This window comes from Pseudophryne corroboree, chromosome 12, assembly GCF_028390025.1.
Source record: "Pseudophryne corroboree isolate aPseCor3 chromosome 12, aPseCor3.hap2, whole genome shotgun sequence".
NCBI lineage: Eukaryota > Metazoa > Chordata > Amphibia > Anura > Myobatrachidae > Pseudophryne > Pseudophryne corroboree.
In genome coordinates, this window is record NC_086455.1 from 16,944,276 (window position 1) to 17,188,068 (window position 243,793).

Below are 243,793 nucleotides of genomic sequence, written 5' to 3' on the forward strand. Positions count from 1 at the left end.
GCACAATCATTGGTACCAGACACAAAACGGGCACCTCCACTGGGTGCGATATTCATTCTCACTAACATTGGTACCACCCACAAAATGGCTACCTCCACTGACAGCAGGCCTGCATTCTCACGAACATTGGTACCGCCCATAAAATAGTCACCTACACTGGGCGAAGGTTTGCATTCTCACTAACATTGGTACCACCCACAAAATGGCCGCCTCCACTTGGCGCAGGCTTGCAGTCTCACGAACACTGGTACCACCCATAAAACGTCCGCCTCCACTCGTTGCTGGCAACCGATACACTTTAAAGCAATGCCATTACCTTTACTCCCATTTCCACTCATTATGCCATAACTGGAGATTCATTTTACATTAAAAATAAATAGAACAGTGGGAGATGAAATGAGCCAAATAAAATGGTCTTGTGGTTTTCTATTTTTCTGTCCCTTGCGGATATGGGCGGCTGCCAATGTACTCAGAATCCCAGAATCCCTTGTGGGGGAGGGATTTAGCCATGCTATAGAGCAGATTCCTGGCCGAAGGGGGTTAATTCCACTCTGCGTGCTTAATATAAGCAGAAAAACTGACCGGCAGGGAGAAAACAAGACAGCCTCACATCCGCTGCACACAACGCATTACTTCATTAGCAGCTACTGTACTGTTTTCCAACTATCTCTAACTTCCTGCGGTTAAACCAGTGTCTGCTGTATTCACCGCCACCAGGAAAAATCATGTGCGCAGTAAGGAGGGGCTTCACGTCGGCTTAATAGAAAACATTTAATATATGACTGGCCTGCCATAGGGCATTTCTCTTTGTCCTCATCGCAACAGACAAAAGACAAACTTGGACCGCCATACATACCACTGTGGTTACCGTGCAGCCTGCCAGTGTGCCTTGCATTTCATTTCTGTGTATCCCTATGGCATAAGCGTTTAAATGTTTACCCTGCTTTAACCCCGTCAGGACCAGAGGAGTTCTATACCACAGGAACTATTTTCATATTATCTCCATACTGTACTGTTACTGTATGGTGCTTTCACCTTCGAAGGATGTGTGTGCCCCCACAAAAGGGGGTACGGGCTTGTGGGAAATGCCGTAGATGCCCCCCTTCTATTTTCATCAGCTCTCTGGTAGCTGCTGGGCACGCCACCAGTCCTTCACGCCAGTGAATAGACGCCACGCACACGTGTAGTCTATTCACAGTGTCTATTCGCCACTTGCTCTGCTTCGTGCTTGCCTTCTCTCCATGAAGTTGCGGGAGACCCCCTGAATTTGCGGGCAGTCCCCCACACCCCTGGAAGAGTAGGATGTCCTCCCGCATCCTGACCACTTACCAAGGAAGTGGCCTACTGGCATACAGGGGAAATTCCCAGTGGGTCCCACCTTTTTCTCTAGGGGTCAGATTCCAAACCGTGCGCTCAAATTATACACGGTTACTCAACAAGCGGATCAGTAGCTTGGTGGAGCAGGACCATGGATGAACTTGGGTGCTTGGTTCGTTTCTATGGAAACCGTCGACATCAGTGCTCCTGCCAAGTGGGCGGACCTGACACACTCCTTCCCCCTTCTTTATAAAGGGGTCCTGTTGGTTGAAGGCTGACTATGTCTTCTCTAATGGTTGGCCTAGTCCCCTGTGGTGGTTGACAACACCCCTTAAGCTTTGGACCCTACTACTACACTCCCTAGGGGCCCTTCAATATCCCAGTATGACACTGTCTATATTAGATATTGTCAAACCCTGGATAGCGAGAAAAAAGTACCAACCAATCTGCTCCTAGCTGTCATTTTACTGGCTGTGTTTAAAAAAAAAATGAGAGATACTGATTGGTTGGTACTTTGTCTCTCTCTACCTTATCTCTCTCTCCAAACTTTTATAAATCTCACCCAGTGTTTTCTAATACAGTTCCTGACGGGATCAGTATAAAATCCCGGTGCACGGGATCCCGCTGGTGAAAAAGCCAAGAGGGGTGAGTAAGGGGTGCTATCCCCTCTCCTCACCCGCTAACCCTAACTCTCCCTACCCGCAGCCTAACCCTAACTTCCCCTCTTGGTACTTAACCCTAAACACCCCCCTGAGGTGCCTAAACCTAACCCTCTGTCTCCGCTGCCTAAACCTAACCCTCACCCCCTGCAGCCTAACTCTCCGAGAGGGGCTGCCTAACCCAAACCCTAACCTCCCTCCTCGCAGCCTAACCCTAACCCTCTGGGACGCAGCCTAACCCTAACGCCCCGAAGTGTAACCTAAACCTAAACTCCCCCCCCCCCCCCCCCCATCCCCACGGTTTACCTCTCTAGCGCCGCTGTGTGTCTTCGTTCCGCATCCCAGCTGTTGGGATTCCGGCAGCTGGATTGTACACCCATTCTGGATGCCGACATTCCAAAGTCGGTATTCTGACTGCTGGGTTCCCAACAGTTGGGATCTTGACCGCTTCCCGTCCTGGGGGTAAATTTACTAAGGTGGGAGATTTTTAGAACTGGTGATGTTGCCCATGGCAACCAATCAGATTATATCTATTATCTGCTAGAAGCAGCTAGAGAAATGGTAAGTAGAATCTGATTGGTTGCCATGGGCAACATCACCAGTTCTAAAAATCTCCCACCTTAGTAAATTTACCCCCTGATGTGTGTATTCCTCCACTTTTCATACATTTTTGTTTCTTTTTTGTCAACCTCCTAAGGGCAGACATTTAATTTGTACTTGTAATAGAAACAGCGTGTGTTTAATCTTCGTCTTCCAGTAAGGCAGGGCACAGCGCGTGGCATGCATGGTGCTGTCTATCACAGTAGCTGTAGGCAATGCTGCTATAATGCAACTAAGCTGTGATCTGGGCGCAGCTGCTACTTACTGGGCATAATATGTGCCCTGACAATGTAACGTGGACCCTGCTGGTATATACTTCAGTAGGCACAACTGCCATTGTTGGCATAATGAGGGCAATGTTGGTATAATCTCGGTATTATAAGCATTAACATTAACATTTGTTTATATAGCGCCGGCTTATTTAATTGCACTTTACAATTGTGAAAACAGTACCAAAAAGAGACTGGGTAATAACAGGCAGATATACAGGTAAGAGGGCCCTGCTCGCCAGCTCACACTCTATAGGGAGAAGGGTACTGGAGAACGGGGGTCATTCTGACCCGTTCGCTCGCTGCGTTTTAACGCAGCAGAGCGAACGGGTCCCTGCTGCGCATGCGCTGGCGCCGTAGCAGGGATGCGATCGCCTCTGCCTGATTGACAGGCAGAGGCGATCGCTGGGCGGGAGGGGGCAGAACGGCGGCATTTGGCCGCCGTTTCGTGGGTTTGGTCCGGCCAACGCAGGTGTGGCCGGACCGAACGGGGGGGGGGGGGGGCCCGCAGCGGGGGCCCACACGCAGCTGCTGCAGGCCGGGGAGCGATGAGTAGCTCCCGGCCAGCACGCTAAAGCTGCGCTGGCTGGCAGCTACTCTTGAAGTGCAATGGCATCGCCGCTGTGCGATGCCTTTGCACTTTTGCGAGGGGGGCCGGACTGACATGCGGGGCGGGCTAGCCCTGTGCTGGGCATCCCCCCGCATGTCAGTGTGAATGATCGTAGCTGTGCTAAATTTAGCACAGCTACGATCAACTCGGAATGACCCCCAATATACACAAGGATAAGTGTTACGTATTGTATATTGGTCCAGCCAGATTGCAGAACTTTTTGGTATGAGCCAGTCACTTGGAAGTGGTGGCCTGGGGTCAGCAGGTTGTGTGCTTTTAGAAAGAGAACACATGTAAGTTTTGTGTGAACTGTGTTAGGGGGTAGAATTGTTAATTGACAGAAACATTTGCAATGCAGACCAACACATAAGAAGACACTCCCACACGACCTATAAGCTCCGTACACCTATATCATCGCTGACCAGTGACACAAGTGAGTGACAGGCAGGGACCGTTTGTGGGAGGTAACGGGGAGTGTCGACTCAAACGCAGGCATGTCGGGGCCTTGTAGCTGCGATCCTGTACCCAGTAACCATGCCTCCGGCATCTTACTTCTGACGGCCATGCCGGGTGATCCTAGTGTTAGATAGGCGGTCGATGATCTGCCGATGTGTGCCCTATGGTTGCGTACTCTTGCACAGGCGTCGGACTTGAGGTCCCTCCAGTGGGTGTCTCAATACAAATCCCATCAGCTGCTGCATTTGTATAATTTTGCGCATTCTCTGCATGTGCGTTCGCAGCCGTGACGGCATTTGCTCCATCTCCAAATCAATCAGGCCTACAGTCTAGTGCCCATCAGAGTTCTAATGCCTGTCACAGAGTCCCAGTGCTCTGCATATACAGTTCCATAGCTAACATGAGAATCTGGAGCCAGCGGAGGAAGGAAAGGAGCCTGGAGGTGAGAAAGACTGCAGCACTCTGTTTCACTGCTCAGTGAGGCTGCCCACCAGTGGGACAGTAGGTGCCGGGATCGGGAGGTGGGATAGGAGGTGCCGGGAACTGGAAGGAGGCCGCTGGGGAAACTGACATTGTGTTCAAATTTCAAATAAACTACAGCTCCCGACAGCTCTTGCTGCTGGGAGCTCGCGGAAGCAAGGGCTGCTGGGAACTATAGTTTATTTTGAGTTTGAACAGTGTAGTGCGGTGTCGGACACCAGTGCCAGTAACCGTGTCTCCTTCACAGACTTAGCCCTGTTGGCGGGCCCCTGGGACCCGCCGGGCCCTATGCGACCACTTTGGTTACATAGTGGTAAATTAGCTACTGCTTAATACTTATAGCCACTGTGATATCATAGTAATCTCTTGATGTCCACATATACTGTAAGGCCAAGGTGTTTAGTGGCTGAGGCCAGTGCTATAACCTACCGGCCTATTTATCACAGGCAGAATCACATTTCTCTCTATTTACTAAGCTCCTCCGGCCGGTGCTTGCTATTGCTGATAATGGCTTCCCCATGCAAAGCCAGCTGTCCTCATATTGCTGTCGCTGTCAATTGCAGAGCGTCAGGGCAGGACAATAATACTTTATTAATACATAGAAAAATAATAAAAGTTTCTTATTTACTATTTTTATTATTATATTTTTTTTTATTGAAAGTGGTACAGGAGGCGCAAGTACAGAATTACAGTCGTGCGAACCAACTTCTAGGCTTTATATCAGATGAGAGTGACAACCCTGGGTTCACTGTGAGAGGGTCACCTCTGCACGTGCATATCTCTGAGAAAATTGCACCACTGTGCGTGCGCATATCTCTGAGAAAACAGGCGTGCGCATATCTCTGAGGAAAAGGCGCAACTGTGCGTATGCATATCTCAGACAATGCACCACTGTGCACTCGCATACCTAAGAAAATGGCACCACTGTGTGTGCATATATCTCTGAGAAAATGGCACCACTGCATGTGCATATGTCTCTGAGAAAATGGCACCACTGCATGTGCATATGTCTCTGAGAAAATGGCACCACTGCATGTGCATATGTCTCTGAGAAAATGGCACCACTGCATGTGCATATGTCTCTGAGAAAATGGCACCACTGCATGTGCATATGTCTCTGAGAAAATGGCACCACTGCATGTGCATATGCCTGTGAGAAAATGGCACCACTGCATGTGCATATGTCTCTGAGAAAATGGCACCACTGCATGTGCATATGTCTCTGAGAAAATGGCACCACTGCATGTGCATATGTCTCTGAGAAAATGGCACCACTGCATGTGCATATGCCTGTGAGAAAATGGCACCACTGCATGTGCATATGTCTCTGAGAAAATGGCACCACTGCATGTGCATATGCCTCTGAGAAAATGGAACCACTGCATGTGCATGTCTCTGAGAAAATGGCACCACTGCATGTGCATAAGTCTCTGAGAAAATGGCACCACTGCATGTGCATATGTCTCTGAGAAAATTAAAACCACTGCGTGTGCATATGTCTCCTAGAAAATGGCACCACTGTGTGTGCGTATATGTCTCTGAGAAAATGGCACCACTGCGCGTGCACATATCTCTGAAAAAAGGCACCACTTTGTGCACTCACATCTCTGACAAAATGGCGCCACTGTGCGTGCACATATCTCTAAGAAAATGGCGTCACTGTGCATGCGCATATCTCTCAAAGACCAGAGTCCTATTGGAGAAAGAGCGCTATATAAATAAAATTATTATATCTCATATTTTTTCTGGTGTTTTTTTCAGCGGCAGCCACAAGGTGTATACAGTATATTCAATGGGTACAAGGGCTCGTGTGCACCACACTGCGCCCTATTATAGATTTGGCAGTGGCGCAAAAGCTTCCTGTGGCGCTCTAGTATTGAGTTGCTGTATAGGGCAGATATAGATTAGATATTGCTGCTATAAGCTCAGTCTTAGTTAATAGGCTCCTAAGTATTAACAAAATAATGAGCAGGATAATTAATATTTTTCCATATCTACTTTATTTTTATTATTTTTTTAACCCATCATTGTACTAACTGGCAGTTGTTATTTACTTAAGGTTACCACATTAGCGAAGTACATAATGATTACCATTTATATATCATCATACTAGGTATCACTGTATACTCACGGGATGTGTAAAGGATAAAATGCGAGCATCGGCAAACAGACGGCAGCGTCCATGCCAGCTTGTAATCTGTATGGGCACATATAAAATAACACCCGCAGTACAATTAGCCGTAGATTTGGACTGATGCAGAGATGTGCATATATCACACAGCCGCTAAGTCTTTGTTGGCAGAGGCTGTGCGATAATATACTATTGCCGCAGGTGATGTCTTATGTAAATAGACGCCCCCTGCCGGCTTCTCTGACCCGCTGCTGCCTCAGAAGACGCAGCATCGTATCATCTGCGTGAACATCGCTCATCTCAGTAAAGCTGAGTAGACATCAGACGATATATCGTCCAATATATCGTTCCGTCTTCAATTGGAACGATATATCGCCCACATCGTCTAATGGGCCTAATTCAGACCTGATCGCTCGCTAGGGTTTTTTGCACTGCTGCGAGCAGATAGTCGCCGCCCACAGGGGGAGTGTATTTTTGCTTTGCAAGTGTGCTAACGCATGTGCAGCCGAGCGGTACAAAAAAATATTTGTGCAGTTTCTGAGTAGCTCACAAATTACTCAGCCCTTGCGATCACTTCAGCCTGTCTGGTCCCGGAATTGACGTCAGACACCCGCCCTGCTAACGCTTGGCCACGCCTGCGTTTTTTCCAAACACTCCCAGAAAACGGTCAGTTGCCACCCACAAACGCCTTCTTCCTGTCAATCTCCTTGCGATCGGCTGTGCGAATGGATTCTTCGTAAAACCCATCGCACAGCAACGATCTTCTTTGTACCCGTGCAACGCGCCTGCGCATTGCGGTGCATACTCATGCGCAGTTCAGGCCTGATCGCTGCGCAGTGGAAAAAAAATAGCGTGCAATCAGGTCTGATTGACCCCCAATGTGTACCCCCAATTACGCAGGATGCAGCTGAATGCGACCATGAACGATATATTGCGTGATTGTGCAATATATCGTTCAGTGTCTACGGGATGGCCAGTGTATCGTAACATCAGTCGTCCCATTGGCCGGGAACCACGTGTGTACCCAGCTTCAAGTTATTCTGGATGGCCGAGACATTCACGCCCCTGCTTTTTGTACCGCTGCCTGTCGCCACACTTAAACACCAGCAGTGTGCCATGCTGCAGCGTTTGGGGTACTCTGAGTAACATGGCAGCCCCGCATCCGCACATATAAGTCCGATCTGCATTGAAACATGCACATGTGATCTCACTGCAGTACACGTGACGTCATATACTGTTATATGTACCCCTGTATGTTTAGGCAGCATGGTGCAGACCTGCTAAATGAGAAGGTGGATATTAATACATTGGCTCAGTGCATTACACCTGTGTGTGGTGTATATACATACATGCATGCATATATTATGTGTACAATATGTCCTGTGTGTTCCCAGTCACTGTGAGAGCAGCATGGGGAGGAAGGGAGTGAGAGAGGAGGGGAGGGAGTACACTAGCAGCCCTTGCCCAGCCCAGCCTCCAGCAGTCAGGGGGGAGGGGAACTCCACTGCCTGGTCTCTGTGACTGTGTTTATTGCAGCAGCTTCTGCCTGTATTTATGCAGAAGGGGGGAGGGCAGTGAAAGAAAGAAGAGGAGAGAGAAAAAAAAAGCAAAAAGGAAAAGAAAGGAAGGAGGGAGGAGACAGAAAATAACTGATCTCTCCTACCTCTCCCTATCACTGCTGCACTGGGGGATTTAATCTGTGCCTTGGATTTTTTTTTTTTTTTTTGCAATATCATTACATACAGATATTTTCGCATGTCCCTTCCTGCTGGATGTGGAGCCGGAGAGAGGGCTGCAGTGGAGGGGGGGAAGAGGATGCAGCATGCTGGGCATGGGGCTTCAGGAAAGCCTGGTGATCTAACAGGCCTCTTGGATTTGCCAACAGAGCTGGATCTGCTGTAAGGAAGAAACAGTGGAGGAGAAGAAGAAGAAAGAACCAGAATGGAAGGATCTCATTGAAAATATCTGCTTCATAGGCTTCCTGGCTGCACAAAACTCAATTGGTGCACAGCAAAGAAAAAAAAAATCAGATCCCAAACCACTGCTTATTTGTCGTGCTGTGGATACCTAGAGAAATTGTGAAAATTCTTTAGTTTTTGATTGTTTGTTTGTTTTTTTTTTTGTTTTTTTTATTTGCCATCAATTATTTTTTTTGTAGTCATTTTAAAGTTATTTTCCTGAATGCAAAAACAAGCTTTTAGGAATTTTTTTTTTTTTTTAAACAGTCAAAAAAACCGAATATGATAATTTATTTTGGACAATCCGCACAGAGGACTATAATATTTTATTTATAAAAATGCTGCAGGTTATTGTTGTGGACGCTTAGGGTTAGAACTTTGCCTTGTCAACGGAACAACAGCTGTTAAAACAAAATCTTGATGGATTTTTTTTATTTTGTGTTTTGCAACTCTGCCGTCATGTTTAGGCAAAGACGTGGGACTGTAAACTTGAAGTTTAAATTGAATTTTTAGATATTTTTTTTCCTCTTTATTTGCACGCTAGGACGAAAGAGCCAGTATTTGTTTGGGTTGGAGCAGGAAGGAGGGCCAATGCAAGATGACTTTGCCTGCTCCTTTAAGAATTCATTGTTGCATTTGTCTGCAGTGATAAACCCTATACATTTAATTTTCAATTTTCCTGCATTTTCTTCCAATTTGGTGTCGAAACGCTGGATTTTGGGATATCCTTTGCAAAAATGAGCATCAGTTCACCTCCGACAGCTATTGACAGGTATAAAATTATCCGTGTGCTGTAATTATGTTAAATATTTAATGGTTGGATGACAGCTTCTGTATAAGGGCTGTCAATTGTTTTGCTTATTATAACAAAATTCTCATGGTTTATCTGTATTTTATTGAACAACTTTTCATTGCATGCAAAAACCGGTTTGTGGGCTATAATTGGCATTTTGTTTTTAAAAGCTTATTATATATTTTACGTATATTTATGTACGTTTGTGCCAGTCAAATTGGGGGAAACGCTATTGAATTGCAGATGTGAATACTTTCAATTTGGTTCAAGAAACAATATATATGTTATTCTTAAAATTGTATATATTGGTTTATTATAGGTGACAGGTTAATCCCCTCCCTCAGCCTTCCTCTCTTTCTTGTCCTTCAACAATACCCTATTCTTGTCTCCCCCTCCTTTACCATTGAGAAGGACCGTTGGAGAACCATTAAAGCAATATAATCTACATAATAATTTGCACCGAGAATAAATCTAATTGTTAACGAGTGGTTCCATTTTGTGGAATGATAAATCTTATATATACTTTATGTTCTGTTTTTGTGTTGACTGGTGAAAGTGGCCGATGTTGAAGTTCTGGATGTAGAGGTGACTTTATCTTTTGTGTAATTATAATATTATTGGCTTTTTTGCTGCATAGAAGAGAATGGCTGAGATTTTTGCTTTGTGTGGTTTTGTAGGTGACAGATTAGCAATATTTAAATTTTGTTCTCTGCCTGAGCTAACCTTGCAGTTCATACAGACCATTTCCATGGGTGTTCTGAGATCATGGTTTAAATATGCAAGAAAAGTTTCGCTGGATGCTAGGATAGGTGAATTAATGGCCATTATTATTATTTGTATTCCAATTTTATTAGCTTTCCTCTTCTCTTTTTTTTTTTTAATCTGCTGAAAGTATCCGGGCCTATTTTTTTTTTTTTTTTCAATTGTTGTTATTTCTATTGTAAAAGACGTCCTAGGCCTTGAACAGACATGGCGCCTTACCAGCTGAAATTGGTACAGACCTACTTGGCAAATTCCCCCTGCAGCACAGAATTAGGTTCTGCAGGCACTCAGAATCCCTTTGAACCAAGCGAATGAAGGTGAATGGATGGGTGGTGAAGTCTGTGCACCACTGCGGAAAAGTCAAACATGGCAGGTCCATCACATTTTCTGTGTGCATATTATGCTAATGGAAGGGACACTGAAAGCAATAGCTTCTGCTATTGAGGTGGCTGATGCACTTCAAGACCACAGCCTGCTTTAATCTTGTATGTGAGGACCGTATGCATTAGTGGAAAGAATTGGGTCCTGGCTCGTTTTAAACGGAGTCTGACCTCTCCTTATTTCACATTTGCAATATCTGTCCAGTTGCTGAAGAGGGTTGAGGCCTACCTGAGGGTTGTTTGGTGTACATCCCGCACGGTAAAGCCTGCTGAGACACGTCCACCTGCACAAAACACCGGCCTAGACTCTGTAGTTGTCATTTTCTTTTTAGCAGACTAGGGGGTAGATTTACTAAAACTTATAAAAAGGAAAAGGGGAGCTGTTGACCATAGCAACCAATGAAATTCTAGCTTTCATTTTCCAGGTTGTATTAGATAAATGAAAGCTAGAATCGCATTGGATGCGACGAGCAACACCTTCAATCTTGGTTCTTCTCTTCCTGATGTTTTGGTGGCCGTGTTTCAGGGATGGACATCAGAAATCCGCCATGGAATGATGGCTGGGCTTCCACCATCAAAACATTTGATGCAGTGGTAAATAAGTTTGCCTTGGTTCCCGCATAAGCAAAAAAAACATAACAAGTATGTGCAATAGCAACCCGTGGCCGTTCTTTAAGTTGAACAACTGTATTCCGCTGTGTTTTAACTTTGTATAGCCATCGCTTCCACATAATTCGTCTGCGGCTTGCATCAGAAAGCCACCATCTATTGATGAAACCACTACCAAAGCAAGATAAAAATTTATGGTGATAAAAACATCGGCCATCGATGTCAAACCCGGTTTCTAGGTTTCTGTCGGCACAGTAGCAGTATTCTCATGCCCTCCCTTGGGGGGAATAGTGCTGCTGTTTGCTTTGAGAATGATTTGCTTCAATGCTCTCAACTAAACCCAAGTTGTTTGTATTTCACCTTCGGATATAGAACTTCAAGTAAAGAGAGCGCTATTGCTTTTAATGTGTGTTTCGATGTATCAAGCCATCTGAAGAGTGTGGAAGTTGCCCATAGCAACCATTTGTCTTCCAGCCAGCGTTTATGAAGCACATTCTGGAAAATGATAGGTAGAAGAAACATACAACAGCATGCACAGTTCCATGGGATTATATGTGCCGGGTTCACTACGGCTGGCCGGCGGTCGGGCTCCCGGCGACCAGCATACCGGCGCCGGGAGCCCGACCGCCGGCTTACCGACAGTGTGGCGAGCGCAAATGAGCCCCTTGCGGGCTCGCTGCGCTCGCCACGCTACGGGCACGGTGGCGCGCTACGCGCGCCACACTATTTTATTCTCCCTCTATGGGGGTCGTGGACCCCCACGAGGGAAAATAAGTGTCGGTATGCCGGCGGTCGGGCTCCCGGCGCCGGTATACTGAGCGCCGGGAGCCCGACCGCCGGCATACAGAAGACCACCCTATGTGCCGGTATACTGCTGCTGAAGACAGCACTCGTTCCCACAAGTCGGTCTTGGAAGACGCTCAGTTTTTCGGAGCTTGATACATAAGACATGCTGCTATGCGGCTATGGCATGACATTGCGCCACGAGGCTGACATTAGCGCAGGAGATATTGGGGCAGATGTATTAAGCCTGGAGAAGTGATAAAGCAGTGATAAGTGCAAGGTGATAACGTACCAGCCAATCAGCTCCTAACTGTCAATTTACACATTTGAGCTGATTGGCTGGTGCGCTATCACCTTACACTTATCACTGCTTTATCACTTCTCCAGGCTTAATACATCTGCTCCACAGTTTAAGTTTAGCAAGCTTGGGGTACTTCATACACACAGTGGGGGAGATGTATCAAACCTTGGAGAGAGGTAAGGTGCAGAGAGATAAAGTATCAATCAGCTCCTAACTGCCGTTTTACAGTCTGTGTTTGAAAAAGGACAGCTTGGAGTTGATTGGTTGGTACTTTATCTCTCCATTTTTTTATAAATCTCCCCCACTGGAGTATGTCTCTATCAGTAAAGTGCCTACCAGTGGTTGAACTCCAGGTTTGTTCAATCTGCTGAGGGAAAGTTAATAAATGGATTTTTGGCCAGAACATTATTCGGGAAAATCAGTCCCCCCCCCCCCTCCCCCCTTCCGGTCTCTAGGTCGACCACTATTGGTTGACAGTAATTAAGTAGACCCGGTTTCTAGGTCGACATGTTCTAGATCGACAGGTCAAAAAGTCGACATGAGTTTTTCACGATTTTTTTTCTTTTTGTGAACCTTTTCATACTTAACGTTCCACGTGGACTACGATTGGAACGGTAATCTGTGCCGGGCGAAGCGGTAGCGGAGCGAGGCACCTTGCCCAAGCATGGCGAGCGGACACGGTGCACTAATTGGGGTTCCCGGTCACTCTGCGAAGAGAACAACACCAAAAAAACATGAAAAAATCATGTCGACCTTTTGACCTGTCGACCTAGACCCTATCGACCTAAAGACCCTGTTGACTTAGAGACCCTGTCGACCTAGTTACTGACGAACAATAGTGGTCGACCTAGACACTGTCGACTTAGTTACTATCTACCTTCCATACCACACCCCTCAGGCCTAGGCAGGTGGATCACTCACTACTATTATGGCTTCTGCGTTGGAGACTATGGCCCAGATTTATCAAGCCTTGGAGAGTGATTAATTGCATGGTGATAGTCCCAGACAATCGGCTTCTAACTGTCATTTTGCAAACACAGCCTGTGACATGACAGTTAGGAGCTGATTGGCTGGTACAATTCTGTCGGGACCTCGCAGGATATCTGGGCATGGAAATCTCGCTCGTTCTTGCTTGCAGCCTACTGAGGTGTGAGCAAAAAATGAGCAAAATTTTCATACCATAATGACTGGAATTCTCCACAGCTAGTGGCGGCGCGCGGTTCCAAATTGAATTGACTCCTATGTGTTCAAAGACCTACAACCTGCATCTTTCTGAATGTTAATGATCTCTATTTTGTACATATCCTTCTAAGGAATTGTTTGGCGCGACGGTCTGATCGGAAACTGTATTCCGACTAGGTGCTGTATGGTTGTTGATAAACATTTTGAAGAATGTGTCCTTACACCTGACCTGCGTCTAGTATTTGCATTTCCTTATCAAACGGAGCTCTTGTACTTTGCACTTGACTTAAGATAATTGTTCACTGTTTGTTCATATTACCCATCAAGGAAGTCATTTTAAGGGACATTTATGAAAACTGGTCTGTGGATTTTTCAGTGGTGATAGGGGTCGGTATGTACTAAACGAAAAATGTGGTAAAAACTAATGTTTTTTTTTTTTTTTACAGCAGTGTCTAATGTACTAACCCCCAGTCGCCTGCTTAACAGTGCAGAGGGTAACGCCGTCTTTTTATTGCCTCCGCTCAGCACCGCTCACTTTGGCCCCCCTTAGCTGTTTGCTGCCAGCATCCCAGCGCGCTCCCGGCTGGTGCGTTTTACGTTCCTGCAGACCCCCGGCCGTATAAAAATTAAAAATTATGGTATGTTTGGGGTTATGTTTTATCCGGCTTCCCCTCCCCCTGCTTATTTTGGTTTGCTCTGCAGTTCCACGGTAGCAACCGCCACTGGGGTCATCCATGCTGGCTGTGGCACTGATTGGCCCATATACAGTACCCGCGGGTTGGGTATGTGTGACCGCCGGTCACAATACAGGCGGCGGGATGCCGGCAATTAGATGCCCGGAGGGGAGGGGGTCGAGCGCAACAAAGCCCCTTGCAGGCTTGCTGCGCCTGCCACATGTTCTATTTCCACTCTATGGGTGTCGTGGATACCCACGAGTGGGAATAGTCCCTGTTGGTCGGCATGCCATCCGTTGGGATAGTGAGGGGCCGGGATGTAAGTTCCGGTATTGTGACTGGCAGTCTCCTGACCGCCGGCCACGTAACTACATCCCATACCCGCTGCATCTGTGTGCAGCAATATAATGCAGTAACAGGGCAGCGAGTGCTGATGCCAGGTGTTGGTGCCAGAGCTGACTCCTGGGTGTGTGACTCACGTTGTGGCTACACCCCCTGGTTTTCTGTGAAGGGGTTCTCCCTAGTCCGCCCGTATTGCAGTTCTATGTGCAGTTAGTGCCTTTGTTTTGCTCGGTAGCAGATTGCAGACGGCTTCAGGTCATTGCTGTGCAGAAGCAGCCGTGGAACGGGTGGTGAGATCCATCCTCCTGGAACAATAACATTATCTTTAGGAAATAGACGTGTGGGAATAGGTGCCAACTCCAGCGATACGTGGCCTCGGGCTGAAGAGTTCCACCTTGTCTCGTGTCTCGTTTTATAGAGCTATGAAATCTTTATTAGGGAAAAATAATAGGAGAATGTGGTGCGGCTGTGGGAGCGAAACGATATGTATTGGGATTGGCTGCAGGGTACCAATATACAGTATTGCCCGCTCATACGGCAGATCCAAAAAGTGGAAGGGTTGCCTTTTATCAATCGTAAAAATATAGACTCCTTTTTTGTACCCTTAGATGGCATTGTATGACAGTAATGTAAATGGTGTCCTCCTCTGTCATCTTTTTGTAGAGCGTTTTGATCTGAAGTCGCATTTTGAATGCGATACATCCCGCCAGTTATCGTGCGAATAGCAGTTTTAATAATACACGTGCAATTGCAATTAACATCGCAAAGAGACGCTTTTCTGAACAGAGCTGTCCTTTGCGATGAGAGGACTTCCGGGTTTATGACCAGAGAGTCCCCCTTCTGCGCATGTGCTGACACCGCGGAGGTACACTGGGAGGGATGCGTAAAGAAGTCCATAGGCTTCTACTGAGCAACGCCATCTAAGGATGGTGCTGCCTACCGGGTACAAGCTCTGGAGAGTTTTGCTTTCTGCAGCTTTGTACATCTGGGGAATGTGGTCAAAACCTTTTACCTCATTTTAGCCTCGGTGCACCCTGCATGTGTTACTTGTGGGGGCATCTTCTTGTCAAGGTACTGGACACTTAAAAGCGCTCTGCCCTCAACCTACTGCGTAGTATAGGAAATGGACATCCCGTTCTTCTGGTCATATGCAAACTGAAAACATGTTGTCCCACAGTGCATTTGATTATGTACCTATGCATCGGTCCTTTGCTTACAGCTTACGTAGTTGCACGCCCATTTCCTGGTTGGGGGATTGTCCAGGTGCAAGGAGTTGAGTGACCATTTTGCAGGTTTGTGGACACACGTGGAAGTGTGCTGGGTTGACAAAATTCCACAAACGTTTACCTGTCTCGCATTCATCGGAGAACCCCGCGAACCACCATTTCTCAGCCTGACTGTTCCATCCGATTATGCCAACTCCCATCCGATCATGCCAAGATGGCGGCAGATGGCGCCATCTTGAGATGTTAACCCATGCACTTCCTGTACAAACTGGACCACATTTTTTTTTTTTTACCGCTTATTATATAGCCTTTAACCTCCAACTTTTGAACAAATGGTCTCTCAGATGGCAGATGAATGTACCCTTGTTTTATTCAGTGAGAAGAACTTCTGCTTGCGGTCTTAAGCCTAGCTTATTAGGATCATTGCAAAAATGAGATTTTATCTGTGTCCAGACAACGGGTCCAATTTCTCTGAGACAGAGTGCAAAAACATCATTTACTTTTTTTATTTTGCTTTTGTTATTCTCCTGTGTTCAGCAGATGCCTTTTTGATAAAGTTATTCATATCCCCTTGAATTATATTATCACTACTAGTAAAGTGACCTGGGTCTCCTCAGTCTGCCACCGTCAATGACCCACCTTTGCGCTGTCTGGCCATGCCCCTTTATCTGCTGCTCCGCCCCCTCTATGCTGCGCTCTCTTGAATGAACTCTGTGGCTTGAGTCGCCTTACTTGTTGACGCAAAGGTCCCATAAGCTTGCTTCTGTATAGCTGAAGGCCTGTTAACATTAGAGTACCTAAAAACAGAACAGGAACCCACTCCCTGCGTCCTTACTGTAGTCGGAAGCGGTCATCCTCCATTTTAACATCCCGGAATGCGCGGTGTTCAGAAAAATGAAGCCATTCGGAAGCACTTGCAGGAAAAAGTCGTTGTAGGAAGCGGTAATTAAGAAAAGAAGAGTGATTGTTGAAGGGACTTGTAACACTGAGAAGGTGGATAATTAGGCTTGGAGCTTACAGCTTCTCCACAAGTTCCATTAAAGATGTTTCCATATTGCGTCTCTCTCTTCCTGTTTATTCCGGTGCTTCCTGAGAAACTAGAAAACAGGGGGTGCCTTAAAAATAGCTCCCAGTGGGTAATCTCCTTTACATGTTTCCATTCTTCCTCTTCACATTGGCCCGGAAAATGTATACTTCTACATTACAGAGCTGCAATATATAATAGCCGTCTCTTATCTACACAAGCATCAGAAATGAGCCCCAAGACCACTGCATTTTGTGCTGCCGGACTTACTAAGGTCCAGATTTATCAAGCCTTGGAGAGTGATAAAGTACACAGTGATAAAGTGCCAACCAATCAGCTCCTAACGGCTATGTTACAGGCTGTGTTTGAAAAATGACAGTAAGGAGCTGATTGGTCGGTACTTTATCACCATACAGTTTATCACTCTCCAATGTTTGATAAATCTGGGCCTTAGGGGGACATTTACTAAGCAGTGAAAAGAGCGGAGAAGTGAGCCAGTGAAGAAGTAGGCCATGGCAACCAATGAGCACTGAAGTAACATCTATAATTTGCATACTATAAAATGATACAGAGCTGCTGATTGGTTGATGAGGCAACTTCTCCACTGGCTCACTTCTCCACTCTTATCACTGCTTAGTAAATGTCCCCCAAAATCAGATATACCCATATCCTACGCTGTTATCTGGCTTAATCTAATGGCACAGGCAATGAATTTAAGAGAAGAACCTATAGGAGAATTCTGTCACTTTGATAGGATTAAGTGGCCTCAATTGGGGCACCATGGGGAAGTATCTTCCGGGTTAATTGATCGGAGCTGTTCAATTAACGGCATCGCGCCTGGCACTTGACACGGGAGGTACACCATACATGCTTACACCCTAAAGATGGAGCGAGCAGAAATACACGTGAAGGGCTAGTTACGGGATTGCCGTGGGATTAATTGAATAGCTCCAGGCACTTAACCCGGGAACTACATCCCTGCGGTGCTAATTGAATCGCCCCAATGAGAGCGCATATGATTAGTGATAATTTTCTAAGGGAAATATTTGAAGTTGTGTTTTGTATTTAAACCTATTAAAAAACGGAGATACGTTTCTGTTATTTGGAGGAAGATATTTTTGTATGCACAGCAGGTTTCCTGTAGAGTGAAGGACATTAATGAGTTGTGGAAACTTCCAAGACACCATAGTTTGCATGGTTTTATATGTATTTTAAACATCAGGGTTAAGCAGGTTCTGTCTATTGTGAAACTACAAGTCCCAGCATAACTGTCAGGGCAGCAACTGGAGAGCTACAGGCAGTCAACCTCTACCATTCAGAAACCGTTAAATAGGCCGAGGTTCCAATGCGCACAAGAAGCTGTAACTGCGCAACTCATGCCACAATGTCTGAATATCTTTACACATGGGAAAGTTGCACAGCTTGTACTGCCATATCTAGGTGAAAGTTCATCCCACATCCCAAGTCAGTGATTCCACACATGGGGCGGGATGTACTAAGCGGAAAATGCGGTAAACTCCCTGTTTACCGCATTTTCCTGATGTACTAACCCCCGGCCGGCAGGACAGCGCCACGGCGGGGTACGCCAGCTTTAGCTGGCGATAGTCCATAGAAGCCTATGGGCTTCTCTCCGCGGCGCTGTGTGAGGGATCCGATCGGATCCCTCCCAGCATGCCCTGCGGCCACCCTTATCACCCCGCGCATGCGCAGACTGACTCCTGGGGCCGAATCCCGGAAGTCAGGCTGCCGCTGCGCATCGCGGAGGACAGCTCTTATCGGAAGAGCTGTCCTCCGCAATGCTGATCGCATATGTTAGTACATATGCGATCAGCATCGTGGCGCAGGGCGGCGATGTACATTAGTACATCACGCCCATGAAAAGAGAGATCTGTTGGCATTAGAGTACTGTATGTGGTACACTTTATCTGATTGCATACCGTACAGAAAAAAAAAGGAGATTCATCCAGTACAGGCCAATGTCTTGGTTTACTGGCTCTTCAAACTATGGGAGAGATTTACTAAGCCTTGTTGAGTGATAAAGTACTAGCCAATCAGCTCATAACTGCCATTTTTCAAACACCGCCTGTAACATGGCAGCTATGAGCTGATTGGTTGCTACTTTATCCCTCTCAACCTTATCTCTCGCCACGGCTAAATTCATCTGCCCCTATCTTTACAGCCGCTTCCAATCCCACTAGTGCAAAACTGGTTTAATTCATTATAAACCATCACATATATTAATAGGTGTGTTATTAGTTTTGTTTTTGTTTTTTTAAACCAAGATTTCATATTAGTAGATTTACTTTATTCTGTCAGTATGGCAGTCTCCTCCTAGCTGGGGTACGCTAATATGTAATTACAGCGGATCAGCGTTTTTTCTCTCTCTCGGCAGATGGAAAATCGTCTGACTTCTAACCCACTCGGGGAAAATGAACTGTAATCTTGAGTTATAATTTTCCTTTTACTTGTCAGTGCTGCAGTATTCTGAGGACACTGGGCCTCAATCTCATAATCCCTGCTCCCATTTTAGCATTGTGTGGCCTGTCCTGAGAGGGGATCTGATTTCAGACTATAGGCTCTCCCGATATACCTGATCAGGTAATTACTCTGGAGTATAGGTTTCCCTTCAAGTCTGTGTGCCCGTATACGCTGCTTTCTACAATTGAGACTTGAATAAGCATTTGAACGAATATAATGTTTTGTGCTGAATTGCGAAGGTATATTGGGGGTCATTCCGAGTTGATCGCACGCTGACGATTTTCGCAGCGCAGCGATCAGGTGAAAAAATGGCATTTCTGCGCATGCGTATGCCCCACAATGCGCACGCGCGACGTACGGGTACAAAGCTCTTTGTGGTTGTGCTCAGGTTTTAGCGAAGTTTTCCTACATGCTGGCGGCCGCAAGAAGATTGACAGGAAGGGGGCGTTACTGGGTGTCAACTGACCGTTTTCAGGGAGTGTTTGCAAAAACGCAGGCGTGTCTGAAAAAACGCAGGCGTGGCTGGGCGTTCGCTGGGCAGGTGTATGACGTCAAATCCGGACACGAATAGGCTGAAGTGATCGCAAGCGCTGAGTAGGTTCAGAGCTACTCTGAAATTACACAAACTATTTTTGTAGAGCTCGGCTGCACAAGCGTTCGCACTTCTGCTAAGATAAAATACACTCCCCAGTGGGCGGCGGCATAGCGTTTGCACGGCTGCTAAAACCAGCTAGCGAGCGATCAACTCGGCATGACCCCCATAGCGTAGTCTTCTTTGCGTTTGCTAGCTCATGCTTGCAGAACCAAGTGATAGAGGAAGCTTAGTGGTTAATTGCTCGGACGGAATATCATTTGGCACTAATGGATTCACAGGAAATCCTAATTTGGTTCCCAGTGTCAGAATTAGATTTTAAATTGGATTGAACAGCGTCTGGAGAAAAATGATGCACACAATAAAAATCCGCCACTGTACATTCTAACAATATTAGGAATTGTAGAGTAGTTTCTAGAACATATAATGGCATAAACATGTAAAAGTAAGTAGCTTCTGTTTTCTGCAGTAGCAATAATACAGTATTCCTTTATAATAATTCCTAAAGAGCGCAAAGTTATTCACCATTTATATTGATAGTATATACTTTTAATTTATACGTCATAGCCGGTTTATTATGATAAAACAATACAATACATTGTCTAGGTATCTACAGAGAACATCACTTTCCTTTTTTATGTTATGCTCAAAGGGGCTGATTTAGTGGATACTAATTACACTGCAGCTGAGAATTTGTAGGCCGCGGCGATGTGACAAGACGCCCGTTAAGAGCTTCTGTGATCCAATGATGTACCGGAAGTTGCAGTATCTGATCAACTACGGGCATCTGAATTGTGGTGTTCTAGCACCCTGCACCTGTCGCAACCCGTGCAGTTCCTCTTTCCTGCCTGGGTTGTCGCACTCTGCTCTGGTGCTTCTAGCACACTCTGAGATACAGACCAGAGTGTGCTAGAAGCACCAGAGCAAAGAGAAACACCCCAGGTATGAAAGCGGAACTGCACGGGTTGCGATAGGTGCAGGGTGCTTGAATGAACGCTTGAGTTACTCAGGGTGCTCGGTGAAATCGCCTGCTGGAGACTCAGCATCTGTGGACGCAGCCACTAGTTCAGCATGCCCAAAAATTGGGCTAATGCCACTTGCTGTGGCCCACAAACACCTGCAGCATATCAGTCATTCTGCAGTGTTTGTGGCACTTCGAACGATATATGCAAAGATCTCTAAAGGTCGGAGATGTGCGTAAACATCGGGTTTATGTACATCTAGGAAATGGGTCCAAAGACCGTTGTGGTGAGTACAGTAGGCCGGATACAGGCTATTTGACTGGGTGATTGGACATGGATTTCTGAATGACTGAGAGAGGGTATAATTGTAGTCTAATACTGCCAGGCTGGAGTTTGCTGAAATTGTGCCCGTTTCATGGAATAACATGCGTGTAGAAGTGGCATGGTACAGCGCTGGCAGCCATTGTGCTCTAATACCTCATGAGCATTCAGCGAGTCGCTGAGCCAGACTGCAGCCATTTTTATTTCACACTAATGTTCATGCAGTGGAGGTTTTGCATGTTTTATTGTTAGAGTGTTACACCTCTGATGCTCGCGGTGTGACAATATGGATGCCACCTGTAAATGTGGTGTTATTGGCATTTTTTTTTACCTGGGATTTTTAAATGAAAAGTGACTACTTTTAAAGAAAAAGAAGCATTCAGCCGTGATACATTACAGCAGTGTCTGCTGTCTGACTGGGCCAAGGAAGGCTGCAGACCGGGGAATGTAATCTGGTTTTTATAGGTCCGGTGAGTCAGAGGTCTCATTTACACTATTTATCTGGTGCTTGTGGGAATGACCACACATACTTTCGTAGGAATGTGTACATGTGCCAAAGGAGCTTACAATCTTAGTAGGTAAATGTGAATTCAAGCAGAGGGTAAATGAGCATGTTGTGTATAGACCAGGCCTGGCCAACCTGTGTTGTGAAACTACAAGTCCCAGCATACGTTCCCACAGATCAGCTGGTAAAGCATGCTAGGACAGCTAGATAACCACAGGTTGGCCAGGCCTGCTGTAGACCTTCCACACACAAGCTGTGTCACCCTAATGTGCAGTTGAGATCTCCTTTTAAAATGGGGGTAAAGGTCTGTGCACTAGTGTATAGTGAACGTTCTGTTGTGCGAGAACACAGTACAGTCTTCTACGTCTGGGATCACCCTCTTTTAACCATATCGCCTGCCACTTCCTGTCCGTGTCACAGATGCCTTCCCATCTATGGATCCTGTCATGGTCCCAGTACATGACCAACATGGCGGCTCATGGCGAGGCACAAATTGCGCGTGCGTATGCACCGCAATGCGCAGGCACGTCACACGGGTACAAAGCGGATCGCTGCTCAGCGATGGGTTTGTGCGACGGATCCGTTCGCACGGGCAGTCGCAAGGAGATTGACAGGAAGAGGGCGTTTCTGGGTGTCAACTGCCCGTTTTCTGGGGGTGTCTGGAAAAACGCAGGCGTGTCCAAGCGTTTGCAGGGAGGGTTCCTGACATCAATTCCGGTCCTGGACAGGCTGATGTGATCGCAGCGGCTGAGTAAGTTCTGGGCTGCGCAGAGACTGCACAAAATCAGTTTGTGCGGCTCTGCTACACATGCGATCGCACACTTACACAGCTAAAATACACTCCTCTATGGGCGGCAACTATCTGATCGCAGCAGTGCAAAAATCGCCTGCTAGCGATCAGGTCTGAATTAGGCCCTCGGTTGGACACGGGAAAGACCCATGTGATGGGGCAGTATAAACTGGTCCCGTTAAAACATAGGGAGAACTGGCTCTTTTTTTTTTTTTTGCATGAACATTTTTCAGTTTTTGCATAAAAATAGCGATGCATCTCGCCCTCTTTTACATTTATACCGGCATCTGTGATTGCCGGTATGCAGGTACATGTGCCTGCAGGGACAGTTCTCTTATCGGGGCGGGTTATACTAAAAGGAAAAAATGTGGCTAAAAGTCCAAAAACGGGAGTTTTCTGAGTTTTGGCGGCATTGATAAATCATCTGTTCGTAAATCCCTACGTCGGTGTCAGCAGATTATGTCCCCCACACCCGTTTCCCTTGTTGTGCCATCTCTTCATCTGACCAAATCTGTCACCAGACAGGCCTGTGATGTCAAGGACCTCCTACTTTTATCAGTCCCCACCCTGCGGTTCACTCTTGCTCTGACGCCATGTCTGTAGGCCTCTTGATGCTTTCTGATCCTAAAAATCTCTCTGCTCTTAGGGGTGATTCAGACCTGATCGTAGCCGTGCTAAATTTAGCACATCTACAATCAGTTACTCAGACATGCGGGGGGACGCCCAGCACAGGGCTAGTCCGCCCCGCTTATCAGGCCCGGCCCCACCGCACAAGTACAGTGGCGATGATTTTGTACTTACATAGTTACATAGTTAGTGAGGTTGAAAAGAGGCAAAATGTACATCGGGTTCAACCTGTATCCGTATTAAGCAGTGCGCAATTATAATGCACCAGCCAAAATAATGGTTTCATACCTATTGACAACTATATTTCGTATCGCTCCTATATACATAATGTCAATATATTAAATGCTATAGCCTTGGATGCCTTTTTCAGCTAGAAAACTGTCCAATCCGTATTTAAATGCATTTACAGAGTCCGCCATTATTATCTTCTCCGGCAGGGAGTTCCAAATCCTTATTGCCTTTACCGTGAAGAACCCTTTCCTATGTTGTGTACGGAATTTCCTTTCCTCTAGCCTCAGTGAGTGCCCACGTGTACTATACATTGTTTTATTAATAAACAAATCCCCTGCTAACTCTTTGTATTGACCCTTTACATATTTGAAGATATTAATAATGTCTCCTCATAGTCTCCTCTTTTCTAGTGTATACATATTTAACCTAGTAAGCCTTTCCTCATACTCCAGTGTCTCTAACCCTTTATTCAGTTTAGTAGCTCGCCTTTGAACTCTTTCGAGCTCCCCAATATCTTTTTTATAATATGGTGCCCAAAATTGAACACACTATTCCAGATGCGAACGTACCAATGATTTATACAGAGGCAGGATTACATCCTCGTCCTTGACTCTACCCCGTTTTATGCACGCAAGGACTTTACTTGCCTTCTTTGCTGCATTTTGACATTGTGTAATGTTATTAAGCCTATTATCTATGAGCACACCCAAATCTTTTCCCACTACTGCTACCCGTATATTTTCCCCATTAAAAGTATAGGATGCAAGTTTGTTTCTAATCCGAAAGTGCATAAATTTGAATTTTTCAATATTGATTCTCATTCTCCATTTAGACGCCCAAGTTTCAAGTTTAAATAAGTCATTGTGTAGAGACTCCACATCGATTTCTGAATTAATTACCTTACACAGTTTCTATCAAATGCAAAAATTGACACTGTGCTTCCCAGGCCCATTCCTAGATCATTAATAAATATATTGAAAAGTAGCGGGCCAAGTACGGACCCTTGTGGTATTCCGCTGACTACTGGTGCCCAGCTGGAGAACATCCCATTAACCACTACTCGTTGTACCCTGTTATCCAGGCAATTTCTTCTCCATGTACAAATAGTATTTCCTAGTCCAAGTTCCCTTAATTTGATGATCAGCCTCCTATGAGGCACTGTATCGAAGGCTTTTGCAAAATCTAAAAAGACCACATCCACTGCTTCACCCTGGTCGAGATTATCGCTCACTTCCTCGTAGAAGCTAATTAAGTTAGTTTGTCATGATCAGTCCCTCACAAACCCATGCTGACTATTGCTAATAAACTTAGAATTCTACAGATAATCCTCTATGCTATCCCTCAAAATTCCTTCCAATATTTTACCTACTATAGAGGTTATACTAACTGGTCTATAGTTCCCAGGATGATTTTTAGATCCCTTTTTAAATAATGGCACTACCTCAGCTATATGCCAATCCCTCGGTACCATACCTGATCAAATTGAACTATAGAAAATCAAGTATAAAGGTTTTGCTAGCTGAGCCCTAAGCTCCATAATAACCCTCGGGTGAAAGCTATCTGGGCCCGGTGATTTATTAATCTTTATGTTGCTTAGTCTCTCCAGGACTAATTCCTCACTAAAACAAGTATCTAGCCACAAATCATTATCGTCACTGTCGTTATGCACTACTGTCACCGTCTGATCCTCCCTAGTAAATACTGATGAAAAAAAATTGGTCAGTAGTATACCTGCTTTTATTTTGTCATCGTTTATCAAGGCTCCCAGTTCATCTTTTAATGGACCTACATTCTCCTTTTTTACCCTTTTTACTGTTTATGTATTTATACTTGAGTAACTCCCAGCCAGCGCAGCTCCTGCGTGCTGGCCGGGAGTTACTCGTAGTTGTGATGGTCGCAGCGGCTGTGTGTGACTTCATGCAGCCGCTGCGGCCTGCCCGCCGCACAGTCCGGCCACGCCTGCATTTGCCGGACTGTGCCCACAAAACGGCGGCCAAACGCCGCCATGCCGCCCCGTCCCGACCAGCGACCGCCTCTGCCTGTCAATAAGGCAGAGACTATCGCTGGGCTATGACAGCCGTCGGCTGTCTGGCATGCGTCGGCGCATGCACACTTCTCACCTGATCGCTGCGCAGCGATGAAAGCAGCGTGCGATCAGGTCAGAATGACCCCCTTAGTCCTGGCTTGTTGGGGTCAGCTATTAAACCACAAATATGTGCTTGCCAACGACTCAAGGCATGGACCCATCTACCGTCATGATACAAAGCCCATTATTAGCCCTGGTTTTGAAGACCTCCATGAATACTTCATTTTAGCAGTTTATTTCTGCAAGTAATCTTGTGTAAGGATTATATTTTATGTAATAAATGTAATATGGAGGATTACTTTCCGCCGCCTGTTATGAGGCAAACAAAATGGAAGCTTTTCCTGTTTTTTTTTTTTTTTTAAAGATTTATCAATGTACATATATCGAAGGCCTGTAAAATGTAGTAAAAATTTTTTCATCATAATCTTTACTATCTTTGACAAAAAAAGGGCCATTACAGATGTGTCCACACTGACCTATATTCTACCGCACCAAATAGTCCCGTTTGGCGCATTGCAGATTACGTGACTAAGCTGCGCCATGCATCCTGACACATTGTTTTGTACTGATTATACGAGTTATTAATATTGCTAATGCAACAAAAGTGCAGGAGATTGGTGCGATGTCGGCTCCTGTTTATCAGTAAAATATATATTGTGTACTGGAGTATTGTCACCTCAGGTTAGTCCACTCGTTGTTTAGTGTCACCGAGCCTGAGAAACGAGCGGGAAATAAAAGCGTTCTTTACCCGATGGCCTTTATTTAAAGAGACAGTTTGATGTACTGGACCATGTTTATCTGGGCTAAGCTTGGTCTCCAGGCAAATGGTTGCTATTCTCCAGTACGCAATAGATACTTGCTGGCGGTTGTGATTACTTTACATCTCCGTACAGATGCGTGCACAGAAAGCCATGTTTATTCTATAGATTTGTGTGGTAATGAGCATGGTGCGGAACTATCCACAGCCGGCGGTTGACTAGTATTCCCGTGTTTATGTGTAAATGCATATATACAAGTCACTTCTAGCAAACATTACAAGCCCCTGACACGATTATATCATGCTTATAAATGACACACGGCCACTATAAATCTGAATTTCTACATTATACATGAAAACTACATGCAGAATACAGGGCGGGATGTACTAAGAGCCATCGCCGCCGATTGTCACGATGCTAATCGCATATGTTCTTACATCTATCATCTTTAGACCATGCTAACTCGCAGCCAGTATTTATCATGCACGGAAACAATATAACCCACCCAAATCTAACTCTCTCTGCACATGTTACATCTGCCCCACCTACAGCGCAACATGGTTTTGACCAATTGCTAGTTTCTTTTGGTTTGCGAACAACTCTGAATAACCCCCTATAGCCAGAAGTAAGGTTATGGGCCCCATACACTAGAACAATAATGCCCGATTTAATCTAATTTCGGGCATTCGGGACGATATATCGGGTGAAATCGGGCATTTTGGAGGTGTTTCCGATCCGATCCAATGCGCGTTCCCGTGAGGGTCGGATCGGCTCCCCTAGATTGTTAGTGCTGCGCTTGTGATATGTCGGTTCCCGCAGGCATGACTGGGATCGCATACGATATATCGCATGCAAAATGTACCAAATCGTATGGAACCACTCCCGAGAGAGTTTGAGGGAAATCGCCTCCGACTTCAGCCTCAGACATATCGTTGCAGTGTATGGGGCCCTTTAAAAAGAGATAACGAGAAGCATACTGAACTGGAAGTAGAAATGTGCAAGCTCGGATTTACTCGGTTCTTAACTCCAAATTATTGCAAGTTTGGATTTATCCGGATTTTTCTAATTGGCTATCCAAAACACGTGACAGCCGGATAGCCAATAAGATTCCGTTTTGAGATCCGAGTAAATTCAAACCTGAACTCTTAACTGGAAGTGGTACTGTGCGTTTGTGTTACACAATACAGACACCAGGACCGCCGTATAATTGAGGTTAAAATGCAAAAACACTGTGCTCATTTAATTGGATAAGACTTTTTGTGTCCCAGCCGTCAAATACGGAATCAGCGTCGGAAAAATACAGTCTACAGCCCTGTTTGAAAATAAATTGAAATGAAAATGAATAAAAACAATTATTTATTTTTTTCTCAGAAAGACTTATTAATTGCATTACACAGAATGAGCGTGTTTCTTCATGTTAGTGATAGATCATTTGTTACGGTGCGTGCAAATCGTGTTGCTTGCACATGGCGAATGGTGCATTTAGCAATAAGGTGTGGAGAAATTAGCACATGCTCTGCGTTTTGGGGGTTGTACGTCACGCCCTGTATCCCACAGTGTGGTCCATCTGTATACTAGACTACAAAAAAAAAAAAGTCTTTTATGGGTCACTTTAGTCATGATTTTGCAGAATAATCAACGAGGAGACCCTACTTTTGGAGTCGTTAAATCCCCCCCCATCTCTTCCTACACCCTGACACGTAGGGGCAGGCTGGGTTAAGCTGTGGTCAGTGCAAGCCAGGCTTTATTCGCACTTCTCTGTAGATCTGCCTCCCTGTGTACAATGCTGGCTATTCTAGTGGTGGAGAGACTCGGAGTTGGTGCATTAAGTCACTGCAGTCATCGCATTGAGAGCCTCAATGGTTTTCTTGTATGAGCTGGGAACATGGACTGTCTGATAGAACGAGAAGATTATGGGAAACGTTTGGGTGGCGATATTGAATTCAAAGCACATTCTTACTTGGTATCCTGTGTTTTGAAGTTTTTACTGCCTGAGGGGGCTATAACCAGCGTGCCAGCCCCCCAGTGAACAGTCAGTGGGTAGCTTAAAGGAGGTTACTGTACAATGTTGTATGTTTTTTTTATTTCCCTTCTGCTTTATCCCTCCCTCATTATAAAACAAATAAACTCCCTCTGGTGCCTGATTTACTTCAATTTCAGGGGACTCTGGGTGCCATTTTGTTTTTGTACCAGTCTACGTAAGAGTTCATTCTTTCAGAATCTTTTTCTTTCCATTAATAAAATATAAATTTTTAAGAAGGGATTTTATATTTTAGTTCGGTGCCTCTCTGAGAAGGCATATTGGGAAACGCAGGTTCCTGGTACAAAGCGTGTTCTTGCCACCGGTGCCAGTGTGCTGAGGGTGCCCAAACGCAGCATGCCCAGTATAGCGCAGCATATTCCATTGCGCTTTACAATTGGAACAACAGTAATAGAACAAAACTGGGTAATAACAGACAGACACAGAGGTAGGAAGGCCCTGCTCGCAAGTTGACAATCTATAGGGAAATAGGCATTGATACACAAGGATAGGTGCTACCTATTGCGTAATGGTCCTGCCGGATTAAAAAGGTTCTTAATTAGTGTTCATGCTAGGCTGTTTTAGCAGGGCGCCGCTACCTGCCCGATTTTTAGAGGGCAAAATGCGCCCTGCTAAAACATCCTGCCCGGTGCTGCCATGTGAATAGCTGCCAGACGCACGGCATTTATTTACATTCAAGGGAGAGTTTTGAGGCCTGCTCCCATGAGTGACGCGACTGGCTGGGCACGCCCCCACTAATGATATCGAGGGTGGCAGCCCGGCCCCAATAGTGACTCCAGCAGGGCTGCGCCACGCCCCCTTTACGAAGTGACCCCGCAGCACCGGCACCCTGCCCTCAAAAAAAATCCTGGGGGACGACGACACTATTAATGGTAACCCTGGCCGGGGGTCAGGAGAATGTGAAAGTGAAGAAAGACAAAATAGGTGAGGTTATATGTAGATTGTACAGATCTGTCTTTCAACAGCTAGACGACTGGTGACCCTAAAGGTGCATACACACTAGGCGATTTTCAAAGTAGCTAATTTTTTTAGCTCAAAATTGTCTAGTATGTATGACCGGGCGATGAGCGCTAATGCGCGCTCCCGCATCATTGCTGGCCACCGCTGTCCGTCAGTCTGTTTTACCGGCCGAGTGAACCACTTTCCACAGTCTCCTACTGTGGAAAGTGGTTCACCCCCCGTGAAAATCGGTGGCACAGGGAAAATAACTCAGTGCGTATGCACTGTGCGATTTTCCGGCCAGCGATTTTCACATCGTCGCTCTGCATACACGCCCAGTGTGTATCCACCTTTAGGCTGGTTAGCCACTGGCATAATAAAAAAGGCCTTGAAACCACATGTCACTTGCTCAAACAGTGCATTTTGACAGAGTGAGCTAATGGCATGTTTTGGCTTTTTTTTTTTTTTTTTAAGATAACACTATACTTTTATATAAATATCGAAACATTTGTTTATTTGTATTCCTTTTGGAATTATATTAACCAAAAAAATTAAGGTCTCACTAAAATAGTATTTCATGTGTTTTTTTGTTGTTGTTTGAAGGGGGCAGGGCCATGCTACCGGATTTGGCCACTCCCCCTCAGTACCTTGTGGTGCCCCACTCATGCCCCTACAGTCCAGTCAGGGAGAGTGGGGTGAGATGATCCAGTTTTACTTATGTTCTCCCCTAGGCAAGCCAAAAGGAGACAGAAGTAAATAAAGTTTATCATTCACCAATTAAACCATTACCATACATCATCTGTTCAGCATTTCAACGACTATTCCGCATTCCATCCCTCCTTGCTGTTCTTGCAGCCTTTTGAGGTTGAGGCACCTTCTTCACCAAATCACTTTTGGGGGGAGATAAATAAAAATTTGGAGAGAGATAAAGTGGAGAACGAGAGAAAGTTCCAGCCAATCAGCTCCTAGCTGTCATGTTACAGGCTGTGTTTGAAAAATGTCACTTAGGTGCAGATCGGTTGGTAATTTATCTCTCTCCAAGCTTTGATACATCTCCCCCTTTGTGGAAAAAATGGCACATAATTTTCCTTGTATGCAATAGTGCTTCCCCGGATTCTTCTGAGAAATCTTGCACTCCGTCGCCCTCAATTTCAAAAACTGACGCAGTTTACCTCACAACAACCATTTTCCGTTTACCAGACGCTTCTCTCCGTCTCAGCCTTGTAGAAATGACGGGTGCATCTTAAATTTATGGTCACATGACAACAACAGTGTACAGTAGCGTGATAATACAGGGTTCCGGTATGAATGGTCGACCATGTTATGGTCGACAGTCATTAGGTCGACCGCTATTGGTCGACATTGACATGGTCGACATGGACACATGGTCGACACATGAAAATGGTCGACACATGAAAAGGTCGACGTGAGTTTTTTTTACTTTTTTTGGTGTCGTTTTTTGCGTAAAGTGACTGGGAACCCCAATTAGTGCACCGCGTCCCCTCGCATGGTGCCTTCGCTCCGCTACCGATTTGCTCGGCACAGATTACCGTTCCAATCGTAGTCCACGTGGATCGTAAAGTATGGAAAAGTTCCCCAAAAGAAAAAAAAAAGTTAAAAAACTCATGTCGACCTTTTCATGTGTCGACCTTTCATGTGTCGACCATGTGTCCATGTCGACCATGTCAATGTCAACCTAATGACTGTCGACCATAACATGGTCGACCATCTGAACGGATATAATACAGTGGGTGGGTCAACTTACACCCACTGGCTCATCTTACCCCACTCTCCCCTATACATAGGTGTGACTGAAAAAAATAAAATAAAAACTGTATTTTAAATTCAGCATGAAATCGAATTCCTTCTTGAATGTAGAATATTACCCTGAGAGCCATTTAGTCATCGTTAGGCCTTCCTGCTGGCTTCCTGTGTGTCCTACACGTAATGTGGTTACCGTCGGGCTGATAGGTTCATTCATAAGCCAGGTAGATGTATAATTGTACATAATTTAGGCAGTGTGGTCTCCTCGGAGTCTGTGGCCTCTAAACGACCTGCTTTTTTGTCTGGGTTAAGGGGTCCTTATGTTCTAGAATTTCCATCATAGTCCCAGCAATCTTATCAGCTGTCATTATAACTGCAAATGATCAGAGGTTTTCTAGCAGGAGGTAAAAAAAAACACTGGCTAGCCTACAGTACTTAATGCTTTTAATTTTTGATTGTGTGTGTGTATAACATTATCTATCTATCTATCTATCTATCTATCTATCTATCTATCTATCTATCTATCTATCTATCTATCTATCTATCTATCTATCTATCTATCTATCTATCTAATAGCCCAGATCTGTGACTTTGTGCTTCATTTGCTAACGCTGGGCGGAGTCACAACACTGGGCGGAGTTAGTCAAATGAGTCACAGATCTGGGCAAATCTACAGGAGACTTGGAGCAGGCGCAGCTGGTATGGGCATGGCACAGGCAGGGGTGCATACCTCCCAGCTTTCTTCAGGCAGGAGGGACACACGCACAGCAAAAAGGGGGCATGTCCAATGGGAAAGGGGGCGTGGCTTCGTGGGTGGACCCGCGATCGCGAGCCACGCCAATGTTTTCGTCAGTGAGGGGGCATGCCCAGCGCTCTGAGCTGCTGGCATGCCCCCAGCGGCGGATTATGAGTCCGGGGGGCCCAGGGCACTTGAGACAGGAACCCTATCTCATTGCTGTGCCTGCTGTGGGTTTGAGGGCGTGACCTAATTGTGGGCCTTGTGGCCACGCCCCATTATGCAAATTCCGGGATTTTTTGTTTTTTTACGGGATTTTGGCCCCTCAGCTAGGGGTAAATCCAGAGGGGGTGGTTGCTCCCCCCTACACACCCGCACAGGCAGAAGACAGCAGGGAGGCTGCTGCCTCCCTGCAACACCACAGACCTGCCAACACGCAGCAGCGTATGCTGACTGTAGCACAATGCTGCTGCTGTTGCTGGCAGGACGGGGGAGCTTCAGAGCTGGGGCAGAGCTACTCCAGCCGTGGGGCCCCCTAAAACTGTGAGGCCCGGGGTACGTACCCCCTGGGCCCACCCTTAATCCGTACCCCCTGATGCCCCCTCTCCCTCTGTCTCCACTAAATAGACGCTGTGTGCATGCTAAGCAGAACAGTGAGTACAGGAGCTTCCCAACTGCCCCCCCCTTCCCCACCGCAGGACACTGCGGCCCGCGGGTGGGACAGTGGGACAGACCCCAAAAAATGGGACTGTCCCGCGAAAATCGGGACAGTTGGGAGGTATGGCGGTGTGTGAGGGGGTATGCCATACAGACAGATGGGCACCGGCTCACTGTGTACTTGACCCCCCACATCAGCATACTCAGCAGGGTCTCTCTGACGCGGAGGAGCGTCACTTTCTGGCACACTCCACGCTTCTTAGCTGCAGTTTTGTGGGGCACCTGCGGCTGTGCAGGTTCCGTACTGCCTCTGTTATCTCCAGCCCCGGCAACCCCACCGCTAGCTGCAGCGCTGCCGCCCGCAGTGAGGTGCGCCCAGCTCCTTCACACACTTTAGCCGTCGGCAGCGCTGCAGAAGTCCGCGCTGCTTGCAGGCTCCGACCCCCTCCTCCCTCCAGCTGCAGCGTCTCCTTGGGGCTAACCAGTCACTCCCAGTCTCCCCTTACCACAGTGTCCGGCAGCCGCGCGAGGTCCGCGGTGTGTGACTGAGGAGGGGGAGGGGGGGGGGGGGGGGATGCGGACGGGCAGAGGAAGCAGGACTCCAGCCTGAGTCAACCATGCCAAGTCTCCACCAGCAGCAGATCCAAACAGGTTGGAGTGGAACAGCAGCAGCCAGCAGCAGTGACTCCGGTAAGACACATCTGTCTGTCACCACTGTTTTGTCCCTAATACCAATCTCTCCCGTGCCCTGTGTTCTGTCATGTCCCTGTCACCCCTATCCTGGCCCTGTCAACCAAATCCTGGTCCTGCCGCCCCTATCCTGGCCCCGTCGCCCCTGTCCTGGCCCCGTCGCCCCTGTCCTGGCCCCGTCGCCCCTGTCCTGGCCCCGTCACCCCTGTCCTGGCCCCGTCACCCCTATCCTGGCCCTGTTACTGCATACTCTCCAACTACCTTATTGGCAGGTACAGTACCCGCAGCGCCTCCAGACCCTTCCCCAATGCACCACACCTCCGTACCTTCCCCTCCACCACATGCGACACTCCACCCCTCCCCCACACGCTGTGCCTCCAGACCCCCTGCACCACCAGCGGCTCCCACTCCCCCACCACCCACAGCACCTCCAGACCCCCTCCACCATCTATGTCTTCCCCCACACCTGTCCCCCTCCACCCACAACATCTGCAGACACCCTCCTCCATTCGCGGTCCCCCCCTCACCCACCCACGGCACCTCCGCACCTGCCCCTCCACCATCTGCAGCGCCTCCGGACCCCCTTCCCCGTCCGCCGCACCTGCCTCTCCCCCACCGCGGTGCCTCCGGACCCCCTACCCCACCCCCGGCACCCCCACCCCTTCCCATCCCACAGCACCTCCGGAACCCTTCACCCATCCGCAACATCCCTGCACCTGCCCCTCCCCCGTGGCACCCCTGCCCCTCCCCTACCTGCAGTGCCTCCGGACCCCTCCCTCATCTACAGCCCCCACTCTTCTGTCTCTCCCCCACCCGCAGCACGTCCCAACCCTTCCCCATCTGCCCCACCTCCACCTGCAGCATCTACAGACACCCTCCCCCATCCGCAGTCCCCGCCGCACCCACTCATTCTGTACATCGTGCCCTGCAGGTGCTGTTCACGCCGTCGCAAGGGGCTGCGCCTCCTTCACCATCGCACACCCTTTCATTGTGCAATATTTAACCACTAACAAAGGAATGCAGGTAATACTCCATATAATACAAATATTGAACCCCATATAGGCATGCAAGGGTTAAAGGGGCGTAGCCCCTTTGCGACGGTGTGAAGAGCGCCCGCAGGGCGCGATGAAGCACCTAGTGTATGTATATGTGTGTGTAACAAAGAATATCCTTCTACTTTGCTACGGCTTGGCGTGAACAAAATAATATATGCTGTATCAGAGTTGAATTATTAATGTGCTTGTTTATCTTGCACATTGTAACCGTTGCAGTGCACCCAAGATGGCTGCCTCACCAGTGGCGTCTTAAGCGAGCAGGGGGCCCGTGTGCAGACTCCGGATAGGCCCCCTCCTCACCATGGCGCTGTAGGCTCAGACACTGCGCCGGAGCCTACTGCGCATGCGCAGGTCTCTGGAAACATGGCGCCCGCCATATTCCGGAGACAAAATGTAAAGTGCGCATGCGCGGCGGCCATTTTTGAGTGGATTTTGTGCTCGACGGAGGCGGCTGAGGCGTCCGACGCTGGACTCTGAAGAGATGAGTACTAAAATATGGGTGCAATGTGTGCGGTGTGGGGCACCCACTAAACCCAGGGGCTCGTGTGCACCGCATACATTGCAGCCATTACAGAAATGCCAATGTGTCTCACCCGGTATAGCTGTGGGGTAGAAGAGAAATACTTGGAACTGATTGTTATGTCAGGACTCTGGTTTTAGCTTTACTACACTGCAACTTTCCCATTTTCCGTAATCTCTTTAAGGTGTTGCTTATTCCACCCAGGGAAACCTATGCAGCGCGCCTAAAATGGCTGCCTCGTCTGGTTCCTTTTCATGGGTGGGTTATGTAACTGGTGGATTTTATGACACAAAATGGCTGCACCAACCCTGCATTAAGGTCATTGTGCCCATTATGTGCATCACAGGTTTTCCGTTTCACATTACAGCGAGAAGAAAACAAACCTCTGTGCTATGTTTTTTTGATGATTGTAAAGCGCCTTTGAGTCCTGCTGGAGAAAAGCACTATATAAATAAAATGATTATTATTACACACACGTTAAACGCATTTACCTTGTATTTTGCCACCACTTCCCATTTCCTTTCCCAAAATGGCCGCTTTCTGTCAGTTACTAGCGAATAACTCCTCACTTCGAGTGTAATCGCAAATAAAACGCTGCGCATTGCAGCATTCTTTTAAGAAGACCTGCGCTCTGTGAATGTAATCTTATTTGTGCATGCATACCGGTGTTATTAACACCGCTATGCATGTGATAATTGGCGAGATGTATTGTATCCAAAATGTGATGTTTGATACATCCCACCTGTTGTCAGATAGGCATGTACATGTAATTTTCATGTACGACTGCCTGATCATTGCTGACCGGTCTCGACCATACACTATGCAGTTATTGGCCCGCTCCGCTGATAAATTGCGTAATGTATGCCTGGCTTATTACATAGGGCAGGATGTGCATTGCATGCGGTACATCCCGCCACTTATTGCATGCATAACTGTTCATTAGTGCAATATTTATGAATAAATGCGAATATAAATGCAAAGGACTGCTCTTCCGATAAGAGCAGTCCGTTACCGTTGGGAAGACTTGTGTCTATGACCCGGGAGTCCTGCTGCGCTTATGGCGACTGCCCAATGCCAACGCATTTTGTGCACAGTATTTTAGCGTATCCAGCCAGATACCCTCCATCTCATATCCTCCTATTGGTCCCGCTTGCTGAGAGGCCCCGTGATCTTCTCTAGTCTCTCCGGGAGTTTGGTAACGGAACTCTGCTTGAAAGCCTGTGTAAATTTGACATCTCGGATTTCAGACAAATGCGGTAATTAAAAGGAATTTCATCTTCAGTGTCCAAGACTATAATGAAATCTGAAAACCGCAGACAATACAAACAGAAAAAAAAAAGAAGCATTGACTGAGGAACAGAAAATTGCCTTTGTTCCGTGGAATGCGTGGCTGCAGTCGTTCGAACTCCCAAGAGGCTCTGACAGGTGAATGGGCCAAAAATTACCCTATCCTGAGTCAACCTCAATGTCAGCTTTTCTGATACCCTTCTCGTCTAGAGGGATAGTTTCAATATTGTAAATATGATGGGGGCTTTTTGACCATTGTTTGTTAAATAGGATGATAAAAAAAAAATGGTTAAGCAACCTATGTCGCTTTGGTTGCTGTGGAACTAAAAGTCCCAGCATAAGTCCACCAGCTCCCCCCCCCCCATATATATAAAAAATAAATAAATACATTCTCATTGTATTATTTTTAAGGGGGCTTCCAAAGTGAATTCAACCAAAACAATGACTGACTATATCCAATAGGGCCGAGATTTTGGCGGGATAGCAGTCCAATTGAAAGCGCCAACGTTTAGTGAGGTAAAACCTTGCTAATACCCCTTTTACACCACCTGAAATATCCCGGGATTTTGTACAGGAGTGCGCAAAATCCCGGGACTGCAGGCAGTGTTAAAGGGTCCTTCTCCTAAACCCCGGGTTCACTTTCCCGGGAATCCAACCCGTCTTGTACACAGGGTTGGACACAGGTAAGACCCGGGTAGGAGGCGGTGTAAATGGGTAAGCCGGGTATGCCGACCCGGCACCCATTTATAGCATGGCAAACCTCCCGTACCGCTGTGTCCGGCGGGCTGTCGGTAGGTTTGGGGTCACGGAGCATGCTGTCTATGCAGACAGCGGCTCCGCGCTGGTTGCCATGCTGCGTCTGGGGACATGGCACATGCTGTCTATGCAGACAGCAGTGACATGTCTGGTGCCTGGAAGCGCTGGAGGCTGGGGGCAGCACAGCAGCTTCCAGATTGCTAGGCTTGCCTCCGGCGAGACGCTCCGGAGCACCATTCTGCAGTGTTTCCCGGCGCTTGGAGATGACATCATCTGTAAGCGCCGGCGCACAAGACACTGCACCCTGGTGCACTGTAAACGGTGCCGAACCGGGAATATCCCGGATTGGCACTGTGGTATAAATGGGGGGAGTCCCGGGTCTGACCCGGCTTGGAACAGTGTTCCAAATCCTGGGTCAGACACAGGACTTTGGTGTAAAAGTGGTATAAGGGATCTATTAATGAATCCGTGAAAACAGTGGAGAAACAGACCAGTGATGAAGTTGCCCATAGCAACCAATCAGCTTTGAAGGAAGCCTTTATCAAATACATTCTGTAAAATGTAAGGGAGATGCTCATTGGTTGCCATGGCCACCTTCTCCACTGGTCTGTTTCTCCACTTTTCACAGGTGTGGTTCATAGGGTTGACCACTATTGGTCGACAGTAACTAAGTTGACACCCAAAATAGGTTGACACATGCATTAGGTCAACATGAACAAGGTTGACATGACAAAAGGTCGACATGAGGGTTTAAAAAAAAAAAAAAATTAGTGTCGTTTTCATCATAAAGTACCGGGAACCCCAATTAGTGCTTCGGGCAAGGTGCCTCGCTCCGCTACTGCTGCGCTCTTCACAGGTTACCGTTCCTAATTGTAGTCCACATGGATCGTGAAGTATGAAAAAGTTAAAAAAAATTGTGAAAAACTCATGTCGACCTAGTGACCATGTCGACATATAAACCCTGTCTACCTAATGCGTGTCGACCAATAGTGGTCGACCTAGAGACTGGATACCGTTTTCACTGCTTCATGAATGGATCCCAAATCCTGCGCGCTATTACGTTTGGTCCATAGACTGGGGGTAGGAAAAGTCGTGCAGCAGAAGTTTTATTGTACATCAATCTCTTAATAATCCTATTAGTAAAATAGTGAATACGAATGACTTATGCATATCTTCTGATATAGGGATTCCTTCTGCTCCGGCTGATATGTGGCCGCTGCTTGATATAGCTCGAGGTGGGGAGGTCCTTTTTCACTGGGAGAAGACGTGGCGAGATTGTGCACTTCATAGAACACCTGGAACGTTGGGGGAATTCCACAAACATTACTGCATAGTTTACACAGACTGTAGGTCAGATATTGCTGAAGATAGTCTGTTTGGTGGTTTCAGGGCTCAATACATGCGCAAGCTGATTGATAATTGTCTTTTCTTACATATTTTACTTCGCAGCATTCCTATGAAAACGCCGGTCGGAACAGATCATGCGATAAAGGCGTGTTCCGATGAGGAGAAAACGGAACTGCTGTGACTTTTTGCGCAGAGAAGGCAGAAAGAGAAATGTCTCTTCCCTGTTATTCTCCAGTGACGACTAATATGCCGTTATGTTTCAGAGAGCAGCATCACCCAGCTATATAAATTGCGCCTGTGCGCAGCCCCCTTTGAAACCTATGGCGGCTGCACAAGCAAATAAGCGATTTCTCCACACCTTTCTTTACTAAAAATTATATTTCTCTATTCAGATAAAATGCTGGAGAAAAGCCTCTCTTTTTAAAGCTGGGTACACACTTCAGGGATGTTGGGCTGATTTGCCGTTTCGTAGGAACAAATCGTCTACATCGCTCAGTGCGTACGGGTGATTGCGCGCTCCCGAGGTCACTATTGACGGACGCTAGGTTTGATGTGCTGCATATTTGTGCTAATGGAGGACGGAACATGATCGTTCCTTCATTAAAGTCATCCTAGTGTGTTCTCTGAATTTGGACTCAATGGCATTAATTCTGGTGGTGGAACGAATGCCCGTCGATCCACTGTGTACCTGTACTAAATAGACCCCTTAGAGATTATCAGATGTCATGTGATCTAGTAAGATTCACCTCGTTTGTGCCTCCAAATTAATGACACAGCTTAAAAAAGACAAAAAAAAGACAAAGTTGTGTGAAAAATCTAGAGGCCTATAGGCCTAATTCAGGCCTGATCGCAGTAGCAAAATTTGTTCTCTAATGGGCAAAACCATGTGGACTGCATGGGGGGGGGGGGGGGGGGGGGGCAGATATAACATGTGCAGAGAGAGTTAGATTTGGGTAGGTTAAATTGTTTCCGTGCAGGGTACATACTGGCTGCTTTATTTTTACACTGCAATTTAGATTTCGGTTTGATCTCTCTCCAAGGCAAAAGCTGGATGCATGATCCATTGGATGTTTTGAGCCGAATTGGGACAACAAATCGTCTATATATCATCCAGTTTGTACGCACTATTGGCCATTTGAAGTATTGCACAGTGTTTAGTGTTCAGTATGAATTACCGGCGGTCAGGATGCCGTTTGGTTTTGTGTGCCCAAGCTGCTGTTTGGTCGTGATAACTGTCTAAACCCGGTATTTTTGAGCGCGACAAGCATGAAAAAACCCCAGTTGAATATCCGGGGATAAGGCACGCAGAATCAGTTGAATCGTCCTCTTTGTGAGCAAATTATTATATTAGGTTTATCGGATGGTCTGTCTTCCTGGTATGCTGACTGAAAGCTAGTAGCTGATTGGATAAGTACCATGACCCACGTGCCCGCTATCACTTAAGTGTGTGCTAGCAACATATAATAGAGGCACAGCGTTAAGGGGGAAAAAAGTACTAAATATATGTTGTTTGTCTAATCGTATCCAATGACAACCGAAATAATAATTAAAAATAATCCTTTTGCATTGACTACATAAAGGCATTGTTGGAAGTTGTTGTATGACATAAAGGCGTTGTTGGATGATATAAAGGCATTGTTGAAAGTTGGTGGAAGGTAGACAACACCCTTTTTTGCATGTGCAATTTTGCACTATGCTATTACAACAGTGTTTATGCTGTTGTGATGATAATAAATGTAACAAGCTACATTTTATCTGTTCAGTTGAGGAGGGGGTATCGGTTGGGAGCCGTGGTGAACTACATGTGTAAACATTCATATTACCCCTTTTACACCTACGAGCACGGGTCGCAGCCGGGAGCCTGACACGGGAGCTGCCCCCTGCTGCGACCCGTGCTCGGTCCCTTTCCCATTAGCAGTCACAACCCGGCATATGCCGGGTTGGTGACGCTTCTAGCTACACGGCAGGGGCGGCGCAGGGAGATCACATGATCTCCCAGCGCCGCCCATCCATACAGTGTAAACGGGAGCCGTGTCGCATCGACACGGCTCCCGTTTACACTACACCCTACCCGGATCATTCCCGTGTCCTACCCAGGTAAATAGCCGGGTAGGATTCACGGGTCACTTGATCCGGGTTTACCCTTTTCCACTTGCCAAAAACACGGGTAAATGCGCGCCCCCGTGCATTTACCCGTGTTTTTTGAGCTAGTGGAAAAGGGGTAATACAGAATGAGGAAGAATGTTATCGCAGCTTCTGCAAGTCTAACGTGCCAAATTGGACACATTAATTAGTCAACATGGTTGACTAAAAATATCTATATGATGACTGCGCTATATGTATTGCTTGTGGAAAAAAAAAAAAAAAAAAAGATTCATGAAGCAGTGAAAAGTGTGGAGAAGCGAGCCTATGGAGAAGTTGCCCATGTCAACCAATCAGCTACTACGTATAATTTTATAGAGTGCACTTTATAAATGTTACATCAACACTGATTGGTTGCTATTAGCAACTTCTCCACTGGCTCACTTCACACTTTTTTTCACTGCTTCATGAATAGACCCCATAGCCTTTAGTACTTTTTTTTTATATTTTGAAGAGACCAATCAGGTTTTATGTGGGGGCGACACCTACTGTATATTAACATACAGATAAGTTTAATTGGCAATCACTATTTATTTCCTCATACATTATAAATAAGGATTGCATTGTACAATAGTTCCTCACAAAATTTTTTAGGGCACTGACTACATCTTGTTTTTATGTTTACTGCTGTATCCTGTACTTGAGTTTACATGTCCATGTACCCTACAAACAGTGGGGGCAGCCATATTGAATATTTATAAGCATTTAGCCAATCAACTTGGCCAGCATCACCTCATGAATTTAAGTAGTCAGCTCCCATCAATCTTGATGAGGTAGTGTGTCCGTGATGTCACTAGCCCCCAGCAAATTGGATAACTTCAGTGTGTGGCAGGGAACGTATACATTTTGGTTTACATTTGTGTTATCTTTGGTATCCGGACTCCAGCTCGACAGCACAAAGGTCGACACACTTTAGGTCGACGCCAATTGGTCGACATGGGCAAAATGTCGACATGGACAAAAGGTCGACAGGAACAAGGTCGACATGGAAAAAGGTCGACATGAGTTTTTCACAATTTTTTTCTATTTTTTTTTACCTTTTCATACTTAACGATCCACGTGGACTACGATTGGAACGGTAAAGTGTGACGAGCGAAGCGGTAGCGGAGCGAAGGCACCATGCGAGGGGACGCGGTGCACTAATTGGGGTTCCCGGTCACTCTACGAAGAAAACGTCACAAAAAAAACATAAACGCATGTCGACCTTTTGTCCATGTCGACCTTGTTCCTGTCGACCTTTTGTCCATGTCGACCCTTTGTCCATGTCGACCTAAGGTGTGTCGACCAATTGGCGTCGACCTAAAGTGTGTCGACCTTTGTGCTGTCGACCCTCAGTCCCAGACCCGTTATCTTTGTCTTCCTGAAGAAAATCTCTGCTTTTGTGGACACCTAAAAGGCGGATCAATTGTTTTTTTTCACCTGCACTCGCGACTGATCTCCCGTCACTTTTTTAGCTGGTGGGTGCGAGTACTGAGCGCCCATTACTCTTTGCCCATGTCGCACCCAAATGGACCGTTTTCTAGAGGCAAAAAGTGGCTAAACCTGTCTAAACAATAGTACCTGCTTATACAGTGGTGAGGCGGCCATTTTGTGGTCAGTCAGCTTAATAAGGCCTACTTCCTTTCCCGGTAACCCTGGAACTCCTCTAAATTTCAAGCTGCAAGTTGGGTAAAACAGAAATGCGTTCGGGACTCTGCGCCATTTTCTGTAGCGACACATACGATGCATCACAGTTACAGTTCCCTTTGTAGCCTAGTATTAAATCGGGAAGTAGGTTTAAATGTTTGCTAGCGTCTATTAATGCCTTTTGCTGCTTAATGGTCTGTATTATGTGCCATGATCCGTTAACTTCTATCTGTGGCTAACTAACTCTGCCACAAATTGATATTGACGTCTCTCTCCACAGCGGAGTGTGTAATCATTTCCCATAATGTGTTTCATTTCCAACAGTGTATTGGAACTCTCCACCAATAGAGCTTACAATCTATATTCCCTACTACATGCGCGCACACACTCACTCAATATGGTTGATTTAGTTTTGTCCAGAACCAAATAACCTGCAGTATGTTTTTGGCTCGTGGTAAGACCCACGCAGACATGAGGGAAACATATAAACTCCACACATATGAGGACTTGGTGGAAATTGAACCCAAGACCCCAGTGCTGTGAGGTGGTAATGCTTACCACTATGCATATTGTGTTGCCCATATGTTTAATTATATGTAACATTATGGTCATCATTACTTCAAAGCCATGTTACAGGCTGTGTTAGGAAAATTACAGGAGCTGATAAGTTGTTAGTTTATCTCTCTCCACTTCCTCTCTAATGCTTGCCATAGGTTAGTACGACCAGCATAAGATCTGATTCCACAGCTGATTTCCCTTCAATTCCCCTGGGAGCCCCTGTCACATGGTTTGGTTTTTATTTTACATCACACTTACCTACTTTGCTGCCCCCTCCTCCGGGAGGAGGCAGCGTTGTAGGTGCATGTTGGGCGTGGCCAGCAGCAGGATGGGCGGTCCGGGGGCGTGACCGACAAGGAAGTGGCCCGTCTGGGGGCGTGGCATCAAGATCGCGTCATCGTGGCCCCACCCCCCGCTATGCAGTGCTGAGAAAATAGTCGATGTATAGCGGCGGGCGGAGCTACGATGACTTGATTCAGCGCGAATCGCGTCATTGGACCCCCTCTGACACCCACTTGTTCTCTGCTGCGGGCGGCCGAGGTGGGTCGTGGAGGGGCTACAGGGAAAGCGGGAAGCTTGGCCACCTTTCCGGGGGGGGGGGCGGGAAGGCCACACGATTTTTGGGAGCCTCCCGGCCATTCCGGGAGGGTAGGCAAGTATGTTTTACATACAATGAGGCATACGATCTATTGTACGATCGTATGCCTCACCTTAGCACTACAAAAAAAGTACAAAAAGTAATTTAAAAGGACGCCGATCGTATGCACCATCGTACAATGCATTATATGTGCCCTACAATTACGACGGATAATATGGCATGCACATATGATCTGAGGATGCGACATTCAACCCACGGGGCCGCGCATCGTAATCGTATGCAGAAACAGGAACCCCTGCAAGATGTATTCAGGGCATTTCAAGGGGATTTCACCTCTGCGTCCGCCGTTAAATCTCCCGAGTCTGATAATTCAGTCCAATTATTGGCCTTAAATTTAAAATTAAAAGCAATTGATTTGTGTGCGTTTGTGTTAAAATTGTATTTTGCTGTAATTGCACAGAAACTAGATTCTTCTTTACTAAATGGATGTGAAACATGACCATTATATATACATTCATGTGACCCCTGAATCAACGTCAGGTGCATTGCTGCTCAGGATCTAATTAGTTGGCTGCGACTGCAGCTCAGTTGCTTGTTATTGTCCTATGTAAAGACTCTCATCTTTGGATATATAAAAACGATTGCATTAAAGCCTAGGATTACATGATGAGCTGGGTATGACATATTTTGTTGGCATGTAGAATGCCAACATACGCATTCTGTACATGCAACGTGCAATAGCTAAAATCCATGTTACATGTCAGTAAGCCAATTGCAATGAAGCCTTGCTGCATATATGTGTCGGAAGTCACATGTCCGGCCTAGTGTCTCGGCGTATACCAGCTGTTGAGATTTGCTGTCCCGCTCTGCACTGTTGGCGTGCGTGCACAGAACCAGCGTGATGCTTTTACATTGTACGTACTACTTCGCGACATCTGGCTCTCGTTTCTCTCTACAATGAGGCCTATTTTTAGTCTGCCATCCTTAACATCTGGTGCAAAAATCAGCATAGTTTTATGATGTCACTGAAACACATGACTGCGACGGAAGGCGCTGACCTGACCCGATTCGACCTTCCTTTCTTACCTACTCCCTAACGTTGCTTAACCTTCGACCTTTTGCATGTTCTCGTGTAAGCCTGAAAACAAGAGTTGTGCTACAGCTTTGTGTGCGGACAAATTACACCGAAAACTGGGAAGGCTTCCGTGGATTCAGTGGATAGTCCGGATATCCTTGGAGATGTTGTTCTGTAATACTTATTAATAGAAGGATGCTTTTCCCCATGTGATCATATTAGGATTATCTGCTGAATTGATTCTTGGCTACCTGATTCGGTGCTGTGTACGGTGCGGTGAGGGAGGCTGTTACAAAGCAAATGTTTGCCAGATGTCCCTATTTTACGATTACAGTACTGCGATTATAACTAATATTGCTGTTTATTTAGACTGCACAGTGCCGGCTTCTGTGATCTGCAGCACCGGTTCATCTGCGCGACCGTCTGAGTAACCCTTACGCTTCTCAGGATTGCCGGCGGTTTTAAACAGCTGTGGCCAGTGAGGTTGCATTCAAGGATGCGGTCACTGCCCATGGCACGCCCAGAAAACAGTGCACACATGCCGCTGTTTCTGGAACTTCAGCAAACCCCGCGGCACAGGGTTCTTCACGTAACCGCAGGGTTTTGCTATTCACTTAGAGGACTGAAAATGAGACACAGTCATTTCAAAATCGTTAATTTTTGGAAAAATTAGGATTTGCTCAGGGTCTCCCGGCAGCACTCCCGCCCCCTTGCCCTCGGGAACTAATTAAACAATTGGAAGTTTCCAATTAGCTTAATTGGTCTGTAATTACTCTCCTTCCGAATCGGTGTCTTCTCCTCCAGAAGCGGTGAGTATAATAGTGTGACCCCCCACCCCCCTTAATATACTGTCAGCCCCCACCCAGAGGCAGTAGCTTGCAGAACTACATCTCCCAGCAATCCCCAAGCCCCCCAGCAGCCCCCTCACCAGTGGGAAGATGGAGGGGAGACCACTAGAGAGTTATCCATGGTTTCAGCTATATTTATGAGATGAGGCAACGGGCCCTATAAATGGAGTCCTCCTATGGATGGAGCAGAGAGATGCACCAAATCTGCACCGTAGCCCAAATAAACAAAGGGGGACATTTACTAAGCAGTGATAAGAGCGGAGAAGTGAACCAGTGGAGAAGTTGCCCATGGCGACCAATCAGCATTTTAGTAATATCTATAATTTGCATACTATAAAATTATACAGAGCTGCTGATTGGTTGATGGCTCACTTCTCAGCTCTTATCACTGCTTAGTAAATGTCCCCCTAAATTACTACAACTTTCATGAATATTAACAAGCCTCCATGTAAACTGGGTTCTGTGAGGTGTTCTGTCCCTACTTTATTATGATTTTTTGCTTCTGGTGAGATGTATGAGTTCATCTCTCAGACTTTCATCATTAGATTTGTACGGTTACTGATATCCTGGCCGGGGTTGCCATGGTAATTTGTGTGTCCGATGGGCTATGTGTCAGTTTACTTGGAAACATTAAGTAATATTTCACTACTAGAACAAGGAGTCAAACTTGATTGGTTGTTATAGTTACAAACCCTGTTTCCTGTGCATCAGTTTTCCTGAATGTCACCCATTGGGGGAATTCATTTGTTTAATGCGCTGCACTAAGTAATGGGCGCCCAACGGTTCAATTAAATTGTAGCTCACATCAGGCGCACGCGTTTCTGCTTGCAGCCTCTTGAGGTGGCGAGCAGAAACGTGTGAAACGGGTGCCCTGATTGCTGTTTGGCCTTGCTAATTGGAGCTTAAGACGAGTTTAGCTGCTTTATAAAGATAAACCTGGTCTATTTAGGCACGATAAGAGGGATTTTAATTAATGGGTGACCAAAACAATTGAATTGCTCCATAAGTTGCCTATTAATAAAACAATTGAACCCCCCACACCACCACTGAGTATTAGGTGAAACGAGCCTATTGACGCACATGATGGTAGCCAGTGTCTGTTTTCCGCCTAGCAATTTCTCAAACAATATAATAATAATAATAATAATAATAATATAACAATATAAGAACAATGTAAAATGAATATAACAATATAAGAACAATGTAATAATAATAATTATAATAATAATGTAACAATATAAGAAGAATGTAGTAATAATAATCATAAATTAACAATATAAGATTGATAATGTAATAATAATAACCTAACAATATAAGAACAATAATGTAATAATACAATAATTATTTTGACCTCCCCTCATGTTGTAGCATCAGAATACACTCCGGCTGTTGCACGGCTTTCTAGTCCTGCAGTGTCCCACGTCTGTACTTGTCCACATTATAATTCCGCAGGTGCAATAAATTCCTGTCTGGGATAACATTATTGTCTGATTTATACATGCGGGGAAAATGACTTGCCTGGGGAGAAGGAATATTGTACTGTGTGCTGCACTCGCCCACTTCAAAGGCCGACCAAGTCAGCAAAAACATCTCTGTTTTTCTAGGTCTCCGGGTTGTGGTTCATGAAGTCTGCTCCCTGTACGCAGGTTAGCAGTTATCTGTCGGCTGTTCCTTGTGTTCTGTGTCTAGTTACTATTTATGGGGTGTAGAACTTGCACAGCCCATCTGCAGTCTCCCATTTGCACATATTTCCATGGATAACACAGACTGAGTGCTTCTCACCTTTCACATGGTTACAGGGAATGAGAGAACGTGATTCTACAAAGGTTTACAGAAGGTCCAAGCTTTCAGATGCAGTGCAGTTCCGGCGGTCTCTGCTGCAGGTGCGATTCTGACTTGGGAGCAAAGCGAAACAGAGCAAGTAACTGTGCACCTTGGTAACACCATGCTGCACTGTAGGTGGGGCAGTTGTAACATGTGCAGAGAGAGTTAGATGTCAGAGGGGCGTGTCCTAGCTCAGAGTGAGTAACTGTGCACCTTGGTAACACTATGCTGCACTGTAGGTGGGGCAGATGGGGCGTTTCCTAGCTTAACTGACATACCCCTTTTCCACTAGCTTTTAAAACGCGGGTAAATGCGCGGGGCGCGCATTTACCCGTGTTTTCCCCTAGTGGAAAAGGGTTCCCCTGCAAATTCCCGGATCAAGTGGTCCGGGAATCCTACCCGGGTAGCTTGCTGGGTTGAACACATGTTCAACCCGGTAAGCTGTGTAGTGTGAATGGGAGCCGTGTCGATGCGACATGGCTCCCGTTCACAGTGTATGGGGAGGGCGGCGCTGGGAGATCATGTGATCTCCCAGCGCCGCTCCTGAAGCATCACTAGCAGTGTCACCAACCCGGCAAAATGCCGGGTTGGTGAGCGCTGTGGGAAAGGGGGCTGTAGCACGGGTCGCAGCCGTGTCAGGCGACGCGGCTGCGACCCGTGCTACAGTGGAAACGGGGTATAAATTGCAGTGTAAAAGTAAATCCATGATTTGTGAGATACTTGCAGCAACAGCCCTGCATGCAAAAATAGTAAATGCATTTGCACCCCTTGTATTGCAGCATGGTCTGTCTAGGTGCACAGTTATTATCATTTTTTATTTTCTCTCTCCCACTTCGGAATCAGGTTCTCGAAGCGACTATAATTTAAAAGTCCAAAACATCATCACGCATTACTACCCAATAACGCTACAGTACATTCACTGACTCTTTCATTTTATCTATCTATCTATCTATCTATCTATCTATCTATCTATCTATCTATCTATCTATCTATCTATCTATCTATCTATCTATCTATATTTCAAAATCACACATTTTTGGTTTCCCTACTGAGATGATGACACATATGGGCGGGATGTACTAAGCGGAAAATGCGGTAAACTCCCTGTTTACCGCATTTTCCGAATGTACTAACCCTCGGCCGGCAGGACAGCGCCGCGGCGGGGTAGCCTATGGGCTTCTCTCCGCGGCGCTGTGTGAGGGATCCGATCGGATCCCTCCCAGCATGCCCTGCGGCCGCCCCCGTCACCCCGCGCATGCGCAGACTGACTCCTGGGGCCGAATCCCGGAAGTCAGGCTGCCGCTGCGCATCGCGGAGGACAGCTCTTATCGGAAGAACTGTCCTCCGCAATGCTGATCGCATATGTTAGTACATATGCGATCAGCATCGTGGCGCAGGGCGGCGATGTACATTAGTACATCCCGCCCATATATGTGTATATTCTATCCTATGTCTATGTAACATATATATGTCATTATCTCCGTAGGGGACCCAAAAATGTGGGATTCTGGATAAGGGATACTCCACCTGTATATATAATATTTTTAGATATCACTTTGAATTCAATTCACATATTCTATTTTAGATTAACGTGCACAAGTAAGGGGACATCAGGTCTTTAGCAACCCTATATCACCACCATAACATTGAACAAATGCTCCCTGTGCTGGCCTGCCCCACCTGAGCATCCGACGTCATGATGTCATGCTATGACATCATTACATTGCGCAGAGGAGGTGTAGTCGGCAGTACAGGTAAGTATAGCACAGGTCAGTGTGTTCCAAAGGACGAAGGTGTCGCACAACAAAATAATTATTATAAGTCAGTAAAATGCTAAAGGGGGGAAAGAAAAGACACTTTGCACAGAAGTACCATCTCTTCTTGAAGATAAGGGGAGCTGGATTGGTCCTGTAGCTACGGCACACAGGAAGTGGCACCAGGATCGGAGGCCCCGCTCTGGCCTGTTGCTTAGCTGGCTGCAGCCTAGCAGCGGGATAAGCCTTCACAATGCTGAGTACACGGAACACAAGCCTGCCTCCCTTTCCCCTCTGTAATTATGGTCTGTGCAGGGCTTACAGCGATGCGGTTGTGGAAACTACGACACAGTATTTTTATTGGGTTTTCTCTGAGTTTAGGTATTGTGCAAATCATCACAAATGGCTGGAGAATATTAAAGCAATAGCCGTACTCCTCCTCCCCCATCATGCAACCATTACTAAAAGTATCTTTATAGGGTAACCACTGAATTAACACCTGGACTTCCAGTAGGTTGTGATCTGATCTGGTGTCACGTGTCCAAACTAACCGTGATCTACCACACCTTCCCACCACCATTCATAGGTAGAGATGTATCAAACCTTGGAGAGAAAGAAAGATTCCGTGTACAGATTCCGGGTGGGCCCACTCCTCTCCACAGAGCAGTGGCCTCCAGTATTGTGCCGGAGTCTACTGTGCATGTCTCTGGAAAACATGGCGCCTGCCATGTTCCGGAGACCAATTTCACTACTGCACATGCGCTGCGGCCATTTTGGCTTCAGCGTCCGACACGGGACTCCGGAAAGGTAAGTGTAACATGGGTGTGGAGTGGGCCCGCCTTTGACCCAGCGGCCCATGTGCACCACACACATTGCACCCATGACAGAAACACCAATGACTTCGCTCCTGCAAGCCACAGAGCCCCCTATCATACCCTCTTAATATGCCAGCCTTGTAGTCCCCCCACCCTGTGATATGCCAGTCACAGAGCCCACCTCAAGTCTTACTTACCTTCTCAAGTCTTACTTACCTTCTCCAATTGCCAGCAGGCACTGTCCCCACTCTCGCACTCTGGTCACTTTTCATACCGGTAGCCAGAAGGAAGCTGCCTCCGGTGGGCTTGAGCAGGGGAGAGCCTAGTCACAGTGCCAGTGACATTAATGCCAGTGTGTGACCGGTGCTGTGGTCCACCTTGCTGTGCTATTCCCGAACACCACCCATACAGGATTAGGCATCCTCCAGACTTGTCCGGAGGAATCCCGGAAGGGGGTGATCTACAGCCAAGCGTTCTGCAATCAACCAGTCGATTGCGATTGATGCATTGTACTTACCTGGTTTATGATGAACTTTACCTTAAGCAGATTTTTCTCAGTAATGACCGTCACGGATATTTTACAGAAACCCCCTCCTCTGCATATTTAGGATTGTTCGCACACTATCTTGCTTTTCCTGTCATATCAGAACCCAGCAGTTGCTTAGTGCATGCTGCCATTTCTCTGTGCAAGTCTGCCACACGGTAATGAGCTGACTTGGATTTAATTAGGGGCTATGTGCTACACCAGGCTTGTCTTATACCCTGTGTGTCTAGTGGGGGTCATTCCGACCCGTTCGCACGCATCGGTTCTTCGCTGCGGTGCGAACGGGTCGGAACTGCGCATGCGTGCCGGGTGCAATGTACACGCGCTTCGTTGTCGTCACTGGGCAGCGGCTAGAACAAAGAAGAAAGTGATCGCTAGCGCGATCGCAAGAAGATTGACAGCGAGGAGGTGTTCCGGGGGCGTCTACTCACCGTTTTCTGGGCGTGGAAATCCGAACGCAGGCGTGTCCAGGCGTTTGGAGTGCAGATGTCTGACGTCAATCCCAGGACCTTCGTCGCTGGATCCGTCGCACAGGGCAAGTAGATCAGACCCTGGTTTGGTTTTGCAGGAAACTTTTTTAGCATAGGAGGGCTGCACAAGCGATCGTAGTCCTGCTATGCTAAAATACACTCCCCCATAGGCGGCGTCTAGTTGATCGCACGAGCAGCAAAAAGTTGCTACGTGCGATCAACTCGGAATGACCACCAATGCTGGAAGGAGGAGTTGAGAATCCAAACCTCATTCCTGTACAGGACAGAGTGATGGGTGTTAGCCGGTTACCTAGGTATCGCCGCTGACAGGAGGGTCTCGCTTTGTGACATTGTCCTGTGAGACCCTGCTTAGCATGCCTGTGTGTTGGGCAAACATACATTTTTAACCCCTGCCTTGTCTGCACAACTTTATTGACACAGCTGGGCTTGTGTGCAGTTCCACCGAGTCTTTCATTCTTCTATCAGGAATGGATTCTTTCTGGAGTCATTGACTTTACTGTCACAACCTTTGGAAAACAAAACTGCATTAAGTCAAACGTCCCAAAGTCGTTTCCATTAGTTTCAGTGCTAACTGTAGGTGGCACCGCCAGTCTTTCCCATGTGCACAGTCCTATCTGAGGCTTCATTAATGCCCAATTTGACAAAGCTGAGGCATGAGGCACTGAGAGGTAGGTATAAGTCTAACTCAAAGGTATCGAGTCGGTTGCGGGTGATACCCATGATCAGGGCTGCCGTCAGGGGGTTGCTGAGGGTACCACAGTCCCGGGCCCAGCCTCTCTGACAGAGAAGGGAGGGTCCAGGCTGCTAATGCCGCCATCCGCCCGCCGCGGCTGTCCTGTCCGTACGCCTGATACAGCGCTGTATTGAAAATGTCTCTTCCAAAATGGCCGCCGCCTCACAGGAGACAGTTATAATTACTGTGTGGGGCATAATATGATGACAAGGGCATTAATGTGGGGGCATAATATGGTGTCAGAGGCATTACTGTGTGTGGCATAATATGGTGTCAGGGCATAACTGTGGGGGCATAATATGGTGTCAGGGGTATTACTGTGTGGGGCATAATATGGTGACAGGGGCATAACTGTGGGGGCATAAAATGGTGTCAGGGGTATTACTGTGGAGGCTTATTATGGTGCATGGGGTCCAGTATGGTGGCGCTTCATATGTGTTTAGGATTTTAACAGAGAAAATCTCCTATATATTTGACGAGGCTGAAGTTAGCTTCTTATTCGGCCAGCTTCTTATTCACTTCTTATTCAAGCTCCAGCTTCTTATTCACTTCTTATTCGAACTCCAGCTTCTTATTCAGATCATTCAGTTTCGCAAGGGTTAATAAGTCTTCTGTCACAAATTTGACACCTGAAATCAACAGAGTAGGGTCCCTTGCATGTGACCCACTTGTATTTTGCCTGGCCCAACACTGTTTTGGGCATGAAATACACTGGCAAAGTGGGCACACACACCATATTTTGCCATTTTGAATAAGTAGCTGTAGTTTTGCAAGGGTTAACTAGTCTTGGGCCACAAATTTGACACCTGAAATCAACAGAGAGTGGTCACTTGCATGTGACCCACTTGTATTTTGCCTGGCCCAACGCTGTTTTGGGCATGAAATACACTGGCAAAGTGGGCACACACACCATATTTTACCATTTTGAATAAGTAGCTGTAGTTTTGCAAGGGTTAACCAGTCTTGGGCCACAAATCTGACAGCTGAAATCAACAGAGGGTGGTCACTTACATGTGACGCAGTTGTATTTTGCTTGGCCCAACGCTGTTTTGGGCATGAAATACTCTGGCAAAGTGGGCACACACACCATATTTTGCCATTTTGAATAAGTAGCTGTAGTTTAGCAAGGGTTAACTAGTCTTGGGCCACAAATTTGACCCCCATAAACAACAGAGGGTGGTCACTTACATATGACGCAGTTGTATTTTGCCTGGCCCAACGCTGTTTTGAGCATGAAATATACTGGCAAAGTGGGCACACACCATATTTTACCATTTTGAATAAGTAGCTGTAGTTTTGCAAGGGTTAACCAGTCTTGGGCCACAAATTTGACACCTGAAATCAACAGAGGGTGGTCAGTTACATATGACCCACTTGTATTTTGCTTGGCCCAATGCGGTTTTGGGCATGAAATACACTGGCAAAGTGGGCACATACACCATTTTATAAATTGCCATTTTGAATAAGTAGCTGTAGTTTTGCAAGGGTTAATTAGTCTTGGGCCACAAATTTGACACCTGAAATCAACAAAGCGTAGTCACTTACATATGACCCACTTGTATTTTGCTTGGCCCAACGCTGTTTTGGGCATGAAATACACTGGCATAGTGGGCACACACACCATATTTTCCATTTTGAATAAGTAGCTGTAGTTTTGCAAGGGTTAACCAGTCTTGGGCCACAAATTTGACACCTGAAATCAACAGAGGGTGGTCAGTTACATATGACCCACTTGTATTTTGTTTGGCCCAACACTGTTTTGGGCATGAAATACACTGGCAAAGCGGGCACACACACCATATTTTCCATTTTGAATAAGTAGCTGTAGTTTTGCAAGGGTTAACCAGTCTTGGGCCACAAATTTGACACCTGAAATCAACAAAGGGTGGTCAGTTACATATGACCCACTTGTATTTTGCTTGGCCCAACGCTGTTTTGGGCATGAAATACACTGGCAAAGTGGGCACACACACCATATTTTGCCATTTTCAATAAGTAGCTGTAGTTTTGCAAGGGTTAACTAGTCTTGGGCCACAAATTTGACACCTGAAATCAACAAAGGGTGGTCAGTTACATATGACCCACTTGTATTTTGCTTGGCCCAACGCTGTTTTGGGCATGAAATACACTGGCAAAGTGGGCACACACACCATGATTTGCTATTTTGAATAAGTAGCTGTAGTTTTGCAAGGGTTAACCAGTCTTGGGCCACAAATTTGACACCTGAAATCAACAGAGGGTGGTCACTTACATATGACCCACTTGTATTTTGCTTGGCCCAACACTGTTTTTGGCATGAAATACACTGGCAAAGTGGGCACAGACACCATTTTATAAATTGCCATTTTGAATAAGTAGCTGTAGTTTTGCAAGGGTTAACTAGTCTTGGGCCACAAATTTGACCCCTGAAATCAACAGAGGGTGGTCACTTACATATGACCCACTTGTATTTTGCTTGGCCCAACGCTGTTTTTGGCATGAAATACACTGGCAAAGTGGGCACAAACACCATTTTATAAATTGCCATTTTGAATAAGTAGCTGTAGTTTTGCAAGGGTTAACTAGTCTTGGGCCACAAATTTGACCCCTGAAATCAACAGAGAGTGGTCACTTGCATGTGACCCACTTGTATTTTGCCTGGCCCAATGCTGTTTTGGGCATGAAATACACTGGCAAAGTGGGCACACACACCATGTTTTGCTATTTTGAATAAGTAGCTGTAGTTTTGCAAGGGTTAACTAATCTTGGGCCACAAATTTGACCCCTGAAATCAACAGAGAGTGGTCACTTGCATGTGACCCACTTGTATTTTGCCTGGCCCAACGCTGTTTTGGGCATGAAATACACTGGCAAAGTGGGCACACACACCATATTTTCCATTTTGAATAAGTAGCTGTAGTTTTGCAAGGGTTAACCAGTCTTGGGCCACAAATTTGACACCTGAAATCAACAGAGGGTGGTCAGTTACATATGACCCACTTGTATTTTGTTTGGCCCAACACTGTTTTGGGCATGAAATACACTGGCAAAGTGGGCACAAACACCATTTTATAAATTGCCATTTTGAATAAGTAGCTGTAGTTTTGCAAGGGTTAATTAGTCTTGGGCCACAAATTTGACCCCTGAAATCAACAGAGAGTGGTCACTTGCATGTGACCCACTTGTATTTTGCCTGGCCCAACGCTGTTTTGGGCATGAAATACACTGGCATAGTGGGCACACACACCATATTTTCCATTTTGAATAAGTAGCTGTAGTTTTGCAAGGGTTAATCAGTCTTGGGCCACAAATTTGACACCTGAAATCAACAGAGGGTGGTCAGTTACATATGACCCACTTGTATTTTGCTTGGCCCAATGCGGTTTTGGGCATGAAATACACTGGCAAAGTGGGCACAAACACCATTTTATAAATTGCCATTTTGAATAAGTAGCTGTAGTTTTGCAAGGGTTAATTAGTCTTGGGCCACAAATTTGACCCCTGAAATCAACAGAGAGTGGTCACTTGCATGTGACCCACTTGTATTTTGCCTGGCCCAACGCTGTTTTGGGCATGAAATACACTGGCATAGTGGGCACACACACCATATTTTCCATTTTGAATAAGTAGCTGTAGTTTTGCAAGGGTTAACCAGTCTTGGGCCACAAATTTGACACCTGAAATCAACAGAGGGTGGTCAGTTACATATGACCCACTTGTATTTTGTTTGGCCCAACACTGTTTTGGGCATGAAATACACTGGCAAAGCGGGCACACACACCCTATTTTCCATTTTGAATAAGTAGCTGTAGTTTTGCAAGGGTTAACCAGTCTTGGGCCACAAATTTGACCCCTGAAATCAACAGAGAGTGGTCACTTGCATGTGACCCACTTGTATTTTGCCTGGCCCAACGCTGTTTTGGGCATGAAATACACTGGCATAGTGGGCACACACACCATATTTTCCATTTTGAATAAGTAGCTGTAGTTTTGCAAGGGTTAACCAGTCTTGGGCCACAAATTTGACACCTGAAATCAACAGAGGGTGGTCAGTTACATATGACCCACTTGTATTTTGCTTGGCCCAATGCGGTTTTGGGCATGAAATACACTGGCAAAGTGGGCACAAACACCATTTTATAAATTGCCATTTTGAATAAGTAGCTGTAGTTTTGCAAGGGTTAATTAGTCTTGGGCCACAAATTTGACCCCTGAAATCAACAGAGAGTGGTCACTTGCATGTGACCCACTTGTATTTTGCCTGGCCCAACGCTGTTTTGGGCATGAAATACACTGGCATAGTGGGCACACACACCATATTTTCCATTTTGAATAAGTAGCTGTAGTTTTGCAAGGGTTAACCAGTCTTGGGCCACAAATTTGACACCTGAAATCAACAGAGGGTGGTCACTTACATATGACCCACTTGTATTTTGCTTGGCCCAATGCGGTTTTGGGCATGAAATACACTGGCAAAGTGGGCACAAACACCATTTTATAAATTGCCATTTTGAATAAGTAGCTGTAGTTTTGCAAGGGTTAATTAGTCTTGGGCCACAAATTTGACCCCTGAAATCAACAGAGAGTGGTCACTTGCATGTGACCCACTTGTATTTTGCCTGGCCCAACGCTGTTTTGGGCATGAAATACACTGGCATAGTGGGCACACACACCATATTTTCCATTTTGAATAAGTAGCTGTAGTTTTGCAAGGGTTAACCAGTCTTGGGCCACAAATTTGACACCTGAAATCAACAGAGGGTGGTCAGTTACATATGACCCACTTGTATTTTGTTTGGCCCAACACTGTTTTGGGCATGAAATACACTGGCAAAGCGGGCACACACACCCTATTTTCCATTTTGAATAAGTAGCTGTAGTTTTGCAAGGGTTAACCAGTCTTGGGCCACAAATTTGACCCCTGAAATCAACAGAGAGTGGTCACTTGCATGTGACCCACTTGTATTTTGCCTGGCCCAACGCTGTTTTGGGCATGAAATACACTGGCATAGTGGGCACACACACCATATTTTCCATTTTGAATAAGTAGCTGTAGTTTTGCAAGGGTTAACCAGTCTTGGGCCACAAATTTGACACCTGAAATCAACAGAGGGTGGTCAGTTACATATGACCCACTTGTATTTTGCTTGGCCCAATGCGGTTTTGGGCATGAAATACACTGGCAAAGTGGGCACAAACACCATTTTATAAATTGCCATTTTGAATAAGTAGCTGTAGTTTTGCAAGGGTTAATTAGTCTTGGGCCACAAATTTGACCCCTGAAATCAACAGAGAGTGGTCACTTGCATGTGACCCACTTGTATTTTGCCTGGCCCAACGCTGTTTTGGGCATGAAATACACTGGCATAGTGGGCACACACACCATATTTTCCATTTTGAATAAGTAGCTGTAGTTTTGCAAGGGTTAACCAGTCTTGGGCCACAAATTTGACACCTGAAATCAACAGAGGGTGGTCAGTTACATATGACCCACTTGTATTTTGCTTGGCCCAATGCGGTTTTGGGCATGAAGTACACTGGCAAAGTGGGCACAAACACCATTTTATAAATTGCCATTTTGAATAAGTAGCTGTAGTTTTGCAAGGGTTAATTAGTCTTGGGCCACAAATTTGACACCTGAAATCAACAAAGCGTAGTCACTTACATATGACCCACTTGTATTTTGCTTGGCCCAACGCTGTTTTGGGCATGAAATACACTGGCAAAGTGTGCCCACACACCATATTTTACCATTTTGAATAAGTAGCTATAGTTTTGCAAGAGTTAACTAGTCTTGGGACACAATTGTGAGACCTGCAATCAACAGAATGTGGTCACTTACATATCACCCACTTGTATTCTGCTTGGCCCAACATTGATTTGTGAATGAATTACGCTGGGAAAGTAGGCACAACCACCATATTATGATTTACCATTTTGAATATGTAGCTGTAGTTTTGCAAGGGTTAACTAGTCTTGGGCGACATATTTGATACCAGAAATCAAGGGTTAGATTAGCTCCTTATCGCACAGGGGAGTCATAGAGAGTCTATGTTGCGTTAAAGTTGTCTGAAGTCAGCTCTTATCCTTGCTTGAAGGAAGCTATACTCAGCAGGATTGGGGTGACGGGTCCCAGCAAAGCCCAAGAATATTATGAGTTGCAGCTGAACCCATCTGAGCCTCCAGTGGTCAAACTGGCATAATTGGCCAAACTGAGTAAAACCTGGTTACAGATAAAAACTCTTCTCAGTGGGTAGTGGAAGTGATGGCTCTAGACCAGGCTATACGGGTATCAGACCGTGGTGTAAAACACTGGGCCTTTGCAGGCTGACCCCAGACAATTGAGGAGCTAGCAGTGGTGATTGAGAGGTACCTGACCCTGGGAAATTTTAATAAAGCCAAGCAAGGGTTACAGCCAGTACATAAGCCCAATACCCAGATCCCCATTGTTAAACCAAACAGCCCGTCTCCAGTCATATGTTTTGAGTGCAGAGAGCCCAGTCATGCACAGCGGTACTTCCTAAAGCAGGGTGAGCTAGTGGATTGCAGCTCAGGGAAAACAGTACAACCTGTATTCAGTATGGCGCCTGGAATTATTTCCCCAGCTGAAACTACCATTTCATCTGATGGTACAGATTGAAGGCTGGGATATCTGGGCCTTGGTTGATACTGGCAATGAATTATCTATCATCTCTGCTAACCTGGTTCTTCCCGGGTCTGGCCAGGTTGTGCTTCTGGTAAAGATGCTATGTATACTTGGTGACATAGAAGAATGCCCATGAGTGCACCTGCCGGTGGTGATTAAAGTAAGACCAGTAAAAATGGTAGTCACAGTAGCTTCCAAACCTCTTTATCCACTAATCCTGGGCCAGGACTTCCCACTGTTGCAGGAGTTTGTTACCTGGCATGACATTGGCAGACAGACAAAGGTTAAGCTGTCGCAGGGGCCAAGATCTACTGGAAGCCAAGGTTGTATGACTGTAAACCCCTCTCTTGCCAGTGAGATTGAGACACATTAGTCCCCCATTTGCGAAAGAGTGTCTTTGCAGGACTTTAGGCGAGATCAACATAACGATGGCAACTTGTCTAATACTTTTTAAAATGTGGTAGTGGTAAATGGTAAGGTAAACTCTGCTTTACCACCTGAAGGTGTACCTTACTTTATGTGAAAAACATTTTTTTTTTACCTTGTAACTTATTTGCAAGGTAAAAGGGTAGACCAGTTGCTGATTCCCCGAAAACACGAGCAGCTGGTACTGAGGGCGGCTCACATGCATTTATGGGGTGGCCATTTAGGGGAGAGGAAAACTCTCCAGCTATGTTTCTCCTGGCCAGGCATTCATGCTGCAGTAAAAGAATATTGTCAGGAATGCCCAGTGTACTAAAAGAATGCACCCCAGACAGAATTTAGGGCGACCTTGGTTTTCCTGACTATAATTTCCATGCCTATTCAGCCAATTTTTATAGATCTGATAGGGCCAGTAGAAAAATCGGATCATGGGCATCAGTATATATTGGTGACGGTGGACTACTCCACCGGGTACCCGGAGGCCATACCACTATGTAACATGAAATCTAGCACTATTGTCCTGGAGTTCTTGATGCTGTATACCCGTCTAGGAATACCAATAGAGGTCCTGACCGACTAAGGTACCCCTTTTGTGTCTAAATTAATGAAATACCTGTGTCGCCTGTTAAAGGTGGATAGAATTACCATTTCGGTTTACCACCCGCAGACAGACGGCTTGGTTGAATGCTTTAACAGAACCCTTATGCAGATGATGAAAAGGGCAGTGTCACAGGAGAAGCGAGATTAGGACCTACTCTTACCTTAGCTAATGTTGGCAGTTTGAGAGGTACCCCAAGCCTCTTTTTTTATTATTATTATTATTATTATTATTATCCTTTATTTATATAGAGACTTTATATAGAGACTGTATGGGGTTTAGACCCTTCAAACTCCTCTATGGTAGACAACGCAGAGGGATACTAGATCTATTAAAAGATGGGTGGGAGCAGCAATTGTCCCAAGGGGATGCGGTTAAGATCCCGCCGGACGGAATCCCGGCGGTTGAAATACTGACGCCGGAACCCCGACCGGCACAATCCCCGACATATTCTGCCTCCGTGGGTGTCCACGACACCCATAGAGGGAGAATATAAAAGTGTGCTGAGCATAGCAAAGCACCGTGCCTGCAGCGTGGCGAGCAAAGCGAGCCCACAATGGGCTGCGTTCTGCTCGCCACCCCTGTCGGGATTGTGTGGTCGAAATTCCGGCGTCAGTATTTCGACCGCCGGGATCCCATCCTGCGGGATTTAGTACTGATCCCGTCCCAAGAGCCTAACATCGTTCAGTTTGTGTCCCAATTATATGGCTGTCTAAGGCAAATTGCGCCACTTCTGACCAAGCATATGGCAAGAGCTCAACAGGATCAAAAACGCAGTCATGGCGTTACTGCTGTCAACCGGACTCTCAATAGGGGCAACAAGGTACTGATACTTGTGTCTAGGTACGGCAGGAAGGTAGAAGGAAAGAGGTAAAAGTCTACCATGTGAATTTGTTGAAGCCTTGGAAAGTGCCAGTCATCCCTCTTTAGTGGCCATGAAAACCCCAGAATGTCAGGTGCCTACTGAAGTAACTGAGTCCTAGCCAGAAACAAGAAGTGGTAAACTTAGTAGCACAGTACCAGGTTGTGTTCTCTGCCCTCCTGGGGAAAACTCAAATCATACAGCATGACAATGTTACTCCACCCAGGGGGGTGATAAAACAAAGGCAATATTGTATATCTGAGGCCCAACAGGCAGCAGTAAAACGGGAACTGGAAGTGATGCGGCGCTTGGGGGTCACAGAGTAGTCAAACAGTGAATGGAATAATCCCATTTTTTTTTAGAGCCCAAGCTTTTTGGAGCTTTGAGATTCTGTAATGACTTCAGAAAGTTAAATAAAGTTCCTCGGTTTGATTCCTATCCTATGCCCCGGGTTTATGAACTTAGCAATAAGCCTGTATCTAACTACGCTAGATCTACTGAAGGGGTACTGGCAAATTCCTCTGATGGAAGCTGCCAAAGCAACAACAGCCTTCTCTACCACAGTGGGTTTGTTCCAGTCGCACCTTCCAAAGTTGGATGCAGTGTTACAGTCTCTACAGGCACAAGGGTTCACAGCTAACCTGGAGAAGTGTGCCATCATATCTGTGGAGGCAAAGTATCTGGGGTATATTGTATGCCAAGGGTAAGTTAAACCTCAACCTGGCAAGGTGGAAGCAGTCTTCACATGGCCTAAGCTAAAATGTATGTCGCAACTCAGGATATTCTTTGGTCTGGTGGGCTATTATCGTAGGTTCAGGGGTGGAACTTGCAGCGGTGCAACCGGCAGGGCCCCTCCACGATGAAGGGGCCCACAGCCGGAGGCACTACAATGAGTGAGACTGACTCATTACATGCCACCTGCCGGCGCGCTGCAAGCCGCCGCTTCCCCTTAACAGAATGAGGCTGAGCTGCAGTCTGGCCAGAGGGGGAGGAGGATGCAGTGGAGGAGTCTGGAGAAGGAGAAGGGGCCATCTTCCCCTCTCATTCACGGGCAGCCCAGCTGTTTCTTTTTGCTACCGGAGCCGGAGCATCACGTGACCATGCGGCTAAACTGTAGAGTTAGTGCAGCAGCATTCCTTGTAAAGGCGGTAAGGCAGCTGTGTGTTTATTTATTTTTATTTTATTATACATTTTTCTAATTGTACATTTCATCCTGCAAACTCAGAATCGCGGACCTCGAAGAGGCGGAGCCTACATTGAGGGGGCGGAGATTGGGAGGTGGTGGTCTCTCTGCAAATAGTAATGGTGACTGTGCAGTGACATATAACATACAGCACAGCATAGAGTGACCCCACTAAGGCAGCCAGGCACAGGGTCATGTGTTGTCACCCAGGGTGCATGTGCTGCTGCTGGCTGCATGATGCATAGTGTGGACATCTGTCTCCATGGGCCTTGTGTATCCTTGTACAAAGGAATTGACCCATTTTTATACAGTGAGAAGTCTTCTGAGTTTTTGTGGGAGTTGGATACAATTGGCCGACAGTTATCATATTGATATTCATTATGTCGACATAAAGAACTGTCAACAAACAGTCCCTTGTGATATAGCAGTTTCGTACTTTATACCGGTGACAGCAGTGCCTTTTTCTGGATCACATTGCATTGGCGATGTCTCAGCAGTGTTCTGGTGAGTATTTTCCCCATTATCCCTAATCCCTAAACCTTTCCCTAGTAGCTAACCTTAACCTTTACCCCTCCCCACAGCCTAACCCTAGCCACCACCCCAGTGCCTCACCCCTCCCCCCCCAGCAGCCTAACCCTAAAACTTTACCGTAGTGCCTACTATATTGGCGTTATGTGTAAAAGAAGCTCTACTGTGTGGCGTAATGTGTATAAGGAGCTCTACTGTGTGGCTTAACCTGTATAAGGGGTATTACTGTGTGGTGTAACGTCTATAAGAAGCACCACTGTGTGGCGTAACGTGTATAAGGAGCACTATTGTGTGGCGTAAAGTGTATAAGGACCATTACAGTGTGTTGTAACGTGTATAAGGAGCTCTACTGTGTTGCGTAACATGTATAAGGAACAGTACTGGGTGGAGTAACGTGTATCAGGAGCACTACTGTGTGGTATAACGTATATTAAGATACTACTGTGTGGTATAACGTATATTAAGATACTACTGTGTGGCGTAACATGTATAAGAGGCACTACTGTGTGTTGTAATGTGTATAAGAACTACTGTGTGGCGTAACGTGTAGAAGGAGCTCTACTATGTGGCGTAATGCGTATAAGAAGCAGTACTGTGTGGCATAACGTGTTTCAGGAGCACTACTGTGTGGCGTAACGTGTAGAAGGAGCTCTACTATGTGGCGTAATGCGTATAAGAAGCAGTACTGTGTGGCATAACGTGTTTCAGGAGCACTACTGTGTGGCGTAACGTGTAGAAGGAGCTCTACTATGTGGCGTAATGCGTATAAGAAGCAATACTGTGTGGCATAACGTGTTTCAGGAGCAGTACTGTGTAGCGTAATGTATATAAGGAGTACTACTGTTCAGTGTAATGTAATGTAAATCAGTGTAATGTAATGAGGTTGCACTACTGTGTGGCATAATTTGAATTGGTGGTACTATTGTGTGCCCACACCCCTTTTCAATGAGACCATGCCCTATTTTTTGACACACGTTTTGGATCTTGGGTGGGCTGGGGCAACGCATTTTGTTGCACCTCGGCCCACCATGGTCTTGTTCCGCCACTGCGTAGGTGCATGCGCGAATTTGCCACAGGGCAGCATCATTCACTGAATGTCTGAGGAAACAGTCCCCAGACAAGATCTAATCACAGATGTGCTAAATGTAGCACATCTACAATCATGTACTCTGACATGCGGGTGGATGCCCAGCACAGGGCTGGTCCGCCCTGCATGACTGGCCCTAGCCCCCCCCATCCCCCTCGCACAGGTACAAAACCATTGCACGGTGTCGATGATTTTGTACCTGATGAGTAACTCCCTGCAAACGAAGCTCCTGCACGCTGGCAGTCCGCTACTCGCCACATCCCGGCTCGCAGAGTCTGTGTGTAACACCACGCAGCTGCCTCGGGCCACCCCCCAACGGTCCAGACAGGCCTCCGTTGTCCGGACCGTGGTTCTAAAGCCGGTGGCATGCCCCTTCCCACCACATGACCGCCTCTGCCTGTCAATCAGGCAGAGGCGATCGAAGCCCTGAGATGCTGATAGAATCTCACTGGGCTCCCGGATTGCGCACTCCACAAAGTAATTCAGACTGCGATCGCTGCTGCTGCAATGATGCAGTCTGAATTACCCCCTAGGCCCGCAGAGACTACATTGCAGAATTTAAGAAAAGCTTTATACGCAGAGACTGTATTGATAGGCTCCTGATTCCAGGTGTCAAATTTGTGGCCCAAGACTAGTTAACCCTTGCAAAACCACAGCTACTTATTCAAAATAGCAATTTATAAAATGGTGTTTATGCCCACTTTGCCAGTGTATTTCATGCCCAAAACCGCATTGGGCCAAGCAAAATACAAGTGGGTGATATGTAAGTGACCACCCTCTGCTGATTTCAGGGGTCAAATTTGTGGCCCAAGACTAATTAACCCTTGCAAAACTACAGCTACTTATTCAAAATGGCAAAATATGCTGTGTGTGCCCACTTTGCCAGTGTATTTCATGCCCAAAACAGCGTTGGGCCAGGCAAAATACAAGTGGGTCACATGCAAGTGACCACCCTCTGTTGATTTCAGGTGTCAAATTTGTGGCCCAAGACTAGTTAACCCTTGCAAAACTACAGCTACTTATTCAAAATAGCAATTTATAAAATGGTGTTTATGCCCACTTTGCCAGTGTATTTCATGCCCAAAACCGCATTGGGCCAAGCAAAATACAAGTGGGTGATATGTAAGTGACCACCCTCTGTTGATTTCAGGGGTAAAATTTGTGGCCCAAGACTAGTTAACCCTTGCAAAACTACAGCTACTTATTCAAAATGGTAAAATATGCTGTGTGTGCCCATTTTGCCAGTGTATTTCATGCCCAAAACAGCGTTGGGCCAAACAAAATACAAGTGGGTGATATGTAAGTGACCACCCTCTGCTGATTTCAGGGGTCAAATTTGTGGCCCAAGACTAGTTAACCCTTGCAAAACTACAGCTACTTATTCAAAATGGTAAAATATGGTGTGTGTGCCCACTTTGCCAGTGTATTTCATGCCCAAAACAGCGTTGGGCCAAACAAAATACAAGTGGGTGATATGTAAGTGACCACCCTCTGCTGATTTCAGGGGTCAAATTTGTGGCCCAAGACTAGTTAACCCTTGCAAAACTACAGCTACTTATTCAAAATGGCAAAATATGGTGTGTGTGCCCACTTTGCCAGTGTATTTCATGCCCAAAACAGCATTGGGCCAGGCAAAATACAAGTGGGTCACATGCAAGTGACCACTCTCTGTTGATTTCAGGGGTAAAATTTGTGGCCCAAGACTAGTTAACCCTTGCAAAACTACAGCTACTTATTCAAAATAGCAATTTATAAAATGGTGTTTATGCCCACTTTGCCAGTGTATTTCATGCCCAAAACAGCATTGGGCCAAGCAAAATACAAGTGGGTGATATGTAAGTGACCACCCTCTGTTGATTTCAGGGGTAAAATTTGTGGCCCAAGACTAGTTAACCCTTGCAAAACTACAGCTACTTATTCAAAATGGCAAAATATGGTGTGTGTGCCCATTTTGCCAGTGTATTTCATGCCCAAAACAGCGTTGGGCCAAACAAAATACAAGTGGGTGATATGTAAGTGACCACCCTCTGCTGATTTCAGGGGTCAAATTTGTGGCCCAAGACTAGTTAACCCTTGCAAAACTACAGCTACTTATTCAAAATGGCAAAATATGCTGTGTGTGCCCACTTTGCCAGTGTATTTCATGCCCAAAACAGCGTTGGGCCAAACAAAATACAAGTGGGTGATATGTAAGTGACCACCCTCTGCTGATTTCATGTGTCAAATTTGTGGCCCAAGACTAGTTAACCCTTGCAAAACCACAGCTACTTATTTAAAATAGCAATTTATAAAATGGTGTTTATGCCCACTTTGCCAGTGTATTTCATGCCCAAAACAGCATTGGGCCAAACAAAATACAAGTGGGTGATATGTAAGTGACCACCCTCTGCTGATTTCAGGGGTCAAATTTGTGGCCCAAGACTAGTTAACCCTTGCAAAACTACAGCTACTTATTCAAAATGGCAAAATATGGTGTGTGTGCCCATTTTGCCAGTGTATTTCATGCCCAAAACAGCGTTGGGCCAAACAAAATACAAGTGGGTGATATGTAAGTGACCACCCTCTGCTGATTTCAGGGGTCAAATTTGTGGCCCAAGACTAGTTAACCCTTGCAAAACTACAGCTACTTATTCAAAATGGCAAAATATGCTGTGTGTGCCCACTTTGCCAGTGTATTTCATGCCCAAAACAGCGTTGGGCCAAACAAAATACAAGTGGGTGATATGTAAGTGACCACCCTCTGCTGATTTCATGTGTCAAATTTGTGGCCCAAGACTAGTTAACCCTTGCAAAACCACAGCTACTTATTCAAAATAGCAATTTATAAAATGGTGTTTATGCCCACTTTGCCAGTGTATTTCATGCCCAAAACAGCATTGGGTCAAGCAAAATACAAGTGGGTGATATGTAAGTGACCACCCTCTGTTGATTTCAGGGGTAAAATTTGTGGCCCAAAACTATTTAACCCTTGCAAAACTACAGCTACTTATTCAAAATAGCAAAATATGGTGTGTGCCCACTTTGCCAGTGTATTTCATGCCCAAAACAGCGTTGGGCCAAACAAAATACAAATGAGTGATATGTAAGTGACCACCCTCTATTGATTTCAGGTGTCAAATTTGTGGCCCAAGACTAGTTAACCCTTGCAAAACTACAGCTACTTATTCAAAATGGCAAAATATGGTGTGTGTGCCCACTTTGCCAGTGTATTTCATGCCCAAAACAGCGTTGGGCCAAACAAAATACAAGTGGGTGATATGTAAGTGACCACCCTCTGCTGATTTCAGGGGTCAAATTTGTGGCCCAAGACTAGTTAACCCTTGCAAAACTACAGCTACTTATTCAAAATGGCAAAATATGGTGTGTGTGCCCACTTTGCCAGTGTATTTCATGCCCAAAACAGCATTGGGCCAGGCAAAATACAAGTGGGTCACATGCAAGTGACCACTCTCTGTTGATTTCAGGGGTAAAATTTGTGGCCCAAGACTAGTTAACCCTTGCAAAACTACAGCTACTTATTCAAAATGGCAAAATATGGTGTGTGTGCCCACTTTGCCAGTGTATTGTATGCCCAAAACAGCGTTGGGCCAAGCAAAATACAAGTGGGTCATATGTAAGTGACCACCCTCTGTTGATTTCAGGGGTAAAATTTGTGGCCCAAGACTAGTTAACCCTTGCAAAACTACAGCTACTTATTCAAAATGGCAATTTATAAAATGGTGTCTGTGCCCACTTTGCCAGTGTATTTCATGCCCAAAACAGCGTTGGGCCAAGCAAAATACAAGTGGGTCATATGTAAGTGACCACCCTCTGTTGATTTCAGTTGTCAAATTTGTGGCCCAAGACTGGTTAACCCTTGCAAAACTACAGCTACTTATTCAAAATAGCAAATCATGGTGTGTGTGCCCACTTTGCCAGTGTATTTCATGCCCAAAACAGCGTTGAGCCAGGAAAAATACAAGTGGATCACATGCAAGTGACCACCCTCTGTTGTTTTTGCGGGGCAAATGTGTGGCCCAAGACTGGTTAACCCTTGCAAAACTACAGCTACTTATTCAAAATGGTAAAATATGGTGTGTGTGCCCACTTTGCCAGTGTACTGTATTTCATGCCCAAAACAGCGTTGGGCCAAGCAAAATACAACTGCGTCATATGTAAGTGACCACCCTCTGTTGATTTCAGGTGTCAGATTTGTGGCCCAAGACTGGTTAACCCTTGCAAAACTACAGCTACTTATTCAAAATGGTAAAATATGGTGTGTGTGCCCACTTTGCCAGTGTATTTCATGCCCAAAACAGCGTTGGGCCAGGCAAAATACAACTGCGTCATATGTAAGTGACCACCCTCTGTTGTTTTTGGGGGTCAAATTTGTGGCCCAAGACTAGTTAACCCTTGCTAAACTACAGCTACTTATTCAAAATGGCAAAATATGGTGTGTGTGCCCACTTTGCCAGTGTATTTCATGCCCAAAACAGCGTTGGGCCAAGCAAAATACAACTGCGTCATATGTAAGTGACCACCCTCTGTTGATTTCAGGTGTCAGATTTGTGGCCCAAGACTGGTTAACCCTTGAAAAACTACAGCTACTTATTCAAAATGGTAAAATATGGTGTGTGTGCCCACTTTGCCAGTGTATTTCATGCCCAAAACAGCGTTGGGCCAAGCAAAATACAACTGCGTCATATGTAAGTGACCACCCTCTGTTGTTTTTGGGGGTCAAATTTGTGGCCCAAGACTAGTTAACCCTTGCTAAACTACAGCTACTTATTCAAAATGGCAAAATATGGTGTGTGCCCACTTTGCCAGTATATTTCATGCTCAAAACAGCGTTGGGCCAGGCAAAATACAACTGCGTCATATATAAGTGACCACCCTCTGTTGTTTTTGGGGGTCAAATTTGTGGCCCAAGACTAGTTAACCCTTGCTAAACTACAGCTACTTATTCAAAATGGCAAAATATGGTGTGTGTGCCCACTTTGCCAGTATATTTCATGCCCAAAACAGCGTTGGGCCAAGCAAAATACAACTGCGTCACATGTAAGTGACCACCCTCTGTTGATTTCAGGTGTCAGATTTGTGGCCCAAGACTGGTTAATCCTTGCAAAACTACAGCTACTTATTCAAAATGGTAAAATATGGTGTGTGTGCCCACTTTGCCAGTGTATTTCATGCCCAAAACAGCGTTGGGCCAAGCAAAATACAAGTGGGTCATATGTAAGTGACCACCCTCTGTTGATTTCAGGTGTCAAATTTGTGGCCCAAGACTGGTTAACCCTTGCAAAACTACAGCTACTTATTCAAAATGGTAAAATATGGTGTGTGTGCCCACTTTGCCAGTGTATTTCGTGGCCAAAACAGCGTTGGGCCAGGCAAAATACAACTGCGTCATATGTAAGTGACCACCCTCTGTTGTTTTTGGGGGTCAAATTTGTGGCCCAAGACTAGTTAACCCTTGCTAAACTACAGCTACTTATTCAAAATGGCAAAATATGGTGTGTGTGCCCGCTTTGCCAGTGTATTTCATGCCCAAAACAGCGTTGGGCCAAGCAAAATACAACTGCGTCATATGTAAGTGACCACCCTCTGTTGTTTTTGGGGGTCAAATTTGTGGCCCAAGACTAGTTAACCCTTGCTAAACTACAGCTACTTATTCAAAATGGCAAAATATGGTGTGTGTGCCCACTTTGCCAGTGTATTTCATGCCCAAAACAGCGTTGGGCCAAGCAAAATACAAGTGGGTCATATGTAACTGATCACCCTTTGTTGATTTCAGGTGTCAAATTTGTGGCCCAAGACTAGTTAACCCTTGCAAAACTACAGCTACTTATTGAAAATGGCAAAATATGGTGTGTGTGCCCACTTTGCCAGTGTATTTCATGCCCAAAACAGCGTTGGGCCAAGCAAAATACAACTGCGTCATATGTAAGTGACCACCCTCTGTTGTTTTTGGGGGTCAAATTTGTGGCCCAAGACTAGTTAACCCTTGCTAAACTACAGCTACTTATTCAAAATGGCAAAATATGGTGTGTGCCCACTTTGCCAGTATATTTCATGCTCAAAACAGCGTTGGGCCAGGCAAAATACAACTGCGTCATATATAAGTGACCACCCTCTGTTGTTTTTGGGGGTCAAATTTGTGGCCCAAGACTAGTTAACCCTTGCTAAACTACAGCTACTTATTCAAAATGGCAAAATATGGTGTGTGTGCCCACTTTGCCAGTATATTTCATGCCCAAAAGAGCGTTGGGCCAAGCAAAATACAACTGCGACACATGTAAGTGACCACCCTCTGTTGATTTCAGGTGTCAGATTTGTGGCCCAAGACTGGTTAACCCTTGCAAAACTACAGCTACTTATTCAAAATGGTAAAATATGGTGTGTGTGCCCACTTTGCCAGTGTATTTCATGCCCGAAACAGCGTTGGGCCAAACAAAATACAAGTGGGTGATATGTAAGTGACCACCCTCTGCTGATTTCAGGGGTCAAATTTGTGGCCCAAGACTAGTTAACCCTTGCAAAACTACAGCTGCTTATTCAAAATGGCAAAATATGGTGTGTGTGCCCACTTTGCCAGTGTATTGTATGCCCAAAACAGCGTTGGGCCAAGCAAAATACAAGTGGGTCATATGTAAGTGACCACCCTCTGTTGATTTCAGGGGTCAAATTTGTGGCCCAAGACTAGTTAACCCTTGCAAAACTACAGCTACTTATTCAAAATGGCAATTTATAAAATGGTGTCTGTGCCCACTTTGCCAGTGTATTTCATGCCCAAAACAGCGTTGGGCCAAGCAAAATACAAGTGGGTCATATGTAAGTGACCACCCTCTGTTGATTTCAGTTGTCAAATTTGTGGCCCAAGACTGGTTAACCCTTGCAAAACTACAGCTACTTATTCAAAATAGCAAATCATGGTGTGTGTGCCCACTTTGCCAGTGTATTTCATGCCCAAAACAGCGTTGAGCCAGGAAAAATACAAGTGGGTCACATGCAAGTGACCACCCTCTATTGTTTTTGCGGGTCAAATGTGTGGCCCAAGACTGGTTAACCCTTGCAAAACTACAGCTACTTATTCAAAATGGTAAGATATGGTGTGTGTGCCCACTTTGCCAGTGTACTGTATTTCATGCCCAAAACAGCGTTGGGCCAAGCAAAATACAACTGCGTCATATGTAAGTGACCACCCTCTGTTGATTTCAGGTGTCAGATTTGTGGCCCAAGACTGGTTAACCCTTGCAAAACTACAGCTACTTATTCAAAATGGTAAAATATGGTGTGTGTGCCCACTTTGCCAGTGTATTTCATGCCCAAAACAGCGTTGGGCCAGGCAAAATACAACTGCGTCATATGTAAGTGACCACCCTCTGTTGTTTTTGGGGGTCAAATTTGTGGCCCAAGACCTGTTAACCCTTGCAAAACTACAGCTACTTATTCAAAATGGTAAAATATGGTGTGTGTGCCCACTTTGCCAGTGTACTGTATTTCATGCCCAAAACAGCGTTGGGCCAAGCAAAATACAACTGCGTCATATGTAAGTGACCACCCTCTGTTGATTTCAGGTGTCAGATTTGTGGCCCAAGACTGGTTAACCTTTGCAAAACTACAGCTACTTATTCAAAATGGTAAAATATGGTGTGTGTGCCCACTTTGCCAGTGTATTTCATGCCCAAAACAGCGTTGGGCCAGGCAAAATACAACTGCGTCATATGTAAGTGACCACTATCTGTTGTTTTTGGGGGTCAAATTTGTGGCCCAAGACTAGTTAACCCTTGCTAAACTACAGCTACTTATTCAAAATGGCAAAATATGGTGTGTGTGCCCACTTTGCCAGTGTATTTCATGCCCAAAACAGCGTTGGGCCAAGCAAAATACAACTGCGTCATATGTAAGTGACCACCCTCTGTTGATTTCAGGTGTCAGATTTGTGGCCCAAGACTGGTTAACCCTTGAAAAACTACAGCTACTTATTCAAAATGGTAAAATATGGTGTGTGTGCCCACTTTGCCAGTGTATTTCATGCCCAAAACAGCGTTGGGCCAAGCAAAATACAACTGCGTCATATGTAAGTGACCACCCTCTGTTGTTTTTGGGGGTCAAATTTGTGGCCCAAGACTAGTTAACCCTTGCTAAACTACAGCTACTTATTCAAAATGGCAAAATATGGTGTGTGCCCACTTTGCCAGTATATTTCATGCTCAAAACAGCGTTGGGCCAGGCAAAATACAACTGCGTCATATATAAGTGACCACCCTCTGTTGTTTTTGGGGGTCAAATTTGTGGCCCAAGACTAGTTAACCCTTGCTAAACTACAGCTACTTATTCAAAATGGCAAAATATGGTGTGTGTGCCCACTTTGCCAGTATATTTCATGCCCAAAACAGCGTTGGGCCAAGCAAAATACAACTGCGTCACATGTAAGTGACCACCCTCTGTTGATTTCAGGTGTCAGATTTGTGGCCCAAGACTGGTTAATCCTTGCAAAACTACAGCTACTTATTCAAAATGGTAAAATATGGTGTGTGTGCCCACTTTGCCAGTGTATTTCATGCCCAAAACAGCGTTGGGCCAAACAAAATACAAGTGGGTGATATGTAAGTGACCACCTTCTGCTGATTTCAGGGGTCAAATTTGTGGCCCAAGACTAGTTAACCCTTGCAAAACTACAGCTACTTATTCAAAATGGCAAAATATGGTGTGTGTGCCCACTTTGCCAGTGTATTTCATGCCCAAAACAGCATTGGGCCAGGCAAAATACAAGTGGGTCACATGCAAGTGACCACTCTCTGTTGATTTCAGGTGTCAAATTTGTGTCCCAAGACTAGTTAACCCTTGCAAAACTACAGCTACTTATTCAAAATAGCAATTTATAAAATGGTGTTTATGCCCACTTTGCCAGTGTATTTCATGCCCAAAACAGCATTGGGCCAAGCAAAATACAAGTGGGTGATATGTAAGTGACCACCCTCTGTTGATTTCAGGGGTAAAATTTGTGGCCCAAGACTAGTTAACCCTTGCAAAACTACAGCTACTTATTCAAAATGGCAAAATATGGTGTGTGTGCCCATTTTGCCAGTGTATTTCATGCCCAAAACAGCGTTGGGCCAAACAAAATACAAGTGGGTGATATGTAAGTGACCACCCTCTGCTGATTTCAGGGGTCAAATTTGTGGCCCAAGACTAGTTAACCCTTGCAAAACTACAGCTACTTATTCAAAATGGCAAAATATGCTGTGTGTGCCCACTTTGCCAGTGTATTTCATGCCCAAAACAGCGTTGGGCCAAACAAAATACAAGTGGGTGATATGTAAGTGACCACCCTCTGCTGATTTCATGTGTCAAATTTGTGGCCCAAGACTAGTTAACCCTTGCAAAACCACAGCTACTTATTCAAAATAGCAATTTATAAAATGGTGTTTATGCCCACTTTGCCAGTGTATTTCATGCCCAAAACAGCATTGGGCCAAACAAAATACAAGTGGGTGATATGTAAGTGACCACCCTCTGCTGATTTCAGGGGTCAAATTTGTGGCCCAAGACTAGTTAACCCTTGCAAAACTACAGCTACTTATTCAAAATGGCAAAATATGGTGTGTGTGCCCATTTTGCCAGTGTATTTCATGCCCAAAACAGCGTTGGGCCAAACAAAATACAAGTGGGTGATATGTAAGTGACCACCCTCTGCTGATTTCAGGGGTCAAATTTGTGGCCCAAGACTAGTTAACCCTTGCAAAACTACAGCTACTTATTCAAAATGGCAAAATATGCTGTGTGTGCCCACTTTGCCAGTGTATTTCATGCCCAAAACAGCGTTGGGCCAAACAAAATACAAGTGGGTGATATGTAAGTGACCACCCTCTGCTGATTTCATGTGTCAAATTTGTGGCCCAAGACTAGTTAACCCTTGCAAAACCACAGCTACTTATTCAAAATAGCAATTTATAAAATGGTGTTTATGCCCACTTTGCCAGTGTATTTCATGCCCAAAACAGCATTGGGTCAAGCAAAATACAAGTGGGTGATATGTAAGTGACCACCCTCTGTTGATTTCAGGGGTAAAATTTGTGGCCCAAAACTATTTAACCCTTGCAAAACTACAGCTACTTATTCAAAATAGCAAAATATGGTGTGTGCCCACTTTGCCAGTGTATTTCATGCCCAAAACAGCGTTGGGCCAAACAAAATACAAATGAGTGATATGTAAGTGACCACCCTCTATTGATTTCAGGTGTCAAATTTGTGGCCCAAGACTAGTTAACCCTTGCAAAACTACAGCTACTTATTCAAAATGGCAAAATATGGTGTGTGTGCCCACTTTGCCAGTGTATTTCATGCCCAAAACAGCGTTGGGCCAAACAAAATACAAGTGGGTGATATGTAAGTGACCACCCTCTGCTGATTTCAGGGGTCAAATTTGTGGCCCAAGACTAGTTAACCCTTGCAAAACTACAGCTACTTATTCAAAATGGCAAAATATGGTGTGTGTGCCCACTTTGCCAGTGTATTTCATGCCCAAAACAGCATTGGGCCAGGCAAAATACAAGTGGGTCACATGCAAGTGACCACTCTCTGTTGATTTCAGGGGTAAAATTTGTGGCCCAAGACTAGTTAACCCTTGCAAAACTACAGCTACTTATTCAAAATGGCAAAATATGGTGTGTGTGCCCACTTTGCCAGTGTATTGTATGCCCAAAACAGCGTTGGGCCAAGCAAAATACAAGTGGGTCATATGTAAGTGACCACCCTCTGTTGATTTCAGGGGTCAAATTTGTGGCCCAAGACTAGTTAACCCTTGCAAAACTACAGCTACTTATTCAAAATGGCAATTTATAAAATGGTGTCTGTGCCCACTTTGCCAGTGTATTTCATGCCCAAAACAGCGTTGGGCCAAGCAAAATACAAGTGGGTCATATGTAAGTGACCACCCTCTGTTGATTTCAGTTGTCAAATTTGTGGCCCAAGACTGGTTAACCCTTGCAAAACTACAGCTACTTATTCAAAATAGCAAATCATGGTGTGTGTGCCCACTTTGCCAGTGTATTTCATGCCCAAAACAGCGTTGAGCCAGGAAAAATACAAGTGGATCACATGCAAGTGACCACCCTCTGTTGTTTTTGCGGGGCAAATGTGTGGCCCAAGACTGGTTAACCCTTGCAAAACTACAGCTACTTATTCAAAATGGTAAAATATGGTGTGTGTGCCCACTTTGCCAGTGTACTGTATTTCATGCCCAAAACAGCGTTGGGCCAAGCAAAATACAACTGCGTCATATGTAAGTGACCACCCTCTGTTGATTTCAGGTGTCAGATTTGTGGCCCAAGACTGGTTAACCCTTGCAAAACTACAGCTACTTATTCAAAATGGTAAAATATGGTGTGTGTGCCCACTTTGCCAGTGTATTTCATGCCCAAAACAGCGTTGGGCCAGGCAAAATACAACTGCGTCATATGTAAGTGACCACCCTCTGTTGTTTTTGGGGGTCAAATTTGTGGCCCAAGACTAGTTAACCCTTGCTAAACTACAGCTACTTATTCAAAATGGCAAAATATGGTGTGTGTGCCCACTTTGCCAGTGTATTTCATGCCCAAAACAGCGTTGGGCCAAGCAAAATACAACTGCGTCATATGTAAGTGACCACCCTCTGTTGATTTCAGGTGTCAGATTTGTGGCCCAAGACTGGTTAACCCTTGAAAAACTACAGCTACTTATTCAAAATGGTAAAATATGGTGTGTGTGCCCACTTTGCCAGTGTATTTCATGCCCAAAACAGCGTTGGGCCAAGCAAAATACAACTGCGTCATATGTAAGTGACCACCCTCTGTTGTTTTTGGGGGTCAAATTTGTGGCCCAAGACTAGTTAACCCTTGCTAAACTACAGCTACTTATTCAAAATGGCAAAATATGGTGTGTGCCCACTTTGCCAGTATATTTCATGCTCAAAACAGCGTTGGGCCAGGCAAAATACAACTGCGTCATATATAAGTGACCACCCTCTGTTGTTTTTGGGGGTCAAATTTGTGGCCCAAGACTAGTTAACCCTTGCTAAACTACAGCTACTTATTCAAAATGGCAAAATATGGTGTGTGTGCCCACTTTGCCAGTATATTTCATGCCCAAAACAGCGTTGGGCCAAGCAAAATACAACTGCGTCACATGTAAGTGACCACCCTCTGTTGATTTCAGGTGTCAGATTTGTGGCCCAAGACTGGTTAATCCTTGCAAAACTACAGCTACTTATTCAAAATGGTAAAATATGGTGTGTGTGCCCACTTTGCCAGTGTATTTCATGCCCAAAACAGCGTTGGGCCAAACAAAATACAAGTGGGTGATATGTAAGTGACCACCTTCTGCTGATTTCAGGGGTCAAATTTGTGGCCCAAGACTAGTTAACCCTTGCAAAACTACAGCTACTTATTCAAAATGGCAAAATATGCTGTGTGTGCCCACTTTGCCAGTGTATTTCATGCCCAAAACAGCGTTGGGCCAAACAAAATACAAGTGGGTGATATGTAAGTGACCACCCTCTGCTGATTTCATGTGTCAAATTTGTGGCCCAAGACTAGTTAACCCTTGCAAAACCACAGCTACTTATTCAAAATAGCAATTTATAAAATGGTGTTTATGCCCACTTTGCCAGTGTATTTCATGCCCAAAACAGCGTTGGGCCAAACAAAATACAAGTGGGTGATATGTAAGTGACCACCCTCTGCTGATTTCAGGGGTCAAATTTGTGGCCCAAGACTAGTTAACCCTTGCAAAACTACAGCTACTTATTCAAAATGGCAAAATATGGTGTGTGTGCCCACTTTGCCAGTGTATTTCATGCCCAAAACAGCATTGGGCCAGGCAAAATACAAGTGGGTCACATGCAAGTGACCACTCTCTGTTGATTTCAGGTGTCAAATTTGTGTCCCAAGACTAGTTAACCCTTGCAAAACTACAGCTACTTATTCAAAATAGCAATTTATAAAATGGTGTTTATGCCCACTTTGCCAGTGTATTTCATGCCCAAAACAGCATTGGGCCAAGCAAAATACAAGTGGGTGATATGTAAGTGACCACCCTCTGTTGATTTCAGGGGTAAAATTTGTGGCCCAAGACTAGTTAACCCTTGCAAAACTACAGCTACTTATTCAAAATGGCAAAATATGGTGTGTGTGCCCATTTTGCCAGTGTATTTCATGCCCAAAACAGCGTTGGGCCAAACAAAATACAAGTGGGTGATATGTAAGTGACCACCCTCTGCTGATTTCAGGGGTCAAATTTGTGGCCCAAGACTAGTTAACCCTTGCAAAACTACAGCTACTTATTCAAAATGGCAAAATATGCTGTGTGTGCCCACTTTGCCAGTGTATTTCATGCCCAAAACAGCGTTGGGCCAAACAAAATACAAGTGGGTGATATGTAAGTGACCACCCTCTGCTGATTTCATGTGTCAAATTTGTGGCCCAAGACTAGTTAACCCTTGCAAAACCACAGCTACTTATTCAAAATAGCAATTTATAAAATGGTGTTTATGCCCACTTTGCCAGTGTATTTCATGCCCAAAACAGCATTGGGCCAAACAAAATACAAGTGGGTGATATGTAAGTGACCACCCTCTGCTGATTTCAGGGGTCAAATTTGTGGCCCAAGACTAGTTAACCCTTGCAAAACTACAGCTACTTATTCAAAATGGCAAAATATGGTGTGTGTGCCCATTTTGCCAGTGTATTTCATGCCCAAAACAGCGTTGGGCCAAACAAAATACAAGTGGGTGATATGTAAGTGACCACCCTCTGCTGATTTCAGGGGTCAAATTTGTGGCCCAAGACTAGTTAACCCTTGCAAAACTACAGCTACTTATTCAAAATGGCAAAATATGCTGTGTGTGCCCACTTTGCCAGTGTATTTCATGCCCAAAACAGCGTTGGGCCAAACAAAATACAAGTGGGTGATATGTAAGTGACCACCCTCTGCTGATTTCATGTGTCAAATTTGTGGCCCAAGACTAGTTAACCCTTGCAAAACCACAGCTACTTATTCAAAATAGCAATTTATAAAATGGTGTTTATGCCCACTTTGCCAGTGTATTTCATGCCCAAAACAGCATTGGGTCAAGCAAAATACAAGTGGGTGATATGTAAGTGACCACCCTCTGTTGATTTCAGGGGTAAAATTTGTGGCCCAAAACTATTTAACCCTTGCAAAACTACAGCTACTTATTCAAAATAGCAAAATATGGTGTGTGCCCACTTTGCCAGTGTATTTCATGCCCAAAACAGCGTTGGGCCAAACAAAATACAAATGAGTGATATGTAAGTGACCACCCTCTATTGATTTCAGGTGTCAAATTTGTGGCCCAAGACTAGTTAACCCTTGCAAAACTACAGCTACTTATTCAAAATGGCAAAATATGGTGTGTGTGCCCACTTTGCCAGTGTATTTCATGCCCAAAACAGCGTTGGGCCAAACAAAATACAAGTGGGTGATATGTAAGTGACCACCCTCTGCTGATTTCAGGGGTCAAATTTGTGGCCCAAGACTAGTTAACCCTTGCAAAACTACAGCTACTTATTCAAAATGGCAAAATATGGTGTGTGTGCCCACTTTGCCAGTGTATTTCATGCCCAAAACAGCATTGGGCCAGGCAAAATACAAGTGGGTCACATGCAAGTGACCACTCTCTGTTGATTTCAGGGGTAAAATTTGTGGCCCAAGACTAGTTAACCCTTGCAAAACTACAGCTACTTATTCAAAATGGCAAAATATGGTGTGTGTGCCCACTTTGCCAGTGTATTGTATGCCCAAAACAGCGTTGGGCCAAGCAAAATACAAGTGGGTCATATGTAAGTGACCACCCTCTGTTGATTTCAGGGGTAAAATTTGTGGCCCAAGACTAGTTAACCCTTGCAAAACTACAGCTACTTATTCAAAATGGCAATTTATAAAATGGTGTCTGTGCCCACTTTGCCAGTGTATTTCATGCCCAAAACAGCGTTGGGCCAAGCAAAATACAAGTGGGTCATATGTAAGTGACCACCCTCTGTTGATTTCAGTTGTCAAATTTGTGGCCCAAGACTGGTTAACCCTTGCAAAACTACAGCTACTTATTCAAAATAGCAAATCATGGTGTGTGTGCCCACTTTGCCAGTGTATTTCATGCCCAAAACAGCGTTGAGCAAGGAAAAATACAAGTGGATCACATGCAAGTGACCACCCTCTGTTGTTTTTGCGGGGCAAATGTGTGGCCCAAGACTGGTTAACCCTTGCAAAACTACAGCTACTTATTCAAAATGGTAAAATATGGTGTGTGTGCCCACTTTGCCAGTGTACTGTATTTCATGCCCAAAACAGCGTTGGGCCAAGCAAAATACAACTGCGTCATATGTAAGTGACCACCCTCTGTTGATTTCAGGTGTCAGATTTGTGGCCCAAGACTGGTTAACCCTTGCAAAACTACAGCTACTTATTCAAAATGGTAAAATATGGTGTGTGTGCCCACTTTGCCAGTGTATTTCATGCCCAAAACAGCGTTGGGCCAGGCAAAATACAACTGCGTCATATGTAAGTGACCACCCTCTGTTGTTTTTGGGGGTCAAATTTGTGGCCCAAGACTAGTTAACCCTTGCTAAACTACAGCTACTTATTCAAAATGGCAAAATATGGTGTGTGTGCCCACTTTGCCAGTGTATTTCATGCCCAAAACAGCGTTGGGCCAAGCAAAATACAACTGCGTCATATGTAAGTGACCACCCTCTGTTGATTTCAGGTGTCAGATTTGTGGCCCAAGACTGGTTAACCCTTGAAAAACTACAGCTACTTATTCAAAATGGTAAAATATGGTGTGTGTGCCCACTTTGCCAGTGTATTTCATGCCCAAAACAGCGTTGGGCCAAGCAAAATACAACTGCGTCATATGTAAGTGACCACCCTCTGTTGTTTTTGGGGGTCAAATTTGTGGCCCAAGACTAGTTAACCCTTGCTAAACTACAGCTACTTATTCAAAATGGCAAAATATGGTGTGTGCCCACTTTGCCAGTATATTTCATGCTCAAAACAGCGTTGGGCCAGGCAAAATACAACTGCGTCATATATAAGTGACCACCCTCTGTTGTTTTTGGGGGTCAAATTTGTGGCCCAAGACTAGTTAACCCTTGCTAAACTACAGCTACTTATTCAAAATGGCAAAATATGGTGTGTGTGCCCACTTTGCCAGTATATTTCATGCCCAAAACAGCGTTGGGCCAAGCAAAATACAACTGCGTCACATGTAAGTGACCACCCTCTGTTGATTTCAGGTGTCAGATTTGTGGCCCAAGACTGGTTAATCCTTGCAAAACTACAGCTACTTATTCAAAATGGTAAAATATGGTGTGTGTGCCCACTTTGCCAGTGTAATTCATGCCCAAAACAGCGTTGGGCCAAGCAAAATACAAGTGGGTCATATGTAAGTGACCACCCTCTGTTGATTTCAGGTGTCAAATTTGTGGCCCAAGACTGGTTAACCCTTGCAAAACTACAGCTACTTATTCAAAATGGTAAAATATGGTGTGTGTGCCCACTTTGCCAGTGTATTTCGTGGCCAAAACAGCGTTGGGCCAGGCAAAATACAACTGCGTCATATGTAAGTGACCACCCTCTGTTGTTTTTGGGGGTCAAATTTGTGGCCCAAGACTAGTTAACCCTTGCTAAACTACAGCTACTTATTCAAAATGGCAAAATATGGTGTGTGTGCCCGCTTTGCCAGTGTATTTCATGCCCAAAACAGCGTTGGGCCAAGCAAAATACAACTGCGTCATATGTAAGTGACCACCCTCTGTTGTTTTTGGGGGTCAAATTTGTGGCCCAAGACTAGTTAACCCTTGCTAAACTACAGCTACTTATTCAAAATGGCAAAATATGGTGTGTGTGCCCACTTTGCCAGTGTATTTCATGCCCAAAACAGCGTTGGGCCAAGCAAAATACAACTGCGTCATATGTAAGTGACCACCCTCTGTTGTTTTTGGGGGTCAAATTTGTGGCCCAAGACTAGTTAACCCTTGCTAAACTACAGCTACTTATTCAAAATGGCAAAATATGGTGTGTGCCCACTTTGCCAGTATATTTCATGCTCAAAACAGCGTTGGGCCAGGCAAAATACAACTGCGTCATATATAAGTGACCACCCTCTGTTGTTTTTGGGGGTCAAATTTGTGGCCCAAGACTAGTTAACCCTTGCTAAACTACAGCTACTTATTCAAAATGGCAAAATATGGTGTGTGTGCCCACTTTGCCAGTATATTTCATGCCCAAAAGAGCGTTGGGCCAAGCAAAATACAACTGCGACACATGTAAGTGACCACCCTCTGTTGATTTCAGGTGTCAGATTTGTGGCCCAAGACTGGTTAACCCTTGCAAAACTACAGCTACTTATTCAAAATGGTAAAATATGGTGTGTGTGCCCACTTTGCCAGTGTATTTCATGCCCGAAACAGCGTTGGGCCAAACAAAATACAAGTGGGTGATATGTAAGTGACCACCCTCTGCTGATTTCAGGGGTCAAATTTGTGGCCCAAGACTAGTTAACCCTTGCAAAACTACAGCTGCTTATTCAAAATGGCAAAATATGGTGTGTGTGCCCACTTTGCCAGTGTATTGTATGCCCAAAACAGCGTTGGGCCAAGCAAAATACAAGTGGGTCATATGTAAGTGACCACCCTCTGTTGATTTCAGGGGTCAAATTTGTGGCCCAAGACTAGTTAACCCTTGCAAAACTACAGCTACTTATTCAAAATGGCAATTTATAAAATGGTGTCTGTGCCCACTTTGCCAGTGTATTTCATGCCCAAAACAGCGTTGGGCCAAGCAAAATACAAGTGGGTCATATGTAAGTGACCACCCTCTGTTGATTTCAGTTGTCAAATTTGTGGCCCAAGACTGGTTAACCCTTGCAAAACTACAGCTACTTATTCAAAATAGCAAATCATGGTGTGTGTGCCCACTTTGCCAGTGTATTTCATGCCCAAAACAGCGTTGAGCCAGGAAAAATACAAGTGGGTCACATGCAAGTGACCACCCTCTGTTGTTTTTGCGGGTCAAATGTGTGGCCCAAGACTGGTTAACCCTTGCAAAACTACAGCTACTTATTCAAAATGGTAAGATATGGTGTGTGTGCCCACTTTGCCAGTGTACTGTATTTCATGCCCAAAACAGCGTTGGGCCAAGCAAAATACAACTGCGTCATATGTAAGTGACCACCCTCTGTTGATTTCAGGTGTCAGATTTGTGGCCCAAGACTGGTTAACCCTTGCAAAACTACAGCTACTTATTCAAAATGGTAAAATATGGTGTGTGTGCCCACTTTGCCAGTGTATTTCATGCCCAAAACAGCGTTGGGCCAGGCAAAATACAACTGCGTCATATGTAAGTGACCACCCTCTGTTGTTTTTGGGGGTCAAATTTGTGGCCCAAGACTAGTTAACCCTTGCTAAACTACAGCTACTTATTCAAAATGGCAAAATATGGTGTGTGTGGCCATTTTGCCAGTGTATTTCATGCCCAAAACAGCGTTGGGCCAAGCAAAATACAACTGCGTCATATGTAAGTGACCACCCTCTGTTGATTTCAGGTGTCAGATTTGTGGCCCAAGACTGGTTAACCCTTGAAAAACTACAGCTACTTATTCAAAATGGTAAAATATGGTGTGTGTGCCCACTTTGCCAGTGTATTTCATGCCCAAAACAGCGTTGGGCCAAGCAAAATACAACTGCGTCATATGTAAGTGACCACCCTCTGTTGTTTTTGGGGGTCAAATTTGTGGCCCAAGACTAGTTAACCCTTGCTAAACTACAGCTACTTATTCAAAATGGCAAAATATGGTGTGTGCCCACTTTGCCAGTATATTTCATGCTCAAAACAGCGTTGGGCCAGGCAAATTACAACTGCGTCATATATAAGTGACCACCCTCTGTTGTTTTTGGGGGTCAAATTTGTGGCCCAAGACTAGTTAACCCTTGCTAAACTACAGCTACTTATTCAAAATGGCAAAATATGGTGTGTGTGCCCACTTTGCCAGTATATTTCATGCCCAAAACAGCATTGGGCCAAGCAAAATACAACTGCGTCACATGTAAGTGACCACCCTCTGTTGATTTCAGGTGTCAGATTTGTGGCCCAAGACTGGTTAACCCTTGCAAAACTACAGCTACTTATTCAAAATGGTAAAATATGGTGTGTGTGCCCACTTTGCCAGTGTATTTCATGCCCAAAACAGCGTTGGGCCAGGCAAAATACAAGTGGGTCACATGCAAGTGACCACTCTCTGTTGATTTCAGGTGTCAAATTTGTGGCCCAAGACTAGTTAACCCTTGCAAAACTACAGCTACTTATTCAAAATGGCAAAATATGGTGTGTGTGCCCACTTTGCCAGTGTATTTCATGCCCAAAACAGTGTTGGGCCAGGCAAAATACAAGTGGGTCACATGCAAGGGACCCTACTCTGTTGATTTCAGGTGTCAAATTTGTGACAGAAGACTCATTAACCCTTGCGAAACTGAATGATCTGAATAAGAAGCTGGAGTTCGAATAAGAAGTGAATAAGAAGCTGGAGCTTGAATAAGAAGTGAATAAGAAGCTGGCCGAATAAGAAGCTAACTTCAGCCTCGTATATATTTGCCTTAATCTGTGACTCTGTGCTCGTAACGCTGGGCGGAGTCACAGAGCTGGGCGGAGTCAACTGCATCTGCTGCAGGGAGCTACCCCATACCCAGCGCCAGCAGCAGTCGGTGCAAGACCCTACCTTACAGTATAGGAGGTGAGGATGGCCACTAGCTGCCGGCTGCTGTGCCTGTCCTCCCCCCCATCAATCACCTGTGACAGCGGCCTGTGTGCTGTGCGGGTCTCGAAAAGGGGGCGGAGCTACGGCGGCACGAGGGGGCGGAGCTACACGGAATAGAGGGGCGGAGCTACACGGAACCACACAGCTGAACAGTGGTGGAATCAGCATTGCAGTGACGGCCAGCCAGACTTGGTAAGTGTAGGGTGAGAGAGAAATGTGTGTGTGTGTGTGTGTGTGTGTGTGCATAAGTGGTACGGTAGCTTGATATATGGTGGGGTGTGTGTGTTTGTATATATGTGTGAATTGTGTGTGTGTGAGGTATGTCTGTGTGTGCGCACTTTATGGACGCCACTGCTGGGGGGGCCATTACATGCAAGGATGCTACTAATATAGGGGGGGCATTACGTATAAGGACGCTACTACTATAGGAGGGGCATTACGTATAATGACGCTACTACTATAGGAGGGGCATTACGTATAAGGACGCTACTACTATAGGGGGGGCATTACGTATAAGGACGCTACTACTATAGGGGGGGCATTACGTATAAGGACGCTACTACTATAGGGGGACATTACGTATAAGGAGGCTACTAATACTGGGGGGCATTACATATAAGGACGCTACTACTGGGGGGGGGCATTATGTATAAGGACTCTATTACTTCTGGGGGGCATTATGTATAAGGACGGTGCTACTACTACTGGGAGGGCATTACATGTAAGCAGGGCCATTTCTAGACAATTTGGCTCCCAGTGCGAGATTTAAAAATGCGCCCCCCCCCATTGCTATAAAAAAAATTGCGTCCCCCCCCATATAGCTATAAAAAGAAAAAGTATGCGCGCGCCTGAAGTGCGCGCGCTCCCGACAAGGCGTGGCCTCATCTGATATCACGCCCACCACAGGGGGGAAAAAATAAAAAAAAGTCCCCATTTTACACATTACAGCAGCCAAGTGTCCCCATTTTACACAGTGCGGCAGGCAGGTGTCCCCATTTTACAGAGCGCAGCAGGCAGATATCCCCATTTTACACAGTACGCAGGCAGGTATCCCCATTTTACACAGTGCGGCAGGCAGATATCCCCATTTTACACAGTGCGGCAGGCAGGTATCCCCATTTTACAAAGTGTGGCAGGCAGGTGTCCCCATTTTACACAGTGCGGCAGGCAGGTGTCCCCATTTTACACAGTGCGGCAGGCAGGTGTCCCCATTTTACACAGTGAGGCAGGTGTCCCCATTTTACACAGTGAGGCAGGTGTCCCCATTTTACACAGTGCGGCAGGCAGGCGCCCATTTTACACAGTGCGGCAGGCAGGTGTCCCCATTTTACACAGTGCGGCAGGCAGGTGTCCCCATTTTACACAGTGCGGCAGACAGGTGCCCCCATTTTACACAGTGCGGCAGGCAGGTGCCCCCATTTTACACAGTGCGGCAGGCAGGTGTCCCCATTTTACACAGTGAGGCAGGTGTCCCCATTTTACACAGTGAGGCAGGTGTCCCCATTTTACACAGTGAGGCAGGTGTCCCCATTTTACACAGCGTGGCAGGCAGGCCCCCATTTTACACAGCGTGGCAGGCAGGCCCCCATTTTACACAGCGTGGCAGGCAGGCCCCCATTTTACACAGCGTGGCAGGCAGGTGCCCCCATTTTGCACAGCGCGGCAGGCAGGTGTCCCCATTTTACACAGCGAGGCAGGCAGGCCCCCATTTTATACAGCGTGGCAGGCAGGCCCCCATTTTACACAGCGTGGCAGGCAGGCCCCCATTTTACACAGCGTGGCAGGCAGGTGTCCCCATTTTACACAGTGCAGCAGGCAGGTATCCCCGGTGTGGCAGGCAGGTATCCCCAGTGTGGCAGGCAGGTGTCAAGTGGTGGGGGGGAAGGAAGGGGGAGAGAGAGAGATATACTTACATGTTCCGCTCTTCGGATCCCGCCGCCGGACGTCCCTCGCGCCGGCCGCCGCCGCCTCCTTCCAGGCTTCTCTCCTCCCTCTCCCCGAGCGCTCCTGCTCGGGGGGCGGGGCTTCGTGGAATGACGCGTTTGCGTCATGACGTCACGACGCAAACGCGTCATTTCGCGAAACTCCGCCCCCTCGAGCAGGAGCGCTCGGGGAGAGGGAGGAGAGGGGAAATAACACTTAAAGTGCCGCGGCGGGCGCCCCGTGCGGTTGCACGGCTCGCCCGCCGCTAGAAACGGCACTGCATGTAACGATGCTACTATTACTGGGGGGGCATTATGTATAAGGACGGTACTACTACTGGGGGCACATTATGTATAAGGATGCTACTACTACAGGGGTGGCATTACGTATAAGGACGCTACTATTACTGTTGGGGGGCATTACATATAACCGCTACTACTACTGGGGGGCATTACGTATAAGGACGCTACTACTACGGGTGGGGCATTACGTATAAGGATGCTACTATTACTGGGGGGGCATTATGTATAAGGATGTTACTACTACTGGGGGGGCATTATGTATAAGGATGCTACTACTACTGGGGGGGCATTATGTATAAGGACGCTACTATTACTGTTGGGGAGCATTACATATAACTGCTACTACTACTGGGGGGGCATTATGGATAAGGACACTACTACTATTGGGGGGGCATTACGTATATGGACGCTACTACTACGGGTGGGGCATTACGTATAAGGACGCTACTACTACGGGTGGGGCATTACGTATAAGATGAATAAGATTGTGCTACATTGTGGCGTAATTTTAAATGGGGGTACTATTGTGTGGCCATGCCCCTTAGTTGTGAGACCACACCACTTTTCCCGATGCACAACAAAGGAATATGGGAGGGCGCAAAATTCATAGTTTGCAGGGGGGCGCCGAACACCCTAGCACCGGCCCTGGCCACCAGTAGCAAAAGTACACCACGGCCACTGACACTATCTGCAGGGAGGGGAACAGCGCTGATATGGAGGGTACTTGCAGGCAGCGAGTCGCCGCCCGCAGCTCCTCTCCCACCTACACACCATACCTGCCGCCTGACACCCACACCCCAGGGAGAGGGCGCTAGCTCAGGCACCGCTAGATCAGCATCTGCAGCATATAGACAAGGGCTGCCATGCTCAGCGGCAAGCGATGCGGAGCATGTGCAGCGGGACAGCGCCAGGACGGGACACGCACTAATCAACATTGCTGGGGCCGGAGCTCCCTCCGTCTGCAGCCTAAGGACGCGCGCCGCACCTCTCCAGGGAAACACCATGCCTGCCCGCCCACAGGGCTCCGGACGCTTACCTATGCTCCGCGATCACAGCAGCTGACGCTGCCAGGCAGGATGGAGGAATGACGCCCGTCAGACGGGGCGGACAGTGTGCGGCGGAACGGGGCCAGGAAGGAATGCTGACCACGACCCATTGCTGCTGGGTCTGAGCTCCCTCCCTCTGCAGTCACCATCTCACAGCAGCAGCCTGGAGGTTAGTGGCCACCACGACCCGCACATCCTTACCTCACACATACCTCACACATACCTCACATATACCTCACATATACCTCACACATGAGAGCAAAGGTACACACACTGTGACATCACACCTGTAGCCCACCCCTATATCTGCTAAGTACTCCCTATGCCCTGTCACCCTCATCCTGCTCTCTAACTGCCTGTCTGTGTACTGGCCTTCACCCCTCTTACACCATCACCAACCCTCACTAACTACCACAGAGACTATGTGCACTGATATCTGCCCCTCCACCACCTACAGCGCCCCTGGACCCCTCCCCATCCCCCGCAAAGCCCCGCACCTGCCCCTCCACCACCCGTGGCACCCCCACCCACTGCGCCTTCGGACCCCCTACCCCACCCGCAGTGTCTTCCAAACCCCTCCCCCATCTGCAGCAGCCCCTCCCCCATCCGCCACACCCCGCATCTGGCTCTCCCCCGCCCGCTGCACCTTTGGATCCCCTACCCCACCCACCCAGCAGGCCCTTCCCAATCCGCATCGCCTACACCATTCGCAACAGCACCGCACCCGCCACTCCCCCACCCACAATACCCCCGCATCCACCCCTCCCCCACCCACCGCGCCCCCTGGACACCTCCCCCATCCACTGCACACCCGCACCCACCCCTTCCCCATCTGCAGTGCCTTCGGAACCCCTCCTCCATCCGCAACAGCCCTGCAGCTGCCATCCCCCACCTGCGACACCCCTGCTCCTACCCCACCCACAGCGCCTTCATACCCCCTCCCCCATCCGCGGTCCCCACTCCCCAAACCCCTTCCTGTTGCAAGGGACTACGCCCCCTTCACCATCGGACGCCCTATCATTGTGCAATATTCAAACACTAACAAAACTAGGAATGCAGGTAATACTCCATATATTGAACCCCAGAAAGGCGTGCAGGGGTTAAGGGGGCGTAGCCCCTTCCGACGGTGTGAAGAGCGCCCGTAGGGCGCGATGAAGCACCTAGTTATATAATATTTATATATTTAATTTTTCTTTATGGGGGGGGACCTGTAATTTCTGATGGCAGCTCTGCCTATGATGTGTTATTGATTCGACAACTAAGCCCCTTACGGTTTACTCAGATTTTGCCCCTAAATGGTGTATAGTAAGTTCGGCTTGTGCCTACACTGCTGGGATGTGTAGTTCCACTGCAGCTGGAGGACTGAACGTTGACTACCCCTGCTGTACTAATTAATCGTGACCACACCCACTGCGATATCAGACTTGATATTAGGCGATCGGCCCGATAATTGCAACGTGTGTGGCTTCATGCCAGGTCGGATCGTTAATCAGTATAGGCTGGAGCTTCTAGCGGGAGATTTCCTGTGTTACACTGGCCAACTTCAGGTTGGAATTAAGGTTGAAGTAATTGGCAGCAATTTTATGTGGGGCAGCTACCAAATAATTCCGTACAGTCTCTGCACTGTAACTACCTGCCAGTGGTTCCCTGTTGGGCGTTCCCCCTTACCATTATTAGGCACAATGCACCTGTGGCCATACTGGATCCTGTCCCTCTGCGCTTGTGCCACGTTATCCGTCCATGTGTGGCAGGCTTAGTGACCAACAAAATTAAGAGCGTCTTATGTCCAAATTGATCAGATTGGCCAGATCTGGATTGAGACGCAGTCACTATTGACTGATGTTTTCGGGACTGTGCATCCGGTTGCAGTGCCTTGTTCGCTGCAGTCTGATTGGCAGGCTGCAAGCATTTGGGGTCAGCAACCGGGAGCGTTGCTGAAAATGGTGGTGCGTCACCCCTTTTTTTTGCCCGATGTCCGATGCTGCGGCCAGTGGTTGTGATGTTGATCTGATATACTGGGTCTTCGGGCGCATACAGCACGTTGAGAAGCCATCACTGGGTGTCCTTTTACACATGACACCTTCTGCGGAATTTGCACAGTTTTGCACAGCATCCAACTCTGAATCGGGGCCTCATTGACCATTACCTATTAGACTCGACCCGTGACATCAGCCGGTGGCAAGACAACCTTCCGGGTGGAGGGGATAACTGGCTGCATTAACCAATAGTTCACTTCCGCTTATTGCTGGAGCAAATGACTGCTCCTTTAGTCCTTGACCTTTGCACCCATGCATGTAAGCGGCCTATCTTGCTGGGCTGCAAAGTGTTAATAGCGTGCCCAGCGAGTGCAGTCTCATGCCTTCCTCTCTCTGTAACTGGGTGTTTGTGTGAGAGAGTGTTGTGCCCCCACTCTGTGCATATGCTGTGCCTTGCAGAAATCCAGCCTGAACTAATGACTTCAATAGAGCCTGCAGGGGGGAGGCACCACGGGCAGCTGCATCACAATTACTAGTCTCCATCGGAAAATACTAGTCTGGATTATTAGAAAATTCCCTCCGTCCAGCTGCTGCCGTCGCCCTGTCCTTGGGGTGTGAGTGCAGGTTTCTCTATCGGGCTCCGAACACCCCTTACACTGACCCTAGCGGTTTACTGTTCCGTGTTCCCCTATGTAACCGTGCGTCTTCTGAGACTTCCATAGTGACATCACTGAGGGAGTAAGCAGATGGATGAAACCCTCACGTGTTCTATGAGTAAGAACGTCCGACTTTGTATTCTGGTATCCCTGCTGTGCATTATATGGATATTACAAGTCCGAAGCCAAGTGCTTTCATACAGGTCATAGGAAGCCAGGGTGACTTTTAATATCCATATAGTTTATCGTAGAATGTGTGTTACTCCTGATAATACACAGGTTCTCCTAATGACAGCTGAAGCAATGACATTGGAACACTATATTATTTATACAGAGATTATTTAATGGAGATTACACGTATATTTCTCTGACGTCCTAGTGGATGCTGGGAACTCCGTAAGGACCATGGGGAACAGCGGCTCCGCAGGAGACTGGGCACAAAAAGTAAAAGCTTTAGACTAGCTGGTGTGCACTGGCTCCTCCCCCTATGACCCTCCTCCAAGCCTCAGTTAGATTTTTGTGCCCGAACGAGAAGGGTGCAAGCTAGGTGGCTCTCCTGAGCTGCTTAGAAGTAAAAGTTTAAATAGGTTTTTTATTTTCAGTGAGTCCTGCTGGCAACAGGCTCACTGCATCGTGGGACTAAGGGGAGAAGAAGCGAACTCACCTGACTGCAGAGTGGATTGGGCTTCTTGGCTACTGGACATTAGCTCCAGAGGGACGATCACAGGTTCAGCCTGGATGGGTCCCGGAGCCGCGCCGCCGGCCCCCTTACAGAGCCAGAAGAGCGAAGAGGTCCGGAGAAAGCGGCGGCAGAAGACGTTCCTGTCTTCAAATAAGGTAGCGCACAGCACTGCAGCTGTGCGCCATTGCTCTCAGCACACTTCACACTCCGGTCACTGAGGGTGCAGGGCGCTGGGGGGGAGCGCCCTGAGACGCAATAAAAACGATATAAAAACCTTATATGGCTAAAAAAAATGCATCACATATAGCTCCTGGGCTATATGGATGCATTTATCCCCTGCCAGTTTCCTGAAAAAGCGGGAGAAAAGGCCGCCGTGAAGGGGGCGGAGCCTTTCTCCTCAGCACACAAGCGCCATTTTCTTTCACAGCTCCACTGGAAGGACGGCTCCCTGACTCTCCCCTGCAGTCCTGCACTACAGAAACAGGGTAAAACAGAGAGGGGGGCACTATTGGCAGCTAATATATAAATACAGCAGCTATAACAGGGAGTAACACTTATATAAGGTTATCCCTGTATATATATAGCGCTCTGGTGTGTGCTGGCAAACTCTCCCTCTGTCTCCCCAAAGGGCTAGTGGGGTCCTGTCCTCTATCAGAGCATTCCCTGTGTGTGTGCTGGGTGTCGGTACGATTGTGTCGACATGTATGAGGAGGAAAATGATGTGGAAGCAGAGCAATTGCCTGTGTTAGTGATGTCACCCCCTAGGGAGTCGACACCTGACTGGATGGTAGTAATTAAAGAATTACGTGACAATGTCAGCACTTTGCAAAAAACTGTTGACGACATGAGACAGCCGACAAATCAATTAGTGCCTGTTCAGGCGTCTCAGACACCGTCAGGGGCGCTAAAACGCCCGTTACCTCAGATGGTCGACACAGACCCTGACACAGATACTGAATCCAGTGTCGACGGTGACGAGACAAACGTAATGTCCAGTAGGGCCACACGTTACATGATCACGGCAATGAAGGAGGCATTGAACATTTCTGACACTACAAGTACCACAAAAAAGGGTATTATGTGGGGTGTGAAAAAACTACCAGTGGTTTTTCCTGAGTCAGATGAATTAAATGGGTTTCCCCCGATAAAAAACTGCTGATTTCTAATAAATTATTGGCACTATACCCTTTCCCGCCAGAGGTTAGGGCACGTTGGGAAACACCCCCTAGGGTAGATAAGGCGCTCACACGCTTATCAAAACAAGTGGCGTTACCGTCTCCTGATACGGCCGCTCTCAAGGAACCAGCTGATAGAAGGCTGGAAAATATCTTAAAAGGTATATACACACATACCGGTGTTATACTGCGACCAGCGATCGCCTCAGCCTGGATGTGCAGCGCTGGAGTGGCTTGGTCGGATTCCCTGACTGAAAATATTGATACCCTGGATAGGGACAGTATATTATTAACTATAGAGCATTTGAAGGATGCATTACTATATATGCGAGATGCACAGAGGGATATTTGCACCCTGGCATCTAGAGTAAGTGCGATGTCCATTTCTGCCAGAAGAACGTTATGGACGCGACAGTGGTCAGGTGATGCGGATTCCAAACGACATATGGAAGTATTGCCGTATAAAGGGGAGGAGTTATTTGGGGTCGGTCTATCGGACCTGGTGGCCACAGCAACGGCTGGAAAATCCACCTTTTTACCCCAGGTCACCTCTCAGCAGAAAAAGACACCGTCTTTTCAAACCCAGTCCTTTCGTCCCTATAAGGGCAAGAGGGAAAAAGGCCGCTCGTTCCTGCCCCGGGGCAGAGGAAGGGGAAAAAGACTGCACCATGCAGCCTCTTCCCAGGAGCAGAAGCCCTCCCCCGCTTCTGCCAAGTCCTCAGCATGACGCTGGGGCTCTGCAAGCAGACTCGGGCACGGTGGGGGGCCGTCTCAAGAATTTCAGCGCGCAGTGGGCTCACTCACAAGTGGACCCCTGGATCCTGCAGGTAGTATCACAGGGGTACAAATTGGAATTCGAGACGTCTCCCCCTCGCCGGTTCCTGAAGTCTGCTCTACCAACGTCTCCCTCCGACAGGGAGGCAGTATTGGAAGCTATTCACAAGCTGTATTCCCAGCAGGTGAATATCAAGGTACCCCTCCTACAACAGGGAAAGGGGTATTATTCCACGCTGTTTGTGGTACCGAAGCCGGACGGCTCGGTGAGACCAATTTTAAATCTAAAATCTTTGAACACTTACATAAAAAGGTTCAAATTCAAGATGGAGTCACTCAGAGCAGTGATAGCGAACCTGGAAGAAGGGGACTATATGGTATCTCTAGACATCAAGGATGCTTATCTCCATGTCCCAATCTACCCTTCTCACCAAGGGTACCTCAGGTTTGTGATACAAAACTGTCATTATCAGTTTCAGACGCTGCCGTTTGGATTGTCCACGGCACCACGGGTCTTTACCAAGGTAATGGCCGAAATGATGATTCTTCTTCGAAGAAAAGGCGTATTAATTATCTCTTACTTGGACGATCTCCTGATAAGGGCAAGGTCCAGGGAACAGTTAGAGGTCGGAGTAGCACTATCTCAGGTAGTGCTACGTCAGCACGGGTGGATTCTAAATATCCCAAAATCACAGCTGATTCCAACAACACGTCTGCTGTTCCTAGGGATGATTCTGGACACAGTCCAGAAAAAGGTGTTTCTCCCGGAGGAGAAGGCCAGGGAGTTATCCGAGCTAGTCAGGAACCTCCTAAAACCAGGACAAGTGTCAGTGCATCAGTGCACGAGAGTCCTGGGAAAAATGGTGGCTTCTTACGAAGCGATTCCATTCGGAAGATTCCATGCAAGAACTTTTCAGTGGGATCTGCTGGACAAATGGTCCGGATCGCATCTTCAGATGCATCAGCGGATAACCCTATCTCCAAGGACAAGGGTATCTCTCCTGTGGTGGTTACAGAAGGCTCATCTTCTAGAGGGCCGCAGATTCGGCATTCAGGATTGGATGCTGGTAACCACGGATGCCAGCCTGAGAGGCTGGGGAGCACCTCTGCTTCAGGGTCAACCGGTATTGATCCAGTCGGACAACATCACGGCTGTCGCCCACGTAAACAGACAGGGCGGCACAAGAAGCAGGAGGGCAATGGCAGAAGCTGCAAAGATTCTCCGCTGGGCGGAAAATCATGTGATAGCACTGTCCGCAGTGTTCATTCCGGGAGTGGACAACTGGGAAGCAGACTTCCTCAGCAGACACGACCTCCACCCGGGGGAGTGGGGACTTCATCCAGAAGTCTTCCAAGTGATTGTAAACCGTTGGGAAAAACCAAAGGTGGACATGATGGCGTCCCGTCTCAACAAGAAACTGGACAGATATTGCGCCAGGTCAAGGGACCCTCAGGCAATAGCGGTGGACGCTCTGGTAACTCCGTGGGTGTTCCAGTCGGTATATGTGTTCCCTCCTCTTCCTCTCATACCAAAAGTACTGAGAATCATAAGAAGGAGAGGAGTAAGAACGATACTCGTGGCTCCGGATTGGCCAAGAAGAACTTGGTACCTGGAGCTGCAAGAGATGCTCACGGAGGACCCGTGGCCTCTACCACTAAGGAAGGACCTGCTCCAGCAGGGACCTTGTCTGTTCCAAGACTTACCGCGGCTGCGTTTGACGGCATGGCGGTTGAACGCCGGATCCTGAAGGAAAAAGGCATTCCAGATGAAGTCATCCCTACCCTGATCAAGGCCAGGAAGGATGTAACTGCAAAACATTATCATCGCATTTGGCGAAAATATGTTGCGTGGTGTGAGGCCAAGAAGGCCCCTACGGAGGAATTTCAACTGGGTCGTTTCCTACATTTCCTGCAAGCAGGATTGTCTATGGGCCTAAAATTAGGATCCATTAAGGTTCAAATTTCGGCCCTGTCGATCTTCTTCCAGAAAGAACTGGCTTCAGTGCCTGAAGTTCAGACGTTTGTCAAAGGGGTACTGCATATACAGCCTCCTTTTGTGCCTCCAGTGGCACCTTGGGATCTCAATGTAGTTTTAGGGTTCCTAAAATCACATTGGTTTGAACCACTTGCCACAGTGGATTTGAAATATCTCACATGGAAAGTGGTAATGCTGTTGGCCCTGGCTTCAGCCAGGCGCGTATCAGAATTGGCGGCTTTATCCTATAAAAGCCCTTACCTGATATTTCATTCGGATAGGGCGGAATTGAGGACTCGTCCTCAATTTCTCCCTAAGGTGGTTTCAGCGTTTCACATAAATCAACCTATTGTGGTACCTGTGGCTACTAGGGACTTGGAGGACTCCAAGTTGCTGGACGTAGTCAGGGCCCTGAAAATATATGTTTCCAGGACGGCTGGAGTCAGAAAATCTGACTCGCTGTTTATACTGTATGCACCCAACAAGCTGGGTGCTCCTGCTTCTAAGCAGACGATTGCTCGTTGGATTTGTAGTACAATTCAACTTGCACATTCTGTGGCAGGCCTGCCACAGCCAAAATCTGTAAAAGCCCATTCCACAAGGAAGGTGGGCTCATCTTGGGCGGCTGCCCGAGGGGTCTCGGCTTTACAACTTTGCCGAGCAGCTACTTGGTCAGGGGCAAACACGTTTGCTAAATTCTACAAATTTGATACCCTGGCTGAGGAGGACCTGGAGTTCTCTCATTCGGTGCTGCAGAGTCATCCGCACTCTCCCGCCCGTTTGGGAGCTTTGGTATAATCCCCATGGTCCTTACGGAGTTCCCAGCATCCACTAGGACGTCAGAGAAAATAAGAATTTACTTACCGATAATTCTATTTCTCATAGTCCGTAGTGGATGCTGGGCGCCCATCCCAAGTGCGGATTGTCTGCAATACTTGTACATAGTTATTGTTACAAACAAATCGGGTTGTTTATTGTTGGAAGCCATCTTTTCAGAGGCTCCTACGGTTATCATACTGTTAACTGGGTTCAGATCACAGGTTGTACGGTGTGATTGGTGTGGCTGGTATGAGTCTTACCCGGGATTCAAGATCCTTCCTTATTATGTACGCTCGTCCGGGCACAGTATCTTAACTGAGGCTTGGAGGAGGGTCATAGGGGGAGGAGCCAGTGCACACCAGCTAGTCTAAAGCTTTTACTTTTTGTGCCCAGTCTCCTGCGGAGCCGCTGTTCCCCATGGTCCTTACGGAGTTCCCAGCATCCACTACGGACTATGAGAAATAGAATTATCGGTAAGTAAATTCTTATTTAAAGTCACCTTGTGTATTATAATGAGCGCTGGTTCAGGGGTGGGCGCAGAACACGCAGCTGCCGCTTCTTTGTACCCAGTCGCTGTGCTAAAATATTCTAAAGCCATAGGAGGCGTCTTCTGTAAATAGACCCTGTTGCCGGTTTCTGTGATCCGCTACGGCAGGCCTGGCCAACCTGTGGCTCTCCAGATGTTGTGAAACTACACATCCCAGCATGCCTTGCCACAGTTTTAGCATTCCCTAATAGCAAAACTGTGGGAAAGCATGATGGGACTTGTAGTTTTACAACAGCTGGAGAGCCACAGGTTGGCCAGGCCTGCGCTACGGCATTGGACCATTACACTGGATAGGCCACTGTTTTCACACAGCTGGAGCCAGTGAAGCTGCATCGCATTGTCCGTTGCCGGCCCTTCCCCACCCTACATGTTTGAATTGGGCTTATTGAATGCACCTATCGGGCATTTGCCTCCGCATTGCTGTGCATGTGGCCCAAAACCTTACTCGGTATTGACATACTGTTCTTAGTAAATCCTGTTGGAAGATGGGTACTCTTTCCCTGTGCGCCAGTCGTCTTCTGGCCACGCTAATGAGCCCCACGGACTCTGACTGTGAGCTGACAGCCTAAGGACCAGAACTTGTCTCACTTGGCCATCTGCGTGTGAGAGGTGAGGCATCAGTGTGTGGGCCTGATTTGAGACTCGGGCAGGTCCAGATGGACGGTGAACAGAATGACAATGTGACTATACGTATTACGTAACGTGGACGCACCGCACAGCTCTTCATCCAAAGTGGCTAGTAGGTGCTCCTCTGTGGGTTTCTTTCACAGCCCGTATTAAGGACCCCATACACTAACGCGGCATGTCCGACCGTCATGTCGCAGGCGGTCACCCCGGCAGCCTCCCAGGCGGCTGGATTGTCCAAGATGCATCATATGCTGTCCTTTTGCAGACGATGTATCTTGGGTGATCCCAGCCATGCCTGCGGGGTCGGACTTGATGGTTAGTGCAGCATGGTCAATCTGGATGATCCGATCCGCTGCTCACGGGAACGCGGATCGGATCGGAAGCACCTCCAAAATGCCCAATTTCATCCGATATATCGGGCCGAATGCCCGAAATCGGGCATTATCGTTGTAGTGTATGGGGCCCATTAGTCTGGGAGATCACAAGAGCAGCCCGAGGAAACGGCTCGTAAGATAGCTCGCTGGGCTGCAATGGATGCCAAGGACCCAGCTCCGCAAGACTGCAGTGAACCTCTCCTGTCTAATGCCGCACCTCTGGTGGGTAGCTCTTGGGGTCCTTCTACCTGGTGAAAATAAGGAATTTAGGGGGACATGTACTAAGCAGTGATAAAAGCGGAGAAGTGAGCCAGTGGAGAAGTTGCCCATGGCAACCAATCAGCATTGACGTAACATTTATAATTTGCATACTAGAAAAGTATACAGAGCAGCTGATTGGTTGCCATGGGCAACTTCTCCACTGGCTCACTTCTCCACTTTTATCACTGCTTAGTACATATCCCCCTTAGCCTAAGGATGTACACGTACAGTACATCTGTGTAGCCACATGTGAAAGGCAGAGCATTACCAGTAGGAGCTCTGCTTAATGTGCAGAACAGTTCTCCTCAGCACAGAGATCTGAACTCCCCTCACAGTAGCAATATGAGCTCTTGGTTCTTATTTTGATGAAAACATTTAGTGGTCTATTTACTAAGCCGTGGGTGGAGATAAAGTCGCTGGAGATAAAGTACCAGCCAATCGGCTCCTAGCGGTCATTTTTCAAACACAGCCTGTGACATGGCAGCTAGGAGCCGATTTGCTGGTACTTTATCTCCAGCCCGGGCTTAGTAAATAGACCCCTTAAAGTTGCAACTCAGTCCAGGTTCTTCATTTTGCATGAGCATGAATACACTAGGGGGGTCATTCCGAGTTGTTCGCTCGTTGTTATTTTTTTTCCGCAACGGAGCGATTAGTCGCTAATGCGCATGCGCAATGTCCGCAGTGCGACTGCGCCAAGTAAATTTGCTATGCAGTTAGGTATTTTACTCACGGCATTACGAGGTTTTTTCTTCGTTCTGGTGATCGTAATGTGATTGACAGGAAGTGGGTGTTTCTGGGCGGAAACTGGCCGTTTTATGGGAGTGTGTGAAAAAACGCTGCCGTTTCTGGGAAAAACGCGGGAGTGGCTGAAGAAACGGGGGAGTGTCTGGGCGAACGCTGGGTGTGTTTGTGCCGAGTAAGTCTGGAGCTACTCAGAAACTGCTAAGAAGTGTCTATTCGCAATTCTGCTAATCTTTCGTTCGCAATTTTGATAAGCTAAGATTCACTCCCAGTAGGCGGCAGCTAAGCGTGTGCAAAGCTGCTAAAAGCAGCTTGCGAGCGAACAACTCGGAATGAGGGCCCAGGTTCCCTCTTGACATTATACAACAAGTAAAGGCAATGTAAAGATGCCTTGACAGAAGAGCTTACAATCTAATATTTTCATTTGAGGCGTATGAAAATGATAGTAGAAGGATAGGCTGCTGGTAGGGAGGGTTATGATTAGGAGGCCATTGGGGGGGAGATAAGTATACTTACCTTCCTCTGTCGGGATTCTGAACATCGGGGTGCTGTGGTTGGTATTCTGACTGCCGGCAATTCAATTCCAACCCATCCTAATCTACCTATTGACTTCTCTATTTATGTTGTGTGTACTGTAAAAGTACTGTAGGTCAGAAGCTGAACGCTCCTCTTAGGGCACAAGATGCCAATTTTCCCGGGGGACAGTCGTCGCTTGTCCGTGGGTTAATTATCCGGCCTGAATTTGCTCTGCTCCTGATATACTGGGAAGGTTCCCGGTGAGAGTTTCCGCTGCCTGCCCGGTATGGTAGAGAGACCATATCTGCGTTCTCGTGTTATTGGCAGGGCCAGAGCTGACCTGCAGTCCATGTACTCAGTGTCCTGACTTGCAGCAGAGCTTTAAGACTTGTAAAAGATTAAAAGGGCACCACGGTTGGAGGATAATAGGTTTCCAAACACAGCTGCGTATATGCCCCCTCCCGCTCATTCACATCAATGTAAACAGACTTTATTAGCCGACTGTAATCTACTAGGTTATCTGCCGTTGTAGGATCCAATTTGCTTTATATCTCGATCTCCTGTAGATACGTTTTCAGGCAAAAAGTGAGAGCGTTATTATAATTAGTTTTATTTATTTGAAACTTTACCATAGTAGCAAGCCTTGCCTATACTGGCTTAGCATCAGTCACCCATACACCCACATTCTATTCCCGATATCTTGTCCCAGCCACATCGTACTTTCAACGTCGGCACTATTGCAATTGGTCGATATGTGTGCAGCCAGGCATTGCGTCAGCGTCTGGCGACACACCAAAATGAATTCTCCCCTGTGTGTCTCCATCCAGGGTGTGGGACTCCACTAAGCCACTTAATGAGTGTAAGTGCGGGGGGTAGACGGGAGTGATTATTAAATGTAATTTAGGATATTGTAGTGGAGGTGCTCCAAATTAGGAAACAAACCTACTCCCCTCAGACATTCGGTCTCCCACGGGGGTGCTGAATCCAGAACGCTGTCACTGACTTTTGCTTCTACTTGGAGATTGAAATAAGAAATATTGCTGTAACGCTGGTGCTTATTTTAGGTAAAACAATGTTTTGGACCATGGAAGTCGCCTTATCCAAACAAGCCGGCCTTGAGAAAAACATTCCAGCCATCCTGAAACATTAAGATCTCCCTGAGAAAGGGTAACTCTGTGACCCAGAAACGCTGAAGACAAAGATCAAAAACTTTAATGTTCCTTTGTGTACTGACGTACACGGCCACAGATACATGTGAGGGGCTGATTTACTAACACAGCGCACACGTGCACACAGACGCTAGTATGACGGTAGCCTTTATTGCTTGACACTAGGGGGGAAATGTAAAAGGGTCTGGGTTGCCGAAGGTCTGGAGTTTCGTCTGAGATTGGCGGTAGTTTTAAAGCGCCAATCATTTACAAGGCTTATTATTGGAAGCATAGAAGCCAACATTTAAAATGGTTGGAGTGCTTATATACCCCCTTCCTACCCCCCCCCCCCCCCCCCCTTCCCCCACATATAACTAAAAAATATCATCTGTAGAGAGGGATTGTAAGATTCGGGACACCCATAGCACCCAAAGACCTTCCCAGTGACCGCACACATTGAGAGCAAAAACTCTGGAGAGTGTTTGCTCTTTAGTGCACCAAATATCACTGGGAAGATGGCGTCAGCTGAGGAGGGGAGACCCGCTTCCTGGAGCAAGCAAGATAGGAAGTGGTTGCCTCCCCCTGCATCCCCCCCCACCCTGCACCCCTGGATTTGACTGACTCCCCCTGTGGAGCGCATGGGCCTGCAATAAATATGTTCTTTAATATAGTTTAGTTTTAGGACGTGTGGACACGCGCCTTTTAGGCCACGCCCCATGCCAGTACCAAGGCCCTTTGTGGCTCTCTACGGCCCTGGGGACAGCTTGGGGGTCTGCCTACCCTGTGGTGCATTTCCCCTTGAATCCTATAAACCACTGTTGCTAAAATGCCTGCAGTTTGGAGATTGTTTAAATAATTTGTAATAAAAAAAAAAGATCTAGGGGGGAATTCAATTGTTTTTGAGCGCTCGTAAGTAATGGGTGCCCGATGGGAGCAATCCAATGGATTTGCAGCTGGGCTTAAGTGTGTCTGGTGCCAATTATTTCTGCTTGCTTCCTCTGAGGTGGCGAGCAGAAATCCGCCCAAAGTCTGGTGGTCATTCCGAGTTGTTCGCTCGTTATTTTTTTCTCGCAATGGAGCGATTAGTCGCTAATGCGCATGCGCAATGTACGCAGTGCGACTGCGCCAAGTAAATTTGCTATGCAGTTATGAATTGTACTCACGGCATTACGAGGTTTTTTCTTCGTTCTGGTGTTCGTAATGTGATTGACAGGAAGTGGGTGTTTCTGGGCGGAAACAGGCCGTTTTATGGGTGTGTGTGAAAAAACGCTGCCGTTTCTGGGAAAAACGCGGGAGTGTCTGAAGAAACGGGGGAGTGTCTGGCCGAACGCTGGGTGTGTTTGTGACGTCAAACCAGGAACGAAACTGACTGAACTGATCGCAGTTGCCGAGTAAGTCTGGAGCTACTCAGAAACTGCTAAGAAGTGTCTATTCGCAATTTTGAGAATCTTTTGTTCGCAATTTTACTATGCTAAGATTCACTCCCAGTAGGCGGCGGCTTAGCGTGTGCAAAGCTGCTAAAAGCAGCTTGCGAGCGAACAACTCTGAATGAGGGCCTGTCTTTTAGGTGCCCAAATTGCTGTTTCAGCTGCACGCTATTAATACTTTGTCCAATGCATTTAGGTGTGACATGTGCGATAAGTAGTGGGCACTCGTGGCACTTGCACCCGTTGGCAAAACAATTAAATTTCGCCTGTTGGGCGCCCAAAATCTATTTCCCCCCTATAGAATGTCCGGTAACTTTTATAACAATTTGTTTTCCTCAAAACATCTTTTCATGGAGATTTGTATATGAAATTTGGAGGGCTGGAAAAAGGGTTTATAATTAAGGACAGGACGCTGCACGGTACTTCACAGACCGTGGGGGATATGTACTAAGCCTTGGAGAGGGGTAAAGTGGATGCTACAGGATGTGTTTGAAATATGACAGTATACAGGGACAATAAAAATAAACAAATACACATTCATTTGTGCCTGATGATAGAACTACATGGCTAACAAGCACAGATAGGATCTGTTCTATAAAAAAAAATTAAGCCAAATTAAAATATGGTGTTTCCCAGAGCAACTTATCAGCTTTTGGATATGCTATATTTTCTAATCTGCTATAGGGAAATGATTGAGTCTGGTTGCTGTGGGCGTGTCTAGTTGCTGTGGGCGGGCCTTACCAGTTTTTGAAATTTTTTTCATTGCGTTTAGTAAAAGTTGCCAAAGCCCAGACACGGATGTGTCCTCATACACCCTGCCCCAGTACGCCATCAGTCCGTGAGACTGTGTAGTATCTTGTTTGCCCCAATGTGAGTCTTAAACACATTGGGCGGGATGTACTAAGCGGAAAATGCTGTAAAGCCCCTGTTTACCGCATTTTCCTGATGTACTAACCCACGTCCGGCAGGTCAGCGCCGCGGCGGGGTTCGCTAGCTTTAGCTGGCGATAGTCCATAGAAGCCTATGGGCTTCTCTCCGCGGCGCTGTGTGAGGGATCCGATCGGATCCCTCCCAGCATGCCCTGCGGCCGCCCCCGTCACCCCGCACATGCGCAGATTGACTCCTGGGGCCGAATCCCGGAAGTCAAGCTGCCGCTGTGCATCGCGGAGGACAGCTCTTATCGGAAGAGCTGTCCTTCGCAATGCTGATCGCATATGTTAGTACATATGCGATCAGCATCGTGGCGCAGAGCGGCGATGGGCGACGATGTACATTAGTACATCACGCCCATTGTGATGAGACTGCACTGATTCATTTGATATGTGACACTTGTATATCTGTGTGCGACTGAGTATGAAACTGTATACGAAGCACAACAGAATATGGCGTGAAAAACCCTAATACTAAGATCAAAAGTATAAATACTTGTAGTACAATTCCCTGTATCTCCAATTTTATGTCTCTCTCCGGGCAGATTGTAATGGCATAGGACGGGGTGTGGGATGCTGGACGATCTCGAAAGATTTTTTTAAAGAGGCAACCACTTACAAGGCATGATTGCCCCTTTAAAAAAATAAGTCCCAGATTGGCTGGCATCCCGCACCTCCGGTGATCTCGGACGCCATTACGTCCCGCCGTTAATCTCGGATTCAGTGAAGCATTTAAGGCAGGCATGTCCAAACTGCGGCCCTCCAGCTGTTGAGAAACTACCAATCCCAGCATGCCCTGACACAGCTTTAGCATTCTCTGACAGCAAAACTGTGTCAGGGCATGCTGGGATATGTAGTTTCACAACAACTGGAGGGCCGCAGTTTGGACATGTCTGATTTAAGGACCCGTCCTAACCATGGCTGCACAATCGAAAATAAATGATGGAGCAGAACATTGGTCGGCACGGCCTACTCCCTGTGGTTACTCCCATCAGCATAAGGCAGTGAATGCGGCTGCCACTTTGCGTGAGATTCAGAATCCCGCCCGTTGTCTTTAACTCACAATGGTGGTCGTACCACAGTTTCAGTTCCTAATGAACCGAAAGTCAGTCACAGTACGATTTGGAACAAGCCTAGAGCAGTCTGAACCAAACCTACTATACCTACTCTCCCATATCCCGAAAATTGGTTGGTACTCCCGGCCACCCAGAAAAGAAGGCAAGCCTCCCGGAGCTAGTCAGCCGCCTGCACCCCAGTCCAGTCTGCAAATATGGTTTTACCTTATTTGGGACTTAAATGGAATATTGGTCTTGATTTAGCGGTGGATGTAGTGCTGACATGGGGGTCATTCCGAGTTAATCTCTAGCTGCATTTGTTCGCAGCGCAGCAATCAGGCTAAAAAACAGCAGTTCTGCACATGCGTTTGCGACGCAATGCGCACGTGCGACGTACAGGCACAACGAATGATGTAGTTTTGCACAGGGTCTAGCGATGCATTTCAGTCGCACTGGTTGCCGCAGTGATTGACATGAAGTGGGCGTTTCTGGGTGGCAACTGACTGTTTTGAGGGAGTGTTTGGGAAAACGCAGGCGTGCCAGAAAAAATGCAGGCGTGGCTGGGCGAATGCTGGGGGGGTGTGGAACGTCAAATCCGGAACTGAATAGTCTGAAGTGATCGCTGAGTAGGTTTTGAGCTACTCTGAAACTACGCAAAAAGTTTTTTCATGCGCCTTGCGATACATTCGTTCGCACTTCTGCTAAGCTAAAATACACTCCCAGTAATCGGCAGCATATCGTTTGCACGGCTGCTAAAAACTGCTAGCGAGCGATCATCTTGGAATGACCCCCATAGTGAGGATTTATTCACACAGTGAGTGACAGGTAGTGAGCGCCTGGGATTATAGGATCCCTATTCTCCCCTGACTGACAGCTGTAATGCTGGGCTGCAGTAGGTGTTAGTGCCGTGCTGCAGTGGGTGTTAGTGTCGGGCTGCAGTGTGTGTGTGTTAGTGCCGGGCTGCAGTGGGTGTTAGTGCCGAGCTGCAGTGGGTGTTAGTGCCGAGCTGCAGTGGGTGTTAGTGCCGAGCTGCAGTGGGTGTTAGTGCCGGGCTGCAGTGGTTGTTAGTGCCGTGCTGCAGTGGGTGTTAGTGCCGTGCTGCAGTGGGTGTTAGTGCCGTGCTGCAGTGGGTGTTAGTGCCGTGCTACAGTGGGTGTTAGTGCTGGGCTGCAGTAGTGGGTGTTAGTGCTGGGCTGCAGTAGATGTTCGTGCCGTGCTACAGTGGGTGTTAGTGCCGGGCTGCAGTGGGTGTGTTAGTGCTGGGCTGCAGTGGGTGTGTTAGTGCTGGGCTGCAGTGGGTGTTAGTGTCGGGCTGCCGTGGGTGTTAGTGCCGAGCTGCAGTGCGTGTTAGTGCCGAGCTGCAGTGGGTGTTAGTGTCGAGCTGCAGTGGGTGTTAGTGTCGGGCTGCATTGGGTGTTAGTGTCGGGCTGTAGTGTGTGTGTTAGTGCCGGGCTGCAGTGGATCTTAGTGCCGTGCTACAGTGGTTGTTAGTGCCGGGCTGCAGTGGGTGTGTTCGTGCCGGGCTGCAGTGGGTGTGTTAGTGCCGGGCTGCAGTGGGTGTGTTAGTGCTGGGCTGCAGTGGGTGTTAGTGTCGGGCTGCCGTGGGTGTTAGTGCCGAGCTGCAGTGGGTGTTGGTGCCGAGCTGCAGTGGGTGTTCGTGTCGGGCTGCAGTGTGTGTGTTAGTGCCGGGCTGCAGTGGATCTTAGTGCCAAGCTACAGTCTGTGTTGGTGCCGGCCTGCAGTGGTTGTTAGTGCCGGCCTGCAGTGGTTGTTAGTGTTGGGCTGCAGTGGGTGTTAGTGCCGGGCTGCAGTGGGTCTTAGTGCCAAGCTACAGTCGGTGTTAGTGTCGGGCTGCAGTGGGTGTTAGTGCCGGGCTGCAGTGTGCGTGTTAGTGCCGGGCTGCAGTGGGTCTTAGTGCCAAGGTGCAGTGAGTGTTAGTGCCAAGCTGCAGTGGGTGTTAGTGCCGAGCTGCAGTGGATCTTAATGCCAAGCTACAGTCTGTGTTAGTGCCAAGCTGCAGTGGGTGTTAGTGCCGGCCTGCAGTGTGTGTGTGTTAGTGCCGGGCTGCAGTGGATCTTAGTGCCAAGCTACAGTCTGTGTTAGTGCCGAGCTGCAGTGGGTGTTAGTGCCGGCCTGCAGTGGTTGTTAGTGTTGGGCTGCAGTGGGTCTTAGTGCCAAGCTACAGTCGGTGTTAGTGTCGGGCTGCAGTGGGTGTTAGTGCCGAGCTGCAGTGGGGTTAGTGCCGGGCTGCAGTGTGCGTGTTAGTGCCGGGCTGCAGTGGGTCTTAGTGCCAAGGTGCAGTGAGTGTTAGTGCCGGGCTGCAGTGGTTGTTAGTGCTGGGATGCAGTGGGTGTTAGTGCTAGGCTGCAGTGGGTGTTAGTGCTGGGCTGCAGTGGTTGTTAGTGCTGGGCTGCAGTGGTTGTTAGTGCCGGGCTGCAGTGGTTGTTAGTGCCGGGCTGCAGTGGTTGTTAGTGCCGGGCTGCAGTGGTTGTTAGTGCCGGGCTGCAGTGGTTGTTAGTGCTAGGCTGCAGTGTCTGTTGCTGTATATCCTGACAGGAAAGAAAGCTCCTACCATAGTGGAAATACTTTTCTCTGATTTCTGTGATGTGTAGAGGAGTAACTGATGTAAATGTGGAATCTGCTACTGCATACATTGCTGATATAATACAGCATCTTACTATCCCGTGTGACAACAGATGAGTCATGGACGATCACAGAAATATGTCCGCACTCAGCAGCTTGCAGGGAGCAACTTTCAATTAATTTCCGGAGTTTGTGCAAACATTTAAGGAATGGTAAGGTCATGTTTTATTATGAGTACAGGAGTAACGCATGGCTACTGCCAGACAGGAGCTGTTATCCTATAACGCAGCAGCCATAATGGGAGTCTGGACGGTGTCTAATTTCTGTATTGTAGAAGTAGTCGCTCCTCTATGTCTGTTCCTTGGGGCCTGCTATGCATACAGTAATTGCTATACTGTTGGGCTTTTCCTCTCGTTTTCCCTGCACTCTTTATTTCCATTTGCAGTGCAGCCTCCATCTTGTTCCTACTGATGGACAAACCGAGCTCTGCTATGTGCTTTGACCTCTTAAGGCCAGAGTTACTGTGTGGCCTGTGCCAGGGTGTAAAGGTGCTGCGAAAGCCTAGTATAGGTGTAATGCATGAATGCAGCAGGACCTCTCTTGAGAGCCAAACGTAAACCCCATGGGGTAGCATTAAGCCCCTTTCCCTTCTCCTTAAGATGGGTTAGGTAATCAGCGCCCCGCAGTAGAAGTCTGCTTATGTGTCTCTGCCCGTGCTACGCGACATTTGCCTGTTGGGGTAGACAGGCTGACACTGTAGGGATCCCTATGAGAACATTTTCCTCATGTGGCTTATCATCATGAGGCAGGACCGATATGGTGATGGGAATTAGGACCTCCCCCTTTTTTGTGTCTTTTGGGGGAGATGCATCAAACCCTGGAGTGAGATAAAGTACCAACCAATCAGTGCCTGACTGCCATTTTACAAGCTCAGTTTGAAAAAAGACAGAAGCTGATTGGTTGGTACTTTATCTCTCTCTACACTTTCTTTCTCCAAGCTTTGATACATCTCCTGTGTTCATTATGCATTATTATGAGAAAGAGTCTCCTCAGTCAGTAAATGGGTCCTGATTGTAGGCGATATTCAGAAATGAACGCAGATGGCTGCATATGCTGCCATATCGGGGATACGACCGCAATGTGTGTGTTCGCGCAGCCGCTGTGCATGCGCAGTTTGGCGGCTGGGTCTGAAAGACCCTCAGTGTCCGAATCTGTTACCTGACTGTAACCAAAAGCAGTGTTACAAGGGCAGGTTCAAATGGGGAAAAGTGAGTTTTAATATAGTTTCATTAAAATAAATAAATGATACGAATATGTCTTTGTTTTGGTAACGTTTAGGGACAGGTTGGACGTGTACTTGTTGTTGTGGGGGTGCAGGAGATAAGTTAGAAAGCGTGTACCGCTGTGTCCTTTTCAGTTTAAGTGCCTTTTTAACTTGATATTAAAGCGTTGTACTTTTTATGTTTATTGTATTTATATTTTTTTTTTGTGTTTTATATATATATATATATATATATATATATATATATATTTTTTATACATAAACCTAGTTTTTGTGTGTGACTATTTTATGTACATTTCATGACCCACCAGTGGTGGTGTAGGGGCTCATGTTTAAGGGGTGTGGCCAGCCACCAGAGGGGGTGTGGCCAGCGACCGCAAAAGGGACTTGGCCAACCATTAGAGGGGACACTGTCAGCCTGCACAGAACAGGGACACTTTATAAAGGAGGGGAGCGGGGTGTGTCAGGACTGCCATCTTTGATTGTCAGGAGAGCTCATTTTTATGAAGCTTCCATAGAAACAAACAAAGCACCCAAGTTCATCCATGGTCCTCCTCCACCAAGTTACCGACTCTCTAGTAGAGTAACAAAGTATAATTTGTGTGCATGATTTGGAACCTAAAGGTGGGTACACACTGATAGATATATCTGCCGTTCAATTGATCTGCAGATATATCTATGGACGGATCGGGCAGTGTGCTGTGCATACACACTGCCCGATCCGTCGGGGACTGACGTCATGAACTGGGCGGGCGTGTACACACGCCCGCCCAGTTCAGCTGTCAATCATCGTCGGCCGCCGAAGCATGTGTACGGGCGGTCGGCCGACCGCCGTACACACACACAGCGACGCGCCAATATATCGTTAGATATATTGGCCGACGGCTGTGCTGCGGGGCCGACGCGATATGTCTGTGAACGACGGAGTTCACAGACGTATCGGCCGTACACACTGGCCGACGGACCCGCGACATATCGGCCGTTCAAGAGAACGGCCGATATATCGGCCAGTGTGTACGGGCCTTAACCCTTGGAGTAGGGGGGGGGGGGGGTGCTCCTCTGGCAGTCGGGCCCACCAGGGATTTCTCCTGTGTTCCTGTTGGAGCTGTCCTGAGGAAGATTTACTAACGCTTGTGGAGAGAGATAAAGTACAAACCAATCGCCTCCTGACATTTTTTCAAACACAGCCTCTAACATGACAGTTTAAAGCTGATTGGTTTGTACTTTATCTCTTGCTAAGCTGTGATCTGTGTACATGAATACTATGCTGTATATACTGTGCACACACAGGAGAGGGGAGTGCTTCTAGGATGTGCCTTTTAGGCGCGGTACACACTGATGTCTGGCAGATGCGACATCGCAAACGATATATCGTCAGGGCATACGCACTGTACGATGTATCGTCTGTGACCGCATCCACCCACATCCCAGAGCATGCAGGCCTGTTGGCTATCTTCTGTTCTGAAGTGCAGAACAAAAGATATCTGACCTCTGGTACAACCCGCTGGAGCGCTCATCATATACAGTATCTCCCGTACACACTGTCCGATGTGACCGATATATCGTAAGAGCTGACGGCGGGCAGTGTGTACACAGCCTTAGACCTTTCGGGTTCTTTTTCTGTTTGATTAGACTGCAGGTTTTGTGTATAGGAATGGCGCACACGTGTCTGTCTCTCACACTGTCTCTTGTCATGCCTGTCTCTTTCTCTCTCTCTCTCTCTCTCTCTCTCTCTCCGCTATGCTTTCTCGGGATTTGATGTCTGTCTCCATCACCTGTATGCCGTCCTCATTCTGTGTCACAGAGCACCTTCTAAGCGACATTCTCACCTGCCAAGGTATGTAGGAATGTGTCTGTAACCTGTTTGTGTGTTGTTAAGCTGAGGAGCTCCGGCTGCTGTGGAGCTACAGATTCCAGCATGCTCTGTCAGGGTAGGGATGGACATTGGGAGACCGCCATCAAAACTGTCGTTCCGTTGGTAACTAACCGTTGCATCAAAAGCTTTTGATAGAAAATACATTATGGTGGTTTGCGTATTTGCGCATGGTCAATGGTGACCTGTGGCCGTTCTTGGTGCTATACGGCTGAATTCAGGTGTATTTTAGCATCAAACGTCCATCGCTTCCCCACCATTCAGTAGTGGCTACCATCGGAAAGCTGCCATCGAATGGTAAAAACACTACCATCACAACAACGTTGATGGTGTTAAACCATCCAAATTCAGTGTCCACGCCTATGTCAGAGAACTACTATAGCTGGAGAACGACACTTAATCGCTGCTCACTGTATACTATTGGGGAGCCATCGATGGTTTATGTTATGAACATTTGCAATTTGCGCAGCCATCTATATTATACCATCAGTGTCTGGTCATCGATGGTGAACCCAATCACCATTGGCCTCTGAGCATCAATGATGGCTAAATCAGCGATGGTCAAACCTACTGTATACTAAAATCCATAGACACATGGAGGAGTTCCCAAGAGCACCATACAGTGGATCCACATCACGGAATCATTGCAGTGTCCAAATTAGCGATGGCGACCGATGTATATCATTGATTGATAAACTAATCAAAGGAATGCGACTGCGCCTTGCATTCGCAGTACTTACAAGAGATGGGATTTTGCCATCAGAACTTCCTCATCGATGGTAAAATTTATCATCTGGGGAAACCATTGAAGATTACAAACCATAATGGCTGTCTCTGGCCTATGTATAATATGGCAGACACTAGTTATAACATTGTTTTTGCCTGTGCTGAGATGTCTCTGTAACGTACAGTATATGTTCTTGTGTTGTCTGTGTTATGTGCAGCTTCTATATGTACAGCCGCCAAAACGGGGAACAAACTGGCACCTTTCCGGTTATCACGGTAGGAAAACCGATCCTGCTTGCACCGCTTTTGGGCGCAAGCGGTAAAGAGCCATGGGAGGTTTTCCTGCAAGATCCCCGGTAGTATTAGTGCAAAAGGTTCATACGAAACATTTGCTAAATGTGACCACAAGAAATCACTCTCCATGTCTTTATACTTCATGATAATCCATCTGTTGTGTTTGCAAGCTAACGTGTGTGTCTTTCTCTTGTCCATTTCACCGTGCCGCCTCCCTACCAGCCCCATTGCAGCCTGGTAAGATGCCACTGTCTGTGTGTATTGCATGTGACTGTGACCATAATGTGTATTGCTGTATGCCTATGTCTCTGCGTTACACAATCCCGCACTTCAGTTAGCCTCCATCTCACTCGTACACAAACGTGTCTGGTCCAGGAATTAAGCCCAGTACCTGTGCACAAAATGGGCGACCGCTTGTATGCCAGGCCATTGCTTAACAAGAATACATTATGTGGACTGCAGGGTGCATCTAGATTTGACTCTTTACCTGAAATAATATTTCTTAGCTTGTAGCACAGTTTATACATGATCCTACTCTGATTTTATTTTTGGGGTAAATCCACTTTATTTCTCTGTCATAACACATGCATTCATAGACCGCGAGGTCACTGTCAGTACCCTATAATAATAATATAGCAGGTAAGCCGTAATGGCTACTGGACAGAAAATATTGCAGCGGTATTAGGTAATCCTGCTACACATTCAGACCTGCACACCCTAACCCTTTAAAGGGCCACACGTTACCCTAAATCTCAATTTAATACAGTAATCCAAGAAAGACGCCCATCTGTAATGCCATAACATCAGCAGGAAGTAGCTGAGGGCTGCAGGTGATGGCTCAAAATGGCCGCCTGTGGCCCATTACTCTTAGAGCCTCTTGTTTGCTTCAGTCTTTCTGACCGTCTCATTACAGCTCTGTTGGTTGTTTGTTCCTTGTATCTATCAGTAATTATTATTCTCTCTGTTCTGTAAGAAGCGTATGCCCCCAATTATAGGGGTCCCTGACTTGTCACTCACAGACCTGTGAGGCGCAGGAAGTCCCACCGTGGTATTTGGGGATCATCTCATAATGAAACGGTTTGTTGGCCGACTGCCTTCTCTGCATGGTACCTTGGCTCGGAGCAGGCTGCTTGCATGCTTGTCAGCAGTGGTGCTGGTAGGGTTACACAGGACACATTTGCCGTCAAGGTTACAGCACTTTGTCCTGTGTTGTTGCTAAAGTTTTTTTTATTTTAGAATTCCTGCGCTGCTGCCGAGAAACAATGTTAAAGAATTCTGAGAATGCGCCAGGCTCCATAGAGCTGAATTTCCGCTTACCTTTTCCATTCTGTGTTCTTTAACACTTCACTCCTCTTTCTGTCTTTTCTGGACGTGGTTTGTGTTGTACTGTGTTGTGTGCGCTATTGTGGATTTAATAGGCACAACACTGGACAATGGGGGTTATTCCGAGTTGTTCGCTCGTTGCCGATTGTCGCAACGGAGCGATTAAGGCGAAAATGCGCATGGTACACAGTGCGCATGCGCTAAGTAATTTAGCACAAAACTTAGTAGATTTACTCACGTCCGAACTAAGAATTTTCATCGTTGAAGTGATCGGTGAGTGATTGACAGGAAGTGGGTGTTTCTGGGCGGAAACTGACCGTTTTCTGGGAGTGTGCGGAAAAACGCAGGCGTGCCAGGATAAAACGCGGGAGTGTCTGGAGAAACGGGGGAGTGGCTGTCCGAACGCAGGGCGTGTTTGTGACGTCAAACCAGGAACGAAACGGGCTGAGCTGATCGCAGTGTAGGAGTAAGTCTCGAGCTACTCAGAAACTGCTAAGAATTTTCTATTCGCAATTCTGCTAATCTTTCGTTCGCAATTCTGCTAAGCGCATATACACTCCCAGAGGGCGGCGGCCTAGCGTGTGCAATGCTGCTAAAAGCAGCTAGCGAGCGAACAACTCGGAATGAGGGCCAATGTGCAGTATTCTGGTCTGGTTTCTTTGAATTAAATTCTCCTCGATTTGAGAATATTTTGGTAAATGAAAAGTGCCCCGACGACTTGGGAAGAGCCTTCTCCTGAATTATAAGACAAGCTTTGGATCCCGTCTGTGGTTGCTTGATGGGAACCATTATGACATGTACCTTTGACCTTGAACGAGACCGGACGGGGTGAAGGTAGGGGCTATACAGGCAGCAGTCAGATAGGAGGGCAGAGCAGTGGACAGAGGGTGGTGGAGAGGAGATGGGGTCCAATTTAGGTGACCAGGTTCACTGTACTAGTACAAATAAATAACATACAATGACATAAAGTAGCATGAATGGTAATTGTAGCTCCTGGTGGCCAAAGTGTGTGTAACTACACTGGGACATAAACTGGCATCAAGCTTTTATCCCCTGGGGCACAGGTTTGTGTATTGATTTTATCCCCAGGAACAGGCAGTTGTAATGCTTTTATCCCCTGGGGCACAGGCATATGTATTGCTTTTATCCCCTGGGGCACAGGCATATGTATTGCTTTTATCCCCTGGGGCACAGACGTGTGTATTGCTTTTATCCCCTGGTGAACAGGCTGGTATAAGGCTTTTATCCCCTGGGGCACAGGCAGGATAAAGGCTTTTATCCCATTTGAAACAGGCTGGTGTAAGGCTTTTATCCCCAGGGGCACAGGCTGGTGTAAGATTTTTATCCCCTGGTGAACAGGCTGGTGTAAGGCTTTTATCCCCTGGTAAACAGGCTGGTGTAAGGCTTTTATCCCCTGGGGCACAGGCTGATGTAAGGCTTTTATCCCCAGGGGCACAGGCTGGTGTAAGGCTTTTATCCCCTGGTGAACAGGCTGGTGTAAGGCTTTTATCCCCTGGTGAACAGGCTGGTGTAAGGCTTTTATCCCCTGGGGCACAGGCTGGTGTAAGTCTTTTATCCCCTGGTGAACAGGCTGTTATAAGGCTTTTATCCACTGGGACATAAACTGGCATCAAGCTTTTATCCCCTGGGGCACAGGTTTGTGTATTGATTTTATCCCCAGGAACAGGCTGGTGTAAGGCTTTTATCCCCAGGGGCACAGGCTGGTGTAAGATTTTTATCCCCTGGTGAACAGGCTGGTGTAAGGCTTTTATCCCCTGGTAAACAGGCTGGTGTAAGGCTTTTATCCCCTGGGGCACAGGCTGATGTAAGGCTTTTATCCCCAGGGGCACAGGCTGGTGTAAGGCTTTTATCCCCTGGTGAACAGGCTGGTGTAAGGCTTTTATCCCCTGGTGAACAGGCTGGTGTAAGGCTTTTATCCCCTGGGGCACAGGCTGGTGTAAGTCTTTTATCCCCTGGTGAACAGGCTGTTATAAGGCTTTTATCCACTGGGGCACAGGCTGGTGCAAAGCTTTTATCCCCCAGGAACAGGCAGGTATAAGGCTTTTATCCCCTGGGGCAGAGGCTGGTGTAAAGGGCCCCATACACTAATGCGACATGTCCGTCTGACATGTCGGAAGGTGATCACCCGGCAGCTTCCCGGGGGGCAGGATCGCCCAAGATACATCGTATGCTGTCCTTTTGCATACGATGTATCTTGGCCGATCCTGGGCAATCCCAGACATGCCTGCGGGGTCGGACATGATTGAATGTGCAGCACATTCAATCTGGAGGATCCGATGCTCATGGGAACACGCATCGGATCGGAAACACCTCCAAAATGCCCGATTTCATCCGATATATCGGGCCGAAATCGGATGAAATCGGGCATTATCGTCTTAGTGTATGGGGCCCTTAAGGCTTTTATCACCTGTTGAACATGCTGGTGTAAAGCTTTTATCCCCTGGGGCACATGCTGGTGTATTGCTTTTATCCCACTTGGAACATGCTGGTGTAAGGCTTTTATCCTCTGGGGCACAGGTTGGTGTAAGGCTTTTATCCCCTGGGGCACAGGCTGGTGTATTGCTTTTATCCCACTTGGAACAGGCTGGAGCAAAGCTTTTATCCCCTGGGGCACAGGCTGGTGGCATTTATTCCCTAGTGCACAGGCTGGTGTAAGGCTTTTTATTCCATGTGGGCACAAGCTAGTGTAATACTTTTATCTCCTGGGCACAGGCTGGTGTAAATCTTTTATCCCTTGGTGCCCAGGCTGGTGTAAGGCTTTTTATTCTATGTGGGCACAAGCTAGTGTAATACTTTTATCTCCTGGGGCAAAGGCTGATGTAATGCTTTTATTCCCTGTGGAACATGCTGGTGTAATTATTTTATCCCCTGGGGCACAGGATGGTGTAAGGCTTTTATCCCCTGGGGCACAGGTTGGTGTAAGGCTTTTATCCCCTGGGGCACAGGCTGGTGTATTCCTTTTATCCCACTTGGAACAGGCTGGTGTAAAGCTTTTATTCCCTGTGGAACATGCTGGTGTAATTATTTTATCCCCTGGGGCACAGGATGGGGTAAGGCTTTTATCCCCTGGGGCACAGGCTGGTGTAAGGTTTTTATCCCCTGGGGCACAGGATGGTGTAAGGCTTTTATTCCCTGGGGCACAGGCTGGTGTAATGTTTTTATCCCCTGGGGCACAGGCTGGTGTAAGGCTTTTATTCCCTGGGGCACAGGCTGGTGTAATACTTTTATCCCTTAGGGAAACAGGCTGCTTGTAGTGTGGGCTAGTTTGCCTCTGTGGGCACAGGGTGGCATGTAATAATTTTTAGGGGCACAGTGAGATGTGTTGGACATGAGCTGCATATAAGTATTGACAGCGTTTCACTTTTTGCACATTTTGTTATGTTACATCCTTATTCCAAAATGGAATAAATTCATTTATTCCCTCCAAATTCTACACACAACACCCCATAATGAGAGCGTGAAAAAGTTTTTCTTTTTTAGATTTTTGCAAATTTATTAAAAATAAAAAAAACTAAGAAATCCATATGTACATAAGTATTCACAGCCTTTGCCATGAAGCTCAAAATTGAGGTCAGGTGCATCCTGTTTCCACTGATCATCCTTGAGATGTTCCTACGACTTAATAGGAGTCCACCTGTAGTAAATTCAGTTGATTGGACATGATTTGGAAAGACACACATCTGTCTATATAAGGTCCCACACTTGACAGTGCATGTCTGAGCACAAACCAACCATGAAGTCAAAGGAATTGTCTGTAGACCTCCAAGACAGGATTGTCTCGAGGCACAAATCTGGGGAAGGGTACAGAAAAATATCTGCTGCTTTGTAGGTCCCTATGAGCACAGTGGCCTCCATAATCTGTAAATGGAAGAAGTTCAGAACCACCAAGACTCTTCCTAGAGCTGGCCAGTCATCTAAACTGAATGATCAGTGGAGAAGGGCCCTAGTCAGGGAGGTTACCAAGAACCTGATGGTCACTCTGTCAGAGCTACAGCATTCCTCTGTGGAGAGAGGAGAACCTTCCAGAAGGACAACCATCTCTGCAGCAATCCACCAATCAGACCTGTATGGTAGAGTGGCCAGACGGAAGCCACTCCTTAATAAAAAGCACATTTCAGCACGCCTGGAGTTTGCCAAAATACATCTGAAGGACTCTCAGACAATGAGAAACAAAATTCTCTGGTATGATGAGACCAAGGACGATCTCTTTGGCGTGAATGCCAGGCGTCATGTTTGGAGGAAACCAGGCACCGCTCATCACCAGGCCATTACCATCCCTACAGTGAAGCATGGTGGTGGCAGCATCATGCTGTTGGGATGTGTTTCAGCAGCAGGAACTGGGAGACTAGTCAGGATAGAGGGAAAGATGAATGCAGCAATGTACAGAGACATCCTGAATGAAAACCTGCTCCAGAGCGCTCTTGACCTCAGACTGGGGCGACAGTTCATCTTTCAGCAGGACAACGGCCCTAAGCACACAGCCAAGATATCAAATAAGTGGCTTCAGTACAACTCTGTGAATGTCCTTAAATGTCCCAGCCAGAGCCCGGACTTGGGGAGATCTGAAAATGGCTGTGCACCGACGCTTCCCATCCAACCTGATGGAGCTTGAGAGGCGCTGCAAAGAGGAATGGGCGAAACTGCCCAAAGATAGGTGTGCCAAGCTTGTGGCATCATATTCAAAAAGACTTGAGGCTGTAATTGCTGCCAAAGGAGCATCAACACAGTGTTGAGCAAAGGCTGTGAATACTTATGTACATGTGATTTCTTAGTTTTATTTATTTTTAATAAATTTGCAAAAATCTCAACAAAAACTTTTTTCACGTTGTCATTATAGGGTGTTGTGTGTAGAATTTTGAGGGGAAAAATTAATTTATTCCATTTTGGAATAAGGCTGTAACATAACAAAATGTGGAAAAAGTGAAGCGCTGTGAATACTTTCCGGATGCACTGTAATTTTTGGAGGAATAATTTGCTGGTGATTGTAAGGTATGACTTATGACGTTACTTGTCCTAGCCTTATCCTTGTCCGATATCCTTTACCTTTATGTGGGAGATGTAAATTCTCTGTGACTTTACACTTATTCTGGGAGAGATTGCTGCAGCTCTATCTCCCCGTGATTCCAGTCCCACCCGCATGTAGTAACGATGCTGAGCGTTCTATCCATAGCCAAAAAAGGTAATCTGCTGCCTTATACGTATACGGTGCTGGCTGGCTTATCTCCGCAATAAATGTGCATGCAGAACGGAGGAAGGGAATCCACTAGATCGGAACGCACACGCAACTAATGTTTCAATATGACTGATCATCAAACAGAAGCCGTGAAACTGGCTACCCTAGTGTTATGCATTCGGCATGTCGGCATGATCTGAATGTCAACAGTGAAAATGATGGGCGTAATGCTGACAGTACGTGTTAATGTTAGGCTGCAATTAGGGTAGGGGTTTGAGTTAGGGCTCAGATACCCTTAAAATGTTATGTCGACATAAGATCCATGTTGACATTTCGGAACGTTGAAGCAAGGGGCTTCGTTGCGCTCGCCCCACCCCGCCGGCATTCTGCGGCCTGAATCCCTGCTTTGGGGATGCTGACCGCCGGTAAAGCATACCCACCCCCTGTTCCTTTAGCGCAGGGGTGGGGAACCTTTGGCCCTCCAGCTGTTGTTTAACTACACATACCAGCATGCCTTGCTACAGTTTTGCTATTTGGTCATGCTAAAACTGTTGCAGGGCATGCTGGGATGTGTAGTTCAACAACAGCTGGAGGGCCGAAGGTTTCCCATCCCTGCTTTAGCGTGACCCCAGTTGAATAACAGGGGGCGCCTTTCACCGGGCAGCCTACCCGGGTTGGTACTGGGTTCAACCCTGGTCGTGAGCCGAATAGCGGACCCGGGACATACAGCCCGTGTCACAAAGCCAGTGTCAAGCCTTTTACACTGAGAAATGACACGCGTCGCGCCTGCTTGTCCCAGCAATATCCCGGGTTATCCGCTCGGTGTGAAAGAGAAAAGGAGAAGGTGGGCTAAAAATCATTCCTCCATGCGACACGCTTTTGCTGAACTAGTTTCTTATCTCTCATATCTGCTATCCGTATCTTGCCGATCTTTTCAGTTCCCAAGGAGTCACTGGGGCAGTGTCAGCGGTCATTTCAGTTTGGGCATCGCCCAAGTTCCCTCTGGTTTTCCCACAGCCTCCCTCGCCCCCTCAATTCCTCCCTTTGATTTGTGCACTGCACCGTCAGTAAAGCTGCAACTGCTGTAGAGTCCTTGCTGAGCCCAGAAAGTATTAAGCGTCTGGGTTTATCGAGGCGTTGCGCCAGCCCGTCTTCTCACAGCCCACATCCTTTAACTCCTTCTCGGCATCTGCAGCCTTCCTTTATCTGTATTGGGTGGTCTCACTATTGCTGCAGAGGGGTAATGTCTCCCCTGATAGTTGCTGTTTAATGGCTTTTAAATAATGTATAGTTTATCCTGCTCTCTTGTCTTTCAGCGCAAGGTCCTAATGTTATATTTATGAGCAAAACTGTCCGCTGAGGTTATCATTCTGCTTTCACAATTCAGCAGTTACAGGTTTATTAATGTTTTATCCGTTGCGGGAAGTTTAGGAATCTCAATTAAACAAACTTCTTACATGTATCATTTGCCGTCATGGGCTTTTTGTACAGCATTGGGTAGAGTGCAATGCACCAGAGAGTGGGTCACGTTTGTACAGTCGCCGTGCTTTGCAACCATCAGCAGATTGTGCGTTGTTGACAATCAGGATGGGGCTTGGCTGCAGGTGGTGGTCACCTTCGTGGGGCTCGGGGCTCGGTTATGAGCACTGGCCTACAGGACGTGACTTGGCTGTGAGCGGTGGTCCATGGGATAAACTCGGCTGTGAGCGATGGTCCATGGGATAGGCTCGGCTGTGAGCGATGGTCCATGGGATAGGCTCGGCTGTGAGCGATGGTCCATGGGATAGGCTCGGCTGTGAGCGGTGGTCCATGGGATAGGCTCGGCTGTGAGCGGTGGTCCATGGGATAGGCTCGGCTGTGAGCGATGGTCCACGGGCTAGGGCTTGGCTATGAGTGCAGGCCCATGGGACTGGACTCGGCTGTGAATGCAGGTCCACGGGGGTAGGACTCTGCTGTGAATGCAGATCCACGGGACGGGGCTCTGCTGTAAGTGCAGGTCCACGGGACGGGGCTCGGCAGTAAGTGCAAATCCACGCGACTGGGCTCGGCTGTAAGTGCAGATCCACGCGACTGGGCTCGGCTGTAAGTGCAGGTCCACAGGACAGGGCTCGGCTGTAAGTGCAGGTCCACAGGACAGGGCTCGGCTGTGAGTGCAGGGTCGGCTGTGAGTGCTAGCCCCCAGTATGAATCTAGGCTGTGAGTGCGGGCCCCCAGGATGTCTCTAGACTGTGAGTGCGGGCCCCCAGGATGGCTCAAGGCTGTGAGTGCTGGCCCCCAGGATGGCTCAAGGCTGTGAGTGCTGGCACCCAGGATGGCTCTAGACTGTGAGTGCTGGCACCCAGGATGGCTGTAGGCTGTGAGTGCTGGCACCCAGGATGTCTCTAGACTGTGAGTGCGGGCCCCCAGGATGGCTCAAGGCTGTGAGTGCTGGCCCCCAGGATGGCTCAAGGCTGTGAGTGCTGGCCCCCAGGATGGCGCTAGACTGTGAGTGCTGGCACCCAGGATGGCTGTAGGCTGTGAGTGCTGGCACCCAGGATGTCTCTAGACTGTGAGTGCGGGCCCCCAGGATGGCGCTAGACTGTGAGTGCTGGCCCCCAGGATGGCTCTAGGCTGTGAGTGGTGCTGGCCCCCAGGATGGCGCTAGACTGTGAGTGCTGGCCCCCAGGATGGCTGTAGGCTGTGAATGCTGGCCCCCAGGATGAATCTAGGCTGTGAATGCTGGCCCCCAGGATGAATCTAGGCTGTGAATGCTGGCCCCCAGGATGAATCTAGGCTGTAATTGCGGGCCCCCAGGATGAATCTAGACTGTGAGTGCGGGCCCCCAGGATGGCGCTAGACTGTGAGTGCTGGCCCCCAGGATGGCTCTAGGCTGTGAGTGCGGACCCCCAGGATGTCTCTAGACTGTGAGTGCGGGCCCCCGGGATGGCTCTAGACTGTGAGTGTTGGCCCCCAGGATAGCTCTAGACTATGAGTGCTGTCCCCCAGGATGGCTGTAGGCTGTGAGTGCGGTACCCCAGGATGAATCTAGGCTGTGAGTGCGGTCCCCCAGGATGAATCTAGGCTGTGAGTGCTGGCCCCCAGGATGAATCTAGGCTGTAATTGCGGGCCCCCAGGATGAATCTAGACTGTGGGTGCGGGCCCCCAGGATGAATCTAGACTGTGGGTGCGGGCCCCCAGGATGAATCTAGACTGTGAGTGCTGGCCCCCAGGATGGCTCTAGGCTGTGAGTGCTGGCCCCCAGGATGGCTCTAGGCTGTGAGTGCTGGCACCCAGGATGGCTCTAGGCTGTGAGTGCTGGCCCCCAGGATGGCTCTAGGCTGTGAGTGCTGGCCCCCAGGATGGCTCTAGGCTGTGAGTGCAGGCCCCCAGGATGGGGCTATGAGTATATGCAGGCCCCCACAATGGGCATCAGCTGTTCATACTTCCACCATGTTCCTTTTAGGGTTTGTGTACACCTGTAGTTTTGGTCCATGCATATGAATAGCATACGCACATGTGCTTAGAGGAAAAGCATTTTGGTCAGTCTCTGAAGGGCTTTCTTACAGTTAAGCAGAGTAGGAGCTGCTGTGTCACTGGCATTCTCTGAGTCGTTAAAGGTCACATCTGGTGTCATCTCTTGGTCTAATTAGGAGTATGTGTGTTTATTATGAGGAATAATGCATGCCTACTGCAATAATTGCAGATGTCATTATGGCACCTCAGATCTCCCTGATCTTGTATGTGCGTACCTCCTATCTATGGGAGCCTCATTCTATTGCGTTTCAGAACTGATAAGGCAGGGACTCTCTTCTGTTCTACAAGCCAGGATGGTGGCCATTGCACGTTGTAAAGAGGGTGATGAAGTAGTACAATTACCCAAATAAAACAAATAGGTCTCATACACACAGGTGTAACGTAGGAAACACCAATTGCTTTGTCCTTTTATATTTGCACCTGTCTCATATACACAGTGGAAGCGGCCATTTTGTTGATTGTTTATTCATATGTACCATATTTTTAGGGATGGAAGGGAGGGCCAATTGAGAAATGCAGGGGTCCTAGCGACGTGTTTTGCAATGAAATTCAAGAGTTTCACAGACATTGAGAGTCTGCCCATAGGGAACATGTCTTACCTAGTGACATCACAAATGTGCGTCTTGGTGTGGTCACAGTTTCCATCAAATTGTTAGGCTCATACATAAAGGTCTCACATGCAAAATGTCCGTCTTCACTCTATATGGGTGACGACACATGACTTTTTGAGGTGTAAATGCAGTGTAGCTGATAAAGCTTCCGTTTTAAGAGTTTTGGCAGCATTGTGTGTGGTAATGGCGGTACCAGCACACTATAGTAAATGGGTTTTCTACTCTAAGCCTGATGTACCCTCAACCGGTCATTTATTTATGATGTCTTTAATCGTGCGCAGTTAAATTAAACTATATTTTGCGTGGTCATTAATTTTTTTTCATCCGTTTCCCAAAAACTGAAATCCTGAAAATATGACCTGCTGAGAGTACTTGAAGATTGGAGTTGAAGACCCCTGATAGAGGGCAAGCGAACAGTTTTTGCAGTGCAGTGTATCTTGGTTATTTACATGTACAAATATCTGTTGTCAATGAGGAATTGTTGAATGTTGCAGCGGCTAATACAGCACTAGAAAAGCCGATTTCACATTAGTCTATGGCTGCAGGTTTTGCAGCATATAGGCTGTGTGACGGGCAGCTGTATTGCGTTATATCCTGGCATCAGGCACCAGCCTTCTGTTGAAGGGTTTGGCAGTGAGGAGATGTGAAGCGGGAATATTAGGACAGAATGTCAGACAATTCTAGGACCTCCCTTGTTATATTTGCCTTTCATATACTGTACTATGCATGTGGAAACCAGCTAAGCAACTACTGTTTTTTTTCTTAAGTTGGTCAGCTCTATTATGTTCTAATTTCTACTGAGGTACTATTTATACCGCATCCCATTTATACAACCGCTGTCCTTTTTTTTTTTTTTTTTTAAAGTAGATCCGTCACCTCACACCAGTGTCTGTCATCACTTTTAGGAACCAGTAGCATCTCTGAGTCACTTTCTGGCACGTATTGATAGAACACTGGTCCTGAGTGATTTCACAGTCTGCATTGCTTTTTATTTTAGCAAGCTGGGGATCTTTACACAGCGGCTGTTCAACCCTGTTTACATTTTTTTTTATGCTCACATATTTGAATGCATTGCAATTTTTTAAGTGTGGACTTTCACAGTGGGTAAAATGTATTTTCTGCAGACGCTTATCCTTATATCGCCTTGGTTGCAGGTTGAGCAGCCTGTCGTCTGTCGGTGATGGAGCGTCCGAGCGAAGGTCTCCTGGACACCAGCGCCAAACATCTGACTACAACGAGTCTACGGGTAACCTTGTGACCTATTTTCCTTGCTTACTAGTTCAGGCAGGATTTCATAGGAGCGATTTGTTACCAGTTCTGCATGCAGTTGTTATTGGGATTGAATGGGGGGCTGGGAGTATTTGACTAGAGCAGGTCACAACCTATTGTTATCAGTCTTAGGGGGTCTAGTTATAAAGCAGTGATGACACCTTTTAGTTTCTTTTTATGCCGAAAAAATAATTTCTGTGCCCGGAAGCCTTTGCTCCGCCCAGTCCATCACAGGTTTTTGACACTGATAGAATAGAGTGTGGTTACTCGTCCCTGAGTAACCTGACTGGGCTTACTTCACCACTCCTAGGGATTACCTTTTCACTGTCAGTAACCGCCTGTTACTGGCTCCTCCCACAGTATAGTGGGTGGGTACCTCACTACCACCACCAGCACTTGGAACCGCTCATTCTGCACAGGCTCTTACCACCAGCACCTGTAACTCCCTACTTCTGGGGGTGTGTGTGGTCACGCTGCTGCTACAGCCCCTGAGTCATGCTGGCTAATTTCCTCTGGTCCCACACTTATGGGCCAGTCTGCACCGAGTAGCTGGCAGAGAGTTTCAGCTTTGAGCCACTGGGCTCAATCCAGTAGACCTAAAGAAGGGAGTATTGTTTGACGCTAATCTGGTGGTCACAGGATACAGGCAGATTCAGGCATCTTAAGGCAAGATGTTTAGTGCTCAAATGCCTTGAAAAATGGAGTCTTGAACAGAAATCCACAGCAAGTGCCCTTATCGCAGATGCCGCAAAAACGTTAACCCATAGCTCTGGGTTGCGTTAGCACATAACTGTCTCTTTCCTTAACATCAAAAATGTCCACAATACAGGAAAAACCTCTGGAGTGTATTGCATCTAACAAAGGCTTGGCCAGTTAACACTAAACCTTTTGCCGTTGCTGCCATCTTGACCATGTGGGCCGGGTTTTTGGCCACAGCTTCCTCCTATATAACAGGGATACCGCAGAGAAATCAGCAGTCTCTGTGTTTACCATAGCCTACTTTGCTTGAGATGGTGTTGGCTATACCCGGTAATGGGAAACCCCCGAAAAGCTGGAAAGGCTTTGCTGTATCCATTGGGGATCAAATGCCCAAAGTTTGTCCCTGGTAGCGTTAGGCTGCCGGTGAGTGGTATATAAACCACAGCAAAGCGGGGGTTTCTTCCAGGGCTCATGTTAAATTCGGCATCACCGAGGATCTCTCATTTCGGCCTGCTGTGTATAACGGACACACACCCTCTCCCACAGGAATGTCTTCAACCAAAGATGAATCCTATACACATGAAGAGCGAACGAGTTTGGGGCTATTTTGTGTCGCTCCTTTAACTTTCATTGCAAAATGAATGGAATGTCCGTTCTGTCCAACAACCTGCTCAATTATTTTCTTTGCATACTCCGTCCGGCACCTTCTCTTCATTCAGGCCGCATACTGTATCTGTTTTGATTTTCTTCCTACTCTAGTTGACCTTATCCCTCACAACTCACTGGACCTCTGTCTCCTGTGTAGTTGGTCTCTCTGCCCTGGTATCTTCCCACCATTTTTCAAGCGTGTGACGTCTACTCCTGTTCTGGAAGAAGAACTATTGTGACCCTAACATCCCCTTCGTTCACCTCCCTGTCTCTCAATGTCCATGGCCCTCCGAACTTAATGAGAGGCTAGCCTACACTCGCAGCACACACAGTCCCTTTCCACATTCCCTATTGTCCGAGGCCATCTTCTCTCTCTTTAGAGCAGAGGTTCTCAAAGGCGGTCCTCAAGACACCCCAGCGGTCCAGGTTTTAGGTACCTCCATGGCTCAGCACAGATGGTTAAATCAGATTGACTGAGGTGCTAATTAAGTCACCTGTGGACAAGCATGGATAATCTTAAAACCTTGGACTGTTAGGTTGCCTTGAGGACTGCATTTGAGAACATGCAGTCTAGACTAATTTTATGGAAGATAATTAAACATCTTTAGATCAGAGTATCCTCTTTACAATGTTGATAATACCCAGCTTTGGCTATCCTCTCTGGATCCACCACAAATTACTGTGGCAGGCTATACAAAGGTGTCTTATCTTTTTTTTTTCTTGGTGTGCTTCTTCATGCTACTAATAAGGATTTAGAATTCTGCACATCGTTGTGGACTACTATGACAACCACAGTCACATAGCACAAAATTAATGCTCTGAGGGTCTTTGAAGAGCCCCTCCGAGCTATATATGTTTTGTGTACTGTAAAATCTTCCTCCCTCCTTCCTCCTTTCTTCTCTGCCTTCACGTAACATGTTGAGTGTGTGTGGCTAGCAGCCATACTCGGCTCCCCTCCAGAGAGTTTTTGAAAAGGAGATAATAATTTCTTGGAGGACAGCTAAGAAAAATGCTCATTTGATATGGGTAATCAACTTGCTCATTAAAGAAGACCAAAAAAACAAAAAACAAACAAAAAAAAAAAAACCTATATGGGACTGCTGCTTTTACCTCTCAAGACTATTCTACCTGTCAGTCTTGAGTATGTTCCCATTTGTAAAGTTCTGTGGAATAAACTAGAACTATATACATAAACTCTAATAAATACATACATACATTGCCCTATAGTACAATTTATTTGATGATTGTACTCAGACCAAAGCAATCTGGCTGCTGGCTAGTGTTGAAATGCAATCCAGAACTGCCATTAGTCTACAGCACCCCCAGTGGCCAGTATAGGAAGTGTGTGATGTTTTATTTCAGTGGTTGGCTAGTTACTATTATTATTATTATTATTATTATTATTCATTATTTATATGGCGCCACAAGGGATCCCCAGCGCCCGATTACAGAGTACATATAAATGAAAAATCAAAACAGGACAATAGTGACTTACAGTTGAAGACAATATAGAACAAGTACAAGGTAAATAACACTGACATAAGTATCAGGGTGGCAGAAACTATGGGATTAGGTGTCGTCGAGGATGGTTTAAGTAAGAGAAGGATAAGCACGCGAGGGATGAGGGCCCTGCTCATGAGAGCTTACTTTCTTAAGGAATGTACTTATTGTATAATTAATGAATGCACTTATTATTACTATGGCTTGTTGTTGTTGCTATTCCTCTCTGCTTTATCGTTACTGTGTCTTGTTGTAGGCTTGGTTCAGCGCTGTGTGGTTGTACAGAGGGACCAGAATGGATTTGGCTTCACAGTCAGTGGGGACCGGATTGTCCTTGTCCAGTCGGTGCGCCCAGGTGAGTGAACCTTTCATGTTGCTGCATTTTGACTTGTGCAGTTATTGTGTTCTTTGTGGCAGTGCAAGTGTAATATAGATCGTTGTGTCCGTTACAGATGTGTCCTCATACATCATTGGTGCATTCGGCCCAAACAGCCCCTTTGGGGATCTTTTTTGCACAAGATGCATCTAAGTTGCAGTGCGATGCGGCTAGGACGGACCGGGAGACTGGGCTGATTAATTTGATATGCAACACTTTTTTTTTGTGTGTCTGCGACTGAGTCTCTGAGTCTGCACACAAAGTGCTACAATGTAGCAGCCGCAGCTTTTTTCCAATACTATTCCATTGTGCTCCATGTACAGACTCCGTTGTGCGTCCTAGTGGCATTGCGAGTGAGACGCATTTTCGTCAAAAGAAAGACGCCAAGCAATATCGGAGTTGCACGGGACCCGGCGGCTTACTCTATTCGGGCATTTCATGCTGCCTGGCGTATTGAGGGTAAATGTATGAGGACAGATTTGTTTGTGCGTATTCCGGCTTGTATCATTGTTATATGTAGGCAGTTAGGTTATCTTTATATAATGCTTGGACCGGATTAAACAGATTTGATTTTCACGGCTCTGAACTGTATGTTACTAATCCGCTGCGGGTTCAGCTTTGTCACATGACGCTTCATATTAGATTATACCGATTGCGACATTAAACGCACATGGACGTCAATGCAGATGATTACTGGGCATGACCGAACACTCATGTCACCTTCAATACATGTGTGTGTCTGCACTCTGGTTCGTATTATTTTCTGTGTGTGACCTCATTGGCTAACAAGGATGGCTTGCAGGATTTGCCTTTAAAAGTAATCTACTTTAATATAATTGTTTCTGTCCTTTTGTATAATGTAATTATTAAGTAATGGATTTACAGAAAGTTTTTGATATATATCTTCACCAAGTTTTGACCTTGGTGCTTAAGGTTACTGCTTGCAGCGCTCCCCATTCAGTACAGCTTCCATTGTTTGACTTCTATTCCCCATAGTCCCTATGGGGCTTATCTAGAGATGAACGCAAGTCCGAGTGCACTAGCACCAGCCCCAACCTAGTTGCAAAAGATCCTTCCAAAAACTGGCATGCGTATGAGTATGTGCAAATCTGCTTAGCCCACAATTTCCATTTGCCGGCCGTCACCGAACTTTGCCTATGTAAGAAGTGTAAATGCGTTCAGTTTCGTCTTTGAATAACTTTAGTTGCATGCGGTTGGTTTCGGATCATGTGCAGAACAAAAACACACAAGTTACCCTCTGGAAATGAGCCCCTTTATCTCCTATTCCGCTGGGGATGGACATCAGAAGCCAATGGTTAGCCACCATCGATGTTCCTGGATCAACGGAGAATGGCTAATGGCGGTATCACGGCCACTATTCAATGGCCAGGTTATCCATACATCCAACCTCTCCTGCCGGTTTTAATCAGCTGTGTTAATATATGTTGAAGGGCTGTCTTGGTAGCAAGGGGGAATGTGCGAGATAATTGGAAGCGTGGTTATGACATCACTAATGGGCGCTTGGGCCCATAGTGAGAGTCACAGTCCATTTAAACAAATCCAATAACAGAATAAGGTGTATAGAATAAATATGCAATACCACTTAAAAGCAGGCATAACATGTTTACTATGCAAAGTTTATGTTTGAACTGCAATCCATAGCTTACAATATCTTGTTGACATTGATTCAAATGCAAAATGAAACACGAATTAAGCCCGGTGTTGCCATATTTACTGCATTTTGCCCGCAAAACATAAACTTACAGGCTAGCTAAGCAGTAGTATATAGTAATTTACGCATTGCCAAAACACACATTAATTGCATTATAATAAGATTTACTTGTGTACAGTATTATTTTTAAATTGCATCTTTTTTTATTTTTAAATATATTTTATATATTCTTTTTTGTTTTTTTGTTTTTACTTTTTCATTTTATATATTTTTGTTTTTCCTTTCATTTTATATATTCCTTTTTTTCTGCAGCAGGGTACACTGGGATTCCACAGGGAATACATCGGGGGGTGTAGAGTTGGATCTTGATCTGAGTCACCAACAGGCTAAAGCTTTGACTGTTCCCAGGATGCACTGCACTGCCTCCTCTATAACCCCGTCTCCAGGCACTGGGGCTCAGTTTGTAAGTTGGTGCCTGCAGTGCAGGTCACTAACAGGTGGTGCTGCACTAGGCAGCCCTAAAAAGAACTTTTTTAAGAAGACTTCAAGGGCCGCAGCACTGTTTATGTCAGTCTGACGTTCTGTGCTGCGGCTCCATCACCTCCCTCAGCAGCGCTGCCTACTCCGGCGGCCGAGTTCCCGGGTACTTGCAGCGGAGGCGCACCGGTCATCAGGCACACCACTGCTGACGCTCTCCAGGATCGCGTGGCTGCATGACAGGGAGGAGGTAAGAGGGTCCCCCAGGTGGAACCCGCTGGTAAATCGCAGGTCCAGGAGACGAACCACGCCGCTGGCATGGATACTGTACTGCACAGGGACCCCACTATATACACCAGGGCAGGGAGCACAGGTCGGATTTACTAAAATCCGTTTTACATAGGCTCCATAGTACCCAGTGGTGAGGCCCAGCATAGGGGATAAGGCGCTGACCTGTAGCCCCTCCCCCAGCTCCAGGCGCCATCTACTGCTGGTGTTCCCGCCTTGGAGCTGCATTTCTCTCTCCCTCACTCCCTGACAGAGATTTTGGCTCAATTTCATTCCCGCCCTCTGCAGAGGTTAATCCTTTCCAAGTAGGACGACCTGCCTCATCGGATCAGGTCTCAAGTGATCTCCTTTACTCCGTAGGTTCGTCTGTCACTGAGCTGGTGGCTACAGAACCGACAGTTGAGCAGGGGCCGTCCCTTCTGGATCTCCAACTGGGTCTTCCTGACAATGGATGCCAGTCTGTGGGGTGGGGGCGCGGTGTTGGAGCAACACTCTCTCCAGTGTCTGTGGACCAGGGAGGAATCTCTCCTCCTGATAAACATTCTGGAATTGCAGGCAGTGTTCAGTGCGTTGACACTGGCCTTGCCTGTAGTACAGAAACAGGCCTGTTCAAGTACAATCAGACAACGCCACCATGGTGCCGTACATAAATCATCAAAGCGGCACTCGAAACCGCATGTCAATGCTGGAAGTATCAAAAATCCTCCGTTGGGCGGAACGCCATCTGCCAGCCATATCGGCAATGTTCATTCCTGGAGTCCTCAACTGGGAAGCGGATTTCCTCAGTCGTCAAGATGTTCACGCCGGAGAGTGGAGTCTTCATCCAGAAGTCTTTCAACTCCTAGTGGACAAGTAGGGCCTACCAGATGTAGACCTGATGGCGTCTCGACACAATCACAAGTTTCCCGTCTTCGGATCAAGGACAAAGGATCCTCAACCAGCGTTCGTGGACGCACTGACAATTCCATGGAACTTTCGGCTACCATACGTTTTCCCTCCAGTGTCACTCCTGCCCAGGGTACTACGGAAGTTCAAGCAAGAAAGAGGAATACTACTAGTTGCTCCAGCGTGGCCCAGATGGCATTGGTTCTCAGACCAGCAGGGTCCATCGTTAGAGCGTCCTCTTCTACTTCCTCAACGCCAAGACCTCCTCGTTCAGGGCCATTGTGTCTATCCGGACCTGGCCAGACTGACTTTGACAGCGTGGCTCTTGAAGCTTCACTCCTGAGGGACAAGGGATTCTCTGAGGCGGGTTATTCAAACTGTTGAAGGCCCACAAACCGGCTTCTGCACGGATTTATTACAGGGTCTGGAACTCTTACTTCACATGGTGTGCTGCTAAGAATTATGATGCCTATTCGTTCAGAAATTCCAGGCTTTTTAGGCCTTCATATTAGGCCTTCGTCTGGCCTCCCTCATGGTTTATATTTCTGCCTTGTCGTGGTTTCAGAGAAAAATTGCGTCTATTCCTGACATTCATACTTTCACTCAGGGTATTTTACGGATTCAGCCTCCCTATGTCCCTCCTGTGGCTCCGTGGGAGCTGTCTGTTGTCTTAAATGCCCTTCAGAGTCTCCATTTGAACCTCTTGAGTCTGTGGACTTACGCTTAAGGTCTTTTTCTGCTGGCTATTGCCTCTGCTAGGAGGGTGTCGGACTTAGGCGCTTTGTCCTGTCGTCCACCCTTTTTGATTTTTCACCGTGACCGAGCAGTTCTTCGAATTCGCCCCGGTTATCTCCCTAAAGTGGTATCTTCTTTCCATCTTAACCAGGAGATTGTGGTTCCGGCTTTTATCTCTTCTGGTTTGTCTTCCAAAGAACGGTCTTTGGATGTAGTACGGGCTCTCAGTATCTACGTGGAGAGGACTGCCTCTATCGGGAGGTCAGATTCCCTTTTTGTACTTTTTGTTTTTCACAAATGTGGCTGGCCTATGAATAAGCAAACCTTGGCCAGATGGATTAGAATGGTGATTGCACAAGCCTATGCGCAGGCTGGCCTCCCAGCTCCTTCTGCTATCAAAGTCCATTCTACTCAGTCTGTTGGACCTTCTTGGGCGGCCCGCATTGGTGCGTCCGCTGAACAATTGTGGAAGGCGGCTATGTGGTCCTCAGTGAACATGTTCATTAGGTTCTATGCCTTTGATACTTCTGCCGCCCAGGATGCTTCCTTTGGACACCAGGTTCTTGTGCATCCCCTCCCATGAGGAACTGCTTTAGGACATCCCAGATGTCATTCCCTGTGGAATCCCAGTGTAACCCGCTGCAGAAAAGGAGATTTATGGTAGACTTAACATTGTTAAATCTCTTTCTGTGAGGTACACTGGATTCCACAGGGCGCCAACCCTGACGCACTTAGCTACTTTGGGTTTGTATGGCATTAGCCGCTGATCCCTTCTCCTGTCGTGAGAATGTGGTTCTTTGTGACTAACATCTGCTGTCTCTCTTACCTGCTCCTGCATTGGACTGGTAAACCAAACTGAGCTCCAGTGCCAGGAGGCGGGGCTATAGAGGAGGCGGTGCAGTGCATCCTGGGTACAGCCAAAGCTTTAGCCTGTTGGTGCCTCGGATCAAGATCCAACTCTAGACCCCCGATGTATTCCCTGTGGAATCCAGTGTACCTCGCAGAAAGATTTAACCATGGTAAGTCTACCATAAATCTCCTTTTTTTCTTTTCCTTTTTTCATTTTATATATTCCTTTTTTTGTTGTTTTTACTTTTTATATATTCCTTTTTTATTTTCATGTTATATATTCCTTTTCTTGTATTTCCTTTCTTTCATTTTATATACTCCTTTTTTTTTTTTTTTCCTTTTTTCATTTTATACTGTATATTCTTTTTTTTTTCTTTTCATTTTATGTATTCCTTTTTGTTTTTACTTTTTTGTACTTCGTTCTGTCGGCGGCGTGTTGTATGATTTGCTTCTGCAGGGTTTCTACTTTGACAAACGGTTCGCCCTGACTGCGCCCATTGTGTCGCCTCTGTAGTTACCCCTGTGTAACTCATAGTTAATGTGTGTGCTTGCTGTGCTCCCATATAAACCAGTTTGGTGCAGTGCTGGGAGCTATGTAATCCACAGAACAATGAACCTGACTGGCAGGCTGCCCAGTCCTAGTGTTTGCAGCATTGGAAGCCATCAGGGGGTGATGCAACTGGGATTACTTTCCAAAGATAAATTGCTTAAAAAACAAAAATAATACATTTTATGAATGATGTATATTGAAAACCAATACTGATGTCAACTTGTATGTAAGTGAGCCAAAAGGGGCATCCTTTTCTAGAGGCTGATGGTAAATCTATCCTATAGTGCAGGGATGGGGAACCTGTGGCCCTCCAGCTGTTGAACTACACATCCCAGCATGCCTTGCAACAGTTTTAGCATGACCAAATAGCATAACTGTAGCAGGGCATGCTGGTATGTGTAGTTCCCCACCCCTGCTATAGTGGTTATGTGCACTTGCTGTCCTCACCTTCTGCTAGATATATGTAGAAATATCCAGTCTATAACCGTGGCGAGTTTGTCTGGATGGACGCTATCCGGCATTACGTACATGAGATGGATGTAAGCTGTTGGGGGTCTGCTGATATTAACTTTCTTTCCGCGTTACAGGGGGTGCGGCTATGCGTGCAGGCGTACAGGAGGGTGACCGTATTGTGAAGGTGAGTTTTGTAATCCATCATTTGGAGGGCTTTTATTTTATTTTTTTAACTTTTTTCTAATTTTTTTTTGTTTTGTTTTTTTGTTTGTATCCTAGATTGCATGTTCTGCCGATCAGGCATTTCTGTGATTTAATCATTTTCCACGCTCCTTCATCATAGATATTCAGGGGGATAGGTATCAAAACTTGGAAAGAGATAAAGTACCAATCAGTCAGCTTTGTTATATTTCAAATACAGCCTGTAACGTGACAGGAGCGGATTGGTTGGCACTTTGGGGGTATCCAATTATACGCGGTAATTTCCTGCGGATAATGGATTCACCGTCGGCTATCCATTAGCCCAGGGGTTCCCAAACTGTGTGCAGTGGCTCCCTGGGGTGCCTCGGGACACTTTTGGCCTAGGGGTGCCGTGAAAAAAATTCTGATATTCTAGGGCGCCGTGATTCAAAAAAATTTGGATATCACTGCATTAGCGCCTGATGCAGACACTTATCAGGCACGTGAAACATAATCCGAGATTAACACCCATTTTTCCATGATAACACATGGGTCCAGATGCTTATTCTAGATCTCACGTGTTTTCGCCCGAAAATGGGCCATAATTGGATAGTCCGATAGTGCGATGTTTGTCTGATGCTTATTATCATCCTGTTTTTATTGGCGGAATAGCAAAATATACCACTGTCTGCTGTTATCCAGGAACTTGTGGCCAGTTTGCCAAGAAGGGTGTCTGCAGTAATCACTGCACGTGGTGGACCTACATAGTACTGACGCCAGTAACATCTCGATGATCTATTTGCTGTCAGCGGCCAATCACTTTTGTCTACACAGTGTATATTAATAGGCTGTATTATCTTTGATCTATTATGGTGCATTTTAATAATGGTAGCAAATGTCTAAAGTTAGCTGCTAATTTCTGCTTTTGATTATTAAACCTATGTGACCTTTATACTGGGAAGAAGGTCAGAGGTTGAACATACTGCCAGACATTACGAGTTGCTTGTTTTTCTAATGCAGGTAAATGGCACGCTGGTGGCCAACAGCTCTCACATCGAGGTGGTCAAGCTCATCAAGTGTGAGTATGGACTTAAGAGACGTAGAACAAAAGGCTTCTTGGTGTTATGGGCTGTACACAAGTAGTACTTGGTTCATCCTCCACCTTTAGATCATGTGTCCTTCTCATTGTCGAAGTCACATTGACGTATTCCTATCTGTTGTTCTTTAACCAGCTGGAACGTACGTTGCGCTCACTCTGCTGGGCTCTCCTCCGCCTTCCATGGCTATGTCTGGGCTCCATCATGACCTCAGCTCCTCCGCGTCCCCTCGGAACACCTTGTCCTCTCCTGTGCCACCGCCACCTCCGTTGCCACCTCCTCAACGAATCACAGGACCTAAACCACTACAGGTAAGGAGCTGAGGGTACAGGGTAGAGGCGGTCTTCTTCTAATGCAGTTTGCAGTATCACCTTGTTTTTATTTGACTCTTCTAGGACCCCGAGGTCCAGAAGCACGCAACTCAGATCCTGCGCAACATGCTGAAACAAGAGGAGACGGAGCTCCAGGTAGGGCGCACACTATTATATATATCATACATTGTATAGTGTGTACATCCGATTGTATATGCACGGCAGTCGTTCATTGCAACTTTCCATCATATATACTGCACATCGGATGGGACGAGGCATTGAATGATGGTCGGGCACACACATGCTGTAACAACACCTTGCGCCGTTACACACTGATTGCACAGCGCGCATCATGTATCGTTACATTGCATGGTGCCGTCGGCTGCGGGACACAGTGTGCAGTGTGTGTACCCAGCTGTTTTGCAGTCAGCATTTCTGTTGCTCCCGGCGCCCTCTGCTGACTGGCACCAGTTTTATAGTTTGAGGGGTGGCTGTATGAAGCTGTGAAAACAGTGGAGAAGTTGTCCATAGCAACCAATCAATCAGCTTCTACCTTATTTTATAGAATGTATGTATACTGCAAATGCATCCTCAAAGCTACTGGTTGCTATAGGCAATAAATGTGAGTTTTTTTTATCAAAGTTTCTTGAATCAGTGCAGACACGTTACTCTCTTTGTTGCAGACTCTGTGTGAAGTTTATAACCGGACCCCAAATGCCAGCCTTCAGGAGCAGATAGAGGGGGCCAGGCGGAGAGTCTATCAGCTGCAGCTTAAGATTAGACAGGAAACGTCTGGGCCTGGGGTAAGTACAAGCACCTGCCAGATATGGGCCGGACAGGTCTGTCCCCCAGGGCTTATAGTGTAATGACTGGTCATCTCATGGGCAGCCCAATCAAAATGGTTATTGGGTCACTATCCGCTTTCTTTCACAAGTTAGTGCTGTGCATTTAAAACCTAAACCAGAGTAACTTCTGCAGAGTAAGTCTGTGATACTCACCGCTGGGCGTCTTTAGGACTGGTGTCGGTAATGATGGGGGGGGTTGGATAGGAGGGGAGGCTCAAAACCGCTGTTGATGGTGGTGCAGGAGTAATTGGGGTAAATGTAGCATCTAATTGGCCATAACGCAAATGTAGCATCTGATTGGCTGTAACGCAAATGCAGTGTCTGATTTTCCCCTTGGTCCACTAGGGGACACTGGAGGCTTAATTCGTTGGGGTATAGCTGGTGGTAGAGGGCTGCTCCAGAGTTTTTTCCCTTTTTTATTTTTTTTGGGAGTACAATTGGATTTTTTACTTGAGAACAGACAGGCGCAGCATCTGATTGGCTGTAATGTAAATGCAGTAATCTGATTGGCTTTAAATGCACATGCAGTATTATTATTATTTAGCAGCAACAGCTTATAGCATGCTATTGTAGATGATTCGCTTGTAGTGGACCAGTGGTTCTCAATCTGGGGTACAGTTACCGTCAGGGGTACCCACTCAGTGGCAAACGCAGGATTTCTAGAGGGGGATTTCCAAATGCAGTACACTATCTCACACTATGCGGAACGTTGGAGCAATTGTGGGAGTCTGGGGGAGCGGTAGAAGAACCTAGTAAAGACCCTGGACATTAATGTATACTGTATTGAATACAGTATTAATATTTAACACTATAGATGGTCTATAGTATAGGCTGTATCACACATTTAAATAATATAAATGAGTGGCAGGAAAAAGATTAAACATACCATAATAAATAAATACACAAACATAATAGAACCAGTACTGCACTTTTTAAGCACACATTCTCCCACCTCATGGTAAGGCTCCTGTCTCTTCTTCCTGGTAGCTACTCTCTGGTCCAGTGTACTGATTGAGGATTCACACAGCAAACTTGATAGAAGAAGATTCTACCACTGGGCATGTGCAGCAGCTCTGCTCTGTCCCTTACACTGCATTATGTGGTGGTAGCTCTAGTTATCGTATTATATACCATTGCTATTGTTTTCATAATTTGAGTCACTTGCCAAGAGGAGGGGGGTTTCCGGGCAACCGGAACCCCCCCCTGCGTTTGCCTATGCCACTGTAATGTGTAGGGGTGTGAGAATTCTTTTTTCCTGTAATGGCGCAGAGGAGAGGGTGGGGGGATTCATCCAGGTGCCTCCTACATACAGTACAGAGGTTACCTGCATTTACTGAAATCCAGATGACTTGTGACACAGGGCAGGTACTGGCAGAACTTGTGACTGTGACATCATCCTATGATACTGCATGTTAATATATGTATTATCGGGTACAATTTATAATAAAATGAATGAACTTTAAAAAAAATGTATGCATTAAAATGGGGAAAAAAGCCTGTAATAACTTTACGCGTCCAGCGCATGTGCAAAATACCGGACATTGGTCCTCTGTCTGCAGTGTAAGGAGGGGGAGGTGGGGTCTGTCCAGGGAGACTTTTTTCTATCAGGCGGGTGTGTAAGACGCGCTGAGCAAACCATTCTGCTCTGAGAGGACTGCCGCCCTAGTGGTCACTGAATTATTTATTGCTGTTACCACTAAGCTCTGCTTGGAATATATGCCTGAGTGCTGTATATGGCTGGCAGGCGGTTGGGTTGTGGGAATAAAGGAGAGCATTCTATAGGTTAGGTGCAGCATGGGAGAAGTCTTGTAGAGAGGAGTAAAGGGCGGTAATTGGTGGGGGGGGGGGGTGGCTGACCTGAAGCTGGAAGGGAGTGTTTTTTGGCGGTATGTGTGCGTATTTGTATGTATAGCTTCATTACTCTGTACCTCCTCCTGGTGGATTTGACTGAAATGGGGGTAGTCTGTGTCCACTGGTTTATTTGTCAAAATCTGGTTATTCCATGGGTGGCTTCTCCTCCCGAGGGGTCACCCCCACCGATGACACAATGCTTCTGCTCTGTCTTGCAGGATATATTGCGATCTTACAGCGACTGCAGCTCTATAGTCTATAAAGTGGTGGAAGGTAAGTTGTTGTGTAGGAAAGTGGGAACCAGGGACCAGTGAAATAAAACGTTAGCTTGTAGCTTGCGGCACGACGCGCAAGCAGGGAATGTAAGGCTTCTTTGTGAAGAAGAAGAAGTAAAGTGTAATAAACCGTGGAACCCTTCTTGTTTTCTAAGCCAGAACAGGACCGTTTCCCCTAGATATTTAGCAAAGTAATAATCGGAAAAACTATATATTCATGTATTAGTTGCAGTAGAGGAGCCACACTCCATGTTTGTATGGTCTAGTAAGTAAGGTCATGTGAGTCATGTGACCATTTTACGCGTGTCTTTATTGCAAAGGAGGAAAGCCTCCAACATGGTTTCTTTTACATACAGTATCTACCCGCTATTACACTTTACCCCATATAACCATGCACGTTCTGCTCTGTCTAGGCCGGCTGTCTCTGGATTCACAAGATGGCGACAGCGGCTTGGACTCTGGCACGGAAAGGATCCCGTCTCTTAGTGAGGTGAGGAGAACTAGAGAACGGAGTGTTGCCAGTGATATAAAGAGCCTGATTCTGAGTGAGAATGCGCATGTTCCGGAAACCGCAATGCGTCGCACAAAGCATCCGCGGTGGCAAGGAGCCCCGTGGTGGGCCAGATCTCCCGCGGACTAGGCCTCCTGTGAAATGGGTGTTTCTGGGTGGTGACCGCATGCACAAAACAGATGTGTGTTGTCAGAGTGTTGGGGCCGGGGACCTGACTTTTTGAGTCTTGCAGATCTTTTTCTGCAAGCATGGGGTGGGTGCAAGAACCAATACTGTTGGTGATGGCTGTGACCACAGGTGCAAAGCTACAAGGGTGGTTCTAATTTCCTGCCAGGCCAGAGCCGTTAGACCACCGCTTCCCCTCACAGCCGTTAGACTGCGCCTCATATCAGTCACACTGTCCCAACGTCAGGTTTAAGATGGCGGCGCTAGCGGACACATGATCACACATTGAGGTGCATAGTGTGATCCTGTAATGGAAACAGGTTTAGGTTTGGTGCACTGCCTTTAATAAGGACCGACATTCAAGATGATCAGCGATCCGGCTGGCCAAGCACGTCCACCTCAGGCAGTGCACCAACCTTCGCATGACATGACGGTATCACCGAACACCTTGACATGTTGGTGATGAATCTCAGCTGCTGATGAGCCCTTTATACGCAGAAATCTGATCACACTACGCACCTTGGTGTCTGACCATGTGTCCGCCAGCCCCCGCCATCTTACACCTGATGTTGGGTTAGTATGACTGACAGGAGGCGGAGGATAATGGTCATCAGGGAAGCAGCGGTCTACCGTCTCCGGCCTGGCTGGAAATTAGGACGAAATAGAAAACATTACATACGTGAGAGGGCTTGTTACCTTACTTACTGAACCACCCTCGTACACAGCGACTGATGGAAACTCTAAGCGGCATAAGGTGGTAGTTATAGCTGACGTGGGCTGACTCAGAATCCTGTGCGAAATGTCGTTTTAGAATGACGTTCTGCATATGTTGCTCTATTCCTGCCTAAAGGGTAATTTGCGTTTTGTAAATCTGTGATTGTAACCCAGTAGTGAGGAGCAGGCTGTTACATGGCTTAAGTCTCCTACCACCCGGCAGTATGGTGGCGTTCACAGAGAAGGTTATTGGGTGAGTCTTTTGGGAAACTTGGCTGGTTCTGGGCCGTGATTTCTGCCTTCGCAGCAGCAAAATCCAGGTGTAAAGGCGTCAGGAAAATATTGTAAGCCAGCTGCTGTTCTGGTTTGTGTTTCCATTGCTAGTGCGGTATGCAAACGTTCCGTGACACACAGACGCCATTTTTCTTTCGCAGTGTGTAAAATGAAAGCAGACATCTGGTTGGTTGCTGTGGGTTTTATTTGCAGCCAGAACGCACCTAAATGTGATGGCTTCCCATAATTGGAATGTTTCCTCTCTCCCCAGTATTCCATGAACCGGAACTCCGTTCTGTCTGACCTGGGGTTGGATAGCTCTCATACCTCTCCAGTCATCTCTACAAGAATCTTCCAGCACCGGCGGCAGGGCTCAGATACCGCATTAGTTCCAGGAACAGAGCAGGTACAGGCGGTGGGAAATGAGTGGTTTAATGTTATTTGACATTGTATCTGAATTTTAGATTATTTTATATTAAAAAGTATCTTCCTTGTGATCCTACTGATTAAGGAGATCCCCGCTTTTGGATTCAGCCCTCTCTCTTCCCTTTCCTGGGTTCCTTAGCCCAATTCTTCCCTGTTCCCACCGCCGCCCTGGTCAGCTGTTGTACATGAGGTTGACCAATGGCTGCTCCATTCTGCCACCCAATAGGATCATTGGTCATAGATGCGGTTGCATGACAGCGATCCACTCAATAAGATCTGTTTACGACATCACGCTTTTTTTTAATTTCACTGTGTCGTGTATGCCCGCTTGGGTGGGTGTGATGCGTTATATCAGTGGACGGGATGCCGGCTGTCAATATCCTGACACGCTGCATTCCAGCCGCCAGAATGCCGGCAGCGCGGTGAGCGCTAAAAGTCCCCTTGTGGGCTGCCATACTGCACTCGCCACTCTATGGGTGTCGTGGGCACCCACAAGTGGGAATAGCCCTGTTGCGACGGGATTCCGGCTAGCGGCATCGTCGGCTGGCCGGGATTCTGGCGTCTATATCCTGAATCCCGGGATCCTGACAGCTGGCATTTTAACTACATCCCACTGAGGTGCAAATGAATCCCTCTTCACACCCCCGCGATCTCTTTCCACGAGGCAGTGCGAGCTGGCGTCCTCCTGAAGAAGGTGTTAGAGACCAGAGCTGAGATTTGAAAACCCAAAGTTTCCAGGCTTCGTCCTTCCCTTTTCCTGCCTTGGAGGCCTGCAGAATTTAGAGGACAAAAAACAAAATAAACTTTATTAATTGCCTTGTATGAACATAAAGCACACTACTGCCGTTTCATCTGCAGTTCTTGCTCCCAGCAGGCAGGAGAAGACTACAGGGGCGACTGTGATAGAGAAGCCCTCTCCGTTATTGAGCTAGAACCTTGCATTGTGCGCCTGTGCAGCGAAAGCGCATCTTCTATATTACTTGTGTTTATGCAGGATACTGTATGTTATGTATTGCCATCATGATCGGTGAGATGAGGCATTCCTGTCAGGACAATAGGAACTAACAATACTTTGTTTGCCTTTTTAGGTAGACAACTCCAGACCTCCCATCATAGGCCCTGAAGAGGATTATGACCATGGATATGATATAACTGAGGTGATAAGCCTGTTTGTGTTCCACTATATTGTCTATTACACCGGCCGATGGTGCGGAAATTGTGAGGCTTTCCCTTGCATCCATCAATTCTATATTGCATTAATGACACAACTAGACTGCTCTTGTATCATCTAAGTCAGGGGTGGCCAGACTTTTGGAGTCGGTGATTGTGGCCGGAGAGCCCCAGCCACGAGGCAAATGGCCGCCGCAGCACTGAAGGGGTTAATCCCTAGTGCCCGGCGCCATTTGTTAAGGACAAAGGGGCGCTTGGCGCCAAATTTGAATTGTGGTGGGCGCTAGGCGCCGTGTTTATAACAATGTATGAAAATGTATTTTTAAACTGTGCCGTGGTCCCGGACCCCTCCGGAGACCACGGCAGTGAGGACAGCTCCCCGGCGCGCTCAGCAGAGTGTGCGCGCCGGGGGAGAGGAGGCAGCCTCTGACCGCCGGAGTCCGGGAGCTCCGCTCCCGGCAGCGGTCAGTGTAGCCCCGGGCGCCCTGGAGTGTGCGCGCCGGGGAGAAGGGTGAGCGCTGCGGCTGGGAGCTCGGCTCCCGCTGCAGTGCTCTATGTGAGAGCCGCCGCTGGGGGCCGGGAGCTCTGCTCCCAGCGCCTCAGCACAGCACGGGTGGCCAGCCGCAGCAGCCGGGACGGACGTCCCGGGCTGCTAGGCGGCGAGGGGGGTGCGCTGCAGCCCGGCTCCCCGCCGGACGCTGCAGCGAGGCCAACAGACAGGCGCCGCTCATGGAGGACCGGGCTAGCCGGCTCCCTAGCGGCGTGGGCACATTAGGCGGGCCAGCAGGATGGTGAGCGCTGGGGTCCGGGAGCTACGCTCCCGGCGCCTCAGCGCTGAAACAAGCCAGGGTCACGGCGGCCGGGACAAGTGTCCCGGTCCGCCGGGCTTATGGTACAGGGGGGTGCGCCGCTGCGTGCGGCGAGGCCACTGATTAGTGCCACCCTGGGGGGACAGGGAGAGCCAGCTCCCTGGAACCCCAGAGGCAGAAAAGCAGGCTGGAGGATGGGGGAAGCCAGCCCCATACCTCCAGCACACAGAGAGCCCTCGCAGCCAGGCTGCAGGGCTAGGGAAGGCACTGCAGTGCCTGAGTATGTAGAGCCTGTGCAGGGCACAGGCTCAGTGTATATTTAACAAAGGGAAATGTACAGTGTGATTCAAAAATGTAATGTATTTAAAGATAAAATGCACTTACTTGATTGTGTGTCCCAGGAGGGGGGAATCCATAGCTGTGCAGGCTGATGGATTCTCCCAGACCTTTTCCCTAAAAACGGAATGCATTCCCATCCAGCCTCACAGTTCCAATAGGGACAGGGAGAAAGAGAAGCAGCTCAGCTATAGAACAAGCTGAGGGGTTTCTTGGAGCTCCATGGAGATCAGCCGTAGTGAACCAGAGACCTGGACCGGGGAGCCAGGCTGCCCAGCTCTGGAGCCCAAATCCAGGCTGCAGGCAGTGAGAGGGGTCCCGGGCAGGTTTCTGGAAGTCAGTTTAGGAGGGAAAAACTTCCCCCCAGCCAGACTGAACGGCACCGTGGGAGTAGCCTGCTCTCCCAGATGGGAGAGACAAAGGAGACCGGCCACTCCCCACTGTCCATTGGGGACAATGTTAGGTGTGCATGAGTCCAGAGCATGCACAGCTCATGGGTAAACATTGATTGGTTGTACACCACAGGGCGGGCTTACCCCCTGTGGTAGAGGGTCTTGGAGAGGGATAAAAGGAGGGCAGTTGGCCCATAGGATTGTGTATTGTAACATCTTCTTCTGCTGAAACATCTTAATTGTATGCTGTTGCCCCTAGCAATAGGGAGGAGCCTTTTTCAAGGTTTTTGAGCAATAAAACACCTTTGCCTCAAGAAGACTGCTTCATCTTGTGACCAACAGGGTTAGGCCAAACCTAGCCCCGTTCTCCGGCTGTCCAGGGAAGCACCTGACGTCTCCAAGCTCCGCCTTCCGCCAGCTACCGGTAGAGGCCTAGCAAGTGGCTAGTGGGGATTCGTCAGCACCACACAGCTGTGGTAAAGCAGTGCGTCGGCACATACAGAGCAGAACCGTGGTTCCAAACGCCACGGCAGGTTAGGAGTTTGGTGGTGGCAGCAAGAACCCGCCCACAACGCAGTGGGTGGAGTCAGTAACAGGCGGTTACTGACGGTAAGCAGGGAATCCCCTATGTGGTCAGGCCTCGTGCGGCTTGACCTTCCAATCTGTGCGCAGGCAACGGGACGCGGAAGCTGCGAGTGCTTCCGTACGGTATCGTCCTGTCACAGAAATTGGTGGCATAGTGGTGGGATAGTCCCAGGCGGCTTTTCATCACCCAATTGGAGAAGCCGAGTTACTCAGGAGAGGAGTAACTGCAGCGCAGGAGAACGCACAAGATGGCGGAATTCAGCGGAATGTCCAAGGAGGATCTGGAGATCGTATGCCAGGGGAAGGGTGTGGATATCCCTTCCAACGCGTCCAGAAGCGTCATGAAGGCGGCGCTCAGGAGCTGGGAGGAGTCTCATCGGGTAGAGGTGGAAAACACTGATGGCGTCAGCATCGCAGAGGACGACCCAACAGTGGACCTTCGCACAGGACCGGTGAGATCCACAAGCCCCGCCCTCTCTCACAACAGCCATGTTTCCCAGCAATCCCTAGCAGGGCCAGGATCCCAACGTCCCAGGGGGGGCGACCCGGATACCCTAGCAGATCGGCTAGCGGAATTGGGGGAAAGGGCAACGGAGCAAGAACGCATGCTTGTCATTCGGATGTGGCATGCGGAGCGGGCACCACAGGCCGTGGTACCCCGGGAGCCGTTGTCAGCTGTTGTGCACAGATCAGGACGAGTTCAGTTTGCCAAGTTTGCAGACAGTGATGGGGACATTGATGGACATTTGCAAGTTTTTGAAAGGACTTGTAAACTACACGATCTACCCAAGTCAGAGTGGGTGAGACACCTTGTGCCCACTCTGCATGGAGAGGCCTTGGAGGCCTATCGAGGAGTGGCGACGGAGGACTGCGGGAACTACGACGAAGTCGCGAAGGCCCTCCTCCAGCGATTCTTCATCACTCCAGAGTCTTACAGGAAGAAATTCAGAGACTTGCCTAAGAATCCTAGCAGCACCCATGAGCAGTTCGCCACCCAGCTGCGGCAGTACGTGGTGAAGTGGGTGAAGGATTCGGAAGCCACTACATGGGACGCACTGATCGACCTGATCTGCAGGGAGCAGTTCTACCGCAGGTGCGCCCAAGAAGTGAAGGAGTGGGTGCTAGATCGGGAGCCACCCAGCTTAAAAATGGCTGCCCAATTAGCCGACAAATATGTGGCAATTCGGCCACGGGGGCAGAAGCGCCCCGCCAGCAGCCAGCTCCAACAGACTGTACCACCAAGGGGACCCCCCTCTTCAGCTCATCACCCCCAAAGACAAGCATCTTCCAACCCGGGTGCTCTTGGACAGCAACCGCACCGCAGCGTCCCTGCAACTGATCAGAGATCATCGGTGCCACGACTGGAGAAGAAGTGCTACGGCTGTGGGAAAATCGGACATCTGAGGATGAACTGTCCTGCATCCCAAGCACCCCAGACTCGTGCCCCAAATCCGAGTGCTGGAGCCCGGATCGCTTGTTTGACGAGAGGAGATGAGCCTACAGAGACTGTTCCCCCTCCAGTCAGTCCGATGGAGTGTGGCGAGAGACAGGTGCACTCTGCGGAGAGAGTCACCTGCATGGCCAAACAGCCCCTACACAACATGTGGAGGCACCTGCAGCCGGTCCACGTGGGACCCCTGCAGGGGGAAGGCCTAAGAGACTCTGGGGCCTCAATCACTGTGGTGAGCCCCCACCTTATAGATCCTGCTGCAGTATTGCAGGGTCGCACTGCCACGATCACCCTGGCAGAAGGAACAGAAAAAGCGGTTCCCATGGCAAGAGTCTACCTGGACTGGGGAGCTGGACCAGAGTTGCGAGAAGTTGCCGTCATGGATGGTCTCCCAACTGATGTGGTCCTAGGAAATGATCTGGGTGGTGGGATCGTCACTACGTTTGTTGGCGCCATTCCCCGGAGTCAAGTTCCAAAACCACCGTTGACATCAGCTACTCCAGCACAGCCCAGCCCAGAGGAAAAGACTACAGCTGCTAGACAACTGCCAGCACAGCCAACCACAGCATCAACCAGCCCAGAGGAAAAGATTACAGCGGCTAGATCAGCACATCGACCCCGCATGCCTTTTGCCTCTGGTATGCCCACGTCCCCTAGCAACGCAGAGGATGTCGGTTCCAGCTCGTTTGATCCTGTGGGGGTGCCCAATGATGTTCCTGACCCAAGTGGTTTGCCAACTCCGGCGGTGAGTATGAGAAACCACATTGACTTTTCCATGACTGACCCCTACCAGACTGACCCTAGTAGTCCCCACCTAGATCCCCCTGTAGAGTGTCCCAATTTAGGAGAGATTGAGGGCCACAGGCAGGAGTTTAGGGAGGTTCAACTCTCTGACCCATCCCCGAAAGGCATGAGGCGCCACTCTGGCAGCGGCCTTGACAGGGTTGGGGCAGGAAGTTTGACCTGGCGGGAAGGGTTAAGGTACAGGGTAGCCAGGAAAGTGGGAGGGGATAGACCAGATAGGGAATGTGTCCAACTGGTCCCCTCAGGGAACGTTCCTGCGCCACCGGTGTCGGTTGCCAGCGAAACCCCTTTGGACAGCAACCCGGAGACAGACCGTACCCTGAAGTGCCTGACACAGAGCTTACCCTGGTCTGGAATGTCGGATGACGCCCAGACCAACTGTAAGGCTGGTGCCATGCGTTGGCAGCCGGGGCACTCCAGCGGTTGTGTTGTCTTCGGGCCTCTGCCCATAGGAGAACCCTTGCAGCAAGTTGCTGTGGACATAGCAGGTCCCCTGCCTGTGCACAGTAGATTGGGGAAGACATGCAGCCTCCCTGTAGTGGATGCCACACAGGATCCAGAGGCTGGTGGTCTGGCCGCCATCACTGTGGCACAGGTAGCGGACGAGGAGGAAAGAGTAGGCCTAGGTGACAGGGTAGGTTTCCCGAGTCATAGGTCGACAGAAGAGGATTGGAGGGCAGGTCTGACAGTTAGGGCAGACAGTTGCCAGATCGGTATGACGGAGGTGCAGTGCCTGGGGCACCATGTGGGAGGAGACAGGGGTAGGCCCAACCCAGAGGGGGTGGAGGCAACCAGAGGCTGTCCCCGACCCACATCACCCAGACCGGTACTGACCTTAGAACCTGTAAGGCCCTACGGACATGTTGTCATTGACTTTAGTCCTGTAGTGAACCCCTTGACAGAGATGGCTAGGAAGGGCATTCCCAAGTCAGTGGACTTTGCACCCGCTTGCGAGTTGGCATTCCAGTCATTGAAGAAGGCTCGGGTACCCGCTCCAGTGCTGATGGCGCACATTCTTGACCAGGACTGTGTGTTACGAACTATTGCGCCACTGCACGGACTGGGAGCTGTACCGAGCCAGAAAGAGCCATATGGGCAGGAGCACCCTGTGGCCTGTTTGAGCAGAAGACTGCTATTGTGGGAGGTGGGGTATGCCACAGTTGGGACACCGTGGGTGGCACTTGTTTGTAACCGGCCCCCCACCGTGGTGACTTACCACCTACCTGTTAGGTGGCTGCAACCGACCTTGGGGGAATTGGACAGACTTTTGTGGTGGAGCCTTGAACTTGGACTTCAGGTGGACTATTTGAACATTGTGCACCCACGAAGAGAGGCCCACTACACTATGGATGAACTGTCTAGGCCAGAGTCTACAACCCCCAGGTAGCGTCCCCTTCACCCCAACGGACTGCGGGACCAGGACCCAAATCGTTGGGACATGGGTCCCTGGTTGACCCGCTTGAATGGGGGGGGAGGAGTGTGGCCGGAGAGCCCCAGCCACGAGGCAAATGGCCGCCGCAGCACTGAAGGGGTTAATCCCTAGTGCCCGGCGCCATTTGTTAAGGACAAAGGGGCGCTTGGCGCCAAATTTGAATTGTGGTGGGCGCTAGGCGCCGTGTTTATAACAATGTATGAAAATGTATTTTTAAACTGTGCCGTGGTCCCGGACCCCTCCGGAGACCACGGCAGTGAGGACAGCTCCCCGGCGCGCTCAGCAGAGTGTGCGCGCCGGGGGAGAGGAGGCAGCCTCTGACCGCCGGAGTCCGGGAGCTCCGCTCCCGGCAGCGGTCAGTGTAGCCCCGGGCGCCCTGGAGTGTGCGCGCCGGGGAGAAGGGTGAGCGCTGCGGCTGGGAGCTCGGCTCCCGCTGCAGTGCTCTATGTGAGAGCCGCCGCTGGGGGCCGGGAGCTCTGCTCCCAGCGCCTCAGCACAGCACGGGTGGCCAGCCGCAGCAGCCGGGACGGACGTCCCGGGCTGCTAGGCGGCGAGGGGGGTGCGCTGCAGCCCGGCTCCCCGCCGGACGCTGCAGCGAGGCCAACAGACAGGCGCCGCTCATGGGGGACCGGGCTAGCCGGCTCCCTAGCGGCGTGGGCACATTAGGCGGGCCAGCAGGATGGTGAGCGCTGGGGTCCGGGAGCTACGCTCCCGGCGCCTCAGCGCTGAAACAAGCCAGGGTCACGGCGGCCGGGACAAGTGTCCCGGTCCGCCGGGCTTATGGTACAGGGGGGTGCGCCGCTGCGTGCGGCGAGGCCACTGATTAGTGCCACCCTGGGGGGACAGGGAGAGCCAGCTCCCTGGAACCCCAGAGGCAGAAAAGCAGGCTGGAGGATGGGGGAAGCCAGCCCCATACCTCCAGCACACAGAGAGCCCTCGCAGCCAGGCTGCAGGGCTAGGGAAGGCACTGCAGTGCCTGAGTATGTAGAGCCTGTGCAGGGCACAGGCTCAGTGTATATTTAACAAAGGGAAATGTACAGTGTGATTCAAAAATGTAATGTATTTAAAGATAAAATGCACTTACTTGATTGTGTGTCCCAGGAGGGGGGAATCCATAGCTGTGCAGGCTGATGGATTCTCCCAGACCTTTTCCCTAAAAACGGAATGCATTCCCATCCAGCCTCACAGTTCCAATAGGGACAGGGAGAAAGAGAAGCAGCTCAGCTATAGAACAAGCTGAGGGGTTTCTTGGAGCTCCATGGAGATCAGCCGTAGTGAACCAGAGACCTGGACCGGGGAGCCAGGCTGCCCAGCTCTGGAGCCCAAATCCAGGCTGCAGGCAGTGAGAGGGGTCCCGGGCAGGTTTCTGGAAGTCAGTTTAGGAGGGAAAAACTTCCCCCCAGCCAGACTGAACGGCACCGTGGGAGTAGCCTGCTCTCCCAGATGGGAGAGACAAAGGAGACCGGCCACTCCCCACTGTCCATTGGGGACAATGTTAGGTGTGCATGAGTCCAGAGCATGCACAGCTCATGGGTAAACATTGATTGGTTGTACACCACAGGGCGGGCTTACCCCCTGTGGTAGAGGGTCTTGGAGAGGGATAAAAGGAGGGCAGTTGGCCCATAGGATTGTGTATTGTAACATCTTCTTCTGCTGAAACATCTTAATTGTATGCTGTTGCCCCTAGCAATAGGGAGGAGCCTTTTTCAAGGTTTTTGAGCAATAAAACACCTTTGCCTCAAGAAGACTGCTTCATCTTGTGACCAACAGGGTTAGGCCAAACCTAGCCCCGTTCTCCGGCTGTCCAGGGAAGCACCTGACGTCTCCAAGCTCCGCCTTCCGCCAGCTACCGGTAGAGGCCTAGCAAGTGGCTAGTGGGGATTCGTCAGCACCACACAGCTGTGGTAAAGCAGTGCGTCGGCACATACAGAGCAGAACCGTGGTTCCAAACGCCACGGCAGGTTAGGAGTTTGGTGGTGGCAGCAAGAACCCGCCCACAACGCAGTGGGTGGAGTCAGTAACAGGCGGTTACTGACGGTAAGCAGGGAATCCCCTATGTGGTCAGGCCTCGTGCGGCTTGACCTTCCAATCTGTGCGCAGGCAACGGGACGCGGAAGCTGCGAGTGCTTCCGTACGGTATCGTCCTGTCACAGTGATCTACTTTGAAAGCTAAAAAGCTTTTGTGATCTACCTAGGAGGAATAATAGCGCGCCAAAAATAGGGGCGTGGCATAACAAAAAGTGGGCGTGGTATAGCAAAAAGTGGGTGTGGTATAACAAAAAAAGGGACGTAGCCTTGCTGCACAGAGTGTAATGACTGCCTCACACGAAATAACACATTGGCCCCCACAGGTAAAAACCTCAAACACATATGCCCCCACAGTGCCAGATACACATGCCCCCACAGTGCCAGATATACCCCCACAGTGCCATGTGCCCACAGTGCCAGATATGCCCCCACAGTCCCAAATTACAGATATGCCTCCACAGTGCCAGATACACATAGGCCCCCACAGTGCCATGTGCCCACAGTGCCAGATATGCCCCCACAGTGCCAGATACAGATATGCCCCCACAGTGCCATGTGCCCACAGTGCCAGATATGCCCCCACAGTGCCAGATTACAGATATGCCCCCACGGTGCCATGTGCCCCCAGTGCCAGATATGCCCCCACAGTGCCATGTGCCCACAGTGCCAGATATGCCCCCACAGTGCCAGATACAGATATGCCCCCACAGTGCCATGTGCCCACAGTGCCAGATATGCCCCCACAGTGCCAGATTACAGATATGCCCCCACGGTGCCATGTGCCCCCAGTGCCAGATATGCCCCCACAGTGCCATGTGCCCACAGTGCCAGATTACAGATATGCCCCCACAGTGCCAGATTACAGATATGCCCCCACAGTGCCATGTGCCCCCAGTGCCAGATATGCCCCCACAGTGCCAGATACAGATATGCCCCCACAGTGCCATGTGCCCACAGTGCCAGATATGCCCCCACAGTGCCAGATACAGATATGCCCCCACAGTGCCATGTGCCCACAGTGCCAGATATGCCCCCACAGTGCCAGATACAGATATGCCCCCACAGTGCCATGTGCCCACAGTGCCAGATATGCCCCCACAGTGCCAGATTACAGATATGCCCCCACAGTGCCATGTGCCCCCAGTGCTAGATATGCCCCCACAGTGCCAGATTACAGATATGGCCCCCCCAGTGCCATGTGCCCACCGTGCCAGATATGCCCCCACCGTGCCAGATATGACCCCACAGTGCCAGATACAGATATGCCCCCACAGTGCCATGTGCCCACAGTGCCAGATATGCCCCCACAATGCCACATATGACCCCACAGTGCCACATACAGATATGCCCCCACAGTGGCAGATTACAGATATGCCCCCACAGTGCCATGTGCCCACAGTGCCAGATATGCCCCCACAGTGCCAGATATGCCCCCACAGTGCCATGTGCCCGCAGAGCCAGATATGCCCCCACAGTGCCAGATATAGATATGCCCCACATTGCCAGATATGCCCCACAATGCCAGATATGCCCCCATAGTACAGCTCACCGGAGTGGAGTGCGCAGCGCGCGCTTCTCCTGTCTGCCGCCCTGCTTCTCAGTGTGATCTCCGGCGGTGACGGCAGCGTGTATGTCTCAAATCAGGCGCCGGTCCGCGCGCTCTCATTGGCTAACGAACCGGCGCCTGATTTGAGCTATACACTCCGCCGTCACTGCCACAGACCAGACTGAGGAGGCAGGGCGGCAGGCAGGAGAGGCGCGGCTTCGGGTGGCTGGACGGCGGATCGCGATCGACTGGTCGCATGTCCACGATCGACCAGTCGATCGCGATCGACTATTTGGCCACCCCTGATCTAAGTCATAGGATCTCGGTCCTCAGGACCCCAAGTCTCCTCACAGAATCACAAGGGAAATAATGCGTAATGAGTACACCTGTGCACCTGCTGGGTGACCTGGGAAATGTGTCAGTGAGTAATGAGTACACAAGTGCACCTGCTGGGTGACCTGGGAAATGTGTCAGTGAGTAATGAGTACACCTGTGCATCTGCTGGGTTACCTGGGACATGTGTCCGTGAGTAATGAGCACACAAGTGCACCTGCTGGGTGACCTGGGAAATGTGTTAGTGAGTAATGAGTACACCTGTGCACCTGCTGGGCGACCTGTGAAATGTGTCAGTGAGTAATGAGTACACCTGTGCACCTGCTGGGTGACCTGGGAAATGACACATTTCCCAGGTCAGTGAGTAATGAGTACACCTGTGCACCTGCTAGGGGACCTGTGAGTGAGTAATGAGTACACCTGTGCATCTGCTGGGTGACCTGGGAAATGTGTCAGTGAGTAATGAGTACACCTGTGCATCTGCTGGGTGACCTGGGAAATGTGTTAGTGAGTAATCAGTACACCTGTGCTCCGGCTGGGTGACCTGGGAAATGTGTCAGTGAGTAATGAGTACACCTGTGCACCTGCTGGGTGACCTGGGAAATGTGTCAGGGAGGAATGAGTACACCTGTGCACCTGCCGGGTGACCTGGGAAATGTGTCATTGAGGAATGAGTACACCTGTGCACCTGCTGGGTGACCTGGGAAATGTGTCATTGAGGAATGAGTACACCTGTGCACCTGCTGGGTGACCTGGGAAATGTGTCAGTGAGTAATGAGTACACCTGTGCACCTGCTGGGTGACCTGGGAAATGTGTCAGTGAGTAATGAGTACACCTGTGCACCTGCTGGGTGACCTGGGAAATGTGTCAGTGAGTAATGAGTACACCTGTGCCCCTGCTGTGTGACCTGAGAAACGTGTCAGTGAGTAATGAGTACACATGTGCACCTGCTGGGTGACTTGGGAAATATGTCAGTGAGTAATGAGTACACCTGTGCACCTGCTGGGTGACCTGGGAAATATGAGCTGTCCTGAGGACTCTCCCATAGTGCTTTCAAATGAAAAGCTGGCACAGATAAGTCTCTTGTCCTGTGCTGAGGGCTCTGTGGCTGTGGTTTAGTGTTGGGGGGCAGCTTAGGCAAAGTGTAATCTTTCGCACCATACACGGCTCTGCTTACATCAGTGCGTCCGTCTCTTACGCACACAATGTGGCTAACCTAATGACCTTGGACTGAGTACATGGCGGTGACACCGTATACATCAGGCTGCAGCCTATGCGGTTACTGAGCCACTGTGACAGGAATCCGCCCGCACCGTGGCCGCTGTAGCACAGGGTGAACATGAATTAGCTGTTTTTTTATTTTTAATATTTACTTTACTTATTTAATATTTAATGCTGGCTAACCACATGGCGATATCACAGATGGTGTATAGAACTATATGCATCACATCTCCGGAACTCCTGTGATATCTGATAATAATCCTATGTTGGTAAATGCAGTGATTTATCAGCCTATGGGGGAGATGTATCAAGATTTGGAGAGAGATAAAGTGGAAAAGTTGCAGGGATTCTGCTTCTGTCATTTATCTAGCCCAGAGTTCATTGGTTGCTATGGGCAACTTCTCCATTTTATCTTTCAAAGGTTTGATGTTTCTCCCCTATCTGTATAGCCGCACTGACATGCCTCAGTGACATGAATTTCGATGGCCCTTTCAGTCGATTCTCGGACCAGGTATTAAACGTGTGATACATTTAACCAACCAAAGAGAGATTTGATGAGCACAATTTTTGAATCCGGCCCTGTTCACGGAAACATCCCGGCCTTGCACTATAGGATACAGATTATGATGTGTCTGTGCAGATGTGTGTATTACCACTGACTGGGTCCACCGTAATATTTCACAGTCTATTCTTGGTTCCCCCCTCTGCAGTGTGATGGTTTGTTCCAAGACTTGGAGAAACTGAAGGGTCGCCCGGCTCATATGGGGGTTTTCCTGCGATATATATTTTCCCAAGCTGATCCAAATCCACTGGTAAGAGAAGCCTCTTAGCATGAGATTGTGTAGTGATACTTAGCGTTGTAGGCTGTCCAAGCATGCGAGTAATTGGGGGTACACACTATATGATTGTCTTTGCAATCGCGGATTGGACTATATATTGTATATGCTTTTCCATTATCCGATGGGAGCAATAACGAAATACCAAGACTTCAGCCCATTCATACAGAACCAGAGAAGTGGCACTGTGCATTCATCCATGAGAACTGTAAAATACTGAGAATTGCCCCGGCATACTGTGCGGTTGTCTATACGTGTATAGGCCCTCATTCCGAGTTGATCGGTCGCAAGGCGAATTTAGCAGAGTTACACACGCTAAGCCGCCGCCTACTGGGAGTGAATCTTAGCTTCTTAAAATTGCGACCGATGTATTCGCAATATTGCGATTACTAACTACTTAGCAGTTTCAGAGTAGCTCCAGACTTACTCTGCCTGTGCGATCATTTCAGTGCTTGTCGTTCCTGGTTGACGTCACAAACACACCCAGCGTTCGCCCAGGCACTCCCACCGTTTCTCCGGCCACTCCTGCGTTTTTTCCGGAAACGGTAGCGTTTTCTGCCACACGCCCCTGAAACGCAGTGTTTCCGCCCAGTAACACCCATTTCCTGTCAATCACATTACGTTCGCCGGAGCGATGAAAAAGCCGTGAGTAAAAATACTTTCTACATAGCAAAGTTACTTGGCGCAGTCGCAGTGCGAACATTGCGCATGCGTACTAAGCGGATTTTCATTGCGATGCGATGAAAAATACAGAGCGAACAACTCGGAATGAGGGCCATAATACGTTGGTGTACGGAGTATCATATCAGGCATATTAATCAGAAGAAGGGGAAACATGCAGTTTCCACATAGGCAGGATATGGAGAATTACATCCATTATACACTGTAGTAATCTGAAAGCTTTGACGAACAAATTAAATTAACGTAATGGTTTTCTGCAGCTGGAACATGAGGCTTCCTCGAAATGCATAATTAATACCCTATTGTTTTGCGTTTTAATAACTGTTAGTAATTATTAATGGAAGCCTTAAATCAACTGTTTATTCAGTTGTAAGAGCTGCTTTCACCCTGCTCCGAGTGAGTTGTTTAATACCTACTTTGATGCTACAGTATAAACGGGTGGTCTTCAGTATGCCGGCTGTCGGGATCCCGGCGCACAGTATACCGACAGCCGGCATACCGACACTTATTCTCCCTCTGGGGGTCCACGACCCCCCTGGAGGGAGAATAAAATAGCGTAGCGCGCCACCGAGCCCGCAAGGGGCTCATTTGCGCTCGCCACACTGTCGGTATGCCGGCGGTCGGGCTCCCGGCGCCGGTATGCTGGTCGCCGGGAGGCCGACCGCCGGCATACCATACTACACCCGTATAAACACACCGGTAAAAAAGGGCCTAATTTAACATGGATCGCGAAAGCAACATTTTTCTTCAATGGGCAAAGCCATGTGCACTACAGGGGGTACAGATGTAACATGTGCAGAGAGAGTTAGATTTGGGTGGGGTGGGTTCAAACTGAAATCTAAATTGTAGTGTAAAAATAAAGCAGCCAGTATTTACCCTGCACAGAAACATAATAACCCACCCAAATCTAACCCTCTCTGCACATGTTACATCTGCCCCTCCTGCACTGCACATGGTTTTGCCCATTAGAGAAAGATTTTGCTCTTGTGATCCTTGCTGGATTAGGCCCAAAATAATATGGACTGTGGAAAGATGTGGTGTAAATTCAATGATGACACTAAAACTATTGGATGATCTTTGTGAATGTCTGAGGTATTGATACAATGCGAATTTGTTGAGTTATTGTTTCTTTTTCAGGTGGAACCATGGGTCGTACACGTAACGTGACTGAGTGGCAAAAGGGAACCATTGTTTTTGACGTTGAGGATGGCGGTAGTCTGGAGGAGGTGGCAGCGTTTGTTGGTGTACCCTCGTAGACGGTCAGTAGTATCCATCTACAGTGGAAGAAGCATGGACACCATGAATCTCAGTGGCGGAACAGTGGGCAAGAGCCGATGATGGCAAATTGGGACCGCAGACATTTAGGGCGGCTAGCATCCACCAATCGGTTCCAAACGCGTCAGGAACTGCACCAACAGTACAATACCGAACCCAGCCAAACAGACCCAAAGTCCTAGATATAGCGAACTAGAAGTCCACATGAGATGTGGCACGTCGGTCTGGTGCTCTGCAAACCAATCCAAGCCTTTTGGCCACCGTTCCACCGCTGAGATTCCATGTTTTTTTCCACTGTAGATGGATACAACGTCACTGTCTTTGAAGGCACACCAACAAACGCCTCCACCTCATCCAGGCTAGGCTCCCTTTTGCCACTCACTCACGTCATGTGTACGACCCATGGTTCCACCTGAAAAAGTATCAATACCTATAACATTCATAATGATCATCCAATACTTTTAGTGTCACCATCTACACGTCCCGCTCCGTTGAACTTATACCACTTTGTCTTTCCACATTTCATATGACTTTGTCCGGTGTGTTTATGTTTGCAGCATAGCGGTGCTATAAGCGAGATGAAGCAGCGCTACAGCTTTGGGCGGTATCACATGATCTGCTGCTGCGGCTGTTGATGCACTCTTCCTCTATTGCAGCTGTTCTACCTGTGCGCCGAGGTGTGCCAGCAGCTGACTGCCCGAGACTCCTGCACGTTGGGGAAAGAAGTCTGGAGCATCTTCTTGGATAAAACCGCTGTGAGTTATCAGAGGCCTTGTTCTTCCTCAGCCCTTCTCTCTTCTCATAGCGGGTGAATTGCAGACGACTTACGGACAAGTCAAACAAGTGAAAGTCGCAGAGGGAGATTTATCAAAGCTTGGAGTGAGAGAAAGTAGCAGCCAATCAGCTCCTAACGGTCATTTTTCAAAAACAGACTGTAAAATAAAAGTTAGGAGCTGATTGGTTGGTACTTTATTTCCCTCCATTTTATCTCTCCCCAAGTTTTGATACGTCTCCCCCGTAGTGTGAGTTGATGCTTACGCATTCAGATTGACTCTTCCTTAAAACATCTGATTGGGCAGCACGGATGGTGTAATGGTTAGCATTACTGCATCACAGCACTGAGGTCATGGGTTCGATTCCCACCATGGCCCTAACTGTGTGGAGTTTGTATATTCTCCCCGTGCTTGCGTGGGTTTCCTCCGGGTACTCCGGTTTCCTCCCACACTCAATAAAAATTAACCCTATCACAAATACGTGTGTACATGTGGCAGGGAATATAGATTGTAAGCTCCACTGGGGCAGGGACTGATGTGAATGGCCAAATATTCTCTGTAAAGCACTGCGAAATACGTGTGCGCTATATAAATAGCTGGCAATAATAAAAATTATTTTGTTCTGGTCCTTGTCGGACATTGGGGTAGGGGGCAATTGCTGTGATATTGCAGAGTGTGCACCCACTTTCTAAAACTTAAATGTAAAAAAATGCCTGTGAAACTCTTTTCTGTTGTACCTGGACTTGATCCCTAGAACGGTAAAACGCTGCTTTGCTGTAACTCGCACTGATATGGAATGCTGTCTACAGAACAAGTCTGATCTGTCCTGCTCTCTTTTACAGCCTCTGAGAGTCAAAATTCCAGAGAGTTTACTGAGTGAAATAGGTAAGTAATCATGCAGTTTACAGGGATATTCCTACTAGAGTTGCCCATATTGATCTGCAGATTTGTTTTGAAATGTCTTCCATACATTGCTCTAAAACAGTGCCACCCAGAGGCCACTTACATCACTTACAGGGCAGTGCCAAGCAGTAACTTTTTAACCTAGCGCCTAAGGCAGGGGTGGGGAACCTTTTTTCTACCGAGGGCCATTTGGATATTTATAAAATCCTTCGGGGGCCATACAAAAATTTTCAACTTAAAAAATGACCCTGCCCCCCAGTAGGTCTGCCCCTTAGAGTTACTGTGTGTGCGCGCCGGAGGCGCGCACGCGCCAAAAAAATGGGTGTGGCCAGTTAAAATGGGACGTGATACACATATGCCCCCAATAGTGCGGTGCCAGATCCACAATTGCCCCCACAGTGCCAGGTATACAAATGTCCCTCACAGTGCCAGGTATACAGATGCCCCCACAGTGCCAGGTATACAGATGCCCCCACAGTGCCAGGTATACAAATGCCCCTCACAGTGCCAGGTATACAAATGCCCCTCACAGTGCCAGGTATACAAATGCCCCTCACAGTGCCAGGTATACAAATGCCCCTCACAGTGCCAGGTATACAAATGCCCCTCACAGTGCCAGGTATACAAATGCCCCCCACAGTGCCAGGTATACAAATACCCCCCACAGTGCCAGGTATACAGCCCCCACAGTGCCAGGTATACAGATTCCCCCACAGTGCCAGGTATACAAATACCCCCCACAGTGCCAGGTATACAGCCCCCACAGTGCCAGGTATACAGATTCCCCCACAGTGCCAGGTATACAAATGCCCCCCACAGTGCCAGGTATACAAATACCCCCCACAGTGCCAGGTATACAGCCCCCACAGTGCCAGGTATACAAATACCCCCCACAGTGCCAGGTATACAGCCCCCACAGTGCCAGGTATACAAATGCCCTCCCCTCTCCCCTCCGTGCTGCTTACCGTGGACGCGACGGAGGAGAGCGAGGCTGTCGGGTGAAAGCGGCGGCGTGTAGTACTTCAAATCAGCCGCCGGTTCGAGAGCCAATCAGAGCTCGCGGACCGGCAGCCGCGGCTCCTGATTGGCTGCCGGTCCGCGAGCTCTGATTGGCTCACGGACCGGCGGCTGGTTTGAAGTACTACACACCGCTGGTCCCATTCTACAGCCGCGCTCTCCTCCGTCTCCCTGCTCTGACAGCTGAGACACGCTGCCGCCCGACTGAGCGGCAGCGTGTCTCACTGACACAACCTGGTGGGCCGGACCAAACGGCTATACGGCCCGCGGGCCGGAGGTTCCCCACCCCTGGCCTAAGGCCTGATAACATTCTAGTTCTGCTCAGTAGGAATATTCATGGCGAATTTAATGGCATAAGTCTGGTAATAATTTACGAAGCCTTAGCCCCAAACGCTGCGTGTCAGTGATATCGCAGTTTCTAATGAACTGATGAACCTTATTTGTGCATTTGATTCATCCAGTAAAACAGCTGAATTGACTGTGTGCCTCATGCCTCAGTTAGGTCCAGGGCTGCCATCAGAAATTACAGGGCCCTGGACTGACAAAATAGGCAGGCCAACACACACACACACACACACACACACACACACACACACACACACACACACACACACACACACACACACACACACACACACACACTGTGGAGGAGTCGGCTTTAGAATTGCACCAGTTAACGTGTGTGTGTATTCGATACACACACATGCATGCATACATACATGTGGCCCGGGATGCTGATGCTGCTGCCTGCCCGCCTCCATCCCCGCTGTTCTGCTGCTCTCCTTCGTCCTCCTGCAGCTGTATTAAAAACGTCCCTCCCAAAATGGCCGCCACCTCAGAGTAGACAGTTATTCAAGATACTAGAGGGCTTCTCTAGTATCTTGAATAAATGTCTCCTCTGTGGCGGTGGCCATTTTGGGAGGGAAGTTTTCAATACAGAGCTGCTGGAGGGTCGGTGGACAGCGGCAGGACGGCGGCAGGCGGGCAGGTGGCTGCATGAGCATCCCGGGCCCTCCTCTCTCTGTCAGAGAGGCTGGGCCCGGGACAGCTGTACCCCAGCACCCCCCTGATGGCGGCCCTGGTTAGGTCACTGGTACCTAGTGAGTGGATAGTCTTCACTCTCATGGATATTTATTCCATACAAAAAATGGTCACCTACACTTTTTTGTTTTCTTTTACAATCCGTTTCAGTTAAATGGAGGGGGTTTTGTGTGGGAGCGTTAGTGTCAAAGGGCCTTGAAGAGAGCTAAAGTGCCAACCAATCAGCTCCTGTCATTTTTCAAACACTGCTGCTGTTTGTTTCCCACAGAATCTCGCATACGCAGCTCTGAAGATATCCGCAGCGCATTAAGTGAAGCGCAGGAAGCCATGTTGCCTGAGATACAGGAGCAGATACAAGATTACAGGTGATATTACACAGAATACTATCTGTCCAAGCATTTCTTTGCTGCAGAAATTCAGCAAATTGCTGCTTTATTTTCTAAGCAGTGAATACTGTTGTTATTGAGTAGAAGGAATCTGCTGTGTAATTTACAATGGCTTGATATTTTCCATTATAGGAAACTGTATTAAGAAAACCACTTTAAATTAACAGAGTAGTTCAGCGAGTATATAAAACAAAACAAAAAAACACACATAAATCCTGCCACGCATCTCGCAATATTTGCGAGAGCCTTTGATTGCTGTGTCAGACCCAGGCAGCACTGCACTCTCCTCATGAAAGACTCCAAGAAGTTTATTTACAATGCAACGGCTTGTAAAACTCAGCGTTTCTGATTGTGTTTGTGCCCAAAATTTGAAAGGGCAATGATTTTACCAGCCGTGTTTTACTAGTAAAAGCATTGCCCTTTTAAATACTGGGCAAAGAAGCGATAAAAAGCATCTGGTTTTAAAGCACAATGCTTTGTAATACCCCCTTACACACCGCACCCGGGTCAGCGTTCGGTGTGAAGGGGGCATAGCCGAAATCCCGGGTCGCCTGACCCTGCAATTCAACCCGGGAATAAAGCAGTGTTATTCCCGGGCTGAATACCGGGTCAGTGGCAGCGTAAACGGGCTCCCGGGTCGATGCAACCTGGGACCCGTTCACTACAACAGGGAGAGACGGCGCGGAGATGATCTCATCTCCCAGCTCCGCCTCCACCCCCGCTGCCGGCTCCGCCCCCCGCCGCTATGCAACCTGCCCGGCATATTGCTGGGTCAGGGAAGCCAGCGGCAGCGTCCAATGCCGGATTCCACCCGGGAAGGACCCGTTTCTCCAGTTCCCGGGTGGGATCCGGCATTGGCGGTGTGAAAGGCGTATTAATAAACCCCCAACTGAACTTCAAGTTTGCGTGGGTGCAGATATAGCTTTTCTTAAAAGTACTTTTTCTTTTTATTATTTTTTTCACTTGAGTTGCTTAATGGTTTAGAAAAGGATTTCCATTGTCTGCACCGTGCGCTGCGGACATTTATAATGAATTTATTTACAAATTAAAAAATATTGGCTGAATAAATGTGTTGGCCAATTGCCTAATCAAACAGCACATCATGGAAACAGTGGGCAGGCTTCACAGTTTCACTTATTACTGCTGCGTTTTATCTGCCATCTAGCGTAGTAATAGGCAGCCAATTAGGCCGCCTGGGCTACCCTCTGACCTTTATAAGGCTATTACCACCAATCTCAGTAAAAAGGTCAAACAATATTTTTGATCGTAGACCGAAACACCTGTCTATAGTAAGATATGAACAGGCATTTAAAAAAGGGTTGCAACCTAGAACAAAGAAATCGGATCATAAAACAGGTAGGAGTTGGGGGCCACTGGTAGGGTCTTAGAAGACCCCAGTTGCCAATTGCTGTACTAATGTTAGAAAATAAATAAAACCAGCTCAATTAACCGTAAAATACTGAATGCAATGATCCTGGTAGAGATATGCTGCTGTACTGTTTTGCTGGTAAATGCGGATTTACTGTTGTGCTGTAACCTGGTGTTATTCTCTTTTCATCTCTCATAGGACAAAACGGACCATGGGCCTGGGCAGTCTTTATGGAGAGAACGACTTGCTCGATCTTGATATTGACCCCCAGAGAGAGCGTCAGGTTGCTGCTAAACAGATCGCACAGCTGGGGGAGATACTGTGAGTGTATGGGTGCTGTCACCAGTAAATGTGCCTTTCCGTTTCCAAGGGGTATTTGTGTACACAAAAGTGGCTGACGATTTATTTCTTTTTGTTTTACCAGTTCAAAGTATGAAGAAGAGAGAAGGTGAGTGACACATCGGGAAGATGTCTAACCGAAACAGATTGTAAGCCGTGGCTAGATCTGGTTTGCCATTTCTAACCCAATTGACCCGGCTCTCTATTGTATCCAGCGATCTGATCTAGTATGTGTGTGTGATGTCACGGGTTAATCCTGCGGTGTTCTCCAGGGGTGTCCATGGTTCCTTGTGTATCCCATTCTCATGATATTTGTAGAAGACCTTAAATAGCGGGAGCAACAGTTTGCAGATGGCGGATGCACTTTAAATATGGAAACCGGTAGCTATTGTGTGTTGCTCATCCACGAGTTGGCGATGTGCAGTATGCGTGCATTAGTCAATGTTGTGCGTTGCGGCGGAATGCGTAGCTGCCTCTTCTGCTGTGTGCGTAGAAGGTACTGCACTCGAGAGCGAGGAATTCTAGGCCTCACAAATGTTTTCTTTAACCCTTGCTGTGTCGCATCTACACCGGCAGCGGTATATAATGGCGTCCGATTTTACTGGAGGTGTGGGATGCCGTTTTTTTAAAACCATGTCTTGTAAATGACTGCCACTTTAAATAAACGTCAGAGTTCGGCTGGCATCCTGCACCTCCATCAAACTCAGACGCTATTACGTCCCGCCGTGGATACTCGGGTAAGTGCGCAGTTCAATGGCACACACGGGGAGGCCAAATCCCACTGATCAAGTTGTTCCAGCGTTAGGCCGACCAACCAGTAATGAGAAACACGGATGCTTAGGATTTCGGGACAGAACAATGAACCGTCCTTCTACGAGCCGTGCTTGGTTTGATCTGCGACCGGTGGTCTATAATGGCAATTTTGACTCCCACACATTGAGTAATTTTATTTTGAAATGAAATGATTGAACTTGGCCAACCGCGTCACAAAGTCTCCGGCCAGATTTTGTGTGATCAGTTGCATGAGAAGCCCCCACATTCCAAAGCTACAGCCGGAGAATTACCAGCCAACACCCATGGTTGTGTGCCGCCGGCTCTCCTGCACCGGAAGCACCAGCTGTGTCTGCTTACAGCCAGGAGAACGTATGCACCGTAGTGGTTTTCAGGACTTTGCGCAGCACCAAATAACCGCTCAACTGCACCAACATTGGCATTGCGCCTGCCTGTGAATAAGAGCCTTAATGCCCGCTCTCTTCTTCCCGCTCCTTTCCTCCAGCTCCCCCATGGCATTTGCACTAAGTACGTATATGAATCATGCTGGAATTAGCTCCCGGGAGTTCCGTCCCGTCAGCGTCTCGGAGAAGTCTCAGAGCATCCTGGACAAGGAAAAGTGGCTCCCGTTCTTCCCCAAGACTAAAAAAGTGAGAGAACTTGGAAGTTATTAAAGTGACCCACAATATTCATAGGAGCAAACACCAGAATAAATGTCCCGTGTAGGAGATAGCATGTAGAAAAACACACATTTAAAAGGAAATCTACTGATAAATGGGTTTCAGAGAGATTTGTTGGCTGTGAGTGACCTGGATCCACCCTCTTAGGCAGTGGGTAGCAGCAGCACAGGAAAAGGTGTGTGTGGCGGGCACAGGAGAAGGTGTGTGTGGCGGGCACAGGAGAAGGTGTGTGGGTGGGCGCAGGAGTGGGAGGGCACAGGAGAAGGTGTGTGGGCGGGCACAGGAGAAGGTGTGTGGGCGAGCACAGGAGAAGGTGTGTGGGCGGGCACAGGAGAAGGTGTGTGTGCGGGCACAGGAGAAGGTGTGTGGGTGGGCACAGGAGTGGGCAGGCACAGGAGAAAGTGTGGGAGCGGGCACAGGAGGTGTGTGGGCGGGCACAGGAGAAGGTGTGGTGGCGGGCGCAGGAGAAGGCGTGTGGGCGGGCACAGGAGAAGGCGTGTGGGCGGGCACAGGAGAAGGTGTGGGGCGGGCACAGGAGAAGGTGTGTGGGCAGGCACAGGAGAAGGTGTGGGGGCGGGCACAGCAGAAGGTGTGTGGGCGGGCACAGGTGAAGGTGTGGGTGCGGGCACAGGAGAAGGTGTGTGGGCGGGCACAGGAGAAGGTGTGAGGGCGGGCACAGGAGAAGCTGTGGAGACGGGCACAGGAGAAGGTGTGGGGTCGGGCGCAGGAGTGGGCGGGCACAGGAGAAGGTGTGTGGGCGGGCACAGGAGAAGGTGTGTGGGCGGGCACAGGAGAAGGTGTGGGGGCGGGGACAGGAGAAGGTGTGGGGGCGGGCACAGGAGAAGGTGTGGAGACGGGCACAGGAGAAGGTGTGTGGGCGGGAGGTGGTGCTGGACACCAGGGATGGGCTATTTCTGTGGTATATGTTTGACTCCTGGTCTCTCTCTTGCTTCACAGAACAGCAATGCGAAAAAGGACAAGGACCGGGAACAGGCGGAGGACAAGAGACGGAATCCCATTCTCAAATACATTGGCAAACCCAAAAGCTCCTCTCAGAGTAGTGAGTATTAATGCGCGGCTGTCAATGTCATGGTTACCGCCCACATGTTGCCCGCGGGCAGAGGAGGTGGCGCTTTGTAGCCAGTGTTTAGTCTGAACTGTGATTACTACCGCCATCATTATCACCATTACTGCTCACCAGAGGTGTACTTCCGTTTCACAATGGGGATTGTCCGGATAACGGGAAGGTGGGGGTGTAAGTGGCAGTTTTGGTAGCTGGAGAGGAGGCTTCGCACTCCCCTCGGGGGTGTGGCCACACACATTGGGGGCGTGGTTATACCTACCACATGCCGCAGCCACGCCCCTGTGGCACAATTATCACAAGTTTGTAGGGTCAGATGGCTCAGTCTGTAGAAAACACTTCTTATGTAGATTCATGTCTGAGGTTTACCTCACACTTATCTTTTTAATTGTTTGAGTGGTTATTATTATTTTATTTTTTCTATATCCGGTTTATTCAGTCAAATATTTGCTGCAGGCAGGTTGTCCGGTCATCGTTACTCAGCCATACAATAAGTGATATTCAATAATTGAAATTGTTTTGTCGACGTCACCTATTGCAGCAACCGTTCTCGGGGCTCCATTTAACTATACTAAGTGCCGGCGGTATAGTTTAGGGTCACAGTGATTGTAATGAATATACCACTGGCATCTAATGTTACTTGTCCAGAAAGGTCCACTTATGTCCCTCTCCTCTGCTCCATCCTCCGCTGTGCTGACACAGCCTAATGAGCTGATCAGTACTGCGCATATGTGACATCTATCTGTGCACACGCTCTTCACCGCGGTGGGGATTCTGCAAAGCCTGGAGAACTTCCCTGAGGCCAGAAAGGCTTTTCTGGGTCCCATTGCTGGTAATGGGGACCATACGCTAACACCATATATAGATGGTGCAGTCACAAACTATACGGAAGTCAGAGCCCCTTTAGCGAGTTCTGAAAGGAGTTATGGCTGGTGTTTAAATAGATCCGTCGGCGTAATAACAGCTTGCTGACATTGTATCCCCACACGTACGGTGGTGATATTGGCAGTGCCCGCCCTCTACTGGCACTACACCCCAGGAAATTCAGTGTGGACAGTCAGACACATTTCAAGCTTTGAATAACTAGACCCTATAAATGGAGTACCTATCAAGATACTATAGTGTTTAGTCCTCCCTCTCCCGCATCCCCATCCTGGTTAACACTGCGTCTGTCTGTGCCCACACAGGGTAGAGTGCATATCAGTCTGTTGCAGCAGCCTAATGTACATGTGAGAATTGAATTGAGGTTCATGGTGACCCAACCAAAATACCAGAGATCCAGGTTTTGGAGTTATGGAGGTGATAGCTGTTTTTAAAGGCTGATATGTTATTACAGATCAGTGTCTTTCTCACTAATTAAACTTACTGATTTAACGAACTACTGATATTAAAAGTAATAGGCGGCCCATATCGGGGGGGGGGGGGGGGGGGGGGGGCTGTCCATTGCAGCCCCCCAAGGTGTATCAAGTTGCCTATATCTGCCCTAGGTGAACAGATCATTAAAGGATAGATACTGATAATTGTTCTGCTACTGTTGGTATGTAACCGCGCGTATCGTGTTCCTCGCTGGGCGAGGTAGTTTCATGCTGTAATACACAACCTGAGCCCGAGTGACGGACGCAGTATGGTTATTTACTAAGATGGGAGTTCTATTTAAGATGGTATGTTTCCCATAGCAACCAATGAGATTCTACTTCTAGTTTATCTAGCACCTTCTAGAAGATAATACCTGGAATATGATTGGTTGCTATGGGCAACTTCCCATCTAAAACAGAACTCCCATTTTAGTAAATTTACCCCAATGTCTGGAGTAGATGTGAAGGTCGTCAATGGAAATGTCTGTATGCTGCCTTTTTCCGGTTCTCTTTTCTAGGCTCTATTGCTTATGTTATTTGTCATTACTTCGCTGCACTGCCTAATTTAATTTTCATTAATTAAAACTTAATTCCTCAATTTTTTTCCCCATTGTAGCATTTCATATCCCTTTGTCCCCCGGTGAAGGTAAACCTAATCTCTTAATTCCTTGCCTCTAATAGAATCTTCTTTCACTAATCCTTTCCTTTGTCTCCGTATGTGTGTCAACTCCAAATGAAGTCAGCTGCAAACTTTCTAACGCCTCCTATATACCTCAAACTTTTCTTTTAGAATTCTTACTGTTTGGTCGGTGAGGGGCACGTCTCTGAGCTGAAGAGCTTACAATCAAGTTGTGATCACAGTAGACATTTTGTCGAGACTTCTTAGCGACTTTAAAGCGGGGGTGGGCAATAAGAGGTCTTCTAGCTGCTATTGAACTACATATGCCAGCATGCCCTGATAGGAAAACTGTGGCAGGGATTGCTGGGATGTGTGTTAACACAGCAGTTGGAGGGCTGCTTATTACCTAACCCTGCTCTAAAGGCTTATAGATACCCAAATGAATATAAGTGGGTCTGATGTTAGATATTACACCATCAGGTCGGTAGGTGGCCATTCTCTTCTCTGAGAAGATTGGCTCCACTATTGTTGATCCTGGTAGTTGTTCATCTCCACTTTTCAGACCACTGGGAACCCTTTGCATCAGCACCTTAGAGAAGGACGGTTTTTAAACTATGTTCCATGTGTAACGGAATGTGTTCTAGCAACTTGGGAGAGATGTACTAAGCCTTGAAGAGAGAGAGAGTGTGGACGGAGATAAAGTACCAACCAGTCCGTTCCTAACTCATTTTTCAAACCCAGCCTGTAACATGACAGTTGGGAGCTGATTGTCTGCTACTTTATCTCTCTCCACTTTTCTTTCTCCAAGGCTTAGTACATCTCTCTCAAGTTGCTAGAACCCATTCCGTTACACATGGAACATAGTTTAAAAACCGTTCTTCTCTAAGGTGCTGATGCAAAGGGTTGCAGAATGGGCGCAAGTTCCACCCGAAAAAAAGCGCACGCATAAAGACAATTATTTTGCTGATATGCAGAGATCCAGCTGCATTTGGGTTATGTTCCAGATTCAGTCTGTGTCCAATTTAGGGAGGAACACATCTTAGATCCCCTTGCGCAGCACGCACATTTGCTGTTTAGGATAATTTTCACTTCTAAAATCTCACTTAATACAACAGGATAACTCCCTGCTTTGCAAACTCAAAAATAAGTTACATTAAAAGTGCTTTAATATACTCAGAAGCATATTCCCAAGTGAGGACGGGAGCACCAATCCGGTGTCGGCGGGGTATTTGCAAGCAACCAATCACAAGCAGTTTGATAGAACCGCCGATTATCCCCTCCCCACGACAAATGATACGGCTCGTTTATGCATGTTCCCATCTCTTTCCAGATCTGTATGCATTAGCAATTACATGAACGCCCCCTTAAAAATGTAGAAAAGTGAGAAATACATTTGCACACTGTTCTGGTCATTTGCAGAGCGATTACACACAATCTGCGCTCCGACAACTGTCATGGTATACTTCCCCCTGCGTCATCCCCTCAGTTTTCAGTTGAACGAGCCCTAAAATGACAAATCCAGTGAATTTATTACATTTACTTTAGTTCTTTGGTGCCGCTGTTCACCCGATATCTGCCGCATCCTACCCTATGACAGTTTCTTTCTGGATTACATTAGGTTAACGCTCTGCTTGAGTTGGTGTTAGAAGTGGGGTGGCCTTGTACCAAAATGGATGTCCAGTGCTAGTCACTCAGCCATGATGTTTCAATGTGCGTGGTAGTCTATAGGCTTTTGCAGGACACGGCGGATATGAGGGGAACAGCGTCACTAGAGAATTATAGACACTACTAAATAACAAGCATCATTGTAATGTAACCCTGGTACTGTCATTGCTTAGTGTGGCTTTGCAAGACTAAAGTTACATCACCACCTAGAGAAGGCCGCGGTCTTGTGGTTAAAGCACAGAACCCTATTATAATCTTCCTGTGACACACAGTAACTTGGTTATGATCTCTTCAGCTTTGACCTATATAACTAACACAATCTTACTCTGCAGACGCTGTCCTTTTTTTTTTGTATAATCTCCGCTAATCTATTATAATGTGAGTGTTCTCTCTGCGTCGCTCCTGCTCTTCTCCTGTCTCGCAATGTCACTTCCTGTCTCGGTGAATTCGCTGCCTGACAATGGCCGCAGAAGATGTAGCCAGCCGGACATTCTATGAAGGTATGGTCTCTCACATGTGGCGTGTTCATCTCTCCTCAGTAAAACCCGGAAATGTCAGAAACATCATCCAGCACTTTGAAAACAACCAGCAGTATGACTTCCAGGAACTTGGCCTGCAGCGTCTGTCAACAGGAAGCTATCCTGAAGACCTGCTGGACAACGACAGGTACAAATGTGTTGTGCGTTTAGAACCGTAATATTATGAGAGAGAGTGAGAGAGGTCAATTCAATTAGAAGTGATGCAAATTTGCCCGCTCCACAGTGATGTACTGGCGGTGTGACCCGTACACAATTCATGCGTTTTACTGCACAGCCCCATGCAGGGTAAGTACTGGCTGCTTTTGCATGTAGCACACAAATGCTGGATTTACTTTTACAACCTCCCTCCAAGACATTTCTGTCTCTCCCACCAGACCCAAGTCATTTATTTAATGCACCATAGAGGTGACGAGGAAACACATGCATGGGTTATTGTACCATATATTCACTAGGAATACCCTATATCATTTTGGTGACATCTCTGAGGTTGAAGAAAGAGGATTTGATGGTAGTAAATACCTGATGTCTGAGTGATAAATAACAAACTAATGTCCCAATTTCTGTATAATATACAAGGCTGCTTGTTTCTGTGCAATTGGGCTTCGTTTTGTCACAAAACAACAGCTGAGAGGCAGCTGCCTTTCTCTAATTACAAAACACATAATTAAGCTGAAAGATAAATGTGCCAAATGTAGCTGAATAAAGTCTCAATTAAAATACTGACATTTTTAATTTATTACTCAAAAACTATTCATGTATTATAAAGAGTAACAAGCGACGCAGGAATCTCAGTAACTGTGACCCGTACACAGATACAGGAGACGCAGGAATCTCAGTAACTGTGACCCGTACACCGATACAGGAGACGCAGGAATCTCAGTAACTGTGACCCGTACACCGATACAGGAGACGCAGGAATCTCAGTAACTGTGACCCGTACACAGATACAGGAGACGCAGGAATCTCAGTAACTGTGACCCGTACACCGATACAGGAGACGCAGGAATCTCAGTAACTGTGACCCGTACACCGATACAGGAGACGCAGGAATCTCAGTAACTGTGACCCGTACACCGATACAGGAGACGCAGGAATCTCAGTAACTGTGACCCGTACACCGATACAGGAGACGCAGGAATCTCAGTAACTGTGACCCGTACACCGATACAGGAGACGCAGGAATCTCAGTAACTGTGACCCGTACACCGATACAGGAGCCGCAGGAATCTCAGTAACTGTGACCCGTACACCGATACAGGAGACGCAGGAATCTCAGTAACTGTGACCCGTACACCGATACAGGAGACGCAGGAATCTCAGTAACTGTGACCCGTACACCGATACAGGAGACGCAGGAATCTCAGTAACTGTGACCCGTACACCGATACAGGAGACGCAGGAATCTCAGTAACTGTGACCCGTACACCGATACAGGAGACGCAGGAATCTCAGTAACTGTGACCCGTACACCGATACAGGAGACGCAGGAATCTCAGTAACTGTGACCCGTACACCGATACAGGAGACGCAGGAATCTCAGTAACTGTGACCCGTACACAGATACAGGAGACGCAGGAATCTCAGTAACTGTGACCCGTACACCGATACAGGAGACGCAGGAATCTCAGTAACTGTGACCCGTACACCGATACAGGAGACGCAGGAATCTCAGTAACTGTGACCCGTACACCGATACAGGAGACGCAGGAATCTCAGTAACTGTGACCCGTACACCGATACAGGAGACGCAGGAATCTCAGTAACTGTGACCCGTACACCGATACAGGAGACGCAGGAATCTCAGTAACTGTGACCCGTACACCGATACAGGAGACGCAGGGCTCTCAGTAACTGTGACCCGTACACCGATACAGGAGACGCAGGAATCTCAGTGACTGTGACCCGTACACCGATACAGGAGACGCAGGAATCTCAGTAACTGTGACCCGTACACCGATACAGGAGACGCAGGAATCTCAGTAACTGTGACCCGTACACCGATACAGGAGACGCAGGAATCTCAGTAACTGTGACCCGTACACCGATACAGGAGACGCAGGAATCTCAGTAACTGTGACCCGTACACCGATACAGGAGACGCAGGAATCTCAGTAACTGTGACCCGTACACCGATACAGGAGACGCAGGAATCTCAGTAACTGTGACCCGTACACCGATACAGGAGACGCAGGGCTCTCAGTAACTGTGACCCGTACACCGATACAGGAGACGCAGGAATCTCAGTGACTGTGACCCGTACACCGATACAGGAGACGCAGGAATCTCAGTAACTGTGACCCGTACACCGATACAGGAGACGCAGGAATCTCAGTAACTGTGACCTGTACACCGATACAGGAGACGCAGGAATCTCAGTAACTGTGACCCGTACACCGATACAGGAGACGCAGGAATCTCAGTAACTGTGACCCGTACACCGATACAGGAGACGCAGGAATCTCAGTAACTGTGACCCGTACACCGATACAGGAGACGCAGGAATCTCAGTAACTGTGACCCGTACACCGATACAGGAGACGCAGGAATCTCAGTAACTGTGACCCGTACACCGATACAGGAGACGCAGGAATCTCAGTAACTGTGACCCGTACACCGATACAGGAGACGCAGGAATCTCAGTAACTGTGACCCGTACACCGATACAGGAGACGCAGGAATCTCAGTAACTGTGACCCGTACACCGATACAGGAGACGCAGGAATCTCAGTAACTGTGACCCGTACACCGATACAGGAGACGCAGGAATCTCAGTAACTGTGACCCGTACACCGATACAGGAGACGCAGGAATCTCAGTAACTGTGACCCGTACACCGATACTGGAGACGCAGGAATCTCAGTAACTGTGACCCGTACACCGATACAGGAGACGCAGGAATCTCAGTAACTGTGACCCGTACACCGATACAGGAGACGCAGGGCTCTCAGTAACTGTGACCCGTACACCGATACAGGAGACGCAGGAATCTCAGTAACTGTGACCCGTACACCGATACAGGAGACGCAGGAATCTCAGTAACTGTGACCCGTACACCGATACAGGAGACGCAGGAATCTCAGTAACTGTGACCCGTACACCGATACAGGAGACGCAGGGCTCTCAGTAACTGTGACCCGTACACCGATACAGGAGACGCAGGGCTCTCAGTAACTGTGACCCGTACACCGATACAGGAGACGCAGGAATCTCAGTAACTGTGACCCGTACACCGATACAGGAGACGCAGGAATCTCAGTAACTGTGACCCGTACACCGATACAGGAGACGCAGGAATCTCAGTAACTGTGACCCGTACACCGATACAGGAGACGCAGGGCTCTCAGTAACTGTGACCCGTACACCGATACAGGAGACGCAGGAATCTCAGTAACTGTGACCCGTACACCGATACAGGAGACGCAGGAATCTCAGTAACTGTGACCCGTACACCGATACAGGAGACGCAGGAATCTCAGTAACTGTGACCCGTACACCGATACAGGAGACGCAGGGCTCTCAGTAACTGTGACCCGTACACCGATACAGGAGACGCAGGAATCTCAGTAACTGGGTCATACATTCTGGAAAGCGTAGCTCAGTGAGTCTCTTATCTGTACATGAGACAATGGTCTATATTTATAATTCCCAGTGTAGCTATGGCATTGCCCAGCCCTTGTGTAGCCGTATTTAGCTGCCTCAGGCAGCAGTGGGAACATGGAGTCAGGCATGGCAGCGCCACCTCCCTTATTTTTTTCTCTCTTGTCATTGGCATCTATGTGTCAGGACACCCGCTGTGCTAGTGTGACAGGGCGGTCTGCAGCACAGATGCCTGCTCGGTCCTGTGTAGCGCACCATTGATTTTCTTACAGCTCATGTTAGAATAGAAATGAGATCAATACTGTATCTTGCTCAGACGCTGCCACAAAGCACTGGCAGAATGATCAGGCCTGTGTGTTGCCAAGGCCCGGGGAAGAAGGAGCAGGGCTACGCAGGCTGTGTGGGGATGTAGGGAAGGGCAGAGGACAGTCAGGGAGATATAAGAAGATGGAGAGGAAGCTGTGGAAGAGGTAAGGTGAGGCCCGAGTAGAGTAACTGTTTTTGTTCCAGAGTCTCCTGTATTGGTGTACGGCCACCGTCCTGTGTATGTAGGGCCTATGTGACTGTGTGCTGATATGCCGCTCTGCCAGGGATCACTTACAGTTATTAGTACTGAGGGGGGACGTCTGGTAATGTAACACGCTGTACCCTGTGTATGTAGGCCCTATGTTACTGTGTGTGCTGGTATGCCGCTCTGCCAGGGATCACTTACAGCTATTAGTACTGAGGGGGGACGTCTGGTAATGTAACACGCTGTATCCTGTGTATGTAGGCCCTATGTGACTGTGTGCTGATATGCCGCTCTGCCAGGGATCACTTACAGTTATTAGTACTGAGGGGGGACGTCTGGTAATGTAACACGCTGTACCCTGTGTATGTAGGCCCTATGTGACTGTGTGTGCTGGTATGCCGCTCTGCCAGGGATCACTTACAGTTATTGGTACTGAGGGGGGACGTCTGGTAATGTAACACGCTGTATCCTGTGTATGTAGGCCCTATGTGACTGTGTGCTGGTATGCCGCTCTGCCAGGGATCACTTACAGTTATTAGTACTGAGGGGGGACGTCTGGTAATGTAACACGCTGTACCCTGTGTATGTAGGCCCTATGTGACTGTGTGTGCTGGTATGCCGCTCTGCCAGGGATCACTTACAGTTATTGGTACTGAGGGGGGACGTCTGGTAATGTAACACCTCGTACCCTGTGTATGTAGGCCCTATGTGACTGTGTGCTGGTATGCCGCTCTGCCAGGGATCACTTACAGTTATTAGTACTGAGGGGGGACGTCTGGTAATGTAACACGCTGTACCCTGTGTATGTAGGCCCTATGTGACTGTGTGCTGGTATGCCGCTCTGCCAGGGATCACTTACAGTTATTAGTACTGAGGGGGGACGTCTGGTAATGTAACACGCTGTACCCTGTGTATGTAGGCCCTATGTGACTGTGTGCTGGTATGCCGCACTGCCAGGGATCACTTACAGTTATTAGTACTGAGGGGGGACGTCTGGTAATGTAACACGCTGTACCCTGTGTATGTAGGCCCTATGTGACTGTGTGTGCTGGTATGCCGCTCTGCCAGGGATCACTTACAGTTATTAGTACTGAGGGGGGACGTCTGGTAATGTAACACGCTGTACCCTGTGTATGTAGGCCCTATGTGACTGTGTGTGCTGGTATGCCGCTCTGCCAGGGATCACTTACAGTTATTAGAACTGAGGGGGGACGTCTGGTAATGTAACACGCTGTACCCTGTGTATGTAGGCCCTATGTGACTGTGTGTGCTGGTATGCCGCTCTGCCAGGGATCACTTACAGTTATTAGTACTGAGGGGGGACGTCTGGTAATGTAACACGCTGTACCCTGTGTATGTAGGCCCTATGTGACTGTGTGTGCTGGTATGCCGCTCTGCCAGGGATCACTTACAGTTATTAGTGCTGAGGGGGGACGTCTGGTAATGTAACACGCTGTACCCTGTGTATGTAGGCCCTATGTAACTGTATGCTGGTATGCCGCTCTGCCAGGGATCACTTACAGTTATTAGTACTGAGGGGGGACGTCTGGTAATGTAACACGCTGTACCCTGTGTATGTAGGCCCTATGTGACTGTGTGTGCTGGTATGCCGCTCTGCCAGGGATCACTTACAGTTATTAGTACTGAGGGGGGATGTCTGGTAATGTAACACGCTGTACCCTGTGTATGTAGGCCCTATGTGACTGTGTGTGCTGGTATGCCGCTCTGCCAGGGATCACTTACAGTTATTAGTACTGAGGGGGGACGTCTGGTAATGTAACACGCGGTACCCTGTGTATGTAGGCCCTATGTGACTGTGTGCTGGTATGCTGCACTGCCAGGGATCACTTACAGTTATTAGTACTGAGGGGGGACGTCTGGTAATGTAACACGCGGTATCCTGTGTATGTAGGCCCTATGTGACTGTGTGCTGGTATGCTGCACTGCCAGGGATCACTTACAGTTATTAGTACTGAGGGGGGACGTCTGGTAATGTAACACGCTGTATCCTGTGTATGTAGGCCCTATGTTACTGTGTGTGCTGGTATGCCGCTCTGCCAGGGATCACTTACAGCTATTAGTACTGAGGGGGGACGTCTGGTAATGTAACACGCTGTACCCTGTGTATGTAGGCCCTATGTGACTGTGTGTGCTGGTATGCCGCTCTGCCAGGGATCACTTACAGTTATTAGTACTGAGGGGGGACGTCTGGTAATGTAACACTCTGTATCCTGTGTATGTATGCCCTATGTGACTGTGTGCTGGTATGCCGCACTGCCAGGGATCACTTTACAGCTATTAGTACTGAGGGGGGACGTCTGGTAATGTAACACGCTGTACCCTGTGTATGTAGGCCCTATGTGACTTTGTGCTGGTATGCCGCTCTGCCAGGGATCACTTACAGTTATTAGTACTGAGGGGCGACGTCTGGTAATGTAACACGCTGTATCCTGTGTATGTAGGCCCTATGTGACTGTGTGCTGGTATGCTGCACTGCCAGGGATCACTTACAGTTATTAGTACTGAGGGGGGACGTCTGGTAATGTAACACGCTGTACCCTGTGTATGTAGGCCCTATGTGACTGTGTGTGCTGGTATGCCGCTCTGCCAGGGATCACTTATAGTTATTAGTACTGAGGGGGGACGTCTGGTAATGTAACACGCTGTACCCTGTGTATGTAGGCCCTATGTGACTGTGTGCTGGTATGCCGCTCTGCCAGGGATCACTTACAGCTATTGGTACTGAGGGGGGACGTCTGGTAATGTAACACGCTGTACCCTGTGTATGTAGGCCCTATGTGACTGTGTGCTGGTATGCCGCTCTGCCAGGGATCACTTACAGCTATTAGTACTGAGGGGGGACGTCTGGTAATGTAACACGCTGTACCCTGTGTATGTAGGCCCTATGTGACTGTGTGTGCTGGTATGCCGCTCTGCCAGGGATCACTTACAGTTATTAGTACTGAGGGGGGACGTCTGGTAATGTAACACGCCGTACCCTGTGTATGTAGGCCCTATGTGACTGTGTGTGCTGGTATGCTGCACTGCCTGGTATCACTTACAGTTATTAGTACTGAGGGGGGACGTCTGGTAATGTAACACGCTGTACCCTGTGTATGTAGGCCCTATGTGACTGTGTGTGCTGGTATGCCGCTCTGCCAGGGATCACTTACAGTTATTAGTACTGAGCGGGGACGTCTGGTAATGTAACACGCTGTACCCTGTGTATGTAGGCCCTATGTGACTGTGTGTGCTGGTATGCCGCTCTGCCAGGGATCACTTACAGCTATTAGTACTGAGGGGGGATGTCTGGTAATGTAACACGCTGTATCCTGTGTATGTAGGCCCTATGTTACTGTGTGTGCTGGTATGCCGCTCTGCCAGGGATCACTTACAGCTATTAGTACTGAGGGGGGACGTCTGGTAATGTAACACGCTGTACCCTGTGTATGTAGGCCCTATGTGACTGTGTGTGCTGGTATGCCGCTCTGCCAGGGATCACTTACAGCTATTAGTACTGAGGGGGGACGTCTGGTAATGTAACACGCTGTATCCTGTGTATGTAGGCCCTATGTTACTGTGTGTGCTGGTATGCCGCTCTGCCAGGGATCACTTACAGCTATTAGTACTGAGGGGGGACGTCTGGTAATGTAACACGCTGTATCCTGTGTATGTAGGCCCTATGTTACTGTGTGTGCTGGTATGCCGCTCTGCCAGGGATCACTTACAGCTATTAGTACTGAGGGGGGACGTCTGGTAATGTAACACGCTGTATCCTGTGTATGTAGGCCCTATGTGACTGTGTGTGCTGGTATGCCGCTCTGCCAGGGATCACTTACAGCTATTAGTACTGAGGGGGGATGTCTGGTAATGTAACACGCTGTATCCTGTGTATGTAGGCCCTATGTTACTGTGTGTGCTGGTATGCCGCTCTGCCAGGGATCACTTACAGCTATTAGTACTGAGGGGGGACGTCTGGTAATGTAACACGCTGTATCCTGTGTATGTAGGCCCTATGTTACTGTGTGTGCTGGTATGCCGCTCTGCCAGGGATCACTTACAGCTATTAGTACTGAGGGGGGACGTCTGGTAATGTAACACGCTGTATCCTGTGTATGTAGGCCCTATGTGACTGTGTGTGCTGGTATGCCGCTCTGCCAGGGATCACTTACAGTTATTGGTACTGAGGGGGGACGTCTGGTAATGTAACACGCTGTACCCTGTGTATGTAGGCCCTATGTGACTGTGTGTGCTGGTATGCCGCTCTGCCAGGGATCACTTACAGTTATTGGTACTGAGGGGGGACGTCTGGTAATGTAACACGCTGTACCCTGTGTATGTAGGCCCTATGTGACTGTGTGTGCTGGTATGCCGCTCTGCCAGGGATCACTTACAGTTATTGGTACTGAGGGGGGACGTCTGGTAATGTAACACGCCGTACCCTGTGTATGTAGGCCCTATGTGACTGTGCGCTGGTATGCCGCACTGCCAGGGATCACTTACAGTTATTGTTACTTAGGGGGGACGTCTGGTAATGTAACACGCTGTACCCTGTGTATGTAGGCCCTATGTGACTGTGTGTGCTGGTATGCCGCTCTGCCAGGGATCACTTACAGTTATTAGTACTGAGGGGGGATGTGTGGTAATGTAACACGCTGTACCCTGTGTATGTAGGCCCTATGTGACTGTGTGTGCTGGTATGCCGCTCTGCCAGGGATCACTTACAGTTATTAGTACTGAGGGGGGACGTCTGGTAATGTAACACTCTGTATCCTGTGTATGTAGGCCCTATGTGACTGTGTGCTGGTATGCCGCACTGCCAGGGATCACTTACAGTTATTGGTACTGAGGGGGGACGTCTGGTAATGTAACACGCTGTACCCTGTGTATGTAGGCCCTATGTGACTGTGTGTGCTGGTATGCCGCTCTGCCAGGGATCACTTACAGTTATTAGTACTGAGGGGGGACGTCTGGTAATGTAACACTCTGTATCCTGTGTATGTAGGCCCTATGTGACTGTGTGCTGGTATGCCGCACTGCCAGGGATCACTTACAGTTATTGGTACTGAGGGGGGACGTCTGGTAATGTAACACGCTGTACCCTGTGTATGTAGGCCCTATGTGACTGTGTGTGCTGGTATGCCGCTCTGCCAGGGATCACTTACAGTTATTAGTACTGAGGGGGGACGTCTGGTAATGTAACACTCTGTATCCTGTGTATGTAGGCCCTATGTGACTGTGTGCTGGTATGCCGCACTGCCAGGGATCACTTACAGTTATTGGTACTGAGGGGGGACGTCTGGTAATGTAACACGCTGTACCCTGTGTATGTAGGCCCTATGTGACTGTGTGTGCTGGTATGCCGCTCTGCCAGGGATCACTTACAGTTATTAGTACTGAGGGGGGACGTCTGGTAATGTAACACGCTGTACCCTGTGTATGTAGGCCCTATGTGACTGTGTGTGCTGGTATGCCGCACTGCCAGGGATCACTGACAGTTATTAGTACTGAGGGGGACGTCTGGTAATGTAACACGCCGTACCCTGTGTATGTAGGCCCTATGTGACTGTGTGCTGGTATGCCGCTCTGCCAGGGATCACTTACAGTTATTAGTACTGAGGGGGGACGTCTGGTAATGTAACACCTCGTACCCTGTGTATGTAGGCCCTATGTGACTGTGCGCTGGTATGCCGCACTGCAAGGGATCACTTACAGTTATTGGTACTGAGGGGGGACGTCTGGTAATGTAACACGCCGTACCCTGTGTATGTAGGCCCTATGTGACTGTATGCGCTGGTATACCGCACTGCCAGGGATCACTTACAGTTATTAGTACTGAGTGGGGACGTCTCGTAATGTAACACGCTGTAACCTGTGTATGTAGGCTCTATGTGACTGTTTGCTGGTATACCGCACTGCCAGGGATCACTTACAGTTATTAGTACTGAGGGGGGACGTCTGGTAATGTAACACGCTGTAACCTGTGTATGTAGGCCCTATGTGACTGTGTGTGCTGGTATGCTGCACTGCAGATGCTGACTGGACCCGGCAGCGATGACCGCATCGGCAAGTGCATCACATTTGCCGACGCAGGGAGGGACAGCAGGGGCCAAGTTGCAGAGTTTTATTATCCCATGTAATTGAGGTGACCTAGAGTCAGGTGCAGTAAAACAAATCGTCTCGATTGATGGTGGATCATTTCCAGGTTGTTTACCAAGCTTCTATTGAACAATGTTTTCCCCCTTTTGCAGCGCCAGGGCAGAGGTGAAGCTGGGCCGCTCCGAAAGCCTGAAGGGACGGGAGGAGCTAAAGAAATCCCGCAAAGTCGACAATGTACCGCGCTCCCGCAGCGATGTGGACATGGACGCAGCCGCTGAGGCGGCTAGGCTTCATCAGTCGGCATCATCGTCGGCGTCCAGTCTATCCACTAGGTGCGTATTGGCGTGTGTGGGAACAATTGATAGAGATCGTCTTTGCATAATACGTTACATAAACACGAACCAGCGCCAACAGTGGAAAACTGTAACTTGCAAGTTCCAGGGGTAAAAAACACAAACCCATAAATTAAGTAATCCATGTACAGGGATGGGACTCGATGAGAAATGAACTATAAATTGCTGGAGTCCCTGACTGCCAGGTAGGTGGCGTTCCGGTAATGTCCTAAAGTCTTGATGTTTTCATTTAGAACTATTTGAAAATCCTGATGGCAGAATACAACATCAAACATTCCTCTGTGATGGACTTATACATATACTTTCTGATCTGTTAGGGTACAGCAATGTTTATAGAAATGTTTATAGTAGCCCTGTACTAAATGCATTTTATATACCGCCGGACCTGGATAAGTGGGAAACCTCTATTACTGGGTCTAATTGTGAGGTCCCGGTATTTTTGACCCTAAAAAAACATGTTAGCGATACTGTCAAACCTCTTTACCTAAGACTGATTTTCTCGGTTATTAGGAATAATCACCTTTATAACTGACACCATTGCTGTTAGGACCTCATCAAGTAAGATTAGTGAAGTTTATTAACCACTATAAATTAGACGTCCGCCTTTAAAACCTATGTAACTGGGATTAGTACAGGTTGTGACAAGTCTCTATGTCGGGTGGGGAACCTTTTCTTCTACCAACGGGCATTCGGATATTTTAAAAAATCCTTCCGGGGCCATAAAAATTATCAACTTAAGAATTACCCAGTCCCCCAGTAGTTATGTCCCCAGTAGTTATGCCACTTAGAGGTACTGAGTGCGCGTGCCAAAAAATGGGGGTGGCCAGTTAAAATGGGACGTGATACACATATGCCCCCAATAGTGCAGTGCCAGATACACAAATGCCAGTGCAGTGCCAGATACACAAATGCCCTCACAGTGCCAGATATATAAATGCCCCACAGTGCCAGATATACAAATGCCCCACAGTGCCAGATATACAAATGCCCCCACAGTGCCAGATATACAAATGCCCCCACAGTGCCAGATATACAAATGCCCCCACAGTGCCAGATATACAAATGCCCCCACAGTGCCAGATATACAAATGCCCCCACAGTGCCAGATATACAAATGCCCCCACAGTACCAGATATACAAATGCCCCCACAGTGCCAGATAATGCCCCCACAGTGCCAGATTCACAGATGCCCCCACAGTTCCAGATACACAAATGCTCCTACAGTGCCCCCCTTCCACCCCCCCACCCCACTGTGCTGCTCACCACTGCTGCTTCTCCATCCGGCGGCGTGTCTCAGCTTTCGGGTCAGGGCAGGGAGGAGTGCGCGGCTATGTCAGGCTGCGGCGGCGTGTAGGACCTCAAACCAGCTGCCAATTCGTGAGTCAATCAGAGCTCGCGGACCGGCAGCGGTGGCTACTGATTGGCTGCCGGTCCGCGATCTCTGATTGGCTCACGAACCGGTGGCTGGTTTGAGATCCTACCCGCTGCTGCCGGACACAGTAGCTGCGCTCTCCTCCCTGCCCTAACAGCTGAGACACGCCTCCGCCGGACTGAGCGGCGGCGTGTCTCGCTGACAAACAAGCAGGTGGGCCGGAACATACGGCTTTGTGGGCCGGATACGTCCCGCGGGCCGGAGGTTCCCCACCTCTGCTCTACGTGATACCCCACTAAAGTACCCTGTACTGGGGTTTACAGGGGTATCCTATTTGAACCTGCAAACGTGAGAACCTCTATAAGGGAGACAAACACTTCTTGAACCTGGATAAGTGAGAGAAACCGGATAAGTAATACTAAATGTGCTGTTCCTTGAAATCTCACTTAACCAGGTTCAACTGTATTACTTTAGTGGCATATTTCTGTTTATAGTATACAGTACATGTGTGATTTTCTCCCTGGCAAAAATATGCAAATAATTATCTGGAAAAGAATAAGGGTCTCCCGGATACGCGCCAGTTAGCTAGGAACCTTAGAGGCTGGACTACTGAGCGCTAGTATGTAAGTCCCCTAAATGACTACCCAGAATCCCCTGCTTGTGGGTAGGAGTCGAATGTGACATTCTTAGTAGTTTTTACATACTGTATGTTTATGCCACAGGTCACTGGATAATCCGACTCCCCCCTATACACCCAAGCTGTGCCGCAGGTAAGAGATCCACCGGTTGGAGTGGTCTTTGGTAAATTTTCCGCAATGCTATCTAACAGTGTACATTTGTTGTATTTCATGTCCCTGTATAAAATAAATGTATTCAGAGCAGGGAACAAAATATAATCTTGTATCTAATAGTCATATGAAATAGGAGGCCTGGCCCGGTGTGTTTGCCACTCTAGTTTTAGAAGGGTTTTTCAGCAATGCATCTAAGAGGTCTCTCTTATTCTAGGAGCATGGAGTCCCCAAACTTGAGCTTTACCGGTGAGTCCTTGCTTGCCAACCTACAGGAGGATGATCTGGGACATCTGTCCGATCTTGACCCAGAACCGGATGCCCAGAACTGGCAGCACACTGTGGGCAGGGAAGTGGCACAGAATCTTCATGCAAAAGAGAGGGCACGCCAGGAAGTGATACATGGTGAGTTCTTACAGAGCGCTATGGAAATGGATATTTCTCAGGATCTAACTATAATTACATAACTATAATTACAAACTATGTATATTCAGTCTCGTACTGTAGGTTTGGTTTCTCTGGCAGAGGAGTCCCAGGACTGAGCTGTAACCCTTTTCTCCTCCTCAGAGCTGTTTATGACGGAAGCGTCTCATCTTCGCGTCCTCAGAGTTCTCGACCATATCTTCTACCAAAGGATGCGCAAAGAGAACCTGCTGTCGACGGACGAGCTGCTGCTAGTATTCCCCAATCTTCCAGAACTCATTGAGATCCACAGTAAGTCTTCGCTAAACTTTAGGTGCATGCCCATAGCGCATTCAATGTTTTTTTTTATTCCTATGCTGCCTTATGGATAAAATCCATCATGTTTGAATACTGTTTTTACATATCCTGCAAGATAGAACTTGAGCTTTGCAAATTCTCAAAGACAGAAACAAGTTTGTAACTGCACCTCAGTTAGTCACGGGGCAGCCCTCCTCTGCCATAGGGGTCGTTACTAACTGGCAATACATAGCACATACATCCAGGCATCGTTTTGTAGTGCCCTGTTAGGTGTACATCACTTCCACCCATGTAGATGCAGTACGTACACTACCACATATCTGGCTGTCTGCTGTGCTGTATTTTACTGGCATAAAAACACTTTGTTAAATAAATATACATCCTCAACTGAAGTCTAAGGGGGTCATTCCGAGTTGATCACTAGCTGCTTTCGGTCGCTGCGCAGCGATCAGGCAAAAAAACTCCACTTCTGCGCATACGTATGCGGCGCAATGCACACACGCGTCATACTATTACAACGAACTATGTAATTTCACACAAGGTCTAGCGAAGCATTTCAGTCGCACTGCTGGCCGCAGAGTGATTGACAGGAAGAGGACGTTTCTGGGTGTCAACTGACCGTTTTCAGGGAGTGTTCGAAAAAATGCAGGCGTGGCTGGCCGAACGCAGGGCGTGTTCGTGACGTCAAAGTCTGAAGTGATCGCAAGCGCTGAGTAGGTCTGAAACTGCACAAAATTATTTTGTAGCCGCTCTGCGATCCTTTCGTTCGCACTTCTGCTACGCTAAAATACAATCCCAGTGGGCAGCGGCATAGCGTTTGCACGGCTGTTACAAACTGCTAGCGAGCGAACAACTCGGAATGGCCCCCTAAATGCTTTAGATAACTGTTGGGTATTGTTACTTGCTGGATTTTGACCGTAAGGCAGCATAAAAATGATTACTCTGTGATTTTCCACCCATTATAACCTGTATTTCAAGTGAAACAATCACGCTAATCCTCAAGGGTTTTCCTGCATTCTCCTTTCTCTTCCTCCTCCTAGACTCATTGGCAGAACTCATGAAGCGAGTAAGGGAGGAAGGACCAATTGTCAAAGAGATCGGTGACCTCATGTTGTCCCGGGTAAGTCTGGCTGCTAAACGTGGTCACACCGAAGGCTTGTGCTGACCATGAATTTCCACCTGGGCAGAGCCTGTTCTGTCATCGCTAGGCCTCATCACTGCAGGGTCACGTGCTGATAAAGAATCCCTGTCTTGCATTGAGTCATTCTAGCCTGGAGATACGGGCTGCATGGACATATTTTTCTTTCTCAGCTAAAGTCCGTGTTACTGCTGCTATACCAAGAGCATTACCCAGAGGTTTGTTCTCCTGTGTAGGAGCGTTACCCACAGGAACGTTCTCCTGTATGGGAGTGCTAGCCAAAGGTATGTTCTCCTGTGTAGGAGCATTACACAGAGGTACTTTCTGCTGTGTAGGAGTGTTACACAGAGGTACTTTCTCCTCTTGGAGCGTTACCCAGAGGTACATTCTCTTGTATGGGAGTGTCAGCCAAAGGTACGTTCTCCTGTGTAGGAGTGTTACACAGAGGTACTTTCTCCTGTGTAGGAGTGTTAGACAAAGGTACGTTCTCCTGTGTAGGAGTGTTACACAGAGGTACTTTCTCCTGTGTAGGAGTGTTAGACAAAGGTACGTTCTCCTGTGTAGGAGCATTACCCAGAGGTACGTTCTCCTGTATGGGAGCGTCAGCCAAAGGTATGTTCTCCTGTGTAGGAGCGTAACCCAGAGGTACGTTCTCCTGTGTAGGAATGTTAGCCAGAGGTACGTTCTCCTGTGTAGGAGCATTACCCAGAGGTACATTCTCCTGTGTAGGAGCATTACCCAGAGGTACGTTCTCCTGTGTAGGAACATTACCCAGAGGTACGTTCTCCTGTGTAGGAGCGTTACACAGAGGTACTTTCTCCTGTGTAGGAGTGTTACACAGAGGTACGTTCTCCTGTGTAGGCGCGTAACCCAGAGGTACATTCTCCTGTATGGGAGCATCAGCCAAAGGTACGTTCTCCTGTGTAGTAGCGTAACCCAGAGGTACGTTCTACTGTGTAGGAGCGTAACCCAGAGGTATGTTATCCTGTGTAGGGATGTTAGCCAGAGGTACGTTCTCCTGTAGAGGAGCATTAGCCAGAGGTATGTTCTCCTGTGTTGGAGCATTAGCCAGAGGTACATTCCCCTGTGTAGGAGTGTTAGCCTGGGGTACGGTCTCCTGTGTAGGAGCGTTAGCCAGAGGTACATTCTCCTGTATGGTTGCTTTACCCAGGGGTACGTTCCCCTTTGTAGGAGCGTTTGCCTGGGGTACGTTCTCCTGTGTAGGAGCATAACCCAGAGGTACGTTCTCCTGTATGGGAGCGTTAGCCAGGGGTACGTTCTCCTGTGTAGGAGTGTTAGCCAGAGGCACGTTCTCCTGTGTAGGAGCGTTACCCAGAGGTACTTTCTCCTGTAGAGTAGCGTTAGACAGAGGTACATTCTCTTGTATAGGAGTGTTACCCAGTGGTACATTATCATGCAGAGGAGCATTAGCCAGGGGTACGTTCTCCTGTGTAGGAGCGTTAGCCAGGGGTACGTTCTCCTGTGTAGGATTGTTAGCCAGAGGCACGTTCTCCTGTGTAGGAGCGTTACCCAGGGGTACGTTCTCCTGTAGAGTAGCGTTAGACAGGGGTACGTTCTCTTGTATAGGAGTGTTACCCAGTGGTACATTATCATGCAGAGGAGCATTAGCCAGGGGTATGTTCTCCTGTGTAGGAACGTTAGCCAGGGGTACGTTCTCCTGTGTAGGAACGTTAGCCAGGGGTACGTTCTCTTGTATTGAGTGTTAGCCAGGGGTACGTTCTCCTGTATGGGAGTGTTAGCCAGGGGTACGTTCCCCTGTATGGGAGTGTTAGCCAGGGGTACGTTCTCCTGTATGGGAGTGTTAGCCAGGGGTGGCTTTATTGAATGGTATGAAGGCTTACCTCAATAGCATTAAGAAGAAGAAAACAATGGCCCTCATTCCGAGTTGATCGGTCGCAAGGCGAATTTAGCAGAGTTACACACGCTAAGCCTACGCCTACTGGGAGTGTATCTTAGCTTCTTAAAATTGCGACCGATGTATTCGCAATATTGCGATTACAAACTACTTAGCAGTTTCAGAGTAGCTTCAGACTTACTCTGCCTGTGCGATCAGTTCAGTGCTTGTCGTTCCTGGTTTGACGTCACAAACACACCCAGCGTTCGCCCAGACACTCCTCCGTTTCTCCAGCCACTCCTGCGTTTTTTCCGGAAACGGTAGCGTTTTCATCCACACGCCCCTAAAACGCTGTGTTTCCGCCCAGTAACACCCATTTCCTGTCAATCACATTACGATCGCCGGAGCGATGAAAAAGCCGTGAGTAAAAATACTATCTTCATTGTTAAATTACTTGGCGCAGTCGCAGTGCGAATATTGCGCATGCGTACTAAGCGGATTTTCATTGCGATGCGATGAAAAATACCGACCGATCAACTCGGAATGAGGGCCAATGTGTTCTTGGCTATTTATGTCGGACACTTTGGATCAAAACACACCCAGCTTATTTTTTTACTACAATCCTTGTAAATCTGCTTGCAAATGTCACCGTTTAGTACAGACAGGTCGCTTGTCTTCTCTTTCCCAGAATCTCTTCATCTCCTCCCATTTCTCTTGAAATGCTGTACTTACAATGCTTATAGCGTGGAGCCTCGGCCTACTGGCAAGGGTGATATGTGACATCATTGGGGTGGTATATTACATCATTGGTGACATATGACAAAAAATGTACACAAAACGTTGTGAGCCTGGCGACCCCATAATATCATGCGTTCTGTTTTTTTCAGTTCGATGGAACCGCAGGAGAGGAAGTTTGCCAAGAAACAGCCAAGTTTTGCTCTTGCCAGACTATCGCTCTTGACCTTATCAAAATAAAGAAAAGGAAGGAGACCCGGTTTAACCTCTTCATGCAGGTACTCTCCCAATCTACTGCAAATGATACGATATTTATCTGTATTTCACTTTCCTTGGCCGATCAGTCCTCATCTTCTGTTGTGTTATTGTGTTGTCCCCACCGATATGCTCTCATCTCTCTCTCTCTCTCTCTCTCTCTCTCTCTCTCTCTCTCCTACACTACTTCCCATTTCTCCATTCTTACATATGCAGGAGGCAGAGAGCAGTCCGCAGTGCCGGAGGCTTCAACTGAAAGATTTAATTGTATCGGAGATGCAGCGTCTGACCAAATACCCTCTGCTTCTGGAGAACATCATTAAACACACGCATGGTGAGACTAGATAGAAAATGCACTGCATTACCACTAATAGGGAGATACCTTAGGTTTTAGGCTAATACAGCCAAAAATGTGGGATTTTGAATTTTGGATAAGAGATACTCAACCAGTAATGTGATCAATAGGCAACATTTTCTGATTAAGGGGGTCATTCCGAGTTGATCGTAGCTGTGCTAAATTTTAGCACAGCTACGATCATCTTCCCTGACATGCGGGGGGACGCCCAGCACAGGGCTAGTCCGCCCCGCATGTCAGTCCGGCCCCCCCTTCCCCGCAGAAGTGCAAAGGCATCGCACAGCGGCGATGCCTTTGCACTTCAAGAGTAGCTCCCGACCAGCGCAGCTTTAGCGTGCTGGCCGGGAGCTACTCATTGCTCCCCGGGCCACAGCGGCTGCGTGTGACGGCATTGGCCTCATGTTTCTATACAATGACATTGTACCTGGCTGTGTGTCCTTGCAGCTGGCACCGCGGAATACGAGAAGCTCTGCTATTGCCGGGACCGATGTCGGGACATACTGAAATATGTGAATGAGTCGGTGAAGCAGAGAGAGAACGAGTACCGGCTGGCGGAATATCAGAAACGTCTGGACACCACCTCCCTGGAGAGGAGCAACAACCCTCTGGCTGCAGAGTTTAAGGTGGGGGAAAGTGCGAGACCACCGGGACTGATCTACAGGTGTAAGCCTGGGGATCAATTCTGGGTTCTACTTTGCTGATAGTTCTTACGATGATTAGAGTAACATAGTATAGTTATTTGCACCGAGCAACAGTAACCAATCAGCAATTGACATTTGTCTGTCTTGTGCAACCAAGACGATGAAAGCCAGTGTCTCTTTGGTTGCTGCGGCTTAACGTGAGTTTTGCAAATGAATTTTCTGCAGCCGGGTACACTGGTATTCCACAGGGAATAACATTGGGGTGTAGAGTTGGATCTTGTTCTGAGGCACTAACAGGCTAAAGCTTTGACTGTTCCCAGGATGCACTGTACCACCTCCTGTATAGCCCCGCCTCCAGGCACTGGAGCTCAGTTTGTAAGTTGGTTCCTGCAGTGCAGGTCACTAACGGGGGGGCTGCGCTAGGCAGCCCTGAAAATAGCTTTTTAAGAAGACTTCAAGGGCCGCAGCACTTTTTATGTCATTCTGACATGCTGTGCTGCGGCTCCATCACCTCCCTTGGTGGCGCTGCATACTCCCGCGGCCTGGTTCCCGGGTACTTGCAGCGGGGACGCATCGGTTTCTGGGCACACCACCGTTGCTGCTCTCCTGGATCGCGTGGCTGCATGACAGGGAGGAGGTAAGAGGGTCCCTCAGGTAGCACCCGCCGGTAAATCGCGATCCGGTAGCGGTCCCAGGAGACGGACCGCCCCGCTGGTGTGGACACTGTGGCCGTACAGGGACCCCACTATATCCACCAGGGCAGGGAGCACAGGTCGGATTTACTAAAATCCGTTTGTGATAGGCTCCATAGTACCCGGTGGTGAAGTCCAGCAGATAGGATATGGCGCTGACCTGAAGTCCAGCTCTGGGCGCCATCTACTGCTGGTGTTCCCGCCCTGGAGCTGCATTTCTCTTTCCCTCACTCCCTGCTGAGATTTTAGCTCCATCTTCACTACCAGCTGGGCTGATCTCTGGGACTGCTGGGCTCTGTCTCCTCTGTAAAGCCGCCTGCCTCATCAGCGCTGTGTATTTACAGACACTTAAGTATTCTACATGTCATTTTATACAGCGTTCGTTAAGAACAAGTGTACTGCTATGTTAATATTTAGTACAAGTATTCTGTGATATACATCCAGTGTTTACTGTGCATTGTTCTATCTGTATTCATACATATTTATATGTAGTTCTACTAGTCCAGTGCAGTCTTATTGTTTATATGTAATAATTTCTGCATTGTATCTGTGACTGTGTGTGCCTGTAGCTGCTGTGTGGATTCTATTCTGTGTATCACACGTATTGCTATCACTATATTCTGTACCCTGGTGGGCTAAGTGCGTCAGGGTCTCATTTAAAATATAGTGTTCCACAGGATATACTGTTTTGTATGTTTCTCTGTGTATTTCAGTCACTTCACACCGCTTAAATTCTCTGTTTGTGCTCTGCATTTGCTGTCACATAACAGGGGTTTTTTTGCAGGTATTGTGTTTGTCTGGCTATATTGTACTGTTGTGCCCTAAGGCTACATTCCCAATAATGTCTGCTACACAGGGCGGGAAATCCGCAGACGCTCCTGCATCATGCAGTGCTAGCGCCACGGATTTGACTGAGGAAAAGGTTACAGCTGAGGGTTCAGGTACTGGTTGCCCTGCACCTTCCATTCACTCTGCAGCACCTGTGGCAAATCAGGACCCACCTTGGGCTGCATTTTCAAATATGCTGACTACGCTTGTAACACGGCTTACGCCCCCTGTGGGACCTCCTGTGCCATTGCAGCCACGCATTGTCCCTGTAGTTAACCTGCCTTGGGCGGATACTTTGTCTGCCCAGTTGCAACAATTAAATCAGTCTTTGGTTAGACAAAAACCTACCCCTCGCCCTGCTGGGGCCAAGGGGTCATCTGAGCGTGCCATTTCTTCCTCACAATCCACTAATATTTCGGATGATTCTTCCGATGAGGATGGGGATTATACCGATCCGTCAGACACTGATACAGTTGCTTCTGATGAGGAATCTATAACTCAAGTTGATGGTTAATTCGGCCACGGCATGTAAGGGGTTAACCTTTAAAGCGCCCGGCGCCATTTTAAGGACAATAGGCGCTTGGCGCTACTGTTAAATGTACTTACGCCACTAGGCGCGGACTGTTTAAAAATATGTTTAATAATGTGTTTTAACATGTCATATGTAGTGCTCTGTGCACAGTTGTAGGATTGCATGTTTAAATATATTTATATTTAAGATGTGGTCACCTGTATTTTAAAGGGAAAAATGCACTTACTACTGTATATATGTCTGAATAAGCATCCCCTGTCTTCTGGGAATAGGAAATGGCATCTTAATTGCCCTCTGCTAGCAGATGTGGGTAATGACAAAACATTTTGATGTTGGACAGTGCACAGCAGGTAAAGGCTGGGTGTGAGTTCCTTAGAGAAAGATGTTAATCACGGGGAATTTCCTTATCCCATATGTAAATTGGTTTGGATTTGGAAACCTGTATTTATTTATATAGCTGGTTTAATTGATATACGAATCCTGAGTGGTATATGCATGAAGGATAAGAAACATTTGTATTTTGAAGCTATGTGTTAAATGTCTCAAAGTGGAAGTGTAAACTACCAGGTGGTAAGGAATGGAGTTTAACTGACACCAAACTTTGTGTGTGACAGGAAGGAGGAAATTGCTTCATGCACTCATATCCTTTTAAAATGTAATTTATTTATATTTTGTAAGTTATCCTGATTGGATGGAAAGGACTCAGGGGGAAACTACCCACTGAGATGCATTGTGGTGTAACTGTATAAAAAGAGGAGGCCTGTGAGCTTCAGAGTGTATTATACCATTTTCATTCTGCTGTAAACATCTACTGTATTCCTGAGTTCTTTTCAGAACTATTTGGACAAATAAACATCATCTGCCTCAAGACGACTGCTTAATCTTGTGACCTGCAGGGCTAGGCGAAACCTAGCTCCATTTTCCTGCTGTTCGGGGAGCAACCATCGTCTAAAAGCTCCGCCTTCCGCCAGCTACCGGCAGAGGCCTAGTCTAGCGACTAGTGGGGATTCCTCAACACCACACAGGTGTGGTAAGTCGGTGTGTCGACGCATACAGAGCAGAACCGTGGTTCCAGACGCCACGGCAGGTTAGGAGTTTGGTGGTGGCAGCGTAAACCCGCCCACTACACAGTGGGTGGAGTCAGTAACAGGCGGTTACTGATAGTAAGCGGGAATCCCCTATGAAGCCAGGTCCCGTGTGACCTGAAACTCCATTCTGTGACTGGGGACGGGACGCGAAAGCGGTGAGGGCTGTCGTACGGGACCGTCCGGTCACATTTCTGACCTAGTAGAGGCTATCAAACTGATTCTCCAGATTGATGATGAGATTGATTCTCCTGTTATGTCTAAGAAACCTGATGAGTTCAAACGTCAGGAGGTTGCTAAAATAGTTTTACCACATTCTGACCTTTTTAATTGACATACGTCAGGAATCCTGGTCGTCTCCAGGAAATAAATTTTCCATGTCCAAAAAGATGCTAGCTCGTTACCCTATCCCTGCAGAATTGAGTAACAAGTGAGAAACTCCACCACCGGTGGACTCTCATGTCGCCCGTCTAGTGGTATCTTCTACTCTGCCTGTCACCACTGTCACCTCACTGAAGGAACCGACGGATAAGCGTGTGGAGGGATGCCTAAAGTCTATTTACACTCTTACCGGGGCTGTGCATAGGACCACAATGGCAGCTTATTGAAGCCTGGGTTCAGGCAATTGAAGATGAGCTACCTCTAAATTTTTCTGACACTGCCAGACAATATCTGTCATATATTACCACAGCCTCTCACTATATTCAGGAGGCTGCCTCTGATGAAGATGTAATGGCGGCCAAGGCGTCTACTACGTCTGTCCTGGCTCGCTGAATTCTGTGGTTGAGGTCCTGGAAGGTGGACCTGGACTCCAAAAAGACCTTGGAGGTGCTCCCTTTTAAAGGAGACATCCTATTTGCAGAGATTCTGAACAAGATTGTGACTGACTTGGCGACGGCCAAGACTGCATTTCTTCCAAGTACTAAGAGAGTGTTGCTCCAACACCGTGTCCCAACCCCGCAAACTGGCGTCCGTTGTCAGGAGGACCCAGTTGGAGATCCAGAAGGGACGGCCCCTGCTCAACTGTTGCTCCTGTAGCCACCAGCTCAGTGACCGACGAACCTCCGGAGTCGAGGAGATCATTTGGACGTGGTACGGGCTCTCCGTACTTATGTGGAAAGGACTGCCTATTAGGAGGTCAGATTCCCTTTTTGTACTTTTTGGTTTTCACAAACGGGGCTGGCCTGCGAATAAGCAAACCTTGGCCAGATAGATTAGAATGGTGATTCAACAAGCTTATGCGTGGGCTGGGCTCCCAGCTCCTGCTGCTATCAAGGCCCATTCTACTCGGTCGGTTGGACCATCTTGGGCGGCCCGCCGTGGCGCGTCCGCAGAACAATTGTGCAAGGTGGCTACGTAATGCTCAGTGAACACGTTCATCAGGTTCTATGCCTTTGATACTTTCGCCTCCCAGGAGGCTTCCTTTGGATGCCGGGTTCTTGTGCCCGCTACAGTGCGTCCCCTCCCATGAGGAACTGCTTTAGGACATCCCCAATGTTATTCCCTGTGGAATACCATTGTACCCCGCTGCAGAAAAGGAGATTTATGGTAGACTTACCATTGTTAAATCTCTTTCTGCAAGGTACACTGGATTCCACAGGGCGCCCGCCTTGACGCACTTAGCTTCTTTGGGTTTGTATGGCATTAGCCGCTAGTCCCTTCTCCTGTCGTGAGAATGTGGTTCTATGTGACTAACATCTACCGTGTCTCTTACCTGCTACTGCATTGGACTGGTTAACAAAACTGAGCTCCAGCGCCTGGAGGCGGAGCTGTAGAGGAGGCTGTGCAGTGCATCCTAGGAACAGTCAAAGCTTAAGCCTGTTGGTTCCTCAGATCAAGATCCAACTCTACACCGCGATGTTATTCCCTGTGGAATCCAGTGTACCTCGCAGAAAGAGATTTAACAATGGTAAGTCTACCATAAATTTCCTTGTTTCTGCTGTGCATTCAGTTAGTGAGGTCCATGTCCTCTAATCCCATAAAGCACATGCATTGGAGGAAACGAAGTATCATAATATGTCACATTGTGGTCGCTTGGACTTGTGTTCGATCCAAGCCAGGTAACACTAGGAATGACCATCTGTTTTCTGGTGTGCAGAACCTGGACCTGACATCGAGGCGCATGATCCATGAAGGGTCTCTGACCTGGAGGATAACTAAAGATAAAACCATTGGTAGGTGATACAGATTGGCAAGAAGGCAAAAAGGTCTGTTGGAGGACAAAAGTCACAGTTACAGTAGATGTTGTAGAGCATTTAATAATATAGGTGGATGGTAGGTGATTGGTAAGTAATGTAGGGGATGGGTAGATTATGTAGGAGGACGGGAGATGTACAGGACTGATGGATAATGTAGGAGGATGGTAGATGTAGGGGATGGGTAGATAATGTAGGAGAACGATAGATGTAGGGGATGGGTAGATAATGGAGGATGGTAGGTGTTGAGGGTGGGTAGATAATATAGAAGGGTGGTAGATATAGGGGATGGGTAGAATAATGTAAGAGGACGGTAAATGTAGAGGACTGGTGGATAATGTAGAAGGACAGTAGGTGTAGGGTATGGGTAGATAATGTAGGAGGCCAGTAGATGTAGGGTATGGGTAGATAGTGTAGGAGGACAGTAGATGTAGGTGATGGGTAGATAATGTAGCAGGGTGGTAGATGTATGGGATGGGTAGATAATGTAGGAGGCCGGTAGATGTATGGGATGGGTATATATTGTAGGAGGACAGTAGGTGTAGGGGATAGGTAGATAATGTAGGAGGACAGTAGGTGTAGTGGATGGGTAGATAATGTAGGAGGACAGTAGGTGTAGGGTATGGGTAGATAATGTAAAAGGACAGTAGGTGTAGTGGATGGGTAGATAATGTAGGAAGACAGTAGGTGTAGGGTAAGGCTAGATAATGTGGGAGGCCAGTAAGTGTAGGGGATTGGTAGATAATGTAGGTAGACAGTAGGCGTAGGGGATGGGTAGATAATGTAGGAAGACAGTAGGTGTAGGGGATCAGTAGATAATGTAGAAGGACAGTAGGTGTAGGGTATGGGTAGATAATGTAAAAGGACAGTAGGTGTAGGGTATGGGTAGATAATGTAGGAGGATAGTAGGTGTAGGGGATTGGTAGATAATGTAGGAAGACAGTAGGTGTAGGGGATGGGTAGATAACGTAAAAGGACAGTAGGTGTAGGGGATGGGTAGATAATGTAGGAAGACAGTAGGTGTAGGCGATTGGTAGATAATGTAGGAAGACAGTAGGTGTAAGGTATGGATAGATAATGTAGGAGGACAGTAGGTGTAGTGGATGGATAGATAATGTAGGAGGACAGTAGGTGTAGGGGATTGGTAGATAATGTAGGAAGACAGTAGGTGTAGGGGATCGGTAGATAATGTAGAAGGACAGTAGGTGTAGGGTATGAGTAGATAATGTAAAAGGACAGTAGGTGTAGGGTATGGGTAGATAATGTAGGAGGACAGTAGGTGTAGGGGATTGGTAGATAATGTAGGAGGACAGTAGGTGTAGGGGATGGGTAGATAATGTAGGAAGACAGTAGGTGTAGGGGATGGGTAGATAACGTAGAAGGACAGTAGGTGTAGGGGATGGGAAGATAATGTAGGAAGACAGGTGTAAGCGATTGGTAGATAATGTAGGAAGACAGTAGGTATAAGGTATGGATAGATAATGTAGGAGGACAGTAGGTGTAGGGGATGGATAGATAATGTAGGAGGACAGTAGGTGTAGGGGATTGGTAGATAATGTAGGAAGACAGTAGGTGTAGGGGATCAGTAGATAATGTAGGAGGACAGTAGGTGTAAGGTATGGATAGATAATGTAGGCGGACAGTAGGTGTAGGGGATAGATAGATAATGTAGGAGGACAGTAGGTGTAGGGGATGGGTAGATAATGTAGGAGGACAGTAGGTGTAGGGGATTGGTAGTTAATGTAGGAGGACAGTAGGTGTAGGGGATTGGTAGATAATGTAGGAAGACAGTAGGTGTAGGGGATTGGTAGATAATGTAGGAAGACAGTAGGTGTGGGGGGTTATTTAAAGAATACATTGTGGTTACAGGAATTGTTTATTTCCACATCTATTTATTTAAAAAAAATATGTATGTGTTTTCTTTGCAAGACCTTTTACCGTTGTCTCTTTGCCCAGATCTGCATGTTCTCCTCTTGGAGGACCTTCTAGTTCTGCTGCAGAAACAGGACGAGAAGCTGGTGCTGAAGTGTCACAGCAAAACCACAGTGGTCTCCTCCGACACCAAACAGACATTCAGTCCGGTTATCAAGCTGAACTCCGTGCTGGTCCGGTCTGTAGCCACAGGTAGGGTCTCCGCCAGGGCTTAGAAATGAGGATAAGAGGCTGTTCTTAGCTGATGCCTGTGTATGGATTTGTGGCGACTTAGTACCCCTTGTCGGTGTTATACCCTATAGCAGGGTTTCCCAAACTCCGCCATTACAGTCCAGGTTTAAAGGATATCCGTGCTTGAGCATAGGTGACTTAATTAGTACCTCAGTAAGTTTGATTTAACCAGCAAGACTCAAGCATGGATATCTTTAAAATCTGGACTGTAACGGCAGAATTTAAGAAACTCTGGGCCTAATTCAGAGTTGATTGCGGCAGCAAATTTGTTAGCAGTTGGGCAGAACCATGTGCAGTGCAGGGGGTGCAGACGTAACATGCGCAGAGAGAGTTAGATTTGGGTGGGGTGTGTTCAAACTGAAATCTAAATTGCAGTGTAAAAATAAACAGCCAGTATTTACCCTGCACAGAAACAATATAACCCACCCAAATCTAACTCTCTGCACATGTTATATCTGCCTCCCCTACAGAGCACATGGGGGGGGGGTCATTCCGACCCGTTAGCACGCTGCCATTTTTCGCAGCCGTGCGACAGGGTCAGAACTGCGCATGTGCGTGGGCGGCAATGCGCAGGCGAGTCGCTGCCTGGCGACAGCTGTCGCTGTGCAGCGACGAAATGGATTTAGAAAGCGTTCGCAGCGGTGAACGCTAGAAGATTGACAGGAAGAGGCTGGCTGGGAGGGGGGGGGGTCTACTCACCGTTTGAAGGCGTCTCCGGGCGAACGCCTCCAGGAAAGGGATCCTGACGTCCGCTCCGGACAAGATCATCGCAGCGGGTGAGTAAGTCCTGAGCTGTACCGAAATTGCACAAACTTTTGTTTGTGCAGCTCTCTGCACAGCGATTCGCAACCCTGCACAGCGAATCCCCCCTCCCCTGTAGGTGGCTACTACCTGATCGCAGCAGTGCTCAAAGTAGCCTGCTAGTGATCAGGTCGGAATCACCCCCATGGTTTTGCCCAACTGCTAACAAATTTGTTGCTGCGATCAACTCTGAATTTCCCCCATTGTCCTATAATATGGTTCAGGAATGAAACTACTGTACCCACAGCACAAGGTTTGGACTCCCCTCTCCATATGTGTGTGGTCTCTCATGGCTCCAGTACCTTGAGACGATCCACAGCAATTATATATTTCTTGACGTAAATCCTCTAAGACTTTATGTAAGTTAGTTTTTCATTTTTGTTTTTTCCTATATCTACAATAGAGGGTCTGCCTGCTCCAAGTGCAGAAGCCCCTAATTTCTAACTTTCTCAACCTCATTGGTCGCCTAGAGGTCCCTCAGCCTCCTAGATCTAGACAATGCTTTGCACCCTTGCGGTTTTGCTGTTTTTATGGCCATGACACTACAATGTTCTGTACCAACTGCATTCAGACTGGCAAGCTTCCTCTAATGGAGAGTGACCTCCCGAGCTGGTGCATGGATACCTCTAATAGCAGGGAGACCATTTAGGTTTTGGTGTGATAGGTAGACTCCCGAAATAGGGGGCAGTTTTCATATATCAACAAACTCAGCATGTGCGTATTCCGCAGGAGTCTTAATGAGCCGTCTTCTGTGACTCGGGCCTATCTACTCTGCCTTGAGCAGATATTTGGACTGTTATGTGGGTACTCTGAGCTTCCAGGCTATGAGGGAAGCATCTTGCATCCTACATTGGGTGGAACCTGTTGTTCTGACCATGTCTGCGTCCTACAGTCCGTGGCTGGATAACCAGAAGCAGACCCGTCCTGAAGGGTTTTTGGTCCACGATTCTGGGGGTCCTTTTTGGTGGTGTTAATATATTGAAACCTGCTCCTCTATAGTGCAGGGTCCTGGTCCAGTCAAACACCGCTGAGGGCTCCATGACCATTCCAGTACATCAACCCCCTACTACCAACTCCACTGACTTGTACCCTGCAGAAGATCAGAAAGCAGGACATTGCCCAGATAGTGATGTAACACCTCCCCCCCCCCCCCCCCCCCTGAATATCAAAACCGCCGATCCTTTATTACGTAGCACCGGTGGGAAGAGGGGAATGGGTTGAGAGGGCATAGATTTGTGTGCAGGAGGTGTGGGGGAGTTTGGGGCTTCAGCACCAGTTCCTGCTATCTCCAGGTGTTAGGATATATGTATAAGGAACCTAGAACGTTAAGTCGTTCTCCTGGTTTTCTTTATCTTCAGCCTGTGGCTGTGTGTATTAACCCCCCTATCGCCTGTGCCGGTGCCATTATTGAAAAGACCTTGCTGTGAAGATGGCGCTGCCATCAGAATGTATATCTGGGTTCTACTGCATGGACCACTGGACAACACTGTTTCTCTTACGTCCTAGAGGATACTGGGAATCCATTTAGTACCGTGGATTATAGACGGGTCCACTAGGAGCCTTGGGCACTTTAAGAATTTGATAGATTGCGCTGGCTCCTCCTTCTACCAGACTCCGATTAGAAAATGTGCCCGAGGAGCCAGTCACGTCGCTGGAAGTTCCTGAAGAGTTTTCTGGATTTATTTTATCTGTTTGTTATTTTCAGGAAGGACTGGACGGCACCAGCCTGTCTGCTTCGTGGGACTTGGGGGGAAAAGGGGGGGTGCTAAACGGCCCAACCTTTCGAAGGGTTAATGGTCCCATTCCCCGCTGACAGGACACTAGCTCCTGAGGGAACTATTCACACGCCCCACCACGGCAAACCTCACTTTTCCGCAGCACGCCGTCACCCCTAACAGAGCCAGAAGAAAGAAGAGTGGTGAGTACTAAGCCGGCGTCCCGTTTAGTGGGTCGCCGGCCATTATGGCGACATGAGGGTACAGAGACGTACGGCTTCTATGGGGGGGGGGGGTAGTCTCCAGACTCAGTAGACAGTACGAACGCACCGCTTCTGAGGGAGAGAACCGAGTCTAAGTACTCTACAGGTGTACACAGTACCCAGACTGGCATTACAGACTTAAAAGGTGACTGACTCCATTTTAAGCACTAAAAATTACCCCAGCCAGTATAAAAAAAGTGAGAAGACCGCGCGCCATTGACGAGGCGGGGCTTCACTATGAGCGGATCCTGCAGCTCACCAGCGCCATTTTCCCTCTGCAGTGGACACAGATGCTGACTGACAGAGATGCGCAGCTCCTCCGGAGAGACTCCAGATTACCTCAGCGGTACCAGGAGGTCATAGCAGTGGGGGAGCGCTTACTAGTGTACTAAGTCCCCAATCTGGGTACTTAGTCTGCGACCCAGCTAAGCTTGGCATTGTGTGCTGGCTCCATACTATCTCTGTGTCTCTCTTGAAGGGCTCTTTGTGGGTTAATTGTGCATTTAACCTATTCCTGTGTGTGTGTGCTGTCACTGTCGCAGTATGTCAGACAAAAAGTGTGTTTCATGTAAGGCACAGTGTTCCTCTTCTCCAGGGGGTTCACTGCAGTGCACCCTCCCAGGCTAGCGGGGCAGAGCCAGCTTGGCTGGATTCCATTAGGGGAATGATTTCCAATATCTCTTCTAAATTGTCCCGCAATGAGAAAGAGACGCAATACTTAAGACAATCGATGTCTGAGTTTATAAACAGAGACTCAGTACCCAAACCAGCGTCTCAGTCCCCTGCCTTTTGTCAGCAAAAACGTCCCTTGGCTCATATCCTGCAGTATGACTCTGATGATGACGGGTCAGACATGGAGGAGGGGGAGGTGGGGGAGGCTACTCTGTGACAGGGAATAGAGGCTCTCATAGAAGCTATCAGAGAAGTTCTGCATATCCCTGATAAGGTAACGGAGGATACTGAGGAATCTTATTTTAATATAAAAAATAAATCCTCAGCCACTTTTCCTGTGTCAAAGGAACTAAATACCCTGTTTGAAGAACCGTGGGTTAATACTGATAGGAAATTTCAAATCCCTAAAAGGTTGCTCTCATCTTTTCCTTTTACTCCTGAGGATAGGAAAAAGTGGGAAAATCCACCGATAGTGGATGCATCAGTATCCAGGCTGTCACTGAAAATTGTACTGCCTGTCACGGGTGCAGCTTCCCTAAAAGACACGGCTGGTCGTAGAATTGAGAATACACTCAAATCTTTGTATACAGCTGCTTGGGGTGCCCCAGAGACCCACTATAGCATGTGGGTGGATTACTAAGGCCATCGCCAAATGGTCAGGTAACCTAATCGAAGGGTTAGGTACCTTGCATCAGGGGGAGATTATTTTACTCCTGCAACATATACAGGACACTGCAAATTTTATTGTGGAAGCCATAAAAGAAATAGGCTTGCTTAATGCACGCACCACTGCTTTGGCAGTGTCAGCGCGCAGAGGCTTATGGCTACGCCAGTGGACTGCCGACGCAGACTCCAGGAAAGGCGTGGAAGGCCTACCCTTCACAGGAGAGGCCTTATTTGGAGATGAACTAGACAAATGGATCTCCCAAAGCTACTGCGGGTAAGTTCACGTATCTTCCTTCTGCAGCTCCCCCAGCCAGGAAGGCTTACTTAGGACCTAATCTACATTCCTTTCGGACTGCCAAGTTTAGGGGCAAAACCAGAGGTTCTTCTACAGCCACAAGAGGCGCCAGAGGTAAACCACAAAAACCAGCAACTGCAGGTTCACAAGAACAGAGCTGTGGACCGTGATGCCCGGAAGACCGGCAGGTGGGAGCCCGACGAAAATTTTTCAGTTACATCTGGACAACATCATGCCAGGATCCCTGGGTCATAGATCTTATTTCCCAGGGCTACAGACTGGAGTTTCAGGAGCTCCCACCTCACAGATTCTTCAAATCAGGCTTACCAGTTTCACAAGAAGCAACTATAACCTTACAGGATGCCATTCACAGACTGGTACAGACTCAGGTAATTGTCCCAGTTCCACCTCATCTGCAAAACAAGGGATATTATTCCAACCTGTTTGTAGTACCGAAACCGGACGGTTCGGTAAGGCCGATTTTGAACCTCAAGTCGTTGAACCCGTACTTACGAGTGTTCAAATTCAAGATGGTGTCTCTGAGAGCGGTGATCTCGGGTCTGGAGGAGGGGGAATTCCTAGTGTCTCTGGATATCAAGGATGCGTACCATCACATTCCGATCTGGCCGCCTCATCAGGCTTATCTACGGTTTGCCCTGCAGGACTGCCACTACCAGTTTCAGGCCCTGCCATTTGGTCTCTCCACGGCACCGAGAGTGTTTACCAAGGTGATGGCAGAGATTGTTTCTACTCCGCAAACAGGGAGTGAACATAATTTCATACCTGGACGATCTTCTAATAAAGGCACCATCCAGGGAGCGGTTGATGGACAGTATTCGCCTCTCAACCAGATTACTCCTGGATCACAGGTGAATTCTGAACTTACCAAAATCTCACCTGGAACTGACACAAAGGCTTTCCTTTCTGGGAATGATACTGGACACGGAATTTCAGAGAGTATTCCTTCCCGTGGAGAAGGCTATGGAAATCCAGTCGATGGTTTGGGCTGTCCTGAAGCCAACCCGAATCCCGGTGCATCTATGCATTCGCGTTCTGGGGAAAATGGTGGCTTCTTACGAGGTGCTTCAGTACGGAAGGTTTCATGCGAGGCCCTTCCTGATAGATTTATTGGACAAATGGTCCGGATCACATCTTCACGTGCACTAGAGGATCCTTCTGTCGCCAAGAGCCAGGATCTCCCTTCTGTGGTGGCTACAGACTTCTCACCTCATCAAGGGTCGGAGGTTCGGAATTCAGAATTGGATTCTGCTGACCATGGACGCAAGCCTCAGAGATTGGGGAGCAGTCACCCAGGGGGTGCAGTTTCAGGGAAGATGGTAAAGTCAGAAAGTCGTACTTCCAATTAATATCCTGGAACTCAGGGCTATTTACAACGCCCTTCTGCAGGCCTCAACTCTACTTCGGAATCAGGTCATTCAAGTCCAGTCGGACAATGTAACGGCGGTGACGTACATACCGACAGGACCGGAACAAAAAGCAGTGCAGCAATGTCAGAGGTGTCAAAAATTCTCCTCTGGGTGGAAAAACACGCCGTGGCGTTGTCGACGGTCTTCATTCCTGGAGTAGACCACTGGGAAGCAGACTTCATCAGCAGACACGACCTGCACCCGGGGGAGTGGAGCCTTCACCCGGAAGTGTTCAGGTGCTTGACACGTCGTGGGGATATTCACAGATTGACATGATGGCCTCTCGTCTCAACAAGAAGCTCAAGCGGTATTGTTCCAGATTGAGAGACCCACAGGCAGTCTAACAGATGGTGTACGTGTTTCCTTCACTTACTCTGATCCCAAGAATTCTAAAAAGAATAAGAAGGGAAAAGCTTGAAGCAATACTCATTGCTCCGGACTGGCCAAGAAGGGCCTTGTACGCGGACCTTCTAGAGATGCTCCTTGAAGATCCGTGGCCTCTACATCTTCGCGAGGATCTTCTGCAACAGGGCCCGTTCGTCTATCAAGACTTACCGTGGCTACGTTTAATGGCATGGAGGTTGAATGGCTGATCCTAGCCAGGAGAGGGATTCCTGACAAGGTCATCCCGACTATGAACCAAGCCAGGAAAGGGGTAACGTCTAAACATTACCACCGTATATGGAAGAAGTATGTCTCCTGCTTTTTCTGCTGTCGGGAGAGGATGTAGGCCTTTGCCTAGGTTCCATTAAAGTACAGATTTCGGCTTTGTCTGTTTTCTTTCAGAAACAATTGGCTTCTCTACCTGAGCTCCATACATTTTTGAAAGGTGTTCTGTACATCCAGCTTCCCTTTGTGCCTCCCACGGCACCTTGGGAGCTCAATTTGGTGCTGCAGTTCCTCCAATCGGACTGGTTTTAACCATTACAGGAGGCTGACGTAAAGTACCTTACGTGGAAGACCGTCACACTGTTGGCCTTGGCCTCAGCAAGACATGTGTCGGAACTAGGGGCATTGTCTCACAAGAGTCCCTACTTAATCTTCCATGAGGATAGGGCTGAACTCAGAACTTGTCAGCAATTTCTTTCTAAGGTGGTGTCTGCTTTTCACATCAACCAACCTATTGTGCTTCTGGCTGTGACGGACACCTCTGCTACTTCAAAGTCTTTGAAGATGTATGTAAAGAGAACAGCTCGTCACAGAAAATCTGACTTGCTGTTCGTTCTCTATGATCTCAATAAAATTGGGTGTCCTGCTTCAAAGCAGTCTATTGCACACTGGATCAAGCTCACGATCCAGCATGCTTATTCCACGGCAGGATTGCCGGTTCCAAGATCTGCACAGGCCCACTCTACTAGGTCGTGGGTTCTTCTTGGGCGGCTGCCCGGGGTGTCTCGGCTTTACAGCTCTGCCGAGCAGCTACTTGGTCAGGTTCGAACACATTTGCGAAGTTCTAAAAGTTCGATACTTTGGCCTCTGAGGACCTTCAGTTTGGTCAGTCAGTTCTGCAGGAACCTCAACACTCTCCCACCCGAATTGGGAGCTTTGGTACTTCCCCATGGCACTAAATGGATTCCCAGTATCCTCTAGGACGTGAGAGAAAGTAGGATTTTAATTACCTACTGGTAAATCCTTTTCTCGTAGTCCGTAGAAGATACTGGGCGCCCGCCTGGTGCTTCGTTCTTCCTGCACTGTTACTTGGTTAAGTATTCTGGTTTGTTCAGCTGTTGCTGTTCATGTTTCAAGTTTGGTTAGCATGGCTTTCCTATTGTTCTGCGTGCTGGTTCGTAATCTCACCACTTTCCTTATCTATCCTTCTCTCAAAGTATGTCCGTCTCCTCGGGCACAGTATCCTAGACTGAGTCTGGTAGGAGGGCCATAGAGGGAGGAGCCAGCGCACACTATCAAATTCTTAAAGTGCCCAAGGCTCCTAGTGGACCCGTCTATACCCCATGGTACTAAATGGATTCCGTTTATCCTTTATGACTACGAGAAAAGGATTTACCGGTAGGCTATTAAAATCCTATTTTTTTATGTACCCATTATAGATTCCCCACCGATCCTGGTGCTATTTCCTCAGCAGCGGCAAGGCATCCATTTTGTTTTCCAGTGTTTCCACCTAGTGGTGAAACGTAACCTACGGTCTGTCTCTCCTTACTGTCTCAGAGAAAGAGGTAGAACTTAAACACAAGAATGCCCTCTTCTCCCATAGCACTGCAACGTCAGCTGTTGTTTGGTTTGACTACATCTATAATATTGCCAATTACACCACAAATTCTTTCCCGCATGGAGCACAGGGATTTCAGTACTCACAGAAGAGCAGTGTTGAGGAGTCTAAGCACTTGTCTCAGACTTCCCAGGTGGGTCCAGCCTACCTAGATAAGTGGCGATATGTCGGGAAGGGGCAGTGTGAGCAATTTATTTTGTTTAACTGACCAACGCTTGCTAGTTTTATCTTCAGCAGTCTATGAATTACCCTGCTACCTCTGGTGTTCTGCAAGAGGCTGTGCTCCATCCTGCTAAATTTCCATGGCAGATGGCAGATTTGCACGGAGAATGAAATTATGGACAAGGATCTTATCTGTCGCTTGTGTTGCCGTTGAACTGGCCCCACCTACACAATGCAACCTCTGTTTTATTCACAGATAAAAAGGCTTTCTTCATTATCTGCACATCGGAACTAGGCCCACAGATCTACGAACTGGTGGCACTGACCTCTTCTGAAAAGAACATGTAAGTCCGGAAATCGGAAATGTGTTCCATTTTTCCATGTATTTTGCTTAATGTTGCACGTGTATTGATATGTCAATATGTTTGTTCATAGGTGGAAGGACCTCCTGGAAGAAGCCACCAAAGGTACAATGAGACACCCCCCCACTTCCATAAAACCTGGCACTCAGGACCTGGCCCCATCCAGGACCCACTCTTCCAGGTAAGATCCAATGTTCTGTAAGAGATGAAGGAAAAGCTCTCGAGTGGCCTGGCTCTTCACCAGAGATGTTTGGCCTTTGTCTTGCAGTTCGGTGTTTCAGGATGCATGCATCCCAGCCATACTGTGCGAAGCTGGCATGAGAACCAACAGTGAGGACCTGACAATAGGTGAGTCGCCTGCATTTGCCGGGTAGTTTTGTTGCCTTGTACGGGGAAAGTTTCTAGATCAGGATTTCTCTAGGTTTAGAAAAGAAGAAAACCAGGAACCACATCGCAAGAGTCCTGAAGGGTTTACATGGTACCTCTGCAAATACTTCTCTATGTCTCCTTTATATGTAACACTGGATGGGGTTCACAGCCTGCTAGTAATACAATGCTACCATTGTGTCCCTGCAGATGAGAGCCACAGTGACTATCTGGGTCACTCTCACAAGCCGGAGGTCCTGCTAGAGGAACCTGAGGGACTAGAGGAGGACGAAGCTCAGACCCCCACACAGTTGCCCTTTCCCTCTAAAGTGGAAGATGCAGGAGGAGGGTCTGAAGACCAGGCTGACCCCTCCTACCTTCCCTTCCGATGGCCTTCCATGACCGAGGGGCTTGCGGAATCTGCCCTGGAAGATGGTGCGTTCTCAGCCAGTTTAACATACTCACAGAGTATTACATTGTATTTTACAGGTGTGCCCATTTTAAATGCTGCTTTGTAATAAGCGTCCCAAGCAAATTGGGTATGCACTAGATACATGACTGCCGGTTGTCTAATTCATCTCTATGTATGATCGTGGCAGTTGGGCAGTCAACATCGCATAGATATAACTGCTTTAACCGCTCGTCCTCATTGTGGAGTTCAAGACCCTTAATACTATGCTGTCTCCCTTCAATCTCCGTTCAGTCCAGAATCTTCGGCAGCTGATCCTGCAGAGTCTTCTCCCCCTGAGGCAGTCAGAGTATGACTCTGCCCCCGTGGCTGAACCAGAGGATGACCTCACACCCACGCCGTCAGTCACTGGTGGAGCTGGACAACCGTGGGAGGTGCCAACGGACACCCTACTAGAGACTCTAGATGGAGAAAGCATGGCTGACAATAGGGGGGGCTTGCCGTCGCAGTTCCCTAGCATGGATGGAAGTAATAGGTCTGTGGTGGACCTTACTCACAATCACAGGCGAACTTCTGTAGACGGAGAGGAGAGGGTTTGGAGTCAGGTGGAGGGCCACAGTCACACCCAGTCTGAGCCTTCAGCAGCTGCTTCCGAGGAAGAGAGTAACCAAGCTTACAGAGTCGTCCGGAAAGGTAAGCCAGTCATTTTGCTTCTAGTAGGACATTAGAAATCTTCTAATGAACATGCATATAGGACCTATATAATAGAAGCTTCAAATGTGCTCTGTGGTTTTCTATTTTTATCTCTTACTATCTGTGCTTTGATCATTGTAATGGCAGCCACCTAGCTCCGACAGGTTGCCTACAAGGGGCTCCAAGACTGCCAAGGCACTGTGTACTCTCTTAAACATCAAAACCCTTTGGGATAGGATTGGGTAACCATATTTCTGCAGCGGGGTACACTGGTATTCCACAGGGAATAACATCAGGGGTGTAGAGTTGAATCTTGATCCGAGGCACCAACAGGCTAAAGCTTTGACTGTTCCCAGGATGCACTGTACCGCCTCCTCTATAGCCTCCAGGCACTGGAGCTCAGTTTATAAGTTGGTGTTTGCAGTGCAGGCAGCTAACAGGTGGGGCTACGCTAGGCAGCCCTGAAAAGAGCTTTTTTTGTAGAAGACTTCAAGGGCCGCAGCACTTTCTATGTCATTCTGACATGCTGTGCTGCGGCTCCATCACCTCCCTTGGCGGCGCTGTATACTCCTGCAGCCTGGTTCGCGGGTACTTGCAGCAGGGACGCACCGGTATTCTTGGCACACCACCGCTGCTGCTCTCCTGGATCACGTGGCTGCATGACAGGGAGGAAGTAAGAGGGTTCCCCAGGTGGGGCCCGCCGGTAAACCGTGATCCGGTCGCAGTCCCAGGAGAGAGACCGCGTCGCTGGTGTGGACACTGTGGCAGTACATGGACCCCACTATATCCACCAGGGCAGGGAGCACAGGTCGGAATTACTAAAATCCGTTTGTAATAGGCTCCACAGTACCCAGTGGTGAAGTCCAGCAGAGGGGATAAGGCGCTGACCTGTAGCCCCTCCCCCAGCTCCGGCCGCCATCTACTGCTGGTGTTCCCGCCCTGGAGCTGCATTTCTCACTCCCTGCTGAGATTTTGTCGCCATCTTCACTACTAGCTGGGCTGATCTCCGGGACTGCTGGGCTCTGTCTCCTCTGTAAAGTCACCTGTCTCATCAGCGCTGAGTATTTACAGGCACTCATGTATTCTATGGGGGAGATTCAAATGTTTGAAATGTTGGTTGGGTGTCTGTTTTTTCCTGTCTATTAGATAGGAAAAAACAGACTCCCAACTGACTTTTCAAACATTTGAATCTCCCCCTACATGTCATTTTAGACAGTGTTCGTTAAGAACAAGTTTACTGCTATTTGAATATTTAGTACAAGTATTCTGTGATATACATCTAGTATCTACTGTGCATTGTTATATCTATACTCATACATAGTATTATGTAAATTATTAGTCCAGTGCAGATTTATATGTAATAACTCCTGCATTGTACATGTGACTGTGTGTGCCTGGAGCTGCTATGTGGATTCCATTCTTGTGTATCACACTACTCGCTATCACTATACTCTGTACTCTGGGTGACTAGGTGTGTCAGGGTCTCATATATATATAACACAGGGGGTTATTTGCAGGTATTATATTTGTCTGGCTATATTGTACTGTCACGCTCTAAGGCTACATTCCTTATAATGTCTGCTACACAGGGCGGGAAATCCGTGGACGCTCCTGCATCATGCAGTGCTTGCAGCACGGATTTACCTGTGGGGGAAGTTTTAGCTACTGGTTCAGGCGCTGGGGGCCATACACCTCCCAGCTAGCTCGCAGCACCTGTGGCCGTTCAGGAACCATCCTGGGAAGCATTTTCAAATATGCTATCTACACTGGTGACGCGTCTTACCTCCCCTGTGGGCCCTCCTGTGCCATCACAGCCACATATTGTCCCTGTGGTGAACCCGCCATGGGCGGATTCACTATCTACTCAGGTGCAAAAATTATATAAATCTTTGATTGCTCAACCTACCCCTCGCCCCTCGAATGGGGCTAAGGGGTCCTCTAAGCGGGCCATTTCTTCCTCTCAATCCACTAATATTTCTGACAATTCTTCTGATGAAGATGGGGAATATACTGGTCCGTCAGACACTGATACAGTTGCTTCTGATGAGGTTTCTATAACACAGGTTGACGTTCCAGACCTAGTGGAGGCTATTAAGCTGATTCTCCAAATGGAGGATGACGCTGAACCCGCTTCTACGTCTAAGAAACCTGATAAATTCAAACGCCAGAAGGTCGCTAAGGTAGTGTTACCACACTCTGACCATTTAATTGACATACGTCAGGAATCCTGGGCATCTCCAGGAAAGAAGTTTTCCCTGCCCAAGAAGATGCTAGCTCGTTACCCTATCCCTGCGGAGTTGAGTAACAAATGGGAGACTCCACCGCCGGTGGACTCTCATGTAGCCCGTCTTGTGGTGTCCTCGACTCTGCATGTCACCACCGTCACCTCGCTGAAGGAACCAATGGATAAGCGTGTAGAGGGTTGCCTGAAGTCTAGTTACACTCTTACTGGTGCTGTACATAGACCCACAATGGCAGCCTCTTGGGCTGCAAAAGGAATTGAAGATTGGGTTCAGGCAACTGAGGATGAGCTGCCTCAGGATTTTTCTGTCACTGCCAGACAATATCTGTCTTATATTACCACAGCCTCCCATTATATTCAGGAGGCGGCCTCTGACACAGGAGTAATGGCGGCTAAGGCTTCTACTATACCTATCCTGGCTCGTCGAATTATGTGGTTGAGGTCCTGGAAGGTGGACCTGGACTCCAAAAATACCTTGGAGGTGCTCCCTTTTAAGGGAGACATCCTATTTGGGGAGGATCTGAACAAGATCGTAACTGACTTGGCTACGGTCAAGACTGTGTGTCTCCCTAATACTAATCCTTCTGCTCCGAAGGCTAAAATCACCACCTTTCGTTCCTTTCGACCTCCAGGGAAAGCAAAGGGTCAAGCGTACCTGAGACAGGCTCGTGCTTCCAAAACCACTAAGCCTAAATCTAAACAATCCTGGGCCTCCCGTCAGCCTGCTGTCAAACAAGACAAGCCTGCTGCATGACGGGCAGGCCTCCCCCTTGGGTACCCAGGGTGGGAGGCCGACTTCTGCAGTTCGCCCAGGCCTGGTTAAAGACCACTTCAGACGCCTGAGTGCGGGAACTTGTCTCTCACGGGTACACAGTCTCTTTCAAGAGTCGTCCCCCTCGCCAGTTCTGTTCAACAGTTATTCCTTCGGATCCATTGAAAGCGCAAGCTCTACACCTGGTTGTACAATCCCTCCTGGAAACAGGAGTGGTAGTGCCGGTACCCCTGTCTCAGAGGGGTTACTATTCAACCCTGTTTCTAGTCCCGAAACCAAATGGGTCTTTCCAGCCTATCCTCAACCTCAAATCATTGAACTAGTTTGTAAGAGTGTCCAAATTCCGTATTACAACTCTGCGCTCTATTGTACTAGCAATAGAACCCATGGACTATATGGTATCCCTGGACATACAGGATGCTTACCTGCGTATTCCTATTGCCATGTCGCATCAGCAATATCTGCGGTTTGCTATTGGCAGCCTACATTTTCAATTTCAAGTCCTGCCATTTGGATTGACCACTGCCCCTCGGATCTTCACCAAGGTAATGGCTGTGGTGACTGCCCGTCTCCGTCGTCGGGGAATCAAGATCCCGCCGTATCTGGACGACTTGCTGATCCTGGTGAACTCCTAAGATGTTCTCCTCAGTCATCTGGAACTGACGGTCCAATTCCTACAAGCCCACGGGTGGCTCATCAACTGGAAAAAGTCCTCGCTGGTCCCTGCTCGGAGCATGGTGCACCTGGGGGCGCTGCTGGACACACACAGCCAAAGACTGTTTCTGTCTCCAGAGAAGGTCTTGAATCTTCAGGACAGGATCGGATACTTCCTCTCTCGCCCTATGGTGTCGATATACTCGGCAATGCTAGTACTAGGCCTCATGGTTCGGCTTTCGACATGGTAGAGTATGTTCAATTTCATTCCTGCCCTCTGCAGAGGTTAATCCTTTCCAAGTGGGACGGCATGCCTCATCGGATCAGGTCTCACATGATCTGCTTGACTCCGGAGGTTCTTCTGTCACTGAGCTGGTGGCTACAGGACCAACAGTTGAGCAGGGGCCGTCCCTTCTGGATCTCCAACTGGGTTCTCCTGACAACGGACGCCAGTCTGCGAGGTTGGGGTGCAGTGTTGGAGAAACACTCTCTCCAGGGTCGGTGGACCAGGAAGGAATCTCTCCTCCCGATAAACATTCTGGAATTACTGGCAGTGTTCAATGCGTTGACACTGGCCCTACCACTGGTACAGAACAGGCCTGTTCAAGTACAATCAGACAACGCTACCACGGTGGCGTACATAAATCATCAAGGTGGCACTCGAAGCCGCATGGGAATGATGGAAGTGTCAAAAATCCTCCAATGGGCGGAACGCCATCTGCCAGCCATATCGACAGTGTTCATTCCGAGAGTCCCGAACTGGGAAGAAGACTTCCTCTGTCGTCAGGACGTGCATGCCGGAGAGTGGAGTCTTCATCCAGAAGTCTTTCAACTCCTAGTGGACAAGTGGTGCCTACCAGGTGTAGATCTGATGACGTCTCGTGGCAGTGTTCGTGGACGCACTGGCAATTCCATAGACCTTTCGGCTGCCATACGTGTTCCCTCCAGTGTCACTCCTGCCCAGGGTACTACGGAAGTTCAAGCAAGAAGGAGGAATACTACTTCTGATAGCTCCAGCGTGGCCCAGACGGCATTGGTTCTCAGACCTGCAGGGTCTCTCGATAGAGCGTCCTCATCTACTTCCGCAACGCCTAGACCTCCTCGTTCAGGGCCCTTGTGTCTACCTGGACCTGGCCAGACTGGCTTTGACGATGTGGTTCTTGAAGCTTCACTCCTGAGAGCAAAAGGATTCTCTGAGGTGGTCATTCAAACTATGTTGAAGGCCCGTAAAAAAGCTTTGGCTCGTATTTATTATAGGGTCTGGAATTCTTACTTCACCTGGTGTGCTAAGAATTATGATGCATATACTTTCGGAACTTCCAGGCTTCTGGCTTTTCTACAACAAGGCCTAGACTTGGGCCTTCGACTGGCCTCCCTCAAAGTCCATATATCTGCCTGGTCGGTGTGGTTTCAGAGAAAAATTGCGTCTCTTCCTGACATTCACACTTTCATTCAGGGTGTTCTACAGATTCAACCTCCCTGTGTACCTCCTGTGGCTCCATGGGATCTGTCTGTTGTTCTGAATGCCCTACAAGAGTCTCCATTTGAACCTTTCTATTAGCTATTGCCTCTGCTAGGAGGGTGTCGGACTTAGGCACTTTGTCCTGTCGAACTCGCCCAGGTTATTTGCCTAAGGTGGTATCATCTTTTTAACTTAACCAGGAGATTGTGGTTCCGGCCTTCATCTCTTCTGGTTTGTCCTCCAAAGAAAGATATTTGGATGTGGTACGGGCTCTCTGTGTTTATGTGGAAAGGACTGCCTCTATCAGGAGGTCAGATTCTCTTTTTTTACTTTTTGGTTTTCACAAACGTGGCTGGCCTGCGAATAAGCAAACCTTGGCCAGATGGATTAGAATGGTGATTGCACAAGCCTATGCACAGGCTGGACTCCCAGCTCCTGCTGCTATTAAAGCTCATTCTACTCAGTCTGTTGGACCTTCTTGAGCGCCCCCCCCGCCGTGGCTCGTCCGCAGAACAATTGTGCAAGGTGGCTACGTGGTCCTCAGTGAACACGTTCATCAGGTTCTATGCCTTTGATACTTCCGCCTCCCAGGATGCTTCCTTTGGACGCCGGGTTCTTGCGCCCGCTACAGTGCGTCCCCTCCCATGAGGAACTGCTTTAGGACATCCCCAATGTTATTCCCTGTGGAATCCCAGTGTACCCCGCTGCAGAAAAGGAGATTTATGGTAGACTTACATTTATGGTTAAATCTTTCTCCGGGGTACACTGGATTCCACAGGGCGCCCACCCTGACGCACTTAGCTTCTTTGGGTTTGTATGGAATTAGCCGCTGGTCCCTTCACCTGTCGTGAGAATGTGGTTCTATGTGACTAAAGGTCCATACACACGGAGAGATATAACTGAGAGATTTTGACTATATAGTCAAAATCGCTCAGAAAGTTAGTGCATATCTCTCCATGTGTACACAGCCAGCGATAGCGATGCGCGTCCCCGCCAGGTCGCTATCGCTGCTACAAATAGACTGTGCAGGCAAGTCAATTTTGGCTATGTCGCTGGGAAAGAAAAAGCGTCCCATTGCTTGAATGAGTTAGCCAAAATCGCCCATAGCCAAAATCGCTGGTAAAGTTAGTCAAAATCTCCTACAGCCAGTTCAAGGGAAAACGCTCAGTCAAAATCTCTCATAGTCAAAATCTCTCCGTGTGTATGCACCATAACATCTACCGTCTCTCTTACCTGCTACTGCTTTGGACTGGTTAACGAAACTGAGCTCCAGTGCCTGAAGGCGGGGCTATAGAGGAGGCGGTGCAGTGCATCCTGGGAACAGTCAAAGCTTTAGGCTGTTTGTGCCTCGGATCAAGATCCAACTCTACGCCCCCGATGTTATTCCCTGTGGAATACCAGTGTACCTCGCAGAAAGAGATTTAACAATGGTAAGTCTACCATAAATCTCCTTATGTGCGTTAAAGGAGATATATAATTCAGATTCCAGTACATCTATATTTATTATCACAGTTTCCCGTACTCCCTTGAGTATGTGCTTTACACTTCTCCCCCTTGGCTTTGCATCTAGATTCAGATGTGATGTTGACCCCCGTAAGTCATCTCCTGAGGCTGAGAATGGCTATGATGAATGGGGACAAAGGGGTAAATGTAATAGCCAGGTTCGTTTTTCCTTTTAAGTGATTGCTACTTTAATACACTGGTCAGACTCGCCGGTAACCCGCCTTGCTTGCAGTTTGCGGCTGTTGCATTTGCCCCAAAGTCTGCTTCCTATCGGCCGGCAGATCTGACGTCACCTAATTAACAAGCAGGCATCATCATGTCACCTAGATACCGCTTCCAGAGACACCGATGCACAGTACATCCCTAGACGTTCGTCTACGCTACTCCAGATTTTTAGGTCATCCCTATTAATTACGGACCTCTGAGCTTAATGTGTGAAGTCATTTAAGAAGAGACACATTATGTTCTGATTCTAGACCTCAGCTGAGCTGCTACAGTTGAGATATAGAGAAAGAAGCAGAAATATATTATGTCCAGCGCATTACATGGTTCTACAGGATATAGGATGGTTACAGAGGATGCGCACATAGAGACCTTTCATTTTCATCGGAACTGTCCGTTATTCGCTATGTGGTGGTAACACCGTCCATGAATTCCTTGAGTCCCCCAAGGAACTTGCCATCATCAGCAGAGAGGTGAGCACCGCTGGCCATAGGAAGCTTTGGGGTTGGGGGCCTCTATGGATTGTTGTGGCACCAGGTTAGTGTGATGGCCTATTCTAGCATAACCTCCCAGAACAAATTCTACAGTGATATCATGAGTTCCCCTGTAAAACCATCTAGTGCTAGATCCAAACGGAGTGCAGCCGGATTGCCAGTTGACACCTATTAGATTTTTAGGGGGTATTCAGTTAGCTGCAAGGGTCCATTGAAACCTCACCACTAATTCAGTCTTTAACTTACGCATCAGTCTATGGAAAAGCTGGGAATATATTTGTCACTGTTCCGTAGTTCCGCTGCTCTGCTCACTGCATCTCAAATTGTTCCGCATTTCATATGCCAATTGTTGATAAGCAAATGCTTCTAAAACCGGATATTTAATTATTTTACCACGTCTGTGTTGTTGAACATGTGTGTGCAACTTGAGCGTTCCGCTAATGTATGTGCCAAAGACTACTTGGAATAGGTCACTGCCTGTTTTATGAACAAGGTCAGGTACTCACAGCTGCAATCTGTTTTGCCTTCATCGTGATTGGAAAGGTGAGAAGGTGTGGGATTGGGAAGGAGATGTGATTGGAAAAGTGAGAAGGTGTGGGATTGGGAAGGAGGTGTGATTGGAAAGGTGAGAAGGTGGTGTGATGGGAAAGGTGAGAAGGCAATGTGATTGGGAAGGAGGTGTGATTGGAAAGGTGAGAAGAAAATGTGATTGGGAAGGAGGTGTGATTGGAAAGGTGAGAAGGTGTGGGATTGGGAAGGAGGTGTGATTGGAAAAGTGAGAAGGTGTGGGATTGGGAAAGTGGTGGGATTGGAAAGGTGAGAAGGTGTGAGATTGGGAAGGAGGTGTGATTTGAAAGGAGAGAAGGTGTGGGATTGGGAAATAAGTGTGATTGGAAAGGTGAGAAGGTGTGGGATTGGGAAATAGGTGGGATTGGGAAGGATGTGTGATTGGAACGGTGAGAAGGTGTGGGATTGGGAAGTAGGTGTGATTGGAAAGGTGAGAAGGTGTGGGATTGGGAAGTAGGTGTGATTGGAAAGGTACGAAGGTGTGGGATTGGAAAGGTGAGAAGGTGTGGGATTGGGAAGGCGGGTGTGATTGGAAAGGTGAGAAGGTGTGGGATTGGGAAGTCGGTATGATTGGAAACGATGTGTGATTGGAAAGGTGAAAAGGTGTGGGATTGGGAAGGCGGTGTGATTGGAAAGGTGAGAAGGTGTGGGATTGGGAAGGCGGTGTGATTGGAAAGGTGAGAAGGTGTGGGATTGGTAATGCGGTGTGATTGGAACGGTGAGAAGGTGTGGTATTGGGAAGGCGGTATGATTGGAAACGATGTGTGATTGGAAACGTGAGAAGGTGTGGGGTTGGGAAGGCGGTGTGATTGGAAAGGTGAGAAGGCGATGTGATTGGGAAAGAGGTGTGATTGAGAAATACAAAAAGATACATTGTTTTAGTAGCAGTGTTTTAAGCATTTCCACAATGTACTGAACATTTTCTGGCTTCAATACTGCTAAATGTATCACCTAAAGTATTGTAGTGTAATTGGTGATGCAGTCATAGAGCGATAATTGGACAACGTTTTAGGAAAGCTTTCTAAATCTATCTTATGCTGTGTATTTGGCATATAACGGTGGATCTACAGTATTTACAAAGAACATTTTATAATCTAACTTCTTTTTAAATGGTAAGAGAATTTTCAATGACGTGTTACAGTATTGTCTAATTTTTAACTGCAATTACAATATTACCCACATGATGGCACTGTTACCTGGAAGTGTAATTAGGCAGAATGGAGGTCTGGGGGGGACTAGGTGGCTCAGGAATACCCAAAAGCACTACAAAGTTAAGGCAATAAAGGGGGGGGGGGGCGGCGCAGTGTCACCAAGGACAATCCCCATGGAGGCACACAGGAAAATTCCCGTAGATTGCTTTATGTCATATCACAGCGATGGGGTCCGGTACATAAAGCTGCGCACCCATCAATGTGGACTTTACTGCAGCATTTTGTTTGGAGACCATTACTTCAGGGCACTTAATATGCTTATAGGGGCAAAACCTCCTCTGTATACACAGTAGAGAGAGAGCCGTTCCTGTATTATTTAATGCTAAGAGCAACGGCTACTGGTGGTAATGTTCACATATCTTCCCTTATCTAAGACATTTGTCCAGAACTATGTATCTACAGAGTCTCAAGCCTTCTAATCTCTGCACCTCAGGGGTGGGGCACCTTTCAGGTTTCTGGCTCCTCCCCTGTCCTCATGAGACACCTCCCCATTCCAGTACCTTGCATTCTCCTAACCTGTATTATGTCCCCTCTGCTCCTACTCCTGGGTGTCCTGCCTAGTGTCTTTCTGTTTCCTCCCCTGACTTCTTCCCAATTAGCCTGCAGTGTGGCTCGTACAGTTCCTGCAGTCTGCCACCAAAAGCAGTCAGGATCTCCTCACAGCAGTGTTATGTGTCTATTTAACAGACTCAATTGCCCGTATTCTGAGAATCCAGCATAATCCTGCAGCATTGTCCGCAACATACTTTTATTTGATATTTTTGATGCAGAAGAGCTACTGGGAAATCTATTTACTGCCCTCTGCTGGCTGCAAAGGGTGCTACCCCTTAAATAACGGGAAAACTGAATAGCAAATAGCATTACTCTTTCATTTTTGAGCCCTTAAAAATTATATATAATATTTTCAGGAGCTTTTCAGAGTGAAAGAGAGTAATTATTTGATGTGCTTGGTGTCAAATATCTCAAAGTCCGTCTATGTGCAATTGTGGTTAGTTCTGTAGCTTTTCTTATATACGTTCCTTTTTAAAACACAAGTTGAACCAATATTAGTTGGTGGTTTGTGACTAGCTGGTGTCTGCTTATCTTCACCGAATTAAAGTTGACCGGTCACCTAGCGTTTTTGTGTGGCTGAGCCAGTATTTGGGAGAATAGAACCCTGTAATATCAATAATAATGTACCCTATTAGTATGCTGAGAAAGACCCTGGTTAAAAGATGGGTGCCATTCCATGAATACTGGATCGATCCACAAAATGGCTGCCATCATTGTGTATAGGTGACAGGTCCACTTTCAAGATAATAATTCCAGCCTTTTTACCCGAGTGGAAAATATGTGTATTATTTGTATACTTCCCTCAGCTCTGAGCGTCTTTCTTACGCTTGGTGCTTAAACACACAGGAAGTAAGGTGTGCGACAAAAAAGAGCTTCCGTTTCTCAGACTCAGAATTCTGCATGTGTGGCAAAGCTTTGGCATTTAGGGGTAAATTTACTAAGGTGGGAGTTTTTTTGTTTGTTTGTTTTTTTTAGCACTGGTGATGTTGCTCCTAGCAACCAATCAGAGTCTACTTAACATTTATCTAGCTGCTTCTAGAAGGTAATAGATTGGTTGCTATGGGCAACATCACCAGTTCTAAAAAAAACCTCCCACCTTAGTAAATTTACCTCATAGAAAGTGTTGAATATTTTTTTTATTGTTGTTTCAATAATTTGCTTTAAAAGTTCAATAATCCTAAACACAGAAGTTTGAAGGTCATTTTAGAAGTCCATGTATTTGGACAAAGGTTCTGATCACGAGAGCACATTTTTCCATTGCACACCTGACTTCCTGTCTGTAAGCCGATTGAAGGGCATAACAAGCAGTCCAACATGTGTCTGAAATGGCTTCTTAGGGGTTCTAAGAAGGATAATATACAGCAACGGAGCAGCTGGTGTGTGGTTAGCAGAGTTCTCCGGACGATATTTGTGGACACACGGCTTGATTCAGAGGTGGACGCTGACGGAACGCAATGCCCAGTTGTGCGTTTTTCTTTGTAGTGTGCATGCTCCGCGATTACAGACAGCGGTCACAGTGAGAATTTGGACGCAAAGTGAATGACAATCAGTCAGCTATTGTGCGAAGTAACTAGTCAAGCGTAGTTTGTCACAATCGTTTCGTGTATGTGCCGCAGCCAGCAACGGTGTCTCTGTACCGCTGCGTGCTAATACTCAGTTGCGTCTACCTCTGAATCACCTCACAGTCGGCTTCATGTCGTCCAATGTGCCTCCTCTGCCCTTATGCTGTGAGTATACTGTCCGAGCAACGTTTCCGTCAAGGGTGAAGCTCCTAGCAGAACTAATTGGTTGATCTCATTCAGCTCACGTTAATGTAATCCCCCTGAGAGTTACCAATCAAATGTGCTCACTAACTATCTTTCAGCTGATTTTCTGTTTTATCTTCTAAATTTTATTTTTGTTTTGTCTTCTCCTCCATATTCCCCCTTCCTTGTTTTTTTTTTTTTTCTCTCTTTATCTGGTGTCTTCTGCACAGCTGAGGTGGTGGGCAGTAATGATGTCATACCCTTGCCAGACATCGGCCAGGCAGACAGAGTGTTGCGGGAAGCTGGTGGCGGAACTGGTTTAGATGGTAAATCTTTATTGCGTTGCAAGAGTGGCCGGGAGAGGAGTTGGCTTTAGTCACCGAGGCGATGCTTGGCTGTGTATCCCCTTACCATTACCCCGCACACCCTGTGGCATCACCCTTCTGTTAATTACTCATTTTAAAAATAAAAACATATTAATTAAAAAGTGCTCTTAATTTTATAAGTGATAAACCATATGTACAGCTTTCCCCAGATTTATAGTAGTGGACATTTTAAAGGTGATATTTGCCTGAGGTGATTATCAACGTGAAAGTCCAGTTATGGATTGACCGCTGGTGCTTGAAAGACAGGTTTCTTTAATTCTATTATAGGCTCCCTACATCTGCGCCATATTTCCTTGTTTCCCCGATCCGATCTGCTGATCAGTGATCGGCAATCCATTCATGAACCAGGAAATTCTGCATGTTAAAAATGTCTGATTTGCCCATCTCAATCAATTTTTGGTCGGGATCGGCAAATTGGGAAAATCCAACATGTAGAATTTCCTCAATACCTCAACATCTGGGGATCAGGGAATTGCGTCGGTGCATCCCAGACCAGAACTAATGTAGGCTTATTCTCTTTTAAAATGTTTCGGAACGTTTTCAGTAGAATTTTATTTACAAAATAGCCGTGTTATTTGGCAAAGAGAAACCGTTCTACAAAAATGGGTTGTGCGGCCTGTATTTTTTGTTTTACATTGAAATTTTCCTAGAGTTTTTCTACATGGGAAATTTTATGTAGAACATTTACCGGCTCTCCCAATTCCTTTTAAACCTTGTTATATAAAGTGGCATCTTAAGTCCCACATTTTATATCCAGGCCATGCATTGCGTCTTATGTTTTTGGCTAATAGGTCATTTATACGCAGAGGTTGAGGCTTTCTAGTAGGGGTAACTTTACCAATATTTAAATTTTTGTGCACTTCTTTTTCATTTATACCGCTGTCGGGTACCCAATTCGCTGACGTATATTAATGTATACATTTTCCTACCAGTTAAAAGAGGGGTTCCTATTTTGTGGTACGTGTAGGATCCCAAACGTCATGGAAACTTTTGGCTTGTAGGTTTTTGAAGTTTTTCCGAAGGTTGGGAATATTCTGTAAATAAATTGCTGCGCGGAGGAAAGTTACGTAATCACTTATAATGAGACAGTTGTGACATCACCAAGGCCAGGAGTTGCAGGGACTAATCTGCCCGCAAAAGTAAATAATGTGCACAGTGTACAAAGTATATACGTGCTTGCGGTATGTTACATAATGAGTAATAAAGGGTATATTTTCCCATGTATGAGATGTTTATGCGGATACTCAGAAGTAGTTGTATCGGTGAGGTCCTCTGTATTGCGCATGGAGGTTCTCTGTATAGCGCTTAGAATGCTATCTTACAAGGAGCAGTTCTGACAGTCTGTAAGCGGGCAACCTGTGTCGGTACAAGACTGCTCCATGTTACTGTAACCCCGGAGAATAAAGTAGTGCCATAGAATTGCACTACCCAAAGTATATCCTACAGAATGGGGACAGTTTGTTTGCCAAGCGGAGTCTATATGTTATTATATACATGATAAGCGCCAGTGTGCTAACAAACGTAATCAGGAAGGCGTGATTATATTTCCCATAAGCGTTGATGTGCTGTTTGTAGACAAGTGATCTTGTTAGGCGTACTTTGGCTGCGGTGCAGTATTTGGTGTAGTGTTACTTGTATAAACACTCGCAAGGCCAATGTGGTGACCCTGGGTACTCCATCATTGTCATCAGGCAGTGGCGGCATACCGTCTTTAGTATGTGTTCGCCAGTGCTTCAATACGTCCATGAGTATTCTACCCATTAGCAAGTCTTCCCAAAGCCACCTGAGACCTGTATGTAATAGTGGCCTGCGCTTGGCAGGAACTGGCTTGATACTGGCGGTTTAGCCTGTACTTTTAAAGCGGCAATGGTATTGCCTTTAAAATCATTGTTGCTTTAAATCTGTGGTTCCCGGTTTCAGCAGCTCGCAGGCTGTCCCTAGAGTGTTTATTAATGATCATCCCATTGCCATTTTGGACCCCCTCTCGGGAACCATAATAAGCGAGACATGAGGACTCTCTGTCCCGGCTCCTCACACACGCCTCGTTTGTACATACAATAAATGATCGTCACCAGCGCGAGTCCCGTCCAAGGGTGATGCCTCATAACCTTCCGCTCATAAAACTAGCTCATTTTATTTTTCTTCCCTCTTCATCCATCTCTGTCTTCTCCTTGCAGACCTCCTAACTCCCATGTCTTTTCCACATTAACATTTCCACTTGGAATGAAAAGATTGTTGAGCGAACCGCCTATAGTCTGCTAATCCATTGGTTTGAACACTCACAACGGTTTGCTGAGATTGGGAATGAAGCGCTGTCTATGTGTCGCTAAATATTCATGTCTTGTTTGGCCAACTTCTGTCATCAGAGGAACTGGTCGCTGCATGTGCTTCAAACCCATGACCATCCACCTCTCTCCCCTAACCTATGCCTCTCTCCACCCCGCATTATAGGAAATCTCTTTTATGTGGTCATGCCGTCTGTTCCCACGTTGCCCCCGCCTGAGGATGAGCACAGAGAAACTCCGGAACCTAGACGGTGTAGAGAACCAGTGGGGAGCCCGACCTTACCCAAATCTCAGGATGTACACAGTACGCAGACAAGCCGTTCGCAGGGTCACAGTCCCCCAGCTCGGAGGCCAGAAAGTCCAGCACCTCACCCAGATCTGCCACCAAATCTGGTAATTCAAGATGTTGATACAATCTTCAGAACAATGGAACAGCTAACGGCCAAATTACATAGGTTACAGGTGAGAGCCAGGACCGTGTTGCAAACCTCAGTCCAAGAAGTTGTATTTTTCAAGGAATCTGTCAGCTGAGAGGGCATGCTGGGAAATGTAGTTCAAGCGTTATTTATCTGTCATATTCATCTGCTATTCCAACATTTTAAAATAAGCTAGTTGGCTTATACAGGAAAAGCTTTTACGTTGGCCGTAATAATGACGGATTCGTATATATTTTCCCTTTTCTGTATCTAGGCAGCAGTGTCCCAGGTAAAATAAATTCTCCAAGCTACGGCCATGTTAAACGTAAGAAAATGAGCAGCTGTTTGCTGTTACATAGCATTTTATAATTGCAGCTCTAAGTCCTCCAGTCAACGTAGGAGAACAACTCCTTTCCAATATGCTTCCGCTGTTCCAAAGTGATGTAATCGGTTGGGTTTCCGCAGCACTGTAAGCAACCGTTAATGCTCCCCTGTCTATAACCATTGCGCAGGAGGTGGAGTCTGCACACCAGGAACTCTTAAGGTCCTTAAGAAGTAAGACCACAGAAGAACAGCCGTGCCAGCCTGAGCCAACATCGGAGGTCAAAAAGCAGCCAGAGATACAACACGGGTCCAGCGTCAATAGTAGCTCTCTCTTCTTTGTGAAGAACAGCATGTCAGTGTCACTCCATCGAGACAGTAAGCATCGCCATCTTAATTCACCTTTGTACAGTGGTTATTGCATTTTTACTTCCTTATTAACAGTTTCTTATATAGCGCAGCAGATTCAATTGTGCTTTACAGTTGGAAACAAGACTGGGTGATAACAAACAGTCATAGAGGTAGGAGGGCCCTGCTCGCAAGCTTACAATCTATAAGGAAGTAGGCATTGATACACAAGGACAGGTGCTACTTATTGCATAATGGTCTACCAGATTGCAAAGTTCTTGGTGGGCTGTGTGATGTGGTCACACAGCAATGTTGGCCTGGGGTCAGGGGAATGGTAAAGTGAAGAAAGAGAAAACGTGTTGATAAGTGTGTACAGTGGGGATGTAATTGGACAGGAAAGTTTATGAAGGTCATGTGGGCGGTCCTGAAATTTGATAAGCTTGCCTGAAGAGGTGAGTTTTCAGGGAACGCTTGAAGGTTTGGAGACTAGAGGAGAGTCTTGTTGTGCGAGTGAGGGCATTTCACAGAGTGGGTGCAGCCCGAAGAAAGTCCTACAATCGTGAATGGGAGTGAGTAACGAGTGTGGATGAGAGACATAGATCTTGTGAAGAGCAAAGAGGTCAGGTTGGGAGATATGTTGAGAGAGATATATGTTGGTTTTGTTTGATTGATGGCCTTGTGTGGGAGTAAAAGTATTTTATATTGAATACGCTAGAATACAGGTAACCAATGGAGGGACTGACAGAGCGGCTCTGCAGACGATGAACGTCTGGCAAGGAAGATTAGCCTCGCAGTTGCATTCAGAATGGATTGTAGTGGTGAGAGTCTCTTTTTGGGAAGACAAGTAAGAAGACTATTACAATAATCAATGCGGGAGATAATGAGAGCATGGATTAGAGTTTTTGCAGTGTCTTGTGTAAGATATGGTTGTATTTTGGATATGTTTTTTAGATGTATGTAATATGATTTTCAGAGATTGAATGTGGGGAACAAAGGAAAGTTCAGAGTCGAGGATGACACCTAGGCAGCGAGCTTGTGGGGTAGGGATGATTGCCGAGTTCTCAACAGTGATAGAGATATCAGATTGGTAGCTACTATTGGCCGGTGGAAATATAATTAATTCTGTTTTGGAAATATTAAGTTTTAGGTGGCGACATGACATCCAAGATGAAACTGCAGAAAAGGCATTCAGTGACCCGGACTAATGGAGATGGTGACAAATCTGGGGAGGATAGGTAGATTTGAGTATCACCCGCATACAGATGATATTGAAATCCCAAAAAAGCTAATTAGTTGGCCAAGAGATGTGGTATACAATCCAGAAAGTATTCAAAGCGCTTCACTTTTTCCACATTTTGTTATGTTACAGCCTTATTCCAAAATGGAATAAATTAATTTACCCTCATTTGAGATTTTTTCAAATTTATTAAAAATAAAAAACTAAGAAATCACATGTAGATAAGTATTCACAGCCTTTGCTCAATACTTTATTGATGCACCTTTGGCAGCAATTACAGCCTCAAGTCTTTTTGAAAATGACGCCACAAGCTTGGCACACCTATCTTTGGGCAGTTTCGCCCATTCCTCTTTGCAGCACCTCTCAAGCTCCATCAGGTTGGATGGGAAGCGTCGGTGCACAGCCATTTTCAGATCTCTCCAGTGATGTTCAATCAGATTCAAGTCTGGGCTCTGGCTGGGTCACTCAAGGACATTCACAGAGTTATCCTGAAGCCACTCCTTTGGTTTCTTGGCTGTGTGCTTAGGGTTGATGCCCTGCTGAAAGATGAACCAACGCCCCAGTCTGAGATAAAGAGCGCTCTGGAGCAGGTTTTCTTCCAGGATGTCTCTGTACATTGCTGCATTCATCTTTCCCTCTATCCTGACTAGTCTCCCAGTTCCTGCTGCTGAAAAACATCCCCACAGCATGATGCTGCCACCACCATGCTTCACTGTAGGGATGGTATTGCCCTGGTGATGAACGGTGCCTGGTTTCCTCCAAACATGACGCCTGGCATTCATGCCAAAGAGTTCAATCTTTGTCTAATCAGACCAGAGAATTTTGTTTATCATGGTCTGAGAGTCCTTCAGGAGCATTTTGGCAAACTCCAGGTGGGCTGCCATGTGCTTTTTACAAAGGAGTGGCTTCCGTCTTGCCACTCCACCATACAGGCCTGATTGGTGGATTGCTGCAGAGATGGTTGTCCTTCTGGAGGGTCCTCCTCTCTCTACAGAGGAATGCTGTATCTCTGACAGAGTGACCATCAGGTTCTTGGTCACTTCCCTGACTAGGGTCCTTCTCCCCCGACTGCTCAGTTTAGATGGCCGGCCAGCTCTAGGAAGAGTCCTGGTGGTTCTGAACTTCTTCCGTTTACAGATGATGGAGGCCACTGTGCTCATTGGGACCTTCAAAGCAGCAGATATTTTGCTGTACCCTTCCCCAGATTTGTGCCTTGAGACAAACCTGTCTCGGAGGTCTACAGACAATTCCTTTGACTTCATGCTTGGTTTGTGCTCAGACATGCACTGTCAAGTGTGGGACCTTATATACACAGGTGTGTGCCTTTCCAAATCATGTCCAATCAACTGAATTTACCACAGGTGGACTCCAATTAAGCTATGAACATCTCAAGGATGCACCTGACCTCAATTTTGAGCTTCATGGCAAAGGCTGTGAATACTTATGTACATGCGATTTCTTATTTTTTTTATTTTTAATAAATTGGCAAAAATCTCAAAAATAACTTTTTTCACGTTGTCATTATGGAGTATTGTGTGTAGAATTTTGAGGGAAAAAATAATTTATTCCATTTTGGAGGCTGTAACATAACAAAGTGTGGAAAAAGTGAAGAGCTCTGAATACTTTCCGGATGCACTGTAGATAGAGAATAGCAGGGGACCTAAGACTGAGCCTTGCGGTACTCCAACTGATAGAGGTAGCGAAGAGGAGGTGGAATCAGGGAAGCGGACACTGAAAGAGCGATTATATAGGTAGGATGAGAACCAAGAAAGGGCCGTGTCCTGAAGACCTAGGGAATGTAGTGTTTGTATGAGAAGAGAGTGGTCAACAGTGTCAAAGGCAGCAGAGAGATCTAGAAGAATAAGAAGTGAGTAATGGCCTTTAGACTTTAAAGTGACCAGATTATTCATTACTTTAGTCAGTGCTGTCTCTGTGGAATGTTGGTAACGAAAGCCTGACTGAAGTGGGTCCAATAAATTGTGTGAGTTAAAGTGTGTGAGGCGAGTGTAGGCAAGTCTCTCAAGTAGCCTGAAGGGCACGGTAGCTGAGAGATGGGACAGTAGTTAGAGAGTTAGGGTCAGAATGGGAACATGCTTGAACGGTGAAGGAAAGATACCAGTAGAGAGAGAGAGATTACAGATTTTAGTTAAGGTTGGGATGAGCACAGGAGACAGAGCTTTACTTATTTGTGAGGGTATAGAATCAAGAGGAGAGGTAGTAGAGTAGGAGGATAAGAAGAGTGTTGATACTTCATCTCCATTTGTGGGATCAAATGAAGAGAAGATACCATAAGGTTCAGGTAGAGAATTCAGCAGGTCACTGGCTGGGAAAGAGTGTACCATTTCATCTTGGATCTTATCAATCTTGACCTAACATGTAAAGCAGGCATGTCACCTACATACAACTTACACAGAAATGTGATAGGATACTTCTAACAAATTGTATGTTATATTTACTGTGTGTTACCGCTGCCTAGTTTATTTTGAAGTTACTTTATTGCATATTAGCATTATGTCGGCCATCTTCTGAGCAGGAAGTACACAACAGGGGGGGCGGGCACCATTTTCTAGCTGATTTTTTAATGGTATTAAAACTGCATTGCTGTCAGGTAGTTTACTCCCTGTAGTATTAATGTTCAATATTCCAAAAGGCTGAAGAGAGTTAACGTCTGTGGCAGAGTCTCGTACATATACATTTATATCTTTACTTACAGTTTTACAGAACTTTGTTTATTAGACTGTTACTAATGCAGACTTGTTTTATTTCCCCCCCAGGCCTTACAGATCCACCTGATGGTGCTTTAAACTTTACCCTGGGCCTTTAACCTTGTGCACGGACGCCAAAAACCTCGCTAGGATCTCTACCACTACTCTTCTTCCCCCCCTTCCTGTCTGTCCAGACGACCAGCAGGGGGCTGGGGGGGAAGAGGCGCTTGAGGTGCAGAGTTGACGCCTGCCAGCTTAGGACATGGGCACTTTATAGTTGAGGCCTGTATTTATCAGCCTAACTTGGATTGCAAGGAAAAGACGACTTTAAAAACTTTTGCAAAGAGAGAAAAAAAACAAAAACTGGAATTATTTTTGGAGGAAAAGAAAAAAAACACTAAGCATGTTAGCTTGAAAAATTAAATATAAATATATATATATATATATATATAAAAAAATATGTATAGTTATATACCTATTTAAAAAACGAAAAAGACAAAATACCTACATTATCGCGGATTGGTTTCTAACAAGAAGACTGGGAGTGTTTGCACCCCTAACCCCTAAAATACGCATGCTGTAGCTGTGGCTCTTCCAATTGAATGGCCCTTGCAGGAATGAGACCTCTAGTGGATGGTTACCATGCTTGGGGACACATTGTCTGGCTTGTGTTATCCCTCTGCACTGTGGAGAGTCTGTAGAAAATGCACTATTTCCGATGACAAGAGAAGTCCCACGCGGGCTACCTCCTCTTTTTTTTTTTTTTTTTTTTTATTATAAATATGTATGTATGTGCATTTTTTTATTTTATTTTGTATATAGTTTTTCCCCCGCCCTCTCTCCCAACTTGTAATAAAACTGGCTTTTTACCACTGGTGTCTTTCATCAACTTAGATGATACAGGCTGCAGGTACTGAACTGATTTCTATATTATGAAGCTGAGTCAGTGCCACATGCATACCACTAAGTGTAGGGGGCGTGGTAACAATTTGGGGGCGTGGCTGTGCCGCCACGGCCAATAGGGTAAGTTATTGCAGTCTTTTTCAGCCCTGTATCAAAAGTTTATACTCCGCTGTACAGTAAATGTAAATAACATGTTTGTTTTCACCTCCTTTTGGATCAACGCAATTAGAATTTACAAACGGTTGAACTCAATAGACTTGTGTCGTGTTTCTTCTTTACTAATTATACAATGACTTTTCCCAGTATGGGATCTTCTACTGATGGACTTCAAATGTTAACAACAACTACTTGATATAAGGCAATTTGCTTCTTAAGTTTAGGGGTCAATTCAATTATTTGTGAGTTTGCAAAAGCAAACTCGCATCAATAAACTTGCATACATCGCGGCAATGCATGCACTCGAGAAATGCAAGATTTAACTAGGAATGGCGATTGACGGGACTCGCGGCGACCTTGCGCCACTTTTCAGGCTTTTACAGTGGTGCCTCGGGTTGGTGGTCCAGGACCAAATCAAATGATTTGTGGTCAAGACGATAGGCAAAGCCAGTGCAGGTGGCTGTCAATCATAACACATGGACAATCAGAAGCAAAACTCTCTCCTCCACCACATAACTGACCCTAAGGATGACAGGTAGGCGCAGGTTACTTACATTTATATATTTTTTCCAAATTTATCAATTAAAACCTTTTATGTAAGGGGTGCCGTGAAAAAAATGATGATACTCAAGGGCGCCATGATTCAAGAACGTCTGGGAACCGATGCTTTAAACACATTTTCCTGTCCCCCAAAATACAGTAAGTTGGAAAAAAAAACTCTGAAAGTTAAAAAATTCTTCTCCTATGAATACAACACCTCCATACCTGTCCCACATCATTTACACCTCCATACCTGTCCCACGTCATTTACACCTCCATACCTGCCCTACGTCATTTACACCTCTACATACCTGTCCCACGTCATTTACACCTCCATACCTGCCCTACGTCATTTATACCTCTACATACCTGTCCCACGTCATTTACACCTCACACATACCTGTCCCCCATCATTTACACCTCACACTACCTGTCCCACATCATTTACACCTCCATACCTGTCCCACATAATTTATACCTCCACCTACCTGTCCCACATCATTTACACCTCCATACCTGCCCTAAGTCATTTACACCTTCATACCTGCCCTAAGTCATTTACACCTTCATACCTGCCCTAAGTCATTTACACCTTCATACCTGCCCTAAGTCATTTACACCTCCATACCTGGTCTACGTCATTTACACCTCCATACCTGTCCCACATAATTTATACCTCCACCTGCCTGTCCCACATCATTTACACCTCCATACCTGCCCTAAGTCATTTACACCTCCATACCTGCCCTAAGTCATTTACACCTCCATGCCTGTGCCACGTCATTTACACCTCCATACCTGTCCAACGTCATTTACACCTCACTGTACCTGTCCCACATCATTTACACATCATCCTACCTGTCCTGCATCACATGGACTGCATGCATCATTTACACCTCACTCTACCTGTCCCACATCACATTCCAACTAATCTAATAGCTTGCTCCACATTCGTCCCTGATCCAAACAAATAATAATAGCAAACTAACAGTCTGGCGCGTTTCTTTATATAGTTATTTCATCAGGGGCATAGAGATAAGTCAGTGGGAGCAATACTACTGCAGCTGTGAGAGTTTTGCCTTTCCTCACCTAGAAAAGCCTGCCACACCTAATTCACACCTAAACTGACACACCTTTCCCCTCTTCACAATATGCCATAGTTTAACAGCTGCCTGACGCTCACAGACAGGGCAGCAGAGCCGCAGACCGAACACAGCAATAGCTGAAAACAAAATGAATTAAGTAAACAAAGAATATAAGTAAAAGATGCCTAATTTATATTTAAATGATATTTTCAGAACAATGGGGTTTTCTCAGCTCGATGGTAAGAGGGCAGCGATTGCCACCATCGCTTGATTTAAGTTGATAGCTGTTATCCGATGTTTCCTGCTGCACACACCATAAGGAGAAACATCCGTGTCCATTGGCAGAGCTGCTTTGCACATGTGCAGACTCATTTGCGCATGAACAAACCATTGATGCCTCAAACCATCAGATGGTCTACGAACAACAGTCACATGCAACGATTGTGGCAAGAAGAGAACAATGCAATCCTGCCCTTATAACTGCCATCCATACACCAGGGCGCTTAGACTAGCCTGAAGCTTCCTGGCCAGGGCATATAGAGGGGGAGGAGCTTGAACTTAAGTTATTTCGTCCCGTGGCCAAGTTTCCACCAGCGCCTCTATAGTTACCACGCCACTGTTCCCCTAATCACTGTTAGAGAAAAGGGATATATTGCTCTTCCAGAGCACTTTCTCCCAGGGGTAACTGTTCCTACTGCTGGGCTTCATACTTCTGGGCCAGCGGTGGACTGAGGTGCGATGGGGGCTGATGGAGGTTACAGAAGGAGGTGGTTCTTCAGTATTTTAATGCTATGCTTCCTAATGGCTGTGGGTTTAATACCCATTGTGTCCCAAGTTCTCCTAGATTTTATTGTCCTTTCTGTGTGGGCTGAATGAGTTCTCATGGGAATACAGCCAATCAGTACACTAGTAACTAAGGCTTGATGCACTCTGACTTCCGATTGGTTAATGTGACTAGCCCTTTGGTCAGTTGGCTTGTCTGCATATAGGTCTAGCTCCCTATGTGTCTCTGCGGTGGGTAGCTGATGGGTAAAGTGCTGTCACTACATACATGTGCACGATGCCACCACAGACATAAGACAAGTGAGCCAGAAGCAGTCCAAACATGTAATAATAGTTACATTAGACAACTGGAGAATTCATATCACACGTTCATATTCCCTGCAATAGAGCGGGTGAGCTGTGGCGTGCTTTCTTCCTCCGCAGCATGGTCTCTCCGCTCATCCCTAGGGAGGTCTCCTGCCTGTACTCCTCGTGTCCCCCTCACAGCGGCTGCTCCTCTTCAGAAGACTTGGAGGACTTCATAGGGTCCCTGGGCAGCATTATCTCCTGGAGCCGTGCATGGGTCAAACATTCATCTGGGAAGTTGTTCTTCTAGAGATAAGGGAAGATCAGTCATTGTAGATACAGTACCTCTGGGATTTACATTGCACAAGTCTGATGGAACTTGCACGAATGCAATACAATGGAGACACTTATACTCTATACAAGAAGCATCTCTTACATGCTAGGGTGAGGACGCCCAGTATTATAAGGATTTATGATCATCTTATTCCAAGCTTCATTTGCAGACAAACAGCGGTCATGATGACCTCTCAAACCATACGTTGTGCTATACTGTACACGGCTACACACATGTACAAAAGCACAAGCACGGTTGTGTGATGTCGCACAAGGAAGCGCATATTTTTGTGAACAGGTGCCAAAGTTCTCTCCCCCGATAAAAGGATTTGCGCAGATTAGGGGCAGAATTGCACCAAACTTTGCACCCACATTAAAGTAGAAAATTGAGATTTAAATTCTGTAGAACAGGGCCCAGGCTCTTTCCCTACTAGAGGGTTTCATCTTCCCACCAGTGCATGGAAGCTGGTGATTGTGACTCCTTTATTGCGGGGTGATCCAATGCCCACCTCAGTGTTAAAGTAGCCATCCTCCTCTCATAATACAGTATATGTATAAGAACGCTCTTCACCAATCCCAATGACGGCACACCGGGGGTAATTCAGAGTTGTCGCAGCAGCAAATTTGTTAGCAGTTGGACAACACCATGTGCACTGCAGGTGGGGGCAGATGTAACATGTGCAGAGAGAGATAGATTTGGGTGGGTTATTTTGTTTCTGTGCAGAGTAAATACTGGCTGCTTTATTTTTACACTGCAATTTAGATTTTAATTTGAACACCCCCCATCCAAATCTAACACACTCTGCACATGTTACAACTGCCCCCCCTGCACCGCACATGGTTTTTCCCAACTGCTAATAAATTTGCTGCTACGATCAGGTCTGAATTAGGCCCACCATTAGAGATCAAACAGGTTTTATTGGGTCTGTTCATTATTATATGTTTGTTGGTGCAACACAAATTCAAGTTGCAATGAGTCGGTAATCCTCTTTCTGTCCACTAGGGGGAGGCAAATTACTTCTATTGCTCTGGCTGCATAGATGATAGAGACAAGATTTTATATTATTGCTATTTTATATTCAGTATGAAATAGGATTTAGGTACAGTTAGTGCACAATAAAATGATTTCTATAATTTTAAAGACTGGTAAAGTATAGTAGTAAATATTTACATCTGCCAAATGCCAATCCTATGTAAATCAGATTTTATTGCAATTACAATTGGTTACGGTTGATTACCTTTGACCAGACATATTTTTCTGTCATTCATTGGACAGTATTCTCAAAAGCGGAGACAATGGTTTAGAACACTGCTAAACAATTCCATATTTGTAACGGTTTTTCCTTATATTTTTATCTGCAAAAGAATGGTGCATATGCACCTACCAAATTCTCAATGTTGTAAATAGGCAAATATATATATATTTTTTCATTAAAGACAGTCGCCTAAACACAGGGGATGCAGCCAGTGGTTCTCAATCCTCAAGTTTTCACAACAGGTCATGTTTTCAGGATTTCTATGTGTGGAAGCCTGTGGGATAATTACTGACCCAGCAATATTGCACCTGTACATAAGTAAAGACCTCCACAAAACATGACCTGTTGGTGGTGGTGGTATCTGTGGACTGGCATTGAGAACCCCTGCTTTACACAGATAGTCCTGAGAATTCGGGACAGCGCATGTTCCATTGATGCAATTGAAAGGCTGCTTTGTACCATATGTTGGTCAGCTCCGGCACGGCTGTCTCCATTGTGTGGAAATAAGGAAGGCCCCACATTAGGCCATTAGCTATCGCAACCCATAGGCTACGTCCGACACTCCAGCAGCTGTGGAACTATAAATATCAGAATGCCATATCTGCAAAACTGTGGCAGGGAATGCTGGTATGTGTAGTTCCACAGTAGCTGGAGTGCCTTAGGTTGCCTAATATATTCCTATGTGACTTAAAAGTGTAAAATGTGTATAATAAGAAAACATTTCCTTATAAAAGTCTGGTATAATAATATTAGGCCATTGGTAGATGGCACAGGAGACGTACTGGGTCCAGAGAAACGACTCGTTGTACAGGTAAATACAGGGTGCTCACCCCCACACTCAGCCGCATTAGTCCCGTGTGGCTCTTGGTGCCGGGAATTGGCTTGGTCTCCTGTATCTGCGTCTCCATTGCTGCCACAAAGCCTTTCAATCCCTCCTCTGCGATCTTGTTCCCTGCAATTGGAATATTACAGAATGTCTATGGAAGAGCCGTATGTGTGAAACCTGACTGCTGTTTCATCAGCTATCATCTTGCAGTGTTGGCTCAGAGTCTGCTGTAGACCCCTAAGTGAATAGGGCAAGAGATATCGCCAGCGAAACTGACTGATGTGCAAGACTCCTGTGGAGAGACCATACTTATACGGATGTCAAATCAATATGGAAAGCTAAAGTAAAGACAGCGCCCTCTGCTGGAGTATTTTAGACAATACTATGCGCACACAACAAATTGTTTTTACATTTCACCCGTAGCAAATAAGAGCATCCGTGAGCTGATCCGTGTTCCGACTATTTGTAATCCGTTGGGTTTCAGCTTTAATTGAAACCTGACGTCGATGTCAGTCGGTTTTTGCATCTCTAAATACCTTAAATTTTTATCTTTCGGTTCTAAACCGACGGGAACCCCCCTGCCCCTTGCGCAGGCTGTGCGGGGTACATTAGGTTAAATTGTAAATAAAGTTTTTTGTTTTTTTTTAAATGCTTGAGTCCTCCACAAATCCGTAACCAGCCCCCGACCTCTCAGCCTGGGCTGGTACTGGAACATAAATCGGAAGAAACTGCATGGGGTGCCCCTTATTTTCCAACTAGTTACCAGCCCGTCAAAATGACGTAACAACATAACCGTAATATCCGCGCCGTGCACTAGCCAACGGAGCAACACTTGAATTGCTCCGTCAGGCGCCACCTTGTGGCCGCCGGCGTGCAACACACTTGAATTCTCTCCACAGAGGTGAGGAGCAAAGATAGACTTTTATTATATATGATAACCGGCACCAGGTGGAACCAGGGGGGGGGGGGGGGGGCTGACGCTATAGCAGGGGAACACAGCGTGGGGTCCCCTTTACTATAACAGCAACCAGCTCCAAAATGGTCAACCCTGGTATTCCCGTGGTGGCGGTGGGTGTGGGATTAATGTGTAAAGAATAGATCATTACAGGTGTCAGTGATCCTGCCTCGGCACTTGTGGGACAACAAGTGCCAGCATGCCCGCACATCATTGGTCCACTGGCACCTGCAGTATGCCTGTAAAGAAAATATTAAAGAACCACATTACATGCACACCGAAGGACTTATCCATATCTCCTGTCCATGTAAGCATCCATATGTCTTGGAAAAACAGAACAGCGCAAACACAAGGCTCACGGCCAGCGCGGTACATAGTCTACAGGGATAACGCCAAATGACAGGTCACTAGCGGACACTGTGTCATAGGAATGAATGGGGAAGCACTGACTGGCTGAGAGCGTGGGAACGGACATTATATTTAACCATACTATGTTATATACACCTTGATCTTTTTTTACAGGTACATCCTTGTATTGCATGGTAGAAAATTACCATCTCACCCTCTTCTAACAGGGAATTCCCAGACATTCATGTGACGGATGTGCAGCACTGTGCAGTAGGTATGTGATAAGTGCTCTTCTGTTATCACATGGGTTTTCCTGGTGGCAGGTTTATTACACGTTTGTACAATGAATTGCACTATATTTCATTATACTTGTTATTTATGTGTCCTATGGTTTCTGATATGGATTGTACACACAATAAGGAAGATCACACACAAATAGAATCTTGCTGTCGTGTGCACCCACATAGGGGACTGTCTGTATGTTATCCTTCCAGATACCAAGTCTCCTAAGGTAGAGATCAGTGGGTTTATTTAGGAAGCATCTGATTGTAAAACTAGACTCTTCTGTTTATGCCCAAAATAGAGCATTGTAGAAACAATTATTATCAATAGACATATTTTCCTATTACGGTTCCAATGATGACTGTATACCTATGAAATAGTTTGTTAATGTCAATCAAGACAGGTAATCTGAGTGTCTTTTTGTAGGTTTTTCATTAGCATATTAATCACTCAGGAAAGCATAAATGGTCCTGTATAGTGTCATTAAAATGACATTCCATTATGGTAACCCTGTCAGCAGGAAAATATGATTTCCTGGACAGGACATAAGTAAAGCCCTTTTCATCTTGGGTTGCACATAAATGAAGTAAGAATGTTGACTTGTCTCTTACCACAGTAGGAGGGAAACCACTGACCAAGAAGTGTATTTAAAATAGGAAAAAAGATCAAAGTCTTTACCATATGTGTTCTATTTTGTTGTAAAAACGTATATTTCAACAATAGCTAGGAAATATACTAGACATTTGTGTGCTGCTATGAAGAGATTTGGTAACCCACAGTCCCCCCAAATATGTCATATTTACACTTGTATCTTAAATTAATGAAGATTAATGTGAGCATGCCATATATCATCTGAGACTTAAGCCAGGTCCACACAGGCAATTTTGGCCGGATATGTAGTTTCCGGACGAATCTGAATGCCCTATTGGGCATATCGCTCAGCGTGTATACCCGGTATTCGGTCGCCAGCGACATTACCGTGTCATCTGTGCTGCAAAGCCAACCCGGCTGTATCGCTAGCTGCATAGTGTATGCTATTGAAAGACGGAACAGTAATCGTTCCATCCTTCGTTAGGATAATTCTGATGTGTACCCAGGATCCATAATGTTGGTCCGTCAGGCCCCCCCCAACAGCTTCTCCAGCGGCCTGGCAGTCACTCGTTCGGGATCCTGGCTATTGGGATGCCGGCGCCAGGATTGTGATTCTAGCCAGGATTCTGGCGTCGGTAAGCAGTGTCGGGATTCCGGTGTCGGTATTTCAACTTCCCGGATCCCCCTTAGTCATGACTACATCTTTGTGGAAGTGGGGGGGGAGTAAGCTGATAAAAGTTATGGGAGTCTTTTGTCTTATGTCAGATTTTGGGGATCAATCTAATTGAGAGGCTGCACCATAATTTTCTGCAGTGCCCCCAGCACAGAACAGGCTTTGTCATTCTGTAAGTTTCTTCCTTATATATTTGTTATTGCACGTTTGCTATGTAACGTACGTTTTTTTTTCTGTATAACGTTTCTATAACTAAAGGGCCCCATATGCTAGGGCAATAATGCCCGATTTCGGGCATTCGGCCCAATATATCGGATGAAATTGGGCATTTTGGAGGGGTTTCCGATCTGATCCGATGCCCGTTCCTGTGAGCATCGGATCGGATCCTCCAGATTGAATGTGCTGCACATTCAATCACATCCGACCCCCGCAGGCGTGGCTGGGATCACCCAAGGTACATTGTATGCAAAAGGACAGCATACGATGTATCTTGGACGATCCTGACCCCCGGGAGGCTGCCGCGGTAATCACCTGCGACATGTCAGACGGACATGTCGCAAAAGTGTATGGGGCCCTTAAGCATTGCACTTCTTTTGTAAATACAGTGTTATTTATTAGTCTGTTGAGGACGCTATTAGTTATAGCATATCCTTAGTGATGTGTTATTGATTGCTAGAAGCTACAGGATGCCACATTAACAGTGCGGTAGTATGCAACACCGAGCCTGCGCAATTGTGATAGTTTTGTGGGACCTGTGTCTCCTTCGCTTACATTGGGAAGAAAAGTTTATGGCACATTGCTTTACATTTATCTAACTTACGTGAGAGGTTTAGGCTGATCAGAACTTTGTTTCCCGGGAGAAATACTTTCCCATGCCGAAATTCCGCTGCTTCCAATAACGGGTTGGCCGCCTCAGTGGGTTCCACTTGCTAGTAAGTACATGAAGAATTTTCAGAAAATAACACAAAATTTAGCATTCAATTAGTATGTGACATTGGGGACATATTCCTAAACAATTGGGCTTCATCGATTATTATTGTGTTCAAATGCATGTTAAAGCATAGTGTACGTGTGTGTGTCTTTTTAATGACTTTAGATGTGGCCTTCTACCTCTACCACGCATTTCTCCTGACTCCTGTGCTCCAGTGACCTGTTAAAGCATAATGTACGTGTGTGTGTCTTTTTAATGACTTTAGATGTGGCCTTCTACCTCTACCACGCATTTCTCCTGACTCCTGTGCTCCAGTGACCTGGAGGTGCTGCAACATTGGGGACATATTCCTAAACAATTGGGCTTCATCGATTATTATTGTGTTCAAATGCATGTTAAAGCATAGTGTACGTGTGTGTGTCTTTTTAATGACTTTAGATGTGGCCTTCTACCTCTACCACGCATTTCTCCTGACTCCTGTGCTCCAGTGACCTGGAGGTGCTGCAATAACACTATACCTCTATACAGGAGGCTATCTGGGTCAGTATCACCTGTTATACCTCTAAATAAGAGGCTACTGGGGACACCATTTCCCATGATACCACTAGTTCAGGCGTGTCAAACTCTGGGTCATCCAGCTGTTGTGAAACTACAAGTCCCAGCATGCTTTACCAGCTAATCAGTGGAAGGTAAGCTGGTAAGCTGTGGTCCAAAACGACTGAAGAGCCTCAGTTCCTCACCCGGTTTACCTCTTGCTCCGACAAGGGAGCTCTCTTGGTGGCAGATTTGACTCCTTTTCCACGTGTGCTTTTTTGATCAGGGTTGACCAATTCTGTAAGATAATGACACATAGATTACTCGATAAGAAGATCATAGCTCAATAACAGCAGAGATGGGCAGCTAGCCATAACATAGGCAAGATGGATCTTCCTGTCCCAGCGCAACATAATCCCCGGACGGTTCATCGTGAAACTTACGTTTTTTGGGTGTTTTGGGGTCCTCTTTCTTAGCTGGCCCTGGCTGCGTCACCACACTGGGGGTACCACTCGTCCCATTGCTGACAGAAGACCTGTCCTCTTTCTTCTGGGGCTCCTGTGGCAAATACTTTATCAATAGACTGAATCGCTGGGAGAGGCAAAGAGTTGGCCTATGTTTAATCTTTATTGAAAATTGATTTATTCCACGTTACGCGATCATTAGTAGCCTCCAACATGACAATTAAAGATGAGTGGGAGAAACGCGACCGGACCATTGAGTACTGCGTTTGCTATGAGAGGGCTGAGCATGTAACAATGACACCGAGAGTTGCTGGAGATGCCGGTTCAAGTCCCAGCGCCAGCTTATCATGGCCTGGAGTTCCTAAAACTAGATTGTTAGCTTGGTTGGTCAGGGAAACTGTGCCTTACAGAGTCTTGGGGTACTCTAGTGATTAGGCCACAAGACTGACCTGAACGGAGAACAAGGGCCCTCACTGGTTTGGCTGATCCTTATCTCTCTCTGTTTGAGTTCACTTTTCTAACCAGGAGGCTCATCTGAGCTTCCCAGGTCACTGACCTTCATGATCTGAGCAGCTAGACCAGTAAAACGTGAACAGAATGGAAAGAAAATATGTGCAAGACTTTCTGCTATTGCTGGATTCTGGCTTCATTCATTAAATGTCAATTAGAAACACCTGTCTCATCAGTTATATACTGTAAGCGGTCCGTTCCGGAGCGGGGCATTATGTGGAGGGTATAATGTTGGAGGGTGTGATTTTCATGCAGAGTTAGGTAGGTACATTGCAGTTACAGCCAGTGGCCACGTTGCACCACTGATGAAGCTGAGACGAGACTGAGGAGGTGGATGAAGATAATACAGGTGTATGAAGGAGGTGGATGAATACAGGTGGGTGGAGGTAATGTAGCCGGGTGGAGGAAGGTAATACAGCGGGGTGGAGGAGGTGGGTGAAGGTAATACAGCCGGGTGGAGGAGGTGGGTGAAGGTAATACAGCCGGGTGGAAGGAGGTGGGTGAAGGTAATACAGCCGGGTGGAAGGAGGTGGGTGAAGGTAATACAGCCGGGTGGAAGGAGGTGGGTGTAGGTAATACAGCCGGGTGGAAGGAGGTGGGTGAAGGTAATACAGCCGGGTGGAAGGAGGTGGGTGAAGGTAATACAGCCAGGTGGAAGGAGGTGGGTGAAGGTAATATAGCCGAGTGAAGGTAATACAGGTGGGTGAAGGTAATACAGCCGGGTGGAAGGAGGTGGGTGAAGGTAATACAGCCGGGTGGAAGGAGGTGGGTGAAGGTAATACAGCCGGGTGGAAGGAGGTGGGTGAAGGTAATACAGCCGGGTGGAGGAGGTGGGTGAAGGTAATACAGGTGGGTGAAGGTAATACAGCCGGGTGGAAGGAGGTGAGTGAAGGTAATACAGCCGGGTGGAAGGAGGTGGGTGAAGGTAATACAGCCGGGTGGAAGGAGGTGGGTGAAGGTAATACAGCCGGGTGGAGGAGGTGGGTGAAGGTAATACAGGTGGGTGAAGGTAATACAGCCGGGTGGAGGAGGTGGGTGAAGGTAATACAGCCGGGTGGAGGAGGTGGGTGAAGGTAATACAGCCGGGTGGAAGGAGGTGGGTGAAGGTAATACAGCCGGGTGGAAGGAGGTGGGTGAAGGTAATACAGCCGGGTGGAGGAGGTGGGTGAAGGTAACACAGGCGGGTGGAGGAGGTGGGTGAAGGTAACACAGGCGGGTGGAAGGAGGTGGGTGAAGGTAACACAGGCGGGTGGAAGGAGGTGGGTGAAGGTAACACAGGCAGGTGGAAGGAGGTGGGTGGAGGTAACACAGGCGGGTGGAAGGAGGTGGGTGGAGGTAACACAGCCGGGTGGAAGGAGGTGGGTGGAGGTAATATAGCCGGGTGGAGGAAGGTAATACAGCCGGGTGGATGAGGTGGGTGAAGGTAATACAGCCGGGTGGAGGAGGTGGGTGAAGGTAATACAGCCGGGTGAAGGTAATACAGCCGGGTGGAGGAGGTGGGTGAAGGTAATACAGCCGGGTGGAAGGAGGTGGGTGAAGGTAATACAGCCTGGTGGAGGAGGTGGGTGATGGTAATACAGCCGGGTGGAGGAGATGGGTGAAGGTAATACAGCCGGGTGGAAGGAGGTGGGTGAAGGTAATACAGCCGGGTGGAAGGAGGTGGGTGGAGGTAACACAGCGGGGTGGAAGGAGGTGGGTGGAGGTAATACAGCCGGGTGGAAGGAGGTGGGTGGAGGTAACACAGCCGGGTGGAAGGAGGTGGGTGAAGGTAATACAGCCGGGTGGAAGGAGGTGGGTGAAGGTAATACAGCCGGGTGGAAGGAGGTGGGTGGAGGAAGGTAACACAGCCGGGTGGAAGGAGGTGGGTGAAGGTAACACAGCCGGGTGGAAGGAGGTGGGTGAAGGTAACACAGCCGGGTGGAAGGAGGTGGGTGGAGGTAACACAGCCGGGTGGAAGGAGGTGGGTGGAGGTAACACAGCCGGGTGGAAGGAGGTGGGTGGAGGTAACACAGCCGGGTGGAAGGAGGTGGGTGGAGGTAACACAGCCGGGTGGAAGGAGGTGGGTGGAGGTAACACAGCCGGGTGGAAGGAGGTGGGTGAAGGTAACACAGCCGGGTGGAAGGAGGTGGGTGAAGGTAATACAGCCGGGTGGATGAAGGTAATACAGCCGGGTGGAGGAGGTGGGTGAAGGTAACACAGCCGGGTGGAAGGAGGTGGGTGGAGTTAACACAGCCGGGTGGAAGGAGGTGGGTGGAGGTAACACAGCCGGGTGGAAGGAGGTGGGTGAAGGTAACACAGCCGGGTGGAAGGAGGTGGGTGAAGGTAATACAGCCGGGTGGAAGGAGGTGGGTGAAGGTAATACAGCCGGGTGGAGGAGGTGGATGAAGGTAATACAGGTGGGTGAAGGTAATACAGCCGAGTGGAAGGAGGTGGGTGAAGGTAATACAGCCGGGTGGAGGAGGTGGGTGAAGGTAATACAGCCGGGTGGATGAAGGTAATACAGCCGGGTGGAAGGAGGTGGGTGAAGGTAATACAGCCGGGTGGAAGGAGGTGGGTGAAGGTAATACAGCCGGGTGGAGGGGGTGGGTGAAGGTAATACAGCCGGGTGGAGGAGGTGGGTGAAGGTAATACAGGCGGGTGGAGGGGGTGGATGAAGGTAATACAGCCGGGTGGAGGAGGTGGGTGAAGGTAACACAGCCGGGTGGAAGGAGGTGGGTGGAGGTAACACAGCCGGGTGGAAGGAGGTGGGTGAAGGTAACACAGCCGGGTGGAAGGAGGTGGGTGAAGGTAATACAGCCGGGTGGAAGGAGGTGGGTGAAGGTAATACAGCCGGGTGGAGGAGGTGGATGAAGGTAATACAGGTGGGTGAAGGTAATACAGCCGAGTGGAAGGAGGTGGGTGAAGGTAATACAGCCGGGTGGAGGAGGTGGGTGAAGGTAATACAGCCGGGTGGATGAAGGTAATACAGCCGGGTGGAAGGAGGTGGGTGAAGGTAATACAGCCGGGTGGAAGGAGGTGGGTGAAGGTAATACAGCCGGGTGGAGGGGGTGGGTGAAGGTAATACAGCCGGGTGGAGGAGGTGGGTGAAGGTAATACAGGCGGGTGGGTGAAGGTAATACAGCCGGGTGGAGGAGGTGGGTGAAGGTAATACAGCCGGGTGGAGGAGGTGGGTGAAGGTAATACAGCCGGGTGGAAGGAGGTGGGTGAAGGTAATACAGCCGGGTGGAGGGGGTGGGTGAAGGTAATACAGGCGTTTGGAGGAGGTGGGTGAAGGTAATACAGCCGGGTGGGTGAAAGTAATACAGGCGGGTGGGTGAAGGTAATACAGCCGGGTGGAGGAGGTGGGTGAAGGTAATACAGCCGGGTGGATGAAGGTAATACAGCCGGGTACCTTACCTTCTCCTTGTCTTTCTTCTTGGTGACACTCTGTTTAGCCTTCATAGCGTGGTTCTTGTCTGCTTTATCCAACGCTGTGGTGCTCGCATGGTTGGCCAATCGGTCACTCTTTGAATCAGCGGGCCGGGATGTGGGCGGCTGGGGAATGAAAAAATAAGCTCCTGATAGTTCTTCATTCTATATCACAGCTTCTCAAACTCTGTCCTCTGGGGCACACACAGTTCATGTTTTGCAGGTCTCCTCACAGAATCACAAGTGAAATAATTAGCTCCACCTGTGGACCTTTTAAAATGTGTCAGTGAGTAATTAATACACCTGTGCAGCTGCTGGGTTACCTGCAAAACATGCACTGTGTGGGGTCCCGAGGACCGAGTTTGAGAACCACTGTTCTATATAATGGCCTGTTGTAGTGCTTGAGGGAGATAGGGGGGGTATTCAGTTGTTTGAAAAGTCAGTTGGGTGTCTGTTTTTTCCTATCTAATAGAAAAAAACAGACACCCAACTGACTTTTCAAACAATTGAATTCCCCCCATAGAATGTTCTTATATATACAACAATCCTAGTCTTCAAGCTGATAAAAGCCTTTGTTAATGCTTATGTATAGGTATAATAGTAAATTAACCTGGCATCTGCTGGGTCACCTCAGCCGCCCCTGCTCTGTCCCCTCCCATGTTTCCCCTGTTCCCGGTCCTCTGCCCTGGGGTGGGCATGCGCGATGATGGCTCTGTGAGCGGATTTTAGCAATTAACCCCTCGCCCCGTACATGATTGGACTTATAGCCGCTGTTTCTAAGGGTTTTTTATTTTCTTGCAACCTAATCGCTAATGAATATTTCACTATCAACACAAATGTTTTAAAGTTGTGTGTAAGTGTATCTGGTGTACAGCTGAGGTATGCCCGGGTGGGAGTAATATCTGTACGCTGTAGATAGATGAGCGCTATAGACGGAATATAGCTGTATATCTGGAGTAGAGAAATGTGTCACCGATCTGGGCTGCTCCTGGGTCCCCTTCTCCAGCAGTAGGCGTCTCCTCTCCACAATCTCTGTGTGTGTTAATGAGAAATGTCCCAGCACCTATCCAATGAACATGGCACTGCATTATCATTTATTTTCTAACAGGACAGTATATCAGGATAACCCGTGCCCTCCCTCACCCACCTCAGCCAGCGCCAAAGCTCCTTGATCTCCGATCTGGTTGCTTGATAGATTGAGGGTGAGCAGAGATCGGTTCAATCTTAAAGCCTAAACAGTAAGTGACACGTAATTAAACAGCAGGGAAACGTCCTGTGTAATACACGATACAATGATGTCGTTTTCGCACAGCGGGCGATCAGGTACTAACTGCGCATGCACCGCAATGCGCACACGTGTCAGACAGCAACAAAGGGCATCGCCGGTCATCCACGGGATGGTGCGAAAAATCCGATCGCACGGGCGTTTGCTAGGTGATTGACAGGAAGAGGCCATTTGTGGGCGGTAACTGACCGTTTATTTGGTGGTGCCCGGAAAAACGCAGGCGTGCCCAAGCGTTTTCAGGGCGGGTGTGTGACGTCAGCTCCGGCCCCGATCAGCCCGTTCTTATCGCACTGGAGGCGTAAGTCCTGGGCTGCGCACAGTGGACTTTAGCAGCTCGGCTACACATAGAATCGCACACTTGCACGGCGAATTTACACATTTATAGCACCGCAGGTTTCCAGGCCCGGCTCCGTCAGTTTAGCATTAAAGGGAGATAGGATCGCTGTTCCTGTCTGCAGCCTTAGGACAGCGAGATGGCTATGGTGTGAGGGGTACTCTGCCATTATCAGGCCTCTCCCAGCCGCAGCCTGCAATACCCGCCTGACACCGGTCCTCACCTGTGCGATGTGACCTGCCCCCAGGTCTGTGATGTGGTTGTAGCTGAGGACCAGGGAAGACAAGGCTTTGTTGGTCATCTTCAGGTTCAGTATGGCTTGGCTGATGAGTTGTGCCCCTTCATCGTTGATTTGGTTGTTCCTGAGAGATATATGGCTCAACCTGTATACATGGGGAGCATGAGCATCACACAGAGGAACTCACTCCGATGTAAATGCATCTTGTAGCTTTTGTTTGGCCATCTCTTGCGTTCTTTTTTATTGCCCAAACACCTATCCCCCCCCCCATCCCCCATTTTGCACTAACAGCTCCCTGTGCCAAAGGGTTCAAGACGGGGGTGGGGGGGGGGGGGGCAAAACCTGTCAGAAAGGGGGCCAAAACCTGTCAGATTTGGCCCCATTTCCGACAGAAGCACGTGGATCGGCGTCTATTCCGCCGATCCACGTGTTTTCCGACAAGTCGTGAATTCCTGACTTGTCGGAAATTAAATCAGCCCCTATTGAATAGGTCGGAACCCCTTCCGACTTATTTCTTTCGGAAGCTGCCGTCTTTCCAACAAGGTTATTGAATACAGCCCTGTATATTTGCGTCTTGCACCAGTTGATTTTATCAGACTCCATGTGACTCGGGTGGTAATTACCTGCACATCCTGGCCACTTACTGTAATTACAGTGAGCTGCATGCTGTGTTTGGCCCATCTTATGTACTTGCAGGAATACCTCTAGTGACCCAACAAGCCATATCATACAGCAGAAGCCACAAGACCGTCACCCAGAATTACTCATGGACTCTGCATACGTGGTACATTAACATTACTGCCTGGTACAGTATTCAGATTATTTCACTTACACTAAATCATCCGAGATCAGCTTGCAATATGATTGGTTTGGCAGCGGGTTACCTTCCAGCGCCACTGCCCTGGTTAAGGAAGACAAAACAATGAGTATTATTATGAGTATAATGCATTTTATAAAAAAAAGATCCATACTTGTCATTGAGGGGGAGAGTTATCACAGCTTGAAGAGAGATAAAGTACCAGACAATCAGCTCATAGTTGTCATTTTTCACACACAACCTGTAACATGACAGTTAGGAGCTGATTGGCTGGTACTTTATCTCCGTCCACGTTATCTTTCTCCACGACTTGATACATTGCCCCCTTCCTGTGTGACCGCCCACCTGTGTTACACTGTCCTGCCACTGACGGAAGGAATTGTGGGTAAAAATGGCGTGTGTGGCCGCAGTGTGGAGCTCACTGACGTATAATAGAGTATTAGGTGCACCAGACATGAAGTAAGTGTGTTTTGCATGTTATTTATTGAATATTATTCACAAATGGTGGCAGCGGCTCTTACCTGACGTTAGGGCAGTGCTGCAGGATGGCCAGGAAGGAGGAGAAGGTGCTGTCTGTGAGGCCGACGTTCCACAGGCTGTCAGGATAATGACACACGTCAGTACACCCCGGCTGTGTGCTTGAAGCCAGAACAGCAGGACAAGATGGCCGCCCACTCACCTGATCTTGTGGAGGCTGGTAACGGCCGGCAAACACTTAGCGAATATTCCCATCATTTTATCGTCGATCTTCCACCCTGTAATTGCAGAGACGCATTGTGTTATCAGAGCCACAGGAAATCATCACCTAGCCTCACAGTAGTCTCTCACACACAGCCATAGCAACCCAAACACGAGCCATTTGTGTATTCCCCTCCCCACCACACCGAGACACCCAGTGTTCCTCTCATCAGGTCATTACAAGCAGCAATGCCTGTATACTGCACGTGGCGGCCATCTTCTAGCTGCAGTAACAGGGACAGATGTGGCACAAGCAGAGAATGCACAACCTGCATCTAGTTTGGTCAGTGTCATGTATTTCATGTTACAAATGTACACACTGCATTCAAGCAATAAATGCAACTTTGCTGGACACACACACACAAACACACACACAAGTACACCTACATCCCACGCCACTGCCTAGGGGTCATATCTGTGTCATCCCTCAGGCCGGGTCACTGAGCAAGTCTTGTCTGTGTCACTGAATATACTCTCACCTTACACACGCACCCACATAGATTTCCGTGTTCACCTGTATCCTATTACATAGTGACTACAGTACTCTTTACTTGTCACTTCCTCCATAGACTGCCCCCACTGCTTCCATGCTATCCTCTGCTGCCCCACTCTGCCATACACTGTGTCCCTTGTACCATTCAGGATAAAGATCTATGGGGGTCATTCCAACCCGATCGCTCGCTGCACTTGTCGGGGCGCATGCCGGATGGCCGAAGGCCGTTGTTCCCTAGCGATCGCCTCTGCCTGATTGACAGGCAGAGGTGGTCGCTGGATGGGAGGGGGCGGCACGGCGGGCGCTGTCCAGCCAACGCAGGCGTGGCCGTACCGTGCGGGGGGCGGGCCGCAGTGGCTGCGTGACTTTACACGCAGCTGCTGCAACAAGCAACTCCTGGTCAGCCACAGGAGCTGAGCTGGCCGGGAGTTACTCAACATGTACTTGTGCGGGGGGGGACAGACATGCGGGGTGGGCTGGCCCTGTGCTGGTCGTCCCCCCCCGCATGTCTGGGAACATGATCGTAGCTGTGCTAAATTTAGTACAGCTACGATCAACTCGGAATGACCCCCCATATCCAGTCATGCAAATACAAACTCCACACAGATTGACCACGACTGGGAAGGGAACTCATAACCTCAATGTTAGAGGCAGCAATGCTAACCACTATGCCAACCGCCTTGTCATCATATATTTGATTATAGTTTATAGAAAATGCTACAATTATTTGCTGGGTTTTTTTATACACATTAAAATAATGTCTAATATCAAAGGATGAAGGGAAAATTAATGCCTCCGCCACCTCCGATGGATATTTCTTGGACGGAACGTCCGTCTTCACTTTCCAGCTCCACCCGGATACATGGCTTCAAAGAAGAGAGGTTACTGTGACCGGCCTGGGTGTCCGATGCCCAGTCTGTGTCATCTGTTGGGGAAACACAGCATTGCATTTTATATATATATATATATATATATATATATATATATATAATTCCATATGGAAAACTAATTTATTGATCATTGAGCCCATGGAAGATTATGGTGGAGATATAAGACCGCTCAGAGAGAGATAAAGTACCAACCAATCAGCTTCTGTCATTTTTAAAAAACAGCCTGCAAAAAGTTAGAGGCGGATTAGTTGGTACATTAATCTCTCTCCAAGATTTGCTACCTCTCCCCCTATGTGTGTTACCACTATGACTGGTAAGGTGGAATACTGTTGGTCAGTACTGAATAGACAGAGATGACGATGACTGTTCTGTGTGATGATTAGTAATCTATGTTTCTATACTGATAACGATCGGAGTGTGGCTGGTGTTTGTCTCAGTGTATTAGTTTGGATCATCTTAAAACCATGACTTTCCTGGTAACACTTGTGCCCTTGGTGTCTCTAAGGCTGGATACACACTTGGGCAATGGCGCCACCGACCGCGCGACTGATTTTGGTAAGCATACACACATACTGACCCGCCATGTGATAAGTCTCGCCAGACATCACAACTAGGCGCTGTTCCTGCGGCTGATTAACAGGCGGGTCACCTGTACACACAGCCAGACAGACACGCCGATATATCTGCCAGACGTATCAGATGTACACACCCGCCAACACCCTTAATGATATAGCGTTCGTCGGCTGTTGGAACGATATATCGCATAGTGGCCCTTTTTCAGCTGTGGTTGGAGGCGCCATCGATGCTGCCTCCCGACACAGATCCTTCTAGGATCTGAGTTACCTCCAGTGTGTACCCAGCGGTAGAATGGCTCTCAAAGCAGCTTTGTGTACTGGCCTGCTAACACCTAAATGACAGTATATGGCACGTTCCAGGTAACCTAAATTGGGGAGGTCTGTTCCATAATGGGGGGTGGGGGGGGGGGGGTAATAGAAAGAAAGCTGGGACTTCAGTAAGAGACTGTCAGTGGGGTACAATGCATTATTGCAATGGCGGGACAAGGTTTTGTGTATGGTTCTACTTAAAATAGAGATAAAAGATAATATATAAAAGACATCTTCTCTGGGATGATAACAGACGGGAACATGTTAAGCAATGGATGTTAAATAAACTAAAAATGAAGTCACCCAACCACCCCATGAAACGCACCTTCTTATAGAGTCCATTCTCATATCTTCCGCACAGTGCGAGACAGATCACACCGAAAACTCTCTGGGTGTGGTATAGCTCATAGACACTTACAAGATAGACCGTCATTGGGTAGACACTATATGGTCGACAGTCAAAAGATAGACAGGGTCATAAGTCAGACACACACAAAATGTTTTTTTATTTTTTTCTGTTTTGAAACATTTTTAACCCAAATTTGGTGAAATTCGTCCCCTCGCGGGCTCGGTGTCTCGTTTCGCTCGCCACAACTTTTCTAATAAGTAACAGTTTGTGACATGGATAGTAAATGAGGCAAAAGTTGTAAAAAACACAGAAAAACAAAAAAACTTTTTTTTGTGTGTAACTTATGACCCTGATTGACTTTTTACTGTCTGACTTTTGACCCTGTCTGACTTTTGACTGTTGACCAAATAGTGGGGGTAATTCCAAGTTGATCGCAGCAGGAAATTTTTTAGCAGTTGGGCAAAACCATGTGCACTGCAGGGGAGGCAGATATAACATGTGCAGAAAGAGTTAGATTTGGGTGTGGTGAGTTCAATCTGCAGTCTAAATTGCAGTGTAAAAATAAAGCAGCCAGTATTTACCCTGCACAGAAACAAAATAACCCACCCAAATCTAACTCTCTCTGCAAATGTGATATCTGCCCCCCCTGCAGTGCACATGGTTTTGCCCAACTGCTAAAAAATTTCCTGCTGCGATCAACTTGGAATTACCCCCAGTGTCTAACTAATGACTGTCTATCTTCTAACTGTCTATAGACAGGAACCCAAACTCTCACATTAATAATAAGGATGCATCAAATCCAACAGATTGGATCAGCCAAAGACCTCAGCTCCCAGCTGTCCCAACTGTATCAGAGAGTCACGATTTGTGGATCTCAACTGATTGGGGCGGGGTCTGGACATTGGGGCAGCAGGATTTGGACACAAGTGATTGGGTCGGGGTCTGGACATTGGGGCGGCAGGATTTGGACAGAAGTGATTGGGGCGGGGTCTGGACATTGGGGCGGCAGGATTTGGACAGAAGTGATTGGGTCGGGGTCTGGTCATTGGGGCGGCAGGATTTGGACACAAGTGATTGGGTCGGGGTCTGGTCATTGGGGCGGCAGGATTTGGACACAAGTGATTGGGGCGGGGTCTGGACATTGGGGCGGCAGGATTTACAAGTGATTAAGGCGGAGTCTGGACATTGGGGTGGCAGGATTTGGACACAAGTGATTGGGTCGGGGTCTGGTCATTAGGGCGGCAGGATTTGGACACAAGTGATTGGGGCGGGGTCTGGTCATTGGGGTGGCAGGATTTGGACACAAGTGATTGGGGCGAAGTCTGGACATTGGGGCGGCAGGATTTGGACACAAGTGATTGGGTCGGGGTCTGGTCATTGGGGCGGCAGGATTTGGACACAAGTGATTGGGGTGGGGTCTGGACACTGGGGCGGCAGGATTTGGACACAAGTGATTGGGGCGGGGTCTGGACATTGGGGCGGCAGGATTTGGACACAAGTGATTGGGGTGGGGTATGGTCATTGGGGTGGCAGGATTTGGACACAAGTGATTGGGGCGAAGTCTGGACATTGGGGCGGCAGGATTTGGACACAAGTGATTGGATCGGGGCCTGGTCATTGGGGCGGCAGGATTTGGACACAAGTGATTGGGGCGGGGTCTGGTCATTGGGGTGGCAGGATTTGGACACAAGTGATTGGGGCGAAGTCTGGACATTGGGGCGGCAGGATTTGGACACAAGTGATTGGGTCGGGGTCTGGTCATTGGGGTGGCAGGATTTGGACACAAGTGATTGGGGCGAAGTCTGGACACTGGGGCGGCAGGATTTGGACACAAGTGGATCTGATTACAAAATATTCTGCCACACAAAAGATAGAATTACACTTATATCGTAAATACAACAACAAAAAATATTGTCATTTTAAGCAAAATCCCCAAAATGACATATTGGTAAACGAGCCATCTTTTGTTTCCCAGCGTATAGGCTGCAAGGTAAAACGGAAGCTCACCTAAGCCATGTTTTTCGGATACCGGTGTGCTGGGCGGATGCGATCGGGCCACAACTTTTGGAATTTCTGTATAACCCGAGCGGCTGCAGAGCTCTGTAAAATCCTGTTCCAGGATCCCGGTGCACTCGTACTCCTCTGTCAGAAAGGTGGAAGGTTAGAGCATAGGAGCAGAAAATGACCCCTGGTCATATTGGGTGGTCACTGTTTGCTATATAGAGAACGATATGGAATTCAGAGAGCAGAGATCACACTTCTGAGAAATCCTTACAAAGGGCTGTATTGAGAATCTGAAACACCCTGATACAATTACTTTAATACAAAGAAATACCGTTTAATGATGTAGGGTAATACAGTTTCTATGATATGTACGTAAACCCCATTTGCTAATCTTATTCTGCAAGACACTGCGTGTCACTTGGGGCCGACTGATGGCAATTTTGGAGAAAACGGCGACCCCATTTTTTGGGACGTGCTGACCCCAGTGGCTGTGTCCACTGGCTTTAGTTGCGTGACCTGGCGGTTAAATAGATGACCGATGTTCATGCAGATAATCCGATGATATGCCCTCAGAAGTAGCAGCGAATCACAGAAGCCAGCAGGAGGTGTCTATTTACACAAGACGCCTTTTGCGGCATCTGCAGATTATTGCACAGCCGCTGCGTACAAAGTATAACCGCTATCTCTGAATCGGGCTGATAGAACCCAGATCACTCCGCTTAAGGGGGCAACAATTATGCTATGTCTACGTTTTATTTTAGATTTAAAGAAGTACAGCGTCCAAACTGGACAAATGCCGCCTTCTGCGTCCTGCAAGGCCGGGCTAGATGAAGACACTAACCGGAATTCTGACAAGAGACTCTGGGAGTCCCTATGCGCACAGCTCACACACAGCAAGTTGTAAACGTATATACAGGGGCGTGAGTCTTGTCTGTAATACTATATAATCAAGGTACGCAGCGACGGTTGTGAGAATGGTAAATACGTTGTACGGTACTTACCTGGTGTCAGTAACGTTTTGTCTTGTTGACCAACACCTGCAATAAATAAACAACACAGCGTTTACCTTACTAGAAGAATACAAATATACTTACACACACACACACACACACACACACACACACACACACACACACACACACACAAACACACACACACAAACACACACACAAACAAACGACAGGGACATAAGTAAATAATGAGTCAATGTTATATGTATGGATGGGTGACACTTATTCCTCCCTGTCTGCTAATACCACAATTAAGCGACTGTCTTGACTGCGGGTGGAGTAGACTTTAGTGCACGTTTTGCATTGCAGTACACACTGTGAATTATTCCAATGGAGAAGGATTGATGACATTTGCCGCCAACGGGTGAGCTACATACACTACTGGAGGCATTCACTATACAAGAAGCATCGTATCGATGTATTGAAGCAGGAAATGTAAAACACAGCAGAACTGTAGCTCTACAGTAGGTACATAACGCTCACGTCACCTGTACCGTGGTGTTAAGGTGCGTACACACCGTGCGATAATGACTATGTGCCGATTTTTCCTTGACCTCCCCAGAGCCCGGAACCAGCGATACTGACCATCTTTACGTGGGATTTTGTCTATGTGTGATTTTGATTATATACAATTTTGACTATACTAGAAACTAGATTGTACACAATATAGTCAAAACTGCCATGCCTGCACAGTCTATTTTGTCTTGCGATACTGACCCTGCGGGAGCGCACATTTGTATCGCAGGCTGTGTACACACGGCGCAATATGTGCTAACTTTTCTTACGATTTTGACTATATAGCTGTGAGCAGGGCAGCATAATAATGACATGGGGATAGTAATAAAGGCAGGGCAGCATAATAATGACATGGGGATAATAATAAAGGCAGGGCAGCATAATAATGACATGGGGATAATAATAAAGGCAGGGCAGCATAATAATGACATGGGGATGATAATAATAAAGGCAGGGCAGGCCGGTACCTGTGTGTCTGAGATCCTCCTCAGTGCAGTCCTTCAGCGTCCTGTCCCTCGGGCCCTTGTCCGCCTTCTTCCCCATAGCCAGGACCCTGATGACGCTGCAGGAACAGTGCAAGAAGTGTCAGCTCTGCAAACTAGATCTCCAGGGGCTTGCGGCACTACAAGTCCCAGCACACTGCACCAGGGCAGCTGGGCATGGTTGGACTTGTAGTTCCACAAGAGCTTGGTTGAGTATTACACGTCCCCCTACTCTCAGCAGTACTCTATATACAGTATTATATAGACACTGAGTGTACAGAGTAATAGTAATGGCTGCCGCAGCCTCAGCAGCGTCCCGTCACCACAGCAACCAGTAAGGGGTGGGTGGTAGCTCAGAGACCATCCCCCAATCAGCTGCCGGGGCGGGGCCAGTGCCGCGGCTGGAGATGGGAACGCTGAAATGAATGGGGGGGAGGGGCTTGCCCACAGATGGGCGGAGCTTCGTTCACTTATCGAGCGTATGTTTTCTGAGCAGCGTTTAGGAGGATCTGAGGGCGGAGTTTGGGTGAATCGGGGGCGTGGTTTACCGGGAGTGCTACAGTCCGGATGGGCACGGAGTGAAGCAGTTTGCATAGATTACAGCGGCGAGGGGAGGGGACAGAAGCTGCGTGCTGCCAAGTCACTCCCTCCTCTGTCCCTGTGAAAGTAGTTAGCCCCGCCCCCTGGAGGCGGAGATCCGGCCCAGTGAGGGAGCTGTTGGTGGGGAAGGGGGGGGGGAATGGAGCTGTCAGTGTGGAGGGGAGGAAGGGGGATTTGGTGTGATGGAGGTGTCGGTGGGGAGGAAGGGGGGATTGGTGTGATGTTGGTGTGGAGGGGAGGAAGGGGGGATTGGTGTGATGGAGCGGTCAGTGTGGAGGGGAGGAAGGGGGGATTGATGTGATGGAGGTGTCAGTGTGGAGGGGAGGAAGGGGGATTGGTGTGATGGAAGTGTCGGTGTGGAGGGGAGGAAGGGGGGGATTGGTGTGATGGAGCTGTCAGTGTGGAGGGGAGGAAGGGGGGATTGGTGTGATGGAGGTGTCGGTGTGGAGGGGAGGAAGGGGGGGATTGGTGTGATGGAGGTGTGGAGGGGAGGAAGGGGGGATTGGTGTGATGGAGCGGTCAGTGTGGAGGGGAGGAAGGGGGGATTGATGTG

At 47.6% G+C, this 243,793-nt stretch overlaps 2 protein-coding genes and 1 long non-coding RNA gene across 13 annotated transcripts; 1 reads left to right on the top strand and 2 right to left on the bottom strand.

The window, feature by feature from the left end:
- The first annotated feature begins 8,008 nt into the window (after window positions 1-8,008).
- ARHGEF11 (Rho guanine nucleotide exchange factor 11) lies at window positions 8,009-218,609 on the top strand. Of its 6 annotated transcripts, none has more exons than XM_063947107.1 (43): window positions 8,009-9,252; window positions 106,427-106,459; window positions 107,738-107,752; window positions 119,311-119,402; window positions 122,529-122,627; window positions 128,692-128,741; window positions 129,758-129,815; window positions 129,970-130,145; window positions 130,230-130,301; window positions 130,829-130,948; window positions 133,060-133,114; window positions 133,530-133,606; window positions 135,051-135,185; window positions 136,294-136,362; window positions 148,023-148,124; window positions 150,761-150,859; window positions 151,720-151,762; window positions 154,107-154,203; window positions 155,792-155,914; window positions 156,018-156,041; window positions 157,209-157,353; window positions 158,341-158,443; window positions 160,436-160,465; window positions 162,643-162,769; window positions 173,002-173,181; window positions 175,298-175,345; window positions 175,581-175,768; window positions 175,931-176,077; window positions 177,124-177,203; window positions 179,964-180,089; window positions 180,283-180,400; window positions 180,866-181,044; window positions 186,298-186,373; window positions 188,351-188,518; window positions 197,042-197,129; window positions 197,221-197,328; window positions 197,416-197,495; window positions 197,724-197,948; window positions 198,217-198,615; window positions 210,270-210,365; window positions 212,877-213,103; window positions 213,639-213,825; window positions 217,807-218,609. In XM_063947107.1, the coding sequence occupies exons 1-43, from the start codon at window positions 9,218-9,220 to the stop codon at window positions 217,854-217,856; spliced, it is 4,749 nt and encodes a 1,582-aa protein (XP_063803177.1). In that variant the 5' UTR covers window positions 8,009-9,217; the 3' UTR covers window positions 217,857-218,609. The 6 variants fall into 6 exon arrangements, with proteins under 6 accessions (XP_063803177.1, XP_063803178.1, XP_063803173.1 ...); XM_063947103.1 differs by having other exon boundaries at window positions 8,010-9,252; window positions 212,877-213,172; XM_063947108.1 differs by lacking the exon at window positions 210,270-210,365 and having other exon boundaries at window positions 212,877-213,172.
- On the bottom strand, window positions 50,366-85,315 carry LOC134980331 (uncharacterized). The gene is made up of 2 exons (XR_010190378.1): window positions 85,066-85,315; window positions 50,366-50,479 (listed from the first exon to the last, which is right to left on the bottom strand). It is a non-coding gene; the product is annotated as an uncharacterized LOC134980331 (long non-coding RNA).
- A 2,905-nt stretch (window positions 218,610-221,514) lies between the features above and the next one.
- LRRC71 (leucine rich repeat containing 71) lies at window positions 221,515-243,434 on the bottom strand. Of its 6 annotated transcripts, XM_063947110.1 has the most exons (17): window positions 243,189-243,434; window positions 242,626-242,720; window positions 241,634-241,669; window positions 240,636-240,770; window positions 237,308-237,430; window positions 235,954-236,029; window positions 235,796-235,870; window positions 235,290-235,358; window positions 234,443-234,602; window positions 233,748-233,831; window positions 233,574-233,663; window positions 232,589-232,726; window positions 228,662-228,776; window positions 228,425-228,516; window positions 227,574-227,682; window positions 223,861-224,030; window positions 221,515-221,795 (listed from the first exon to the last, which is right to left on the bottom strand). In XM_063947110.1, exons 2-17 carry the CDS (start codon window positions 242,699-242,701, stop codon window positions 221,685-221,687), a joined length of 1,659 nt encoding a protein of 552 aa, XP_063803180.1. In that variant the 5' UTR covers window positions 242,702-242,720; window positions 243,189-243,434; the 3' UTR covers window positions 221,515-221,684. The 6 variants fall into 6 exon arrangements, with proteins under 6 accessions (XP_063803180.1, XP_063803179.1, XP_063803183.1 ...); XM_063947109.1 differs by lacking the exon at window positions 243,189-243,434 and having other exon boundaries at window positions 242,626-243,159; XM_063947113.1 differs by lacking the exon at window positions 243,189-243,434 and having other exon boundaries at window positions 221,515-221,792; window positions 223,909-224,030; window positions 242,626-243,158.
- Window positions 243,435-243,793: the final 359 nt, after the last annotated feature.

What these genes read in the sequence shown, in the direction of transcription:
- ARHGEF11 (XM_063947103.1), top strand. Translation starts at nt 9,218, where the DNA reads ATGAGCATCAGTTCACCTCCGACAGCTATTGACAG. An exon ending in AAGAGGAGACGGAGCTCCAG is followed by an intron (nt 130,302 to 130,828) that starts GTAGGGCGCACA and finishes TCTTTGTTGCAG; the next exon opens with ACTCTGTGTGAAGTTTATAA. An exon ending in CTCTGGCTGCAGAGTTTAAG is followed by an intron (nt 181,045 to 186,297) that starts GTGGGGGAAAGT and finishes TCTGGTGTGCAG; the next exon opens with AACCTGGACCTGACATCGAG.
- LRRC71 (XM_063947110.1), bottom strand. Translation starts at nt 242,701, where the DNA reads ATGGGGAAGAAGGCGGACAAGGGCCCGAGGGACAGGACGCTGAAGGAC. An exon ending in CTGATCTCGGATGATTTAGT is followed by an intron (nt 234,603 to 235,289) that starts GTAAGTGAAATA and finishes CCATGTATACAG; the next exon opens with GTTGAGCCATATATCTCTCA. An exon ending in AGAAGAAAGACAAGGAGAAG is followed by an intron (nt 228,777 to 232,588) that starts GTAAGGTACCCG and finishes TATTTGCCACAG; the next exon opens with GAGCCCCAGAAGAAAGAGGA.